A 211,911-nucleotide genomic window follows, 5' to 3' on the forward strand; every position below is an offset into this window, starting at 1 on the left:
CACCTCCCATGGACCCACCACCCGTGGGAGGTGCCGTAGGACTTTGGTGCATTGTGGACTGGGCAGCAGTCACCCCTGTGACCTGGGCCTGGACCCAGATAAGCGGCAGATCATGACATTCTTTAACAGTTTTACTTACAGTCAAAAGAGGTTAATTTCAACATGGTGCAAGGTTGACTATACTTGCAGTAAAGCACATGATCTCAGGTATTCATTGCATCTGCATTTTACAAAATAAACAATGGTTTCACAAAAAAAAATTTTGTTTCATTTTCTATTCACAGAGACAAGAGTCATTATTCATCAAGACACGAGGATGGTAACGCTTTCATGGGTCTGTGATTTCTTAATAATTTCCAAATAAGTTTCCTGGAAAGAAACATATAATTTGGTACAAATATAAAATACAGAAAATAATGTAGATATTTCTAATTAAATAATTCAAATTAACTGCTTGTGTAACCTGGAGAGTGCTTCAGTGAGTGTACAGCAGCTCAAGTGGACAAAAATATGAAATAAGTCTATAGTTGTGAGCATATATGATAAGTAAAGTCTCCATTGAAAAATAAATAATGGATGAATATTGATCTGGGGTTTGATGTGAATTCCTCTCAGTCAACTGCTTATAAACTACATTCTAAATAAAAGACTAGACAATTCCCCTGCAGGAAATCGCGAGAGTGGTGAGGTGTGCTGTGCTGTCCCATTCATTGTCTGTACTGTTACTGTAAAGCAGAACCCAAAATATATTCATGACCTTTGGAAATGATAAAATACAAGATTTCCTTCATCCAAGTGACAAAATTAAACGTGAAACATACAAGAAAAGGAACAAAGAAATCCTTTGACTTCAACCTGTATTTTTAAGATAACATTTCCATTAAAAAAACACAGATATCAGCACGTGTTCAGACAGTTTCTCCAGGGTTTAGATTCGGGTGTTCAACGTCAAGTATGTCAAGAGCATGTAGCTCAGTAGCAAATTAATCATTATAGTTCGACCTGGTAAACTTGACACATCTATTAGGCTTTCACAGTGGTCACTGCGTTCATCATCACCACTAGATGGAAAATGAAGCAAATATACCCAAACTGGGTGCATCTTTATAGTTAACTGAGCTATCTGAGTCGTCTCTCTGCCAGGCTTCCTTCCCTTGCCCTGTCCACCACGCACAAACCCACCTACACTTACACCTGACCCAAATAACCCCACGTTGCTTGATACTAGAGTGAATCTCATCTGCGATTGACCGTACAAAGCGCTTTACAGGGGCGGGAAAAGTTCCCCTGCCGGGAGGCCTCCCTATGTACCGACGCCAAAAAAACGTACAACGTAAGAATCGCAAAATGTTTCCGCACCATACCTACACTTCAACCCAGACATGTCCTACTCTAGTCTCCCCTTGGAACCAAACTTGGCAGAGCGAGACGAACCAGTGTTTGACCTCAAAGTCCAACTCACCCTCCCTGTAGAATAAAGCTTCTATCACAATTTGGGTGGTGATGATGGGCAGCAATACAACTATGCACAGACACAGGCTGAATACTGTTAAAAAACAACTCTTACTTTGGAGGTTCACCAATTAATCTACATCAGACCTGCCTTGTGTGTCCACCATTTAATGATGGAAAAACAGCCAACTTACTGACCTAACAATGATTTTACTCAGTATCAAAAAATGTATCTCAGATGTCAATACAGATTTTAAATGCATTCAGAAAACATCGTCCATGGGCTGAAGAACTGCTTGAGAAAGCCAACATCACAGATTCAGCTGTGTTTCGTTTGCACTTTCCTGAGACCGTGTCCTCTTGAGGCATCACAAGTGAAGAGCTGGTAAAACTTCAGTTCCAACAACAGAGATAATAAATGGTCACAGTCTGTGCTTAATCAGCACTTGAGCTTCACTACGCAGAAAATCAGCCCATCCACTTCCTCGATGCAGCAGACTCACTTCCTGGTCATGTCCTGTAGTTTGAAGAACAGCTTGCAGACTTGTGTGATGTGGGCTGCAACAGTCCTTCAGAGGTGAGGTCCAGAGATCTAAGCGGTGTCCAGGGCTTGGTGGATCAGGTCAGGTCTCAACATTCCCCTTCCAGCCTTCCTTAAGGTTGGACATATGACTTGAACAGAGGAAAAAAAATCATTAGCCATCAGTAAAAAGCAAACAGACTAAAGCAAACCTTCAACATGACCTCAGATCTTACCTTTGGTTGCCGCTCTCTCACTTCCCCTGACTCTGGTGTCTGCTGCTTTCCCAGACTGTGGTGGAACAGTCCAGTGCGTCCATCCCTGCAGGGTGGAAAGTCTGCTGGGAGTCTCCAAACTCATCTATCCATCAGTCCGTTAACTCAACTCTTCTGCCGTGGTCTTGTGATCTTTGCAAACCCTTCCACAGAGGCTCAGTAGTAATTACAAAGTCCAATGTCCTGACGTACATGGAGACAGTCTGAGAAGACGCTATTATCTCCTACTGCACTTTACACCTTTTGCAGACTAACATCAACAGGTTGACAGCTCCATGTCTTGGGCTCAGAGACAGAAAAGTACAAATGTAAAGTATGAAATAAAAAAAAAAAGACAAAAATTATCAAGCACTACAGAGTACAAGGTTATGTAAATAAATTCACAATGACAAAAAAATGTAATAATGTAATGTAGAAAAAGGGTAACTATGAAAACAAAATTTAAAAAACCCCCATAAACATAAATATGTAAAGTTAAACTAAAATAAATAACATGACAAGTATATGAAAAAGGTGCTAAAGGACAGAGAACTGACAATTTGGGAGAAATGTGTGCAACAGATAATGTAAAAGTAAACAGCATGGATAAAGAGAGTAACACCATCACTGGAGGTTCAGCCACAGATTAGTTACTCAGTTCACTCATAATCAAACTACAGCAGCTACAGAATCATTTAAGCAGAATTTACGGTCTGTCCAAACTTCAACGTCTTCCTCACTCTGTTCCTTCAAGCACTGGAACGAGGCCTTAACTGTGTCTTCCCTCTAGTGTTCTTGACATGGTTTCTAAAACACAGTGAAAGGTTTCTCTAACATCTGTAAACATATTTTCAGGTTTGCCTTCTGACATGGCAGTCACTCTGTTCAGATTTGTTTATAAAGATTAGCACTTCTACTTCAAGACAAAGCCTGTTATCCTTAAGACTTTCTCTTCAATTCAGCCAATGACAATGTCTCATTTCACATATGTCAATAGCACGTAGCTCAGTAGGAGCAAAACATCATTATTGTTCAACCTGGTGAACTTGACACATCTATTAGGTTTTCACAATGGTCACTGCGTTCATCATCACCACTAGATGAAAAATGAAGCAAAAATACCCAAACTGGGTGCATCTTTACAGTCGTCTGAGTCGTCTCTCTGCCAGGCTTCCTTCCCTTACCGTGCCCACCACACAACAAAAAAAAGAAAAAATAAGTACAAACCCACCTACACTTAAACCAGACCAAAATAACCCCACGCTGCTTGATATTGCAGTGAATCTTGTCCGCGATTTACCGTGCGTAGGTCTTTACAGGGGCGGGAAAAGTTCCCCTGCCGGGAGGCCTCCCTATGTACCGACGCCAAAAAGATGTACAACGTAAGAATCGCAAAACGTTTCCGCACCATACCTACACTTCTACCCAGACATGTCCTACTCTAGTCTCCCCTTGGAACCAAACTTGGCAGAGCGAGACGAACCAGTGTTTGACCTCAAAGTCCAACTCACCCTCCCTGTACAATAAAGCTTCTATCACAATTTGGGTGGTGATGATGGGCAGCAATACAACTATGCTCAGGACACAGGCTGAATACTGTTAAAAAAAACAACTCTTACTTTGGAGGTTCACCACTTTATCTACATCAGACCTGCCTTGTGTGTCCACCATTTAATGATGGAAAAACAGCCAACTTACTGACCTAACAATGATTTTACTCAGTATCAAAAAATGTAATCACAAATGTCAATATAGATTTTAAATGCATTCAGAAAACATCGTCCATGGGCTGAAGAACTGCTTGAGAAAGCCAACATCACAGATTCAGCTGTGTTTCGTTTGCACTTTCCTGAGACCGTGTCCTCTTGAGGCATCACAAGTGAAGAGCTGGTAAAACTTCAGTTCCAACAACAGAGATAATAAATGGTCACAGTCTGTGCTTAATCAGCACTTGAGCTTCACTACGCAGAAAATCAGCCCATCCACTTCCTCGATGCAGCAGACTCACTTCCTGGTCATGTCCTGTAGTTTGAAGAACAGCTTGCAGACTTGTGTGATGTGGGCTGCAACAGTCCTTCAGAGATGAGGTCCAGAGATCTAAGCGGTGTCCAGGGCTTGGTGGATCAGGTCAGGTCTCAACATTCCCCTTCCAGCCTTCCTTAAGGTTGGACATATGACTTGAACAGAGGAAAAAAAATCATTAGCCATCAGTAAAAAGCAAACAGACTAAAGCAAACCTTCAACATGACCTCAGATCTTACCTTTGGTTGCCGCTCTCTCACTTCCCCTGACTCTGGTGTCTGCTGCTTTCCCAGACTGTGGTGGAACAGTCCAGTGCGTCCATCCCTGCAGGGTGGAAAGTCTGCTGGGAGTCTCCAAACTCATCTATCCATCAGTCCGTTAACTCAACTCTTCTGCCGTGGTCTTGTGATCTTTGCAAACCCTTCCACAGAGGCTCAGTAGTAATTACAAAGTCCAATGTCCTGACGTACATGGAGACAGTCTGAGAAGACGCTATTATCTCCTACTGCACTTTACACCTTTTGCAGACTAACATCAACACGTTGACAGCTCCATGTCTTGGGCTCAGAGACAGAAAAGTACAAATGTAAAGTATGAAATAAAAAAAAGACAAAAATTATCAAGCACTACAGGGTACAAGGTGTGTAAATAAATTCACAATGACAAAAAAATGTAATAATGTAATGTAGAAAAAGGGTAACTATGAAAACAAAATAAAAAAAAAACCCATACATATAAATATGTCAAGTTAAACTAAAATAAATAACATGACAAGTATATGAAAAAGGTCCATCACTGGAGGTTCAGCCACAGATTGGTTACTCAGTTCACTCATAATCAAAGTACAGCAGCTACAGAATCATTTAAGCAGAATTTACGGTCTGTCCAAACTTCAACGTCTTCCTCACTCTGTTCCTTCAAGCACTGGAACGAGGCCTTAACTGTGTCTTCCCTCTAGTGTTTTTGACATGGTTTCTAAAACACAGTGAAAGGTTTCTCTAACATCTGTAAACATATTTTCAGGTTTGCCTTCTGACATGGCAGTCACTCTGTTCAGATTTGTTTATAAAGATTAGCAGTTCTACTTCAAGACAAAGCCTGTTATCCTTAAGACTTTCTCTTCAATTCAGCCAATGACAATGTCTCATTTCACATATGTCAATAGCACGTAGCTCAGTAGGAGCAAAACATCATTATTGTTCAACAATCTATTAGGTTTTCACAATGGTCACGGCGTTCATCATCACCACTAGATGAAAAACGAAGCAAAAATACCCAAACTGGGTGCATCTTTACAGTCGTCTGAGTCGTCTCTCTGCCAGGCTTCCTTCCCTTACCCTGCCCACCACACAACAAAAAAAAGAAAAAATAAGTACAAACACACCTACACTTAAACCTGACCCAAATAACCCCACGCCGCTTGATATTGCAGTGAATCTTGTCCGTGATTTTACAGGGGCGGGAAAAATTCCCGTCGGGAGGCCTCCCTTTGTGCCGACACCGAAAAAATCTAATAATTGCAAAACTTTTCCTCACCATACCTACAACAACCCAGACAGGTCCTACTCTAGTCTCCCCTTGGAACCAAACTTGGCAGAGCGAGACGAGCCAGTGTTTGACCTCAAAGTCCAACTCACCCTCACAACAAAGCTTCTATCAAAATTTGGGTGGTGATGATGGAGAGCAGTGCAACGATGCTCAGGACACAGGCTGAATAATATATTTTTTTAAAAAAGTCTTGGTCCTAATCGGTTACGATGATCTTAGAGAAGTTATCACCAGATAATAACAAGGTTCATCAACAGATTAAAAGAATTTACAGGGAAACACATGTGGAGACAGTAAAAAAAAATAAATGAAAATAAAAAGTTCAAACATTCAGATTAAACTAAAATACAGCACCTACTTGGAGGAAACGCCATCAGAGCCTAAAAGACAGCCAGCACACCAACATGGCGGCTGTAGATAACTCCTTGTTCACACTCTACGTTTTACCTCAACAGTAATCACTTCTATATACAGTGGACCTATTACACACATTTTCATCTTGCTTCAGTTGTGAGGACACACTGAAGCATAATGCCTTAGCTCCTTAACCTGACCTGACCTTAACTATCCAAACTGAAAGTTGAAAGGAGGATTTATCAAAATGCCTGATTGTTTTTTTTTTTTTTTTTTTGTAACGTCTGCCTGTGGTATTTGACCTTCCACACTTGTGACTATGGTCACAAGTTCAAGTTAATTTGTCTTATTTGAAGTATTTTATCATGTGACATAACTGCTGATATATATCACTGTATATTCTGCCAATCATCTGTCTGCTTGTTTTGCAAATTTGGTGTTTAGGTTGATCTGATCTGCCAGTAAAACTAATGGGGGGGCTGGCCAAAATCTGATCCAACACAGGGTCCCCAAATCAGCCCACATAATGGGGATGGGGAGGGGAGAGAGACAGGCCCTAAACAGCCCCAATGCTGGGCCCCCAGATCAAACCCTAGCAGGCTGATTAGAGGGAGGGAGGGAGGGAGAGAGACAGAGGTGTGTGAGTTTGTGTGTATGTGTGTGAGACAGAGAGAGACAGAAGACTGGCACAGCAGCCGAGACAAGGTAAAGTGATGGCACGGTGGCCGAGCAAACACCAGATACCACATACCTCTTGAAGACTCAAAATAAAGATGGAGGGACGGACAGCAGCCAGGTTGGAAGGATGGACAGGAACAAATTCTGTAGGAGGAAAAGTTATGGCACGGCGGCCAGACATCCCAGCATCAAAGAAATGAAAGTTGCATACCTCGTATAGCCTCTTGATCCAACATGGTCAAAATCGACGAGCAAACAATAATAAAACAAACAATAATCAATCAAACAAACAACCGCCCGACCAACAGACTGATAGAGAGAGAGAACCAATGGCAGCCGTATTGGATGGACAGGAACAAATTCTGTAGGAGGAAAAGTTATGGCACGGCGGCCAGACATCCCAGCATCAAAGAAATGAAACTTATACCTCGTATAGCCTCTTGTTCCAACGTGGTCAAAATCGACGCTACAATGCTGAGAGAGGGTTAGAGTGCAAGTGAGTGTGCACGGGAGAGAGAGTGATAGACGGGCAAACGGTCGGGCGGACAAATAATTATGGCATGGTAGAAGTGTGTGAGACAGAAAGAAAAAGAGGGTGAGACAGATTGGCACAGTGGCCGTGTGTGTGTGTGTGTGTGTGTGTGTGTGTGTGTGTGTGTGTGCAAGAGAGACACACACACACAAACACACCCCATCAGCAGAATAAAAAAAATCACTTACAATTAGTTGATTTATTCTCATGCTGATCTGTTTGTGGACCTGAAAGAAGCAGAAGAAGAAGAACCAGCTCAGTCTGAGTCTGCAGGTCTGAGCCAGTTCACCTATGAAGACACGGGGTGGACTGATCCTGTCCAACACTCACACACTGTGGACATCAGTTCACTGAATATAAATCCATTTGTGTGAAGCTTTATACACACACACCTCACACTGATCTGGGAATAATAATTTCTCCTGCTGTGATCAAGCTTACGGAACATTCCTGTCATAGTTACTGATTATATTGATGAATGAGTATGACTGTGGTGAAGCTGAAAGATGAAAATTTTCAGACTGACTGCAGGTGGTTTAGAGATCGACAGCATGTTCTCTTCACTGAGCAGCGTTTCACAATATTTAAATATTGTTTATTGATTAAATTCTGCTCAACGAGCTTCACTCAGCGAACCACCGCCCTCAGGTTCACCTTCACCCAGGCCGCTGCTGCACCTGTGAGCCAAAGCAGCAGGTGCGCTCCAGACAGCCACAGTCCGCGCGCACTGACCTGCAGTTCTGGACTCTAAAATAACTAATAAATGTTTATGTGGGTAAAAACAATGAGGACTTACAGGCCTGTCTCCACATACCCCTGATAACCTGAGCACATGGGAGATGAACTGAGGGTTTACTAACGTAAACTGAGGAGCCCCAAGAGGCCTAATTATCTCTGTGCGGCTGCGCTGTCCCGCGTGTCATATTCAGCCTTTATCTTTACCACATGAACCACATCACGGTCCAGAATTTAAATATGTCAAACCACCAAGATTTAAGAAATATTTACTACAAAACCAGGTGAGCTCCACCTTAAAACGTAACCCCAACCCCCGAGCGCACCATGGCGCCGTAAATTATGACTGTTTTCGGAACCATGTCGTTGGCGCGCTCGTTGGGGCTTGTCTGAAAAAGTGGATTGAAATGTTGTATGTACTCACTTTTCGTAGAGAGTCCAGAAAGCCGTTTCCAAGGCGTCTGTCCAAGGTGAGCGGTGCGATGGAGACGCGCACTGAGGTGCTGCGTGCCCCAGCGTGTGCGCGGGCGTGAGCAGAAAGTGGCGTCTGTGGCTCACGCAATGGAAAGGCCCCGGGCGCCTCTGTTGCAGCATCTGAAGCAAAGAGATTCACAGGCTGTTACACCTGGTTTGATACACCTGGTCTGTTTCCCTCAGTGTGCTCACACTGTCTCCATACTCACTCAGAAACTCGGTGGAAGTCTTTGTACCGCGCACACGCTCTCCTCTCCTCCAAACCGGCGCGGTAATGGCGGACTCGTGGTGGTCACACTGGTACCGTGGTTTATCTGAACTACGAGCTGAAACCGGCTCCAACACACGGCTCAGCGTCCGGTTTTATCAGGTTATACACTGACTGAAAATCCCGGGTCTTTCACCTGATGAACGACAGTATTTCACAGATTTGAATGTACACACAAGCAGCGTCTCCGTCTTCTCCTGTTTCTAGCGTTCTCGCGGCCTTCACCTGCCCCTTTTAACTCCCACCCCTCCAACCAGGTGGGTGGCCAATCTCTGATTGGCTAATGGTTGTCCAATGATAATTGGACCAGACCATAATATCACAGGTCATGTATTACGAAACAAAACATAGAAACCAATAAGGATGTACCATACTGCAAAATTTGGTATGATCCCATACAAAGTAAATACAGGGCCAGGTGCCACCGACACCAATATCAATACTTTTTTACTCAGAAAAGCAGCTTATCTACTTTTGTGTAGGGCGGAGCAACGCGTCATAATCTATGAAGTGAATGCAATATGCAAACTTAAAAGCAAATTGAAAATTTTCATTATCATTGAATGATTTTGTGATTTTTCAAATTTCAGTTAGCTGATCATGATTATGATCATGATAAAACTTTTTACGCAAATAAAAATACTTTTTAAGTTGAAATTTGTAATTCAGAAACAATAATATATAAATAAATACAACAATATAACAAAATAATATCAACACTATAAAAATATAACAAAAAATTGCTTGTATTACACACAATTGTTTGTGAAAAATAAAATCAATAGGGCAAATAAAAAAGTGCAAATAACTAAACAAAAGCAAAAACTACTGTCATTCACGACCTTTGGCTAAGGTCCCCTTTTGGGCCCTGTCCCCATGTTTAGAGCCACAGATTTATAGGTTTTTGTTGAGAAACAATAACGTTTACATTTTTCCCTTTTATTGCATTTGTTGCAATTGCAATTGCTGACCACTAAATCTGCTACTGTTACTATTTTTATCTATTTTATATTTGACTTTTACTGCAGTTAGTATGACTACTGTTATCACTGCTAATCACAGTAATAATTTGTCTGATCCTATGAATGAATCTAATGTGCCTGCACCATGTCAGGACACTGGAATCCTCACAGGAATTTGTTTTCTCTTGTTTTCTTGTATGCTGATGTTTTGTCTTTGGGAAATTTTTGGAGCACCTCACAGCTGTGCCGACGGGCTCATTATTGGCCAATTGTGGCCTGTCAAACTACTGCTATTTATTCAAAAACCAAACATGATATTGCCAAACAAATTTCACCGTCAAAGCCACGAGACCTTACGGAACACAGTGATGTATATATTTTTTTTTTGTCCTAGTGTCAAAAATGTGGATAATACGGCAAGTTTTAAAAAAGAGTATTTTCTGCTTTTCTCCAAAAATCCTCTTCTCGATTTACATTGGAGTCAGTGGAGCGGCTGAGAGCCACTCATGTTGCTAAAAGGCATTTCAAAAAACGTAAATCCTACCGATAAAGTAAACACACTGTGAGAAAGAAGACAAGTGTGGCTACAAAGTTAGAGAATATCACTGTTGTAGAGTAAAATTTGTGGCTGTAGTCATCATGTGAAGAAAAAAATTCTGAGACTTTTTTGAAAGCCTCTACACTCTAAGCTCCCACTCTAGGCTGCAACATTCCGCAATACACACCCACTGTAAAATCTGAATTTTTCCAAAATCACTCATGATCCAAAATTAAAGGGTCAGCGTTCAAAAACTACACAACTTAGGAAAAAAGTTGAATGCACCTTGAATACACAGGACTTTTGTCTACATTTTAAAGTTTGAGAATAACAATAGTGTGCGGTGCTACACCCCACACCACTAAAAAGTCTGTTTTCCTTATGATCTGTTCCAATTACCTGGTTCTTTCCAGGAAACTTTCTAGGAATTTTTGGGGGGAAATTACAGACTCAGAAAATAAAGTGTTATCAGCAATTCATGGGCTGGGGTCCACCAACTTTCATAATGGTTCAATGTTACAATGAGTTTTTCACTCAGGTGTAATGTGTCACATGATCCTGTATCACATTTCCCCTCTGTCTCCTTCTGACAGATACACTGTCACTTTTGTTGCTTGGTAACCTGATCCAGCTGTTGTCCAGAGAACTGCTGTAACCATAGTAATCGCCTGTATAATTTACCAGCCCCACAGTGGTGAAAACATGGAGCAGGTAAGATGTTTTGATGCTGTGCAAAAACTACATTTGTTTTCTGTGTATATATTACAGATCCTTGTGTTTTCTTGTCAGGATTTTGTGGCTGGTCTGTACCAGTCTTTGGGTATGTCTGTCGGGGCAGAGTTTTCCACTGAAGATGTGAGTCTCCTTTACCTCAAAGTGTTTCACATTCCCTCCAGCACTGATGAAGCACATACAGCTATGAAGAAGGTAACAACTCAGACAACAATCAGGTAATAATCAGAGCAGCTATTATGGCATTTATCATAATGGAACGGACTCGTGCACCTGTGTCTGTTTCAGATTGCAGGAGGTGACAATAGCTGGTCCTGTGTTGGTGAAAATGTTATTGATGTTCTCTTAGAAATGGAAAGGGAGAGGGAAAAGAAGGAAAAGGTATGATTACATTTTCTTTTTCTGAATCTTATATGATAATGATGAGAAACATAGTAACCAACATTTTCACGATTGATATTGTTAACTTCAGCTCTACTGGGACCTCCAGCTGCTATATGCTGGAAATCTCAACACTCTCCATGTGATGGACAAGCCAGTTATCATCGATCCTAATGTGCTGAATTGCCTGCATGAAAGCACAGAAGTAAATACTTTCAAAAAGTCTTGCAGCTCAGATACAGGATCTTTACAATTGTGCAGAACTGATGCAGACAATTTACAGGTATGTGTTTTGCAGTGTAGCAGATTTTGTCCTGCGTGGAGGCAGAAGCTCAGCTCATGATTTTTTGCCCTCTAACACTTTTTCATACACAGACGGGGAGACTAGTGGGGAAAAATGAGCTGTATGGGAGTGTGAGGGGCGTGAAGAGGATTAAGAAAGCAACCAGGCAGTGCTGGATCAGGTGAGCATGTTTTGTTTAAGCTTAAAAGCTGCTCAATTCTTAGCTACAGAGACTTTACTTGACCATTTCCATTTGGTAATACTACATACTTTAACTGTACCATAGTCCAGAGGGAAATGCTCTATTTTCTACACCACCACATTATGTTTATTAATAAAAAAATAAGTTAGTTACTTTGCTGACTGAGGTTTTGCCTGTCAATATACAGTAAAGTAAGCTCAAAGTACTAGCTACTTAGCTACTGGTCATACCAGACAATGTAAGACTGTAGCACTGAAAGCCTGAGTGTGCTGCTGTGAGCAGCAATGCATTTTGTTGCTGATAAATTTAACTTTTAAAATTATGGAAAAAAAATATTATTTGTGTTAATGTATGTATGTGTTCATCTGCTCAGATTGGCATCAGAGGGTGTGCAAAGCATACTGCCCTCTCCCTGGCAGGGCCAAAGCCTAAGGGTCAAAGGTCAGGCCTGGGGCTGTGTCTCGCTGTCAGACATCCTTCTCTTGGTGGAAGTGAAGTATGATGTTATGACCCATTTGCTTTATACAGAAATGCTTCAGGAGCACCACAGTAAGTAAAAATGAATCTGAACTGCATTCACAATGTAACACAGAACAATCTCTTAACTTTAAGTATGACTTAGTTTGCTTTATAGAGCTTGATTTCTTCGTTTCTTCTTCTGGTTCTTTTTTTCTGATTCCACAGCTGCCAGAGTGTGGGAAAACATATTACCATGGCAACGGCACAAAGAGAAGGAGGGACTGGAGGACCTTGCAGAGGAGGCTTTGGAGTCAGGTGATATGCTCTGTTTGGCTGAGCTGCCAGGAGCATTCAGGATGTACAGGTAACACACATGCACCAGGATCGTTATTTTAAATTTAAAATGAAAAATGAAGTGCATGAAATCTTTTTCACAAGTGGAAATCTTCCTAAACAAAAACATTTATTTCTCAGTCCCCAAATCTAATTAAAAGGATTATTTCAATCAAATGTGTATTGTTCCAAATAGAAATACAGAGTTTTGTGTAAAAACACAAGTGAACATACATTTACTGCAGTAAAGATGATTTTCCTGCAGGGCCTGTCTGGGTGAATCTTTTAGAAGCTGCCCTGAGTCCAGGGAACAGTCCTGGTCTGCTGTTTCACTCCTGTATGAGCTACACACATCTTGTCAACAAGAAAGGGATACACTGGCAGTCCTGGGAGAGGGGTAAATACTTTTCACATGCTTCAAGTTTAGATCATACAATTCTGAATCTGTGTGGTAGGTCTATACATGAAGAAAATCAAAATAATGTCAGATGAGATGCTGATCACATAAATATCCACCATATTTTCTTGTGATGATAAATTCTAGCTGATATTAGTCTGATTTACCTATTGTATAATCTTGCTCATCTTGTTTCCCATACTGGTCAAAACTAATGCAAGGTTCTATTTGTACTGGCCCCGAAATAGTTGACTCATTAATCGTTTTTTCCTTCCAGGCTGGGCGGGCAGAGTCTGAGAATGTTGTGTCTATACATCAGGCTGGCAACTGTCAGAGCTCAGAGAGAAAAACTGTCCTACGGGGCTCTTCTGGCAGCAAGGCAGTCCTGGGAGGCTTGGTGAGCCAACAAACACCAAGTGAAAACAACAGTTGGACACTGAAAATTAACATGTATTCACTGCCATCAGGTCTAGCCCTATTCCCTATATCCCCTCAGTTTCAGCTGTGTCCTGTCTGGCCCTCATGTTTCCATTCAGGCCACATGTTAGCAGTCCGTGCAGAGCAGAGCAGGCAGCTCTGTGGCTACGTGGTGAAGAAGAAGAGCAAAGCAAATATGCAATCTCATTGTCACCACAGCAGGTGCTGTAAATCTGATAATGAACCACTAATTCCGAAACATGTGCAGTGTACCATTTCGTAGTATTACTCTTAAACTGTATGCATTATATCCATTTGTGAGGAAACATATTTTTCTCGTAATCCTGAAGGCTAAAAAGCATACGCTACAGTGGCATTATCAGCTGCAGAACAAAAACTTTGGCCCACTCCCAACAGGCAATACTGCAGTTGCTGGTGCTGATTCAGGAGCAGGAGAGGAAGTACCTGGTCCAGTTGGTGCATGGGGTCTCCCTGGAGGATTTGCAAGGGCTCGGTTGTACACTGCCTTCAAAAAAAGGTAAATCAATCTTTTACTTCTGTGTGTTTGTCAGAAGAGCTTTTCTGTTGTGTTCTCCTCATTTCTACATTTCTTTTTTCCTGTTTCCTGTGTAGATAATAATAAGCAAACTGTTTTAAGGAATGGCTGTATAAAAAGGCTGAGACAAATTCATGCCAGCCTACATCCACACAGCAAACCAGCAGTGTGGTCCCAACACCAGCTGGAAGATTGTGCCCTGCTCCTCTTGACTCATTTGCTGGAGCTCCACGAGGTCCAAGCTTCCACATTACTGCCAGTACTGATGGACAAGGTGAGTCTAGACAATCACAGCATCTGACTAAAAAAATCCACAAAGATGAAAGCTCTTTTAATAAAGCACAAGTGTAAAAACATTGATATGTGTCTGTTAGAGTGCACAGCATCTCCAAGTTCTGCGAGAGGAGTATGAATCTGAACTTCAAGAGCAGCGCAACACCACCCTGCTCCAACTCCTGATCTCAGATGCCCCTCTTACTTCTGTCTCCATGTGCATCCCCAATCCAAATTTGACTGAAAACAAAAGCAATGAGCAGCAAAAAAAAGCTCAATCGTGCAGCACTGAACCAGTCGAGGACCAGGACATCGGTGTTGGGCCAGCTGAAGATTCTGCAGTTGTTTCAGTCAGAGGGGCAGACAGAGAACTGAATGGAGTCCAAGCTGCTGCTGTGACTGACAAACAGGATGTCTGTACAGGTATTTCAAACATAGTCAAACATAGATTAACCCTACTCTCACAGCTGCAGCTATAATTTATTTTGTAACCCCCCAGGTTGTGGAGCAGTCATGGAGGAGATGCCCTACTTGGAGATTCTGTGTGTCTCAGATGCAACAAGTAAAACTCATCTCAGTCTCACTGCAGAAGGAGGAGCCCAGGAGGAAGAGGAGGGCAGTGCAACAAAGAGCCCCCAGAGTTATGAGAAACAGGGCTCTTTGATCACGCTTGCTTGGAGCAAACCACCAGAGGATGACATTGACTATGACACACAGGCTGCAGATGGAGGCACAGGACAGAGCCAAGACAGTGAGAGCAGTCTGAGGACCCAAGTCCAGCCTAGTGACATAAGCAGCACAGCTGAATACACACAGTGTGAGGAGACTTCTGGAGAATGCCACGACGAAGAGCAGAAACCCACTTTGTTCCAGTCTGGTTCCACGGGTCACCATGATGCACAGTCTACAGAGAAGCAGTGCAACACTGAAGGACAGGTATTCTGTGTGTGTATAGCAAACCATAAAGCACTGTATTATGCATCTGATTTTATTTCCTGTTTATATTCTCATCAGACATCCGAGGAGAAGACAGAGGTCGATCAGAGGGGAGAAGCTGTATCTGAATGTGACCTGCAGGCTGCACAGCCACATCTCTACAGTGACCCCCCTGAGATCAATCCACACACTGATGATCTCTGCTCTGGACTGACAAGTGAGACCACCGAGGTTGGCAGAAATGGGGTTGAGGTGGAAATATGTCCCAGTGCAACAGAGTCAGAGCTGTGGGACCTAAGTGGGCCTGAACTCACTCAGGCTGATGACCAGAAATATAATTCGCAAGCCACAGTAAGTGCGCAATTACAGTTTTGTGTATCATCATGCACATGAACATCACCATGTGATTCCCTTATTTTAAAAATTAATTCAGCTACTTTCTCTATTTTTTGTTGGTTTTAAAGTTTGACAGTGGCCTCACAGAGAGGGAGGCAATGAGGGAATCCAAGCTGATGGAGAGAGAACGAGTAAGAGAACCAGTCTCAGCAGTGGAGAGAGAGAGGACAATGCGCAACCTGGTGGACATGCAAAGGAAGGTCGAACAGAGGCAGCAGAGAGACAGAGAGAGACAGCTGCTGAGGGTGAGAGAAATGTGGACAGAGGGACGCTGTAGGAGTATTCAGATCACTGTGAATGAGAAGCAGAGGTGATACGTCACTTACAGTATCTGTCTTTCAGGTTCAGGAACGTCTGTCAATCATCCAGAACAGAAAGGCAGAGGAGGACCTGCTCGGCCTGAAACACACAGACAGACTAAGGCACCTCATTCAAGATCTCCCACAGGTAAACATAGTGACGTAACCTGTCTGCATAATTTTATTTGATAGGTTCTGTACTATCACCAATATTATTGTGTTTTAGGAGGACAAGAACCAGCAGAAAACAGTTGTCAGAGAGCGACTGGAGCAGCTGAGAAGAGAGCGCTCTTATGTCATGCAGTCAAAACGAGACAGGTAAAGGACATTCCTTTCAGTTGGACAGAAAACACCAAATTTACATTAACCACCATCCCCTCTATTCTGTTTTTATCCTTCAGAAATACTGCAGGATTTAAGGAACTCCTGGGTCCAGTTGCCCTCCACAGCAGAGAAACAGAGGATGGAGAAGACTGAGATACTACAGAGCCTTTAAATTCATGTGTCCAGTTTTAAAATATTTTTCAGTTACTCCCAAACTCTTCATAATGGTTAACTGTCCAAAATTACCATAACAAATTTATGGTTCACTAATGTTTTAAAATCTTTTAAGCCACTTTGTCTCTCAGATAATATCCTTATGTGTTCAAGTGTAATGCTGTAGATACTGCATCAGTGGTGGCCTTCCTGTTTCTGGTCATATAAAGATAAAAAGAAAAAAACATCTGAGAATGCAGGCTGTACATATGAAATAAGACAGTGCTCAACAAATTTGTAGTGACTGCTTAATAATACAGTTTAATTATCATCTTGACAAACATAAGCATCAACAGTAACGTCATTTATCAATGACCCCCCCCCCCCCTTTAGTTGTGTACACATTGTCCCCCTGTGGCCTAAATTACATACACAATGAGTCGCAGAGGTGCATGTTAACAGTCTACAGAGGTGCCGTCAACTCTCCTTCATGTGAACATAACATTTATATATTGGCCATTATTCACTTGTGTAAGAAATAATGTTGTGACTGCAGGAAGGACACCGCTGTAGACTTTGAATGCACCTATGGACTGGGGCTGTATTTATTTACAGGTATATGGGGATGGGAATATTGTAACATGTCAAAGGACACAGGTTTGGCTATCAACTCTACAATGGGGAGAAATGTATAAGACAGAGGGTTTGGTGCGGGCCCAGTGGTTTTTCTGCATGAGAGGAGGATCTCTCGATCCTGGTGAGTAGAGGGAAAAAGACCGCCTACATGGGACAGATTCTCAGCAAATTTTTCCTCTTTAACTGACCCTATATGTTGTCCACTCACATGGCAGTCCACCACAAAGCAGGAATATTTATCAACCTAATAAGCCAGAACATTCCACAGCAGCTCCCACACAATGAGCCACTGCATTACACACATACAAAGTACACAAGTGTGTCTTCAACTCAAATGAAGAGTACAGTAAGGTTCAAGTTCTGTGGTCTCAAACACACAAACATTCAAACAAAGACAAAGAAAAAAGCTTTTCCAAACTAAGAAAACATGGCGCCTGGCTGACAGGTGCTATTCTCAAGGCTTTATTATTCTAACAATGTGACATCTGGGGACTGAACAGAACCAGCAAACCCCATTTTCAAAATATGACGTTTCACGTTAGGGGATGAGGTGAATTAAACGTGCAGTTCTCAGCAGAGGACACGTTTTGGGGCTGTAATCAGGTCGGCTCTTATGACAGCAGAGCACTTTGAAAGCAGTGACACTCTGAAATCTAAACAGGTGTAGTGTCAGATTTCTCTGTGGTGTCCAAACCCTGGATCTACATGTGCAAGATCTTCGGCAAGAAGCAGCATGCGCTTGTGTGTGAGAGACTAAACTACACCTTATACAAGATAGTCAACAATATTTGCATTTTATACACTAGACTGGTGTTTCCCACAGTGAAAGGTAAAAGCCTAGGATGAAAACAGGGAGGTCCAAAACAAGTTCAGTCAATGAACCTCTGAGAATGAGACCACCTTCTTGCTGGAGGCTTTGATGAGCACTACAGTCCATAAACACAAAAACGGTCATCACATGTCCAGCATCTCTCTGACTTATGGGCACCATGGAACTGAGGAGGGTGGGTATGTGTGTACATGTATGTCTGTATATCTCTGTTTCATGGCAATCATGAAAGGAGAGAAATGTGCATGTATGTGCGTCAAGTCTTGAATGGTATTAGCAATGATACTCAAGTGATGTTCATGTATTTATGTTATTATTTATGTGCATGTCTTTATGTATGAGTCTTTCTATTGGTGTGCGCACTGCACCCCTGGGCCATGATGGCCCCCTTCCTCATCAGAACTATCATTGTAGGCCTCTCGCCTGGCTCCACCTCCTGACCCTTGACTCCTGTCAAAATCTGTAAGGTCAACTTCCTCCGCATCAGCGGCGATAACTGGATTCTCAGCACGAGCAGGCAGCAAGCACTCGAGTTCCTGAGAGAGGTGAAATTATTTTTTTTTTTTAAAAACAACAACAAATAAATAAATAAAAGGGAAAAAAACACATCGTGACACCATAATTACTCAAGCTTACTGGAGTTCAAATTGTGCAAATCAGGATATTAAATGATTGCAACTCACATTCAGCTTTTCTGGGCTAATCCAGTTGTTTTCAGGGAACTGAACATCAAACTTGATGTAAAGGTCTCCCTTCTCAAATGGATTTCTGTACTGAGGCATTCCCTCACCCTTCACCATTCGAATACACCCTGCCACACACACAGACACAGACACACACACACAAACAAAAGTGAGTAAAGGCATGTAAATTTAAAATCCTATTATATGGATTTGTTTAAGATTTACTCACTATCACAGGGTTTGTTTTATATTCTACTCTACTCACTAGATAAGGAAATTAGAATGAGATTCCACCTGAAGTTTTAATTGTCATGAAAATCAGATACAGCCCTAAGATCTGGAGTAACAAACCATAGGTAATGGCTTGTTACACACACCTTTAGTACTTTAGTAAGTCAAATTTTGATAAACAATAAAATTACTTGTTAGCTGCAGTAGGATGGTAGAGAACATAAACCTGGCTGCTACACTGAAAATCTACCAACAATTTGGCCCATGGTTAATGTTTATTTCTCACTGCTTAGTTCTAACAGTTCTACTGTTATTCCATGTTTAAGTGGATAAGCCTGCAAGTCATTAGTTTGGACTGCAAAACATCTCTTTTCTACACCCTTAACTAGTTGTCTCAGAAATAAAAGTTTGCACTGTCTTATTAAAAGCTCTGGAAAACTGTAAATACTAGTGCAGTAATCCCCTTTTCTTCACTAAAATGTTTACCAGACCAAAAAACAAACAGCAGGAATCGCCTAACTTCATATGAAGATATGTTTACCTGGTTCAATGACCTTGCCAGGTGGGTATTTGACAAGCAGCTGACGTTCATCCAGGTGTGTGACAGTCATCTGGAAGCCACACAGGGCCTCAACCAGGCCGATACGCTGGACCATGTGAAGGTCACTGCCATCACGGCGGAATTCCTGATTTAGATAGGAAGTGAAAGCGTTTTTTTTTTTTTTTTTTTTGCTTAGGTTCATTAAAACATGAAAAATATGGTGATACCAACACGTCAGTTATTATCAGAAGCATATTTGTTTTGTACAGAGGGCAGTAGAGAGAGTACCTCATGTTCTTTCTCTTGCAGCACCAGGACTATATCTCCTGGTTCGACGCCTGGTGCTTGGTCAGCTTCCCCAGAGAATGTGATCTTCTGTCCGTGCCTCATGCCTTTGTCCACATGCACCTCCAGAAGTTTAGTCTCCTTACACACCTTATGACCCTCACACTTCCTGCAGCGGTCCTTCTCATTTATCACCTCCCCTGCACAAGTGCACATACAGACACTGGACAATTTCAGAGTGCTGTTTTGCTTATGATTGTACATTATCCATGTTTTTCAGTATATGGGTGAGTGTGCAGGTGTTATGGACATATTACCCTCTCCATTGCAGTCTGTGCACACTGACTGCATCTGCTGGACCATCCCAGGGGCCAGCTGTCTAATCATGATTCTCATACCTCGTCCTCTACATGCCACACACTTCTGCACTGCTCCTGCTTTACCGCCTTGACTAGAAGGCAAACAGTAAAGGGTTGGCATTGTTAAGAGACATTTTTATCTAAGCACAACAAAATGACTGCAACTACAAATCTTCATCAGTCTGGCCTTTAAAGCTACAAATCAATATGCTGTTTTTAATCATTGCAATGAAATATTACAAGCTGACTCACCCATTACAGGCACCACAGAGGACGTTCTTACTAAGCTGCAGTTTGGTGGTTTTGCCATTGTAGAGGTCTTCAAGAGAAACTCTGTGAGACAAAAGAGTTATGGGATGTCAAATGCATTATATTAGAACAAGTCACTGAAGCACCCAAATGGCATTAAAGTAAAATACTTACTTCAGAGGGTGCACCATGTCATCTCCTCTCCTCCTGCCTCCATTGCGTCCTCTGCCCTGTCCCCCCATGAACCCGAACAGTCCTCCACCAAAAATGTGAGAGAAGATATCATCCATGCCAGGCCCTCCGCCTCCTCCCTCCCGTAGCCCCTGTTCTCCATAGCGATCATAGAGCTCCTTCTTTTCTGGGTTTGTCAGTACCTCATATGCAAAACTGATTTCTTTAAACTGAAAAATAATAATAATAAAAGATCAGACAGCTTGACACGCTGTAGGATACAAAAACAGTCAGTACAACAATAACGGCCACCTAGTTTTGTTTTTGATGATCCCATCTTACAAAGTACAAAGACACTCTAGTCTCCTGTGTCAAATTTGCAGCATCTGAAGAATTAAGTCATAGTGCCGTACAGATCAAAAACTGATGCATTGTTCTCTAGGGAAAATCCATTTCACATACTCTACTCTGATCTGCACCTTGTGTTAATCCTCAAAGAGCTGGGCTGTGTGAGAATGACAAACTAAGTTGCCATCATTTCTTGGCCCCCAACTGTTGAGCAATTGAGATGCTGCTGTTGGTGCTGTCGCCATAAATTACGGTGTTGCTGCTGTTACCATGACATGCTCTAGTGAATCATACCTTGTCTCCAGCATCAGGGTTCTTGTCGGGATGGTACTCTTTGGCCAATTTGCGGTAAGCCTGTATTAAACCAAAAATAAATGTGAACAATGCTGTGCGAGAGCCACGTGCGCAGTTGCCAAATGTGTTCAATAGCTCCGCTACCAACTCACTAACCCTATTAACTGTCCTTACTAACCAAGGGCTAGACTTGTGGGCCTGCTGTCAAAAACATCAGGACACCGGCAAGAGCATCGCTGCTTCTGACATCTCGGTCACTCTAGTGTGACGGAGACGGCAACAAAATTGTTGAATTGTGAATTTTGATGGGGGAAACAACTGGAATGACATGTTCATCCTAAAATAGTTTGAGTTCAGATTTAATTAAGGGAGTTATGTGGTTGTTCCAAGTTAAAGAATATAAAACGATTTCACAAGCGGTTACAGACATATGATATAAAGTCTCGATTCATGTTTAGAAAAGAACATAGCGTTGTGGATTATAAACAATTCGTGACTGCCCGGTGTTTGAATGGAGTTTGGAGTACACAGCGACATGCATGTTGCTAACTACAGTGGCTACACGACGGCTGGCATTAACATTAGCTGCTAAGTTTATCCATAAACGTTAAGTCAAGATACATCTCACGCCAAGTTTAGCGTTACCAAATGTTGCACCAACGTCCGAGCACACAAGTGGATTTATTTTCATGGCATATTTATCTCGGTGAGCTGTTAAGATACCATTTCTTGCTTCGTTACTACACGACCTGGTAACGACTATTTGCTGGAATGTATCATCTAGTAGCCGGCAAGCTATCACACTCGTGGTCAGCGGATATTTCTTCATTTCAACGTTAGCAAACTTCATCCTTCCGAAATAACTTATATAAAAAGATGAAAATGACAAGCATTGCAAGTGATTCAATATCACTAATGTGTAGCTATGATGTTTTTTTCTAAAACACACCGAGCCACGAAGTATTAACGGTTGTTTAGCTTAGCTAGCTGGCTAGGCTAGCAAAGTCGCAAGCTGCTACTTAGCAACGTTGATCAGCTTGTTTCTAGGCCACAATTCACTGGTGACCTCTCTTCCTCTTTTATTCTGCTCCTACTCTGACAAATTTCCTTTTCGTTTCAGAAGGTCTGTACCTTTTTTAGTTCATTTTCAGAGGCAGATGGTGAAACTCCGAGGATGTCGTACAGCTTGGTATCCACAACGTTCGCCATGATGCTAACCGGCTACCACAGAAAGACCTTCTGCGGAGGTTCAGCTGAAGGAGTAGCCGACGCAAGATTCACCGGCAGGGTTGCCAGATACAACACACACACACACACACACACACACACACACACACACACACACACACACACACACACACACACACACACACACACACACACTTCCCCAGTGAATACAAAAACAGTTGCCACAAACATTTATTAATTTTGACCATCAGAAATTGGTGGTGCCTGAGAGGGAACCGTCCTTAAAGTGGGTTACACAACAGTGTATGAAGTTCAAATTTTCCCTGTAAGTTCTTTTTTTTCTTCAGATGTATCCTGATGTAGTTACATCTAAAAAGCCACTTCACAGAAAGCAGTGAAATAAGGTCTAAAGGGTATGTCCACATTTTTCAGCATTGTAGGAGATTTTCCTTCAGAAAATTGTGGCCTAAAAATTTATACCTGGTCAGAGTCCTCAGGAGCATATCACAACCATAAAGGCCATGTTTTCTGCTTGGCAATCTAAAGCTTTAAGCGTTGCCATTTTCATTTACTGCTTGAAAAAATAAAATATGTTTTAACTAGTTAAGAAAAAATCAGTGGTATAACATCTTTATCCCGAGGTGTCACCAAAAGTTATTTAAAAGACTTACAGCTGTTTGAACAAAGTCAGAGGAACTGGTTTCTACTGTTGGTTGTAATGTAGCTTTTAGATTTTGCAGATAGCGCTTTTGCTGAGGGATGAACAATTTTCTGCAGGAATTGAAGGGCTAAGGAAATGCATAAGCCTACAACAGCGGTGGAGAGTAACTAATTACATTCATTCAAGTACTTTTCTTAAGTACAGTTTTGAGGTACTTGTACTCCACTTGAGTATTTCCTCTTTGTGCAACTTTATACTTTTGCCCTACTTCATTTCAGGGGGAAATATGGTACTTTTTACTTAACAGCTATAGTTAGTAGTTACTGCTCATTAAAACTTTACAAAAAATATGATCAAATATATTAGAATATGGTACACTGTTCATATTACACTACTCCAACATATATCAAGCAGTTAAAATGACAATATTTAAGTCCTGCTTAAATGTTGATATAATAGTAATAATCCAGTATTATAATAATAATACTCACAGAGGGGCATTCCGCACAATGTGAACTTAAACGTTTCATATTATAAATGCATTCCCTTGCCAGGACTTATTATTATTATTATCACTACATTGTGTTTGCCAGTTTGTACAGCAGTGCAGTACAGCTGCAGATGCACATATGGTAAAATAATCAATGGGCAGACCTGCAGTCTGACACAGTGGAAATGTCCAGTTCAGAGGCACTAGAGTCACTGCACAGGGTTCTCGGTATTCACAGTATTTATTGAATCATCCTTTTTTCTGGGGTTCAAATAAAGCTTGTTTGAGCAGCAAGTTTGTCTTATGTGTCTGCTTTTGCTGCAAATAAATACATCAGTATTCCCTGATACCCAGGGCTTTTTGACAACAATCTGAAGTCAGGAAGAGAATGACAATCCCTAAACGGCCAGAGATCAATGCAATTTTTTAGTGATTTGCTTTAGATCAGTTTTGTACCTTATTGTATTCTTTACCACAATTAAAAACTTAAAAGGTAGTTTACCTTCTTGCATGTAATGGATGTGTTATTTGAGTTATGAATGTGACTATTACACTATACTATGTGAAATTTAGTGCAGTAGTTGACGCTTTATCAACCAGCTCTGCAGTTGAACAGCAATGTTCAGGGTGTCAGCAGATAAATAATATCGTTCGTCTATGTTTACACAGTTGATGGACAGCCGAACTTTTGATTACGTTTTTTGGTATCCGCCATTTTGATTTCCAAATCTGACAGATTAAAAAAAAAATGGGTTGCCTGCCTGCTGATGTACAATTTTGACAGAGTCAACACAGCTCCTCCGCAGGCCAACCACCGTGTAACGGCAGTGTAGCGTTAAATGACACTGCAACCGGGAAAGGGTAGTATCTCTAAGCTAACAACGCAGTTATGAACAGCCAACCATGGGCCTCCGGGTGACCTGACAGCATAAATCGCCGAGTTGCCGTTCAGCTTGCAGATGATGACCGATAAAATGATGGAGAAAAGGTAACAGACGCTTCTCTTTTGGGATAGAAAAAAAATCATAACATGTAACCTAACGTAAAGGCTGTGCGAGCTGACAGGCTGTCAAGTGGCCGCAAGACGGTATAACGCTAGTTCTCAATCACGAGGACATCGTCCTACCTAGTCCTACAGCCGTAATAAATAATTGACTCATGTAAGCTTATGATCTTAACATGGTTTGCCACCGGTACCGTACTGAAATACTGTGGTACCGTTAGCAACATGAGTGAGACATTGCTAGCGGGCCGGCTCACGATCTGCATGCAAGGTAAGTAAAAGACACCGTCGTTAAGCGGTGGAAAGGCACTGACAGAGGTTGGGAACATGAGATAAGCTAACTTAACGTGAAGTTACGATAACTGCATGGATAAGCTAATTAACCCTAATTCACACCGCTATCACGGTTACCCTGTTATAAGTCATATCCGTTAATAGCTAACAGTAACGGTCACCAGCTGATCCGAGGACGGCAGATAGGCCTGACTTAAAGCTGACCATAGCTGAGCTATTGTATGAAATTTAAAATCCATATTTAGGTGTGGGGAAAGATTGAATTCCTTAAGTTGGTTCCTTAAGCCTGATCTCGACAACACCTGTTTCTTTCTTTCACCTTGTTTACTGAAGAGATTGGTGCACTAGGGCAGCATACTCAGTTATTTTTGATGTTATGCAATCAATTTTAACCGTGCATAGAAGAGAGTAAGTTATATTCAAGCCTGCTTTTGCACTGTGAAACGATAATTGTTCTTGTGTGTGACGTCTGACTTTGCGGTATCCGAGATCCTGTCCATCTTTATGCGGGGCCTTATCCACAATTTAGACAAACATCCTATATTAGTGACATGTTCCCCATAGGAACCAGCTATTCCATCAAATAGACAATTGACTAATGCACAATCATAGGTCACTTTCATTAATGTGGATTCTTTTCCCTGTCTGCGGTGTGATGTGGTTCGGGGGGATTTAAGGTGAAGGTCTTTCCCTTAAAGCCGTAAGTCCAGTGACAGCTCCTGCTTGCCTCATACAGTGTTCAGTTATCATCACCACACCTAATCTCAAGTTTGCACTTTATAGTAACAGATGTCAGCTAATGCAAGACTCTTCAAGACCCAGTAGTCCAGCTCGCTGGCTGACACAGTTGTTTCCTTTCCAAGAATTACACACATATCACACACTTACGCTGAGTGGCTTTCTGTGTGAGATTTGTTTTGTTTGCCATTCTTACTCTAATCATTATTTGCTGATGCAACTGTATCCGAGAGGCTTCTCTTAAAGCAAGCTGGGTAATGTCAATACACAGATGTGCAGGACTAATTCGATTACAGATGCACTGCTTCCTGCTCTTTCCAGAGGGCAGAAAGCTTAGTCTCTGCACCTATACTGACTTTAACTCTTCTTTTGACTCTAAGGAAGACTGTCTTATTTTGTTGTTTCTTTTTGTCACACTTCTCATTACCAGGATGAAGACATTCTCTTCTGGTTTTATGTGTCTGGTGTTAGCATGAGTGAAGTGGTTGTGTCTGTGGCCTCGCTGTGTGAATTTGCTAATTCTGACTGATACCCTGGCTTTACGATGTCCATAAGGCAGATGGCTGTTTAGCAAGATCTGACTGAGGGTACTGCTCCTTGTCCAAAAGTAAGAGCATGCATGCATGAAGTGCATAGTATCACAAAATGAATTGTTCTGTACACAGTTAAAATGGTGTCATTCATTAACTTGTACGTGTGCTATAGAGTCATGATACTGATCTCCAATCCACATCCTCTTTTGGTCAGCAGCTAAGTGTGTGTGCCGGTGCTGTCAGCCATGTTTTGGAAGTTTGACTTGCACACATCTTCTCATCTGGAGGCTTTGCTGGACAAGGAGGATGTCACACTCATTGAGCTTATGGATGAGGAAGATGTGCTGCAGGAGTGCAAGGCTCAGAACAGGAGGTCTGTTTATTGTCAGCTTTAGCATATCAGTAGCACATTAATATAATTACATTTCAGTTTCCAGGATTTCTTGCTGGTGCTAACTGCTGTTTCTTTTCTCATCATTATGGATTTGTAGACTTCTCCTGTTCTTGTGCCAGGACCACTGCATGCAGGAGCTGGTCTGTATGATTACTACAGAGCCCCCTGCTGGTATAGAGGAGACCAAGCGCTTCAAGTAAGTGCTGTTGTGTAGAATATGCTGATGTAGTATACTGTATCCTGGAAAAAATGTATCTTGCTGATGCTGCACTGCACTATATCTATGCCCTGCCATTTTGTAGTAGAGCTGAGAGCTTAAGTGGGCTCAGATTTGTGAAAAACGTTCTTGTTCCAACTATTTAGCTATACCACTCATAATGCATTGAACAGAAATAGCAAAACTAAGTAGATAACCAAACTGTGACAATCAGCACAGCCATGTTCCAAAAAATGTTGCTTTTATTCCAGTTTACTTTAGCCCACTCAGCATACCAAGGTAGAAAATGTGACACTGGTTTTGTTTCTGCTTCGTTTTACTGCCTGGTGTGTTTTCTTAATTTGTTACAGGTATCCAAATATAGCATGTGAGCTGTTGACATGTGATGTGGGAGTGATCAATGATAAGCTAGGTAATGAGGAGTCTCTGCTGGAAACTCTGTATGCCTTCCTGGAGCAGCCGTCCCCACTTAACCCCCTCCTTGCGTCTTTCTTCAGCAAGACAATTGGGAACCTCATCACACGGAAGACTGAGCAGGTAACACACACACATTCACACAGGTAAATCAAAGGGCATACTCAGAGAAGACGACAGCTACGTTTTTGTGTTGTTGTGATTTACTTCAGGAAGTCTGAGGGGTGCTTACAGCCCGATAATGGAAACTGCTCACAGAGGGAATCACTCTGAAGATGGCGGTTAAGCTTCATTTCTCCTGAAATGACAAAATGTAGCTGTTCCAACACACAAATCAGTGTACGTAGTTGAGGTTTTACCCTGGTAGTGGCAGGGTCTGAGGATGTCAATGTGAGTAGTACTGTTCATCTGAACAGTTTGTTGATCCAGAGCAACATATTTTGAAAACTGTTTTGACTCCCTGACCTTGATCATCACTTCGGTCTGTAACACTAAACTCACTGTATTCAGTCAACTAAAATCACACAAAAATTTTTTTTCACAGTTACTTCTGCTGGTATTAGGCTGTGGGGATATTTTCATTTTGGATGTAATTGTTTGGAATTCTTCACATAGCTTACAGTAATGTCCATTAATATGTGCAAATGTAATATTGGCATTGTCTATAGTTTGTGAAAATGTCTACATACTTTGGTTTAGATAATGCATTTTTCAGATTTATTATTGCCAAGTGGCCCTGTGATACTTTCAGTGAGGCAGCTCTGAGAACACCTATCTTACCAGGGGCAGCCGCTTGATACACCTGCTGGTAATGAACTGATTGACACTTATTGGTGGTGATGGGTTTAAAAGGTTCAACCCTGCAGCTAAATGACTATTGCACAAGGGGTAGCTGAAATGTCTGTGCTGTACATAGAAACTGACAGAGCACAGTTAAAATAGAATTCAGGATATTATTCTTTCTGACTTCGAAATAATCCCAAAAAACTGTTGACAACAAATTTTGCAGTTCCTTATCTGTGTGGACACCAATTTTCAGTTCTGGTTTTTCATCTATTTTCTTTAGGTGATTAGCTTCCTGCGACGGAAGGAGGGATTCCTTTCATTGGTCCTGAAGCATATTGATACATCAGCCATGATGGATGTGCTCCTACGACTTATCAGCTGTGTGGAGCCACCCCCTCTAAGACTCGAGACTCTTACTGTATGACAGAAATGGACCTAGATTAATTTATTTACGGATTACACACTGATATTGTGTGCAAGTTTATAATGTAATGTAATGATTTTTCTCAACAGTGGCTGAATGACGAGAAGCTGGCCCAGAGACTCATTGAGCTCATTCACCCTGAGAGAGATGAAGAGGCAAGTGTTTTATATAAAATATACTATCACAAGCACTCAGATACTCATGAAAAGACAGTTTACAAGGCTGAAAATCCATGTGTGTGTGTTTTTTTTTCCTTCTCACAGAGGCAGTCCAATGCATCTCAGACTTTATGCGACATCATTCGTCTGAGCAGAGACCAGGCCAATCAACTCCAAGAGATTTCACAACCTGACCCTTTGCTGACTGTGCTGGAGTCGTAAGTCTCGCTCGTGCACGCGCACACACACGCACGCACGCACGCACGCATGCACGCACACACACATACGCACACACACACGTTCACACTCTCTTAAAGGATGTGGAGATAACAGCATACTCCATGTGTTTCTACAGGCAGGAGTGTGTGGAGCAGTTGTTGCAGAATATGTTCTCAGGAGAGAGGACTGAGAGCTGTATTGTCAGTGGGATTCAAGTACTTCTCACATTGCTGGAAATCAGGAGGCCTGTGTGAGTGAGAGAAAGCAGTTTTAAACTATATAAGTAACTCTATCAAATTTCACTTTATAAGGATCACTAATGTCATTTTCATTTTTTGGGTTCAATTATTTGTCTAAAATTGCCTCCAGGTGAAGATAGTCTCATCTCTCTTGTTTGACTATATATTAAACATTCTGTCCATCTATTTTCTGTTTTTTGACAGGGTGGATGGTGTAATGGATGCTCAGGGATTTGAGAGAAGTTACACTGTTAACAGCAGCATTTTGTTGGCCATCGAACCACACCTGAAACACTTCCACCAGCTACTTCTGGAGCCACCCAAGGTACATAAATTATTACCTGCCTATACATAGATAGGGCAACATTTGTTTAATGATTAAGTGCCAAAGTTTAGGGCTCATGATGGATTATTTTACATCATCTTTGATCCAGTTACCATTATCTGAACTTTCCTAAAGTGACTTTTGATTGGCTTGTCAGATGATTACTTGCAATGTGCAGGAAGACATAACTTAGCGAGGTGTTAATGAAACTTAATTTCCTGATTTTCTAGAAGGGAGTGTGCAGTATTGATACAGCAATGTATCTTAAACACTTTGTAACAATGAAATATAATGTTAGCTGTTGTGAGATGAGATAATACCATAAATACATTATGATGACAGTTATTAATAGAACAATCAGAGAATCCCTGCACACAGTACAATTCATTCAGGTACCAGTCAAAAGCATGGGATATGAAAGGACTGAAAGCAAAGAAAGGGCTTGCCCCACACAAAAACTGACATGGGTAAGTTCTTTCATTTGCAGGAAATGAGAACATGCTATAAATATCAAGATATTTTAAGTTGGGCCAGAGCTGTGTATGATGTGCAGCAAGCCTCTTTCTTAAGTAGTTATGTTTAATTGTCTGCCATGTAGGTGCATTTGCTTTACAGTAGTTGCACCTGTATAACAAAACTACTAAAAGTCCAGACTGTTGTTTCCCCAATTCCTCAATGCCCTCTATCCAAGCATGTTTGTATGTTTTGTGCGTGTTTAGAGAAATCCTATGCTGACTACTCTGGGTTTGCTGGAGGAACCACTGGGGAATACACGACTGCACGTAGCCAGACTAGTCGCCTCTCTGCTGTATACCAGCTCTGCTAGCCATGCAGTCGTAGCACAAGAACTCTGCAGGCTCAATACAATGGACCTCCTTCTGGTAAGATGAGTAAACAGTAAAGTTTTTTTTGCAATTTTAAAGTACAATGTTGAGAATATGAAAATTGTTAAATGTCCCTTTGGAAAATGTATGCTTTTATTTTCAGGACTTGTTCTTCAAGTACACATGGAACAACTTCCTGCACCTCCAAGTGGAGCTTTGCGTTGCTGCCATCCTCCGGCCCTGTGCCCATGAAATGAGACTTCAGCCTGGCTTGGGATCCCAGGACAAATTCAAGCCTCAAAAGGATGCATCGCAAGAGCAGGATTTGACTGAGACTCCAACTTCTGAACCTTCAGTCACCCCTGAAAACTCTGCCCATAACTTACTGGTGACTCATGTAGGTGTCAATGTGTTTGAAGCATGAGGCTTATTTGGCATTTGATCTACTGGGTGGGCCACTGTGGTGGCTCTATCTGAATTAAAACAATTGATTAACTCCCATGTTTTTCTCTCACTAGTTGTTTCAGCACTGCCACCTTGTCCAGAGAATTCTAGAGGCTTGGGAAGAGAATGATAAAATACAGTAAGGAACCGTGAGATGGCGACTGTTGTTTTTAGTAATAGGAAAATGTGTGTTACACTAAATTGTGTTACTTCTGTTTACAGATCAGAAGGTGGTATGAGAAGAGGGTACATGGGACATCTGACCAGGATTGCCAACACAGTCGTCCACAACCTGGAGAAGGGCCCGGTTCACACACAGATTAGTAGCCTCATCACAGGTGTGTGTGTAGACATTAATGCTCTTAATTGCAAGAATGTGAAAAGAAAAAAAAGAAGAAACTGAAAGTGTCACTCAGCTGGAGAACTGCTTTCTTAATGCTGCTGTTCTTATGTGGACGTAGAGCTGCCAGAAGACTGTAGAGGGCGCTGGGAAACCTTTGTGGACCAGACTCTGTCGGAGACCAATAGGAAGAACACCATAGACCTGGTAAACACATGCAAACATGCACATTTACAATAGCTGGTTGTAAATACACACACATTTAAAATTTTAAATTCTGCATTTATGGTGATGTTTTCCTATTTAGGTTGGCACAGGAAACCCACGTCCTTCCTCAGAGGATGATATGGAGAGCCCCTTCCCTAAGGAACTGACAATACAGCAGGTACGCATTCATGAGCACACACACAAAAAAAAACTGGGACTTCCATTACCAGCTATAGTAAGCTAATCCAACTTTGTAATGTTTGTTTTAGGCCTTTTCAGACTACCAGATTCAGCAGATGACGGCTAACTTTGTGGATCAGTTTGGCTTCAATGATGAGGAGTTTACTGATCACGACGACAGCATTGGGTAAATAAACTGATCAACTCTGTATATCAGTGTAATATTGTCATTGTGTGTTCATGGAGTGATTTGTGCTGTTGTTGCAGGGCGACATTTGACCGGATTGCAGAGATAAATATCAACATTGACGCAGGCCAGGACAGTGTGAGTTTATTTACATTCTTCATACAAGTTTATTCTCAAACTTGTTCTATGAAGTTGTATTTCTGTAATTCTTTAGGGCTGTAAATATCTTTGTTAAAAACGCACTAATGATTTTTATGGCCACCAGCGAGTAGAAAAACCTCAAAAACAACCTGACAAACACACAGACACCCACATGTCACCATCTTCCAATTGCCTGCTTACACACCCCACAGTTTTACTTTCTTTTTACAGTACAGTGATTTTGTTCAATGGTAACAAAAATATTGACTCATTCGGGTTTAAGATTTAACATTTCATCGTAGCATTTGCTGTACAGCATTATGAATACTGATGTACATTGCTACAAGTTTGCTCATTCAAGCTGCCCACCTGTTCTTTGCAGGCTAACACAGCTGTGTTTGAGGCCTGTTCCAAGGAGAGGATTCAGCCCTTCGATGATGACGAAGAGGACATTTGGGAGGAGAAAGAGATCAACTATGCAACACAAACCAAGTCCCGGAACAGGTGGACGCACAAGGAGAAATGCCAATGCGCTCAACATTTGGAGTAATTTATTTAGAATTAATTTTACTTTTTCAATCAAGCATTCTAAATCGTTTGTTTGTTTGCAGGTTTGGTGGGTCACAGTCCTCCCAGAGCCCGTCAGACAGTAAGGCCTGTGATAGGACAGCAACTTCTGGCTCTGAGGGCTCTGACAGAGGAGCAGACTCAGACTCAGAAGGAGAGGAGCCCAGTGATAGCCTGGATCCTTTCTCAAGCCAGGGCCAGGCTGAGGCAACAAAGAGTGAGATGTGTAATGTTTTATAGTGATGCATGATTGTTTTGCTCTACATCTTAAGACTTAAACAGGTTTTGAGTAGGCGCCTCATGCAGAGTGTGTATGTACGCTGTGTTCATATGCAGACACTGGCTGGATAGCAGACTTTGGGGAGGTGAACTCAAAGGCACCTGCTGCAGGAGTGGGCTTTTCAGCGTGGGACACTCCAGTCTCCCAACCAGCTGCCACCGATGCAGAGGAGAAAGGGTGGGCCAAGTTCACCGACTTCCAGCCTTTCTGTTGGTGAGTCAGGGTGTTGTCTAAATACATGGAGCTCATTTAAAGCACCTTAAAGGTTTGTTTTGATTAAACTATTGTAAAATTATGTACTTATGATTTGTTTCTCCATGAGAATGCATTGACAGTTGTGCAATGCCAGTCATGAATCCTGAGTGGAAAAAGGCTTCCGTTCAAACCTAGCAATAAAATGTAATTATTTTTATTTGTATTTAAACTAAATGTGGAAACACAGAAAAAATGCAAACTGGCATTTAAGTCTGAAATATATTTACAAGTTTGAAAAAGAGGGAAGAATGTTCCTAAGTAAAGGCAACCACTGACACACAATACGATGAGAAAATAGACCCTGAAATTTACGGACCTAGTGCTTTGGCAAGTTTCCTCATCTGTGCTATATATTCCCAGCTCTGAAACAGGCCCTAGATGCAGTTCCCCCGTGGACTCGGAGCTCAGCGGATCAGACAACACCAAACCAAACCAGAACCGTAAGTTACTGCAGCATGGCTATTGGCTAAAAATGGTAAACATGAAAACATGTCATTTTAAAGACCCTATTCTCCACCACTGGTGTACAGTGCCTGTTCAACTTTATATGTCAGGCTCCGCAGTTGAATTTGAATTATGTACATTCCTATGCTTAAGGACAGGCAGGCCCTACATGGATACAAAGGCTTCACATTGTGGCTTTAAAATCCTCAGTGTCGTGTTTAATTTTAGTTGCTAAGCCTATACTGAGATAAAAAAAAAAATAATGTGGCAGTAAGGCCCATAGAGTCATACAATCTCTTGCCTCTGTGATCAGTTGACTTTTCCAGTGATGCAATCATACATCCATGTTAAAATCTGATGAATTTCTTCTCCACCCTCTGCAGCGTGTGTGTGGAGTGTGTGTGTAGCAAGAAAAGCCCCACTGGTGGCATCAGACAGCTCTTCCTCCAGCAGCTCGGACAGCGATGAGGAGGAAGGCAAGACAGAGTCTACATCCAGTGAGGCAGTCACCACAGAGACCATCACCACTGGTGCTGGCAAGGAGACCATCCGGCTCACCGTGGATGCTAAAAATGAGAGGGCAGTCTTCACCAGGTACACATGCTCACACACAAATGTCTGATTGGTGCAATATGTCCCACCTCTCCTATTATACTTTCAAGTGCTTTTACCGAGCCCTCCTTTCCCTTTTCTCTTCAAACTTTTTTCCCCACACAGTTTTACTTCCACCTTCTCTGTTTTTTCTTCTGATCTCGTCCTCCTCCTGTCTGTTCCCTCCTTTCTCATCTCCCCTTGACTCCAGAGTATTCAGACCAGCAGTCAGACGGTATGTTGTGCTTGAGGTCTTTCACTCTGGAGTGTGGAATGCTTTCCTGAAGTTGTATGAAGGATTTAGAAGGCCGTCAAAAGAACAGATGTGCTTGTTGTGTTTAACAGGATGTGGAGTAACAGTCCCTTGTGCCATAACTCAGGCCAAGCCTAATTCATTTTTTTTAATGTACTAACTCACAACTGGTGACTGGTAGAAAACCTGCAGGTCCCTATGTTAGATTCATCCCATATTCTTAACATGACCCTGTGGTTCCCCAATACTACTGGTCTCAACAATGGCGCCCAGCATGAAACAGTCCTCTCAGCATTTTAGAAATTAAATTGTGGTCTTTTACCTTACTTACGCAGTTACATCAAAATCTGACAGCAATGTATGACTCCTCACTGTGGTTATACGATACAGATAATTCTTGTCTCAGTCCTAGCCATTGACAGGACTCAAGTGATCTATGAAGTATGATTTATTTTCTTTCAGAGCTCCCACAATACTAACAGTTTGTCAGATAGCATGCTATGAACAAAAGCTGCCAGCAATCCAACATATCAGCCTTCTAACAAATCAGTACATTAGCAAGTTACTAACAAACAGTGCACCCGCAAGCATGCTACAATTAAATAGATCCTACTTGGGACTTGAGAGCAACTACCTTTACAACAAAACCTTATAATGTTTGTGCCCAACTCACTTAGTCACTATCTGATTTTGGTCAGTGGATGCACAGGTTGCTGTGGGCACTGGACATGTTAGTGACCACTGTGGACCAAGATGAAAGCAGACAGCTGTGGTGAAATTCAGCCAGTAGCAGTTACTCGCATCGGCATTGAGGCTCTATGATGTCAGTTCACATAACAATATCATGGCTATCATTATAGTTTGTTAATTTGCTTTTTTTTTTCTTTTCTGTTTTTCGCAGCGAAGCGGTTAAGGTGCCAATAGAGGGGCTCTCCATAAAAGACAAAGGGAAAGGCAATGAGAAAGAAAGTGAAAAAGGAAAGAAACATGGAGACTGTCCCAGCCCAACTACTGCCAGTCCATCTAACCAGTCAGCTGCTGTCGCACAGTAAGTGAGTGTCTGTGAGATTACGTTTATGTACAGATGAATAAAGTAACGGTAACATCACCACATTAGACAAATTGCTTAAAGGAATGTTTCAGTGTTTTATGATCTGGATCTTCCTGTTGGTTGTGATGCCAAATTTAAACAATTCCTGTGAACTAAGGATTTAGCAAAATGTAAATGTAATATTTTTCAGTCCTTTGAGAGTTAGAAACCAGATTCCATTCATCTCCTTTGTATTTGAAGGTGATGCCAAAAGTCTTGATAACAGATATTTGACAGATAAAACCAGACTTGTCTGAATTTCTGTCCTTTTTTTTTTTTTTTTTTTTAATCTCACAGAGAGACGCAGCCCTCTGCTAATGGACCGGCCTAATGATGTGAAACAGGGACACGCACACACACGCAGACACACATACACACACGCGCGCTTATCACCAGTTCATTCAACACACAGCCATGCCACCTTCGCTTCCTGTTAGCAGCTCTTCAATGCTCTTTTTGTGTCTGAAGAATGGGAGATCCTTAATGTGTCAGACGGCCCTTAACAGTATGTATGTTGGATGCCACAAATCTACATGTGGGCTCTTGTTGTCTCTCCTGCACCTTGTGACTCAATTAATTAAATCTGATCCGCTTCAAAGGAGAATGTGTGTTTTAAAGAGCATTTCATCAAGCCAAATTGTGTTCCATATGAACTATTTTTAGGTGTAATTTTTCCCATTGAACCTGGGAAAGTAAAATACTTTTACCTGTTGTGATGAGCAGAGGTGACACCGAGTGTCTGATTGCCAGCTGTGGCACTTTAATCTAAAGAAAACAAACACATCAGTCTGAAACTTGAATCTTTCATTAAATTCAGCATCAGAATTTCAGATTGTTTGAGCTGGTCTGCTCTCTGGGCATTAAATCACAGCCCAATAAATTTTTCTAGCAAAGCATTTGACTGTTTACACTTTAGTGAAGAAAAATTGTATTCAGATAATCAGCCAAGATTACAAAAGCCAAGATGCTTGCAAAGCTAGCTGCCATTTTGTCTTCAGCATTTCAATGTACATGCCAGGCAGACGGTTTATTACTGCAAATGTGTGAGTGATTATATTTTGGCTTTTTTTTTTTTTTTTTTTTTCATACATCCTACCTGAACATTTTTCAGCCCAAATAAGATTTCTTTGCTTTTATCATGTGGAACATAAATGCTCTCTTTTTGTTGATTTGGGAGCATCACGTGTCACTTCCTCCTCAAACCGCTCACAGGTTCATGTAGTTTAGAGGTGTGTGTGTTGTTGTATCCGTGTGTGCTTTTACATCTATCTTTGTGAGGACCAATTTTTGGTTGGTCTGCACAACTTTAAAAGGCAGTTTTAGGGACAAGACTTGGTTTTAGGTTTCAGGTTAGAATTGGGTTAAAGTCAGGGTGAAGGTTTGGCATTCAGTTTTGATGGTTAAGGTTAGAGTGAGGGGCTAGGTCATGCATTATGTCAATGACTGTCCTCACAAAGACAGGTACAAGAGTGTGTGTGTGTGTGTGTGTGTGTGTGTGTGTGTGTGTGTGTGTGTGTGTGTGTGTGTGTGTGTGTGTGTGTGTGTGTGTGTGTGTGTGTGTGTGTGTGTGTGTGTGTTGGAGCTCTGTCTAAGGTACGGAGTGCATTCTCAGGTCAAAGGAGAGGTATGCAGATACAAAGAAAGCACACCTGTGTATCACACACACACACACACACACACACACACACACACACACACACACACACAGACAGTGACATACACACGGATATTCACAATTATATCTATACACACGAAAAAAAAAAAAATCCCAACAAGACACAGTGATGTGCACATACCAATTCATATCACCCTCAGAGCTGTTTAAATGTAATATTGTGAAATTTGAACCTGTATTAGGTTGTGGCTATTCTTGGTAATATGTAAACGTAATATAAATGTAAACAGTATATATAAACATTATATCTATTTTTGGAATAAATCCAATGTATGGGAAGGCGGTTGTTTTGCAGGTTGCAACGTGTGTATTGTATGTGTGTGTTGTACTGTTGAAATGAGGCAATAATGATGTCTGTGTTTCGGTTAATAGCCCAGCATCAGTTCCTGTTCCTCTGCTACATGCTTCCTACACGGAGGTTTGGAAGTGTGCGCGTGAGCATGAATGTGAGTCTGCAGTATGTCTTCCGTATTATTTACTTAAAGGATTATTCCAGTTTGTTACAACTTCAGCCTTTTCTTTTCTTTTTTCAGTCATTGGTTTTAAACAATCTACCCTGTTAACCAATTTTATTGTTATTTTAACATAACGTTAAAATAATACTGAAACTGACCATCATAAAGGTTCATCACATTTTAGACCAAAACAAATAGTCTATATTAGTGTAACTATTTTGATAATCGATTAATCATTAAAGTAAGTTTTCAGTCAAAAATACAAAACATTGCTTAGTTTCAGCTTTTTTAATGAGAGAATTTGGAATTTTTCTGTGTCTGATGTGATAATACACTGAATATCTTTGGGTTTTGGATTGTTGGTTAAAACAAGCTATTTCTTTTCATTTGTGAGGAACATTTTTCATTATGTCCTGAGTTTATAAACTGTCCAGACAATGAATCAGTTAATCCCCCAAAAAATGCTTCTCAGAAACAAACAAAAGTTATGTTTACAGTCAGTGTTTCTCACTAACACGCATTGTTTATCCTTGAACTCTAACAAATGTGTTGAATGCATTTCCACCCCCACCCCAAAGCAATGCAGATATTTTAAATCCAGCATTGTTTACATTTACAAAACCTGTCTGATTGTCTGACAGCTCATCTCTCTCACTCCATCAGGCTTCATAGTATTTACACAATCTAATCAAAACCAACAGAAATCATGGCCAAAACTACAAAAAAATGACCCAAGTTGTAAGAAACCAAAATTATCCTTTAAGTTTGCGTGTGCCAGACAGTCATGCTTTACTTTATATTTCTCCTCGTCTCTCTCTTTCTCAGGGCAGGAGTTGACTTTAATTGCATATATGCCTATGGATCGATTTACATTGATTACATAGATTGTTGTATTTATTTTAAAAGCACTTTTTCAAGAAGCACTTTTGGTTTGTATTTATGGTGGTGCCAAGTGCCGCCATATTATTCCCTACTCAGAGAGGCGGGAATGTTTGACTTGAACGAGTGACTCATGTAGATACTTTTAGATATACTTTTTCTTCAATGCTTTCTGCCAAAGTGTGTCTTCCCACCAGTGTACAACTGGGTTTCATATCTGTGAAGTAGCCTCCTTTCTCGCAATGGTCTTAACAGGTCTAGATTTATCTAAAGCAATCTTTGTTTGATCCCTCCCTCATGTTTTTTCTTTTTTTTTTTTAAAGTCATGTGATGGAGTTAGCAGCAGCAGGAAAGGATGCCACATGCATTAAAAAAAAAAAAAAAAAAACTTTGAAGATTCGTCTTAGATCACAGCCATTTTTTGCTTTTATCTGCTCAGCGCTTTGAGCCGTTTTAAGTGGAACTGTACAGAGAGTTAGCATAGCAACAAGTCAGGGTTGGAAAAGAAAAAAACAGGGCTGTTTTTTTTTGTCAGGGTTGTGTACAGGGTCAGAATATGTCATCCTGTCTTTATCACTGCATCTGACCCTTTGTGTTTTGATGTGTGTGTGTGTGTGTGTGTGTGTGTTTCCTTCACCTTTAGAGTGTGCTGTGTGTGTGTGTGTGTGTGTGTGTGTGTGTTTCCTTCACCTTTAGAGTGTGCTGTGTGTGTGTGTGTGTGTGTGTGTGTGTGTGTGCAGTGTAGACATGGATCTGGTGTGATGTTATGCATAATGGCATGAGGTACAATACAGTCATCTTTAAGTGCCATTAAGTTTGCACATTAGCCTCATTCACCTCATTGGGAGTGTGCTGTGTTGAACAGTGTGTGCCCGGAACTTTAACTGAGAGACAATGGGTGTTAAGTTTTTACTTCATCCCATTGTCTGTTACTTTCACTGAGGCCATTTCAAAGTTTAAATCTTTCTCATGTTATAGCTAATTACATTAGTGTGTGTGTGTGTGTGTGTGTGTGTGTGTGTGTGTGTGTGTGTGTGTGTGTGTGTGTGTGTGTGTGTGTGTGTGGCAGAAGTAGTGTGAAAGAAAGCTGTGTTGTAAAATGCCTTTTTTGTAAAGTGGACTGATGCTGGTGGGGTTTTTTTGTTGTTTTTTTTTTTCATTTAGAGAGTAATGTGTCTGTTACCTGTTGTCAATTTAGCTTGTACATTCAGATACGAACCTAATAAATGTCAGACAAAGACGAAGCATGAGTCTGTTATTGTTTCACTCACACACACACATACAGTACAAACACAAGAGACAGGACTTTGTCGTTGGAATATGTTTACCTTTGGGGCAGGTGAGCTTGCGGATTATGTTGCTTCCCAGACCATTATGTCTCCTACACATGTGAGCCACACTCACAGCAATCAATGCTACACCCTCCCACCACCTCCCTCAGTGCAAACCCACCTGTCACATAGCTCTTACTGTGCTGCAGGCAGAGCTGAAATGAGTTCATGTGACAGTGTGGGGAGGAGCTGAAGACCCCTCTTTTGTGTTCATGCACTTCTCACATTCTCAACACTTTTCAGCTTGAGAGTCCTATCTATATATCGTTGCCCCTTTGGCTGTGTATGTGTTTTCATTCCTCAGCTCAGATACACTGTTTATATCATCACATTCCTCTGTAGTTTACAAAGAATACTGCTACTGAACATACTTGCTGCTGGTCTGCCTTCTTTCTCTACTTCTCTCCTTGCATATCTCCCTCTTTTCCATCTCTACACTTCCACAGAGGAAAACCACCAATAGTTTGTCACCTGCACCTGCCTCCTGTCTCTGTAGAGAGTGTATACATGTGGAGAAGTGTGTGTTGGTGTGTGTGTAGTGGGTGGAAAGGGGGAAGAAGGCGGGGTTGTGTTTTGTACTTTAATGGGTTGTGGAGAAACCTGCCTGTCCACTTGGAGCAGAGAGAGGAGGAGCCTGTGGGGTGTGGGACTCCAGACAAAGGAGACATATACACACTGACACTGGATCACTGGAGCTAAAGGAGAGGAAGACAGCTGGACAGCTTCACTTTCAGCACAGAAGGCAGTCCTCAACTCCTGGACTACTTTGTTTTTGTGTGTGTTGTGGAAAACTTTGTGGAAAAGGGGGATCTTATTGTTGTGTTTGTCAGCCAACCGAATGGATTCGTTTGAGAGCTCAGAGATGTTTGTGTTGGCGCAGTGGTTGCCATATGCTGCCTCTGGTGTGTAGAAGAGTGTGTGGGTTAGTATGTTTGGGATGGAAAAGTGGGGCTGGAACGACCAACAGCTCTGGTCTTAGCTTTCCGCCATGGGGGGTTGCCATAGTTACCCCTCGGCTACGGAGGCAGACGGAAAGACTCCTCAGCCTTCTGACATCAGCAGTGAAAAACTGTAAGTTGTATTTCTTCTCTTCAAACTCTATTCATCACGTTTATAGTTTCCTGTTTGGAAATAAGTTAACAGTTTTGCATTATGTTGCCACCTTTATATACTCTTGTATTTTGAAAGCTCATAAATGAATGTAACAAAAAAAAAAGGAAGCTGTGGAAGTAACATGACTAGAGGTCTGGCTGCACATGGTTTGCTGAGGAATGTTCTCCAGATAAGAGTGTGTGCGTGTGTATTACATATTTGTCTGATGGCATCACGGAAGGTGGATTCCTCAAACAGCGGGAACACATGTTGAGAAGTAGTTTGAAACAAGACGAGTGAAGACTGTTTGTGAAAGCGTGTTTTTTATCACAGTTACTATGCAAATGTTTTTGCTCTGGGATGAATCTTTTTTTAGAGTCAGCTGGAGTGTACTGAGGAGGACTGTTTATCTCACCCTCAGGGCAGAAGTAAAGGTAAACAGATGGCCAAGAGCAGGAGAGCAGGGTCACAGAAGACTGTGTTTACATACAAACACAACATTACAAGTAGCTCCAGGTTCATTGTGTTTGTGTGCTGACAACTGGTAGCCAAGAGGCGGTAACTGAGTTAATACCGTGGAGTTGGAACAGAACAGGATGTTAACAAAAGAAGTTCCTGTGGACATTAGAGAAGTTTGTCATGGTTAGGATTTGCACCACTGTACCTTTGTACCCCTAATGTTTACATTCTTCTCTACTATTCCTCCCTCTCTTCCTCTTCTGACCTTTACTTTGGACAAAGACTCGCTGTTTAGACCATTAAACTAATTCTCCCTGCCCTGTCATCACACACACACATTCTCACCAGGGGGAGTGAAACCCCACAGAGAGCACAGTGTTTCCCTTATCACAGCAGGCAAGGTCACACTGAGTAAACTCTCAGCTGCTGTGTATGTAAACATCTAAAAACTTGGCAGCCTGGCAGCTGCCTGATTCCACTAGACTTCAAAGGTATTCACTGTAATCCAGTGCAGTGTCTTCCAAATAAAAAGCTATCAAAGCTATCAAACATATAATATAAAAAAATATAATAGAGCACAAAGTTGTGTCAAAGTGGCCTCCCGGTTTTGCATAAAGTCAAATCAAGCTGCCACGTTTGACTTTCCAGTACACATTGGCATCATTCACTTCCTGCACTCACTCTCTATAGTTATCACAAATTTCCAGACTGCCAGTGCTGTGTTACTGATTATAAAGCACAACCTGTGGCTTATCAGCAGGTATATGATCTGATATAGAAGATGGAGGATTGGTAAAGCCAGCAGGCCTCAGCTCTGATGTTGCCCTTACATTAGGCCTTTCTGTTATTTGCTTTGTAGCGATGACCACCACAGCAGTGAGCTTCATTAACAGTAATTACTCTGGCTCTGTATCGACTGCCTTCATTACATAAACTGCTGGGTTATTGGACGTTCAGGTTTGCAGTGACAGCAGCGTTCGCGTGTGTTTGCACGTGCGCGTGCCAGCCACAGAGGGCAAGACAGATGAGAGACCATCACAGACTGTAAAACGTGTTATCTACCGACTGCAGCAGGAGCAATCAGTCCACTGACCTATCGATTGTTCTACACAGCGATATTTTCGGTCTCTCTATCTTTCTCTTTCTGTCTCTGCCTCATTAACTCTGCACTGTCATCCCAAGGGGAATTAACAACAATAATCTGGAGGAGCGTCCGTACCTGCAGCAGCAGTACGTGTGCCAGCGGATCACGCACACAGACATGCTGGCCCTCACAGCGCTGCCGCCAGGCGTCGACAAGGCTGAGTGGCTTGCCAGCAACAGTAAGTAGAGCACATTAAAATCCTGCTTCCTCTTTCCCCTGCCCCGTAATCTCCCACTGCAAAAAGTCAGAAAGAGGGACATCTACGAGATGTACTTTTCTCCTTCTTGGTGTCTTTCAGCGGTGGCATTTTTCAAGCATATAAACCTGTTCTCCAGCGCGCTGTCTGAGTTCTGCACTCCCAGCACCTGCCCAACTGCGTGCGGACCTGGCAACACGTAAGTTACTGATGCGAAGTTATACTGCAGGTATATTAAAGGCTGAGTTTATTTCACATAGTTTTATTGGCCTCCCTCCCTACCTTGCAGTAAACAACATTAAGAAGTGGTATATATGAAAAGTGCTGACAGAGTGAAGTGTTGATTATCTTTAATAAACTAGAATGTTGTTTCTGCTAAGATAAATTGCTGTTGAAGGCTTCTAATATCAGTTTGTTTTCAATACTTTGGGCAGCACTTCATGATTTTGGTGAACTGAGTCTTTAATGGGCATCAGTTTATTTTTTACAGATTTCCTATGCAGTTCCACTGCCATAAAAGCAGCAAGTGGTTGTAACCCTGAAAGACAGTGAAGCTGGGGGAAAAAATATTACCTGTCTTTATTAAATCTCCTTAAATAATTATAAGTGGGGATCATTTTAGTAGCACTTCTAATGCTTTGTGGAAATTAAACTATTGAACCTGAAGGTTTCTTTTTGACCTTGGAAACAGTAGTTTAAAAATCTTGTGCAAGGTCCACTAGGTTCAACCAGAGGTTTCAACCACATCTCACAATCTTCATCATGGAGTTTGCTCCGCTGCCATCCTCTGATCCAAGAGTAATACTATTACAGAGGGACAGGGTCTTTTGCACTGAGCATATGAAGTTTGGTTTTTTTTGTCTTATATTACTCAGTGGCGGATTGAGTCAGATTCTGTTGTGAAAACTTCCACTACTTGTGACACGTAATAAATAGAAGTTTACTATTGGAGTTTGCCAGTTAGTCTTAATGACCCTGTGTGTTGGTGTTGTCAGGATTTATGTCTGGACTGACGACCACGGCAGGAAGCTGAAGTGCTCTGCTCCGCTTTACTTTGACTATGCCATGTCATACATTCAGGACCTACTCACAGATGAAGAAGTTTTCCCCACAAAAGCAGGTAAAAATGCATTTATATCATCTATGTTGCATTACTTCACATCATAGTGCAGTTTCGGTGTTAAGTCATTATCTCTTCCCTCTTTCTCAGGTTCAGTGTTTCCAACAGGCTTCATCTTTCTGGTCCAGAAAGTGTTTTTGCTGTTGTTCAGGACCCTGGCTCACATTTACTGGTCTCACTACAGAGAAGCACTTGCTCTGGGCCTGCAGGCACACCTCAACACACTCTTCACACACCTCACACTCTTCTGCCGGCAGCACGCGCTGCTGGAGCCTGAGGACACTGAGCCGCTGCAGGACCTCATTACGGCTCTGGGACAGAATGGCTGAATCTAAAGACCAAACACACAGCGACCCTCACTATTCTGGGCCAAACTGTCTTCAAAATATGTTTTTTTAAAGGTCTTGAAGTTGTAACAGAGAAAAAAAACCAAAACACTGTTTATGAACAGTGTGTGGGACAATGAATGGGTCCACTTTGCTTTAAAAAGCAGGGATCCAGACCAGCATCTGGCTCCTGTTGTATATAGTTGTCATCAGTTATTGTGATACTGTGTGAAACTGTAATATTGCATGTTAGTGTATTTTAACATAATGGTGCATTACTATATTTTGATAAGGTCAAGATCTTCAAGGTCATTCATGTCTTCCTCATAGACTTAACACAGTAACAAAAAACACTGTCCCCTGGTGTCTTTTCCTATAAGACACCAAGTGACTCAGAGACAATCCACAGTCAATATAAACGAAACGTGCCATAGTTGCATTTTGAATACTTGCAAAAACCTGTAATGGTTATGTGTTGACGCAAATGTGATTACATTGTTGTGACTGCATCTGTGTTGAATGGCGCAGCTTATCTCTGCATCTTAATGTATGATTCTGCACTCTGTAATAAATATTTAAGACAGACAATTTTTTTCAATACGTAGATTTAAAAAAATAAATAAGATTCCATGCTTTCTCACTGATCTAGAAATAGTTAAATAAATTTAAGAGATTGTTGGAAGCCTGGAGGAGTTTTCCTGGAGGAGTTTGCAAAAATTTCAATCATTTATTGTGTTCAAAAAGTGGTAATCCCCTGTTTTTGACATGATTCTTGTGACATTTTTATTTGCATTTATCATCTTTGTCCTAAAGAAATGCTGGGACAGTAATATCAACATGTCTTTGGTTTGACAGCAGCACCTCCTGCTGCCAGCACAGGAAACAAGGACGTATATCATTTTTACCTGCACTGTCAGCTACAGTGCACTGCAGTCTGTAAATGTTTGATTTGCTGGCTGCAGCATATTTGACTTCAAATAAAACAAGTTTTTCATCTTTGCTAACGGAAGATGAGTCCTTCAAGCAAAGAAGTAAGCACTTCACACAGTCATCATTTCATTTCAAATACAATATCTGGGAGTGAAGCCAAAGGAATAGAAAATGTCTCGCTGTTCACAATGTGGACTGCACTGTAAATCTTCACAGAATTAAAGTTAAAAGCTCTGTACCTCCTTTGGCTTCTGCATCCATTATGATGGTGAGCGCTGCTGGGCTGCAGGGTGGTGTCGGGATTACAGAAACTCTCTTACCTGTAAGAAACACAAGTTCAGCCTCCCATCACGGCAAACCACCCCCAAAATCAAAGTTTCCTTAAGTGAGATATAATGGATCCTGGTTACTCTGAGCTCTCTCTGGATGAGTACAATTAACGAACAAATCTTAACACACTGACGTAACACACCTATTTTTAGGTTCAGTGTGACCTACACTTTGAAAGGAAATGTGTCCACTGCGAATAATCATTTTTGCAAATTATACAAAAAAGACTTTCCTTATAACTCCTGAACTTGCCTGAGAATCATCCAGTTTTTATATTTTTATCAGTATCAAAGTGATCCAGTCCTAGCTGTCTGTGTATCCTTGACTTCGTTGCAAACAAGAACTGCAAATAGCTGATTCGGCACACTTCTATTGGTGCCAGTGTGCTGAAACCTGAATCAAATATTGCCTGAAAAACAAGACTTAAGATGTAGCCTGCAGCTAACTGACTCCATGGCAATATTGTACTTTCTGTTTACATCATCCCAAATCCCCCATATTATGTGAACTATAATGCCAAACTTTAGGGGTTTGTGTTTCCCTCATCTAACATAATAACTAAAGTATCACTAAAGACAAAATAAAATAGAATTCCAATGCAATATCCGTAATAAAAGGCACCCCAGTCTTTGTGTATATGAATGCATTTCCTAAGGGTGAAATTTCAGAACAAGGGGTTTTACTCACATCATCAGGAGACAAATCCTGGTGCTGCAGTGCTGCCAGAGGCAATCAGACAGACAATACAGGCTGCTTTTGTCTGCACTGAGCTGTCAGTCACAAAAACAGAAAGAATATCCCAGGGTGAACGTAAACCAAGAAAGAAACCATGAGGTCACTTTCAGGTGACTCTCAGAACAACATATATACATTAGTTATCCATGTACTGTAGATACATTGTAGGTCACAGTTTCCCTTTCTCTTGGAGTGAGTAGGTGGATTTGTGCAAATAAAAACTTTTCAAAGACTGCAGCAACAAAAGTGGCCATATAATCTGCCATATAATATGATAGGTAGATCTATCTATATCTATCTATCTATCATATTATATGGCAGATTTTCTTTCAATGTGGGGATGTAATCCCATATTTGGCCACACAGAGGCATCGGTATGCCACCACACTGTAATGGAAACATGTCTGAAAACATGCATTTTAAAACAATAAAAAAAAGCATGAAGATTTTTATTTTCCATTAATGACCAGTGTTGTATTATTAGAGTTACAAGCAACAATATTTCTATTTAAAATCAAAGATTGCACTATTTAAATAGGAATAACCCAATCAGGGAATCAAGTTCTAGACCAAGAGCCACAAGTGATGACAAATTGTTAACAACACTCCATCTAATATGTTTTTGTTACTAACAAGGTTTAAAAGGAACTAGGAACTAACAACTTTCACAGAAACAGTGTTCTTATGCTGGAACAAGTGATCTTCTGAGAATACAAAAAGCAGTTCTTCTGGCAAAACATTTCTTCACTTAAGTCTTGTGTAGCTGAAAATGCACTGCAAAAAGATCTTCAAATGAAAGTACCTCGCTTTAGTCACGGCTTCACCTCACTGCCACCTCTCTCAACCCCTCTGCAGAGCTCATTGGACCTGCCAGTGAAGAAATCTCCTGCTTTTAACACACTTTCACTTGTGCAACACCAGTTCTACATCCAAAAAAACCTGGACTCATTGGATTTTGATCATCAAAGGTTGTGTTGTTTTTTTTTTTTCATTCCTGGGCTCACCATGATGTTGTGCTAAGTGCTAAGTCATTTCAAAATCATCAGAACGATGAAAAGAGAGATCAAGATGTAAAGTGGGGTTGTCTGAAGCAGGTGGAATATGTGTGCTGACAAACCGGATTATCCTTCACAGACTGTGAATGTAGCCAGACGTCTGCGTCCCTCTCTGATTTCAGACCAAGGTGTCCAGCACACACAAAGTTAGGACTTAAACTGAAATTCAGCCTTCGCAATGAGAGCCAAAGCATCTTTGCCTGCTAGGAGATCAGAGGGAGGCGGGATAAGTCTGGATAGTGTGGATACATACACACAAACACACACATGCATACACACACAGAGGTTACTTCTGAGGATAGATAGGAGATGTGTTAATGCACATGTTGGACTGGGTTGAGGCTCACGGTGTTGGAAACTGAGCTTAGAAGGTAATACTGCAAACTGCTGAGTCACACACACACTCGGATCTTTAATTAAGACCTGAAGCCACCTCCACATACAGAGCATTCTTTAATCAGGTTCAGACTCTGAGCTTCTCATCTGTGTCCTCCTTCACTGAAAAGAACAGAAAAGTTGTTATACAAGGAAAATGAGGAGGACAGGATCACTGCGAGCAACGCTGAACCAGACTACCTCTCTCTATACTTTCTTTTACAGTCACTCCAAACCCTCTTATGTGGACTAATATAAATCAAGGGACACCATGACAATAGTAACCGGGCTGGCTGACGTGCACTCAGTTACACAACTAGATTAATTTGACTGCTTACACACACACACACGTATTTTGATGTGTGATATAAGATCTTGCTCCAGAAAAGGATATTCACAACCCCTTGCGATAGTTTACATGTTTCTATGAGCTGTAAATGAGTGAAGACTGATTTTTACCTTCTCAGACTGTTTACTTTGCCTATTTAGATGTCAGAAGAAGAAGAGGAAGGTAAAATGACCCCAGTATTTCACTGCCAAAAGAAAAAAAAGAAAAATGAAGATAAGAGAAAGATTCCAGAAATGTTATTACTCGTGATAACTTACGTGATAACTCCTCCGATTAATCCAGTAACTCCTTGAAGGGCAGTTGGGAACCAGTGGGTTACAGTTTGAACATTCCTGTAATCCACACCTCAAAAAAACATAAGCAGCTGTAGCAGCAGATACACACCATCACATCTATCACTGTGCTGTCATACTGGGTTCTCTCATGCAAAAGAGATCTTAATCTACATAATTAAATGACGCAAGCTGGTTACATACTGTAAATATTCCACTGTACAAGAAAAATTGTTTGCGTATGAATCCACATGAATCTCCAGAGCTCCCAGGCGTGTTTTTTTTTGGGGGGGGGGGGGGGTTATTGATATTGAATCTCATGCTCAGTGGTTAAGATAAATGTCAGTCTTTGCAATAAAATTCACAAATGTCACAAGAACAGCTTCTGCACCACAGGCAGAACCTTTTAAAAGGGTGTGCGGGCATAGATCTAGTCTGACAAAGCTTTTTACTGTGTGTACAGCTCAGATGCAACATGTGATTTCAGCGTTGGGCAATAGTCTTTAATGCCAGAGCCAGGGGCCTTATGGTAAGGCCTTTCTTACATGTCTTATCAGCTTATTACGTTGTACCTTGAGCTAATTATTGATGAATAATTGTATTTATCAGTTTATATTCAATTGTCTACAATCACTCATTAATTTTGAACCTGTATATCTCAACAACAGTAATGGCTTTGTTATTGTAGTCCAGGTCTTTAATGCCATAGTAAAATCTTAGTAAAATCTATGAGGACACCTTTAAGGTCACCATGACCTCACAATTAAAAAAAACAAAAAACACACCTTCAAAACTGCATCTGCATTTGACAAATGTACTTTACCTCTGTGACCAAGATTAAATGAGAAGACTGGTGGCGCTCCTGAGGTTTAATTAGGTTGTAGGGTTCATTAGAGGTTAGACTGTAGAGTAGTGCAGACAATAAGCCTTCCTCCTTCCCTCCCTACCCCTCCTCCTCCTCCTCCCTCAATCAGGCTTTATAAATGAGAAAGCAGTTGCTCCCGAAGTGAGCCCCAATGAGTTTCTGACTTTTTTTTTTTTTCTCTCGCGGATTTCGCTTTTAACAGCGAGAAGGCCGGTGTACAGAGCATGGAGCAGATAAGCCTAAGGATGCTGTCAGTGTCACTCATCTATACCGGACTGTTTACTTATTAGAAAGAACGTAACATCTGACAACTCTGAAACAGTTGTCACTGAATTTTTACGCATTTTTCCCCTCATCGTTTTGATTCCACTCTTAAACATACTTTGTTCCTCTGAGATCCGCCTCTCCTCGGACAGTGCGTTTTTCCACTGCGCCGCCATGTGTGCGCTCCCGCCGGCGTGGCTGTGCCTGCTGCTCGGCCTCCTCCCTCTGGAGATCCAGTCCAGGGCTCTGACTCTGCAGAGCCTGTCCCACAGACACAGGTACGGCTGCCTCACAAAGCACTTGCAAATTGATGCGTATGCTGTTCCAGGTGGAGGTGGAAACTGAGAAGACTGACAGTGAAAAAGAAAATGCAGATTTTAAGCTTTTGGAGCAAAACTTTAAATAATATTTTAAAAGTTTTATGTGTCTTGCTTTTGCAAAGTGTGATTCGGGAGTCTTTTCTACAATAGGGTAAGGAAAAAGCCCACCATATTTTGTGATAATATGATAGATTTTATGACTTAGTGCTGAAATAAGTAAATGATTAATCAATTAGTGGACACAAAATAAATTACAAATAATTTTGATAATTGCTTTAAATATACTGAACCTTTTCTGGTTCCAGCTTCTAAAACGTGAAGATTCACTGCTTTTCTCTGTTTTTTCATTAATGCAAATGCAATATTTGGGGTTTTGGACTTTTGGTTGAACACAATAAGACATTTGACTCTGGGAACTCCAGATGAGCATTTGTCAGCTTGTTTAGAAAAGATTATCGCTCAGTTAATCAGATGTTGAACATTAAAGGTTTGCATCTTGCCTTGTGGCAGTCATTAATGTGAGAAAAAGGTCCAAACAGCAGAATGGGGTAATTCCTCTCTGCAGCAAGGAGGTGAGACAGAGGTGAAGGTGATTTAGTGGGATTTGGGACATGGATACATGTGCATACCGAGGGGCCACGCAGCAAACAAACCTCAGACTGACGAAGGAAGGCTACAACAACACATACACTCCGCAGACAGACAGTTTGTGCAGTAGGCTGTGATAACGTGGGATTCAGAAATGATCACAACTTGTGACCTAGTGCAGCAGGCGCTGTCACATGGAGACCCATGCATTATCGGTTTATTTTCCAGTTGTCGCTCAAGTCTAAAACAAGACTTTTTACTGTATTATTTTGTGTTTTATGTGTGTGTGGAAAAGTAGGGAGGAGGTGGGACTTTTACATAACTGGGATTTCTCTATTGTTAATAGTTTTTATAACAGTTTAATCCCTTATTACTGAGAATACAGTTAGCCCACAGTTCAAGAGCTAAAGAGAGTATTAGGTTAAGTTGGATATTTTAAATAGTGGAAGCTAGAAGAAGCTTCAAGAGCTCCTTTAATATAGTGCCCATGTAATACTAAGTATTTATCTTTTTTCTACATTTGACTCCATAATGGTATTTAAGTTTAAATAAGTTTTAAAAAAAAGAGCTTTTTTAAAGGTTTCAGTCGTTTGGGGCACTGTAGGTGTTAACAAAAACTCCCCGGCTTAAGTGGAAAAGGAGAGAGATCTCAGTGTGAGTCAACACTGATGGATGTAACATAATACTGCCACTGGCACTCAATAAAATGCCTGGAAAGGCATAAAAGAAGAAAGAAAGAAAAATTAAAGGCTCCTATATTAATTTAGAGAAGACAGAGAGAGAGAGGAAAAAAAGGGGAAGAATATAATGAATAGACCCAGTAACAATAACAAGCAGTGAAACAGTGGGGATCTGATCGGGACAAAAAGTTTTCTTTGCGCAAAGTAGTTTTGAGGAGTTACGACAGGAAGGTGTGTGTGTGTGTGTGCACTTTCGAGAACCTCATGCTGCGCTCTAACTTGGGAGGAATGTTGAAGAAGCTCCTTTTGCTCTCAGGCTCTCCACAGGTTCACAACCTGGACTAACATGTAATACACAGACCAACCTCACAGAGAGAGACAGAGAGAGGTCCTAGTGCAGAACACAAAAGAACATTCACCTCAACACATACTGAGATCACGCAGTGTCGATTACTGTTAAACAATTTAAGAACAAATTGTTTCCATGTTCTCCTCTGTGGCAGGGGTATTTAAGAGCAAATCTTATCATATAAAGCACCTTAGCTGTTGTAACAAAGAAACAACTAAATGTCAGTGTGTGAAGGTCATTGAAAAAGAGAAGTTTGCTCTCTGGCTGGTGTAGAGTAACAAACAGACTCACTGGGCAAATAAAGTTGACGTCACAGCAGACAGCTCTGTATCGGATCATACCTGGAAACAGAAAAACAGTGAACGTCTTCATCATTGTAGCTGACAAAACAATCACACCACAAGGTCTATCAATCAGCTGTTCATGAGCTTGTATTACAACATTTTCCAATGAGTTTTTTTAGAAGTTGGTGGAGACCAAATCAGAGCATAAAGGAGGACGGATATTGGACTCACAGTCACCAGGTGGCCAAAAACACGTCTCCAAATGAATGCTAATGTTCCTCTGTATCTGCTTAATGTGTATAAAGGCAACTGTTCACTAAGAATCACCATCACCATATCAACTTGAAAGGAGGTAATTGGTCAATGTTGTGTTCACAGCTTGTTTCCATTGCTCTCAAGTGGCCAAAAAATCAATTTATGGGGCACCCCATGGTTTGGAGATTAAGACCATGAGCAACAATGGATCTCTGGATCATATCTGGCCTGGAACCTTTGCTGTATCTCTCTCAGTTATATCTCCACTATCTCTAAGTAACAAAGGCATAAAAAATGCCCCCAAAATGATTAAAAAATATATAATTTGCATGTAAATCTCAGTCTCATTGTAGTTTATTTACAGCTGACTTTTTTCTCTCTCTCTTTTTTTTGTGCAAATAATATTAAAACATAATTTTGTGGAAATTCTGTTGAGACACACAAACACACTTTTATTAGTTCATGTTTGTACGTTGGTTCAGATATAGCCAACATGTACTGGCTGCGTTACATAAAGAAGAGAGCAGTTCAGTGGCCTACATTTCTTTGCACTGGGAGGCACCTTGGCGCCAAGTGCCTTTCCCTCCAGAGACTGTGTTTTAAACCTCACCACAGGTAGCCTTTTAACCATGTATGTGTGTGTGTGCATATGTGTGTGTTTGTGTGTAGGACAGGGATAAAGACATTGGATGAGTGCACCTACTGTAGGTGTGAGCATGCACGTGTAGAGCATATATTGTAAGCAAGTGTTTGCAAGTATGAGCGAGCATGTTTTTGCGTTGGTAAATCATGTTTGTAGTCAGGCAGTCACATGTCACTTGCACGTGTGTGTTCATTAATGAGCTGCCAACTAACTTTACACCTGTGTGTGTGGGGGGGACTTTTGTCCAGTGCTGCCAGAATTCAGCAACCATTAAAAACAATTCAAAGCTAATAGTTGGGCAATCTCAAAAGCTTCCAGTCACTGGTATAACACACAAAACAGTGAGTTGGTTAGGGAGTGGGTGAGTGAATGAGTTTGTGTGTGTGTGTGTGTTGGCAGTGAGTGAGAGCCCAAGGTGTCCAGCCAAAAGAGTGATCAGAATACCAGTCAGGATCAGTTACAGGATGAAGATCATATGGTATTCTGGCCCACTTTTCACACCAAACACAAACACAAACATTATTCCACTTCATCTGTCGCCTCCTCTTTTATTCTTTGTTTCTAACCTCATGAATAGCCAATGCAGGGGTATGGGGAGGTGTTTGTGTGTATGTGCACACGCAAATATACACACACACACACCCACACACACACACACACACACACACACCCACACACACACACACACAATCTAGGTAAAGATAGAGGTCAATCTATCAGACAGACAGACTGACCTTCTAGAATACAAATGCACATAAGCATCAGTAGTTAACTCAATGCCAAACTAATGCAAAAATAGCATCACACATGTAGAAATACACCAAGCTTTTGAATCAGGAAGTTCTTGATTCAACAGATTACTATTTTCTTGTTTTGAGCTTGTTTAACAGCCTACGCTGAATGCAAGCGATCTTTGTCCCCTGCTGCTTTACATTATCTATACTATGTATTGCATAATTTGTGACTGGTCACATGGCCAAACAGTTGAACACTAGAATGTCTGAGAGAGAGACTGAGTGGGAATGAATGAAAAAGAAAATAGGTATTGTGACGGCGTGAGAAAAAAGTGAGGCTAGACAGCAGGGAGGTGAGAAAGAAGGTACTTAAAACACACTCACAAGAGGAGTGGTGGTGTAGGAGCCTCTTACCTTCAACCACATTGTGCTCTGGGTCTGTCACGCTCTCCTTCTGTTTCTCCCTCCCCTGTAGTAAGATTTGTCAGCTCAGACACTGTTGTTGATTAACAGGAAATATTATTTTTTAGCTGTGTTTGTGATGAAGCAGATGACAGTGTCAGTTGGTTGTTGACTCAGTCGGTTTAAACCACTTTGGTCCGGATAGGTGTGGAAAGCAGAACAACCTCTAGGGGTCACTAATGTGCATTTCAGACTGTTTAAAATGTCCAAAATTTCAATTATTGACTAAGAGACATGTACAGGAAACAGCTTGTCATTCTTTAACTGTGTTTTTCTGGTCCACGTGAAGATGGTTAAGAAGTGTCAAGCAGGGGATTTGCTTGTTTACAGTTTTACACAGGCACAAAAACGATTTGCTTAGGTTTAGGGAAAAGATCGAGGTTTGGGTTTAAATAAGTACTTCTGTAAGGTTAGAGGACTTTCATGATCATTATTATCACAATAATAATCACGGTTGTGGAACAGTCATGGATTAAAGATAGAATGTTGGTCGGTTTAACACGGGTAGCAAACATCAGTCTCCTGTGTGAAAGTCACATCATCATAATTACCACGGCTGCGAGAGGTCACCTAACAGTAAAATGTTACTGAGTCATAATAAGTTGCTTGATGTTGATTCCCAGTTTGTGAAGTATCATATAAACCTATAAAATGAGCTCCTATTGCTGGATTCACATCATATGATCAGATGTTCACAAAAATATTTTGTCAATGTTTTAAACACTGCATTACTGTACTAGTCCTATTAGGCACCACTAGCTTTCTTTACATATGCCTATTCCCAAATAGGCATAGACTAACAGATCACACATAGACAGTAGGATCGTAAGTGTAATGCAAGCTGGCACACTGTAATGAATGACAGCTGACAGACTGTGTGGCTGGATAAGTCAGGTACATAAGTAAACTCCCACCTGCTCACCACCCTCTATCTATCTCTCCTTCTATCTTTCCTTCTCACTTTCTCTTTCAATCCACTCTTTCTCTTTTCTGTCTTTGAAAAAGACACCAAGAAACCACATTGAGTACAGTGGACATTCCTGCAGTACAAGCCTGACCTCCTGTGAGGCATTTCTTCTTGTCATACCGATTCAGTTTCACTCAGAAACCCAAGCAGGTGACATGTGAATGACTGCCCAGCATCAAATATGAACAGGCGGAGTGTGTGTGTGTCTCGTATTGCGTTTGCATTGCATATAAACATTTTTTCTCTCCTTCTCTGTATCACAGGTTGAGTTTACCCAGAATGTCTAAATACTCAAAGTCTTCTCACACCACCATCATGCCTACTGTGTCTGATCTCTCTGTTGCCACTGACAACCACATTACCCATGGAGACAGACCTATCATCTGGAGAGCCCTGCTGCACAAAGAACCCCTGCCAATGTTGTCGGATCCGTTGCTTGACCAAAGCGACAGTGTGCCGCAGGAAGCGACGGTCTGGCAACGTGGGTCACGGGGTCGCCGTCATGCCAACAGCAGCGGTGGGAGGGGCCACAGCCACCTAATGAGGGTGGGGTGTGTCCTTGGTACTTGTCAAGTTCAAAACCTCAGCCACCGTCTCTACCAGCTGATTGGACAGAGTGGAAGGGAAGGCTCCTCTCCCATCAACCCTCGCAGTCCTCACAGTTATGGTTAAGGCCACACCTCAATCCAGCAAGATGCCTTTATCAAGTTTGTTACCCAGGTCCATTGTTGCATCAGTGACACAATTAGGGCAGAAAATAAGACTTTGATGTCAGTCCTTAAAAGGATAATTATGGTTTATTACAACTTGTATCTTATTTTTGTAGTTTTGACTATAATTCTCATCTGTAATTATATCGGGGATTGAGTTGACACTGTTTAAAAGAAGCCAGACAATGCAAATAACACAAGCAGAACAAAGGGGAACACTAGAATTATCACCCAAACTATCCATTGTAAATATCCACCAAAGTTTGGGAAATTTGCATGGCAGGGGTTAGATAACGGGTTTGGCTTGTTTTATCTTCTGACAAACATCAGACTGTGGTGTACCGTGTTCCCAGATCTTAGTAATTAATCAGAGGGGTACAATCATTACCTAGAGATAAGATGGTCAACACTACAAAAATAAGTTATAATGAAGCAGAACTTCTGCGTTCTTCAACATTATGGCATCTAGTTTCATGGTGGTGTGGGCTAGCACAAAGGGGAGATGAAGAAGACCATAGCATTATTGGCCATTACCACCAGTTTACTTGAGTGAAATTAGAGGTGTTCAGGCATTTTTACAATTATAACTGTTTAAACACTATGTATGTGAACAAGGAAAACTGTGAACCAGAGAAGCCTCTGTCAAACTGGCCTACTCGACTGATGTCTGCTATCGTCATCAGTGGTGATCCTGCTGATCTGAACTTAATTGAGCTTTGAGCTAATCCACGTTGTCTCTCAAAAGCACCTTCATCTCCCTGCTCAAACAAGTAGCTTTACATCAGTGCGGACAGAAACCAAGAATAACCCCTTATCAAACCCATTTAACCCTTCACCCAAAACCCAGTGCACACAATTAACCAAAATAACCACTAACCCTAATCCATGATCTGTCTGCGCACTTCTTAACAGATAGCTTGTCTTCACTGTCTTAGCAAATGAACCAGAGAGAAGACAGCTATACTGTAGAGTACTTTTTACCTGTGAACTGTAAATCTAAGATGCATTTATTTGATTTTCAAACTCTGCTTTTGAGCCTTAATCAATTTAATCATTTGTAAGGCCTTATATTCTTTTGCCTTTCACCTATTCAAATTAAGCATTGCAGTGAATGTTGACTATCAAAGTGTTATTTAAAGCTTTATAGTCCTCTGCTTTTCTGTGTGTCAGTTCAGTATAACCCCAGTTTTAGTAGGTGCTCTTACAGGTCAATGTTGATAGGAATGCATGAAAGCACTTTATTCTTCTTTATATTCAATATGACTTGAATTTTAAAATGTGTTATTTAACTTTAAATTAAGACCATTTTGCTGTAAATATTCCACCTTACTAAATCTCCATGTTCATCTGAAACTTCAAGGTACAAGTGTCCTTTTGTAAACCATCTGTGATGCTTTCACATAATACTCTGTTTTTACAATAGCAGCATTGTGTAATAAAACTCCTTGACAGACTTTCACATGTATTTTATTTGTTTTATCAAACAGCAGTCTGAGGTGCAAGTGTGGCCTTTTAGTTTATGACTGGAAAGTTTGCCTCATGCCATGTAAGTGATAATGATTATTAATTTGGGTTACTACACACACACACACACACACACACACACACACACACACACACACACACACACACACACACACACACACACACACACACACACACACACACACACACACACACACACACAGTCATGGTGAACTGGACAAAATTCTATGGCATTGGATTGGACTTTTCACTGACACCTGTCCTTTACTCTCATGGGGCGTGTGTGTGGTGTGTGTGTGTGTGTGTGCCTGTGTGAGTAGGTGTGTGTATGTTGCAATACTCCAAATGAACAGCCCTAAAATCCTTCTTCATTTTCATAACTTAATGACAGTGCTCACAGTTCAGTACAAAAGACTCTTGGCTTCAGCCTCAACACAGCATTCAAGCTGAGATAACCCTGATCACATCACTATGACAGCTGAGATAATATCTTTCGTACGCCACACATTCTTTGTCCTTGTAAAAACTTTGTGCCTACATTACCCAAAATTCAACTTTGATCGCTGACAATTCTCTTGAAAATTCAGGTGTGTTATGCTAGTAGCAGCAAACGCAGCCCAGAGCCACAAGACACAAGCAGAGATGAAGAGTGGGCTACAGAGAACTGGTAAGCTCACTTCCTTATAACTCCACACCTCAAGATTTTTTTCATTTTCAGACTTGAGGCAGTTTATCACATTTCTCACAGCTCCATCTAAAGCCTTTTTTTTCACATATCAAACACTACTCCCCATAAACAGACTTTGATGTATAAAGACAGTGGAGTGGTCGTTTAAGTTAAAAACGTGGTGGCACTTTGTGCTTCTACCTTGACTGCAATCAGCAATCAATCATTTTGGGGTGGCTTTTAAGGTGGCCAATCAGGATGCAAGGTTGGACCAACCTGCCACAAACCCCAGAGACAAACAACTCTGGCTTAAACAAAAATAAGAACTTGTAGAAAGTTTGCGAGCAAAACGTCTTTTCGCTATTTTTTTTTTCTTGTTATTCAACACTATTCACAGGGACAGACAAACAGCAAAATGATGTGCTGCAGCATGTGCATGTGTGCGTATCCAGGAATGACCTCTCCAAAGACAAGAGTATGGCTGTAAGCCAAAAGTAAAATTCGCTCAAATTCTACACCAATCCACAAAATATCATATAAAAGCTAATGTGCATCTTTTACCATGCATTAAAGCAGCTATTATGAAGACTTTCCTCTCATTCACACATTCAATCCCAAGCACGTGAGAGAAAGACATTTAGTGGCCTAACGGGACTGATGCCAAACTAAACATCAGGTGGCTACGACTGGCAGGAATCAACAACAAATTGGGAGAAGTGGGTCAACTGAGGCTTGTTTGATGAGCAAACAGATTTCATCCTCATCAGTTTCGACCAGTCCTAAACACTGTGGAGGTCTGTGTGTGTGTGTGTGTATGTGATCCAACTGACAAACTGAACCAGGAAATTTGATTCTGAGAAATCATCATTCAGTTCCTGCTGTATCTGTTATATAATGTGGTCGATTGAAATAAAATTAAAAAAAAAAAAAAAAAAAAAAAAAAAAAAAATATATATATATATATATATCTCCATGACAGCAAGACTCCTTTTGTTTTTGGTTTATTTCATGTCTCTTTTCTGTCTTTTTTTTTTTTTCCAATGATAATATTAATAATAAAATGTATTAAGTGGTTAAAATAGCAGCTTGACTATGAGACAAAAAACTACTGAGTCATTCTGCATCAGTCCAAACAGGTTACCTGCTGATTATTGAAAAACCCTTCCTGGGATGGACACACACACACACACACACACACACACACACACACACACACACACACACACACACACACACACACACACACACACACACACACACACACACACACACACACACACACACACACACACACACACACACACACACACATGGACACATGTACCAAGGTTCAGCACAGAGTAACCCCATTAGGTGAGGTTTGGTTAAAATGTGACTGGACAATGGTGTACCCTGTATGTACGCTAACAGTACAGGTCAAAAGCACTATCGTTTAAACCAGCAGGGTATATAAGTGTGCAGTCAGCTGCAGAGGACCAACACACTACAACACAGCAGCTTGAAAGATTTCATCTGTCAACCATGAGGGTCATCAGCTTTGTATGTGGAGCCTATGCTTTCTTTTTCTTTTTTTTTTTAACAAAATTTTAATTCATTGTATGAGCATATTTATTATATATCTATGTTTTCTGCACTCTTGTTATTTCAAATGCAGGGTCCAGACCCATCACTGGCATATCGGCCAAACCTGGAGAACAATGAAAACAAAGCGAAGGAAGACTACAGAAACTTTGAGGTAAGCTTTCAAAGCCTCTCTCCAGCAGATGACACTTGTTTCATTCATGGCCAAATAGGCGAACTCAGATGAAAGAAACAGACAGTTTTTACAAATACAAGTTATAATTATGCAGAGACTCTACTGGCCATTTATGTAAAAAAAGACTGTAAAGATGAATTTTGAAAGTGCTTTTAAAAGTTTTTTTATTTACTTTGGAAGATGCACCATTCAGTATCTCTGCCCTCGTTCGCAATATACAATTATTTCATTTTACTTTAAAAATATTGCTGAGTCTTGATAAATGTTGACAGTAATGCAGACATTGCAGGCGGCTGGTCGGGTGTAGTCAAAAGTGTCACATAAAAGCTGAAACTATCTTCTGAGGCAAAAATGCATTTGTGGCATGAAAGATTTCAAATGTTGTTCTGTGTTTTCATTTTATAAAACTAAAATAAAACTAGTTGTTTTTCAGACTGGAAGCCTAATTGAACGCGTCTTCAACACATATAAGTTGATGCACACCAACCAAACCCTGGACTTTGTAAAGCAAAAGGTGAGTTTAACAATACATTAAGTAAAAAACAGCATGTGAAAATTCAACAAACTATGACCAAATAGTTCTTCTTGTCTCTGTCAAATAGCAGTGATGCTTCTTTCTGTTACTATTTTCTTTGTTTTGCGAATTTCCGTTTTGCACTGAATGACCGAGTGATCCTGTCCGACAGGCAGGCAAAGAGCCAACAGATGTTCCATCTGGACTAAATGTTGTTTAAACATTTTCGTTTTCACTTGTTCCTGTTTTATATACATGTCCTGAAAGACCCAGCCAAGGTCACGTACGCTGGGTTTGCTTTCAGATCTCTGTGCAATATTGGAAGATGTTACTATTCAAAGAAAGGATGCCCTTTTAGTATAATGAAACAGACACAATACATGTGGTGATTGGTGTGTAATGCCACTTCTATTTCTGTTCACTAGACAGAAAAACATACAGCAGATGGGCCTGATTTGAGTAAACATGAAGCTATTCAGATTATTTGCAGACAAGCCTGATTCCTCTGTCCCTTAAAAATCATCAGAAAGAAGTTTTTTTTTTGTTTTTTTCCCAGGGGTGTGTCCAGAAGATTGCCTAGAAAGTATGAGAGAGAAAACCTCCCCAGAAATCATGTGACTCTTACCTCCCTGCAGCATTCTGAATGGACCTGCTGCAACCACGCTCAGATGGGGATGATGGAAGTCATCATGTCTCTGGACCAGTTCGTAGATGGGTCTGATCCTGATGTGGACTTCCCCAACTCCTTCCACGCCTTCCAGACTGCTGAGGGCATCCGCCAAGCACACCCGGACAAAGGTAGCATACAGGAAGAGAAAGAAATACACAAAGAGACTGTGTACAAGCATGTAATGCACATACAGCAAGTCTGGTAAATATCTGTATTCACTGTCCCCTCTCCAGACTGGTTCCAGTTGGTGGGTCTGATTCATGATGTTGGGAAGATCATGGCTCTTTGGGATGAACCACAGGTAAGAGACAGGTTCAACACAAGAAAAGCTGGTATTACAGCTGCATCATGGTGCCTGAACAACCTCACTGAGGAACAGGAGTTAGACTTCTAACCTTAAAGTCACTTTTCCAGATGCATTTTTATTTTGTCTTATTTTAAACTTTTCCTTTTGTCTTCTCATGTTATTTTTATTACTCTTCTTCGATCCTTTTTATCATTTTATATGAGGCACATTAGAACTCTGTTTTGACAAGGGGTTATTGTCATAATGCTACTCACTTAACATTCATAAGACTATGTAATAGAGAGAAATATGAGTCATTCTAATAGTTCTCTCAGGCAACTCTGCTTGTGTGTGTACTCTGCAGTGGGCTGTAGTGGGCGACACCTTCCCTGTGGGATGCAAGTTTCAAAACTCAATTGTTTTCAGAGACAGCACCTTCCTGGATAACCCAGACGACAAAAATCCCAACTACAAGTTGGTATTCTCGTCTTAACGTTATCGAAGTCTGTGAATGAAGCTCTCAGTTTGCTGGTTAACTTAATTTAAATATGCACCCCACCCCTTGCAGTAAGTCTGCTAGTCACTTCTTTTGCATGAAATGTGATGTTGACCTAAAGATTTACACAGAAACATAGCGTATGTTCTGATCATTTTGTTAGTTCCACATTAATTACAGATAAGAACAAGTAAAAATTACAAAACTGAGGAAATGTACAAGAGTTAGTATCTGCAGTCAATAATTCATCAAATTTAATGGCTGGAAGAAAAGACAGTGGTGAATGTGTCGTCATTAAAAGTACTCTGCTCTGCTGTTGTTTGTTTCAGCCACAACATGTTGTTATCAACAGCATTTGTAGGCAAGTAGTTTGATTTCTTTTGCTTTCTCTCTTTAGTACTGAACATGGGATCTATGAACCAAACTGTGGGCTCGAGAACATCCTCATGTCCTGGGGCCATGATGGTAACACACAAACACACACACGCACACACGCAGACACACAATCTCTGCTGTAACACACACATACATCCATCCACCACAACTTTTAAAATAACGTGAACTGCCACTGAAGTACCTGTTTACCTACAATACTGTACTTGAACGTCTTTCTTGTTGCCTTTAGAGTATCTCTACAGAGTTATGAAGTTCAACAACTGTTCAATCCCAGAGGAGGTTAGTAAATTATTACATTATATTACTCTTAAATGAATGTTTTGGGCAATTAACTTCACAGTTGGTCCACAAATAGGAGTGAAAGTTGTAATTACTATTCCTCAGATGTTGACTGACGGTGTAGAGAAGGTGCAATGACTTTCTTTCCCCTTACAGGCTAGGTGATGGATCTGTTGTTTTTCTGTCTCTCTTCAGGGGTTGTACATGATCCGTTTCCATTCATTCTACCCCTGGCACTCTCATGGAGACTACATGCACCTGTGCAATGAAAAAGACTTAAATATGCTGCCCTGGATCCAAGAGTTCAAGTGAGTATCATCCTGTTTCATATTCACATTAACCTACTAACTGTTTTGACCTGAGGCGGCATCTTCCATTCTCTCCACAGCAAATTTGACCTCTACACAAAGACCACCGATCTGCCCGATGTCGACAAGCTGAAGCCTTACTACCAGTCTCTGATCGACAAGTACTGTCCTGGGATACTGAAGTGGTGAAACAGAAAACAAAGAAGTCAATGGTGACACCATGTTGTGAGAAACTGACTGTTAGAAGGGGTGGTTACACCTGAAGTGAAATTCAGAATGATTTGACATGTTGTTGCTTTATAATAAGTGGACTTAATAACCTCTGTACACACATATCCCTGAATACACTTCTTTAAAGTTTGAAAATACTATCTATCTATCGATATATATATATATTCTCATGAGATGTATATTTTATCTTTTGCATACTGACAAGTTCTTAAAATTATTCTGGTGTATATATAAATATAACTCCTCATTGTTACACATTTTCAAAGAAAATTTTGAAGCAAAGCATTTATTTTATTGCATTTTAATCTTATAAAAAACATTATAAGTACTACAATGTTTTGTGTGAAGTGTTCATTTCTAATACTGCTAATACTGACAGAAACAAAAAGACAGGAAAAAAGAAAAAGTGCAAAATTGTTTTTGTTCTGTACATACAGCATTAGAGGCAAGTGACCACAGTGATGAACACACACATACACCCACACCTGTGCAACTACACAACTACACCCACCTTATATTTTAAATTATATATTCTTCTCTACTTTCATTCAACATGATTTGATCTGTTCACTGGATTTCCCTTTGATAGTTGAGCAGTCAGTTAGGTCAGAACCGACAAGGGAGGTTTTAAAATGTATAAACATCTGGCAAGATCTGCTGAATTAAAACCAATGATCCAAAGTGATTAGGTGATTGGTTTTTGTGATGCAGACAACTGACACATGAAGGATGTATTGCAGTAAGGTGTATGCGAAAGAAGGCAAATAAACTTTTTTCAGTAACTGGCTAATTGGGAAATAGAAATATTTGGGAGCATTGTATAAAGGCAGGTGGTGATAACAGTCATTAAGGGATTACCTGCATCTTTATCAGAACTTTCTCCTTCTGAGGTTCTCACCTTTTTCTTTTTTTCCTTCCTCCTCCTTTTGTTCCTCAACCTCTTCATCATCAATGACAGTGTCCTTCTCCTCTCCTTCACCCTCTTCCACTTCATCTTCACTGCCCTCTCCTTCCTCCTCCTCTGCCACTGCCTGCTGTTCATCTGACCTCTCAAGATTGTCTGGAGAGCCGTGAGATTCATTTTCTGCCTGACTGTTCACAGTCACAGCAGCTTTATGAGTAACTGAGGTTCCTTTGTTTCTGTTTAGCAATCCCTGGAGGAGACAGAGGGTGGTGCTGCAGGCAATGAGGCTCCAGATGAGTATGTGGGTAGGAACACCTCTGACCTGAGAGCGCACCCACCTCACAGCCTGAGCAACAGTAGTGTTGGACATACGACGTGGAGATGATTTGTCCTGCAGACAAATTAAGATCAGTATTAATGGGTGTGGGATTCTAATAGATTCAAGCATGAAAAGGGACCTTTCTTTCTTTTTCATAATTTTTAATGAAAGATTTATCTCTAAAGGCAATACGGAGAAAAGCAAGGACTTTTAAGATGCATTCACCTTGAGTCCGTGCTGGCTGAGCATGCTCTCCAGAAAGTTGTTGCCCAGGTGCACTGTGGGATAGAATTCCTCATCGTAGACCCTCCTCCACCAACGCTGTGGGTAAGAACTGTCAACAAAGACCAGCCAAAGACTTAATATCCTGTTGTTTGCGTGCGGGTGAGGTTGCTTATAAAAAGAAACATCAAAAGCAGGGAAGTTGCAGTACAATGAACTAAGCATAATACAATCAGACCTTATGTACCATTCACATAAAAGTGTAAAATGCCAGCATGCACACCTAAACATGCTTAATTTAACATTGTTTTTAAATAGCAATAAAACTGCATTAAATAATTTTGTGCCTGTTTATTAATTTGGCAATAATATTACAGAGTGTTGACTGACAGTTTCAGCACACACTTAGACAGAGGGAGAAGAAGAAAGAGAGCACTGACCCGTCAGCCTTCGGTTCAGTAAACCAGTATCTGTAGCGATGGGCTCGGAGGTAGGCAGGGGGCTGCTGGTGGAACGGATACTGAGATATATCTGTCTGGATCAACTCTATCACTGCAGAACACAAAACAAAGCTTTCAGAGATCGGATCTCACACTAACAACCTGTCAGGAAGTAAAGACAATGCAGGCTGTCTGTAACGTTCACTGTTTGGGTGTGGAGAGAAGTGCAGCATGGTTTAATATTTCAATCCTTAAACAGTGGTGCAGCAGTAGTTTTCCACACAATTTGATTCAGTGCTGAATCTCAATTTAACAGTTACGAGAGTGACAGGAGACACAGCTGGAAAATAAACTGTAGCACTATGAGGGTGCGTACCATCTCTCTTTCCCTGCAGTAGTCTGTACATCAGGCTGGTGAACCACGGAGACTGTGTATGAGGCCCGAGGGCAGCAAACCACATCTGCCAGTCCAACCTGGGCTGGTGAGGTGTCAGCACAGGAGGAGGTGCACTTAGGTTTCCTGGCTTATACATAAACTCAATCTCCTAGAAGAAAAAAACACATGCTGATGTAAATAACTTAGCACAGTGTATAAGGACAATAAGACCAGTTATTAATTATAAAAGTGTTCAACACTGCCTCCATGTTGTTGTTTTTTTTGTGCAATTAAAGATTTTGGAAACTAGAAGCTGAACCTCTTTCAGGAAGTTTATGTTAAATATGCAGCATGATAATTAACAGCCTGCCACAGGGACATCTAGTGCCTGTTTAAAGCATCATCCACAATAACTTGTGTCTCTCACCGTCCACGTGACTCCGTCATTGCTTCCCTCAATAACAACTTCTGGCCGTCCCCCAACCCCTGTCATCCTTCTGAAGAGGCCATATGAGTTGACAAGTTGGTATTGATTCACAAGCTCATAGGTGTGATGCACTCCTGGCCACAACCTGGCATGAGAGTCATACTCTATGTAGCTGAACGGCACCTGGAGGAGGAAAACAGGATTGGAAAGTGACGATAAGAGAGAAAACACTGATATTGTGACTGGTTATGTGATTCAGCTTCATGATATGAAGATCAACCGTTACTAAATTTCCAAATGAACCCACCAGACTGACGGTGAACATGGCAGCGGCAGCAGCAGCGAACACAGTCCATTGAACGGTTCCAAAAAACCTCTTCAGGAAACCACAGACACATGCACATCTACAAAAACACATTAAGCATATTATTCCTGTACATCTGCTGTATACTGATGCATTTTCTATAGATTACTTCACAACATGAAACAGAGTAAACGCAACAGACCACATAACCAAGTTCCCAGCTACACACTGAGCGCAGTCCTACCTGAACATGGCAGTGATCATCTCCCAGGTGAGAGAAAGGACACCAATCCAGATACAGGGGATAGTGACAGTCTTCAGAAACTGGTTAAACTGGTGGTATGTGAAAGCTGCAAGAACAAAAATGTAAACAAAAAAAACTGCAAAATGAAAACTGCTTCTATGCCCATACATGTCTGTACAAACACATAAACACACACACCTGTCCTGGACGAGATGCCCTTCTTTGTTGTATCCAGCTGCAGGTCAAAGTATATAATTGTTCCAAAGATCATGAGAGACCAGACTGCCAGCTCCACCACATAACCCAGCCACAACCACAGTCTGGAGTCTGATCAGGGCAGAAAGAGAGAGAGAGTGAGAGAGTGAGAGAGAGAGAGAGAGAAAGAAAAAGAAAGAAAGGGACGATGCTCTGGTAAGTAAAGTATTCCGGAACAGACAAACAGTTCAGATCAAGCTTTGTATGTGTGTCCCTTCTGTAGACAGGGTTCATATTCACCATCAGTCAAAATATTAAAAACTTTTTCTGATCACAGTTTCTTCACTGAGTTTGTAAGTGTTTCCGGGTGTTTAATATGATCATGTATGCTGATTAAAAGTGTATCACAAAAACTTGTCTGTGAAACAACACTAAGGCTGTAGCTGTGGAAATCAAATTAACAAATGTGTATCTGGATTATAACATGAATACTTTACTGACTGAGTAATTCTGAGTTTTGTGAACTGAGAAAAGTAACATTAATGTAGGAAGTAACACTTTCTAAATTTGCGAAACCTACACATGTTTACATGTGTATGTTTATCATACTATTGTTGTCGGGCTTGTCAGCCTTGCGTAGCCAAAAGCGAACGTGCTGATCGTCCAGCAGAGACAGACAGAGGGTCAGTGTCAGCAGGTTGAAGAAGTTGTAGTTTCCAGACAGAATGATGAGCACTTGAAGCAGCACCTACCCAAGGGTGAAAAAACAGAAAAGGAAAACAGATCAACCGATATGCACACAACAACCTGGTAATTTGAGAGGCGTGAACTTAACTGGTTCAAGTTCAAAAAGAAGCACATGAATTCCTACTCACCTGCAAGTAAAAAGCCCCAAGTCGGAGCCTACGAAGTGGACTGAAGAACAGCAAAGGTGCAGCAATCTCTATGACAAAGGTTGCCACCACACTTAGCTTCTGCCACCACACTGGCAACTGGTGGGCAAACCAGGCCAGAGGGGTGGGAATACACTGAGTCTCATAGTGATATGTCAAAGCTGTAAAACACACAGTGAAAAATAAACTTAATCAAATGGGAATAATAGATGTGATTCTGACAGTTCACTGACAGAAGGACATGTACAGAAAAGACAAATACAGAGACACTCACACATACCTGTAAGGCCCCACCACGTGGGACAACGTGATGTGAGCTTCACCACACCAGAAGCTAACATTAGCCTGAAGAGCAGCCAGCGCGTCAACCAGAAGGTCACTCGGTCATGTTCTCTGACCCCTCGTGACCCTCTGATTATTGTCAGTGGAGCAACAAGGATACAGAGGAACCCAGTCTCTAGAAGCAGGTTGTCCCTGTTGAAATAGCAGAGACAGGGGCAAACATTACTATGATGTTACACTGAGAATGCAGGCATTCATGGAGGCGCCGGTCTAAGAGACACCTTGTACCTGGAGACGATGAAATTTAAGTTGTAGTCGATTGTTTATCATATACAGCACTCCCAGCACATATGTTGTTTGCACAATGTGTGTATGAGATGTAATATACGGTTTTTAATGTCTCTGTATCTCATGCACTTCTATGGTTGGTTTGAAACCTCAAACCAACCATGTCAGAAACATCTTGGGCTCCTTGTTCCAACTACTATTTATAGGAGTAATGTGTTAATGAAAAAATTCAGCTTTAAATACTAATATAAATTATTGCTTTATCATATTGTCCATAACACTCACCACTGGAAGTAGAGGAAAACCTGGCCCACCTGAAACAAACAAATATGTTTAATGCGGAAAAGCATGACAAATGGAAATATTATGACAGAAAAAAACAAACAAACATAAGAGCAGAACTGATATAAATGCACCTGGTACATGGACAGATACAAGGCCCAGAGGCAGAAGAACACCACGCTATCTCGGAGAGACTCCACCAATATGGCGCAGAGGCTCAGTGCAGCCCCTATGAGACACAACAGCTCCATGGCAGTGTGTGTGTCCAGGCCGAGCCGAGGTCCAAGCCACAGTAAGGTGGGAGAGGACAGCAGCTGTTCCAATAGGGGTTTACCACTGTATCGCAGCTGCCAACGAGCAGGCAACAGCCCCTCATTACCATAGAGACCTAAAAAACATAAATAATAATAAACACGTAAATCATGTTAAAGACCAATATTAAAGTGTCACAGTAAGGTGCTGGGCCACGGCAACAGGTTCCCTGCTCCAAAGCAGCAGGTTTCCAAGTTTCAAGAAATCTCTACTGAACTACTGTTTTTCCTCAACCATCAGTACCGACTAACATTTTCAGCATTACATGGGAAGACAAAGTGTGTATGTTTCATAGTTTAACATGCTCTAGTTTCTGCATTTCTATTTTATTGAATCTCATTATGTCATTCATCTCCAAATCCATTCACTGGCTACTGCAAACAGCAAATACAGCTGTGGCATGAGCTGAGAATGTATTACAGAAATCAAGCACCGGGAATTTAGGTTGGCGCTGTGACTAAATAAATATGTATTGAAAATTTTACAGTGTTTCCTTTAACACATGGGCGTGGACGACATCTTCGGGACTTTTGCTGGGAAAATAACACAACAGTTTGGGTTTGTGGGTGCTGCGGTACAAAGCATTACTATCATGTGAGCATCTGTCGCCACAGGTTGGGTGTCTCTCAGCAGCGGTTAGCTCGTAAATTTAGCCAGGAGCAGGGAAAGTTTTCTAGCTGCAGTCCACAGAAACTTCCAGGCGGTTCTTCACCATAACTGACAGCACGAAAGCCGCAGGAAGACAGAAAAGACTGAGCGCCAACTTCCCAGCTAACAAGCTAACACACACACAGAAATAAATAAATAAGGCGAGCTAGCTCTCATACAGGTAGCAAAGTTGTGGGTCTCACCTGGTATCTGCACATAGAGGGAAACAAAAGCAGTCAGATAAATGACCGCCATGCACCAGAGGAACATGCGCCGCGGCAGGATGATTTCCCCCATGTCTGAGCCGAGCTGCTAGGCAGGACAGCCGCTGCCTTCACCTCTGACTTGACGCTGCGTGTTCCTACTGTGGCAGAACGGGAACGGGAAGCAGGGAGAGGGAATAAACGTAGCCGGGGGACACGTAGCGATGTGGGGGCGAGGAGGTGAAATTCACCCAACGGACCTCAAGATGGCGCTGTAGTTTGTTATGACTGTCATGCTGCATTCATTTTTCCTCGGAGGAAACACAATTTTGTTGTAGGTTTATCTTAGTTGACATACATAAGAAAAAAAAACACACCATTACATAAAAGTCCTACATTCAAAATCAGGTAAAAGTACACAACTGTTATTAACAAAATGTACTCAAAGTATCAACAGTAAACGTACTCATTCTGCAGTTGTTATTTTTGATATTGGAAGTTAAAAATCATTTTTCTGATGTTCCATGAAGGCCTCACAAAAGAACAAGGACAAAGCGCGCGTTGCGCGTGCCAGCAACTGACAAATATAGTTCACAAACAACATAAATGTTGAAACATTTTTAATTAAATAATTAATCGACAAAATTAACCCAGAACCATGTAAACGTCCACAACATTAATGTGAGTATGCTTTCCAGAAATAATAATAATAATAAAAAAAAGTTAACATTAAACTACATTCCCACTGCGCAAAGACACGTCCAAACGACGTCTTTTCGATGTTGTTTTTGCACGTCCAATTTTGGTCTACCTAAGGTGCAGACTGTGACGCCAGAAGACGTCTTTTTCCCGACGTCTACCCAATGTCCAGTATTGACGTCCACAGGACCTCTGACTAAGGGCTAATTGTAGTCCAAATATGGTTGTTGTGGACGTCTTTTCTACGTCAAATTTAAACTCATTTTAGACATCGTTTTTATACTGCTTCTAGACTCTGTGCACGACTGTAGTCCCATTTCAGAAGGTGGCAAACGGTTCCAATTCATTTTCCTATAGCTTCATTTGATTGTCTCAGCAGCAGGTGACAACTGGAAACGCATACAAAGGTGTGATGCATTTCCAGTTTAAACCTGCTGCCGAGCCAACGAAGCTACAGGAAAATTAACTGGTACAGGAAACGGGTCCTCCACCTTTTGGAAACACATGGGACTACAGTTATACTCAGAGGTTTACAATAGATCACAATTCAACCCTCACTTATTTCCATTTTTATTTTTGTCAATCACTGGCACAAACATGTCACTAATAAAGCTTTTGACTTCTGTTGAATTTCCTGCCAACTACCAGTAAAAACAAGGAACATGATTTCATGGCTTGCATGTGGACATTGCTTCAGTGTTCATCAGTTGAAGCAAACATGCTTTACTTTTGATTGTCTGCCAAAACTAAATGAAAGTGATAGCCAATAACTACCAGTAATAGAAAAATTCAAATAAATAAATATAAAAATAAAATAAATTACACCACCCACCTTGTTTGGGTCTGTATCACAACAAATAAACATACATATACAACAGCATAAACTTAAAACAATAAAAATGAAAGTGCTAAACAATGCGTTTTGAGGTAAAATCCAACCAGAACCAATTATACTGAATACAGAAAAGAAGACAATGCACAAAAGCTGTGACAGCATTCTCCACAATGGATAATCAATCCTGAGTGACTGCTGTGTATCCTCCACCTCCACTTCTTTGCGGTCCTTTGCTTCATCCTCTGTGTCATCAAATTTCATAACTCCAGCTGCACGAGCAGAAAAAGAAAAATTATTAGAAATATGTAAAGGAAATCTGTAGTCATACTGTACTGCTCTCACCACGCTTACCCTTATGCAAAAATACGGTGACTACATACACAAATACATTAAACAACAGGACATTACGCAAAATGTAATGCGGCTAGCAAACGAACTCCACTAAACAATGCTAACAACACAACACAATAAACATACCACTTTGAAAACTACACGCACACAATACTTACAGACTGTACGTTCCCTGGCTGAAACGTGTGCAACCACATTCAACTTTACGAGCGCATCTCTGTGTTACTGACCAAACTTATTGACTGAAGAAACTGAACGGAGCAGAGCGGCCAAGATGCGAATTGGAACATTAACAGAGAGAGCGCTCACTCTGTCGCCGTTTCCAAAAACTAAGAAAAGTTCATAACACTCACTCTGATACAATTTCCACGAACCAAAGGAAAATACACATTTTACATTTTTATACTTTTTAACACTTTTAACTTATGAACTTTAAATATTACTTTTGACATTTAAAGACAGCGCACATACACCAAGTCCCCATATTTTTAAGCAAAAATATGTTGCCTGTGCATCCACTACCAATACTGGATTAATACATCTACATCACCACCTGCCTATATCTTCGTGGCTCGCTAGCATGTACAAAGCAATCCCCGCCGCGAGGGAGCCGCTACATATAAAGTTCGCAGCTTGTTCTTTTCGCTAGCTTAGCGAATTTAGCTTAGACTAGCTACCAGCCTAGCTCTGGTTAGTGAGCAGTGACTTAGCGACTAAACAATGCTTGTTCACGTTAATCCTTCAGCTAACGTGAATATTTTTAGGCACAGTCGTTTTCAAAAGTAATTCCAATTCCATTTAAACTATGGCAAATGTTTAGCTAACATTAGCTGATACGATGACATGCAATGAATGCCAATTGTAGCGACAGCAGTTTTAGGTAGTTTAAAACAACAAAGCTAGAACAGCTTACACTATAAATACATAAATAAACATAAAATGAACAAACATGACCAACTTACTTTCAACTTAGTGGAAAACAGTGATTCTTGACGTACGCTGAACAGAGTCCAGAGGCCACTTGCTTCAACAGAGGAAATCAGAGACGGTTGATGAAATTCGAAGAATCGCGCCAAAAGCTTGGCGTGTTGCCTCGGCCAATCAGGGTGCCGTTTACTGGTTGGCTTATGACGACGTGCTGCCCCAGCCAATCAGAGTGGCGTTAACTGGTTGAAATCATAAAAGTTATAAAAATCAAGGCTCCTATGTACCATGAAATTATTTTCTGAAGCTTAATTTCCAACAAGTTGCAACAAATAATAAATAATTACTAACAAATAATGTTCAATCACAAATAATCTATAATCGTATTCATTAATCATGTTGATAACAACAATGTTGATTTTTGTCATTAAAAAAATTACATTCATCAATAATGTCAATTTCCTGCTACTGTCTTAGACGTCCACGTGACGTCCAAAAAAGTTACCTAGTCCGACGTTCAAATGTTGAACTGCATATTGACGTCCAAGTGGGGTCGTGGTTAGACGTCCAAATATCGGACCTAGTTTGCACGTCGTGTAAATGTCCAGAACTGGTCATGGACCGACGGACGCAATATAGACACGATCTGCACGTCCATCAGACGTCTAAATGTTTAGTGGGTTATATTATTATTATTAATTAATCAAGAACGAAACACATTGCTCAGATGAAATGCTGTCAGAGTCTATATGAGTCTATACGATATTGAACTACTTTACTCCTACGAATTAAGAAAAGAGGCTGTTTGCAGCTTTTATCAGTGATGACAAGCAGATGCTTCTTGGTTTGACTGAGTTTATTGTGCAAGACTTACCAGGCGAGCATACACATTCATGGCAATAAAAAGTGGGTCTGCATGCTGCTAGTCAGAAAGCAAAAACATCTAAGTATGTACATTCAAGTTTTAGACACAAATATAGGAAAATGATCACAAGCTGTTGATCGCACAAACAGATTAGAGTACCGCTAATTATCTGACACAGTGAGCCGAAACATCATTGCACAAGCAAAATAAGCAGTAGTTTTCAAAAAAAAAATTATGTTACAAAAATACTTAAATCTGATTTTAGAGAACATTTACATAGTTTATTTTCAGGTGGCACCTACACAAGAAGATGCTTTCCTTTCCAGCATTGAACATGAGAGTCGGAGGTGGACAGATCGGTAGCAGGACTATTACTCAGAACATGAAGGCCAAAGCAACAGTGATGAGGCTTGGCAAAGGGAAGTGAGATTTGACACTGAGAGCAAGAAACATCAAGAAGAAGAAGAACTGATCCTAGAACTGCAAGTGAAGCAACAGTAGCTCCAACACACACTGCTAAGAATGTAATTATGTCAACACTATTTCAGAGACTGTCCTATGAAATAACCCCGCTACACCTGAAAGGGCCACGGTATGTGAGTAAGACTGCATGTCTGTTCCATTAATACCCATCTAACATTACACCCATCTGACATTACATCCCCCATTTGCCCTCTCCACATGCAAGTGAATAAGAAGGCATACACATTATGCCATTAGCTTTTACCATTTTAAGATAAAGCAATTAAAAAAAATAGTTTTAATTTATAAAACAGTTACTGGAATACATGGTGATGGCTGTTGCTCTACAAAAATATATACGCATATAATACCTGTAATCACGGCCTGTTTGTGTCCCTGGAAATACAGGGCTGTAATCTGTGGCATCATTATTTGACACTTACTGAAGAAATCTGATTATCTATAGGATACTGCAAGTAAGCAATACTTTGACAGTAATTACGAAGATTATCCATCAGCAAAACCAATACAAAATCTAATTTAGACATAAAACAAATTTAGACTTTACAACTGGACATCAATGAACTATTCCATAATTATAACAAAATGGCATCACAGGTTTACCTGGGTTGTTTGGATTTTAGCTTCAAATTTGATCTTCTAGACTATTTATAAGGATGCCAAGTTGACATTTAAGCACTTGTCTTGGCTGACGCAGCCTTTATGAGTCGACTGAAATGAACAGACAGGCTTTAATTTGCAGATTACTCGAAACAGAGCATAACACTGAGGGAGAATCTGACTGCATTTGAATCATTTGTTGGTATACAACCGTGTCCCTTTTGGCATGGCCGTGTAATGACTACTGTGATCTGTGGATGGACAAATTAGTCATAGCTGCCTCACATGTCACTCACGCCCACACACAAAGGGATGGCCAATATTACTGTAGCTGTGGGTGACCCCAGTGCGGACAGCTGTAATACACAGGCAGAAGTTAGATGCAGAGGGATCCTTTGGCTGTTGTTTTAACCAAAACGTTTTGAAATACTCTTAGAGCTAGATTAGTATCTCATGCACAGATGCTGTCTTTAAACATAGAAAACACGAACAGAAACATCCTGCACTCCTATATTAATAAAGACTGCATGTTTTTGAGTGTGTGTGAGTACTTGCTCTGTATTACCTGTGTTCATCTTTGACAGAGTTTTAAGGCAGACATAAATGACTCATACTTGGACGGCTGGACTCAGAGAGAGTGTGTTCAATCAGACTGTGTGTCCTGCAGACAGAGTGAGCCTCTGTGTTTCACTGTCATGTAGCCCCATCGACTCCGCTACTACAGGGCTGTCCAACGTTTGTTGTTGAGGGCATGGGCTCCTGGTCTGTTTCTATGACACAGATGACGGCATCACCACTCACATTGATGAGGCACTGAGCCTAGAGAAGGAAAGAGTAGACAAGATTAAAACACAAGAACACGAATAGCTGCCAGGTCTGACGATCCAAGTATTTCTAATGTGCTTTTAAGTATAAATGTAGGTTAACTGGTAAATTAATCAACTGTGTGTGTTTATTCTGCGCATGAGTGTTTGAGACTACCTGGTTCTTGTTTGGATTTTCCATTAACATACACTCTTTCATGCTGTAGGACACTACTGCATTACCACCCAGGGCTGCTACATGAGCTCGAACCATCGCAAACACCTCTGCTATGAATGAATGCAGGAAGCCACTAACACCACCTTCCTGCAGAGGACAAACACACATGTTTCCGGTCCACAAGTATGTCAACATTTTGCACAAGTTGAAGCTGGGGTGAAAATGCACCGTGACTTTTCTGTGGTCGTGTTGCTCATACCTCACGTAAAGATGTTGTCTCTCTGATAAAAAACATGTTAATGATCCCAAGGTATTTAATGATGCGTGTCCCAGGGAGGAAGGAGAGCGGCGTCATCTTCACCACGGTGACTGAACTGCCCCCAAACGAGCGATTGGAGCGCAGCGAGCGCGACCGTCCCTCAGGCAGTGGACTGCAGCGCTCCAAAGATGAGACTGTAGGTACGGAGAGAGCAGGGAGAGGTCCAGAGGAGGTAAAAAGAAAACAAAAAAAGGGGAAGGAAAACAAAAAGACAAAAGAGAATGGAGATACCAGAAAATACTCAAAAATAGTGGAAAAATTAAAAGCAGATATGAACTCTGAAGCAGAAAGAAATGTGAATGTGGAATGTGCGTGCAAAAAATGCAATCCTCTTAGCGTTTACACAGCAGAAGTAACACGTGTGAATGCACTTAAATGTGAGAAAGTCAGTTGTCTGTGCGTGTTAGATACATGAGTGACTTTACATGCAGTGGTGTGGATGTGTGGTGCCAAGACAATCACGTGGAACGCATGCACTGCCATGCATGTCATGCAGTTGAGGCAAACAGACAAGACAGTTACACAGTGTCTGCAGACAGACAGACAGACCTGGGCACAGCTGTGTAAGTTGACGTGTGTGAATACAGTATTTGCAGTACAGTGAAGTACATGAGTGAATATATTGTGTCTGTGTGCATTTGTGAAAGAGGCTTGAGAAATGGAGACGGACAGAGACAGCTATGAGCTGAGCTGGGCACATGTATATGAGCCAGAGTGTGAAAGATGCTCCATTGTCTTGGTGTAAATTTACCTGATGTGGCTTACATCCATCAAACCAGGAACCTTTAGAGCCACACATTAGACTGTAGTTCACTTACTGTGCACAGGACTGAAAATCATACCAGTTCTTGCAGAAAAGCATGGCCCCCCCGCCACTGTGGTCTTTAGCACATTGTATTTGTTCAGACTTGTAGGATTCAGACATAAGATTTTTTTATTTTTTTTAGCATTTTTACATTTTTCAAATCATGTAGTGTTTTCCCCACTTAAGTAGATTCAGGAATGCAAATGCAGAGCATGATCAAAGGAGTTTCTCCATTAATTGCCATCAAAAAATCCAACCTTTACAGATCTAGACAAGTGCGTATGGGAAAAAGGTTGCACACAAAGTGCAAAAAAAAAAAAAAAAAAAACCAACAACAAAAATCACTTCCCTCTACTTTGCTGATTCCATGGCCACAGGCACTGGCAAAGCCAAGCTGCTGATTGTGGATCCCTCTGAGGGGCGGGGCTTCAACTTTCACACTCTAGCTAAAAAGCTGGTGCTTGATTTACGATGCTCCGCCCCCCAGCGGCATGCATGGAGGGGTGCGTGAGTGTATGCGAGCTTGTGTGTGTATGTGTGCGAAGGATTGCTTGTGAAACTGTGTTCTGTATTTGTGGGTATGATCACCAGAGTGTGCTAGAGACTGTGTCCTCCTACTTGTCTTAACTGATCCTCGTCTTATGGTGTGAGCTTTCAGCCTAAGCAGCTCTAGCCAGGTGCTGCATCTGTCTGCAAAGGAACCGTAATCAACGGAGGCAGCTGGAGAGAACACACACACACAAATACACGCACGCACGCACACACACACAGACACGCACAGCCCACACCCAAACATACACAATAATCACAACAACAACAATAACGACAACAAGAGAGAGAGAGAAAAAACAAAAACAAACAAACAACAAAACACAACACAACACAAAAAAACGAACAAACAGAAGAACAGAAAAGAACAAAAGTGGATGAGGTTTGGGAGCGGTGCAGGATAACTCTGTCCGAGACAAAAGGATGAAAAGTCAAAAAAAGGGCAGTGTAGTAGTTTTGGTAGCAGGGAGGTGGGGTAGAGGGAGATGGTGGACGAGAAGGGGGCTTACCTCTGGGTGAGACGTTGGTACTCTCTGGGACACCTGTCACACACATACACAGATATTAAAGTCTATTTTTGAACTTGACAGAAAGCGAGAACAGTTGAAGGTCAATTTCGCCTTGTCACACGTGAAATCGTTTTAAAGCTTTAACCTCTGTACCAAATCTGAATTGAATGTTCTGCACTTGGTTGTTACCGTGTTCATTTCACGTGAACGGAAGATAAGCCACAAAGCTTAAGGAGCATGACATCTCATCTAGGCAACATCACACTGTCTTCTAAGTTCACAGCAAAACAGAACACACCGGGCTACGCCACATCACTATTAATTTACCTGCTGAACGAACCATAACCAGCTGATTTTGGCAGAGTTTTGCAGCTGGGGTGAGTAAAGAGACTGTACCTGAAGTGTTAGTGGAGGAGATGGGCAATGCCTGTTAGTGAAGCAGGGCAGAGGAGGTGGTCAGGGAGCAATTAAAAAAAAAAAACAATGGTTAAAAGCTACCTGAGATTTTGGATGATAGCTGAGTGTTGGTGGATGAAGAGTCGGCGCACAACTCCAAGGGAAACTGCAGCTGCTCTTCTGTCTCACTGCACCCTGAAAGGATACACACACCATCACCCAGGTGCTTTACTTTTAAACACGCAATACAACAGAGGTGATACTCCTTAATGGGTTACACTGTTTAAAATACAGTGGCCTTAAAAGGATAGTTATGTTTTCCTACTTCACTGCTACTGAGACAAACTCTTAAAAGCATTTTCTATGTTTCTGGATGCAGTTTCAACGTTTGGTGAATATTGACATTAGCCAACTTAGTTCAGTTACTGATACAGCTTTAAAAGTATCCTAAGATACAGAAGATGGTTTGTCTAATTAAACTATGTTTTGTAATTTACGTCACCAATTTCACAAGCAACAAAGACAACATGTGATATCCAATTTCCAATTTACGTCTTGTACCTGCAGGCACGTTGGATGAACATGAATATTTATATACTGGAAAGTTTCACACTATAATGTGATTATTATGATTTTGTATGTACATATGGAAGTTTTTCTTAAAACAGCTATTAACACCAGACTAACAAGCACAATGTATTGAAGCTCAATGCTGTGTGCCTCCCTGTATCTGAGTAAAACATTAAAACCAACACCTCCAAAAAAAAACCTTTAACCAAACAGACCTCTGGTGATAGGCTTGTCTGCTGGCTTCTCCTGAGTCTGGTCCTTGTCAAATGTCATGGCAACTGCTGTCACTGTGACCTGGCAGGCAGACAGAGAGGAGCATGGTAGTAAATTTTACAATCTCTTCTGTTCTGTAAGTAATTTTGCAAATGAGAAGTGGTCTGAGACTTCTCACCTGTATGAGTTCTTCTTCTGGCACTGCTACAGTGAAGTTGAGCTGACAAAGACAGCAGGGGATCATAGAGCGCAGCTTGAAGTAGAAACTCTGAAACAAACATAATAAATTGCAGATTGTTACTCATTCAAAACACAACCACTGCAAGTACTAGGGTATGTAAAAATATTCCAACTGGCCACCATCAGTCCAATGTGACTGGTAAGCCAAAGGACATAAGCAAAGAAATTTGCAATTTGCCACTAACAATTTGCATGAGCATTTGCGAATACACAATAACGCAGCGATTGATCACTACGGGTTCCTTACCTTTAGCAAATTCTCACATAGGTCAGTGAAGATCTTGTTCAGGACTTGGTTAGTAAGATTGGCATTACTCAATCTGAAGACCCTGACTGATGTAAACATCTGTAAGACAATAACAGAAACACATCTCATAAACTAACCAATTTCCTAAATTCACAGTAGTCTCTACTCTGATATAATACTCTGAACTGATATAAATATGTCCAAATTGTAGTTTTGCAGGAAATGTAAACGTGTCTACTGGAAGGAAGACAGAAGGTTTGCTGTAATTTGTGAAGGAGGCAATACTATAAGCTGTGACCTGCACTCCTGAAGTCCAGTTGTAAATCCCAGGCATAATCTCAGTGTTGCAGCTGTAGAAACCTGGAGACACAGAAAAGGGATGATGAAGAAGAGATATAATGATATTTGCTGGAGCCTCGACCAAATCAGGAGGTAACTGACTGAGCATGTGCAGTGGAGTGAGTGACTGGCACATACCTGTGGGGGGAGGGGCGTCAATGAGGAGGGAGTGGATGTCCTCCACAGCATCAGTGTCATCAATCTATGGAAATGACAGCAAACAGTTACCCTTTATACACTACATGTATACAAAAAAGGTGCATATAAATATATCATTTACTCTCATAGATACACACCTCCAGGACAAAGGCGTCCTTCTTGCCATGGGAGAGGTCCAGTTCCGACAATTCATCTGAGCTCTCTGAGTGGGAGCGAAAAAGTCTGGATCGTTGCCTCGGCTCCGGGATCGGCGAACCTACCACTTCCTCTGTCAGTTCCTAAAAACAAAGGGACACAAGGCCTCAGCCGACAGGATGTCAAGGTGATCACAAGACCACCACAGCAGCCCACTTCTGCATCTCACATCTGTCCAGACTGTACAGCTAGTAGAAGAACGATGTTAATAACACACCACATGCACACACACTCATTCAAGTACCCAATCAGCTGCTCCATTACACACACATGACTGGTGTTAATTTTAGTATGAATCTGGAAGAGTAAGGAGAAGTGCAAACACACACACACACACACACACACACACACACACACACACACACACACATATACACACCATATAAAATACAGGTGAGAGAGTGTGAATGGGCAGGATATATAATCATAATAAATACATTAACACAGGTACAATGATATATAGTGGTTTGCCCTCGAGAGGTGACTCTGGAGTGGATTACACATAGTCCTACTCACAAACATCCCCAGTCAAGAGCTGTTACACAGTTATGGTAAAGGTGGTGTAGTACTGCGATTAATAGAGTGAATCACTTGTCATGCTTTGCTGCGTCTCACAGCACAAAGTTGGCGTGCTCAGTACCATGTTTATGCCGCCGAACACCTCAGGGTCCAGGGCAAATAATTTCTTTAATGACCAGAGAAAGACAAGAGGGGTAAGTTTATCATGATCCACAAAGAACAGACTATATAATAATGTGTGATTACATAAATTAAACACTGGAAGAGAGAGAATTGTATCCAAAATGAAGAATAATAAAAAGAATCACTATGTTTATTGTGTAAAATAAAACCTAATTAATTTGATATAACACTGTATGTGACAAAGGCACAAATTAAAAAATTTAATGGCCATAAACTGGGGATATTACTTGTCTCTTATCAAAGACCAAAAAATATATTTTGTGGAATTTCTGTTCCTATTGGTTGTTCTATTTGCTGACCTAAGAAACAGCTAAATTAATGATATTACAAGAATTATCATTGTAAATGCTAAGTTTATAAAACCTCTGAACAACACCATAAAACCTTTTGATTGAAATAGGGTTAAAAAACTTTCTATTTACAGTATCTACTATTGTGTTAAAAGGGTTTCACATGGACTGTGTCAGGGGCCTGGCTACTAAAGTGTTGAAATGAAGTGCTGTAGAGACCTAGTTTGCAGTGGAAACCTGGTAAAGTAAGGGAGAATTTGCAGACTTGATCACATAACTTGTATTGTGCACAAGTTTTGGTTTGGTCGTGTGTCTCACCGGAGGGTTTATTTGATAAAGCTCTTTGTTCTTGGCAATGGTGTCGTTGATCCTTTTCTGGATGGTGAGGATGTGGTGCTCATTGCTCAGGTCGCCGGGAGTCTTTCCTGCAATCTGAATGCCTCCTGGTGCCGGCAGTGCTGTCAGGTACACTCCTGTAGCAGACTGAACACACACACACACACACACATATTTTAAGGACAGCGCTGCAGAAAACACAAGTATGGCTGATTAATCTGTTAACCTAAAATGTACTTACAGCCAGACCCAGGAGCATGTTCTCGCCAACACTGATCTGTATGTGTAGGCCAAACAAAGCGTTCATGCTCCGCAGCTTCAGTTTGTTCATCAGCTGGGTGTGCAGCTCGTATTCCATAAAAGGCAGTAAGTTGGAAATGGCTGTCGCATTCACTTCACCCTGGGCTTTCTTCTTCAGACGACACAGCCTAGAAGACAATAAACACAGGCATTAACACACTTTGTCCAGTGCTGTTGATGTAAGGCTCCATTTTGGCAGGTGTGCTCTTCAGTACATGCTGCCAATGGGGAATATCCTTAGGGTGTGAAGGGTGTGAATACTGAATCAGTATGACTGAGCTTACTTCTAGGTAATCCGTAGTCTTTTAAATATTCCCTAAGCGTGACAGTTCACTGCACTAAATCTTATTTGTATTATAATGTTGTATAAATAGTGTTACTGTTATTTGAAATATCTGTTTAAAATTAGAGCTGGATTTCTTTTGATCTTTTCTACTATTTCTATGTGAAATAAAACACTTTGAAGACACAGTACAAGTGTGATTTGACTTGATTTGGTATGTTTCATCTCAGTGTTAGCAGTCATTTTAAAAGGGTAACTATGAGCTCTTTTACCTGGCCTGGATAAGACAGCCTTTCCCCGTGACAGCTGCCTCTGGTGGCATGTCGATTGTTGTGAATAGCACATCAGGAACCTTGAAAAAAAAAACTGTATGTTAATTCAAACCGTTTTCCCACCAATCTGCGTTTACACTGGAAAACCAAAGATATCTTTAGCATGTCTTAATTTAAGTAAAGAAATATATTTGAGACCTTTTGTCGTCTGCAGTGGTAACAGTACGTGAGCTGAGCAGGAAATGGCATGTTGAGCTCATCATACGGGATGTGACAGAAACCACAGCTTGGCGGAGACGGCTCCTCAAACCTGGTGAACAATACACACCATCTGGTATTATTAGTCTATCACTCAGTCCAAGCTGTACTGACGTAAACTGTGCACATACAAGAATTTACAAGAAATCCACAAAGATAAACAAAAAACCTGTGATCGGTGCTTCCTATGTCTAGGCAGCCTTCACGCATGTATCGAGGATTCAGGATGGCTGCTGTGCCCGATGCTGACAGGATACACACCTCCTCACTGTGTTGACAGGAAATGGAGATATCGAGAGAGAAAGGGAATAGGATGAGAACAGGACATGAAACCTTGTGTGCTTAAGACAAATAGCAAACTGGCTGCTGGATTGCAAGGGAAACTAAATTATGAGTGGGTAATATTTTTTCATGTATGTATTTACTACTACTTACCAGATGCTAGTGCTCTCGCTGTACCCCACAACAGCATGGCAACCAAGAGCTTTGGCATGAGATTTGATCTCCTGGCGAATCTCCTCCCACCAGGCATCACGAGTCTCTGGCTCATCTGCAAAACACAAAACTATGAATCACACAGCTTTCACAAATCCTTTCTAAATTGGCTGAATAATCTATCAAAACCTCACTTAACACTCAAGTCTATATTAACACTGAACTCTTACAAGAAAAATAAAAGGCTTGTATCTAATCTGCAATGTCATCTGACTGCTTTAACTTACCAGAAAAGAAACAGACATCAAACAGTACAGTTTGTGTTTTCTGATGATGTATGGGTTAAATGGTGTGTCAAAGCAAGCCAAAACCAACTACCATTCTGTAAAACAAAGTGGCAATTAGAATGATTTATGAGAGTTTGAGGATGATGATGAAGGCAAAGTCAATGGTTAGGTTAGTTGTGTGTGACATTCCTTAAGTACACATTATCTAAAAACTTGTTCTCTCTCTCTTCTCTATGTCTCCTTTCAGTCAGCCACACTAACAGAAAGGACACAGGTGAGAAATACAGCCACCAGCCATTTGGTATATTTTGGCTGTGGTGGTATCAAAAGAAAATCTTCCTGGCTGGTAACGGAGCAATTAGACAAAAGACACTGTGCCTGATGCGCAAAAAAAACTAACCCGGTGACAAAGATTTTAAATTCAAAGGGATTGAGCCTTCATCATAGTTAGGCTAAACCATGGGTGTGTTTCAATAGTCTCATGACGCTTTGCTCCAATACCACTTGCGTTTTATTTACTTTGTTCAGGAGAGCCTAATCGTTGCCAGCTGTTGAGTTTAATATCACTCATTTGGTAGTTCTGGATCTCTGAACACACAAAGGAAGCTACATTAGAGTATTGAGCTGCACCCCATGACTCCCTGGGAGGGCCACATGCTGACGGAGCCCCAGAAAGAGAGAGAAACTCAGCTGCAAGGTGAGACAGGTGAGAGGAATGAGTGAGGAGGGGGGGGGGTGTCAAACTGAAGAGATGAAGAATAATGACTGATGGTCAGGCATCAGGCCCACAAGGTGGGTTCCTTCAAATCAGAAGCAGCATGTCACACAGGAATAGGCTCACCAACGTGCACGCTCATGACCATGTGCACGCTCATGGGCAGAGAAGGGCCATATTCATTCACCAGAGTCCAGATCAAGTCTAGTTTTTAAGTTAAAATCCTGTCATACTTCCTCCATTCCCCACGCTCACCTCTTTCCTTCCATCCCCATCATACATCCCCAATCCATTTTTAATTTTCCTCAACTGCCACCCATCCAATCAACCTGCCTTCCATCCATCCATCCATCCCGCCTTCTCTCTCTCTCTCAGTATGAATACGGCCCAGTGAGTTAGGGATGCACATGCCCAGTCAGTGGCTCTTTGTCACAGAGTAAACCTCCTAAACCTCCTCTGGTCTAGACAGGTTTGACCACAATGCCTTGATTCAGGGAGCGTTAGAAACAGCGCTGGGACAACGTTAGGGAAGAGCTGCAGCTCTTCTGTGCGGTAGGATGAGCTGGGTGGGGGGTAGCCAGGCCAGGCTGGATGGGGTGGGGTGGGGACACAGCGCATGCTCAACTCAGCTCAGCACACACTCACACAGATAAGAGAGAGGAGAATGGCAGCTCACTGAATTCATAAGTTTTTAGCGATAAACTCTCAGACTAATGTTAAATTTGTGTGTGGATAATCTATGTTTGTCTGTGTTGGTTAAATGTCAATGTGTTGGGGACAGAGGTTTAACTTCACTGAGCTGCCATCACTCCCGTGGGTGAGAGCAGTAAAAGGGGGAAAATACCTGCAGTGACACTATTCCAGTCTAGCAGTTTGTATGAGCGCGTGTTACCCAAGGCTGGGCCAGAACACACCGTTAGTACAGAAAAGAGAGAAAAAGAAGAAGAGACAGTCTAACAAACAAGCACAGCACAACAGCAGCACTCCACAAAGACAGACAGCACTTCACAGTCACTATGCAAAGACAAACTAAATTCAGGCCTACAAAAAACAATCTTAAAAGAAGACTCACAAAGAAAAGAGGGGAGGAAAGAAGAGAGAAAGCTACAGACCTAGCCAAAATTTAAAATGACTGAAGGAGAAGAGAAGCTACACAGTACAAAAAATGAGCATGCAGTAGCAATCTAACTCTAGTATGCTCACTAAAACTAAAGGTCCCCTGTGGAGTTTTCATGTAAACATATTTTATGTTTACATCCAGGGCTTCTCACCAAGACACATTGTGTGTATTGTTCAGCTAACAAACCTTTCAAATGAAACATTTGCAAATAATATTTACAGTAACAGCCTTTTTAATTTACCGCCACCCATTGTGAGTGAGAAGACTAGAATGAACCAATTAGCAGAGTATGGATCGGATCACCCACATGCTCACTCACGCATTTGTGTCCTCATGCGCAAAGCAAATGAAACAGGGACCCACTCGCAGAAACACTGCTCTATAGTGCTAACTATTGGTGAAAAACTCCACAGGACACCTTTAATGTTGATCTGTCGTTGGTATAGTCAAGGCATAGCAACAGTGAACAGGGCTCTCTTCAGCATGGTTTCCAAGTTCAACCTGCAAATTGGATCAGGGAAAACTATGAGTAAACTATGTTCTTTTCCCCAGTGCAGTCAGGACCACCCCAGGTTTCGCCGCATGCTGAAACTTTTTAGCAGATTGTTGTGTAAAATCTTTTATTGGGTAGCTTCTTTTGGTTCCCCTGTCTACCTCTGAAAAGAACCCTGCTTATCCTAACCCAGCCAACATTCATCAGCACTTCCCTTTCCCTAAATTCTCAGACATCCTCGATTCAGATTAGTCAAAGACCATTAAACAAAGCAAAGGGCTAATTACTAAGGCTGCTGAGCGGACTCAGATAGTCAAACACCTTCAATGGGCAGGTACTCTCCTAAAGAGCAAATATCTGACTGTCATCAATATAAATCTCATTAAAACATCTACATAATACAAGACAACATTAGGATTTCAACACAGATTAGAAGCCTATTAGAAAACTCAAGGCGGCAGAGCAGAGGTATACAAAACACCACAGTGCCTCACCATAGCGCCACCTGCAGCCAACAACATCACACAACAGAAGCAGCAGGCAACAGACTGGAGCCATGCACCACTATAGCACCTCATCTCCAGGGGCGGGGGGGCAGCATCAGAGCAAACAACAACAAAGCAACCAAAACATACACACACAGCTATCACATGACCATCACAGACTACAAATTACACAAAGCCAGTCAGTCAAACCACGAGGTGAAAGTTGCCCCTATCCATAAAATTGTTTGACACAGGTGATGATAGCCTATCCTAACTTTTGCTTCCATCAAAATGCTACAAAGCTGCAGCCTATTAGCACGACCAGGAACAGCTTTCACCTGCTTTAGGACTCGTACATAACTGAAGTCTTTCAACATAATTTCTCTACACAGTCAAACAGATCGGGACTAGGACCATACACAGGAAAACCGTTCAACACAAGAGGATAATGGGCAGCATTAACTAACAGCCACTTGCAACAAGACCGGACACACACACACACACACAAAATACTGTAGGTCCATGTGGGAGCTCACTCATATTGTTTCACAGGACAATGGACATTAGGACATTGTGTGTTTGTGTGTGCTGAACTCACCAGGGTTGTGTATGCGGTCCAGTAGTTTGACAGAGCGAGCGCTGACCACTCCACCGACATGGACCAGAAAACCAGGTGGGAAAGACGTCAAAGTGAAGAAGGGAAACTCCTGCAGATGGAAAACACCATGGTCACTTACAGTGGAGGAAAACACGAACTGGACTTTTCCTGTGCATTTTTTTTTGCTCATAATATTTAGCGACTGCTCCATGAGTGGAACATTTTACTATATTTAATTGTGCTTTTCATGATTTTGTGTCTATGGCAGCCCATTGTCTGAGCTCAAATGTACTGTTTTGGCTAGCTTTAAGTAATGCAGGTTAAGATTTATTTTCTTATTTTCTTTAAAGACACATGACCTACAAACATTTCATCTTAAATGTGTAATGCAAAAAAAATTAATTCTTACAACATTTTTTTGTAAATAACACCCCAGGTTTTTCAGTGACCCTAAATAGACAATTACACTTGAATAAATCTTTTAACAGTGGCTACAGGCAAGCATAAATAGCTTCAAAAAATATTCAAAAATGGCCATCAGACTCTAGATTTTGAGGTCTCTCTGGGTGTAGTGCAAAAATTGACTGAATAAATACACCGATTTTTCTAAAGTCCCAAATGCTACATTCAGCATCTAAACCGATACATGTAGATTTAGGTGACAACAGTGTTAAGACATGTGCCAACATGCAGCAAGTACTGAGTGTGATGGTGTATCCCCATGCAAGGTCTACCCCCCCAAGGATTCCCCACTTGCTCCATTCCAGCCTACACTTGTAGACTTTAGAGCATTTCAAATAGATCTGGAAGTGATTGATAAAGCCTAAATATTTTGTATCACTAATTTAGTGATTTTTTCAATCCTTTCAAATCTATATAAATGCACTCATTAGGTTTTTATTTTGAATAGACACACTAGTAGGTCCTGGCTGAGGATCAGGACTCAGGACTGACATGCTTCTCCCTGTCCACTAACAGGACAGCTGGTCCTCTTCCTCCAGTCAAATAATGTGATGCAAATCCATGCATTCACTCACAAGAGCAGCTAGAAATACTTGGACTGCCTGTTCGCATCTTGGTAAGTGATGACCACCTTTACAGGAAACCTGAGGGACGTTGTGATTACAAATCATGCAGGTTTATGTGATGAATGGCTTTGGTGGGCAGAAATCAGGTGGGACTACTATTAGTTTCTTTCTTGTCCAATACTCCAGGAAGGAAGACAGAGCTACTAATTTGACTGACAGCTCCTCCCACTCGGAGAAAGGAGGCAAGAATGAGGTGATGAGGTGAGCGTGCTCATTCCCATTGCTGACACAGGAAACCAAAATCAGACTCAGGAAAAGAAGTCAGAAAGGAGGGAGGTGTGTGAAATGAATATCCAGAAGGCACACACACACACACACACGCACGCACAGTCACATGCCCCTTCAAACCCGAAGGGAACACAACTCCTAGCCTCCAGCCCTCCACCCAACATGTCTGTGAATCTATGTGAGTGTGCTGGGTGCCAAGCAAACACAAGGACACACATGGATGCCACGTTGCTCAACCCAGCCTGCCCCTCTGAGATCTACAAACAGCAGTGGGGGAACAGGGTAGGAGTTGATTCAGACTGGGTGGTGGCCATCAGCTGGTCAGGGTGTTAGGGGACAAGTGGAGAGAGAGAGAGAGTGTCACACTGATAAGACATACCCTGGCGTTTAACAATAACCCAGAGGAGGACGTTCCCTGAGTAGCACAAGTGGTCAAGAGGACAAAAAAAATTACTTGCTCTTACACAGATACACTCCTGATTAAACACGTCACACCTCATCAGTGTAAATTAGCAATCTTTCTCAAAGTAAGCTATATGTGCAGACATGAGGCTGATATTCAACGCAAACTGCATGTTAAAGCATCAGCTGCATTGTATTATATTTATTAATAAACCCATGTTTTATTTTTGTATGTAGTTTCATTGCAGTAACGCAGCTTGTCAACCAAGGCCCAGCCTGGAACAAATCGTCATGTGAAATGCGGTGACAATGTAAGCCTTCACTCAAATGTCTACACATAGAGTGTGTGTGTGAGCATGTGCGAGTGCAACACCATACCCTCTGTTCGAGAGCTGTCTGCGTCTGTTGTCTGAGAAGCGTCTTCAGAGGTCCTGCCTCCTTCCCAGCGCTGCCCCCGCTACCCATTCCTGATCACAGAGGAGAGTCCGGCTTTAGTTTCATCACTTTTAACACACGCATCAAAGGACTAGAAAACCAGTCAAACTGGCAAATGATCATTTCATTGTAGTATTAATGTTATTATGACAAATGTGACAGCAATTGCTAGAACTGCGCACAACACCTCAGACTGAGATGAATAAGCCTACTCTAAACATGTTCTCTTATTTACACAGAAATATTGGACCTAGAGTAAGGATTGGGTACGCCCGACAAACACATCAAACCACATGCTGGGGTAGGAGAATCAGTCAGAAGTGTTGTTTCACAGTGGGCTCTGGGCAGTTCTACCATGCATGTTTCTGATAACACGAGTCAAGTTGATCTGGGTGTGAACAGTCCTGTTGTTGACCCCAATACACAAGAGAGACACCAACGCTACACTGTTATAAGGTTCTGTTACTTGATGACACACAGCAGTCCTACTATACCGGAGGCTGCCAGCAGCAGGTCCTCTGTGAAGGACACGCTCTTTCTCAGCAAGGCAGAGTCTGAGTGGATGGAAGAGGGAGGGGGCGGGGTGGTGGCTCTGGGGGCAGAGCCATGACCACAGCCCACTGAGCCAGAACCAGGAAGGGACAGAGTGTCTGTGGAAAGGGTGGGGGAGCTGGGGCAGAGGAAGATCCCAGGCCTGCCTCTCATCGGCTTGGGCTCCTCTATCCAGCACAGAAACACATGGAGGGTGCACAGAGAAAAACAGATATATTGAGAATGGACAGGCAGAGCAATGAGGAGAGTGAGCAGAAGCATAAAAAAAAATCCAAGAAGGGGTAGAAGAATGTAATGAGGAAAAAATGGACACAAGCGTGGAGAAATGAGGTATGCAAAGTAGAGATTCTTAAATCCAACAGGCTGGATCAGCGCTGATTCTGACCTTACTCGATCAGACATCAGACAGAAATAGTTTCTTTGACAGTGTTATCTAAAAATTCAGCTTTTCCTCAGTGGACGAACAACTTAGTTGTTAGTGTCAGGGCATCCCTGACCTAAGATTACCTTACATAAAAATGATTCCTATGAGTCCTTTGGATTGAGATTTACATATTTCAAATTTGGTTAAAAGAAACAACTGGTTTCAAATTTGTACTTGATATGAGCAGATACTACAGCGATACTAAGCTGAGGTTTTAAGAATTAGTAGCAGGGAAAGTAAAAGTTGGATTGGTGCATCCCAAATGCAAAGGACGCAGATAGGCAAGTTAACACAAATGAAACTGTGAGTTAGAGACAAAATGAGGAACAGAGAAGCAGAAAAATGGGAGACTAAATAATTATTAAAAATGACAGAAAAGAGGAAATAAGAAAAAAAGTAGAGGAGTGGGAACAAGGAGGAGTAAGGAGGACAGCTGGTCCCCTCCTGAAGGGTCAGGGGAGTGGCTTTGGTAAGACGGTTCTTCAGACTGTGTGGCATTTATGCTGAACTCTGTTAAAATGTGCTCAAGTTGTCCTTAGGGCAGAGTTTGACTAAACTTACCTTGTCCTCAATGATTAACCATAATGGCTGCTAATGAAGAAGTGACCTTAGATCAACAACAGCCCCTCATGAGACACAGTGCTTCTATTAAAGACCACAACAACAAGGGAATAGAACTAATACAGAGATCTGGTGTGTCTTCACATTATTACACCTATGTTTTATACTAACTAAAAGCTATGTGGAATATCCTTTTTCAATACTGTGAAGCAAGAAGACACACCAGGCCGCTGAGGAAAAGGGGGAGGATGGGACACAGCAAAATAAATATTTACAATACCGTTTACAATAAACAATGTATGTTAAATTCAACCATGAAAAAATGTAAAACCAAAAAAAAAGAAAAAAAAAAATCAACAAAAATTCAAAAACCACCACCAGAGTAGCACCACAATGAGGTGTAGGAGAAGAGAGGGATGAAAATGGAAAGGTGGGGACGGGGCCAAGTGTGCTTACCCGTCTTGGGCGTCAAACTGAGGTCTGTGTCTGATGATGAGGACTGGCGGCTGCATGGCTTGGAGGGAGAGAAGGGGGGAGGAGAGGAGGAGGAGGTGGGAAGGGCTCTGAAAGGGGTAGGTGGGCCGGAGAACGAGGGCAGGTCCTCACCAAATACCGGCCTGCCAGGAGAACATGACACGCACACACGTACATACATACACACACACACAGACACACACCCACATCAGTCACCACCTCACCCTGTGAGTGGTTGTGTATGCATACATGGGAGTGGGTCAGTGTTGACTTTGTAATGTGTGTTTAGTTGCCTTTGGGCGAGGTGTGTGTGTCTGTGTGTGAGGTGCTACAAATGGCTGGGGAACCAAAAAAAAAAAAGCAAGCATGGAAAGCAAAGATTAGATAAACACAAAGAAACACAGACATTAAACTAAAAAGAAAAGCAACATGGCAAAACACAGGAAGGTCGGTTTCAACAGAGGATGACGAGCTGAAGCATGTGTCCCAGTAGAGTGAAGCAAAGGTCAGGTGACTGTACGGAGATCACAGGCCCTTCCTCAGGGCTAAAGCCACACCTTTAACACTTTTTAGCTGCAAACAGCCGATAAAAATGCAGAATGACGTAGCTGTGAACCTGACACCCCATCCCCTATTGTTGGAAAAAGACAGGTGGAGGGATTTGAGGCAGTACCAACGTTTGGTCTTTCTCCGATTAAAGGTATAACGTTCTGCCTTCCTTCTTTGTCTTGATGGCTCTTGTCTCTATACTATGGCTTTATTGCTGCGACAAAGCTATCAAACTCTCCAGAATCCAACAAAATACATTCACTTTTCTCCTTCCACACAAACATCACCATCTACTCTTTGTATGTCAAACTTCCTCTCTTTCTCCTGTATATACTTCCTTCCCTGGCTCTGCGTACCAGTAAAGATGAGAGTGGGAACAGAGACAGAGAAGTTCTGGGACAGTCTCTGGGAGCTGCAGGCCGAATGCACTGGACTGTTGTGGGTGGAGCGGCATCCATGGGCAAGGGGAGACCTGGGCCAATCAGCACGCAGAGAGAAGAAGAAGACGGAGGACCGATTTTGGACACAAGCAGTGAGAAACGTCCCAATCCGAATGTAGCCAGAGAGCCAAGAGAGGAAGAAAGAGACGCACACAACAACCAAAACCACAACATTGCAATAGAGTGAAAAAGGACACAAAAAGGAAAAGAACAGAAAAAAGGAGGGTTGGTTTTTACTCCCTCTCTTTGCCCCTGTTATTTCAAGTAAAGCCATGTGAAAGAAGCAGGAACTTCATGCAGAGCTCTCAGCTAAATGTCTCAGTTTCACACAGACACACACAGCAGGGATGCAAACGAAACAGGAAAAAGGCCTAAACAGGTGCCACAGAAAATTAAATCAGCAACAATTGATGAATTATTTAAATCAAAAATCAAGCAAAAATACCCAACATTTTCAGCCTGTTCTGTGACTGAAGCTTCTCAAATGCTACACTCTGCTGCTTTTCTCTGATGTATATTACTGTAAAATGTCTAATCTTTGGATTTCGATCATTGGTTAGACAAATCAAGACTTGCAAAATTAAATATTTACTTATATATCGCAAGTCATAACATCATCGCAATATTGAAGTGTCATCGCACATTGCACATTTTGCTCATATCATGCAGGCCTAATAGAAATATATATATATATAAAGTCCATCATTTCAAAGACTTTCTTTGAGCAGTGATGCTAGCTAATGTCACCATAATCACAGTTCAGTTCACATGGGGGAGGGAAAAAGATGGGGAAGAAGAAGATGCAGGCACACTCAACAAACAGACTCACCATCTTTCTTCCAACTAATCAGATGGTCTCATAATTTTGTAAATAACCAGGGTATTTCCTGTCATTCAAGTCAATAGCCTTCTCATTACATTCATACAGGTCATGTAGTGGAGCCATTAAAGAGAGAATTAAAGTCATGACCAAAAGGTGTTTACATCCCTGATTATCACACACACATATACAGTTTAAATGCAAATCAGAGGCACACATGCACTCAGCTGTATTTAAGCTTACAATAATTAGATAAAATCACAAATTAACCACTCAATAGCCAAGGTGAGAAAAAAAAGAACAAAGTGAAAGAACACATTGTTAGAGGCTGAGCAGAACACGTGTGCTAGATACTCACTAAAAGATGCAGCACTAGAACATGCAGAGGCAGAGCAGAAAGCCATGCAAGAGCGGTCTAAAAGAGCAGACAAGGGAGGAGGGGGGTTGAGGATGGCTGTGTGTGTACTGTACATGTGTGTGTCTCAGGTTATGTTGTGTGCTGTTAGTTTCATGATGCAATACAAGTGACACAATAGACACAAAAACTACAAAGGGGAATCAAAGATACTGAGACACACACAGGAGTAACTGCAAAACTATACACAGACTAACAGACAGTACATTTCATTGACACGCTCTCCCTCTCATGCACACACCGGTCGTCTTTCCCCATTCTCACAAACTACATTCGCAGTGAGGTATGGTCCATGCTTGTGTTGTTGGTTCATACTCACTCCTTTCCATCCTTAGAAGGGGAATTGCAGGCATTGGAAGATGGGGCTGTGTTAGGGTGAACATGTGTGTTGGTGCTGGGGGCGCTTCCAGAGCTGAGTTTGTCCAGTGTGCAGGCGGTACCTATGGCCCGGACCACCAGACCTGACTCTCCCTCCAGATCGAAACATTGCAAGTAGCCCACCACTGCATTCCCACCCATCTCCAGCACCTTAAGCCCTATTTTCCTCTGCAGCTCTCCTAAATGGGGGAAAACACACAGCCACATTACCAATAGAGGGTAATAACAAGGTGCCAGGGGGTAAATTCCTCTTCTTCCACATCGACATGAAAAGAGTATCACAGTGAATACTCTTACCAGACATAAGAGAGATGAGTCTCTGACGAGCCTCATTGGAGGCCCGAGGAGTTCTAATACGGTCGATCCACTGGTATTCTGGATCTTCATTCACCACAAGCTCCTCCACAAACCCGTGCACCATCACTGCCCGGTAACACCGTGGAATGGATGTGGCTATCATACACAGTTAGACAAACATCAAATAGAGTGAAAAGCTTTCAAATTAAAGGGGAAAAAATACTTCTAACCTTCTCTTCAGCTCTTATTCCATTTTTAGCACATATTTTTCAGTGACAGGTCTTATTTACAGATACATTGTACTGGCACTAAGACAGCTTGTAATTTTGTTTGATCTTGGAAATGACCCCTTTTCTGTTGGAGCACGCATTTTAAGACTTAAGAAGAGCATCAACTTCAAACCTAAAACATCAAAATTATAACATCCTCTAGTTAACCATATTTCATACATTGCTTTGTAGGTAACTGTCCTATGTGCTGTTAATCTACATTTTATGTATACAAAATCTGTATACTTTAAGACAGTACACAAACAACTGTGAACCAAAAGTCAAGTCAGACGTACTGCAGAAGAACTTAACCCCGCAGGAGGACTGTCTGAAGCGGTTCAAATCATTAAAGAGCTCCACTTTGACGAGGACATTGATCTCCCCTCGGATACCTGATCGCAAGAAATAAACAGAGAGACATTATCATAAGAAATAAACATAAATGTTGCGAATATCACGGTCAGATTAGTTGACTGTTGTACCGTGGATGGTATCATAAATGGGAAACCAGCCAGAGATGACAGAGGCAGCCTCACTGCACAGCAGCGGGTCAATGTCGATGTAAACTTTCCCTATGGCATCATTAGCACTGTATGTGTCATGGTCCAACACTGTGATCTGCAATGGTTCATCCTGCAAGTCCTCATCATCAACCTACACAGCAAGAAGAAGGAGAGGGAAAGAGGACATAAGGGAGCAAAAATAAGAGTGTAACAGATGTTAGAAATGCTAAATGTTTATGCTATTCATTCGCAGTGTGTGAAATGTGTGTTAAAATATTACTACCACTGCCTGCCATGTTTAAAGAGAAGATTGTAGGGATTTTACCTCAAATTTGAACCATTCTGAGTTCCACTGTGGATTGAGGGATTTGGGACAGACATCTGTTTTGAAGGTTGTGTTTCCAAACTTTACCTGTGAAATAAAGGGCACAAGACACATCCTTTAAATACATTGTTAACTATTTAGAGTAAGGATGATGTACCAAATGTAATGAAAGCAAATGTAAAGCATATATTCCTTAACTCACCTCTACAAACGCATCAGTCAGGTCACTGGCACGGTCCATCACAGGCAAGTGGCGCCCTGCCACAATTTTGGCCTTCAGTTTCCCAGGCATGATTTGAATTTAAGTTGATCTGTGAACAAATAATATCAACTCAATAATAAGTACCTTTTCAATTGGCACATGCCGTGATCAACGCTGCTGTCACAAACAACAGTGAAGATTGAAGAGTGGGACCCCTCATTACATGGGCATATGTTGTTGACAGTGTGGAGAGCCCCTTCCCCTAGCTAATAAGCTAGCTTCTCTCCGCTAAACTTACATTTAACGCTCCTAGCTTAACTTTAAATAGCTTATGGACTCGGTTCAAAGTTATCTGCTGCACCGCTGTTTATGAACACGACAGCAACGGCCAGTTAGCCAGATTACGTTAGCAAGGCAAGGCTAGCAAGAAAAGCCACTTAGGTTAACTGCATTGCAGGCACAATCTCTTCAGCTCTACCTGATCGGCCATGTTTTTACAATCATACTGCAAAGCCACCACCTAAGTAAGAACAATGTTATCCTACTACTTCCAGTGCAAACAGTATGATCCTTACCGGTGCTACTGTATCAACAGACAGCTGACAAGGCGCCAGCAGGCTCGTATTACTCGGACATTATTGTTGACAGCCCACCGCTCGTCTGACCTCCGTGTCTCTCCCATAACACGAGACGTTAGTTCCTACTGCACCAGCCAGGAAGGTGTCCTCTCAGTAAGAAATATTCACCAGCTGATACTACGGATAAATAGATGCTGTTGCTATACAAGCGATCTTAAGAACGACTTATTAATTCATTACACATGCCGGTGGTTAGCGTATAAAGCCAGCAGCTAGCTTGATAAGGATGCCGCCCGTGGTGAATGAATTTTCGGGGGTTGGTGCGGGCTGCTTTCAGGACACATCGTAAATTCATACTTTCCAGTTAAAATGTTGCTATTCATCAAATTAGAAAAAAAGAAAAACACCATTTAAAAATATTCTACATATAAAGATTTGAAAATATATACATATTCATACCAAGCACTGGAAGCACATTTTTATCTGTTTCGCAGGCGTATGAGTAGGCCTCCTGCGCACTTATATAAAAACTGTATTCCGATAGTACGTGAAGGCAGCGTTACAGTTTGTCTCGGGCATGCGCAACATCAAGTTCCTCTTCCAGGTACAAGTAATTAGTCACCTGTGCGTGCATAGCATAATATAATCTGCATAATGGTCAGTCTTGATATTGTCCAGCTTTTGTCTATCACGTGTTTTATTTGAATATTATTTTATACCACTATGACAGTAATGAGAAGAGACAAATTGTAGCACATCGTGATTTTCGACATCTTTTTTTTTACTGTCAAGGAACCCCTTGAAAACACCAATACCACTAAAGATCCTACTAAGTGCTGTCTATTTGGCCAAAGAAACAACTGAAAACACATCAGTGAACCACACTATTGCACTGGCTGACACATTCCTTCATCTGATGTTCATGGGCTCTGTAGTTTAATTTCAGATGATCTCACATTATCCCTCCTGCTGTCATAAATGTTCAGTAGTGAACCAATTCTGTTGTGGAACAAAGTGTCCAACAAATGCAAAATAAATGGTTGTTGCTGGAGTGAAATTGTGCGTGTGTGTATAGAATGGGTGTGTATAGAATTTTCAGTTGTTCCTCAAAACAAGAAACCATTTATTTGGCTGGTATCCTACATTACATTGGATGCACCTGTTGTTTCAGTGCTTTCTGAAAAGGTTGCTGGCAGAGGCCTATTTGTCATGAAGTACTGAGCCTCGTGCCAGGTGGATTTGTCTGGATTAAATCATGAAGCCTAGAGCTTGTCACCTCTGTCCAGAGGGAGAAGTCAGACCATAGGCTGGTATTTTTGGTCAGTATGTATCTATGAAGACAAATGTCTGTGCAATCTCTGGAACTATGGGGAGAGAATCATCACTCAAGTTTAAGTTACACATATATATAACCATCTATATGTGTTAATGTGATCACCTCCTCTCACCTGGACAAATTTTAATCATGTTGCAAAGAACACACACACAATGACCCAAAAGTGATTTAGTCCAATGCAAAATTATTGTTTTCAATTCAAACACAATGGAGAGAAGAGGGAGGGGTACAAAACTTGTCCATCTTGAAAGCGACGACAGAGCATATATTCACACGGTGCTTTCCTAGTAATCCCACATAAACCTGTAAACATCCTGTAAGAAATATGAGAAATATTAGCTCTGAGGTTAGCACTGTGACTTCACATCAAAGCAGTGTCCTTGGTTTGAGTCTCAGCTGTAGCATTTGTATTTGTTAGTTAGAAGACTTACGAGTCAGGTGAAGTGGGGCATGGCCTGTCATCTCCGGGTGCATGCGGGGACTCCAGCTTGTCTGTGACCATGAAAAACAATACACAGGTATGAAGAATAGGTGAATGTGACAGGCTGAACTCTTGATGTTGTTGCTCAAGCCCATGCAGTTGTCAGGTGACACAGAGCTGGTGCATGTGTCCCTGCAGCAATAAATTTAGACAGAAGCAGTGCTCCTCACGACAGTCACTTGATGTCCCTTCGCTCTTTTTGGCCTGTAATACACACACATATTTTAATATTTTTATTTATGTGAATGTTTTATTTATGAATAAGAAAAACTTTAACACTTGAGAAGGACATTTTTCTATCAACATGACACATGAGCATCAATAAGGGTGCAGGTGTTACAAAAATATACAAGAGAAAGAACAAAGTTTCCTCATCATAATGTACTGCTACTGTGCAAAACATCAGCGGAGGAAATGCTCAAATACAAATCAGATAATGCAAGCTTGAAATTTTGTACAGACTCATACTGGGCACAGAGGATAAATCACAATGATTGTGGTGATCCCAGGAAATTTCTTCTAGCACTCTGTTTTGATTCAGATAGTTTTCGCCTTCATTAGCATACTTGAGCTTATATTGTTCAGACATGGTGCATATTTCTAATGAAAGTCTTTTCTGATTCAAACAGCAAAACAAAACAAAAAAAAAATCTGTTTCCAGGAAGTATTCCAAAGAAAGAGTGTCTGTCGTGCACCTTCTACTCGATAGGAACTTTTTCACCCTGGACCCTGAACAGGTTAATCCTACTGTGTGTTTAATAGTCACTGAGTGGGTGCACTACATTGTGTAGATGACAGACATAGCAACAGAAAGGTTATTGTGACATTTGCTGTGGAGCAACACAAACAGAAAGAACAATCATGTCTGTGGTTCTTGACTTTCCCTGCAGAAATACATTATACACAATAATGTCTGTATATTGAAAAACATACACAGAACACTGTACAGTACACTGTGAAGAATACAGTCATAGTAAGTCATTTCTATAACTCCTCTCAATTGACCAGGATTTGAATTAGCAGAATTCTTTGCTTTGGTTTCAGATCCGTTTGGTTTGGTGGTAGAATAGGTGATAGGTGATCAATTTTACAGAGGTGATAATCTTATCAGTATGTAAAGAGTTGTTGAGTTAACAAGGGGAGCTTTCCCATTAATCCCCCATGACCAACCAATAATTCCTGACTGAGAGGTGGGTGGTGTCACAAGGCTGCTAGTGAAGCTGGAAAAGGAGAAGACATCTCACTCATGTTCTTATTTCTGGGCACCAAAGATGTGGTAATGAATTTATGTGTTTGGATCAAATTGTGCTTAACGTGAAAATAAATAAATAAATAGGCTATTTGTCAAAAAAGTTGTGTTTTTGTGATGAACAGGGTCATTTCTTTTTTCTTTATCAAAAATCAAACCAGATTAGCAGAATCTGACTGCTGTTAAATTCACTGTTACTGAAGTGGCTAAACTAAAAAGCAAAACAAATTAACTGTGGGTTCACACTTGCAGCTACGCAGGATGTCATATGTGTTCAGTGCAAATCTGCAGCACTGGGAGGGACTGTGTCGCCTGAACAGCATTATTTCTCTGTGTGCCTCCCAAAGGTCATCTTTCACTTTTGTCAAACCAGAATAACCACTTGAGTGATTCATCTTCTCAGTAGAAGATCTTTGGTGTACAAGTCTGATGTATAAAAACCAAGTGCAGTTAAATACCATCCTGATTTCTTACTCTTACTATATAGAAATACATTGTCTGAGAGTGGAGTTTATTTTCTGTTGATCACTGGACTATTTTTTTCTTTTTTCCTAATTGTTTCTTTCTCAAAGGTTCAACAATGTCTGATGAGTAAGTTGTTATCACACTATTTAAAAGTTGACTTTTCCAGAACATTTATTGGCCTTTCGTCTCAGAATAATAACTGTGTTGGTTTGCTTGTCTGTCTGTGATTTCTCTGGCCCAACAAACTCCACATGACCATTACAGCTATGTAAGTTACAGCATGCATGTCTTCCCATGCTATCTAACCCAAATAATTGGAGGAAAAAAATTGAGTTTCATGTAGCTTAAAGTCTTTGTATTTATTCCTTTATCCTCAGTACATGCCAGCACCCATGGCCCCCAAGGCGGAGGCAAAGGTAGTGACACCACTTTGTGTATGAATAATCGTCACATTGTGCTAACCTGTCACGTAGTTAGGTGTTTGCATGTTTGCACGGCTGTGTCTTTTCACTTTCAAATTATTTTCTTCATAATGTGACCTAGAGGTAACAGTATAGGTGTTTATTCTTTTAGTCAAATTTGGTTCTCTGTGAGCTGTTGCTGTCATTTTACAATGAGATAAAGCAGAGAGTAGTAAGCATGAAAGCATGAGGCTATTACAAGAGTGGCAGACAATAATTTGTGCCAACCAGCATCATTATAGCTAGAAGGCCACGTGTAATATGTCAAATTTTGTGTTATTTACAGCCCAAATGCAAGATTTCAGCCTCCCGCAAGCTGTCACTGAAGGTAAAGACTTATTAACATATGAAATATACCTGAGGTCAAAATCAGAGACTCTTTTTCACGTAATGGCCTATGGGAAAATACTGATTATGCCACTCCATGTTACTTTCGATATCATCAGATCCTCTTGCTGACTCGTGCGATGGAAGAGCTGGAGGCAGAGAAAGCTGCAAGAGAAGAAGAGAAGGTTCACTACCTGGGAGAGAAGCTTCCACCTCTGCAGCTCACTGGTTTAAGCATGGATGACCTGCAGGTGGGTCACACAAAAACAGTCAGAGGAGGTAAAGCTTGGCAGGTTATAACCCTAAAGCAATCGAGTGTCTCATTCATGTATGTAAACACAATGTGTGTATTTGTGTCTGCTGTTGTTTTGTAGAAACTCTGTAAGCAGATTCATGCAAATATTGATGTGGTGGATGAGGAGCGGTACGACTTTGAGGCCAAAGTATTCAAGAACAACAGAGATGTATGATGTCAACATGCACCATATTTGAGTGAAACCTACTGAAAAGATTTGTTTTATTTTTTTTAATTTTTTATTTTTTCACCAACAAAAACTCACCAGCAAAGTTGTTCTCCATTTCTAGATCAATGAGTTGAAGCTAAAGGTGCAGGACCTCGGAGGAAAGTTCAAGAAACCAGCTCTGAGGAAGGTGAGAGTGTCGGCAGATGAGATGATGAGAGCTCTGTTTGGATCCAAAAATAAGGGCTCCATGGACCTGAGGGCAAACCTCAAATCTGTAAAGAAAGAGGATATCAAACAAGAGAAGGTATGGTTACACAAACCAGCATGTAGATATCTAGTCATGAAACATGAAACTACAAAAACCTAATGATCTGAACGTGAGTTACGAAAATTTCAGGAGCTGAACATGGAGGTGGGTGACTGGCGGAAGAACGTGGAGGCCATGTCTGGTATGGAGGGGAGGAAGAAGATGTTTGATGCTGCGGGTGGTGTCCAATAGAAAAACCCCTTTAGTGGGTTAACACTGCAGAATATTAGAGAGTGAGAACCAAATAAAACTTTGACTACTGGATATAAATAAATACAACGAAAGAATACATCATTTAAAAAACAAACAATGAAAACAAAAGGAGACAATGAAAAAACAATGAAGCTCACTGATAAAATATATTTAAAAAGTTGGTGCTGTTTTTGCAGACATGTAAGAATACATGTCACTTTCACGTCACTGTTCCCAAGTAATCAATTTGTAAAATAACCATGTGAATACACAGTGTATTATTACCTGATATTGCTTTTATGATATTGCCTTACCTTTTGTGCTACTTACACATACTGACTGCACAATAGATGTATAATATTATACAGGTTTAATATTGAATCTTATTTGTAATTGCAATGTACTCGATATTGTCCTTTTACACGGTTATGAAAAGGGTACTGTAGCTGTTTTTCATGTACAGTGTTTACACTAAGCTATGCCATTGACTTACAGTGACAAAGCACCAGAGATATTTTCTGTCCCAGCCAGGATATACTTAGCCTTTCCTCTTGACTGGAATGAATTCCTCCCCAATAATAAACAATAAACACCGTCACAAACACCAGTCGCTGTCCTTGGACTGACATCAGAGCGTGCCAGTAAGATGGAGGGTGAATGATGGAGGTGGATGGGATGGAGTCAGCTGCCTCCAAGGAATTTATGAGTGCTGGTGAGCATCTGTGCAAATACAGCATGTGCCTGTTTGAATGCCAGTGTACAGTGAGACTATTATTCTCACTGTGTAAAGCACTTTTATCACCACCAGCTTAAAATGGTCCTTGTGCACTGCAGTTGTACAATCTCTCCTCACACTTGTGTTTCTCTTAAACTGCCTTGTGGCAAAAGTGCGTTAGCTAAGAGCCTCTTATCAGAAACCGCTCCCTATCTCATTTCTGAAACCATCAGCTAGATTAAATACTTTGCAAGAGCTGAGTCATCTAGTTGCAGGACTACCCAAACAGCAGCAACCCACGTAGAAAATCATCTGTATTTTTACCTTTGACTGTAATTTGTACAGATTTTTGGAAATATTTAGTAATTCATTACTTGTGCTTTCACTGCCAGAGACTTCCACCTAAGGAGTGTAATTGTCCATTTTACTGCTGTGTGTGCTCGGCTCTGACACTACTAAACGGGATTTGGTACTTGCGTGTGCTGTGGGTGCAATACGGATTCATAAGATTCAGAGGATAAAATGAAAAGCATGTAATGGAATTAAAGGCGACAGAAACATTTTTTGGAGAAATTTATTCCTAAGATTTGTCAAGGCAGTGTAAAATGGAAAAATCTGTCCCTGAGAGAAGAGACTCCTGAACCATACAATAAGGCAGAGATTAACTCCTAGCATTAAGAGAGGAATGAGGTAATCTAAAAACAAAACATTGCACAACTCTTTGCATAAAGCCATCAGCAAAGTCTGGCATCAGACCAGAACTGAGTTGTGTTTTCATCCTACATGACAAATGAAAAGGTTCAACATGTATCAGTTTCAAATCTCTAAGAAAGGCACAAATTTGTTAAAGCGGAATGTGAAAATGCTGCCATTAGTTTTGTCTTAAATAACAATAAAACAATATGATAAATCCACAAGATCATTTTTCACCCACTACATTTCCTATCTATTTTACTGTGTTGACAGTGAAAACAGTATATGACTGTGAAGCTTCATGGACCGAGTCAAAACAAACAAACAAACAAACAAACAAAGATTTTGAGATTCTTCAGAACAGAAACGATTAAATTCAGCTGGTAGAAATATAAAAAGAATATGAGCTGGTTGCATGGACATAAATTACAGTAAAATGAAGACTTGACTAAAATGGCCCTTAATGCTATATTTCCACAGACACTTTCAATAGTTTCAAAAAACAAACCCTGCTTCATGAACTTTCTGCACTTCTCAACTTTCAGCTATTATCTTTGGTAAGTGGCAGTGTATGGAGAAAAGGCAGAAATGGACAACATATGCCGGTTCAGTATTTCTATTATATACATATATCACCGTTTCATGTCTGTGATTAACTAGGACAAGCAAACATGCTTATCTAAATCCAAGTCATTTTTTTTTAAAAACTGACAAGCCTTCTCTTTCTCTCTCTTAAATATTTAATTATTTTACCATTATCTTCATGACTTGTCTGTAAAAACAGCCCTCAGTACCTGAATAACAATCACAGAAGAAGGCACATTTTTATCAAGATGAGAACGGGGGGAGGGTGCTCAACAGGCAAACTGAGGTACACTTATCAGAAATTTCATTGCATCTCCCTAGAAATAACTTTAAACACAAATGGAAAAAAAAAAACATCCTACAAACATTGATATAATAAATAGAAAGTTTCCATAATTTACAACATGACAAATAAGGCTGTGTTTACCTTATACATGAGTCAAATACACATATTTCATTTTGTCACAAACAAAACAAATATATATTTTTATCCACTTAAGACTCCTGTGCAAGATCTTCATGATATAGGACACTTGTGGTTATGCATCCTTGGAGTGTGCTCTGTCATTTAATTTACGTTTTGTCTTTGGATCGGGTCAGGTCTTGGTAGCCAGTAGTGCAGGTCATTGTGGTCTCAGTTAGCAACATGGTGCACAGCAGTATCTTCATTTATAATATCACTTAGTTGATGGAACACACCAGCCAGCACCATCTCAGTAGTCAACAGTACATCCAGTGAAATAAAAAATAGTATCAGTAGTATCTCCTTAGCAACGACCTTCACTGCTGCCACTTGTAAAGTTGCTGCTCTGCAAAGCTTGAGTGAATGAAGGCCATATCTAGTCCTAGTTCACTCTCTCTGTCAGTCAGCAGGTATTACAATTATATAGCAGGAACCATGCTTCAGCCTTAAAGTGCTCTGGTTGCTGTGGTTGTAACTGTGGCAGATTCATAGTGCAGCCGTGGGCGACAAGGTCACCTGTGGCTGGGCGACATCTGACGGTTCCACATGCCACGTTTGGAGTGATAGTGGTGGAAGAAGTTCCTCAAGTAGATCCTCTCCACTTCCAGTCCTGCCTGGAGGATCCTAGAGCAGAAGACCGAGGAGAATTAGTTTCATTTCATTTTTGTTAGCCTTCAGGGCAGCGGTTCCAAAACTTTACAAGGCACAGTGTCAATATTAAGTGAAATAACAGGCCTGCTCTCAATCAGAAAAAAAGAAGATAGGTGTTTTTTTGCTACTTTGCAGATAAATACTGAACTTAAACTAATCAATTAAAAAAATGGAAGTGTATTTCTTCGTGAGATGTATTTCTTCTGTTGTGCTCAAAATTAAAATCTGTTTAAACCTACAGTAAGTGATATTTTTTGGCCACTTGGGGGCAGTGGAAACAAGCTTTGAGCACAACTCTAATACTTCATCACCTTTCAAGTAAACATGGGGAACTTGTTTCAAACAGTTGCTTATTTACACACTCGGCAGTTATGAAGCAATATTATAATTATTTTGGCTTTGAGTTTCTGTCCACCTGATGAATGTAGGTCCAATATTCACTCTCTTTTAGCTCTGTTTTTGGTCTCATAACTCCTGATGGAAATATCTGGCTTTTCAGGGGCCAAATGCTCCACTATGTTCAGCTACAACCACAACCTGTGTCTGTCTTCCTTTTAGTGCTGAACAGGTAGCATACAATGAGTTTTATTCTATGGGTGAAAACAACTGCCTGCTCCTCTCGTTATGAGAGCAGTGAAAGTGAACCAAAATGGTGAAGTCGTGGGCGAGAAAAATAAACAGTGGGATGACACTCGCTATTAAACTCCACAAAGCTGAGGGAAGTGGCAGATTTAGCCAGTAATTCTCAGTAAGTTCATCACTATGTAACCCCTTTTGTTGACGTGGTTAAACATTATTAGAAATAAGCAGTTGCCTAAATGTACAGTTAAACAAAAGGTAGGCTAATAAATCTTGTGGCATAGTTTGCCTGTCCCTAAGGCACTCACTTTGAGAACTACTGTTTCAGGGGAATTAAAAACAACCCAAGCACATTCTCACACTGTTATGCATCATCAGTCTGTCATGTCACATAGCTTCCAGCAGTTATTTTTCCAATCCTTTCCTTCTCCATCTCCATCTGCTTGAGTGAGTTATTATCCAGTCTATCCAGAATTACTTTTGACATCTCTATAAGAAAAAAATGCATGAACTTGCTACACATGCAAGTAACTGTGACAGCAATATAGTGAGTTTTACATGACAAAACCACAGTGACTAGAAATATAAGCAGCTATGTTACACATGTTTTCCCAATAATGTTTTGAAAGTCTTATGGTTGATAAAGTTAAAGGAAAGTAAAAGCGGCCAATAGAGGAAATAGAATCAAAAGCTAAAAGCAACAAACAACATGAATCTATCTGTTAAAATACATTTAGTGAGGAACACACCTGTCGAGGAGCTCCCAGTCTTCTCCTCCCCAGCGGTCTGTGAATTCTTTGGTGTTCATTCCTCCCACTGCATCCAGATCTGACTTATAGATTCCCAGCAGGCCAAAGCCATTCACCTCCCAGTAACCTGCAATCCCCCGCACACACACACAAATTTCCTACACTTAATTTAAAAATGATGTTTTGTTTCATTTTTGTGGCTACTTTTGCTTAAAGCTATTTGCATGATTTCACTCATTTTGTCCTACATGTCTTAAATAGACCTCTACCTTTGTTTGAAGATCTCATATCAATGTGAGAAAACATTTTTTACACCTGCCACATGTCGTAACCTGACAGGACTGTGTACCATGATTTACTGAAACAGGTGTAGCCAGTAGAGACTATTTGTCTGAGTGTGTGTGTATGTGTGTGGCTGTCAGCAATAAGAAGTTAATGCAACATGTCAATGCAAGAACAACAGATAAAGACATGAGCTTAGAGGCTGTGGTGAAATTTCCATTCCATCCGTTACACATCTGCCATGACATGAAGCACACAAAAAAGGCTTGGCAAGGCAGTTAATCTGCTTAATCCAAAGCACAGTTTCTCATTTTGCTACATGGCATGAAATGACTTATCTCCTTTTGTCTTTGTCCAAGATTTAGATCTAAATCCAAATCACAATCGTCTCACCTGTTTCTCCACCGACTATTTACATTTTCTCTGGATCTTTTCAAAACAAATCTCTGAGTAAAACCATTCATTTCCAAACTACTACTACATGAGCACTGTATTAAAAGACTTCTGATGCCTTCTCAAATTGGTAAAGTTTTAGAGCGACAAAACTTTTAGAATTACATTTTTTTGGCAAACAGAGGTAATTTCTGTGCAATTTTTATTTTACATTTACAACCTGCAAAAAGAGCAATGGTCACATCAAAATAAAACTAAAGATGTGTGTGTGTGTGTCTGCATCTACCTCTGGCCTCTAATGGTGTAGCCCCGCAGTCCAGTCTTAGGACTATGGGAGCAAAGGCCATGTATCCCTCGACACAGTGTTTCCTAATGGTATCGATGATAGAGGGAGGGAAGTGGATGTGGAGGTCACAAAGAAACACTATGCTGTGGTCATCCTGAGGGAAAAAGAGAGTTAAAAAAAGAGATTTGTTATTATTTACTGCCTATTTATGCAAGTTCATTTTAATCATATATTGCTAAGTGATGTTGCAACACTTACATTTATAAGGTTGATACCTGCTTGCAGACCAGCAGAGCGCTCAAAGTTTCCACCCAGCTTCACATACTGGTACCTGGTACATTCCACAAGCACAATTATAGCACATACATGTCACGTATACTTAGCCGCAAGTTTGCATTCAGTGTAAAAGTGAGGCAAACATGCACAAACACATACCTGGGGAGTGAAGATTTCTGTAGAGCCTTCCTCACGTCCATGTCAGTGCTGTTGTAGTCAGTGATGATGAGGTTGAAGTTGGCGTCTCCAGTTTCTCTGAACAGTTTCTCCATGTCGGCAATCAGCTGCAGCACCCATCGAGCCTGGTTTTTCACTGAGAATGATGTACAGGCAAATTAACAAAAAAACTATAAAACAGAACTATGGGATTAGTGTTTATCAGCGAGAACATGTGTCAAAGCTGATAATCACATTTAGAAGTTTTACAAAAAAATGTAGATATGCACAACTGTATGTATGTAGGCATTTTTTATAGGAGCATCAAATCAGTATGCAGACACCTTTCTTGATGCAATTTAAAAAACAACCATGCAGAAAAGGATTAACAGCATATATGTATTTTACAGAGAAAAGGAACTATTAAAAACTTGATCAAGACCCAGTGTTAACTTCCTAGACATTAAAAGGCTTATTTAAAAGTCTGTTGTCTAAATACATTACTAAAGCAAATAAGGACTTGTGTTAGGCGCTCTATGTAATATGAATTCATCAGTCCTGTCATCAGGCAATGCAGCAAGCTTTCTTAACATCTCTCTTCCAAGGAAGACAGAGCTTATTCCTGTGCACTGGCTGCCACGCATCACTCCCACAAAGAGTTCTTCCAAAAGTTGACTGAGATGTTTATACAGTTTTGGATATGACACTGATGATTAGATAACAGTGCACAAAGCACATAACGAAGTCCTTTCTTTCTCTGAGTGATGAAATATTGACAAGGATTACGTGATTAGGACATGCCTGTTAATGTCAACATTGCACTTTATACAGTAGCCTAAAAGTCTGTGGCACATGTTGACATACTGAATTAAATGTTATGTTGTTTAAAAATGCTTCCCCCCTGGTAAATATCTAAATTCCATGTCAATTATTTGTTATTGAAATGTCATGTGTCTGTACTTCAACATGTGAGTACCTTGCCAACAGGCAAAGAGAAGCACAATGAACGACAACACGTGGAAAGAGTGAGTGGGTGAACGTAATGCTTGTAATGAGGATGTTTAAAGGTGGATGTATAGTACCTGGCACTATGAAGTGGACGGTGGCAACAGGATTCCAGCGGAAGCCCACGGGGTTGCACAGCACCTGCTCAGGTTTTGGCTGTTGGAAACCAAAGTCCCTGCTGCGATGCCTGCTGTGGCGACTCAAAGCGTAAATGTACTGTGATACACGCAGCTTCTGGCCGCTGGCGTCTTTCAGCTCCAGCTCTAGGAGGTAGCGGCTGCCCTGGATACCATCCACACGCTTCACCACATTAACCACACGCACCAATGTGAATCGCCTGCAGGGACAGACAGGGTCAAAAACACAGTGATATGCCTGCAAAACACTTATGAAAACCGTGCACATTTTTGTACTTGATATTTAATTATACTGGAAGTGTGCTGAATTCCAAGATGCAACATGCTCACTCAAAAGAACCGGAAGGCCATTTTTTCCCCCCTATTCCGACCAGAAAATATTCACGTTTGTGGAACTGTAACTAGTGAGTTTTGCTTGAACTGATTATTAAAATAATGGCTCATTAACTTTCTGTCAATCAACTGACTAATCATTGCAGCTCTCTATATATTTAACCTGTTTGAGGGGTTGCAGATAGATATAGCTCAACTTTAAGGTGATGCACTGGCACAGATAGAGACTTACCCATGATGCTTTTCTTGGAGTTGGTCCATGAAAGCCTTGACTATGGGCAGAGCATCACTGGAATGGAGAAGCACATTGCCTGAGATGTTGCAGCGGAGGTCAATCCAGTCTGAACGCCGTGCCTGAAGGTCCAGGTGGTTGACCTGGAAGGTCTGGCTCCAGTTAACCTCAGTGTCAAACACTGGCGCAGGGGTAAGATCCTCATCATCGGCACCTTCAAAGTCTCCTCCTGTTCCCCACAGGGAGTCTCTGTCACCCTCCCTGGTGTCTCTCCTGTGCTCAGCCCTGTTGTGAACCTCATCTTCCTTTTCTGCTTGCTCCTCCTCATCGTTCGTGTCTGACCACTTTTTGTCCACCTTGTCTCTGGTTCTTGTCTTTGCTGTGTGGATGCTATTTTCTAAATCCTGCTGTAGAGGCATATTCATCTCTATCTCCTTTTCCCTGAGGTGTTTTCTGGTATCTGTGTCCTTTTGATTTAACCTTACTAAAGGGCGGTTGATGTCTCTTTTGGGAGTGGTAAAATGCTTGTTCGCGGGTGGCTGGAGCCCCACTTCTCTGGTTACAATCCTCCACTGCTTGGCCACTGTGGGTTTTTCACCCAAAGGAGCCTCCCTCTTCAAGGGTTGAAGCTTTGAGGCTCTCAGTCTCTGGATTTGAGTTTGATTCATTTTACGGGACCTCAGACGCTGTTTAGAGTTGAGCTGCTCTGACGGGACTACTGCTCGCTCCTTTGCTTTAAGCTGCTCTCTGCCCACTGATATCGGTGGATTTGTCAGTCTTGGTTTCCCAGTTGTCTTTAGTGATTTTTCCTTTTGTCTCTTTGTTAGTCTTTTTCCTTTTTGTTTTATCTGTTTTACTTTTTTAACTGGGCCCTCGAGTTTCAACTCTGTCTGGTTTTGTTGCAGCGGGTGTTTCGAGACTTGTGTTGGCTCTGACTGCAAAAGCTCACCTGGTTTCTCTGGCTGTGGCTGTGAGACACTGGCTTTCCCTTGCCTCCTCTGCAGCTTATCTATGTGCGGTCTTGAGTTAGAAGAGTTCAGTGTGTTGTTACTTTCTTGTTTGAGTAAGGAGAAGAGTTTGCGTCTGCGTTTCTGAGCATAATCATCATAATCATCTCCATAGTCTGGATAAAGTGCACTGTCTCTCTGGTCCGGCCTGACTTCTTTTTCTCTGTAATAGGCCTCATTTTCAAAGTCGTGCTCCTCATCTATGACTGATTTCCTCCCATGGAACCCAAAATCTATCATTCACCAGAATCAGAGACAGAAAAGCAGAGTGAAATGGACTGACAATACAATAGAAACAACTTATGAGTATCTTCTTTTTGTGTCTTAAGAAAAGATAAGAAAATACCTCTTCCTGTGTTTCCTTTTTCCTGCATATCAGGTCGGTCTAGTCTCATGTATCTAGAGAAACCAAACCTGGGGAGGAGACAAAATACAACATTATGCAAATAATGAAGGGAAGTTAATTTGCTTTGTGTTTTCAGATTGAAAAGTACAGCACCCTCTATTGGTGATACTGTTTGCCTAATTATGCTCTGCGTTACTGTAAGAATTCACATTCAGTAATTAATAGTACACATGAATCTATAATTTATTTGTCATGTTTATCCATGGGGGTCTCACATCTTCATGTAGTAGGGGCTCTGGGGGTAGAAACAGCTGTTCTCTGACTCCATGTGTGTGAGTCGGGTGTAGTCATTGGGGTAGATGTAGGACATGTGGACCTGGGGAGAGGAAATGAAATGACATGACATGACATGCTGTCAAAGCTATGACAGTTTACTCTTGCTGCCACAAACTGATGAATCATGAGGTCTTACGAAATAAGAGTTATCCAGCCACATCCACATATATATACTGTACATACATACATACATGCACACACAAACACACACACACACACACACACACACACACACACACACACACACACACACACACACACACACACACACACACACACACACACACACACACACAGAGATAGATACAGATATGTAGCACATATCAGAAATGTTGTGAAGTTCATATTTAAATAATTTCCTAACTAAAATAAATATGCACTAATTTAAAGAAATTATTTGCTACCTTTGTCTGAGCTGAATTCCACTCTCATATGTCTCTGTTAAATGATATCTTTATACATTTGGGGGTGGGGGCACAGGACTACCTCTTCGCTGGGCAATGAGTTCCTGGAGTCTTTTGGTCACCATGAGGTTGCCTGGCAACCAAAAAAGTACCTCAGCTGAGCAGAAAGTTACTCCAGGAAGTCACTGCAAGGTGACAAATAATGACACTGTAACATAGACTGTAGAATCAGCTGAGAGAAATCAGGAACTGGCCCAGTAAATGTTTTTTTCTAATGGGTGCAGCATGGCTTGAGTCTCCTTAAATTGATCCGCAGGGGGTATTAAGTATGTTGTCATGATTTAAATTCCTCAAAAAGTCAACAATACTCAACACAACGGAAAGAAATTTAAAAAACCAATTCAGAGAGAACTATGACAGATGGAAAAAGCTTCTGCGTCCTTCTGGGGCAACATAAACAAGAACAATGGTTTCCTCTGTGCTAACCCGTTATCTTTTTGCGAGACCATAGACCATGGCTGTACTCAGGATCTATATGATGTGAATCATGAGCTCTAAAGAATTGTGAGCTGGAGCAGTTAAGCAAACAAACTACATAAATACATACAAACTGCAATCCTTGGTAGCGGAGCAGAGGAAAGTCTTTGATTGTGTAGCTGGGTTTGTACGAGCAGTCGGGCAAAACACCTTGAAGGAATTTGGTGTTTATCAAAGGCACTGCAAACAAACACAACACACTGATTTAAGCAAGATTACTTTGCAGAATACTTAAAACACACACTTTAAGACAAAATCAATAACGGTAGATATTGGTGAAGCAGAAACTACAACAGCTTTAATTTTAAAATGATGGATTAAAAATGACTGATACAACTGTTTTCACAGGCTGAGTAGCACTCCCCATGATGAGTAAACTGATCCTTGTGCGTAAAATTAGTGGAGCATCCCCGAAGGTTGGGATATTTATAGATGGTTTAAAGTGGTTAAAGTTAAAGTGGCAACAACCACTACTTCAGAAATATTAAAATGAGAATCTGATAACAGTTGCTGGGTGGTTTGTTTATGTTGCCTAGGGGTGATGGGTTTATGAGTCTTAAACTCCAAACACATAGATTTAAGCAAGATTACTTTGTGTTTTTAGCAGGAGGAAACAACTTGCACAATGCTTGCATCCGGGGACAGTAGACAATGCGCTTTATCTACTGTGTGGCTGAGAAATAGAGCAAGACATACACGTCTCTCACCTTGGTAAATAGCGTCTCGTGGGTCTTCCCTCAGCAAGTCTGCTGCTGCAGCAGCGCTTTGCTGTTTTGTGAGGGTGTGCTGGTGGCTTGCAGCTGTCTGTGGTATGTGGGCAACATCACTCATTAACAAGGCAGACTCATCTGTGGGATGAAGCCACAGGCCAACAGAATTAGAAAAGTGCTCTGTATTTATTGTGAAAAAACACAAACACACTACTGACTTGATATGCAGTTTGAGCATCCTTGCAGAATACTACAGGCAACAGGATTATGAGCAACTGTGTGATGGAGATTTACTCTGAGCTCTAGACTAATAAAGATTCATTGAGTAATGTTTTTTCAGGCAGCAGGAATTATGTGTGGGTTTTTGTGTACTTACTAACATAGAGGGAGATGTGTTTAGAGTCAATAACCATGAACCTGAGGCCTTGGTCAAGGAGCTGCCACTGTGTGAAAACAAACACAAAGAATTGCGTGTCTCTTCCACTTTATTACTCACATTGCACATAGAAATGCACAGGGACTTGAGAGTTGGAACCAATGAAATGTGATGATGAGCAAACAGAGAGAGGAAGTTTGTCTGTGCTGAATCCAGCTACTTACTGCCACCTCCACATGGTCTGTCCCTTTGTTATTCTGCTTGTGGATGACTTCAAAAAAGTACCTCAGCTGAGCAGAAAGCCTGTCAGATAGTAAAAGTTCATATTCAGGGCGACGCAATAAACATATCAGACACAATCTAAACAACATAGTTAAATAGCTTCAAGTACAGTACAGTCCTATGTCCTGGCTGGCTCGGCTGCATAAACCTTGCTGCATGCTCCTGCTGTCAGATAAAAATCTGTGTATTAAACTCTTCCCTCTGGGGCCTCTCTCTATTAATAAGGTTAATTTTGGGAAGAGCACAAACAAGAATAATCTCCTGCAACTGTTCTTTTTTCTGGATATATTTCTGTAAATTTTGGACCGTTGTTGTGCTGATACTTAAACTAATGGTAAGATCCATAGGTACCACCTATACAGTACTGCCTGTGCCTAACTAGCACTTGCCAGGCACTTTCAGTGCACTTCTTTACCTCATCTCCTTGCACTCCTGCTCCTTGTCGTATTGGATAGATGTAGTATGTAGTACTTACATCAAGGTCTCCTACTGTATTGAAGCTTTAGTGCTGTCCCTCGCTTGTAAGTTGTTTTGGATAAAAGCCTCGGCTAAATGAGTAAATGCAAATGTGTGTGACTGCATGTGTGGCGTTGCTGGCTCTGCACCTTTATTTGTTTCAGAGAATAACACCATATATAAAGTGGACTTTATAATGTTCTCTCTCTCTTATGGGTTTCTCCTCCTGGAGCATCTTAAAACACACACTTTGAATGAACATTTACACTCTAAAGTAATACGTTTTGCTATTCTTGCAAAACATTTTTTAAAATCAAAGTTTCCAGTAGAAACAATGCCACGAGGCATGTGCAGTGCATAAAGTTAGTGTCGATCTTAATTGCTGATACTTAGATTTTCAATGAACTCACCAAACTGGTCTAGATTGTGAAGCCTACAAAACTTCCTGTCCGCTTTCAGTAAACCACACCCACACTGTATGACAAAGCTTTCCAGCATGCTAAGCAGCATGCAAAGCTCTGTAATGAGTAAGGAAGAGTAGTCTAATTTTTTCCAGCACCTATGCCGCAATAGTAATGTTGAGTTTTTACCTTATCAGCATTTCTGGGTTGGATTCCCAGAAAGACATATACATTTTTACACAGAACTGCTAAAGCTCGAGTGATTAGATTAGAAGTGTTTATGTTTAGGCATCCATTTGGGTGTGTTTAAAAGGGCACTCCTGCAATTAAATGTTGCAGTTCCATAGAAATAGAGCACTCGTAAGAGAGACAAAATCAAGAATGGTAGATACTGGTGAAGCAGAAACTGCAATAGCTTTAATTTCAGCACCCTGTGTCTGAGAAGCTCTTCAAAATGATGGATTTCCCACTATGCAACTCCAAATTTTATATTTGTTTACTCATTATACAACTGTTTTCACAGGCTGAGCAGCACTCCCCATGATAAGTAAACTGTTCCTTGTGTGTAAAATTAGCAGAGCATCCTTGAATGTTGGGATATTTATAGATGAAAACATGATTTTTTTTCTAAAGAATGCTCTTCTCACTGGTTTAAAGCGGTTAAAATTAAAGTGGCAACAATCACTACTTGCAATACTAAAATGAGAACCTGATAACAGTTGTTGGTTGTGGTTTGTTTATGTTGCCTAGGGGTGATGCCACTGTCAAATAAATCTGATCACACCACACTCACACAGTCCTGATAAAGATCATTAGCTGAGTTTATGAGTCTTAAACTCCAAACAAATAACACCCAAGAAACTTTTTATTTTTGCTTATTTCTACAGTTTTCATTCACAGTTTTCAGGGGTCTTCAACAACTGAGTTTTGCAATCAGGCAGAGAGATTGTTCCTGAAATGATTTAGTTAGTACACAAACACACATGCACCGAATACTTTATGTTCATCTACTCACATTGCATGTTTATCTTAGCTGTTGATCGGACAATGAACTTACCTAACTGGTCTCGAGGTCTGACTGGCATACTTCTCAAACTCGCCTGGAGCGGTCCACTCTGTGCCAGTCTAGATAATAAAAACCCACATGCAAACAGATATTGAGGAACACAAATGAGGAAATGATCCCCCCCTCCACTGCTTAGGAAGACAACAACAGACATGCATACCTTTCCAACCCATGCTAGTAACTGCAGGTTGAGGGGAGAGTCATCAGTGCTGAGCCATAATTCAGAGTTGTCATCAGAACTCAAAGCAAACACATACTCTCCTGAAAGACGAGGGGTGGGGACAAAGAGATAATATGACAGCCTGATGGAGAGATAGAGGGCGATGTATAACACGCAAGTGTGGTGATAGACAGGAACTAAATGTAAAAGCACATGTTATACCATCAGTATATGGATGCAGATAACCAAATATCCTGAGCCCATAGTTGGTCCACTGAGGTGAGATGGCCAACTTCTGCACTGTAGTCCTGGACTGAAAGAGCAAGGAGAGGAAAACACAGAAAAACAGCCATGATGTTTACTCAAAGTCAAACTACATTTTGAGTCCAGAGACATGAGGATTTAGCATGTGGACGTAGAATGCACTTCTGAGTGATAACAACTGTATGTATGTGTGTGTGTGTGTGTGTGTGCGTGTTGTATGCATCAATGCTTGCCTATGCTGTGTGTGTGAGAAGAATGTTTTCCTTGCCACATAAAGGACCCGGCTGCATTTAAGTCAGCTGAACTACTGCAGTATTTTCCCTTAAAGATATACAAGATTATACAAGTAAAAAACATTGCTAAAAGCTATGACACACATAAAGACATACTGAGAAGCTTTAGGTTTGGGGACTTGGGGAACTAAGAAGACTGAAAACATCTACAGCCATGCTAACTGTGAGGCAGTATTAAGACATTGGTGCTTTGAGCTGAATGCTAACATCATGTCATCATAGTGACATGCTCATCATTGCAATGTCCCAAATGCATACTATATGCAGGTTTTTAGTATGCAGTGGGTACACAATGCAAAGGAGGGGAAGGAGTTGCTCACAGTGGAAAAAATCTAAACAAAATGAGGGTGGTGAAGGAGGCTTCATAAACATGTTGGAGGGGGGGAGTTTTGTGGTACAGGATGTTGACATTTTTGTATACAAACTACTAAAACAGTGTACTGTGATGATTAATATCTAGTACATAATGTATAAAATTAGTATGTAGTATAGGACAAAGCAAATTTAAATGGTAACAAACCATCTTAGTTTGGCTTGTTAACATGCAAACGTTAGCTAATTAGTACTAAGTAGATACAAAGTACAGCTGAGGCCAATGGGAACTTCATTAGTTTTGCAGGTATTTGGTAACAATAGTTTAGGACTAATTAGAATTTTGACCTGATGATGTTGATAAATTAAAAGTGAGAAGATCACCAAAGTTTTAGATTTCATCCGGAGGGGACATAAATCTCAATGGCAAATTTCATAGCAATCCATCAAATTGTTGTTGACACATTTCATTCTAAAACACAGATGAGAACCTCATTGTGGCACTAGAGGAATAATCAGGGGATCACCAGAGTCAGTAGGATTCATCCTCGGGGGACGGTGAATGTCTCAAATGCATAAAATTTCTTGGAAATCCATCTGATAGTTGCTGAGATATTTTAGTAAAAATGAGCAATTAAACACAATAAATGAAAGCTGAGTGAACTGCTAAGATAAAGGTCTGACTCACATGAGGATACAGTGGGTAATGCAGGTTCTTGCGGAGCTCAGCTGTAGAACTGCCACACCAGTCCTCAAAGATGTGGAGATTGGCCTGTCCCTTATACTGCAAGAAGAGAGAAGGGGAGATGATGCAGTGTGTTTGTGCTGCAGTGTTTCAGCAGTGGGACAATTAGCCATCTGGCATCAGTTCTTAGCAATCTAAAACCAACAAATACACACTTCCTTAGAAACCACTTGACAATACAATGACAGGAGTACTAGTTTCAACTGTCCTACAAACCAGCCCTCTTCCTGTGTATAAACATCTTAGTTAAAAGACTTGGCTCACCCAAATCACAAAACAGCATATTCACTTTCTTACCTCTGATGTTAGAGGTAACATCAAAATATAAAGAAACTACTATCTATCAAAGAAGTTGTCCCTATAAAAACAGCTGACAGTTCGTTCTGTGGATTATTGAGAGTAACTGGTGCACTTTTTCTGAAACTCCCTTTGTTGTTGAGCTTTTAAAATGTAAATTTCCAATGTTTTGAACACAAATTTCAAACCAACAAAATTCTATTTACCTCCACTGAAATAGGGTCGATGCGTAAATCTAAATCAGATGTCTCAAATCTTGCCAAATAATTTGAGTAAGCTCCTCCTTTGAGTAAGGTATGTTTTCACAAAGCCAGAGGAGTGGATTACAGGAATTGGATGGCAATGGAAATCACAGTCATATTTCTCTCCCGCACTAATCACTTCAGTGAAAGTCAGTAGGAAACACTGGCACACACAAACGTAAGCGATGAAGCAGCACAGTTTCAGCAGAAGCCCAGATGCCCTGTAAACATACACCACTGTGACATCTGCTAAAGAGGCCATGTTATCTGATCTCTGTGTGTGTGTGTGTGTGTGTGTGTGTGTGTGTGTGTGTGTGTGTGTGTGTGTGTGTGTGTGTGTGTGTGTGTGTGTGTGTGTGTGTGTGTGTGTGTGTGTGTGTGTGTGTGTGTGTTGATTGTAGCTCAGAGGCAAACTACTGCAGGTCAGAGCCAAAGCCTTGGTATTTCATTAGTCCAGTAGTTCATCAGATTTCATGAGTGGTCAAGCTAAAGACTGCTGTCATCAGCACAGTTGGTTAAATGCAAGCATAACCTGGACTCTGAGGTACAGACAAAAGGGTGTAAACTAATGACTCAAAGCGCTTGACAGGCTCTGTGTAGCTTGTAATCATTCATCAATCATCAACAAGCCTCTTCCCTTCTATTTTCCATGTCCGTGATCAAAGGCCACTTGAGTCTGAGGAGCTCATTTGCTGTCAAGTTCAATCTTATTTTATTTCAACCACTTTTTTTCCCTCTTTCCTTCCCTTCCAATCAGTAGAGCACTAAATCTGAGAGAGTAGTGACATTTAACGGAGTGCCATACTCTCAACATGTGAATTCCCATCTTCTGTTTTTGATGGAGCAGAAACTGTTTAGTGTAAGTTTTAATTTACTGCAGCATTACCAATCATTGCTCATGTTGAACCTTTAACATCCTCCACATGTTTGTCTATAAAAGCGGGCATGGGCAACATAGTTGCCTAGGCCACAGAATTTCACAGGGGCACAGAAAGAATGCCACTGACATCATTTTAATAATCAGGCTTACAATAACAGCATTGTCAACAAAAAAAGCCTTTTGATTACAATAATAAACACGCTGCGCCCCCTGAACTGTCAGCCACAAGTAGACAACATGATGGAGTAAACACTGCTGCTCCTCACAATTTTCCATCTGCCCTGCAATGCACTTGTACGGTGTTTCTCTGTGTTGCACTTGTATTAATAGTACCTAGTTAAGAAGCAATTATTTTATAGATATACTATTATAGCTGCTAGACTCAGACACAGACTGAAGGATAGGAATCTGAATGAAAAACGAATTGGCAAATTCTTTGATTTTGATAATCAATTAACTGTTAAAGTCATTTTTCTAGCAAAAAATGTCAAACATTCCCTCATTCCGACTTAGACTTTTGTGATTGTGAATTGAATATCTTTGGGCTGTTTGTTGGACAAAACAAGCAATTTGAAGATGTCACCTTGGACTTCCTGTAAGTGAATTTTAAAAATTTTAAATTTTGACAGCAATGTCTAGAAATATTAAAGGGATACCTACCTCAACATAAACAGTATTTAAAAAAAACCAAACTAAATCACAGGCACTTGATAAATTGCATATGTCATATCACCCCGCCCTAATTGGTACTTTGACTGTTTGTGAATCATAACGTTAGACAATTAACCTTAGAGTGACAAATGATTACACTGATCTGTAAAGCCAGAAACAGCAAGAGCTGAAATTTGAGGTGCAAGCAACTGGCCAAAGCACAGACCTGCTTAATATAGTGGAAATATGATATCCCTCATACAGAGCAGTGGAAGCTGGTGAAGGGGACTCTGCTGCAGGAAACATACTGTACACAGAGGAAAAAGCACTGAGGTGGGAGGGAACTGGGCAGGCCCAGGCAGGTTATTCAGAGTTCAAAAGAGGTGAGTATTTAAGAACGTGGGCACTATTGACACACACACACACACCTCTGGTTTCCAGGTTTGTGGAGTATAGCTGGAGCTCCACGCAGCTGAGTCCTCCATGTGATCTGGCTGATGGTCCCTTCTGACCTGGAAAACACACATATTACAGTGACTGACTTTAGCTTGGTTTCCTCCACCCCTCCTTGCACAAACACACACCCATGCATCACCATATTTTCTTTTACCGCTTCTTTTTCCATGCACCATCCTTACCCATTCGTCAAACACGGCTCTCCTCCAGCTGCTGCCGTCAGCGTCAGGATTCATACCTACGGAAGTGTGTGAAAACAGTCAGAGCAGCGAAAGGGGTGACAGGCAAATATGCAACGACTGTGGACAGATGGGCAAAGCTGTCACATGGTCTCTTCTTCCGGAGATGGAACATGTTTGTATTCCTGCAGTGACTTTGCATTCAAACAAAATGTATTCTAATCCAAATTTAACATGCGGCACGACCTACTTCTTGTGGCTGGTGGCACTGGAAAATCAGTGAACTCACATATTCAGCTCAGACGGCGTGTGGAGAGGGGTAAGCACTCATGTGCGTGAATGAATGACCAAATCCAGTAACAGTTAAGCCAAAACCCAAACACTGTTGCTATAAACCTGACACAGACACTGTTCTGCTATAACCACAGAAAACAACAACTTCTGCAAATTACTTAAACTGTGCAGATCACATCACATCCTGTGTCATACAGCCAACCTGCTTTATGCTCGATAAGTGCCCTACTATAGGTGTTACCAGATTTTCAGTCTTTTTCTTGCAAGATGCTTTTCCATCCATTTCTTCTGTGCTTATGTTACATGAACAATGAAGCCCAGTGTCCCAACAGAGTCCCACCCACTCCCTGTTCCAATTCAATGCTGATGACCACTGAATGTAACTCATCTCAGTCACAGCCTTCATTTGAGCTGCAGTGTCACTCCTGTGCTGGGAAAAAAAAAATCTCTGGCCCTCTGGCAGAGCAGATTTACTCCTTCAAACATCTAACGTCATCTTTCAAATTATAGGGTAGTGTGTATTTTAAAAGAGAACCTCAGTGTTTGTTTTTTTTTTTTTTTATGAGCCTGTGGTGTCAGTGAATGAACTGGGGTTACAGTGCATGTGGACGCTGGGTCTGTCATTATCACCAGGGTGGAGATCTCTAAACACACACACACCCTCGAGACGTAGTGGACAATTTTGGCAACACAAGTAATTCTAGAGTGGAGGTTAAGAAAAGCAAGAGCAAGAGTATTTTTATCCTCATCTGCACTCATCCAGTCTTCCTACCTACCCTTCTTCTGTTGCCTTTTCTTCACAGTATTTATTTAATCAAATTCACCCATTTAAAAATGTCTGTCAGAGCTTTGTCTGGTGAAATTCAATGGCTCTGAGCTGAAATGTTTCGGCTGATGAAAAGAGAATTGCTGCAGGGTTTTACAGGGTTTCAGAACTCATTCAGGGCACAGATTTATATCCAAACAACAAAGAGATCAGAGGGGTTTCATGTCTATGGAATTTTTGTCAAACATGGTTGCATCAGTGTGCATATTTTAGGGGGAGAGGCTATGCAAAGCATTAGATATTCAAACATGCAGTTTACATAGTCAAACATATAGCAAACAGTTATGGGGAGGCAGCACTCTGCAGGCTGTAATGCCAAGAGGTTTCCCACTGGAAAGAAAAGTAGCAGAAGGGAGAACAACATTAGAGACACCCTGGTGAAAAGTTCTTATCATTGACTCAACTACGACTTTCTCCTCTTCTACCAAAGGATTATTTCAACATATGGGAGAAGTGCCCAGTACAGAGGACCACCACATAAAAATTGCCCACCCACACAGGCAGCCATTTCTCCATTAGGGACATTTATTAACTGCAGCACTTCATACGTTATCTATGTTCTTAAGTGCCTGTGTGACCTACGTGTGGGAAAAACAAGCCATCCCTTAAAGACCCATATCTACAGGGCCAAGCCTGTGAGTGCTCCTGTGGCAACCTGTGTTAGCAGTGAAAATCATTCAGCTCCTTTTCTGCAGTTTATAGGAGATGACCATGTTACTGCCCTGCTGTACAGGAGGAAACCAGAACAAGAGGTTTTTAATAAAGAGTGCCAGCTCTGTTTCTTAATGTAAGACCCTCTGAGAGATTGTGGTGTTGGTTTACAGGAACTGGGTCTTTCGCTTATTGTTTCAAACGTTTGTTGGCCAGGTGTAGGTCACTGAAATGTAACGTAGAGCCAGTTTTTAATCTCCGTATTTAAGCTTACGTGTAAAGATGTGATTACATTTTGTAACCCAGCTATCTTTCTTATTTCTATTTGATGTTTCGGGCTGACAAATGTTTTACAATTTCTGCTATATTGACTAAAAGAAAATGCATTAAGAATTATAATCAGAATAATTTTGAACAACGCATTTTAATCTAAAAGTCTTGTGCATTTGAATTTGATCCCTGCATTTTAACTTACAAACTTCTAAAAATTTATGACAGAACACAAATATGGACAGACATTTCAAATGTACTTAGACTATAAAGGCTGGGGCAATGGTCCATGTCTCACCTGGCCATTTTTATAATGTAAATGACTATAAAAATAAGCCGGAAGTTTATGTCACATAACAAGGATATCTCTTCACAAACGTGTTGTGTAAGGGAGCCTTGCAAATGACCAAAAACTTGTTTGCAATAGGAGGAGCATGAGCATAATACTGATTGGGCACAGCTTCCTTGCATTGAGTTATAGTCCTTTTAATCACAGTCTACATTACAGCTATTTCTAAGTGTTACAAAACTCTATAAACAAACTTTTTGTTTTTGTTTTTAATCAGTCCTCATCTTGTTTGTTACCTGGACTCACCTCATTTGTGTGTCTGATATTGTATTATTATTTATCCCATGTCTCCAGTAAAACTGGAATTTCAATCAAGGCAGATCAGAACTGGTGCAATAAATTATGCATAAGACTGGCATCATATCACTTTAAAAAAACAGCTTGTGTCTGTTCATTGACTGAGCTTAATTAAACAAAAATAACTGTAAAAGCAAACTACTTTTCACACTTAAAAAAAATGAATACTCCTGGTGCCCTTTATGACACACCTACACGCCCTCTGTCACCACACACACCTCAGACAATACCCCACCTGCCAATCTCCTATTACACATTACGATCCTCACATTGCTCTTTCAGCTTTATGGAGCACTTCCCTTGAGAGAAGTCCCACTGTGACGAGGGGGCTACAGCCCAGGAATGTGTACATATAAGCGAGTCCTGTAATGTAGGTCTTAGGCATGTGTTTACACGTCAGGCTTTGTCATGCCTTGTTATTTCTCTCTTGTGGGCAGACACCAGCTTGACTGTTTTCGCAGTTTTTATGTCCATCCACTGCCACTGTAGTGACACCCTGGTGTTATACTTGGGTGTGAGTGCAATGGAACAGATGGCAGGCTGAGGTGTAAATAAGGTAAAGGGTGGGAAGTTTGGGTTCCCTTTGTGAGACAAGACTTCCTTCTGAGTGTAAACCTGCGATCTGACCTTGTGACCTCCCCATCCCCCTCTCTCTTACTCTAAAACTCACACACACACACTGATCCATCTCTTTAAAAGGATGTGTTGTTTCACCTGCTGTAGGCTCGTGTTTCCTGTGCCAATGCATCTAGGATCATTAATGAAAAGTAAAAGTAGATGAAGACGAAAAATACCTTCCTGTTAACGCTCACATTAGAAACTTCAAGAGAATATCTGTGGTACTTCATAGTCCATTTACAGTTATTTGAACATATTCTACTGAGTGACCAGAAAAAACAGAAATCCAACAGTTCAGCAATACAGTTGTCTTTTGAAATAGGTTAGTAAGTTGAAATGTCCTCCTTGTCCACTGTGTAGAAATTGTCTTTGGCTTTAAAAACTGCTAGTGATACCGTGGCAGAGAGATGATGACTAAGCTCTGGTCATTGTTGAAGCTGTACTTTTTTTATGGCAATGAAATGCATTTTATGCTAAGATGTTTTTAAGATGGGTGCTTCTCTAATAGATGTGGTGGGCAATATATACATATACCCACATTTGAAAGTCATCTTACATGATTCATGTAAATGAAAAGACAAATACAAATATTTTAAGATAGGAAGTCACTGTCACATCATTTCTGCTTTTCTGGTCACTGCATCATAGTATCTTGGGATGTTACACAATTGTTTTTTGTTTTTTTACCTCAAAGTGTCTGTCGACTTTGTTTTTTACATTCTCGCTTTCTATTATTAAGCTGCTGTATCAGTTACAGGTTGTTTATTAGAGCTCGGCGCAGTCTAAATGATGCATTACTTTAACAAAAGTTTAGAAAACAAACACCTGTTGAGCAAGATGTGTTGTAACTGCGCAAGGGCTGGCAAACCACAGACTTACTTGTATCACTGCTCCATGCTTTCGCAGCAACCATCTCATGGTAGACCGCCAGAGCTCCGACCAGCAGAATCGCCCCGAACAGAAGGTACTTGCCGTTGCGCCGCAGTTTCTTCAAGGGGAAAAACGCCGAGATCATCTTGTCTCTCGGGCAAAACCTCGTCCCGATTTATTCATCGGTCGGGTCACAAGCTTTGTCATGAGGAAGGGACCGACCCCACCGCCCGCTTACCACCCACCGCTGCTCACAGTAGGTGCGCACTACCGGCGCCCTGGATATCCCCAGTGCGCGCGGCCCCTGGTGGCTCCTCTCAATCCCGCAAACAATCCCACCATGACCCGGGATAGCCGGTAATCTACCCCGAGCACTCTCGATCACATAAAACTTTCAAGAGGTTTCCTGTTGCTCCTTATCGCCGGAGTTGAGCCCTGCTGCCGCCCCGACCTCTGCTCCGACTCTGGTCCCGCAAGTACGCGCGCACAAAGCAGCACAAACAGCGGAGTGAGCAGTGAAATGTCACACCAGCCTCAGTTGCACAGTTTCATGAAGACAGACAAATGATGCCGCAGAGAGAGCGGAAACAGCATGTTTTGCCTTCAAAGTAAAACCACGATTCACGATCCACGGCCATAGGAGGGCGAAAAATAAATAACCGCAATCCCGGATGTGTGTACACTCACACAGCCGGTATTATATACTGCATATTACCGATAAATGCTTAATTTTATTTATTTTTATTTTGGCACACTGTAGTACACATTTTAACACGTCTGTCACTGCGTGGTTTATTTTGAAATCTAACCGGAAACGCTCTTTTGTTTGTCATTGGTTCAACACCACTCGCTCTGAGATTGGAGGGAGGAGTGAGCATGGGCAGCACCCATCACCCTTTTTCACTCTGAGATTTACCTGTAACAGGTAGTGGATACATTTACACATACTTCCTTCAGTCATTTTTTTTTCTCCCCACTTTCCGGAAATTGCCAACACCCGCGCTTGAAACGTGTTGTACATGCATGTGTGCAGCTTTTGATTAGATTATCCAATTTCCCTGCAACTGTAAGCACTTTGTTTACTGATCTGCTTCATTACCGGCTAATTTTATTAGGTAACATTAAAAGTAGAATACTAGAAACACTCGATGCTTCAACACCCATATGAGTAGAAAGGTTGTGAGTACAGACACAGTTTTGAACGTTGAACATCAGCATTATACAGGATCATTAAGCAATAGTGGTTAAAAATACGCTTAATTAAAAATGCTTACCATCAGATAATTTGGAAATTCAATAACTGCAGTCGAATCTACAATTAGTGGTAATTTGTTGGGAGTGAATTCATTGTTTAAACCTGTTGGGTGCCTCAGTAGAAATCCTTTGCGTGGTTTGTTTGTCCATCATCAGAAAAAAAAGTTGAAAAAAAAAAAAAAGTAAAAATGTCTTTGTTACTGCACGTTATTTGGATTGTACGTCTTTTATACGTTTGTAAGTTCACTCTCTTGTGGCTTATTTGTCTATTGTCAAGCAAGCAAGCAAACAACTACTTCTCTGGGGATAAAACACCCTCCCAGGTGAATGCAGCTCTTAATATAAACCTGTCACCTAAGACAAAACGAAGAACTAAAAAAAAAAAATAAAAAATTTCTCAAAACAAAGCAATGCTACTAACTAGCCTAGAATAAATTAAATAACCGCAAATAAATAATTACTAACTGTTTTTTCACCTACCAGTGGAGGACAAGCGGTGCTGGGCTATAATCACCCCAGAAGGAGATCACATCCGTAAGCTGACACCGGTACAGGATCAGATCAGATCCAGTCCGGCCTCGGGAAAAGAAGACTCTGACCTCCTGACAGCTGCAGGTGCGGTGCGCACTGGGTCAAATAATGAACTTAAACTCGGAAGTTAATTCATTCTGTAAAAAACATATTTTTATTTTGGGGTATTTAAAAAAAATACACAGAAGCTATTTCTTTAAGAAGTGTTTGTTTAGACAGTGAAAATTTATCTTTAGATTGTTCCCCTACAGATGCAAAGGAAACCTGTTCAGCAAGGCCTCTACAAATTATTCCCTTTATCATTTAATCTGCCTTGTATTTCCTCTATTAATCGTTCGTTCTATAAAGTATCCCCACAGTGCAAGCTGACATCTTGCAGTTGCTTATTTAAACATTAAATTTACAACTCGGAGAAAACAAAAAATCTTCAGCAAATCTCTACCTTGGGATACCTGCTTAAAATAAAATTATTTCAGGATCAGTTCATTAACTAAACTTTTAGCCTCTAAAATGTTTCATGCAAATTTATGTTATGTATGTTAGAATTACAATGTCGGCCTGAGGTTAGGTTGTACATTGATAGAGCTGAAACTGAGTTTCAATTGTAACTCCTGGGAAATGACAACTGTCATTTTCCTTTGTGTGTCCCTCGCCACATTTGGTTTTTAAGCAAAAGACAGGGCAGCGGAAAAAAAAAACAAAAAACGAGTACTGCATGGTAGCTGGAAACTATGAGGAACAGGCAAACCGGTCAAAAATGTCACACGTACACATTCACGTTGTAGCTATTGTTTATTATATCCTTCTGTCAGGGCAGACCAAACAGTGACCCTTCCAACAAACACAGATAAACTCAACACATGACCCTGTTTTAAATCAGCCCATCAGTTCAGTTTCTGCTCTTCTATACAGATGCTGCTGACTGAACAGAGCTCATATCTTCCTCTGAGTACAGCCTTTAACAGCCTGAATCCGATGAGCCGTGTACGCACATGTTCACACATGTACTTTTTACAGTAAATTAAGACTAAGACTTAACTGTTTATTACTTGAGTGTGTCCAGGAGAAGCTATTTAATGTCCTTTCTACTGTAGCTGCTTTAAAATGCACATATTCCAGTTAAGTAATTGGTTGTATTCATCATTTTTAGAACAATACAGAAAATACAAGCACAACACTGAGGAAAAAAAAAAGTACAAAGTCAAAGCAAAGGTGAACAGTCCTGTACCCATGGGGCTATAGGGGAGCTCCATCTTTAGACTGAGTGAGAAGCTCGAGCTCCAACAGCTATTCCAGGAAAACAATTAATTATTCCACCTATCCACAGTGCTGCTACATACGTACTTTGGGACACAGGCACTCTAACATTCAGACACATCATATCTATGCACACTGCCATCACAACTCCAGGAATTGATCAGTAGGCCCATGAGAGGTGGGAAGGGAGGGGTGTGATGGGTAGCAAAAAACGCGAGGAAGGGTAAAGGACGGAAGGTGGTGCAGGGTGAATGGTCTAGCCCTTGACGGGTGAGGGTTTTGAATATCTACACGTAACACTTGGGATGCACTTTTTTTTTCCTACCCCGAAAGGCTGTGAACACACATGCACATTTCAAAGCTGTGAGCTGAAAGGGTTCGGGGGGTGGGGGTGGGGTTGTGGCACTCAATTCATATATTAAAACCACGTCCCTCAGTGCCATCAGCTGCTGGGGAAGCCCCCACCCGCTCGGCTAGCTGCCACAGCAAAAAAGCCCAGACACAAAGAAAGCCAGCAAAGGCGTGCCCAAAGTCAGTGCTCTCGTTGGACGCGCTCGTTCTCATACACACATTTCATATACACACACACCTTAAACACAAACGGCTGAAGTTACAAAAGTCTGAAATACAGATGAGCTGCGACGCTGTGACATCTTCATCTACGCTTTTGCTTCGCTCGCAGCTTCCTTCTCTCCGTTCTCAACCTCCATCTCGTCATCGCTGTTCTCCTTGCTCTCGCTCTTCACCCTCTCTGCTTCTTTCTGTTCATGCAGAAGGAAAAAACACAAACCAGTCAGTCTCTTTGACAGTCCATAAACATGCTTATCCTGCCCTCTTGTGGCTGTTGTAGAAAAGACAAACCGTCACCTTTGAATCCCTCTCTGCAAATTTCTGGAACATGTTGGCGTAGATGCGTTTGTCCTTCTCGTGCTGCTCCTTGATACGTTTCTGACAGAGCACCACCTGGCCGGATATAATAGAGGTCAGATAACAGCCAAAAGATACAATTATTTTGATATTTACTGAATTTTGACAAGATATATCTTCACTCCAGGACCAGTTTGACCAGAGCTAAAGGATTACTAGGACTCCGCCTTGTAGGAAAATGTTCCCACCCACCGTGCTTCTTAATTACAACCACGAATGCCTCAGTTTACTTGCCAAAGAAGCTCATGCCAAATATAATGACACATCTCATAGTGCAACATGTGAGTGTATCGTTTTGGAGAAAGAGTCTTGACTACATTTTTTTAAAAAAGACATTCATTTATCTTCATTAACTCTTTTTTTGGTTTGTAATGAACTAAACCATCATGGTGGCAGAATCTAGAACAACAGGACCCAGGGTGAAAGTTGTTGGAATTATCTTTTAAGACATATGGCTCTATACCTGACTCTTGGCAGCCTTGTTGGCAGGATACAGCTGAACAACTCGCTGGAAGTCATCTCTCGCCCTGTCAAACTCCTTCATACCAAAGAGCGCCTCTCCCCTTCGGAACAAAGCCTTCTCATTGGATGCGTCTAATTCCAGAGCCTATAATTATAAACAGGGTACAATTAAAATGCTTTCAGCATTAAACCATATAAATATTCAGCACTTAGGAGTAAAAGAGTCTGCCCATATAACAGACGTTTGTTCAAACTATCATCTGCGTGAAAAAAAAAAAACAAGGCACTTCAACAAGTCTCTAAATATTGCTAAATGCTGAATGAACAGTTTACAAATTGCTGTCAAATCTGCATCCAGCTTAAGAGTAAAGACCACAGATACTTGATACCTTGTCACAGTTTTCTAGGGCTTGGTTTGGCTCCTGTAGCTTAAGGAAGCACATGGCCAAATTCAAGTGTGCCGCCAGCCGCAAAGCTTTCGCTTTTTTGTCGTCCTCCTCCGACAAACCGGATTCATGTTCCAGCCATGACACAATCCTTTTGTACTGAACTGATGCCTGCTTGTATTTTCCCTCCTGAGTGATATAAAATCAAAGCATTAGAAAACATGAAAAAGTACAAATCTGTCTTTAAATTCTTTATAACTACGGTATGTGCTTTGTGAATACACAATAGCCCTGCATACTGTACCTTAAAATACTGTGTTCCCTTCTCTTTGACAATGCTGCTCTGTTCCAGCTTCTCTACTGTGTTCATCTCCCATGATTCTTTGGCCTAAAGGAAAAACAAATATTCATGACACACAACTGACATGTAACTGGCCAACTAAACTCAAGCTCTGCCTGCAACACGGCGTTCAGGTGTGTTTACCTTCTCAAAAGCTGCCAGTTTGATCTTGTACTGCAGTGTTGCTCCACCAGGAATCTCAAACTTTGCATTTCCTGCATTCCCAAAGCCATATCTACAAATCAAAGACACAAATTAGTCATCTCCAGTATGGTATGGTGGTTTTGTAAATGTTGTATTACCTGTTGCAGTTTAACCTGAAACAGTTAAGAAGTGTGGTATGCTGTGTTCTAGAGTAACAGAAGTTATTTTCTTTTGTTGTCATGTCACAGCTTAGAGCTCTTTGATTGTGTTGGCCAAATTTCAGTACTGTTATCCATTTGCCTAAACTCTAAAATAATGTTATTACCCCACAGAATTCAACACATTTTTTTTCCTTTAAGTATTGATATAGCATGAAAATAATATGTGAACAACAAATGTAGATAAACAGTCTGAACAGTCTGAGATTAAAACAAATTCCTGACTATCACGAGACATCATTACAATGAAATGGCAGGCGTCTTCGTCTTGGAACATGTGACCGTACTTAGGCTTAATGTTGAAAAGTGCCTCCTCTCCTTGCTCCATAGCCATGATTGCCTTCTCCACTCCAGCTGGTAAGCCAAGACTCTCCCCATCACCAATCTCAAATTTCAATTCTCTCTCGTCAAACACTCGTCCCTCAGAGATGCCCTCCACAGTTACTGAAAGGGGTTGGAAAACACTAGTGTTAGCTTGTGCTGCAAATTACACTCTTGATTCAGCATCAAATTTGTTAACACGCAGTAGATTGTCAGCTGTGGGAAAGCAGCAACTGAAAGCAAATGATGCAATTTTTAAACTGTACGTCAATATTTTTTGCTTTATTTACGGTGCCTTTAAAAAATTAATCATAGACAAAATTAAATTACAACTACATATGAATTGTAAATAAGTTAGAGCAACACCACAATCTGACACAGGTAAGAGTATTTTTTTTAACAAACTAATCCTTTAAAAGACATTGTTCTGTTAGTCAATATCAACAGCAAAGAATTTAAGCGATACCTTCAGTCCCAAACTTGTTCAGTCCGCATGTCAAACAGTGCCATGAGTGTGTAACTGTATATGAATGTGTGTGAATGGATGAACGGCATTTAGTGTGAAGCGCTTTGAGACGTCAATTAGACTAGAAAAGCGCCATATAAGTTCAGTCCGTTTACCATTCTCCAGTCCTTGTCTGCATGCTCACGTTTTAAACACTAACTTCCACAAACGTGACTAAACTCACAACTTCTGTATCAATTCTCACATCCTTCCTTGTTAAAGTTTGTGTACAGGTAAATCACTGTTTTACAAATACCAACAAAAGAAGCTGCGCTGGTGTCTGCATGTTGCTACAAGCACCAAGTGGACGAAGAAATTGAAACATGAACCAGGAAGTCCAGTTCGAAAGTTCAACAGCAGTTCATGCTCCTTTACAGAGGGATTTTATAACTCTAGAGAGTTGAAAAACAGATCTCAACGTTTGTAAGGGAAACTGTATAGGTGGCACACTGCTACACAGTGCATGCTACAAGGTGTTCTACCTGCAGTGTGCACTTACATGCAGTTGACTGGCTAAAATTAACCAAAAACAAAAACACTGGACTCAAGAAAGCCAGTATCCTGAATCCTGACTGTTCCCCCACTATGAAAACTTGTCAGTACTGGAATCTGTTGTAACATGACATGAATTCTAGCTTTATCTAGCCTCCTCCATCCATGAAGGATGAAATGAAAAACACTGTACAGACACCTTTCAAGAACAACAGGGGGTGAGTATCTTGATAGTCAAAGTATAGATTTTAGGTGTACCAGTTAAGCATCAAATATCAAACAACAATTTCTTTAATGTTAGCAAGGAAATAGCTGTGTCTGGATGTGTTACCTTCAACAGCAGCTCCTTCATTAGGCTTGGAATATCCCTGGCCTTTAGTGATAATGCGACGGATGATTCCTCCATCCTCATCATCAGTTATGTCCTCGCCACGAAACTCAAACAGTTCAACCTACAAGTGTATAAATAGGTAAGTTAATGTCTTAATATCTATTCACATCGATTAGGGATCAAGGTAAATGATACTGTATTTCAACCACAAGTATAGGAATGTGGTTTAAAGTATGTAATGGATAATCAAAATAACCTTACATCACTGGGGCTTACCTCAAAAACAAGAGTGGCATTGGGGGGTATCTTGGGTGGGCTGCCTGCAGATCCATATGCATACTCTGGCTTACAGATGAGCTGGCACAGCTCCCCCACTTTCATAGTGGCTACACCAATGTCCCACGCCTTTATTACTTGACCTAAACACAGAGAAGACTGATTAACAACAACAATATCAGTGTAACTACAGCAGGTGAATGTTAATGTCTCTGTTAGATATGAAACCAACCTTTGCCCAACTCGAAGGAAAACTTCTCTCCTCTGTCTCTGCTCGAGTCAAAATGAGTACCATCCATTAGCGTGCCAACATAATGCACAAACACTTTATCACCAGTCATAGGTGACTCTGTGCCTGTGCCTTCCCTTTTCACCAACTGGAAAAATGAACAGAAAACAAGAGAATTACATTAAAAACGGTCGGAAATCTATTTAAAAGTCGCTTCTGCAACAAATGCCTGACACCAGCTCCACACTTCTGTATCCTACAATATGGTGCTCTAGATCATAAGAAGTGAAACTGACAAATTCTTCATTGTGCATGAAAGTGGGCTGCTTCATTCAAACCCCTGTGTGTACATGTCTTCCTATGCTTGTGTGGACAAATTTTGCTTTGAAACCATCACTGTGAGGACATTTTGGCCAATCCTTACAACTTCAAAGAACTGTTTGATGGTTAATGCTTGGTTTAAAGGTTCAGGTGTTTATTTATGATGGTTAAGGTTAGGATAAGGGGCTAAGAAATGCCTTGTCAATGTCAATGAATGTCTTCATATACCACAATAGAAAAACGAACATGTGTATGTGTGCTTAAATATTAAATGCCACCATTATTAGCATTAATAGTTTTTGCATTTGGTCTTTCTCCAAAACTCCAGAGCCTTCTTCTAATGTAGACGGTTAAAGTGGCTTATTATCCATGTTGTTGATATGATAATGAGTTAGCTATGAAACCATTGACAGGAAACGAGATAAAAGGGTTACGGTGCTGTCAACACTTAAGTTAGCTTGCATTGGCTATTTTTATTGATACACGATAGCCTAGCTTATAATAGCTAATATTAGCCTGGTCGAATGAGTAAATTACAAGCCGCCCGCTCAGCTAGCTGTATTAACATACAGCAACAAAACTGTGTTATTTACCTTTAAAACACCCCCATCTTTCTTTGGTGTGATATCCTCTCCCTCCATTGGGATGGTGTGTTGTCCTTCACTTGTCTGCTCCTCTGCAGTCATTGTCATGAAGCAGATTTCCTCCTCCTACTCTGACCTGCACCACAATTCAAAGCTAACTAACGCTTGCTAACAACAGTGGAGGCTAAAGCTAACTACTTCTCAAACCACGCCGAGGGCAGCAGGCAACAACCTGACTAACGTCAACGCTAGCTGGCTTACTAACGCTGGTTAAAGCTCTCTGCTAGCCGTGCTTAGCTACTTTTTCAATGCGACCGTAAATAAAATATACGTTACAACTTCCAGCTAGCTGCACAGAGACTCCGCTAGTGTTGTGCACCAATCACACTTGTATCCAAACAAAATATGCGCTATCGGCAAGGCTGCCTCGAGTCCACGTTGTCTCGGAGTCTGGGATTTGACAAGCGCTAAAAGAAGGACAGAGAACTTTCCAGACAGTCTAGAAGGAACCAGGGGGTGTGAACCCGCTTCGGTATCCTTACTTATTTATTACGTGTACCTCCCGAAAAGGCGGTGCATATAAAAAGAGCAGGGCAAATGCACAATTTACAGATCCAGTATATGGTCAAATAGCTAATTTACAGTGTACTTAATTCTGGTAGTCTGAAATAACCGAATAGCCCGCGTTTTGGGGCAAAAATGGGGCAAATGAGTTCATAGCCCCGTCCACGCAAGCACTACGTTAAAATAAAACATGCACGCCTTATTGTATCTTGCTTCCTATTGGTCAGATCCCTTGCCCACTGCTGTCTGTTGGCGCGGTTGTTGAATGCCCGGGTGCCGAAAATAATAATAACACAAAGTGAAAATTGCTTTCTTTTAAAGACGTCTGCGGGTAAGTATATGGCAACGATCTCTCTTAAGATTAATAGCTACAGGAGATAAAAGACTTCAGCCAATAAGGCGACTTGGGTTGATAGTAAATTAGCTAGCTAACTAGCTATGAATTTGAGAGTTTATGGCATTAAGGTTCTCGTTTCGAAACGGCTAAACAGCGTTTAAGATCAAATGTTAGCTGCATGACATGCATGAACACAAACTGGGAAGCTCCACAGTTATATGGCTATTTTACATCGATGCGGTAAATGGTGGTATTGTAGTAAAATGAGGCAAATTGAATCGGAAATTTTATAGACATAACATCACTTTAAGGAGTTATTAAAAGCCGGTCCAAGCTCGCTGCGTGCTGCTCTGCTGGTTAAGTAGCCAGGGATCATTTCATGATGACTATATCTGAACTGAAATGTTTGATGTGACCTTTGTGATATCCATCAGGGAGGTTCACAGGAATGGAGAATGGCAGGGCCCGATTTCCATTTCCCTACCAGCCCTACAACATCCAGGAGCAGTTCATGCAAGCATTGTACAGTGCACTTGACCAGGGCAAAGTTGGCATCTTTGAAAGTCCAACTGGAACGGTGTGTATGTGTGCACGTGTATTACATCAGTGCACAAACTGTTAGATTTCATGAATAACTTTCCTTTTGTGTATGCATGCATGCCCTTAACCCCAGGGTAAGTCTCTGAGTCTCATATGTGGAGCTCTGAGCTGGCTCACAGACTATGAGGAGAAGAAGAGACAGGAGGTAGCTGCTCTACTGCAGGAAGGAGAAGCAGCCCTTTCCACCTCTACTGCTCAGTCCTCCACTACCAGCTCCTCAGCAGAACCTGAATGGATCACTGATTTTGTCCAAAAAAAGGCTGAACGTGATTTGGTGACAAAGTTGAAGGTAAGACTGTCTGTGTACTTCAGATCTGACTTTGGGGTGGATCTCTTGTTATTTTGACTCTTCCTCAGCTTTGCTGTTGAACATTGTTGGATGTTTTTGTCTGTCAGGAGGAAGAATTGAAAAGAAAGAAGAGGGAAGAACGCTTAGAAATGATCAGAAACAATGTTCAACTAAAGTATGCACTGAAAAGGAAGGTAAGTGATCTTAGACAGTGGCATTTTAAAGAGCCCAGGCACCAGAAATTTACCCCAAAATTGCAGTCACTGTAAGTCGAGTCTCTGCTACTTAATGAATGAATTTCTGCATATGTCTCTGTAGAGCTGTGAGGACGATGAGGCATTCAAGTTGCTCCAACTCAGTAAAGAAGAACAAACAGAGACACAAGGAGATCAAGAGGATGAGGAACTTATCATTGCAGAATATGAGAGTGATGATGAGTCAAAGAGCAAAAGCAGGTAAAAACCATTAATGGATACCAACTGAATCAAATGATACATCACAGCGAGGAACTAAAATGAAAAGACAGTAACAGACAGGGTGTGCTTACTCACATGTTCAGATTCTTTGGGCCTGAAGATGATGAAGATGATGAACTGATTGAAGAACACGTTACTAAGGTGTGTGTGTGAGAGACAGAAATTTAGCATTGTAGCTGTAAGAAAACATGTCCTTTTATAAAGGACATGTTTTCTATATAAAGCATTCATATGTATATATTTTATCTATATACAGCATATCATTATTATCACATATTCCCTTGAAGTGAAACAGTATAATTTTGCATGTTCACAGATTTACTACTGCAGTCGCACTCACTCCCAGCTGGCCCAATTTGTCCATGAGGTTCAAAAGAGCCCCTTCAGCAAGGACATCAGTTTGGTAACACTGGGCTCACGGCAGGTATGTGTTCATTCACGCATATACACACTAACACGCTACTAGTACAAATCTGAACACCCTAAATTTGAGTATGTTTGATTGAATCTCAGGCAGGGTAATAGTAAATCCATTGTTAATGTAAAAAACTACAACATGTTTGTGTATAAGACATAAAAATGGGTTGAGAAATATTAGAAAATATTAGGTAATGGTCTTGTGGAAGTGGCCTTCATATGTATTGACACTATTTGCCCAGTAAACATAAATCTTTTTACAGAATCTCTGTATCAACGAGGAAGTGCGTCGCCTTGGCAGCATCCAGCGTATTAATGACCGCTGTATGGAGATGCAGAAAAACAAACACGGTGAGAGCCCCTCACATAGCAGCTCCATAACTGCTGATCTTACAGAGGAACATTTCCAGGTAACATCAGGCTTGTATCATATAGAGATTTATAATGCTCACATCTTTACTTATTCCTCATTTTGCAGAGAAGCAGCACGATGAAGAGGGTGTGAAACGTAAGCGAGGCCCTGCAAAGAGTGTGTGTCCCTATAACAAAGCTTCGGCACTGCAGCAGATGAGGGATGAAGTTCTGGGGACGGTCCACGACATAGAGCAGCTGCTGAAGCTGGGCAGGGAAACACATTCATGTCCTTACTACGCCACACGCCTCACTATTCCCCCTGCACAGGTAACCCAGTGCTCTTTGTACTCGGCTCATACATCTCTGCGTCTTATTGCTTCGAGTGTTCTGTGCTTTGCACTTTGCTGCTATGATCTCTCTACAGTTTTTCTAAAATTTTAAAGGCTGAGCTGCAAATTCTGTTCATTTTCACGCAGATCTGAGTTACAGTATGGTCTGTGTTTTTTTTTGTCTGCATAGTTGGTGGTGTTGCCCTATCAGATGGTGCTTCATGAAGCTACAAGAAGGGCAGCAGGGGTCCAGCTGAAGGGACAGGTGGGATTAGATGTTTTCTACTTTTCATAAGTAGTTTAACCTCTGGCACATGGTGGCACAGAGCAATAATATTTCTAAACAAAACCATGTGATTTTTGGGAATTTGAGACTGTTTGGGTATCATAAATTCTGCCACACATTTTTCAGTTTCAACAATTTGAAGTGGTATTAATTTGGCATATTCCTGACACTAGGAATGTTTTTGAACTATATATATATATATATTTTTTTTTTTTTCAGGTGGTGATCATAGACGAAGCTCACAATCTTAGCGACACTCTCTCATGTATACACAGTGCAGAGCTGACTGGAGCTCAGGTAAACACATTCATACACACCATGTACAAAGTTAAGCCTTAAATTATTCATGTTGCACGGTAACATGCTAACATCTGAACCTTCTGCAGCTTTGCCGTGCTCACTCCCAGCTCACCCAGTATGCTGACCGCTATAAGTGAGTATACACTCGCAGACTCACAGTGCATTAATTCATAAATTAAATATTATCCTGACCCTCGTGACACTTGATATTTATGTGTGTGCAACATCAGGAGCAGGCTGAAGGCAAAGAACCTGATGTACATCAAACAGATTCTGTTCGTGATTGAAGGGCTTGTCCGGGTCCTGGGAGGTGAGTGTGTTTGGGCTAAAATTAATTTTTCATTATTGATTATTGCCAGTCTACAACATAGGTAGGAGGCGGACATTGCCAGACAGTGAGGCACATTTCTGATCTTTTGTGTAAATGTTATTCCTGCAGGTAAGGTGGGACAGAATCCACAGACCCAGACCACACAAACAGGTCAGTAAATAATCCACAGACGTAAACACATCTCAACACACAGGAATTCATGATTCATTCATTCAAGTTGTGGTTCTTGTTCCTCTAGGAACAGAGATGCTTACCATTAACAACTTCCTCTTCAAGGCTCAGATCGACAATATCAACTTGTTTAAGGTAGTAGACAGTGTTATAAATGCTGTTTAAAAATCACAGTCATAGCTTGTGAACACCATTTTCAAACGACTAACTCTCTCATTCTTTCAATGTCCCCACCGTTCTCTCTGTAGTTACAGAAATATTTTGAGAAGAGCATGATCAGCAGGAAAGTAAGTGCTTAATATTGCTGTATGTATTCATTTATTTATGCCCCATAGATACTAAGCAGTTCAGAGAATGAGCAAAGTGAATACTACATGTGTCCCCTCTCTGCAGCTGGGTGGTTTTGTGGAGAAGTATGCAGGCTCAGGTGTGAGTCTGCACAATCAGACCAGCTCAAACAAAGAGAACCGACGCACAGAGGGCTTAAACCGCTACCTTCAAACGCTGCAGACCAGCCAGAGCACTGCACCAGGTCAGAGGTCACGTGTTAATGCGACTCACATATTATTTTTGTATATTTTCCAAGGTATTTCTGCCTCTGACATATCAGTCTCACACTGACATTTAGCAAAACTGTAACAGTGAACAGTCTGGCATTTCTCCGGTTGTATTTTCTATCAATGTTCATTACAAAGTATGTGTCCTGTGTGCTCACCTATGCAGTTTCTTCAGCAGACCAGCAGGGGTCTGCAGAGGCAGAGAAAGTGCTGTCTGCGTCTCCCATGATGCAGGTGGAGGGTTTCTTTATGGCTCTCACCAACAGCAACACTGACGGCAGAGTGGTGGTGCACCGACAAGGTACCTGTTCTTACACACAAAACAATTAAAGGACAAATTAAAATGCTGAAGTCTAATTTCTTAATTTTTACATACAGGTACTTTGTCAGATGGCAGCGTCAAGTTCCTGCTGTTGAATCCAGCGGTCCACTTTGCCCAGGTGCTGAAGGAGTGCAGAGCAGTCATCATTGCAGGAGGAACCATGCAGCCTGTGAGTTACTTTAAATCCACTGAAAATAAACCAAACCTTTGCTGTGTACGTTTTATAATTCTAAAAGATGTTATATGTAGGTTTCAGACTTCAAACAAGAGCTGCTGTTTTCTGCCGGAGTGGGAGAGGAGCGCATCACTGAGTTTTCCTGTGGTGAGTGGCCCAATTTATAACACAGCAGAGTTCCTCTTTTTGTGTTTTTATAATGCACTCTCTCTTAGTGATGTATTTATAAATATTTCTCTTTAGGAATGTTTAATAAATTATAGCATTCTTCATAAAAACCCTCAGTAATAACCTTTTTTGAGTCTGCGTACCTTCAGACAAGAAAGTCTTGGTTAGGTTGTACATGTTGTTTAGCAATTTATGTGAGGACAGAACTGTACTGTCTGTGGGAAAGTGTTTAGGCTGAATGTTTTTATTTGATCTATTTACAGTGCTTTATATATTTGTATTGTTAATAAATTGACTTAACTGTTCTTTTTTGCCTGGTAATTCTGTCGATAGGTCACGTAATTCCTCCCGAGAACATTCTTCCCCTCGTCTTGTGCAGCGGTCCATCGGGTCAGGAGCTGGATTTTACTTTCCAAAACAGAGACTCTCCTCGCATGGTAACAGACACACATGTACACACATTGTGTCACTAAATTCTTGCTGTAATCGTTAACTGCATTCCTTGGACGTTTATACCTGCTTGTTGACAGATGGACGAGACAGGGCGCATTCTCTCCAACATTTGTAACGTGGTGCCAGGTGGGGTTGTGTGTTTCTTCCCTTCTTATGAGTATTCGAGGCGGATCATTTCTCACTGGGAGACCAGCGGTGCTCTGACTCGTCTCGCTAACAAGAAGAAGGTTATTACCTTTTTTTTTTTTTTTTTTTTTTTACCCAAGACAGCCTTTCTTAACATATCTTAAAAGAAAACTTTATCATCAATCTTTAAATTATCACAAACACCTCCTCAGATCTTCCAGGAGCCAAAGAAAGCCAACCAGGTGGAGCAGGTGCTGAGCGAGTTCTCCCGTTGTATCCAGGTAAAACTGTCACTGCTCAAACATCAGACCTCATAACTTCACACTGATAATTTGCTCACTGTGTGTGTTGGCCTTATCCACTTACAGTCACTAATTGTCTCTTCACATTTTGTCAGAGGTGTGCCCTGGACAGCGGTGGACTCACAGGAGCATTACTGTTCTCTGTGGTTGGAGGAAAGATGAGCGAGGGCATCAATTTCTCTGATGACCTGGGCAGGTGCGTGTAATTCCTGAGCCCGTGGACAACCAGCAGCTGTATACTGTAAGAAGTATATTAAATGTGTGTTTATACATGCAATAACAGGTGTGTGGTGATGGTGGGGATGCCTTATCCCAACATCAAATCCCCAGAGCTGCAGGAAAAGATGTCCTATCTAGACAAACACCTGGTGAGACTCTTTACTGTCCTATCAGTCTTCACTGTATCCACAAATCTGGCGAAATAAGAACAAGGTTGCAGGAGTGCTGAGATAAATTTCACCGTCAGTGTCAGCAAAATTTTGTTTTGTTTTTTCTTAGCCTCACAATGGAGGGAGGAGCCCTGGCCAAGCACTGATCGAAAACCTCTGCATGAAGGCCGTAAACCAGTCCATAGGTAATGATGCAATTTCCATGACAATATATAGGTATAATAAAAATGTATAAATAGATATGTGTTTAATCCTTACGTTGTCAGATAATGCTTGGTATTTATAAGTAGGTGACTTTCTCTGCCCAAAGGAAGAGCTATCCGTCACCGCGGCGATTATTCCTCCATTGTGCTATGTGACAGACGTTACTCCAGACCCGCTACGCTCTCAAAACTTCCCACATGGATCAAAGCTCGCACCAACACATACACAACCTTTGGCCCTGCTTTTGCTGCTTTGCGGAAGGTAAGGATCAAATTCAATCCACTGTATCAATACATTATGACTAGCATGTTTAACTTCTCCATACCTTGTCCATATGCTCTTATATACAGTATATGTTATATGTTTTAGTTCTTCCAGGAAAAGAAGCAGAAGCAGGTGTAGTTTTGCTCCTAAAGGGCTCAACTGACATCATCCCATTTTCTCAACTGTATAACTTCAAGACTACGACAAGAGCAGGATGAGGAGGAGCTTCAGAGAAAGCCAGAGCGACAGTGGTCAAGAAACTGAAGTGTTGTAATTTAAAAAAAAATTTAAAGATGGTTACAGGGCCTCTGTAATAAGTTCCTTATCACAAGATTGCTGCAGCTCTTTTATGTTTACACTGATGGACATTTTTCACCCATCAGGCCACTGGCTGTATTTCAGCAGTCAACCAGGGAGGCAGTTTTTCTGTTTTCGGTACATCATACTCACTTAATTTCACATTTTATCTTGATCTTGTTCTATGTTGTACTGGTAACATACATATGTGATAAATTATAGAATAATGAATCCAAGAATTTGAATGCACACTGCAGGCTAAAGGGACATTTATCAGTTTGACTCTGGTTTATCAGTCTGAAACATGTTGGAAAAGAGAATGCCTCTTCAACATTTTTTTCCAACCTAGTGTGCTGAAATTAATTACTGAAGCAGCTACTACAGAGATATCAGGCACAGCACTGGCATAGGCATCCATGTGACTGATTTACCCTTGAAGAAGCTTTAAATATTTAAAGCAGTCGATGTTCTGTTATGTAATGCAGAAATGACTCTTATTTAATGGAAAAATGTTAGTGAAATGGTTCTGTGATCTCTGTGTGTGTTCTAATGAGATCTTCTAGTTTAATTTCATGAAAATGTTTTACAATTAATATCATATCAATAAATTTGTGTTAATCACTTGAGTTTCTGTAATTTTTTTTTTTCAACTACTTAGGCAATGTATTCATTATCACTGGCATTATAAGGAAAATTACTGCCCATTTTACATCAGTGCTTTACGTGTTCATTGTCCATCATGTTACGCTTCCCAGTCGTCATCGTCTGTTGTCGACTGTGGGGCAGGAAGCGGTGGGATGACATCGGACATCCTGGCAAATGCACCACTGGTACCAGCAGGAGCTTCACCTGACTCCCCACCTGCTGGACCCTTACCAGATATCCCTACAGAGAGGACAGGACACATTGTTTATTGTATACAAAACAATCACTAGAATCATTATTCTGAGGTGACATAAGAGGGATCCTCACCTTTCCTTCGCATGGCAAGTTTATTGAAAAGATCAGACATAAAGTCTCCACCACTAGATGCTGCTCCCACTGCTGCGAGACAAAGACAGACAGTTACTAAATAATGATGCAATAAATATTTTTTCAAATTAGTAACTGGAGCAGTGAAACAGTTCCACTCATTCCTTAGTGCTGTGAAGTGAAGCACATAAATACAACGGGACTTCTTTTTCTTTTTTTTTTCTAGTTAGCCAGTATAAGCAGCTCTCTTAAAAAAAGGAAATGTTAGGTCATGACCTGGTCAGCCAACCAGAAATTAAGGCAAAGCTATGCCATCTGATATTAGCTCAGGCAATTTAAAGTACAACTGTAACCAAGTCAGCCTTGTAATGAGGTTGGCATTTATAAAAATGAAGGTCATAAAGCTATGGACTGTGATGATAACCACGTGAGATGTATACACATATGCTCACATCCTAACATGCAGTGAGACACACTGTATAAAGTCATGGGTGAATGCTAACTGGGGAACGGTCACGTTCTGCTTTGATTGCATGACTTTCTCGTCACTTTTAAAGCCGCATCATGTAGCAGTTAATAAAACATGAGCAGAACCATTTCCCCACTCAAACAATCTGACACCTTGCTCTTGCTCCTTCTGTTTCTTCTTCTCCATCTTGCGCTCCTTAACGTTGCGTAACTTGGCTTTGCCGATGCCTCCGGCGTTGCGGATAGACTCCAGCAGGCTGGCACGGCTGTCTGACGGCTGAACCACCTCGCTGGGAGCACCAGACACAGGACCTGCAGTCAGAGGAGACAGTCATGGAGGCAGTGTAATTTGGGTTTAAGCCCATTAATGTCAGTTAGGTCAATCTAATTTAATGGTATCTAAGTGTGTGTGTGTCTAAGGGAGGAGCAGGTTTTCACCACTTTAATATGCTGTCACGTTCAATCACATCCCTCCAAGTCTGTAGAGTGTAGCTTGTACGGGATTTCTGAATTGGGTGCATGCGACAAACCTGAACTTGGGGCTCGAGAGACTTCTGCGGGGCCGTCAACAGGAGGAGGGGGTGGAGGAGGTGGAGGAGGGGGAGCTCCTGCAGGAGTAGCAGAAGCGAGGGCAGGCTCAGGAGGAGGGGGAGGGGGAGGGGGAGGTGGTGGGGGAGGTGGAGCGTTAGGCTGGAGCTGCGATCCTGTGACAAAGAGATGACAAATCTACATCAGCTTACAAACGTCAAAATACGGGCATAGTGAAAACTGCCTGTGTAAAGGTAAGTTTATTTATATACCACGTTTTTTTAGATCAGACATCACAAAGTGCTTCACAATAAAAGACAAATGCAAGACATAAAATAAAGACATGGCATTAAAGCAATACTTAAAATAGAGATAAAAATACAACTAAGCAAATACAGGTATAAAAACAGGTGGGTCTTGAGTTGCCTTTTAAAGATGTGTATGTGTACCTGATACACTGCTCTCTTCAGAGAAGGAGGGCAGCTCAGGGATATTGTGTGTGGGTCCTGACGGGGCAAAGCCAGGCCCGAGGTCTGCGCTGTAGGACAGGTCGTCCGCTATGCCTGGCAGGTCAGGCAAGTAGGATGGCACATCTATCTCGGGCACCTCGCCCAGGTCTGGCACATAGAAATAACTCTCTGCTGTCTGTTAAAAAGAAAAGATTACTAAGATTAATCATACATTAAAAAAAATAAAATTAACAATGGGCTTTAGTTGGAAAATGCTGTTGGAGGTACCTGTCTTTCTAGCTGTTCTCTCTTAGTAATGGACAATGGAGCGTCAAACGGCTTCTCTTCTTTTTCTGTCTCTAGTGTTGTGTGTGTTTTAGTCACAGCTCCCGCCAGAGGATCAAGGAACACATACTTCTTATATCTTTAAAAACACACAAATCCAAAGATATGAAGAAAAGATTTAAATCTAATCAGTGTTTACAGTTAGTATATGTGTCTATTTGTTGTTGGGGACTCACAGGTTTTCTGTGGTATTAAAGAGCAACAGGGAGCTGACAGATGAGATGTTGCGTGGCAGACTTCCCAGCCCCTCCTCTGTCTCGTCCTCAGACTTCTTCTTATTGCCTACGCACACTGGGAAATACATCAACTTCTCCTAAAAGGAAAGCAGAGAGACACAGTGTGAGAGTGAGATCTGTAAAAATGTCAGCTAAACCTTGAACAGCAAAAATCATAAATGCCACCAAAGTGCTCCTGCACACAGTTACACATGTACATAAACGCTGGAATACTGAATTATATGGTCAGGGACATTGCTTCTGCGGGATACTGAATAATGAATTGCACCCAAGAAAATTACCAGCATTTTTTTTCATTTTCTCTCTCAATACACACAGATAGACACCACACCCAAAAAAAATCCAACACACCTTAAGACCAAGCACACGCAGCAGAAAACATGCTGGTTTTTATAAAGTTTAATAAGATGGTGAAGGAAAAAGTGTGGTGTTCACTATAAATAATTCAGGGGGTTGTGCTAAACGGAGCACGTGCGTGCAAGCACACGCACACACCCACACACACAAATACACTTAGGAAAAAAAAAAGACTATCACATATTTACTATTTTCCCTGTCCAGTGACAGACATACATACATACATACAGACACACTGCACGTCACCCTATATACTGCACGTACAGTATTTGACTAACTCAGTGAATTTTACTGAGCCAATCCAGACTTGACTGTGACTGTGAAGGGAAAGGACAAGTCTATTCTGGGCTTAAATGCAGGTTTCAAACACTGCACTCCAGGTCTTTGTTGTTTTCATTGCCGTTTTACCTCCTGTTCAGGCATCAAATTTGGAGCAAAGACGGACACGCTAAAATTATATTGAGCTACTGTCCTCAGATTCTTAATATCTTTAAACCTACCTGTAGCTAATGAACTCGCTCTTAACCTTTAAAACAACCTGCTGTGCCCTGATGGATATTCTATGTAAAAAAGCCAGAAAATACACTGGTGCCCATTAGGGGCAATGTGTAACATTTGATTAAATGGATGTCAGTTATTTAACTCAGAGATGTGAGTAATTAAAACTGATATGGATGAAAGCTTGTCAGAGCTGGTTGAGTGATAAATGGTTTATAAACATACATGCTGCTAATCATCAGAAAACAGCTGTTCGTCTAAGACAGTGATTGGTTAGCAAAACAAAATATAGCAGAAAAATACGCCAGCACAGTGAAGACAGTAACACAAATAAGATGTGTTGTATCCAGACGAGGTCAAATAATGAATTACTCTCTCAAAGTTTTAGTTTTTGGAGAGACTTTACCAGTTGTGTTTTGAGGTAGGTAGATTTTTATTCACATTCACTGGGCAAGATTAATATGTTATCAGATCAGAAGAGCCTAGCCTGATAGTAGTTATCATAACACGAGACATAAGTCCACCCATCTGGCTCTCGAAGCAGAGCAAAATGAGCACTGCAAACAAGACGAAGCATCTCCAAATACGGTTTGACCTTAGTCTCATTGCACATGAATTAATTCTTTTTGGAGTACGGGTAAAATGTAGTTGAAAAAGATTGAAAACAAAGAGTCCATCCATCTGTTTTCCTACCGCTCATCCAGGTCTGGGTCATGTTAGGCTAAGCAAAGTAGCTCAGATGTCCTTTCCTGCCTCATCAGCCCTCTCTCTTCCCGAAGGACTCTGAGGTGATTCCAGGTCAGACAGAATATGTAACACCTCCACAGTGAGACATCCTGGAAACATCAGACGCTTCCATCACATCAATTGGCTCCTTTCCAACATGAAGGAGAGGCACTTGCACTTCTAGCTCCTTTTCCTTCCTTCATCCTGCCCTTCAGGGTGAGCCAAGGCACCCTGACAGGAGACAAATTCATTCTTTCGATCTCACCTCTGAGCTCAGGATCATAGGTTAGGCCTTGCACTGAGAGCTTTGCCTTCAGGCACAGCTAATGATGTATGACACCTACATCACTGAGGATGCCACAGCGAAATTGGAAGTCAGGGATGGTGCCTGTGGACTGGCAGATGGAGGCTGAGGGTCCCATCTTTAAAAAAAAAAAAGGAACTGGACAGTATCTTCCAATTATCAAGGTATCACTGCTTAGCCTCTCAAGGAAATAATTCGCCAGGCTGCTAGAAAGAAGACCCAGGGTTCTGGAGAAGTGTGGACAGTGAATCAGCTCTTAACTCCTCCATTAATACTGGTGGGACCATGGGAGTTTGCCTCTACAGTCTGCATAAATTTCAGGAGTCAAAACTTCAGCTCCAAGCCCTCTTGTCCTCGTATGACCGCAGCGAAAACTGTGCTGGAATTCTCAGCCGTAAGATAAAAGCTATTTAAATGGAAATTAATGACGCTTCTATTTATCCCTGCTTTATACCCACAGTTCTAGCAGTAAAGAAGCCTGAACACCAACAGGGTACCATACACTTTCTTCTGTTTTATATTAGTTATAGCATCAAGACATTGGAACATTTTGTAAAAACTGTGCCTCTTAAGTCACATTTGTTACAGTTGCATAATTGGAAGTTTTGCATGTCAAATATCTAAACCCTTGTTTAATTAATATTTAAACGTATTTATCTCACCTGCAAGGCCTTTTCATCAAAGGGCCGAAGTTTGTTCTGTATCCTGTATCGGGAGCGGGTTTGTGAGGAGGGGTCTGTAGCCCCAGTAAAGATAGATGAGTAGTCCTGAAGTCGATCTGGGGCTGGATACTTGGCACTGGAGAAAACCTATACACACAGACAAAAGCTGATATACATTAACTGACAAACACAGCTCTAACTACTTACTTTTTTTTTCAATGATCTTGTCGGTGTATTTTGTCTATATTGTGTATCAGAGATAAAAGATGTAAAGCGGCCTTACAAAGTGAAGGTGCTACGTTACCTTGGTGGCCTTCTTACTGCCTTTGATTTTGTCGACACGGGCCTGAGCTAGTCTGATCCGGTCAGTGACGCTCTGCAGCTGGCGGCGGTTCTTCTCTACACTCTCCGACACTCTGGAAGTGACACACACATACATACAACATGAATATGGACGTACACACGTCCACACACAGAGGAAAATATTTCTGAGACCTTAGTGCACAATCCAATATAAAGGAGTGCATGACTTGAGACACTCGATTGCACTTTATATACACTCTGTAGGATGAATCCCAAGATTGCAGTAACAAAGTAATTATTGGCTGCTTCCATTTAATCAAGATGATGTACAATTACACTCCTGTTTTGCTGGTGGCACAGTCCATCATCTAAACAATAACAGATCGTGATTCAAAAAGGTCATATTGACTAAACAATTCTCATCATAAATGTCAGTGTGTTCAAGTAGTTCCAGGAGACACTTCCTCCCTTTTCCTCAGCTATCATGGTGCCAGACAGGAATCTGTCCCACAACAGGTTCTGTGGTATAGAATATGACTCCACACGCAGGCCTTTAAAAACACACATTTTTTCTGTTCACAACAAATGCCGTTAAATAAGCTAGTAGATCATTTGGGAATGGGCAATTTGATCACTTTGTTCCTGAATTTTTGTAAGTAAAAAATGCCATTCCACCTAAAAAGATCATTTACAAATTAACCGGTAATGAAAAAGGCCCCTGTGACTGATTCATGACCTGACCAGGCACTCCTTGCCTCTCCAACAGTGCAACCTAGGAAACGCTCTGACCCACTGAGACCATGAATAGGATAAACATTATAGAAAATGGATAGATGGAAAACCAATTGTTACAATAGTTGTCCTCTACTATTAATTCCCTGTTATATTGAATAATTATTTATCCCATAAAATCTGACATACATTGTACAAATTAGAACTTCCCAGAGACTAACTTGTCACAGTATCACTCACAATTAGTTTATTTTTCTTTTGAGCAAACATATGACGGATAAGCTCATTATTATTATTATAGCATTAGTTATGCATCATACATACTGTTTTTAATTAAGCTAAGAATGTAATATCATTCAAGTCTAATATGAAAATGGCAAATAATGTCCTCTACCGTGCATACATTCGTAAAGCAATGACACACATTCTACACATTATGGGAGCAAAAGTTGTGAGTGACTTTACCTTCTGAAAATATCTGTAGAAATGGTCTCCAAGTAGATTAATGCATCTGCTATCTGGTGGACAGCCTCCTCTCTCCTCAGGTCTGGTTGGATGAGAGGCACTGAGTACACCTGGCCCTCCAGGCTGCGCTTCTGGGTCATCCTGCCACACATCAACGCCAAGAAAAAACAAAACAAACAAACAAAAAACGTCAACATCACTGAACAAAGCTGCCTATTACAAAGACAAAGTTTGATCTTTAGCATGGAAGTTGTTGCTGGTGTTAAGTCTGCTTGACAATACAATTTCACCTTAAACAATAAATCAAACTGTGATTGGTCTCTTGTTTAATCCACCACCACAACACTTTTGTAACATTATAAAACACATGGATAGATTATGATGCAACAGGCCTCCAGGCACAGATATGAAAAAGACCCTCATCCCTCCTACACAGAGGGAAGACCCCTGACTGAAAGAAAGGTCACTTTGTATATCTTTGTAGTCGTTTCACATCAGCTGGTAGTCATTTTACATCTCTGTAGTTGTGTTGTATGTCTTTACGGTCATATTACGTTTCTTTGTTACAATTTGGTATTTCTTTGTAGATGTTTTTGCCCTTTATAGTCTCTATAGCCCTTCTCTGTGTCTCCTTACAGTAGTAGTTTTTCTTTTTTTTTTTTAAATCTTTCTGTAGTTGTAGATTTGCCAGCGAGGGCCCTGGGCCCGTGTCCAGTGGGCCTATTCAATTACCAGTGGCTGGTTAAAATAAAACTCTGCTGCTTCCATACACACTTCTCGACCTCATCTGATTCTCACATGACAATGCAGGACTATACAGACGCACCATGTTATCACTGTGAAGTTATGTGGGTTTTTACTGTTTCAAATGTGTAAACTGTCCCGAGGAGTTCATCCCTGTTTCTGTGTTTGCTAATAATAGCTGCTCACAGCTAATAAACCTGCACTGAAACAGTTTACTAACGAAGACATCACAAAGAAATCAATGTAAAATTACTGTAGCTAATGAACTCGCTCTTAAATGAAAGCATGTTCATGCTGAAGTAAGAATCGTTTTAAACCGAAGCATACACGATCGATGACAGGTCATAACGCGACACCTACTCGCTTTAAAATAACAGTCTTACCTGACCATGAGTGCTGTTCAAATGTTAACAGTTTCAAAATAGATATAATAAGAAGAAGCTGGACTGTCTGTGCAACAGACCCAGCTAATGGTTTAGCAAAACAACGGTTCGATACTTCCGCTTCCCCATGGCACGTGACTACGCCGAGTTCTCATGTTGCATTCAATAATTTCGGGAATTTCTGCTTTTGCATTTGAACGCACCTGAACGAACAATGAATCTAAGTATTTGCCCACGTATAAAACTTAAAAAAAAAAAAAAAACTATCACAAGAAACCAAAACCATAATAATAATAATAATAATAATAATAATAATAATAGCAATAATAATAATAATAATAATAATAATGCTGTTATTTTTACTATACAAAAAATCTACACATTATTGTTAAGTTGTATAGCCTACCAGGTGGAGAAATAAATACCTTTCAGGTTTAATATGCAGTACACGAGAGAGTCTCAAATCTGAATCTCTTTCTACAGCCTATAGGGTGCGTGCTTACTCTGGAGTTTTCTTGTGCCTGTGCGTAATGACGCATCTGTCTTCCAGCTCCAGCACCCTCCTCCCTCCTGTCACATCTGGATTTCGCTTCTCTCATCAGCACCACTCAGCGCAGTGGGGGGAAGAGAGAGCAAGAGAGAGAGAGAGAGAGAGAGAGAGAGGGGGAGGGAGGGAGTCGGAGAAGCGGAGGGTAGCTCGGTCGGTGCAGCCTCATCCTCAGAGCCGAGCAGAATCAAGGAGAGGAGAGCGGAAGGACATCTCACCTTTTCATCCGCACTCACGGATATTTCTATCCTCCATCGGTCACTCCAGATTCTTTTTTTCCTTCTCCTTCTCTTCCCTCCTCTTGCCTTGAGTATGATGAGCTCCAGCCTGCTAGAAAACCCAGTGCAGGCGATTCTGTACCTGCGGGAGCTCACCACCATCGTCCAGAACCAGCAGAGTCTCATCCAGACCCAGCGCGCCCGGATAGAAGAGCTGGACCGGCGCGTAGACGAGCTCATCGGCGAAAACAGGCACCTGAGGGACGTCAGGGTACAACAGCAGCACCCTTACCATCACCACCATCACCATCATCATCACCCCGACCCCAGCAGCCTTCATCATCACCACCACCCTCAGGACCCCCAGCTCAACACTGGTGCGGGGTCTCTGACAGACCATGCGGTTGCACCAGCACAGGTCGAGGCGACTCCAGGGGTCCAGCCATCGCCTCCCCAGCCTATGGACCCGGGGGACATGCAGCTGGTCCCAGCCGATCCGTCCATGGTCTCCCCGGTTGAAAGTGACCCGGAAAACGGCGGAAGTTGCGCCAGCTGCCGCTCTTTGGTTCAGATGACCCCCACAACCCTTTGTCGATCCCTGGCCCTGGCAAGGAAATCCGAGTAAGTAGAGGATTTATGGTTGTTAGCTTGTGTGTGCGCGAGTGCGTGTGTGTGTGTGTCCTAAAATAGTCCTAAATGAGGAAAATAAATGGTAAGCTATCCAGAAGGTTTCTATGATTTTCATAAATTTCTGAAAACCTCCTATGATGTTGAATTTTCTGCAGTAAAACCTAAATACATTTCATACCTTGACAATAGTGGCCTGTTTTTGAATCCATAGTAACTGTGTATTGTACATCCGTTAAAACAGTATAATTAAGAGCGTGCACGCGCATCCTACAGATTGAGGGGCGTTTAATTAAGGAAGAAGACGCTTGCAAATCTCTAATTTTCAGCTGTGTGCGTCCGCTAAGGACTGTGCCAGAAGAGGAAGAGGTGGATTATTTAAATGAGAAACTGGATCGCGATCACTGGATCATTACATAACAAACAGCTGTAGGCCTATAACCGTCTGTGTGTTTGTTTGTGTGTGTGTGTGTGTGTGTGTGTGTGTGTGTGTGTGTGTGTGTGTGTGTGTGCGTGCGTGCGTGCGTGCGTGCGTGCGTGCTGGAAATACACTAAGCACAGTGGTCAGTGTCAGCTCGAGACAGGACATCACGTGCGATGATGAGACACCCCGAGTCGCTGTCCGCGGTGCTGTTGGTTTCGCTATAATTTGCTGCACGGGATGTGGGAGCTCTCACGGGACCTTTGGGGCCTCTGATGTTGCTGTGTTAGATGAAACACACGGGCACACAGTCACACACACACACACCACCCCCTGCTTGGCACCAGAGCCTGACATGATCACATCACCTAATGAGAGAAAACCATCTTTCTCTCTTTTTACTCGTTCTCTCTCTCCGTCTGTGTGCGTGCGTGTGTGTGTTCTGTTCATAAGTTGTATCCCAGCAGGAGTCCTGATTGGTCTCTCTGGGACTCCACCCCCAGTGAGGGGAGCAACACAGAACAGAGCAGGAGTTGAGAGGAGCAGAGGAGTGCAGGAGGGGATACATGTAGGCTATATTAAAAAAAAAAAAAACAGTTGTTGATATTAATCCTACAGTTCATGATTCACTTGCCACATCTTACTTATATCTTGCTCTTGAGTTCTGTGTGCTTGCATGTGTGTGTATGTGTATGTGTGCACGGTGCCTGTTGCACTCCTCTGTAGCTTTGCCTGGAACCTGAGTTGTGACTGTGCCCTCTTCAGAGCTTACCCTGTAGCAACTATCTGTTATTCTTTGACAGGAATCAGTGTAACACTACTGGTTCTTAATTTAAATTAGTTTTACTGGTGAGGAAGAAATTACAATAAATGAATTGTTATAAAAGCTTGAGGCAGAAAGCAGCAGAGGCATCCACTAGTTGATCAGGCAGCAGAGTGGGCAGGAGGTTTATTAAATGGCCTTCCCGCTCCTGCGGTTGCTTCTGTGTGTCCTTGAATGCAAACTCACATCCCCACCCCCTCATTGATTTTAAGTCCATCTGGATCAGACCAGTAGCTTAACACCTAATTTCTAGTTCTGCTTCTGACAGGCCACACAGGTGAAGGGGAGGTGAGGCTTTCACTTGCATTTTTTAGAGGATTCATCTTCCTGTCATTGCCTGCTGCATCCTGTCTGCAGCTGACTGGAGATCAGATCTGCCCTCTGCTATTCCTGTTCTCGGTGACAAGTGTGTGTCAACTTGTTTGTCACAAACTGCATATGTATGTGTGTTTTTGTGCATATGTTTGTATGGGTGCATGTGTTAGCGTACATTCTTTCTTTCACACACTTACTGTACGCATTTATCTGAGTGTTTATCGTACTCTGTTTAGAGCCCAGTTTCCTTTGCCCTACAGATAAATTACGTGAGCTTGTGTTCTGCTTAGGTTTAGCTGCGAGTGCGTTTGTGTGCTTTGCATTGTTGTCAGCATTACCAGTGCACGTGGATGTGCCTATGGGGTGGGGAAGACAGGATCCTCTCCTCTGCTCGTTCTCTGTCTCTCTCTCTCCAGCTGAGGCTCCTATCTGCCCCACTTAGCCCATGGAGCGAACAGTAATCAGCCATTCTCAGGAGAGAGAAAAAAGGCAGAGAGATAGAAAGAGAACGAGAGAGATGCAAGCTCAGTCGTTGTCTTTGATGGAGCCCTTGGAGGTGTCTAGAGGAAGGAGCTGGAGGCTGACATTGGAGTGGACCAGTGAAAGGGAAACAGGCAGAGTGAGAGAGTTGGGAATAAAAACAGAGAGAGTGGCCAGGAGAGAATAGGAGAGGGACGGGGGGGCTGTTCAGCATGCAGAGAGTGAGACAGGTACAGCGAGAGACCAAAACAGAGAGATGGGGAAAAAAAGGTGCATTTCGGGTAACTGCCTCCTCAGTTTATGTATCTTGCTGGCAGACAAATAGGTTGGACAGTGGAGGGACAGGCTGTGGCGTCCTGTGGCGCAGTGGAAGGTGAACACAATGCACAGGCAACATTTTTGAGTCCAAATGGAGCAGATCTTGTCGCATGTCAACCCTCCTCCTTTTCCGCACTTTCCTTGCACTCTTTACTGGATACTGTCTCATGAAAAGCACAGCATTTAAAGTACTCTAACAAAACAGGAAAGAGGAGAGGGATTGTGTGAGGGAGGACGGGGCACAGAGAGAGAGAGAACATGGGCCGACAGCAGGAGGCATGTACTGTTAAAATATTCACCTGTTCTCTTTGTAAGCCTTGTTGGAGGCGGATGGCCGTTATGTGTGTGTCTTGTACAGACAGATGGATGGACCCGCTGAGTGTGTGTTTGTGTGTCTGTGTGTGTGTAGGAGTGTGTTTGTGTGTGTGTGTGTGCACAGGGACCCAAGCAACCTGGCCTCTTCCTCACTCTGCATGACCAACACAAACTGAGCAGGGTTGTACTGTTTTATATCAGCCCAGAAAAATAATTGAGCTCTCATACTGATGGTGAACAGGAACCAACTTTTTGTAGCTTTGCTTTGGTAAAAAAAAGAAGAAGTCCATCTCCCTATTTACACTTCTGTTGAAAACAAAATAAAATAATTTTGTATTCACCATCTTCATTTTGACATACGCTGATCAGCCACCGGTCACTAGTTTTAATGTTATGGCTGATCACAGCATAATGTGTCTCATTTTAAAGCAATAGTTTGATATTATGGGAAAAACGCTTATTTGATTTCTTGCTGAGAGTTAGATACACATAATGATACCACTCTCACACCTGTCTATTAAAAACAAAGCTAGAAGTTATAGCTTTACAGTGGTTAGGTGCTGTAGTTGTTCTTGGCCAGGATCATTAACTTAATGAACTCTGGTCTGGAGCAAGAAATAGCCTGACATATTCACCTTGTGAAGCCCCTGGGAGTTGTTAATAAAAAAAAAAAGCAGTTGTTTGCTTATTTTGACAATTACTGCAAAAACATGATTTCTTCAGAAAAATGTAAGAGATTCCAAATATATCGACAATTCAAGTCCATGAAGGCTGTGGTTACTGTGCTTCAGTCCCCACCTGTACTCTCAAAGTTCCGACGCAAGGGTTGTAAACTGCAGCACAAGTGTTGCTAAATGGAGAACGCATTATTCTTGTATGTGCAGTGTGTTTGTGTGTGTGCCGTGTCTGTGGTGGGGAAGGCGTTACGACAGATGGAGGAGTATTATTCATGGAAACCAAGTGCGAAGAGTGGTGATCAGAGATATTTGAACAAAAATCAGTGTCCCTTTAAGTCTGTGGAAGTTACTGTGAAAAGCAGCTTTTTATAGCTTGGACTGTCACTCTGAGTCTTGCACTGACTCTGAACGCCTGTCACTGTGGGTCTATGTCACGAGCAATATGCTGTTCCCAGGTCAGAAGACTTTACTGTAGTGTAGCCAAGAAATTCACTGTCAACTGAATGCTTTCAGCTCATTGTGGAAAGACCTAAAGTGACCTACACTCACATCCGTGCCTTCCAAAAATTTAGCTGTGTGGGACACCGAAGATCATGCTAGACTCTATGTCTCTCTGACAGCAGAGGGTGTCCAGCATCCAAAAGGTCAAAATGGTCAATCTGCTCTGTGCAACAGCTTACACTTGATGTGTCTTGGTTATTTTTTTATTCTCTTCACTCTAAATTGCTCCACATAAAAGCAACAGCGAAATGCCTAAAATATGAATGTAAATGCAAAATGTATGAGAGTGAAATGAGAGAGGCAAACTTAAGAAGAGAAGGAGCAGGAAACGGAGATGGAGGAACCATCTGTCCAGACCGGGCTTTGGGAATTCAGCTAAATCACCACTGATTCGATGAATTGAAGGGGGGCAGGCATAAACAAGCACAGACGGACACACAAACATGTAAATACTCGCACTCATTCTAAGCTTTCTCAGCCTTGAATTGACCTACATAGGGTATTTACCTCGGGATCGGTGCCAAATTGTAAACAGAACTCATGGAAATAATCCAAAAGAGTCTAATGAGAGTCTCTTCAGGATCTTTCGGGATGTTGGGCTAAGAATGAGCATAAGGAGGAATATGGAAACAAAGCAAACAACTAGCAACAGCCAATAATAACTGAATGACATGCTGTCCTTACCATTCTGCCCCCCCACCCCTTGCTTACCTCTTTTCCTCCCTTGTGTGCCCTTCTACAGGAGTGAGACCGTGCTGCATCAGTTTTGCTGCCCCGCCCCTGAACATCCAGAGGCTGACACCACTGGCTCATCCGGGTAAGACAAACTCAACTACCAATCACAGACACTTTTATTTTCCCGTTTTTCTCAGCAGGTTTTGCGCATACTGTTCTTAGAGTGTGCTCCTTCAGCCAGTGAAAACTTTCTGTTCCCCTCTATATCTGTACATATGTGTCATGTAACTTAGTCATGTCCACACCCAGGCTTTTAATCAAGCTTGTTGTGCACAGTAGTAGTGTACAGTGTGTGAGTGTGAAGTGGTGTATTTATGGACTTGCGGAGCCTGGAGTTACGGTGAGAGTTAAATTCTCTGTAATAAACCTATAGTTCTTACAGCCTCAAGGCTCAAATATAGAGAGATAGAGAGAAGGGTTGGGGGGGAGATACTAACTGATATTGCCACTATAAAAGTGCCCATGGCAACCCAGCAATGACGCAACGGCTAACACTACCATAGTAACCAGAGAATAGAAGTGTTGACTTTGAGAATCTACTGTAGCCACTTTTGCCGTCTGTTTCTGCGTGGGCACGGCTGTCTGTTTGTTGTGCGACTGTGTTCATATTTTTTTTTGTGTGTGTGCACGGGGGCGTGTGAAATCATGACGTTTCACTCGGGGATGTTTGAATGAGCAGAGCTCTGTTTTCAACTTTGAAAAGCTGTTTTTTGTCAAGTTTCTTAATATTATCGTTTGCCCTCCCTCCTCCAGAATTTCTCTCATCTTTTTATCTTCTGCACTCTATTTCTAAATCCAGTGTTTCCCAGTTATGTCTAATTTTTCTTTCTCTTCCTCTCCTGTAAAATCTTTCCCCCTTGTGTTGTTTATTTCTGTATTATTCTGTATAATCTTCTGACGGAAGATTTTTACTTTTCTAATCACCTCTTTGCACTTATTTCTATCTCATTCCTCCCTGTCAAGCCATCTCTCTCTCATTCTGTTTTTATTAATATCACCATCTGTCTGTCTGAAATCTCTCTCTTCTTTCTGATCTGATGACTTAACTCCTACACCCACATGGTCCTGATTGGATGGGCTAATGGCGCAGCAGCGGTGGACAGCCAGCTGAGATGATGAGATGTAGAGGATGTAGCTCATCATTATCATCATATGAAGTTGTTTGTGCCGGGTGGCTGTGAACCTGCACCACCTCTGTCATCCACTGAATCAAACCTCCCGGGAGATGTCATGAGATCCGCCTGTAGCCTAACATGCCATGCCTTTTCACTCCTCTACTCAGTTTGTGTGTGTGTGTGTGTTTCTCCCCTGGCTGGACAGTACAGTAGGTCTCTACGGGACATTCAGAGATGCGGTTTGACAGATGTTCATTTCTCTTTCACCATGACGTCACACATGGGGGTAGTGTGTGCTGTATGTGAGCATGTGTATGTGTGTGTGTGGGGAGTGTATGGTACCCATATCATTATAGAGGCTTTTGCTGTCGAGATGCATTAATACCTCAACTCTTGCTTTTAAATCCTCTAATGTATTCTAATGTACTCTAATGTATTCTGATGCAGCGCTGGGGCATGGCAGTGTTTTAATAGAGTTTCTGATAGAGACAGCCTCCAGCATGCACACACCAACACACTCTCACTATTTCTTCCCATTTCCTCTCTCTGTTTCCTTTCCTCTAGTTCCACTCTGTTTTCTTTTCTTTATTTTATTCCTCTATTTTCTACAACTTTATCTCATTTAAAAATGTGACCCTGCTTCTCTGGCCCTATCTCTGACTTTTGGCAGGGGACTCAGAATAATAGAATAGTTGCTTTCACAGCAATCAAACAAAAAACAAAACAAAACAACAAAACAACAAAAAAACAAAAAACAAAAAAAAAACAAAGAGGAACTTCAGAGATGCACTCATTATTTAACCATGAGCAGGCTTTTTATTCTCCCCAGTCCTGTTTGGTCCCCTCTGTGTAAAAATTATTGGAGTAAGCATTATCTGGGTGGAGGAAAGATTGTAGAAGCACACAACATCATACACACTCATAATTGCAAGCCATTATAAAACCTCTTAGGGCGTGATCATACCTCTATGCTTATGTCAGGCCACTTTGGCTGAATAAACGGTGCTGAATGTCAGTGTTTTCTCACTTTTAGAAGTGGTGAGATGAGATACGAGAGAAGTTGATGACTTTTCTGTTTTGTGGTTGTTGTTTTTTTTCACTATTTGATGATGAAGAAAACCCTAACCCTACTAAAATTTGGATAATTGGAAAACTTGGATGGGACACTGAAAGGAAAGGACACTTTCTGCTGTGTCATGGCAGTAATTCGCTTTAGTAAGCCTTAAATGGCTTTCTCAGAATTTCGATAATGCTGTCATGTAAAAGAACATTGTTCCATCTGTGAACAGAGTGAGAACTGGGAGAGAGACAGCCTCCACAGCTGAAACTGAGTTCTGAGTCTGCTTCGGGCTGGATTCAAATACATTTTGCTTCGTTTTTGCTTCCAGCTCCTTCTGTATTAGTGAAATAATTGTTTCTTAAATATGTGTGGAGTCAGATTTGGTTATTTCTTGACTTTTTCCTCAAATCGTGTTTGACTTTAAGGATATGATGATTTGAGTCTGTCTGTTATTGTCTTGCATTGCTTCCAGTGTTGATTTCCAAATCGACACTGATTTCCACAGCAAAACATCTGGGGGGACATTGTTGGTGACCGTAAAAGAGTGCAGATCCAAATTTGAATGGACATTATTTCATCTCCAAGGTTTTGCACAAAAATCACTTGCTGTCTGCTTCTGACTGCAATGTCTCACACACACTTTCCATCCTTTCGATGGATTGTCCAAATTGTTCTGTATCAGATGGTGTTATCTAGAGCTCTAATTGGTTCAGTCTGAAAGCACATTGTTTCCTAATTATGCAGATTGCAACCACTTGAGTGATGAGTGTGTTTGTGGAGATACATAAATATATATATTACTTGTTGTGTCCATGGTGTGAAACTGAGGGAGGGAGCTCTCTTTGATATCAGCACATTGCTTCATAAATAATTCCTCTATGAACTAAAACTGTCGTCTCTATTAGGGTTTTCCTTTGATAGATATATTTAAATTACAGATATGAAACACTACACCTGCCAGTGAGGGACAAACGTGGACAAAAGTGATAATTTATAAGTCAGAAATATTTAGTTACTGTTTACAATAAAGAAAGGCTGACATAATTCATCAATAAATAGATTATTTCAGTGGTTGCCAACCTGGGGTTCTGGACTCCCACAGTGGATCCAGTTGCAAGATGTTGTAAGATGAATGAAAGGGCTGCAAACTGTTCACCCAGGTAGAAAATAAGAATTCTGCTACAAATAACCATGTTTATTTTTCAGCCTTTCCCCCAATCTCTGTTTCTTGTTTTGTGAAATACTATTCAGTTTTATCTCTTCAGGCCTCAAAGTAATGAAACAATCAATCTTTGACTGAACTGCTCACAATTTCTCGAAATGCAACACAAGTATATTGCTTTGTACTGAGGAACCACAAGAAAAAAAGGTTGGGAACCAATGGATCAGTTCATTAATAGAAAATGGATCATTAACAATTCTGATTTACTAATGGAATAATGCTATTTAATTCACTGTTTCTCCAAATGTAAGGATTTTCTACTTTTCTTTCACCAGTTTTGACAGATTATCGAACAATGAAAAATACTGTTGCTTGCAGCCCTACTACAGAGTAAATGTTCATATGTAGGAAGTAGTAAATGAATGATTCTGGACACAGTCTATAGTATCAACTTTTTAGTACTTTCATCCTGGTCACACATTCAGAGTTTCACTCCTGCAATCTGCAGTGGAGCCGCAAATCAGGCCAAATAGAACTGGACGTGTAAACGCAGTCATCCTCACCCTGAGCCACCTCAGCCACACACACCACTCTCCACCTGCTGCTTGCCTCATGAACCTCTTCACACTCCGCACTCCGATGACCTGCCACTGCGAAAACAGCGGAGTTTTGAAGGTCAGTGGGGAGGACTGATAGCTTTCTGTTCTTATTTCTATGGCAGTGGACAGATGCTTAGCCTGGAGGATGGAACATCCTCTAGTGGGAGACAGGAAGTGGAGGGGACCAAGAGGGAGGGACCTAGCGAGTACGAGATCAGCCTGGAGAATAAAAACAAGCAGGTATGTCTTTTTGTGTGTGTGTGTGTGTGTGTGTGTGTGTGTGTGTGTGTGTGTGTGTGTGTGTGTGTGTGTGTGTGTGTGTGTGTGAGTGCGTGAGCCCACAGGCACATGGTGGGACGGAGTGGATGCTGACTCCTCCACCTGTTTTAATTTGAGGATGTGTGTGAAGGATGATCATTTGACATTGTGTCTGGCGTGACAAAAAAGATTCCCGTTCAGATCTATTTCTGTCTCTGTTGACATGAAAAAGAGCACCAGCAACTCCACTGCCACAGCGACATGAACACGAAAGATGCTAGGTTGTCATGGTAACAGCTAATAACTGCTTCTGCCGGCTGGAGATGTCTTTATTTCTCATAGCAAACTGCTGAAGGGTCTGCTGTTGCCACTGCTACTGCTGCTGCTGCAGTGTGTGTACATGAACGTGTATCTGAGTGTGTCCGTGCACTTTTTTGCGGGCGTGCTTGTGTTTGCAGACACACACCCAGGCACATGTGCGGCTGTCCTCCTTTTCTCCCTCTCTGCCTCTTCCTCCCTTGCCTCCCACTCTCCCCCCTCCTCCTTCGTTTCTCCCTCTCACTGAAAATATAGGAGGGCAAAATTCTGGAGGATGCTGTGATTTCGGGCTGAGCTGCTCTGCCAACAAACGGAACAGAAATAGGCTTGTGCGGGTGTTTACTTTTCAATTCATTTTCTCAACAGCACCTTTGTCAGAGCCTATCCATCCTCCTTCCCATGGACCTTCAGCCAGTATTAGCACTTGAATGATGATAGATGATGTTTACTTTGGCTTTAATACCATAAACCCTCACTGGTTTTAAAAGAGCGGACACATAAGTAAGAAGGATACTTCTGAGAAGGGTGTGAGTCTGAATTTCATGACTCAGGCAATACAGAAATTCTTTTTTATCTTTGTAGACATTGCAACATGATGTTTGACTGCTGGTGGATGAATAAATATTTTTCAGTTCCTTCTGTGTGCTTTCAAATATCACTCTTGCAACGTCTTCAGTAAGTTTCAGAGCCTTGTAAACATGTTTGATATTTAAACTCACTCCCCCTCACTCTCTTCCCCTCCCCAGATAGAAGAGTTGGAGCAGAAATATGGAGGCCATCTCATAGCGAGGAGGGCGGCCCGTCGTATCCAGACAGCTTTCCGTCAGTATCAGCTCAGCAAAAACTTCCAGAAGATCCGTAACTCGCTGTCAGAAAGCAAGTTGCCTCGTCGGATCTCCCTGCGCCATCCCAGCCCTTCAGGCCGAAACCGGAACGCAGCCCAGAGACACAGTTACACTCTGCATCCAGGAGGAGGACAGATACCTCTGCGCTCCAAAACTCCCCCTCCACCGCCGTGTCGTTCCACCTCTCTGCCCCCTTCTCCTGCATCTGCCCCAGCATCTGCTCCCTCTCCTGGACAAACCACAGCCCCACCTCAAACCCCTGGACCCACACTCACACAACTTGAGGACTGCTTCTCTGAACAAGTGAGTGTTTTCATTTCATGTTGTATCTCCCATAAGCTTTATTCTAAATAGGGATGTAAAATTGTCCAGAATAAAAACTGAATACATAAATAAATAAATAAATCAAGAAATCAGGTTTTGTTAACTTCATGCAACATGTTCTTAGCCGCATGGCTCTTTGATACTTTGATACTGCTCAAAACTGTAATATCTCCACAACTGTTAGAAAGATAGCCACAAAACCCCCTTAGGTTGATTTGTAATAATTTTGGTGATGCCCTGATTTTTTATGTGCTGCTATCATCAGGTCAAAATTTAAATTTGTACAATCCTAAAGTCAACCTTAGCTAAACTACATGCGCTGGCCACCCTCTGGCTTGATGGGCAGTTTCACCTGAATGCCAGCCACTATCACTGGTTATCTAGTTACACTAGCAACTAATTAGCAGCTAATTAGCAACCCCCGCTGTAATCAGAAGCTTTTCCACTGATTAAATCATGCTCCTTGACTTCATTAAATCACTGGTCCTGGAGTGTATGTTTTTATCATCTTATTTGCAGCTGCACTCCTTGGCCCAGTCAATCGATGAGGCCCTGCGTGGTTGGAACTTATCGGAGGGTGGAGAGGGGAAGGGGCTGCTGATGGACCCCGGGGCACTTCGTGCAGCTGCTGAAAGCGCTTGTCTGCCTCGCAGTGCCAGCTCGCTGCTCATGGCCTTCAGGGATGTCACTGTTCACATCGACAGCAATAGCTCCTACACCATCTCCTCCGCTACCACCACAACCACCACCTCTCTGGGCAACACAGGCAGCGGAGAGCCGGGCAGCAGGAAGACCTCTGTGAGCGGAATGGCTGGGGGAGGAGATGGAGCGGAGGAACCAGAGTTTCCTGCCCCTCCTCCCAGTGAGGAGTTGGAAATGGGTGATCCAGGATCCAGGAGGGGCTCCACAGTGCCAGCACTGGGAGGAGGTGGGGTGGAGGGGGAGAGCGGCACAGATAGACTGGGGTCCACTTCCACTTCTACCTCTACTTCAACCTCCATCTCCACCTCAACCCAGTCTAACCAGCAGCCTGCTCAGATTTACACCCAGTACCAGCAGTACCACTACACTCATCCTCAGCAGATCCCTGGGGGGCCGAGCCCTGAGGCCCTGCAGGCACTGGTCGTCTCTCTGCCCAGGGACCGCTGCCAGGATCCAGCGTCTTGCCGCTCGCCAACCCTGTCCACAGACACACACCGCAAACGCCTCTATCGTATAGGACTCAACCTTTTCAATGTGTGAGTGAGCTAGCAACACACACACACTCTCTCGCTCTTTCTTGCACACAGAAAACTGCAGAATATTTCTGCACCCTCTGGCTCAGGGTTCATAGTACACTTATTACTGTTTGTGTCTAACAAATCTCCAACAGCCCAGGAAAGTGCTCTAAGCAGCTGCTCATTAGTGTTTGTGATTGTTGGGAGGAGCTGCCTTTTCAGTGCCATCTTGTGATGTTGTAATGTCCGTGAAAAAAAAAAAAACGAGCCAGAGAGAGGGGCGGGGGATGAAGTGAGGACGAGAAAGAGAGAGATTAAAAAAAAGAGGGAAAATGCAGTTGAAGAGGAGAGGCAGTCAAGGAGGTCATGAACAATGTGAGAGCCTCTCAGTGCCTATAAATAGAGTCCACGGTTGGCCTGCACTTATCATTAGTTAATACAAATTAAAGTAAATTAACTCATATGCATCAGTGACAGTCTGATCCAGAAGTCCAGAGCTAACAGCTTTTGTGCATGAATGCACTCGTCCTTTCAGTTCCTTCCTCATACATACACACTCATTTTCCCTCACACACACACAATAAATATAGTGTTACGCATTTTCTTTCTCACTCAGGCCCACACACCTATCCGCTTGAATGCACAAAAAACATCACACACAGCCTGTTAACTCTAACACTATCTCCTTTTTTGCTGTTGGCTATCTGCGGGCAGGAACCCAGAAAGAGGCATCCACTTCCTGATCACGCGTGGTTTCGTCCCGGACACGGCCATCGGAGTGGCTCATTTCCTGCTGCAGAGGAAGGGCCTGAGCCGACAAATGATTGGAGAGTTCTTGGGGAACAGCAAGCTGCAATTCAACCGAGATGTTCTTGAGTGAGTCATTATTATTTATATATGGTGACATACATAACATCAAGCGTATACATGTACAAAGATTTTGGGTTCAGATAGTATTTTATTAAATCCAAGTCCTATTACGAACCCACTCTTTGAATTTGAATACCTCTGATTCTGATTCTGATTAAATCTATTTAGATTTTACAAAATAGTCTTAACTCGAGGTTAGAAGATGAAGTTTGCTCAGTTCTCATGGAGATAATGGCTTAGCTTTTTAACAAATTAATGTTAATATTCATTTACTAATACTTTATCAGATATAAGCCATAAATGGGCTACTCCAGCAACTCTCTCTGGTCAAACACCAAAAAAATGTTTAAACCTACATGAACCCAAAAATACAACAAAGAAAAAGACATTATACAAGACCTTTTCACAGGCTGAGCGTTACACACCATGACAAGTAAACTGACCTTAATCTGTAAAATTGGTGGGGAACTTTTGAGTTGCTAGGTTGTGAAAAATTCCTCCTCCACTATGACACTTTCATTGTCCTTTACAAAACTCTTTAGTTCATTAAAAGCTGCAGAAGAACCAGATCAATTTATTTACATCTTATTAACACTGATTGCCTGCAGTACCTTTAACAATAACTTATTAACATCTTTTATAATTGCAAATTTGATTACTTATTGGATATATCAGTCTTACCATATCACATTGTCCTCATCAGCAAACTGTAGATGTTCAAACTTTCAATTAGTCTTAGCATCTTAAGGTCTTCACAACCATGCTGACTTTAAAGTCAATGAAGTAAACAAATCAACAGCATCTCATCCCGAGGTCCTTTTAGTCGCTGTTCTGGAGCTTCTGACTGTGTCAAGGTACATACCAAAGTCAAGGAATGAAGAACCTCGACTCCCTGGTTTGTTTTGAATGATGTTCTTTACTACAAAAAAGAAGTGAAGTAATGAAAGATGCAATAAGAAATTTAGAAATAGAAGAAATAGACCCTTCCTTTAAGTAATTCAGGTATTTTAAAAATATCTAAAAGAAAACTGGCTATTGGAATCAAACCACCTCATAGACACTCAACAACACACACACACACACGAACAAACTCAGTTGACATGCAGAACTTGCATGCATGAATGCAACACACCCATGAAAACAAGCATTTACTTAACGCTTTCACACTCCCTCTCTTTGCATCCAACCAGTGTCGACAGAGATCCAGGATAGAGAGGCTTTTTGCTGAGGTTGTTGCAGAGACTGTAGAAATAGGTCACTGCAATGAACACACACACACACACACACACACACACACACACACACACACATACACACACACACACAAGCACACGCTCTCACTTTCTTTCACAGACGCACATAAACGTACCGCTGCACAATCTTGTGTATGTGCTTCCATTGCCACAGCCTGTCCTCAGCCTTTCATGTGCCTCTCGTTTGCCCTCTTGCTCTTTGCATTTCATTATTTCGCCCTCTCATCGCTCTCTTTCCTCCCCTCTTGTCTCCACTGTCACTGTTGTCAGACCCTTTCTTCTCCATTGATATTTGTACAAAGTGTGTGTGTGTGTGTGTGTGTGTGTATGTGTGTGTGTGCAAACATGTTGTCTCAATGTGCGTCTTCCAGGTCAGTGGTTCTGTAATGGAGGTATGACTGTAAGAGGAAGATTTGCCATCAGCACTTGAGTACTCATAGTTTGTTGCACATGCACACGCACACTCGCACACATTACAGTGACACACTACAGCAAAACTTAATCTCACTCTCCTTTCTCTCACTCTGCTTTCTTTTCCTTTTTCCCCCCCACTGTCTGTCTCTTTACAGTTGTGTTGTGGATGAGATGGATTTCTCAGGCATGGAGCTCGATGAAGCACTGAGAAAGTTCCAGGCTCATGTCCGTGTGCAAGGAGAAGCACAGAAAGTGGAGAGACTCATCGAAGCCTTTAGGTGAGACTGTCAGCTCGCTCACAAGTAGGCCTCACTGCCTAACAGGTTCTGGCTTCTCTTTAAAATACAATTCAACACCACAACACTCCATCACATGACTGAGCAGGGTTGGTAAGGGCACTCTGAACTTTTTAAAATGAACAGATCTTTTGCCTGTGGCCACCTATGCAAAACAGAAAAACAATGACACATAGCCAAGCTCACATATTTTGCAATAACACAGAAGCAAAAAAAAAAGAAAGTATTTTCTGATCTCATCTCACAGCCTTGGGGTAGCAGACAAATCCAGAATGGCATACTAATAGGCTGACTGTATAGACAAAGTGTTTAACTGGTTCTGCTAGCTCACGGCGGCAGGCTCTGATGAGACCAAAGCCCTGTGTCATTAACAAATTGCACTGATTGCCTGTAACCTTTGACTAAACTCAGCAGCGTTTGATTGTCAGCCAATCATAACTCAGATCTAAGCTGCAGGCAATCAGTGTGCATTCCATCAGTACAAAAATGGATGCTCTATTTCACAACTTCCTCCCATGGATGGCACTTCTTGGCCAAATCTTCGGGCTTTGTAGGTTTTTTGTATGCGCTGGACAGTTGCGTGGCCATTTACATCCAAAATCACACATGAATATGTATAAGGTCATGTGTGGTACTCATGAGGTTTTAGCCTGAATTGGTTTTCTGCTCAATTTGTCAGTGCTCTCCAGTCACCAAAATTTATGAGCATATCAGCTGAAGAAGACTAATTTAAATACCAAGAGGACCTTGAGAGGCCTACTGTGGTTTGCACGCTCCCTTTTTGTCTTTGAGTGGTCTAGATTTGCCTCAAACAAACTCCTGGAGAGAAATGGGTTTTTATGATGCTATTTTTCCTTTTGAGTAAAAATTCTTTGAGGCAAAAACATACAGCACTGACCTGACAAATAAGATCTGCAATTGGTACCTCATCCCCTGGCTGGAACTGTCCTTGAAATGTCCTGGTAATATACAAAGATTACCCCCAGGACCAAAAATGCAATAAAAATGCCCATCATTGTTTTCTATTTCACAGTAATTGGTTACATTGCTGTGTACATTTAATCTCCCTCTGCTGATGTGCTACTCTTTCCCTCAGGAATACCAACAATGTGACCAGTAGGACATGACTATGAGTTACTGGTCCTTTAAACACATTAACCAAGATGTCCTTTTCCATTACACAAAATTGCTTCTATAATTCAATGTTGGGAGTGTGTATTTGCGACATCAAATGTGCTGCTTGTCATTTTTATACCAACACCTTTCTGCATCCACAGTATGTGGCCTTTGTTCATCTGAGCAGCTTACCTTTTCCTTTCTTAAAGGATAAGGTTGATGTTATTCTATATTTTTCAACAACAAATCCCATGAAAAGACCAAAACCATCAATGTGTTGGTTCGTCTTTCAGCATTTTCCAACTTTCCTCACGTCTGTGGCACGCAGCCCAAAGCTCATTCATTCCTACTGAAGACTTAAACCTTGAACAAGACCAAGATTCTGCAGGATGCTAGCAGCACTGTGAAGCTGTGTTTACACCCAGTGGTGCTTAGAGCAAAATGTTACTGTCAGAATGCTAACATGCTCACAGTGACAATGTTAACATGCTGATGTTTAGCAGGTGATGTTCGCAATGTTGATCATCTTAAGATTTGCTAATTAGCACAAAGCACAAACAACAACAGGTACAGCTGAGGCTGGTGGGAATGTCCTTGGTTTTGCAGACATGTGGTCATAAACCAAAGTTTGAACAGTTAAAAATCGGACCTGATAATGGACCTATATGAAAAGTCAGAAGACAATTCATCCTGAGGGGTGTATGAATGTTTATACTAAATTTCATGGCAATCCATCTAGTAGTTACTGAATTATTTCAGTCTGGACTGAAGTGTTGGACAGCACGACATTACCATTGAGGCAAACAAAATTGGGTCACAAATAGTGTCATTTTTAAAAAAAAATCCTAAAACAGCAGGACACTGTAGTTTTTTAGCAAACATTACTCAAACAAAATGTAATAGTGGATTTGTTGAGGACTATTCTCAACCGTGGAAATGGACCATGTCGTGAGACTTTCCCCCTCTGCCTCTGATTTGAGGGCCAATCAGAACACCCACCGCCGTGATCAGTTAATCACATCACTCAATCATACGTGCTGAGCCCCTGGGTGCAGATTACAAATTCATCAGTGATCTGAGACCACACTCTCTGTAGCTCGAGCCATGATCATAGGTCAGAAATGAGCGGGCTTAACAGGGACAGCCAGACATCTGATGCCATGTCTGTTACGTAATAGTTGTTATGTCATCTGTTTGAAGCGTGTTGTACTCTTGTCGTGAGTAGTTTTTTTATAGGAAGTGGTATTTGTGGCAGCTGGCATGCAACTTTCATATGCAGATATGAAGATAAGAGATCGGGAGCTAGTGTTTAAATAAACTAGTTACATAAGGCACAGATTCGTGCTTGAAAATGTGTGAATGAAGCACAAACACACACATCCCCACCGTTTTATTTATTCACTCAACTGTTGGCACACTCAGTGTATAAACGTGCATGCATATGCGCTCACACATCCATGCACATGCCCATTTGCTCACATACACACTCACACATACAGTGGATCATGCCTTGCATCCAGCCTTTGATGAATTGGCCGCAGAATTACATCAAGTTGGCAGATCAGGAGGCTCGTTTGTCCCTCTGTGTATTATCTGTAGGGGTGTTTGTGCTGAGCTGGATCTATTCTCCCTCAAACAAAGGCATTGCTTCTGAACTGGGCTGCAGTCGATTGATACCCAGTGAGTTCCCTGGCCTTAGATCTTCCGTGGGGTCTAGGAAAAGGCTTTCTAGTTGCGCAGGTCTCAGATGTGGCCTCTCGCTTGCATATGCTCTGACAAGTACATAGTCCTCTGGAGCAGAGCAGCCCTCTCCATGTCTGCATCCTGCCTGGCTGCAGAGATAAAAGCCTCCCACCACTGAAATGGCCCACTGTGTAAGTGTAAGTGACAGTAAGAAAGATAGGGAAGGAGCAGTGGGGGAAGGAGGGGTGGAAGTGAGGCTTTGTGAAGCCTGTGGGTAGCGACGGAGGAAAGCAAGTCCAAATGCAGAATCTCTGGCTCCAAAGCAGACTGGACAGCGTCACCTTACTTAGGGCAGAACCATTTTGCGCTGTCAAATGTCTCCTGTGTCCTGTCAGTCTCATTAATGAGAGAGTGACGGCTCTTCATATCTGAACAGAAGTTATAGTGAGTCAGTCTGTGAGTCAATCGGTCAGATTATAAAATGGTGCAGCTTGTATTGTAAGATATCTGCTTTAAAATCAGTCTGAATGCTTCTGTCTCACATGTGGAGTAAGCAGCTTTTTAAAAAACATTCTCTACATTGCCTCGATAACTTTATCTTAGAGTTTGCACCCATCTCTCTTTACGATGCATTCTCTGATTTTGTTATTGCACCCAAATGCACCCCCACAAATCCCAAGCTTTTCTCCCAGCTCACTGCAGATATTTTGAAACTCAACACAGTTCAAAGCTGAGAGGTATTTTTGGGATTTGGCGGTGCGATTGGGCACAATAACATAGTCAGGGAGTACATTATTAAGTTTTGGTACATTGGCTCTGTGAGCCTGAGGATATAAAGTTGTTAAGAGGTGTTTCTAACATTCTGTCGATCCCGATTGATTATAAATGGAGTGAAAAAATATATAAGAAAGAACAAAAGAACAGCCCAGCAGTAAAATCCTGCTGTTTCTTAAATCATAGTCATGCAGTTTAGTAACACATTCACTCAGTTGATGTTATTTATTTTTGGTGTTGTAAAGTTGTCCCACACATGTCTGTACTGAATAAGGGTTTTACCCACCACTGATTAATAAGAGGAACTGGTGGGATTGATTGTTGTAATGATTTATTAATAGTACAATGAATGTTATATACAGTACAGTTGGTAGATAATGCCAAACAGTATAATTTACAGAGGATGCATCACATCCATGAACCTACAGTCTGCTGTTTTGGTATTATAACTTCTGGTATTCCGACAAGTATTTTGCAATCTTGATTGTATGTTTTTTTTTTTTTCTTTGTACCCTGTGCTGGTTACACCAGAGAAAATATTTCAGCGAGTACATATGTTCTTATCCACACAAAAGAAAATCACAGTCGTCAGGATGTTATTTGAATGATCACTGGGATTTCAGTGTTGCTGATTTTTCTTTGCCGTGTCTTATTTTCTGCAGCTCTGTTATGCCTACAAATCTAGCACAATGACTGGAATCTGGGGAAGCAGTATTGCTAGTTTAAGAAATGTTGGACCACACTTATGTTTTCTAACTCTGTTATCCTGTTTTTCCTCCACAGCCAGAGGTACTGTATGTGCAATCCTGATGTGGTGCAGCAGTTTCACAACCCAGACACTATCTTCATCCTGGCCTTCGCTGTGGTCCTCCTCAACACTGACATGTACTCGCCCAACATCAAACCCCAACGCAAAATGGGCCTCGACGACTTCATACGCAACCTAAGAGGTTAGTGTGTCCATCTACAGAGTGAACATATAAGAGAGATAGTGTGTGTTTACAATTTACGGTATGTGTCTTATCAGGGAGTGAGTGTCCCTGTGGACAGAGCTGGTATAATGACTCGCAGATATGTTTCTACATTTATGGCTGGTGGTTTTCTGAGCAGAGAATTTGAACTTTGATTATGTTTAGTAACCACACATGCACAGCTGAAATCTTTTACTGCAGATCATGAGGCGATCCATTGGAGAGATATGCCAGAAAGAATGATAAGCAAGATGAAAAAGAGAGCAGAGGGCAGGGAAGTCAAAGTTTTACAGCAAGCACTCCCCTATCAACCTCACTTCAACCTCACTATCAGTCTTTGAGTGACAGCCTCTTGAACTGAAGTAAATTACTCAAAGAGGCGGCGGTTGTCTGCCTCTGCTTGCTACCATCAAGAAAACCATCAGCTGTGCAGGAGGAGATTCCTGATATCCTTGACTCAGAGCTCTGCCCCAGAGACCGTGGCGTCGACCTATTTAATTGAGGTTCACTTAGCGTTAGATTTAACGATATGAGCTCAGGTTTTCCAGAAGCATCTCATCACATGCCCTGAGCTCCTCGAGGGTCTCAACACTGTCTCCATCCAGCGTTTGAGCAGATAGATACTTTTACTGCAGCCAGTTTGACTTTTATTTTGGCACATTCAGTTAACAGAAAAATCCACCATAAAATAAAATTTGATATCTATGATAGCTGTACAGCAGTGTCAGACTGGAGTGATGATTTCCGTGTGATGCTTGAAAGTGATAACAGAACAACTGCCGGGACACAATGACAGCACACATACTGGGATAAAAGCTCATTCTCCGATTCACAGCCGCAAACCCTTCAATGAAATAAACTAATTTGGCTGTAATATCTCAGACACAAATGATATGACTGACAATCAGTCAGTCTAAAATTTCGGTGATTATCAAGTTAATAGTTAGGATACCCATTAGGTTCCACTGTGGCTGTTGCACACTGTATCTTCCCAGGGATCTGCACAATGAAATTATTTAACAATCAACATCTGTGAATAATAAAAACATTCATAAGATGAATGCCAATGGACTAACCGCAAAATGTGTCAAATGATGATAAAAATGACTTTCAAGTCTATATTCTTTCATTTGCAGATTAGGGAGCTGTCTGTGTTCGAAGCATTGACTTTAGAGTCTGAAATCAGTGGAATAGCACAGTGCAGATTCTGTCCTGCTCCTCCTGCACCATTTGTTGATATATTTTTTTTGGAGTATTTTAAATAATGTATTGTTTACATCCATGTTTGCTAGCCTGCAGTCTTCTGGCCACTGCCTGTGCTAGCACAGAATAACATGATAATACTGACAGGAATGAGTATTAACACGGTAACAACGTAACTTCTTTCACCAAACATCACACTGCAAACTAAGAAGTTTGTCTCTTAAAAAATACAAATGCAAATAAAATCTGACACAAAAAGTTCTGTTGCTAAAACACACTTTGTTTTGTTTTTTTAAATAATCAATATCAACCAGAAGAAAATCATCAGAAATGGAAATTTTACTAAAAACTGTAGCCATGAATCCATCGTCCAAACAGCAAGAAAACAGAAAACGGACAGGGCCTGTAGGATCCGTAGACTATTTGGTACCGTAGTTCTCCTGCATCATATGGGCCCTTGTTCCCTCAGGTGTGGATGATGGAGCAGACATCCCCAGAGAGATGGTTGCAGGCATTTATGAAAGGATTCAACAGAGAGAGCTCCGCTCAAATGAAGACCATGTCACCTACGTGAGTCGTGTGGAGCAGTCCATCCTGGGCCTGAAAACTGTGAGTAATATCTCTGTGTGCAAGTCTTTCCTCATCTCTTCTTTTCTCATTTCAGGAAGCTGTCTGTACTTGTTTGCTCAGTCTCCTGTCTCTAGTGTCGAATATTATTCCTCTGCAGTCTGTCCTCTGTACTATCTGTCATCTCCATCTCTTTAACCTCGCCTCCGTAGATCCTGGCTGTGCCCCACAGACGTCTGGTGTGCTGCTGTCGCCTGTTCGAGGTGCCTGACGCCAACAAGCCTCACAAACAGAAACTGTCCCAGCTCCAGAGAGAGGTCTTCCTCTTCAATGACCTGCTGCTGGTAAGGTTTCACCACTAAAAATATCTGCGCCGGTGACTCACTACAATGCTCTAATTACGCACCTCAAACCACTTTTTACTGCCAGTGCAAAAATATAATGAATGTAACAGCGAGTGTCCTGTGTTGACTGCAGATCCTGAAACTATGTCCCAAGAAGAAAAGCTCTGCCTCATACACCTTCTGTAAAGCTATGGGCCTTCTGGGAATGCAGTTTCACCTCTTCAGCAATGAATGTAAGATGTAATTTTACTCTGCAGCAGTTTGTTCTTAGTACAATGCCACCCACTCTGGTGCCGGAAAAATGCTGAGCAAACTGTCAGAGCCATCAACAGCATTGTTGTCTGTCAGGTCTGAGTCAGGACCCAGGCTTTGCTTGAATTGCAGAGGCGTCATCAGTAAAACAAAATTAACTCATTGCTGTCGACTTACACTGACCATTGCACAGATTTTAGTGTTACTTTTTAAAAGAAAGATTCTGTTGTATTTTTCTCCATGGTAATGTTATGGAGCTCCACATAACAATGATAAAAAAATAAGTATAAACAGAAGGAATGACATGGAATAGAGTTTTTGTGAACCGTGAGTGAATCAAGTCCAACAAAAATATCCAATCCTCGGATAGATCAAATTGTACAGCACCTTCAAAACAATCCCTTATAAACAATAGATTTCAAAGATTTCGATGCAATAAGAAAATACAAAAAATGTGATTTTCAACAATAGGTTAGGACTCTGAGAGACTGGGATCAAAAAACACGAGTTAAAAAGGCAGTTTGTGATTAAACTAAATTACCACAGCTGAAGGTGTAATTAATGGAATTATAAATGAATTTTGACAGGTCTGTCATTTAACTGAGGAATGTATGAATTCCTAACAAAAGCTGAAGCTGATGGGAATGTCATTAGTTTTTGTTGGATAAATTAAAAAAATTTACCACAAAAGTTATTACAATTCATGCTGCACTAAATTTAATTTGGTCCAGGCAGTGACTAAGCTTCACTGTTAGCATAGCTAAAAATGTTTGCATAAAAAGAAAAATTGAAAACTACTGATCTTCACACTTTCTTATATTTTTTGCAGACCTTCAAAAAGCCACTGCTGTCAACAGAAATACATTTGGTCATTAATGTCAAAGTGTGAATTTTTGCAAGTATTCTTAGCAGCAGCGTTTTGTGAAGTAGAAACTGAAGTAAAAACTGCAACACTGAAGTGTTTTGAAAGATGTTTTTTTTTTTTTTTTTTTTTTAAAAACGTGGCATCCTTTTTTTAGAATCAAAGTCATGGTGAAAGCTCTTTCTCTTTGTCTCGGGGTTTCTCGTCAGACTACGCCCATGGCATCACCATGCTGAGCCCGTTCACCTCGGAGAAGAAGCAGCTGGTGAGCTTCTGCTCCCCGAGTGGAGAAGAGCTCAGGAAGTTTGCAGAGGAGCTCCGAGAGGCTATCGCAGAGGTCAACGAGATGGAGCAGATACACATCCAGTGTAAGGAAAGGAGAACTGACACTTCAGCATATTGAAATGCAAACGCACACGTACAGAACTATTTGCAGTACAATCTCTCTTTCTGCTGTTGTAGGGGAATTGGAGAGGCAGCAGGGCATCCAGCCACACGGCATACACACAAATGGCGGGCAAGTGGACACACACACAGGACACGGCTCTCCCTCAGGTGAAGGTTTTGCTCGCGCAGCATGAAATGCATAACACAGCAAAACATTACACACAATAACAATGCAAATATTACTCAAGGGACTGAAGAAAATAGGACAACTTCATGGAAGAGAGGCACATGAAAAAGCCCACGATGAAAAGGAAAAAAGAAGAGTGGATAATGGTCAGAGTTACTTTTGCTGTCATTGTCACTGTTTTAGTATTAAATAATGTAACTTCCGAAATAGTCAATTTCACCTATCTTGTATATGGGTAAAACTAATGAGTCACTTGTGATATACGTGTTCTTTCACCTTATGCAGACTCCAACTCTTAAACCACTCTAATGTGTCTACAGAAAATATGAAGCTAACCACCGGTTTTATGGAGGGTTATGAGCTGAACTGGTGCTTTGACGGGTGCAATCACTCCCTGGAGTCTTGTCATCACACGTTAGTTATTGAGCTCTAGAGTAGTTCTCATAGTTTACCCCTTTGCTAAGCTACTGCAAGTTAGCCGACTGCTGTTGGTGGCTTCATGCTGTATTTACAGTGTAAAGACGAGATCTTATCAAATAATCATTTTCCCAAAAATATTCCTTCAAACAAACAACAGTCCCCAGTGTGAAGACCTGACATTTTTGACTTTCTGTATGTGAAAGTGAAATCTGCCTGTTGACTTACAAATAGAGCTGTCTCTCCCCACAGGCCAGCAGGATGTGTATGATAAAACCGGCAACAACAACACTGTAGAGGTGAGTGCCAAAGCTACTCATGTCTCCCTCAGGTAAGTATCTGCGTCTTCAGCTCTGTGGGTGTGGTTTTGTATGTGAGCGTGTGTGCGGTTAGGCAGGGACTGTGCCTCATCCTGAAAAGAAAGTCTGTGCTTTATGCTTTGCTTTAAAAGAGCTCCGCCTCAGGCACATCCCCACTATGCAGCCAAGGATACAAAGGCCGCTGAGAGGAGCCTGATGTAGTGGCGTTACAAACAGTGTCTTTCTGTGCCTCATGAGTGGATCAGCAGCCACTCTACTCGCTACACAACATCCCTTCTTTCATCAGTTGCTGTTTGCCAGCCTTACTGTATAAGCCTTTGCAAGCCGCCATAAGCCTGGCTGGCTCCTAGAATACCATCTACAAAGCCAGATAAGCTTGATACCGTTAACAGTCTGTCAAGTGTGTGTGGGTGGGTGTGTGTTTGTAAAACCAGCCCTTCCTTTAACTAAGCATAGTGATAGAAGCTGTTTTCCCCCTTTCCAATTTCCTCTCTGTTTTATTCCTTTGCCCATTTCTCTCCTCTCTCTCCTGCCTCTCAGTCAGTCCCTTAGAGTTGTAAATTAATGTAATTGTGTTAGGGAGACACCACGCCCTCGGTGTCACCTCTCTCCTCTCCTGACACACCTTTTATCTTTTAGCTTCTCATTCTCCCACTCATTGACCATGTTATTGCACACACACACATAAAATCCAAAACGTCCCTACCATGATCTCTGACCTAAATCTCGTCTTACCCCACAACCTTTTCTCTCTCTGGGCTGGTGTGTGTGTGTGTGTATAAAGACGTGATTGGAAGAAAGTGTAAATCATGTAAAAAACATGATTGAGAGAAAAAGAAACCTGTGTCTATTTTGCATGCGCTCGCTCTGCATTCGACCTACCTGCATGCCTGCATGCCCATGTGCGTAACACACCAGAGGGCTGCGTAGAGGCTGTGTTCAGGCTGGTAACTCCTCATGCGTTCTCTGACTGTTCCTAAACTAGGTGTCAATTCACAACAGGCTGCAGACCTATCAGCTGAGCCAGCCCAGCATTGAGTCCACGCCTCTGGCCCTGGCGGCGCCACCCGCCCTGCTCAGCCCCGTCCAGCCCGGAGAGCTACGCCCAGAAACACTCATCCAGTGCCAGCAGATTGTCAAGGTGATCGTTGTGGACCAGAGCGGGCGAGGGCGGATGGAGGCCTTCCTCAGCCAAGGCCCAGCCACCCATCAGCTCATCCAGTCAGCCATGTCCACACCTGTACGTGTCAGAGAGGGGGACGGCCCTCAGCCCCCCCTGCCGCCTCCGCCTCCACCTTACAACCACCCCCACCAATTCTGTCCCCCAGACTCACCCATGCCCCTCCACCACACCATGCCTCTCACCCGCAGGCGCAACTCCAGCGGCTCCCGCAGCATTGTCTGAGTCGTGGGCTACTCTACAAACCCTGGAGGGAAGACATTACCTTCACACTCAAACACACACACACACATGCTGGAGCACTAGTCAACTCACTTTGAATGGTAAGGTAAAATGATTGCAAAAAAAAGTAAGAAATATACTGTCTGAGTCGCATGAAGGGACAAAGTCAAAGGAAACAACAAGAATCTAATCACAGTATTGACTGAGCAGTGTTGTTTTTGAACATGAAGTGGTTTTGATGCCATTTCTTTGTCTCCAACGTGTCACCTGGTAGCTGATGGTGTTGTCTGTCTAGATTTCACACTCTTTAAGAGGTGTTGTGACTTTGCATTTTTAAATGTCACCTGTCCAACAAACGTATCTGTGAGCTATGACCATGAAACCAAGGGGCAGTGTCAGAAAAGCAAACTCTGGCAGCTGTGAGAGGACATGGGATCGCTTTAAACGTAAAGGACAAAACTGTTTTGTTTTATTTCAAGATATTGATGTTTGTTGGGTTTTCAGGTTTCCAGTACTAGATACCACACTCAGTGAGGAATCATTTCAGCACAGCTAATATAACGTCTTCACCCTACAAGTGTTTTTTTCTCATCTCTGCATAATGTGAAGAAACAGGAGTACCCACTTCTTTATTTCCTTCATTTTCAAATAATCAGCGTATGAGAAAGAAGGTGAAGAAAAAGGTAAAAGGCTCAAACATTGCTACTCTTTCATGTATTGTATCGTGTAGTAAGCAAGGGAATGTTGTTACTCGCAAAAATAACCTAAAACCATATCCTAACGACAATCATATTTTTTTGTGCTTCTTTGTTGTGTGTTTTTCTAAACTTGTGTGAGCTGGTATCTTCACAGCAGTGTGTGACTGCCGTGATTCCGTGGCGTTGTGCTCTCACAGAGCTCAGGAAAGGATTTGCTGCACTGTAACATGTAATATCTGCACCTCTGAGTTGTACCGAGAGCTGAGTGCTTGTGTACTGTGTGTTCAGTCTGCTTACCCATGGGCAGCAGGGAGTAGGGCTGGTAATTCATCCAAAACAAGGCTAAAACAAGCAAATGAAGCCTTTCTCCTCCTGTACGTTTACTCCTAACGGGTTACCTTGTGGGAATATTGATGTTACCTTTGGATTTTGGCAATATCTCTACCCAGAAAACTCTTAGCTTTAGTTTAAAAATGAATAAAAATCGCTCCACCCAGGGTAGACCAAAGTCACCTCGCAAAAACATCACTCCCCTCTCATGTATTTTATTTTTCCTTGCACACTGAGATGCATTCCTTGACTGATTGTTAAATCAGGGGGAAAGCTGAAGATGTCCATGGATGTCCATGGAATAATTACTGATTTCACTGAAGTGTTAGTCTGTCATGGATTCGAGCTTGAGCCAGTTTGTACAGCAGATCACGAATCATCCAACTGAGACACACCAAACACATCTTGTACCTTTTGCACCACAGAATATATTGGATATATTGTAAATAGATAATATAGATTTATTCTGAAAAAGTGATTGGTTTGCCCAGTGTGTGTATCTACGTATGTATTTGTACAGAGAAGATCTAGTTTAAAAGAAAAAAAGGATATTATAGTTATTATAGTTATTATTATTCACATTTAATATCAGGGGGGTGTCCTAAATCCTACTGCTATGAGAGACGGGAAACAGGCAGCTTTTATAGAATACACTCCAGTTACCATGGTAACACACACTGATATTATTCCAGATCTACATTCATCATTAATTACCATGTCATATTATTACAGGATTATTAAGAGATGGCTGTGTCACCTGTTAAGGTGTGTAAAGGGCTATGCTGTATTGGTGAATACGTACAGTTAACCACAGGTCACACACACACACACACACACACACACAAAGTATATTATACAAGTACACACATGTTCACACAGCCACAAACACACACTGACGTACACAAACATGCACATAGCTGCCAAAGCAACAAAAGTCCAGCTTAGGTTCACCTTAGAAACCACTTGATTTCTCAAGTGAACATCCCCACTTTGTTTACTGTAAACTCTGACTGACTTGTATTATACGGCATGATGTTTTTTTTTTCTTTTTTTTTCCATTTACATCACAAGGGAAGAGATTATATGTTTGTATCATTATTGTCAGGGCATGTTGGGTTGATTGATGTCATTTTCTCCACTCTCTCTGCTTCCTCTCTCCTTTCTGCCCGACCCCTTATCCCCAACCCCCAGCATCTCTGTGGTTGTCATGGAGACGCACCAATCTGCATCCTCACTGTGGAGCGCTGTCATTAATCTTCGCACCCTCACAATATTTCTAAAAAGGAGATTTCTTAAAGATCAACATGTTTACTAATGGAATATTTCTAATTTTTTCTGTTTGAAGAGAATGAAAGAATAAAGTAGTTTTTACTCTCTGTCTCAGACTGTCTTCTCTGTGATGATCCTCGAATGCTTTTGACGTCAACATCGCCTCCACAGTGTCTGCGTCCGTGGCTCTGCCGGCCTCTCTAATGAATGAATCTGCACCAGGTGTGCAAGGAGGGCAGTGGAATGAAGGAGCTTATGGGAAATCAGTCCACATCGGTGTTCCTGTGTCCTCCCAGCACACTGGGTCTGAACTCATTCATTAGAGGATGAGGTCAGGCCTAAAGCAATATTGAATCCGACAGTGCTCGCTGAATGTCTAGCTGTGTGCTGAAGCATGTCTGCACACGTGCGTGAGTGTGTACTTAGAGTACATAATTTTCCACTGCGGTTTTACTCTGCTGTCTACACAAAAATACCAGCAAGATGGTAATTTCTTTAATTTCATATTGCAATGTCACAACGGAGAAAGTTCTCAAGTGTTGTAGTGTTAACTATCAAGGCCAGAAAAAAATACAAGATGGTTTATTTTTGCAAATCACACTTGGGAAAGGATGAACAACACCTCGACACAGGCAGAATTACAGAGAGGAAAAAAAACACCATTTTGGCTGAATAAATTATCTTACAAAAACAGATGATATCAACATAATACAGTAATTATTATACACAGTGAAATCAATTTGTGCAAAGTATCCGTGAGCTTACAGATGTGATAGAGCTTTCACCGTCAGCTCACCGTTTCTCCTTTATCCCTGTCATTTCTGAAATCCTTTGTCCCTGTCTCCCCTTTTGTTTCTCTCAATCTCTTTGAAAACAAGTAGACAAAAGGTTCAATAAAGGGAGGACGGTGCTGAGAAGTGAGTTGAGAAGTGGAGCAACAAAGTCTTAAGTCGACTGACAGGCCGTTCAGTTCAGACTGTGTTGTTCACCTCCTGTTTCTCTTCCTGCTTCCTCTTCCTCTTCCCAGGAGGCCGTTCTGTCCAGGGTCTGTGCACAGGTCACGTCCCAAAGAAGTCTCATCCTCCTGCAGGTGCAGGTGTCCCTCAATTTACTTTTACATAGTGGTCTCTTCCCACTCCAGCTCAACGTCACCTGAAGCCCAGGACAAATGTGTAGAGTGAACACTATGCAGTGGGGTGCGTGTTGTTTTTTGAATGTTTGTTTAGGTGTTTGTTTGTTTACCTTCCATGGCGTCCAGGGAGTCCATCTTCTCCAGAGCAGAATAGCTGACAAACCAGATGGATTGGCTGTTGCCTTTGTTGTTTAGAAGTTCCAGTGTACTTTGGTGCAGGAAGATGTACTGGGCCTGACAACACGTACAGTGACAGATATTGTACCTTCTGATCCCTGAAAAAGTTTCCTGGTGGCCTTGTTGACCATGTAACTGCAACATCCCTGGTCTGACTTGAGCTTTGTTTGTGAGCTCTTTACTGTCTCGTGTCTAATAAAAGCAAAAAAGATGTCCTGAAGTAGTGGAAAAAGCACATGATTTTCTGACTGTGGATCGCTCAGATGGGACCATAATTATGTCACTTGACACAAACTTATCAGAGCTGATTTACACAACTTGCTAGAACAAAAATATTTGCAGACTCAAATTTGGACTAATTAATGCTGCAGCTGCGGTTTTTCAGGCTTCTTCAGGCTTTTATGGAGCACACACAGTAGATCCTTCTCTAGCCGAGTCAGCTGACTTCCTGCAAAAATGAGTAACTTGGAAATAATTTACTAATACAACCTGTGCTGTGACATGTGACATATTGTAGCCTACTAATCCGGAATTGATGACAAATGTATGTGTCTGCATAACCTGCCTCTTGGCTTCATAATTTCATCCAATATTCAATCCTTCATATTACTTTATTGCTGTGATCTGGGGATATGGAGATATTTTTGAAGTTCATTAAGTCAAGCAACAGGAGCCATCAGACTGCAAGATGGGCTTTAATATATACCTAATTCAATTATCTAGGAAACCATCTATTTAGTGAACACACCTGAAATGCTAGTTACTGTCATTCGTTTAATTTAAAGCCATGTTAGGCAACAACAGCTGAAACAACTCAAAAGCAGCAGCAGGAAACTGGAACTAAGACGTAACTCTGATGGACATTTAGAATAACTTCTAAAATTTGCCTGTTTTCAGTTCCAGAAAAGTGGTTTAAAGAATGTGTCTAACTTATGGGCTTGTTTAAAACTATCTGCAAACGCACTGTGCGCTAATGTTTCTAACATAACTGGTCTGAATGATGGGCTCTTTCAGCTAAGCCTCTTTGTAATTGACTGAACTACTATGCTAATAGCTAGCTGTCTGACACACTGAATGCTGCTGTCTCAAAGAATCATGTCCACACTGGTTGGTTTGTCCAACACTGCAGGCTCAAACCCCACTGCCAAATATATGGACAAATGTTCTGAATGCCAAGACACAATAAAATGATAATATTGAGAAGAAGCACAGGCACCATGCAGAGGGTCCCTGCAGACACTAAGACACACAGAAGTAGTCAATAAGTAATGACTGAGTGAGGTAATTTTAGGACAGGTTCATGCTGTTTCAAGAGGGGGAATCCTCCTCAGCTTATGCCTTTAATCCACAGCCAGATCATTTCCTTTGTCACAAGGAGAATTTTCCAAATATTTCCTCATGGGGATGGAATCACAGCGGGACATGAAATAAAAAGTAGGACAACTACACTGTCATTTGTCATGCTATTTGAGTCTTTGATGATTCTTAAGTGTACTGGAGCAACCTAAGACCAAATACAGTTTTTTGGTCTTTTGTTTATTCTCTCTAGGTTATGAAATTCACACAAAGAAATAAAACACACTCCTTTTTTTGGATGTGAACTCACCAGATTCTGCACCATACACATCCTCTCGCTGCGCAGTTCGGCCACCAGGCCGTAAATGTCCACAAAGTCGTGGTCTCTGACGTGCTGAATGAGGTGGTCTAAGGCAATAAACACACCTGTTCTTCCCACACCAGCACTGAGGGAAGAGTGAGAGCAAAATGTCATACTCTGTGATGCTCCATTTCACCTGAAATGACTTATTTGAGGCTTACGCAGTATGAGGGTTACTACAGTGACCAAAGAGAAAATAAATTAATTAGTGCACTTGTATTTTTAAGGACATTACTATAATTTATGCAGTGTAAGTATGTTACAACTGTGGTGCCACAGTACCTGCAATGAGCCACTATAGTGGTGTTGTCGTGCCTGTGGGCTCGGACAGCTTTGACAAACTTAATGAGGGTGCTGCAGGACTCTGGGACCCCGTGCTCAGGCCACGATGTGTAGTTGAAGTGGCGAACCAGAATATAATGTCCGTGCTGCACAGAGGGGTTCAAACAAGAAATAAGATAGGAAGTAAAATTTAACAGATTTTTCATTGTTATGCACATTTCAGTGTTTTAAATCATGACGATGAAAGTAAGATGGTGATTATATGTTGTAATTACATTGCATTTACATGCTAATTACATTAAAACAAACCGGGAGGCAGAATCTGCAGATAGTTCTGATAAAATGAACTCAGTAAAAGGTTTCATTTGCTGAGTGCAGTGGGAAGGCATTTTGTTGACAAATAACTCACTGCACAACAGTTCTTCAAGGATAAGTGCTGCGATGTTTTCTATTTTTATTATTACTGTCCACAAAGCCCATGAAGACCAAAACAAATACTAAACTGATTGCACTCACAAGATTTGTCGGTGTGGCCAAAACACTTTGTGACCTGTTTTTAGAATTTAAGTCTTCAGGAAGTTTGGATGGAATTGGGGGCATCAGACAGGCCAGGGAATTGGGAAACTGCTGAGAGATGTACTCACTGTTGGTTAATGATCTTTTCATTAGTTTTGCTGTCTATAAGAAAAACATAAATTAAGACCAGATTTAATCTTTAAGTGGTTTGGATGTAAGAAATCTACAAAGGAAAATGGACCTAGTTCAAATTTTGTTTGTTTTTAATTTTTTAATTAGACGTAAATGTGGAAAATGTTTCAGTATTAAGAGTAAATCTCTTTTTCCGGTGTCTGACCTTACAGTATGCACATATACACCATGTGTTGTGTGTACCATATGTGTGTGTGTGAGAGAGGTTATTAGCTCAGTTACCTTTTCTACTTTTAGGGTTCTGACCGTCCAGTCGGGAAAGACTTCCTCTGACACTTTTGAGATGAGAATGTCACCAAACACTGACATTGGCTTGTTGTCCTCAGGCCAGTACTTGTGACACCGAATCTGAAATGTCACACACACACACACATCAGATGCACGTAGCAGATATAACCCTCCAAGTGACAGAGTTGTAATTGAGCTGATATTAGTGGTGTTTCGTAACAGTGTCAAATCGCTCATGACGCACTCTGCCTTTTTCATAACACTGCGTGAGCATGGCTATGGTGCGGGTGCCTGTTTCCCAGATCATCCTCCAAAAGTCAGCCACTGTGCCAGGCAGAGGACCCTGTGTGGCAATGAACTCATTGGGGCACAGGTAGCCCTAGAGACAGAAAAACATACAGATAGGCCTTTATCTGCAGGCTTCCTGACAGAATCATGAAGTGACAGAGAAAAATCTAGAAAAAACAACATATGTATCCCACACTTGCATAACTACTATCAAGCAGAAGCGACCCTCCAGGTTAACAACGGGCTTTTAGCAGCTGATAGCTGGTACTCACTGAGACGAAGCTGGCGTTGATGTAGTCAGAGCCTGCAGTGCCTGGTTCTGACAGCAGTTTCACTCTATTGTTGTTGTCTAGGCACAGTATGAAAGAAATGTGTACACAAATGCACAAGTGTGCAAGTGGTGGTGAAATCCACACGCAGCAATAAATACAGGGATCTATAGTCAGGAAGCTAATTTTCAGCCTGACCACTTACAAGGTTTGATGTTGGGGAAGCGGTTCTTGGATTTGTTCCAGGGTAGATCAGCATCTGTGGTGGCCAGGTCCTGCAGCAGCTTTGGGAGCTCCTGCAGAGATGATATGTAATACATCAGTGAAAGATAAAAGTGAAAAACAATGTTCTTAAAAATATGTTTTTTTTTTAAATCCAATTTCTTTTGACTTAAAAAACACTGTTAAATTTATGAGAGGTTCAGGGGTCTCTGAGCTGGCGTCTTAGAAAAACAGTACTAAAAGCGGCACTGATTTCATTGGCTATCACTTTTCATGCATCTTTACTGTCTGCAATAAATTCCCCTTATCTGTTTTTCTGTGTGATGTACCTTCTCTAACAACATCATATTTACCTTCATTCTCCACTCTGGTTGGTTTTTTTTTTGGCAATTCCAGGCAACTTCCTATTATTTCAACCCTATTTATATATATATAATATATATGCTTAGAGGTTTGATACACATGGGAACACTTACAGCAAACTCTTCCTGGAACTTGGCATTGTCGTTGGCACACAGATCCTCTACGTGCTGCAGAAAAGACTTCTTGTTGACGGGCCTGGCAGAGAGAGGAGGAGAGAAATACTCTGAATGTGAGAAACACAGACAGAGATATACAAGACTCCACAACAATATGCTATTTTTTTTGGTAAACTTATTCTAGGTTACAACATGTAACACTGAGCAGCACAGAACATGAAGATCTGTGCTGCAGCTACACACACATTATTTATGCAGGATGACTTACTTGAGTGATTTCCTGTAGCTGAGAAGCCTGGACAAAAATAGACAGCAAAAATCAACCAAAATAAACAAATTAACTAAATAATCACAGCCCACACTGTGGTATTTCTGTCCGTGACGGCTGAACTGATCCTCTTTGCAGAGAGTGGATGGTATTTTACGTTTAAGCAAAGGAGATTCAAACATTTTTTTATTAATCAAATCCACTTTGATTTAACTCTGAAACTGACTTTGATGTTTCGTTCTAAAGGAATATGTGAACGCCAGTAAACTTGAATGAAGCATGAGGTTATTCCCCCTGAGGCTGGCTTTTTCTTCGCATTGCTGAAGGCGTGTAGCTACGCAGATCCTCGACCATCGATAAAACTTACCATTTGTACCCTCTAAGACTGCTAAGCTTTCCAAGCAGTTTCAAGATAGTGAGTGGGTAAACAAATTAAAATGGTCTCAAGCAGAGGAGTGTCAGCTCAGCTCTGCAGTCCCTGTCAGTGATGGAGAGGAAAAGGAGCAGGCTGTAGGCAAAACTCTGACGTCACTGATTGACTGAACTGTCGCCCTCCACCAAAGGTTTAATAAACAGATGGATGATTCAAAGCGAGCCTTAGTGGATAACACGATGATGACACACACACAGGGACGAATGAAAAGTGGAGCACAACATGCTAATAAACTATGCACAGCAAAATGTGGCACACACAGGTAAGAAGCCCGACTTACTGGATGACATAAATCTCTTTCCGTCTAAAGAAGAAGGAAGAATACCTGGTGGGAGAAGAATAAAGCCAGGGAGAGTCAATGCACGTGCCTGCATGCAGGGAAAGCTATTTCTGCCATTCGTTTGACAAGTGACAAGGAAAAGTGTGTTTTAACCTAAACTGTGCTTAGAAAGGTGGTGTTTATACAGATCTCTCTGTCCAGGTCATGAAGAAATACTGGTCCGTACAAAGCAGAGAGACACACTGTCCAGATTAAACCTACATGACAGCTGTAAGAGCACAACGTGCGACTGAAAAAAACCCTACAATCTTTGCTCTTAAGTGTGCGTCACAACTAAAATGAGTGGAAGGCAAATTATTCCTAAGAGCTGCCTCCTTTTTCAGGACTAAGAAGAGTCACTGAATAAGAAGAAAATGTCCTATTAGAAGTTCAACATGGCAGGGAAATATGTGCTCAAGTACTGCAGTTAGATTACTTTTACGCATGAGAGGATCAAGAATCTAGGAACTTTTATACTTTTATATACCAGTGACAAGAAATTAGTACTCAGGCCCCAGTTTAAGCCATCAAGAGCAAGATGTAAAGAGCGAAAATATAAATATAAACATAAGGGCAATAAAAATATAGAGCAAAATATAAACATATAAACAATTAAATTAAATTAAATAAGATAAGGAAGCCGAGATTAGCACGTGCAAGTAAGAGGTAGTAGTAGTGCAAAGAGGTAGTCCATATATTGCACTTACATGAACACGTTGCCCTATGATGGCCAAGTATTGCACATAGTGAGATAAGGACAGTTATCTGCCAGGTAGAGGCACTTTTATTTATCCATTCTCTCTTGTGTGGGTTTTAATGTTTTTAACGTTCCTGTTCATTCCGTTCCTCTTGAAGACAGCCACATTTTACACCTACCTGGACCCCTCTATTTTTGGTTTCTTTTTTTGTTCTGTTGTCGTGTAGGTGACAGTATTCCTTAGATGTTGAGGAGGGAAGGTGTTCAGAGACCTCTATATGCTTATTGGTTGTTTCAGTGCTGATGTTTATTTATATTGGCAAATGAGGATATAAATACCTAAATTGTGGTGCTACTCATATTTTTCTCACTTCATCTTTGCCATAAGTGACCTTGATACACCAAAACTAAGACTAAATGTGACTTCTGTAGCTCTGAGAAGGAAAAGCAGCTTGCAGCACTTAGTGTCTGTTTGTGTGAGAAAAGCATAAAAACAGAAGAGCTAGGGGCTGAATTTATAGGAGAGGATAGTTAGAGAGATGCAGACTGGAACTGAGGGTAAACTATAAAGCCACAATGATGCTGTGTTGTGTTGTAGTGCTGCTGCTTCTATTTTCTGCACAAACTCTACAACACCAGAAGATTTAGTGATGACAGGAGCACACATCCAGTTGGCTGCAGCAAAGAGATTTTTGTCTTGTTGACTTAGATTTAAAATCTTGTCTGAAGCAGCTAAATCAAGCCTGAAGTCATGTAGTGTGCAACCAGCCTCAGCTGCCAAAAATGTGTGTGCTATGTTTTAGGGAAAGCGACGCTTTTAGATCCAAGCTAAACACACGGACTTACCGGTTGAGTTTCTCTTGCTTCAGCTCCAGATCTGCCACAGCGATCAGCTGATCCAGTTTACACTTGGTCTCTATGATCTCCGCCTCTCTGGGTGAATAAGTGCCGCCCTCCTTCTTGCGCTGATGGATCCTGACATTTGATGACGAGCATGTCAGTCAATCAAATTGGTTAATAACAGGGTAAACACAGAATTAAAATGGATAATGGTAAAGGAGGAAACAGATTTATTGCAAATAATGCAATGCACAGTTAATTACTTATCCAGGAACTTAGACATAGCATGTCTTGTTATGTGTTAATACTAAGTGGCAATCAATGCAGTGTTCTAATAAATGTCTGAATGTTGGCAAAGGAATGAACGCATGTTGCCATCTTACTTTACTGAGGCACAGATGATGATGATGAGTAACACAGCCAAGAAAAAGGAAAGCAGAACACCAAGAATGATCTGTTCTTCTCTGGTCAACAGACCATCAACTACAGAGAGAGGGAGAAGGACAGAATGAGGACAGAATGAGGACAGAATGGACAACATCATACAAAAGAAAACCAGAGGTGTTACATGTTATATATTCACTTATGGATTTAGAATGATACAGGGATTGATATAAATACCTGCAGTTTTGACATGGTCAGAGTACTCAGAGTCAGTGTACTGGCCATTGATGTTAGTGGCTCTGAACTTAAACCTGAAATAACAATCCAGTGGAAGCATTATATTATTACATAACATTTATATACAATGGTTTAAATTGTTGCATCGTTGAGTGAGTGTGTGTGTGTGTCATGCACTCACACATAGACTGTGTTAGGCTTCAGCGGTCCATTGCAGAAATTGTCAGTATTGTTCTCCCGCATGCAGTCATCATTCTCTCCGATCACGTACGTTCCTGCTGTGGTGTGATTGTGTCTCACCAGGGGCCGGCCGTCTCCAGATACAGTGCGACCACCTCTGACGTGTGTGTCCGTGCGTGATGCCCCGTCCCCAAAAAAACAGTGCGGGTTGGGGAACCCCTTGTCAGTCAGGTAAGGAGCAGGGCGACCAAAAAATGCATTCTTCCAGCTGGTCAGGTTCTGGATATCCTTCACTATGACAGGATGGAAGTTAGAGAGGAAAGAAATCACAGGGGAACTGAGTCAAATTTCTGCTGACGTTAAGCCCCTCAGCTTTTGCTTACACTTTGTCTATTGTGAGCTTAGGACAGAGTCACGTACTATAAAACAAGATTCTACTTGAGGCTTAAAGCACAAACCAGAGACTGATACCCAAGTGTATTCAACTAAAAGTGATGGCTGTCAATGTTTTTGAAGAGTCATACCCCCTGACTCGGCCACGATGACCTGAATTTTTGTGATTGGTCCGTTGTCGTCACTATAGAAACAGGCAGGCATGCGGATGGTGATACTCCTGTGGGTTACCATGGCAACCCCACCATGGCCCAGCACTGCCTGGGGTCTTTGGGTTGGCTTGGCCGGGGCTGGAACATACACGTGCGAACAGAGGAGAACACACAAACACACACACAAACACACAAACACACACACACACAAACACACACACACAAACACACACACACAAACACACACACACAAACACACACACAAACACACACACACAAACACACACTTTTACTGTGTTTACATATTTGCTGTTCTGCATGTACACATAAAACATGACAATTAGGCCATTGCTCTGAACAGTCAGATTAAAACTGAGCCTCTACATCATCAAGATAGACCAGACAATACCAAAACCAGATGCTGAATTACATCTACTGTTTCAGAACAACTGAATACTGTCGTATAGAGTAATAATACTGTGCCGTGGCAATTCTCTGCCTAGCATCTGTGCTGCACTGCTGCAACAAGATAGAGAGAAACACTGTAGAGCACAGCAGAGCAGGCACAAAAAAAAGGGGGAGTTGTACCTTTGATTCCTGTTGTTATCTGGACATGTGGGCTGGGCGGGCTCCTGCCGGCCCCGTTCCTGGCTAAAATCTACAAATAGAAAGAAGGAAGACAGCAGAAAAGGGGACAGGCACAGTAAGGAAGAAAATGACAATTTGGAAAAGATTAAACTAGCAGGGGTTTTAGACTGCTGGCTCTGTTGTGCTGTTCCAGCTCCAGGTGTGTGACCAAAGAGACTGTGTCTAAATATGTGTGCCTGTGTATGGAATATGTGTATCCTTCTTGCCTGTATACTGTAGCTGTGTCCTCCCTTTAGGCCCTCTATGACAGCAGTCAGTGTGTTATACTCTCTTTGGATGATACTGAGGCTCATGTTCTTGACTAGCTGGTCTTTTTCATAGATGTACACAAAATAGGCAGTGATGTTTCCATTGGGCTCCTCTGGGGGCGTGAAGGTCACCTTCACACGGTTCACTTCTTCCGGGATAACTGATACGATCACGTTCTTGGGAGGGTCTTTCGGCTCTGGGGGGCAGAATAGAAATGACAAGAGAAAAATAATAATAATAGACATACGGTCATATCTACAGGTTGGCAGGAGCTGCCCTGGGTGCTCCACATACCCTCCTCCAGTGTTTGAAATGCAGTAGGTCCAATAGCTTTCCCATCGCTGGCAGCCAGTTCCACTGGACCAGTGAAGGCGAAGATGGTCACAGAGTAAAGGGTGAAAGCAGTCAAGTTAGTCACAACAACAGTCGTCAACTCTCCTGGAGCCCGGACTGTTGAGATGTTCAAACCAGGACCAGCCACCTGACATGACAGCACAGTTCACAGAAACATTTAACACATTTCACAAAAATACTGTTTGCACTTTACACCATAGTGAACGTTAACCTGCCTTTGAGCTGCCACTGCTATTTTAAAAACTCTGCCAACATAACACCATGTTGATCTGTTCTGAGGGCATCTACCTGGGTTATACGCTTCATTGGTGACATGTTCATATTTGTGTGTGTGTGTCTGTACAAATGTAAGTCAGTGAAATGACCTGCACAAGGTACGAAGTCGGCCCAGAGAGAACAGCCGGAGCGCCCCACGCAATACGAAGGCTGTTGGAGGTGGGGGTCACTTTTAGGTTACGGGGAGGTGTGTCAGGGTCTAAGGGAAGAGATTGGGAAAACACAAAGTACTTACTGTGTTCCACTAAATGAAATGGTTCAAATGAAATCTGAGTCTAACTAACACATACTGTATAGGAAATATGACAGAAAAATTAGACTCTAGATTCTTTTTGATTTTTCATTAAGCAGTTGAGAAAAAAACAAAAAACAAAAACAAAACAGCAGTGATCTTAGCTGCTTAGATGTCACACATGATTACACTTTTTAATATCTTATATCATAAAAACCTTTTCAGACACTTAATATTGCTTTAAAGTATAACACGTAAACACAGAAAATGCCTCCGTGACACAGAGGGATGCTGCTCTACAATGCCCTAGGTCTTGTTGTTTAGGACTTGTGGAGGAGATGCCAGAGGGTGAGGTCCTGACTAACTGCCAACTCTCCACTGGCAACACAGATAGATGATGTTCTTACTTCCAGCGAGGGTGCGTGCATATATCCAGTGTGTATATTCTCCAATTCCAGCGTTGGTCACAGCGGCCACTTTGAAGCGGTAGTATCTGTATTTATTTAGGGAATAGAGTGTGACGCTGCTGTGGTTCTCTTCACTGGTGTCCGAAGCATTCACCGACACTGTGACATTAGAGTCCACACAATCTGAGGTCAGTTTGTCCTCTGAGGCCGGCTGCGCGGTTGGTAGGATGTTTGTTTCACAAACAGTTGAAAGCAGCTGTGCAATGATGTGGTACTCTTTCAGCAGGCCTGGTACAGAGAGCGGCGGAGCCCACTGAAGTGTCGCATTGTTAGGTGTGACCTGAGAGATGGTGAGGAGGCGAGGGGCAGCTGGGACTGTTAGAAGAGACAAAGAGGATTTAATCAAGTATTCATTCTGTATTAAATTAGTGATTCATTGAAGTCAAAGGGAATAGCTTCTATTAGATAATCAGCTGTGCCTGGATGAATAAAATGATGAAGGCACTACAATAGGACTGAATACCTGATTCAGAAAGAGTGGAAGCAGTACAATTTACTCTGTCTCCAGGCCCTGCAGAGTTGACTGCGGCCACAGTGAGTATGTACTCCTGGTCTGGTGACAGCCCAGTCACTGTGTACTCTGGTGAGTGAGCCTGGTGTGTGTAGGACTGCGAGTCTACCTCCACTATAATCTCATAAAAAACAATCTGCCCATTAGGGTTGGCAGGAAGTTCCCAGGACAGCTGAATTGAATCCCAGCTCAACCCCGAGCAAGACAGGTTCCCCACAGCATCAGATACTGCCGACAGAAAGAGACAGAGAGACAGAGACAGAAAGAGATGGGGAGGGGGAGAGGGAGGACGCTGTTATACCGGCATTAGTTTCCGTTTGCATTCTTCACTGTCCACTGTAAAAGGAAAGAACCAACTTCGGTTTCATTTACCTGTGGTAATTTCATCACACAGCCTGAAAAAAAAAAGCTCCAGCACAAATGGACTCTGCTGCCTGGTATATATTTTATGTGAAAACAAAACAAATCAGCTGTCGCTTGAACAAATCAGCCTTATCTTAAACTATTACTTCTAATGAACTGTTCCTGAGGGGAATCACGTTCGGCTTGCCGAGCCTTTCTCACTGTGACATACTGATGAAAATAGCACCTCCGCTGCCGACATAAACTGAGCTTCTTTGGAATGAACACGACTGAACAACACTGACAATATTGTATACCTCCTTTACTGAAAGTATTTTTGTTTCATTTATTTGCTGGTTTATATTCTTTGCCAAAAGGACAAGAAGCGATGACAAGGTGTTGTTTACATCAGCTCTAAAATTACTGACAAACAGATCTCTTGCACAGCCTCGGGAAGGCATGTGTGATTATCAGTGACGCCATGCATCCCCACATGCTTCTTCCACACAGAAGGAGGTTTGGTTTTATTTCAGAAGCCATAAGATTTGTGAACAGCTGAGGTTAAACAGATTGTCACATCACTCTGTGTATAGATTGATAAATGCATTTGAATGTTTTGCAATTTTCAGTGTAATGGTGTTCTTGGTGTTGGACACTGCATTGTAATATATGACTGCTTTTATGCATGTGAATGAACTGCTTGTTTTTTGTGTGTTTTTATCTTTGCAAACCAGCCCCACTGAGGCACAGATTAAGTATTTAGAAGTGAACTGAGCACAAAAATCTTAATTTTAAGGCTAATGAATTTTAAACACCAAACTGTGAGCAGTAACCTGAATCAGTGTTATGTTCCATGTGCGTAGACTGTGTGTACTATACCTGATTCGTTAGTCGTGAAGGTCACAGGGCTGCTGAACTGATTCCCATGGCCCACTCTGGTGTAACTGTAAACACTGATCTCATAGGAGCTATGAGGCCTGAAGCCTGATAGATGTTCTGTTGTTGACGGACCAGAAGAATTCTACATTTGTGCACACACAAACACAAACACACATAAAAACCCTGACACATAAAAAATTAAATCATCCAGTCCTGATTACTGAAGAGGACAATGTCTTATTGTATCAGCACACATATGTGCATGTGTGTGTAAGTATAATGTTACTGCTGAGAGGTATCTGGAGTGTGAAATTAGAGCCGCCGTCGATTAGATCGTTTGTACTCTTACTGAGTGGGTCTCTGGAGTGTGTGTAAGTGTGTGTGTGTTGCTGTTATTGTGGAGTGGCTTTCGGTGTGTGAAATTAACGGTACCTGGTGTGTGACGGTGTGTGTGATGAGGTCTTGGATCCTGAAGCCATACTGTATCACCACACCGTTGGGCTCCAAAGGAGGCTCCCAGCTCAGCCACACAGAGAACGCCGTGTGGTTGTATATAGTTAGGTTACGGGGAGGGGACATGGGGCCTGAAACACAAATTTAGGCAGATAGAGAAGAAGATAGACTCAAACAGGGAGCAGACACAGTATACACCCATAGCTTAATAAATAAATATCATGTCATTTGGATCCTTAATCCTGCTTCCAAACTAACCTCCTTCATCAGTGTGAAGCAGCAGCAGCAGATAAGGCCCTGAGCCTTTACGTGTTGCTGCTGTAATAGTAAGGTTGTAAGCTGTGTATGGAAGCAGGTTAGTGAGAATGAACGAGTTGTTGGGGGTATGCGTTGTGTTGGAGCCACCTGGGCCGAACAAGGTGAGGCTATACTCAGTTATCTCCCCATTGGCCTCCAGAGGGCGCTGCCACACCACAGCGATAGAGGACGACGACAGGTTCCTGGTAGATACCAGCAAAGGAGCAGAGCTAGGAACTAAAGGGAAACACGCCCACACACACACGTCAGCATCACAATAAACCAATGAACCACAGTTCATAAGTGAATGTTTGTGGAGGTAAACTCACTGTCGTCATCCGTTCTCAGGTACATCATGCTGGTATGGTTGTAGGCAGGGCCAGCCCCAGTTGCCGGAGTAACAGTCAGCACATAAGGGAAATACTTCTTGAGTCTGGTGAATAGGAAGACGTTGTCAGTTGTGGTATGCTTGATTGTCTTGTTGACAGCTGGAATCCCTTGGTTGGATACATTTGGTGGGATGCCGGCCTCCTGTAAGGTGAGCAGATAGTAGGGACGGCCGTTTGGCTCCAGGGGAGGGTCCCAGCTGACAATGATGGCCGTGGAGCTGAAGATCTGAGCCGTCAGGTTTCGAACTGAGTCACTTGGCACTGAAAAGGCAGACAAGTAGAGCTTTGTTACTATTATTAATTACCAGTGGTTGAAAACTGTGAGCCTTTCAATGTGAGTTTATGATACTGTGAGACATCAATCAACCATACACAATGGAGGGAAAATGAACAGTGACCAATCATCATCATCGTCGTCGTCATCATTATCTGTTACGAGCACCGTTATTATCATTGGAAGCATTGATGTAATTAACAAAATCAACAACAGCACAGCAAGTAGAACAATAAGTACAGTACAGTACAGTAAACAGAAACATCATCCAATAAAATTAACAGCCCATTCAAAGGCACACAGAGGCACTTAGGAGGAAAACTCACACAATGAAAACCTTGAGACTGAAAGGGATTGAGCAGAAAATACTCATCCTGTTCATCGCCTCAGCCTCTCCCAAAATAATGACATGGTACACAGAGTAGAAAAAAAAAGGAGGTAGATGAAGGGGAAAGGGGAGATAAAACTTGAGAGATCCATGAGATGAATGAGTGGATGTAAGGGGCCAGGTGTGTGTGGGGGTCTGAGCCCAGGGGAGTGAGCCCCTGCTGGGCTTGGCTGTGCGGGAGAGACAAGGTGCCCTGGAGGTCCGGTGCTTGGCTGAGAGCGGAGCAGCTAGAGCACAGGCAGAGATACAGAGTCAGTATGAGCAGTGATCATACAGAGTCAGAGAATATTTTATGAACAAAATGTTAACAGGAAAAAAACAAAACAAAACATCACAACAATCAAATATGTAATTCTATGTGACAAAGTCTGAGGCAGCTGTCTGCACCATTTTTCCCAAAATCACATAAAAACAAAGGTTTTACAAACACGTCAACTAAATATTATATGCGTATATGCAAATTTTGATTTCAACAGTGCAACTGTAGCCTGAGCCCAGCAGGTACTTTCATACAGCACGTCAGGCTTTGTTTTGTTCTCTGTCATCAAACCGTAAACGGTTCTGAGCTCTCTTTTGCTTTCTCTATCTGGTTCTAATCCGTCACAACTTTCGTCATGCTTAGTAAAAGGCAACACAAACTGGCTGTCTTCAAGGCAGTGTCACAGGAGGACAAAAATAGAACCAGTTTGCCAGACTGACAGTTATCTCCTTTCACTAACAGGCTGAAAGTTAGGTCTTCAACTGCAGAGTTTTTATGTAATTTTTTTTTTTTCTTTTGAAGTCGAAGAGTTATGGAAAAAGTGTGCAGACTTATCCTCTAATGAGACTTCATGTGTTGTATTTTATATATATGCCTGTTCATTTTAACTAATTTATTTTGGTGTATGTCTGTGTGTTTTTGTGTGCGTGTGTGTGTGTGACTGACCGTCCTCTGGTAAGAACAGGGTAAGTATCTCGCTCTGGACCCCTCCGTCCCCCTGCACAGTGCTGGAGGTCATCCACATGGTGTAGTTCGTGCCCCCAATCAGCCGAGTCAGAGTGTAAGAGAGAGGTGAATCAGGAGAGGCAGGGGCAGGTAGGTCTGAAACAGGAACCCTCTATGGAGAAAAAAAAGAGCGTTAGGGTTACTTCTATACGCAAAAGGGCATTTAAACGAGGGAAATTTGGAACAAATAAGGGACAAGTGAAAGGAAATCTTAGTGTTGCACCACCATGAGCTGACAGGAAGCATCTGCATTTCACACTCCTGTTAACACAGCTAATACTTTTAGCAGTTAGCTGTTAATGCATGCAGAAAACATGGAGCAGTATTAGCATTCATTTGGAGCTGTGTTTGTCTCCACCCGACAAATATGACTCAGACAGATGTCTTCTGTGACTGGAAACGAGGTTGACGAGAGCAGAGAGAGTGAAACAGAAAGATGCAGGTCATAAAACCAAAACAAAAAGTCTAAAAGGCTAAAAGTCGCTAAAATGCTTTGTAGAGCTAAGGGCAACTGATGTGTGATAATTCTCTGTGGGTTCAAGACTACGAGCAAAGCTGTTCACATACTCCATTGAGCAAAGTTTGTATTTAATAATGTTGATTTGTTTTTCCACCTGTCTGTATGTTCTCCATGCAGGGCATGTGTCTCACCTGCTCAGTCACAGTGTTGTTCTCAGAGTAGTAAATAGTATAGTGAACAATGATTCCATTGGGTTCAGTGGGCGGGTGCCACAGTATGGTGATAGAGGAGGCGGTCACATTTACAACGGTCACATTCTGCGGAGGGTCAAATGGCTCTGAAAGCCAGACAGAAAGGATTTGGGTGAAAAAAGTATCTTCATACAGTGCATGGAAAATGAATATTTTATACGTGAGTTAGCTGCCAGAATCTCTTCTGTCCAGCACCTGCATCTGTGGTGGTAAAGCTGATGTAGATAAGCACTCCTCCATCTCCCAGTCTGGTCCAGCTGGAGACAGAGGCATTGTAGCGACTCTCTGAGTCCACATTAATGACCACTGATGTCTGTGTCACATTCTGCCACAGCTCACTCGTTTCATTCCTAACAGAGAAAGCGACCATTACTGTTGCATCGTGTTGTGTTTTCTGTTTAAACTTCTGTTTTCTTCATTAGAGCGTCAAAACAGGGATAGGTGTGTAGATTTACTAACTCACCAAACTCTGACGATGTAGTACAGTATGTCTGAATTGGCTTCGAGTGGCGGTTGCCATGACAACTCTACCTCATAGTCTGACAACTTTCTGGCATGGAGGAACTGAGGAGGTGTGTCTGGAGCTGAGATGCAGGAGAAAGACTTTCCAGTAACATAAAAACAGGAGTATAAGCTATGCAGAAACTGAAAAGTTGAGTGATTATTTAAGACATATATTTACACTGGGCAAATAAGAAACTTTGAAAGGCCCCCAGGAACATGGCAGAGAGAAACAGAATATTTTCCCTGAAATGAAAACTGGTTAGTTGTAAAGACTCTTTGTGCTTCTCAGTACCGATGGGAGGCACGAGCGCCAAGTGGGATCGAACACCTGTGATGTAACAACATTAGCATGCGCTGAAACAGAGAGATGTAACTGAGGAGGAAAAGACGAGAGGAAAGTCAGATTTAATCGGATGTCCTTTGACCTCGTCAGCCAGTTGTGATGTAACCGTGCAGCCTGCTGGAACTAAACAAAGAAAAAACCTCTTTCCCTTTACTCCTTCCCCCACCCGTCCCTCTCACCATCCTCCAGTGTAGTGATGTTGAGCGGCTCGCTGCTGTAGTTTCCTGGCCCGACACGTGTGTGTGCCTGCACCATGACCCGGTAGTGTGCATACTTCCGCAGATGGGTGATGTGGATGTAGTTGGTCGGGGAGGTGAGGTTCAGGTAGTGACTGGAATTCCAGAGCTCCAGACTGTAGTGGGTGATGACCCCGTTAGGCAGCAGAGGAGGCTGCCAGGTCACATTCACCTCACTGGGACTGACTGACTCGTATGAGAGGCCATACGGAGGACTGCCTGGGACTGGAGGGAGAACACAAAGATGCACCTTTACTGAAATCTAGTTAATTTTGTTGGTAAAAGTTTTCATTTGTGTGTGTGTTCAACGAGAGTGGGTGCATCCATCAACACACCATCCTCTCCAGACAAGAGGCGTAAAATATCTGATGTTTGGTTGCCGTGGCCGTAGCGTGTGTACGCCCTCACAGACACGTTGTAGTAGGAGAATGGCTTCACGTTGGTCAGAGTCACTTTATTAGAGGAGGTGTTCAACAAAGCGGAGTACGTCCTGTTCTCATACAGGACCTCGTAATGCTGGATCACCCCATTGGCTTTCTCTGGTGCAGACCAGGCCAGTGTGACAGTGGAGGGGCTGGTGTCTACCACAGTGAGGTTCACAGGGGGTGAGTCAGGTTCTGAAGGCGAGACGGACAAGAAAAATCCAAGAATGTGAATTGAATTTAATTGAATTGAATGTGTCATTGACTGAAATACAATCAAATCAAACAAACAAATAATGTAACTCAGTAATTCAACATCAAATCAGTAATTCAATAACTACCTACTTAATTTGATAAAATAAAAAGCTTCTTATCTGATATCACTCTGATGCAGCGTGAGGTGCATGCCACATGCTGGGTCCCAGAAACAATTCAATGTACACTGTCACACTTTCTGTAGATCGAGCGCGCAGAAAGTTTTTCATTTCAATGCACTTCTATGCAAGCAACATCTTTCCGTTGGCCCTGAAGTACATCAACAACTACTGCCGTGAAATTTTGTACAGGCACTCATGGTCCTCCTCCATGAATTGTAAAACTGATGCCTCAGATAATTATGACTGAACTTGGTGTATTTTGTATTTCGTGCTAACCAAATATTAGCATGCTAAGGTGCAAACTGAGGTGGAGGCAAAAATGATACCTTCTTCTAATTTTCATGTTTGCATTGTTATTGTGAGCATGTTAGCAAACTGACACCAGCACTTATCCCAAAGCACCGCTGCAGGCTATGGTTAGTCCATGACAGTTTTACTGACATTTTATTTTAAAGATTCGCTGTCTAATGTTTGTTATAGCCGCCAACTGTTTTCTTTGAGCATATAGTTTGTGTTCAGCACGTACCATCCTCTAAGGTGTAAACGAAAATGTCATCTTCCTCAGAAAGAGAGCTCTCTCCCACAGCTGTAGATGCAGCCACGCGTAGCTTATATCCAGTGTACTTATCCAAATCTATGCATTAAAACAGAGGAGAAAGATATTCAGCAACAGACCTGTGTTATAATGATTTTAATGAAAGAAAAGATAAGTATACTCCACCTGTTATCAATATGCTGGTAGTGTCAGAAACCCACTTTAGAGCCTGGTTATTGTGCAGTTTGAGGCCATAGACAGTGTAATGCGTGATCCGTCCGTTGGGGTTGAGTGGAGGGACCCAGCTCACTAGTATGGAGGTGGAGCTGATGTTTTGATAAGACACTTCAAGCACTGAGCTAGGGACTAAAAGACACATACAGTACAAGACATTACAGGGCAGATTTGCACCTTAGCATAATTTTTTTGTTGCTTTTTATAATTAATGATTATTGCAAGTGGCATGTGACTACCCACCCTGCTCCCTGGTCTTCTCTGTGATATCTGTGGCAGGGCCCTCTCCCATGGTGGTGGAAGCAGTGACCCTGAATGTGTACTCGGTGAAGGGGTTTAGATCTGACACCAGGTAAGACAACTCCTCAGACAAAACATCCATGACCTCCTGTCTCACTGTCACACCTGCAACATGCATGCAGACATAGATGGATACACATGATCACATATCCACACGGCATTAATAAGCACTGGTGCAGATAAAAGTCTTTGTGTCAAGGGCTGTAGGAAGTTAAGAGAAGCAGTGTTTAGTGTTAGTGCTCTCCCACCTGTTGTTCCAGAAGCTGCTACATTGCGTGTTGAAAAGTGTCCCGGGATTGCTGCATCACGTGTGGACAAGCGGACCTGGCTTGGGGTCAGGGCCAAAGGGGAGGAATCTGAGGTCATATCCCCAGCCTGTGATTGCTTCGTCAGCCAAGGTGGAAGCGTGGCAGCAGGTGGCACAGAGGTGAGAGAAAAAGCACTGGTCCCAGAGACTGAAGAGTCAGAGGACTGAATATTTGTGCTGTTAGAGTGCGGAACAGAGGTGTAACTGGTGCTGGGCCTCTCAGTGACCACGGGTTCAAAGGTAGGTTGAACATTGGCACTAGTGATGTGCTTAGATTGTGCAAAGCTGGAAGCAGTCATACTTGTGGGCAGCGTGCGGTCAGAAACAGTGGCCGTGAAAGTCGGTGGAGACGTGATTAGACTGAGCTCAGCATTTCTCTTACGTCGCCCAGGGTTGTTATGGACACGAGGTGGAAGTGTCTCAACTTCGAATAAATTGGTTGTATTCTGAAGGGAAAAAAAAAAAGATTAATGAACTGAAGGTAGTTTTTCTTTTTTTCCTGGATGGGTGCAGTGTAAAGCATCTGCCCTTAAAGCAATGTCTGCTTGAATCAGTAGACACAAAGAGTTGCCTAGAGCTTGCATATGAAGACGTTTATTAAAATGTGCCATAATCAATAAAGAGCATGTAGAGGAAGTGGACACAGAATCTGTACAGTACAGTCTAATGTAATTCATGCATGTCGACGGTGATGCAACAAATACTACCTTTTTAAATCTTATAAAACTTCTTGGAGGACACTTGTCATGGTTTGTACAGGTTTTCATTACATTATGTACAACACTGAAAAAAATTACAGGTTCAACACCTCAGAGCACGACTGTACAGTAAGTATACGTAAGCACTGACAGTCTAATTTGACCTGACCTTTTTGACAGAACAGGTTTGGTTTTTAAAACAATTTTCAGATGTGATGGGATAAATTTATGGCAGCTGTAACTAGCTGTAACATCTGACTCACCATTTCTCCAGTGAGGGTGATGTCCATCAGCAGAGTTTCATCTACCAGGACCTGCAGTCTGTAATGGGTGATTGGCCCGTTAGGCTGAGCAGGGCTTCTCCAACTCACACGGATTGAAACTGAATCCTCAGCTACTGCCATCAGGCTCTGCACTGCACTGGGTGCTTCTCACACAAACATACAATCAGAGGGAGACAGAGTTAGACACAGACACATAGGTATGGTAAACAAGCCTCCACACAGACAAATATTTATTGGACTTCATTGTGTTATCCTTGACATTTCTGTAGTTGTGTGGGATTCCATGTGCTCTTTCTCACCATGTGAAATAAACAAAAATAATCTAAAAACAAAGCGTGTGTTGTTAAGTTATAATTCTAAGTGGATTTAAAAAAGGACTGCAAAAAAGAGATGTGTTAGTGCACAATGTTCTCACCCTCAGGAGGTGTAGTTACATCTTCCTGTGCGGCTGGACCCACTTCTCCAGCTGCTTTGGCTCGGACAGCGACAGTGTACCTTGTATAGGGGGTCAAACCAGTGAAAACAAACCGCATGTCTCCTGTGCTGTTCTCATACAGATATCCTGGGATGAAGAAGGAATAGAACATTTTATGGATTTCTATCAATTAAGAGTCTGAGTGTATTTATGAGTACATGCAAACGAAGTGTGTTCCTAAGAGAATAACTAATAACCTGTGGGTCCATAAAGGTAAAGTGTGTAGGTGAATTTTCCAGTGATAATGTTGGGAGAGTTCCAGGACACTGAGATCAATCTTGACGTCATATTAAGCACAACAAAGTTTTGTGGTGGGTCTTCTGGGGCTGCCATACACAAACGCAAAAATAATGTTTTTTCACATATGCAATATACACTATATATATATGCTAAAAGCCATCTGTTGCACACTTTAAACAAAAACTACAGCCTTGTTAGCTTCTATTTCCACACCTGACTCTGGCATGCGGACCATGGTGGAGGCTATCTGTCCCTCTCCATCAGAGGTGAAGGCAGACACTTCAAACAGATAGGCAGTGTAAGGTCGCAGCTGATCAACTCCTACTGATATGGGCACACTCCAGGAGGCTGCAGGGGGCACGGCAGAGAGGGTGATGGGTGGAGATGACGCTGTTATCTCCAATGGACTCAGAGTTGCACGAGACAGGATATCAGCTGCATCCTAGACACACAAAATCACATAGGATGTACACAAAAGGTAGAATATGAGAAAAAAGAAATCATTTCTAGGCTTATGTTGCACAGATGGTCAACCTTTGGCTTTTATAGCATTTATAATCCTGACAGAGAAAGAGTGCACAAACAGAATATTTCACATTAACAGTACAGTTAAGAAGACAGGCAGAGGTGACAGTGTAATGCAGTACTGTACATTGCAGTGAGGCAGCGCTACAGTCATGATGTCCTCTGCATTGACCTCCAGCATGCGGACTGTCTGCCCTGTACGAGCATGTTTTGCCTTGACAGCAAACTTTGTGATGAGGCCGTTGATGCGGTGCGGCAGGAACCAAGTAACCATGACAAAGGTATGGTTTTGAGCAAACGCTGTCAGGTTGGTGACCAGGCCAGGGGCTGCAGGAGATGCACACATGAAAATGTACACACATATTCATACGTACATGACCCTTATTTTAGATACTGAGATCACTGAACAAGTGTGTGTGTGCATGTGCATGGATACTCACGGGACTCAGCAGTCTTTATGTACAAAGATTTGCTGAATGCTCCTATTCCAGCTTGAGAAATGGCTGCTACCTAGAGAGAGACAGAGAGAGGAAGAGGAAGAGAGTCTGCAGACATTACTTGTAATGATTAATTCATGTTCTTGTCAGTAGGGCAGTCGTCAGATCCTGATTCGGTGCAAATGTCAGGCAATGGTTACAGCTGGAACAACACTCTGTGAGAAGTGATTCAGTGATCCCAGGAACACATAAACAACAATGACCCAACAGTTTATACCAGGTGTGTGAACAGTGTGTAACAGATCACAACACAATCACCTGAAGCAGCGTGCATGGTTCATTAGCCTCCAAATTACCAACCATTCTTAATTTTTTTTTTTAGATGTTTCAATTGAATAAAAGAAAATGAATGATTAATTATTTAATAATGAAGTAAAAATGAAATTGCAATCTAAGTCTTTATCTGGCTAATGGTTAATAAATCTACTTTATTTGGTATAATAAATGTCACCCTCCAAACTATTTTGAAACATCCATTCTCTTTATCTTTAATTTATCATATTTTTTTTTCATAATACTGGAGCACTATGAAATATACTGGATACTTAATGAAAATGTCAGTTTATCAAGAAAGAAGAAGAAAAACAACTTTGTTTTAGGCTTCACCACCAAGCATTTCTTATTTTGTTTTAAAAGTATCTAATAATTCCTATAACTGAAGAAAATTGTCAGATTACAGAGGAGCGTGCACAGTATAAGGAGCCAACACGACACACGTGTTGTGCAGTTTCATGCAAAACAGCAGGGACAATTTATGATACAACAAGCAATATAATAACCCAGAAAGCAAAGCAGAAAAATGACCACAGAGTTTAATCAATGCCTCTCTGAATTGTGCAACTTCACTTAGGTAATTGTTCTCTGAGGGTTACTGTAATGGATTAGATTGGACAAGTGCAATATTTTGTCCACCCTCTGAATATCACCATAACTGAAGTTTGCAGGTTTGAATGAATTCATTCCTCCTGAATGTGGAATGGTCTTGAAACAAGTTGATTTGTTTAGCAGAATCACTTCATTTGTTTAGTGAACTACCCATCACCTTGGCAGGCTTTTTTTTCAGTTCACTAGAAATTAAGGACATTGTTATGAGGGGCTGAGAAAAACTAGAAAGAAGTCCCCACTCTCTGCAGGGTTTAGTGGGCCAACACACTCTCAGGTGAGGTGCAGTAATGTGATATGTGCAGTACATGCAGCCACACACACACAAATACAGTATGCACGGGCATAATCACGATGTGTGTCAATCTCTCAGAGTCCATTTGTATGAAGGTCATTGTGGGTTAATGAATTCTGAAAACTAATAAGCACGATCACATTCAAGCTCAGTGACAACAGACAGTGGAAAGAGCCATGGCTGATCCATAGATCTGTTTACCTGATTAATAATTCAATCAGGATCAATTACCGGTATTCAGCCAGATCAAGAGAATAGTCTGGTCCTGTGGGATCTGTGTTAGCCAGCCACATCCTCATGAAAATACAGGAGGATGATTTTCAGGAACATGTTTGTTAAGAGATACACAAAGATTGTGTATTTTTTATATGAGCTCACCAAAGACACTACAATGTAATGGAAACAAAATTTGGAATCATAAATCGAGTATCCTACCTGAATGTGGTATGTTGAACCTGAGGTGAAGTCAGTGAGCAGGGTCTCTGGTATGTCCAGGTTCTTGGTCACCTGTGTGAAGGTGAGATCAGGGTAGGGACATACCTCCTTGTACCTTCAAGAAAATAAATCATTATTTAAGATCATCATCTCCCAACCCACACACAGTGAACAGTATGGGACTGGACAAAAGAATCAACTTCATGTGCAAAAGTACCAGTGGGAGAAAGTAACTAAGAGCAGTTCACTTTGTACTTCAGTATTTAAATTTTCTGCTACTTTATGCCTCAATTTTTTAGAGGGAAATATTTAGCTACATCACACTACATCCATCTGACAGTTATAGTTACTACTTACTTTGCTTATTTTGCAGATTATTTTTTGTAAACCTGATTCATTGTTGAGTGAAAGAAATCTGTCTTATCAAGTCATGTTAGATTAACACTGAGCCTTTAAAACAGTGAAAAAGAGTTGCTAATACTGTGGGAACTTGTTTTCAGTGCAAATCGACCTGTTTAAAAATGTTCTAAAATCATTATTCTAGTGCATTAACCTGCCTTATTTGTTTCAGGAAACATGCACTCGTTTGTGTAACATTTTTAAACAAAGCGGTTTAAATAGAAATATTATTGCTAGACTGAAAAACTAGGTATTAAGGACTCATTTCTAACAGAAACATCTGCACTTCTCTCAGATTAAACTGCCCAACATTGTGTGACAGTTTATGAAACACAACTATGCACATAGAAGCCTAAATGTACATGCAAACCAGGACAAGAGAATTTACTATTTTTTTTTACACTAAATTCATAGTAGTAATAGTAGTATAGTATTTCTTACTGGTATGGCTTTCCATTATGGTGGTTTTGTTGTTGGTGAAAAGAAAAATAAAACAGAGAACTACCTGATGACATATCCGTCAATATTGTTGGCATCAGGAGGCATGGTCCAGGAGAGCAGAATACCATTAGAGCCTACGGCCTCTCCTTCTAGGCCTAAAGGTGGACCAGGAACTGGAGGTGAAGAGACGAAGTGTGTGTGTGAGAAAGAGAAGAGAAGATGAATATCAGCAACCAGAACAACTAACTTTTGTACAGCTGTGTAAACAAACGTGTTAACATATTTTTTAATGAAAGTGCCTCAGTGGGCTCAAGCATATTTCCCATGGTTTATCTAATCCACATCTGCTGTGTAAAATACCATCAGTAAGCAGAAATGTGTATAAATCTTTTGATTAATAACAATTCCTGTAAATTACAACTCATCTGGACACAGTATCAGAGGCATTTGAAGAATAGTGTTGTTGTCTATGGAGAGCTGATCCTCTTAGTGTGTGTGTGTGTGTGTGTGTGTGTGTGTGTGTGTGTGTGTGTGTGTGTGTGTGTCTGAGTCTGTGGGCCAATGTGAATGTGTTTTAGGCCAAACTCCCATGAATAAGGCCTCACACAGCAGTGGCATTTCACTGAAATTCACTGCCGACCCATTCATCCTGCGGTTCAAAAGCTTGGGCTTAAGTTACCTAAAAGGAATTAAACACATGCACACACAAACACACACACACACAAGCACAGACACATCTACTGTACTAATTCCTTTACTTCAGTGTGTGTGTACCGTATGTGCTATACAAGGGCTGAGCTAAACAGCAGAGGGCAGACGAGAACCCGATGACACTTTAACACCAAAAAAAAAAAAACCCTACATAAACAACAAAAACAGTGTGTGCATGTGCACATCTCACCGCTCTCATTAGTAATGATCATGCGGCTGACTCCAGGGCTGATGTTGGAAGAGGAGGCTGCTGTGACCGTTACAGTGTACTCTGTCCCTGGACTGACATTGACCACATCAGCCTGTGAAAACAAAACACAGACACCTGGTCACAATGCACACACACACACACGCACACACACACAGATACATACGCACCCAAGAGACACTCAAACTTCTGTTATTTTGGTTAATTCTGTAATAAAGAGTCTCCACAACTCTATTTGAAGAAGAACCATCTGTTAAAGCTGCATGAAGGTGGGTGGCTGTGAATGGACGACAGCTTGTTTCTGCTTGTGGCTGCACTTGTTTGCATTTTTATGTTTGCTCATGTCTGTGAGAGAGATGAACAGTGTTGCCTATCTTTGCAGTCTCTTTGCTTTTGTGTGTTTTGCAACCAACAGTTGCAACCATGACATCAGCATGTTGAGTGCCAATGTGTCACAGTAACACCTTATGTTACCTCCCAGAAATATGACCAAGCATTTTTCTAAAATTCATCATTCATTCATTTTTTTAAACATCTGTGTGTGCATGACGTCAGTACAAACTGTATGTGCATTACAATTTATACAGATTCAGGTTTACTTATTTATCTGAAACAAGAATCACCACAGCTGTAAGTGAATGTATTCAACTTCTGTATATTTAAGTGTGTTAACATCTGTGTGCACAGCAATTTCAGATATAGAGTGCTGAAGTCTTACCTGTGAGTGTACCTGTCCCAGGCAGAGGGTGAGCAGCAGGATGAGTGAGAAGAGGGCCATGCTGTGTAGCAGAGTTAGCTTTAGTTTAGTCACAGCAGGTTAGAGGCCTCCTCAGGAGATCCAGTGTTAGTGCGCAAACGTTAGCAGGGGTCTACAGGTAATCCACTGAGCTGAACAGGAGTGACTCCAAGAGTTTAGAAGCTAGTTAGTGGCATGAGTATTGGTCACAGGGTTAGTTGTCCAGGCATTGGATAATAACGGATCTTGAGGTATTCCAAAATTTTAGTGGTTAGCCAGGAAGGGCAGTGGGTCCTTTCATTAGCACAAGGCTAACACTCTCCCTCTGGTCTCTCTCACTCTCCAGGGAGAGCTGCTTAAGCAAATGAATGATTCAGGGTTGAGCTCATGAGGCCAACTTAATAAATAATGAGATCTATTACTCAACTCTGTGCTGTGTGTGCTCTCTATGCGTGTGTGTGTGTGTTGTGCGTTGTGTGTAAGGTTACATTTTGGGGGGGTACCTGACACCTGGCAGCCGGGAAGAGGCAGTCAGGGGCGGCGCTTGGGTGAATGGGAGGAGAGATAATGGATGTATGTTTGTGTGCATGTATTTGGTACATGTAGTATCATTAGAAAACTAAGTGTCTATTCAGAAATGTCCTTGTCTCAGCAGTGTGTTTTTCATTGAGTTTTTCACTGACTACGTTGAGCATGTACCTGAATGTATCCATCATCTCCAGGGTGCACCGTGATTTTTCCCTGGCTAGGTCTCAGGCTCACTTGGTAATGATCCACACACCCCACTGCCTGTTCCCAGCGTAGCGAGAATGCCCGTGCAGACACATTCACCGCTCGCACTCCTCTAACAGGGGCTGGCACTCATGAAGGACAGAAAAGGGAGAAATAGAGTCAGTGAGGTGGAGAACGTAGTTTAATCAAGAGGCGATCAGGCCAGGTGATAATAATGGGGCATTGACCTGTGCAGCACTTGTAATATCGTCTACCTGTGGTTACAGTCAGGGACGCAGCGCTCCCCGCCGTCACTCCTCTCACTCTCTCAGCGCTCACGTTGTAGCTGCAGCCACCCACCAGCCCTGTAACCACGGCAACCTGCTCCTCCTTGGGTATGGTGAGTGTGTTTGTGACCGAGGTGTTGGCCACAGTGACTCTGTAGAAGTCAAACTCTCCAAACACAGTGTCCCAGCTCACGGAGACAGAGGAGGAGTTCACATTGCCCAGATGGAGCGTGCATAATCCTGCTGGGCCTGAAAAATGATGACTGCAATTTTACAGCTGCAGTTTTCATTAATTAGCTATTTTTCTTGTCTATGTGTTATGAGGACGTTATGTTCTGACTGAAGAAGCACCATGAGCTTGTTTTATCCTTACAGATCAGTGTGGAAATAATGTGCAGTTAGGCCTGTGTGTTCCTCTTACGTGTGCTGAACTCTCTGTGGACCACCTGACTGGTGTCTGAGCCCAACACACTCTGAATGTTGACACTGTAGTCTGACCCTGGGATCAAATCCTTGATCTCGTAACTTGTGCCCAGGACAAGCACCTCAATCCATGATTTCCTGTTCACAGACAGGAGGCCAAAAACAAGCTGAAGAAAAAAAACAAAAGAAATTGTCGTCCTTATTGGGGATTTAAAAAAATCAATTTTCTATTACTGTGTTGTGGTGATATTCTTTGGTTAACCAAGCCTGTAATCTACCAGTGTCTCTCATTTCTTTCTGTTAGTGTGGGTTTTGTTTTGTGCATGCATGTAATGTGCTTGGTCATTCCTCCTGGCCACAGATCTACGGAGGTTATACATCTTTAAAGAGTTGGTAACTGAATCTGCGGTGTGCCGACAACAGTTGCTAAGTAACCAATAGGTGAGTTTGGAACCTGACGCAAGTGGCCTCCTTCCTCCTTGACAAAAACAAACATTTTGAGTACAAACGACAAAGACGCATGTCAGCACACACATCTGTCTTAAAGTTACTGTAGTGTAAAAAACACTAATACCTGTCTCTGCCTCTGGACAGATACATTAGTATACATGTCTTACCTTGTACCCGTCCACCTGTCCAGGTGGTGGTCTCCAGGTAACAAACACAGATGTCACTACCTCTTCTGAAAGCGCCACTTCCTGTGGTACCCCTGGGACTGGAGACAAGATTCCCATTAGCATGTGACTGACACATAATCATCTTTATCAGTCACTCTGGCTCATACATAAGTGCAATCAGGTTTGAAGTGAATTTTTGACATACTTTATTATCAGCAGAGATATCGGTGGAAAAAGAGTACTGACATCCAGATATAATTTTGTACTTTTATTTTAAAGTGAGTAATTGCTTTGGTAAAGATTTACAGGTGTAAAATTAAAGTAGAACCAGCACTATCATTGTAAAAGCACTGTCCATCAGCATTAAAAGTAAAGACTGAAGCCAAAGACACAAACACATCATTTCCTTTTTTTTTTGGCTGGTCTGTCTATGCTTCAAGGGTTTTACTCCAAGTTCTCTTTTGAAAACCCTTTGTTGCAGCACCCCTACATCCTAACCTGACACAACACTGTTACAAAGTGTTATCAGAGAAGTGAACTAAGACTCAAACCAAACACAGATAAAAATAATTTCCTGTCTCTCCCGGTTTACCAGGGAATCTGCACGCCTTATATCTATATCTCTCTTTTTTTTTATTTTACAGTCCTTATATAATATGTGATAATATTTTTTGAAGTTGTATTTGCATTTTTCTGCTCTCCTCTGACTATTTATTTCCTGCAGCATTAATTTTGTAATCCAAATAATTTTCTTTTTTTCTCTCTCCCACACATATGCAAACGTGGGCACACACGCAACCAATATTTGGTGCCACATTTGGTACTGTTTATGTCTTGAACTCATAAACTTACCAGTATGGAGGATCATAGTAGCAGGTTTACCCTTCCTTTCCCTGCTGGTGCAAATCACTTCAATTGTATACTTGCTTCCAGGAGAGAGGCCTACAAATCTGTAAGATCTGTGTACACACAGCTCAAGAAGTCAGTGTTTTTAAACATTTAGTTTGACATCCATGTTGTAAACAGTTGTTGTCATAAAAGAAAGACTGGATTAGCTGATTGTGATTCCAGTCTCATAAAACTGAAGGAGACTGACCTGAGCTCCTGGTGAGAAATGATCAGCTCTTGATTGGATGTTCTGTTTTTGATTGACAGGATGAGTGCGCTCATCTCTCCCCTGACCACGCTCCAACTAATGTGTATGGATGATGTGGTTTTATTGATGAGAGACACCTCCACTGGGCTGGGAGCTGGCACATAAAGAAAACAGCATACGTAGGTTATTGGAAAAGAAAGACTGAGGCGTGTGTGGACGTGGACATATGCGTGTATGTGTTTGCATGCATGTTTACCTGCAGTGATGTTGATGGTGACAGGAGAACTGTCAGTGAAGGACTCCTTCTCTGTTCGTACTGCAAAGTGATAGAGTCTGCCTGGAGTCAGACCAGAAAACATTGCGCTCAGATTGAACACCTTCTGCACCTGTAGCACACAAATTAAATGGGCGAATAAGCTGATTAACTGCCTTTATTATAATTCTTACACTAACAGCATTAGTTTGAGGGGAGGAGGGGAGGTTGCACTCATGCATACATTAATTTTTTTTTTTTTAACATAGGAACATGCTTACTACTGGTCACAAAGAACATCCCCTGAAGCAACTGCTGATTAGTGGATGAGAAAACTTCTCATTTAATTCTTGATCCAAATTTTAACAAACACTCTGGGAAATTAGATACCGATTTCAACAAAAATGATTCCTAAAGCTAAAAGTACAGATAAAAACATATTTGCATTGTCTTAAGAGGTTTTTTTTTGTTTGTTTTCTTTTTTACCATGCGTGAATGGTCACAGTTGAGACAGATGACCTCATAGCCGTAAGCCCATCCTTGTGCAGGATCCCAGAGCAGCTCTATGGATGAGTCTGTCACCACGCCCTCCCTCACTCTGCTGGGAGGGGCCAGACCTAAAACCATAAACCATATCCCACAGCCCATAATGTAATTATCCCTCTAACATACTGAACACACTCATTAGCTTTGGTTGGGGATATTTTAAAAACCTGGGGATTATGTGATGATGCCTAATAAATCACAAGAAAAGAGCAGAGTCATCACAGTAATTATAATATTCATTTGTTTTTTAAGTGTTTTTTTTTTTAAGTTAGAATATAACTTATAATTAAAACACCATTTAATAAGTCAGAACAAAACAGAAGAATAAAAGAAACCACATAAAAGTCTCTATATATATATTTATGAATTCATTGATCAAATCTAAGATTTTAGTTTAATCTAGGCACACAGGCAGAAAAAACTCCAGCCACATCAATGTTACACCTTGAATTTGAGTTTGCATCAAAGGGACCTGGATACACATTGGCTCATAAACAAGTGCAACATCTGTCAAATCAATCAATCTAATCAATCAATTTAATATCTGTAACATGGAGCCTGGCCTAAGTGGTGTTAATTTTCGTGACCATTAAACGTTGACTAATCACCAAAAATCTTCAAATAAATACCATTAAGGTATCCAGGGAAGTGGTGCCAATATTAGGGTGGATTAATTTAACATACCTGCTACAATCTGCGCAAGAGTTATGAGTGGCCCTCTCCAGATACAATATAAGAACAACAAAGGCTTAAGTATTGGAAGAAGAAAGAGGCCACACTTGTAATATGATTAGTTCATGGATGCACTAGTATATGTATACCATGTACTAGGATAGACAGAGATAACTCACTTGTTCTGATGGGTCGGGTGTAGTAAGGTGGTCCCATCTGCTCCCGGCTGGTGCTGTGAACCCTGAGCTGGTACTCTGATCCTGGACTGAGGTTGCTAAGAGTTACAATATGAACACCAGTAGGGAGGGAGTACCAGTTGCATGAATACCCACATAATCCCTCGCACACAGTGTCACAAACTCCTGGACATACACACACTTTCACCCCATCAATCAGGCCCAGCTGTGGACGCTGAATGTACAGCTGTGCAGAGTTTGTGCCAACTGAAAGAGGGACTGCCACCTGAACTGGTTTTGGATCTGCACATACAGAGGGAGAAAAAGAAGCTGATGTTCTGGTTAAAAGTGATGACCACAATGTCAAAGGCAATGATCTTGTTTTATTTACCTGTGGTGTGTATGATGCTGGTCCTCTGGCTCCTGTCCTTTCCCTTCAGTGCAACTATTCCTACTTCATAAGTCTGGCCTGGAGTACATGGGCCCAAATCAACACACATGGACTGATTTATCCCGAATGTACCAGTACTAGATTGATTTATCCACAGTGAGGAGGCACTGGGGTTAGTGGGAGGATGGGCTGTGATATAATAACCATCTGGTGGGTCATCAGGTGGACTGGTCCAGCAGACTGTCAGATTTCCCCTTCTGCTCAGCACCACCAGACCAACAGGGGACCTCAACACTGAGAAGCACAACAGCAGAATACTTAGTTACTTAGTTGTCCAGTTAAGGTGGGTCAAATAGCATTTGCAAAGTTAAGTGGCCCCATATGATTTAGTTTGGGCAGTTACTGAAGTCCAACTTATCTAGCAGGATAGATCAGATAATTTCTATTTGTGCAGACTGTATTCACAATAAACTCAACACAAAAAAAACTGAAAGGAAAGGAAGTTTTCTCTTCAAACTACACCTTTCTAATTTGTCCCAGAAAAAAATAATCAAATAAATTGTTTTGTTCAGTTTCAGGGTCCTGGTGTTGTGCATACTGGCTCCCTGTCACTCTGACACGGCTTACTGGTACACTTATTGGTAACACCTCTGCTTTTCCTGACATGATAAGGGAAAATGTCTACTGTGAAAAAGACCTGTTATATTCTTACCAGTCTGTACAGTGACAGGTGCCTGTCCACAGCTCTCTATCCCATTCTGGGTGACTGTGAAAACTTCAACCATGTATTTCCTGTAAGACTCAAGCCCTCCAATCACAGCAGTACATGACTGTAACCCCATAGTCTCAGATGAACAGGAGACGTTGCACATTCCAACTATCCTCTCTTGTCCTGAAGACATGTCCACATAGCGAACAACAAATGTCCAACCAGCCACATACTGTGCATCTGGCAGCATCCAATGAACACTAATCTGACTGACTGTAATGGGGCCAACGGTGATGTTTTGAGGAGGAAGCGGTCCTGTAAGAAAGGGGACAAACATTAATTCTCCATTCCTCACAACAATAAGTAATTGTATTTTGCTTTGCTCTGTTTGTAACAGGTTGTCAGCAGACTCACTAGTGTATGCAGTCCGTGTCCGTCCCAAGCTCCAGGTGGAGCCTGAAGGGTGAGAGGCTCGAAGGGTGAAAGAATAGACACTCCCTGGAGACAAACCTGTCACAGTTACCCCTCTGGAAGAGAGGGAGATGGGGACTTTAACAACTTTTTGAGCAGTGCTCTGGCTGTGTGTCGCCTTGTTGTCCTCTGACGTCCTGCTTCTGCCCTCTTCACTTTGCCCCCACTCTCCATTTGCCACCTTTTGGTACTGGAGGAATATCTCAGAGGATGAATGATCAAGTGAGTCCACAGGTGAGAAGTCACTCCAGCGAAGCCCTACCTGTTGCTCTGTCACCTGAACCAAGTCAAAGGAGAATGAGGCAGGGACTCGAGGGGCTGGGAAAGGGCGAAAATCAAAGTAACATCATTACATCTTGAGGGGGAAATAAAGGGAAGAAGTGCTGACAAATTGTGCAGTTGTAAGCATTTTGCAATATGGGATTTAACCTAAGATTGAGCAATATCAGGAGCAAAAGGTGGTGACAATTCAAAACTATAAAACAGAGGACACTCATCGATTCAGAATTGTTTACAAGTGATGTTTCAGAATTGTTAAATAGTGTAAAGTGATTTATTTATGAAGAAGTATTGCAAGTTATTTACTTTGGTATTGACAGATGAAGGGCAGGGCGATGTTGCAGAAGAATGGTGTGAGAAAGTATCCTGGTCCTGTGGCGTTTCTTTGGAGGGCAAAACAGTCTGTCTGATTGGCTGGCAGTAAAGTCATCACAGTGTCTGTCAGGTTATACGAGGAGCCATCAGACCAGAGAGGCTGGCCCTCCTCCTGTAGGGGGACAGAGAGCATGTACTGTATACACAGTCATCACCAACTCACAACATCTTATAACCACAAACCTTTGTCATTTCCTTTGCAAAGGTTATACAAAAAGTATGAAAAATGTTTTTTTTTTCCTATGTACTTACTTCCTATAGGAGAATTCTTTAGCATGGAAGTATCCTGCAGGACTTGGATAAGAGTGGCAAGAAGTTGTAAAGTTTAATTATACTGCAAATTATTTTCAATTTTATTATCTACTGCCCTGCAGTTCTGCATGATTTTGACAGTCTTACAAAACAAAACACCCACTTAACTACCACAGGGTGTGAATATTTTGTAAATATCTAATCAAAAGGTTTTTGACAAAGCCCTCTTTAAATTCCTGCATGCTTATTTAGGGATGAAAATTCTCAAAGATAATGTATTATTAAATTATATATAAATATGCACATTCTCACAGAAAACAAAGACAAAGTAAATGGGAAAATGAATCAAAGTCATAATAGAACATTATTATTCATTATGGCTCTGAGAAAAAAAAAGCCTGTTCTCTGTGCTTCTCCTTAAAATGTCTGTTTATTAAATAAACCTACCTGCTGGTCATTGAGTCCAGTCCACAGGAGCAGCAGGTTGTTGTGGCTCAGCAGGTGAGAAGACACAAAAAGCAGCTCTTCCAGGGTCTTCAAGTCTGCCAGGTGACTTCCAGCTGCCAGGTGTTTACAGCTGTTCTGGGCTTCACTCCAGGTCAGACCTCTTCTTCTCACAGTGTAGCAGCTCCTCTCATTGGCCAGCCAACCGGAGGGACACTGAGCTAGAGACAGAAATGATCATCAGCTTAGACCACAGAGTCCACCCTGCCTGCAGTCAGTTTTAAGGTTAATGATCAAGGTGTGGTTACATGGTCGTAGTCTAGCATATGTAAAATACCTGTTTCCATGCCGATGTTGAGTCTCTGCTTCAAGATCACATTAAGATGTTTGAGCGACGTAGTCATCACAACTTTGACCTTGAAGCGTGTGCCAGGCTGGAGACCCGTCACTGTGAACTGGGACTTTACTTCCTCTGAGGGCTTCATGTTGAATGCGTGTGTGATTGATTGTGTGTGAGTGTTGTAGAGACTCAGGGTGGATAGGTTTTGTTGTCGGTGAAGCTTCCACGTCAGGAGAGCAGACGTCGTCGTGCTGTATACATGAAACGAAGAAAGGGAGACAGGAACTGGATATAAATATATAAGGGAAGGGGTGGAGACAAGAAGATGGATGTTAACATCGTTAACCAACATATAAAAATTCAAAACTATCTTTGTTTGTAGCCTTTCTTCATCAGGATTGTGGTACTCAGGGTCAGAGTTCACAGAGACTCACTTAAGTGAAAGGTCTTTTCCTCAAGTCTGGTATCATCCCTCCTGGCTCTCAGTGTGATGTTATATCCTCTTTGATCCTCAACCAATCGCAGCGACATCTTGCAAGCAGGAGAACATGCTGAGCGATCAATGTGCTCTGCACACACCTGCAGAGGTGTTAGAAGAACGTACGCATTCCTCAAACTAATATCAAGCCCCTTAGAAAGACTTTTATGCTGAGACTAGTAATTAGGCCAGGACCCAAAAGCAAAACCCCAAAGACAAGCAAGAGGAGTGAAGTCTTTTAATAAACCAAAAATCAGTGGAAGTGGCCAGGGCCAGGAAACAAAACTCAAATAACCAAAAATCATCCACGCAGGAGAAAAATACTCAGAAACAAAGCCAAATGAAAATACAAAATGTTCTTACATGCAAACAGAGGAAACCAAGGTAAGTCCATGAGGTGGGGAAAAATGCAAGTCACAGGTACGGGAACGAACACAGGGAAGACAGACTCAGGTACAGACTTGGGTATCGACACGCGCATGGACACAGACCAACTGACAAGAACACAGGGAAACGGCGAGACTTAAATACACAAGGCAATGGGCAATGGGCAACAGGTGAAACCAATTAGGGCGGGGCAGACAATCACAAATGGAGGGAAACAAGACAAAGACAGGAAGTACAAAAAGACAAGATACACAAGAGCCATAATTTCAAAATAAAACAGGAACAGTGAACAAAACAAACAAGAATCTGAAAAGGTCCAAATGTCCACAAAAGAGATCCAAACATGACGAAAGACAAATTAAACTGAACCACAGTACCTCTGAGAACCCATTATCCACCATTGTTAGCGTTCTTACCAGATGGTTACTTGCAGTCCTGCAGGTGACTGTGTAGCTGTCTGGATCTTGACTGGAAGGGAATGACTGAAACCCAACTTCCAACTCAACAGGGGTTGAATGCTGTTCACAGGTCAGCAGCACAACCTGAGGAACAGGAAAGTAAAAGGGCTGAGAGTGGAGTTTGCTGAATGTAAATATTAGTACAAAGTGTGCTAAAAATTTCCTTATGCACATTAAATAGTATTGCAATACAGCTGTGGAGATAATTAAGCATTAAGCAAAAGATATGTAATATAAACTGCTTCACGGAGGAATTAAAGTTATACAGGCCTCATTCTTACCTGACATAAACTCGCAAGTAACCAGAGACGCTCCGTTCCACCCATTGGAAAAGTCCCGTTCATCAAACACACACTCTTCAGCCACGGATCCTTGCTGTCGTTTCAGCCATTGGTAGGCTTATAAGCAAACCACAGACAGCTGTGCGTAAACGTCGGCTGCGGAAACTCCCAGTCTATTTGAGTCGCTGACGCACAGCTGAGCGTCAAAGTTACAGGTTTGAAACTTTTTTTTTTTCCAAATGTCTTTTTTCAGACTTTCAAAGTTTCTGAAAAGCAAGTAACACCTACCCAGCTATCTTAAATTCTCTGTGGGAAATTCTCTGCTTCTTTTTACTACAGTTTTAGGCAGAGACTAGACTTTGAATTTAGCGCGCACCCAAAGTCAGCGTTCAATGGCTGTTTCGCCCGAGAAGCAAACCCTTATGTGAAGTAGACAGCCTTCCTGTGTGTATGGGACGAGAGAGAGAGAGAGAGAGAGAGAGAGAGAGAGAGAGAGAGAGAGAGAGAGAGAGAGAGAGAGAGATTGTGCATGTATGAGTTCAGCCCAATTTGTTCTGCCGCTTTGTTGGGATAAGAGCAGTTCGCCATGGCAACCACGGGCACATGGCCACTCCAAAGCTGGGCTCCTGAGGAGAGGAGAGGTGGGGAGGCTGGAGATGTGGGGCTTACTGAGGGGAACAAGAGGAGAGGGGTTTTGCGGGGAATTGAGATGGGAATTGAGATGTGCCCAGTGACTGAAGTCTCCAGCTTCACACCACGCCACGAGCAACAGTCAGTCAGTCACAGCAGACAGGTCTAATATATATATATATATATATATATATTTTTTTTTTTACACGAGATCATTGTAACCTTTAAAATCAGCATGTGCTCCAAATTGTTCAGAACATTTCAGTGGTGAGAATGGTATGGCTCAGAGTTGGGGTGTGGTGGAAACACTGGGCCATGTGGAATGACAAGAATGTGAAAGGGAGACATGACAGA

General features: G+C 41.6%; 14 protein-coding genes across 31 annotated transcripts; 7 read left to right on the plus strand and 7 right to left on the minus strand.

Annotated features, from left to right (window-relative positions):
• Positions 1 to 16,861: 16,861 nt before the first annotated feature.
• On the minus strand, positions 16,862 to 22,379 carry dnaja2b (DnaJ heat shock protein family (Hsp40) member A2b). Its single transcript, XM_041038883.1, has 9 exons — positions 22,236 to 22,379; positions 21,105 to 21,164; positions 20,466 to 20,692; positions 20,295 to 20,375; positions 20,001 to 20,134; positions 19,687 to 19,883; positions 19,399 to 19,543; positions 18,627 to 18,754; positions 16,862 to 18,479 (listed from the first exon to the last, which is right to left on the minus strand). The coding sequence occupies exons 1-9, from the start codon at positions 22,311 to 22,313 to the stop codon at positions 18,291 to 18,293; spliced, it is 1,239 nt and encodes a 412-aa protein (XP_040894817.1). The 5' UTR covers positions 22,314 to 22,379; the 3' UTR covers positions 16,862 to 18,290.
• Positions 22,380 to 24,175: 1,796 nt separating this feature from the next.
• On the plus strand, positions 24,176 to 53,400 carry ppp6r2b (protein phosphatase 6, regulatory subunit 2b). Of its 8 annotated transcripts, XR_005894101.1 has the most exons (27): positions 24,178 to 24,431; positions 25,909 to 26,085; positions 26,226 to 26,384; positions 26,503 to 26,601; positions 26,973 to 27,159; positions 28,103 to 28,240; positions 28,336 to 28,401; positions 28,510 to 28,622; positions 28,760 to 28,873; positions 29,067 to 29,187; positions 29,907 to 30,068; positions 30,175 to 30,408; positions 30,530 to 30,594; positions 30,678 to 30,793; positions 30,917 to 31,002; positions 31,103 to 31,180; positions 31,272 to 31,369; positions 31,450 to 31,507; positions 31,893 to 32,014; positions 32,122 to 32,294; positions 32,414 to 32,570; positions 32,973 to 33,052; positions 33,440 to 33,650; positions 33,859 to 33,882; positions 34,802 to 34,948; positions 35,288 to 36,461; positions 53,390 to 53,400. XR_005894101.1 is itself a non-coding variant. In XM_041038655.1 (26 exons), the coding sequence occupies exons 3-25, from the start codon at positions 26,257 to 26,259 to the stop codon at positions 34,950 to 34,952; spliced, it is 2,781 nt and encodes a 926-aa protein (XP_040894589.1). In that variant the 5' UTR covers positions 24,176 to 24,431; positions 25,909 to 26,085; positions 26,226 to 26,256; the 3' UTR covers positions 35,288 to 37,867. The 8 variants fall into 8 exon arrangements, 7 of the variants coding, with proteins under 7 accessions (XP_040894589.1, XP_040894591.1, XP_040894592.1 ...); XM_041038655.1 differs by lacking the exon at positions 53,390 to 53,400 and having other exon boundaries at positions 24,176 to 24,431; positions 34,802 to 34,952; positions 35,288 to 37,867; XM_041038657.1 differs by lacking the exon at positions 53,390 to 53,400 and having other exon boundaries at positions 24,176 to 24,431; positions 32,414 to 32,534; positions 35,288 to 37,867.
• Positions 39,957 to 44,671, plus strand: LOC121182249 (MOB kinase activator 2). Its single transcript, XM_041038661.1, has 5 exons — positions 39,957 to 40,401; positions 42,064 to 42,203; positions 42,324 to 42,420; positions 43,217 to 43,341; positions 43,432 to 44,671. Exons 1-5 carry the CDS (start codon positions 40,319 to 40,321, stop codon positions 43,668 to 43,670), a joined length of 684 nt encoding a protein of 227 aa, XP_040894595.1. The 5' UTR covers positions 39,957 to 40,318; the 3' UTR covers positions 43,671 to 44,671.
• On the plus strand, positions 48,878 to 54,796 carry adm2b (adrenomedullin 2b). The gene is made up of 2 exons (XM_041038196.1): positions 48,878 to 49,186; positions 54,388 to 54,796. The coding sequence occupies exons 1-2, from the start codon at positions 49,017 to 49,019 to the stop codon at positions 54,794 to 54,796; spliced, it is 579 nt and encodes a 192-aa protein (XP_040894130.1). The 5' UTR covers positions 48,878 to 49,016.
• A 3,562-nt stretch (positions 54,797 to 58,358) lies between these two features.
• On the plus strand, positions 58,359 to 62,208 carry miox (myo-inositol oxygenase). Its single transcript, XM_041038660.1, has 10 exons — positions 58,359 to 58,525; positions 58,641 to 58,721; positions 59,176 to 59,256; positions 59,892 to 60,054; positions 60,160 to 60,227; positions 60,577 to 60,686; positions 61,106 to 61,173; positions 61,334 to 61,383; positions 61,579 to 61,691; positions 61,772 to 62,208. The coding sequence occupies exons 1-10, from the start codon at positions 58,508 to 58,510 to the stop codon at positions 61,878 to 61,880; spliced, it is 861 nt and encodes a 286-aa protein (XP_040894594.1). The 5' UTR covers positions 58,359 to 58,507; the 3' UTR covers positions 61,881 to 62,208.
• A 98-nt stretch (positions 62,209 to 62,306) lies between these two features.
• lmf2a (lipase maturation factor 2a) lies at positions 62,307 to 68,478 on the minus strand. The gene is made up of 14 exons (XM_041038659.1): positions 68,262 to 68,478; positions 67,233 to 67,486; positions 67,102 to 67,130; positions 66,527 to 66,720; positions 66,229 to 66,407; positions 65,963 to 66,101; positions 65,357 to 65,485; positions 65,159 to 65,264; positions 64,918 to 65,014; positions 64,611 to 64,793; positions 64,184 to 64,352; positions 63,808 to 63,919; positions 63,371 to 63,479; positions 62,307 to 63,217 (listed from the first exon to the last, which is right to left on the minus strand). Exons 1-14 carry the CDS (start codon positions 68,353 to 68,355, stop codon positions 62,792 to 62,794), a joined length of 2,220 nt encoding a protein of 739 aa, XP_040894593.1. The 5' UTR covers positions 68,356 to 68,478; the 3' UTR covers positions 62,307 to 62,791.
• Positions 68,479 to 71,917: 3,439 nt separating this feature from the next.
• Positions 71,918 to 94,356, minus strand: c2cd5 (C2 calcium dependent domain containing 5). Of its 9 annotated transcripts, none has more exons than XM_041037627.1 (30): positions 94,052 to 94,356; positions 93,477 to 93,585; positions 93,275 to 93,361; positions 92,929 to 93,100; positions 92,743 to 92,838; positions 92,178 to 92,333; positions 91,822 to 92,059; positions 89,261 to 89,421; positions 87,762 to 87,986; positions 87,211 to 87,299; positions 85,115 to 85,223; positions 81,417 to 81,531; positions 81,151 to 81,249; positions 80,922 to 81,033; positions 80,724 to 80,803; positions 80,110 to 80,296; positions 79,851 to 80,015; positions 79,181 to 79,225; positions 78,483 to 78,623; positions 78,325 to 78,388; positions 78,146 to 78,207; positions 77,848 to 77,946; positions 77,539 to 77,628; positions 77,363 to 77,441; positions 76,680 to 76,772; positions 76,182 to 76,214; positions 75,742 to 75,813; positions 74,259 to 74,452; positions 74,000 to 74,146; positions 71,918 to 73,837 (listed from the first exon to the last, which is right to left on the minus strand). In XM_041037627.1, exons 2-30 carry the CDS (start codon positions 93,564 to 93,566, stop codon positions 73,712 to 73,714), a joined length of 3,426 nt encoding a protein of 1,141 aa, XP_040893561.1. In that variant the 5' UTR covers positions 93,567 to 93,585; positions 94,052 to 94,356; the 3' UTR covers positions 71,918 to 73,711. The 9 variants fall into 9 exon arrangements, with proteins under 9 accessions (XP_040893561.1, XP_040893558.1, XP_040893557.1 ...); XM_041037624.1 differs by having other exon boundaries at positions 75,712 to 75,813; XM_041037623.1 differs by having other exon boundaries at positions 75,742 to 75,843.
• Positions 94,357 to 94,631: 275 nt separating this feature from the next.
• On the plus strand, positions 94,632 to 99,441 carry tnni1c (troponin I, skeletal, slow c). Its single transcript, XM_041038197.1, has 7 exons — positions 94,632 to 94,658; positions 97,963 to 98,001; positions 98,333 to 98,374; positions 98,493 to 98,624; positions 98,748 to 98,837; positions 98,959 to 99,141; positions 99,235 to 99,441. Exons 1-7 carry the CDS (start codon positions 94,632 to 94,634, stop codon positions 99,334 to 99,336), a joined length of 615 nt encoding a protein of 204 aa, XP_040894131.1. The 3' UTR covers positions 99,337 to 99,441.
• Positions 99,442 to 100,618: 1,177 nt separating this feature from the next.
• Positions 100,619 to 121,961, minus strand: b4galnt3b (beta-1,4-N-acetyl-galactosaminyl transferase 3b). The gene is made up of 20 exons (XM_041038756.1): positions 121,456 to 121,961; positions 117,275 to 117,330; positions 117,065 to 117,148; positions 114,510 to 114,605; positions 113,175 to 113,265; positions 112,953 to 113,053; positions 112,784 to 112,851; positions 110,812 to 110,890; positions 110,588 to 110,654; positions 110,209 to 110,349; positions 109,572 to 109,681; positions 108,500 to 108,600; positions 108,225 to 108,292; positions 106,872 to 108,111; positions 106,247 to 106,506; positions 105,168 to 105,321; positions 104,991 to 105,063; positions 104,733 to 104,886; positions 103,772 to 103,898; positions 100,619 to 102,416 (listed from the first exon to the last, which is right to left on the minus strand). Exons 1-20 carry the CDS (start codon positions 121,589 to 121,591, stop codon positions 102,305 to 102,307), a joined length of 3,318 nt encoding a protein of 1,105 aa, XP_040894690.1. The 5' UTR covers positions 121,592 to 121,961; the 3' UTR covers positions 100,619 to 102,304.
• Positions 121,962 to 124,004: 2,043 nt separating this feature from the next.
• Positions 124,005 to 130,518, minus strand: fkbp4 (FKBP prolyl isomerase 4). The gene is made up of 11 exons (XM_041038868.1): positions 130,034 to 130,518; positions 129,123 to 129,267; positions 128,891 to 129,033; positions 128,615 to 128,735; positions 127,253 to 127,409; positions 126,748 to 126,838; positions 126,568 to 126,651; positions 126,267 to 126,452; positions 125,879 to 126,022; positions 125,356 to 125,451; positions 124,005 to 125,249 (listed from the first exon to the last, which is right to left on the minus strand). Exons 1-11 carry the CDS (start codon positions 130,130 to 130,132, stop codon positions 125,148 to 125,150), a joined length of 1,368 nt encoding a protein of 455 aa, XP_040894802.1. The 5' UTR covers positions 130,133 to 130,518; the 3' UTR covers positions 124,005 to 125,147.
• Positions 130,519 to 130,847: 329 nt separating this feature from the next.
• Positions 130,848 to 137,685, plus strand: ddx11 (DEAD/H (Asp-Glu-Ala-Asp/His) box helicase 11). 2 transcript variants are annotated; one of them, XM_041038992.1, is made up of 28 exons: positions 130,848 to 130,919; positions 131,360 to 131,502; positions 131,599 to 131,814; positions 131,922 to 132,008; positions 132,133 to 132,269; positions 132,374 to 132,431; positions 132,607 to 132,714; positions 132,971 to 133,058; positions 133,186 to 133,388; positions 133,581 to 133,655; positions 133,896 to 133,973; positions 134,063 to 134,109; positions 134,207 to 134,286; positions 134,416 to 134,457; positions 134,546 to 134,613; positions 134,727 to 134,765; positions 134,872 to 135,010; positions 135,202 to 135,336; positions 135,414 to 135,526; positions 135,607 to 135,679; positions 136,034 to 136,137; positions 136,231 to 136,380; positions 136,492 to 136,560; positions 136,677 to 136,777; positions 136,865 to 136,949; positions 137,080 to 137,155; positions 137,281 to 137,435; positions 137,544 to 137,685. In XM_041038992.1, the coding sequence occupies exons 2-28, from the start codon at positions 131,374 to 131,376 to the stop codon at positions 137,574 to 137,576; spliced, it is 2,688 nt and encodes an 895-aa protein (XP_040894926.1). In that variant the 5' UTR covers positions 130,848 to 130,919; positions 131,360 to 131,373; the 3' UTR covers positions 137,577 to 137,685. The 2 variants fall into 2 exon arrangements, with proteins under 2 accessions (XP_040894926.1, XP_040894925.1); XM_041038991.1 differs by lacking the exon at positions 137,544 to 137,685 and having other exon boundaries at positions 137,281 to 137,543.
• A 663-nt stretch (positions 137,686 to 138,348) lies between these two features.
• Positions 138,349 to 146,035, minus strand: wash1 (WAS protein family homolog 1). Of its 2 annotated transcripts, none has more exons than XM_041038994.1 (11): positions 145,908 to 146,035; positions 144,781 to 144,921; positions 143,585 to 143,696; positions 143,281 to 143,427; positions 140,674 to 140,810; positions 140,441 to 140,576; positions 140,153 to 140,348; positions 139,706 to 139,879; positions 139,329 to 139,487; positions 138,708 to 138,776; positions 138,349 to 138,620 (listed from the first exon to the last, which is right to left on the minus strand). In XM_041038994.1, exons 1-11 carry the CDS (start codon positions 145,913 to 145,915, stop codon positions 138,478 to 138,480), a joined length of 1,422 nt encoding a protein of 473 aa, XP_040894928.1. In that variant the 5' UTR covers positions 145,916 to 146,035; the 3' UTR covers positions 138,349 to 138,477. The 2 variants fall into 2 exon arrangements, with proteins under 2 accessions (XP_040894928.1, XP_040894927.1); XM_041038993.1 differs by having other exon boundaries at positions 138,708 to 138,779.
• A 731-nt stretch (positions 146,036 to 146,766) lies between these two features.
• On the plus strand, positions 146,767 to 172,103 carry iqsec3b (IQ motif and Sec7 domain ArfGEF 3b). The gene is made up of 15 exons (XM_041038570.1): positions 146,767 to 147,293; positions 151,892 to 151,966; positions 155,943 to 156,060; positions 157,143 to 157,544; positions 158,085 to 158,803; positions 159,497 to 159,658; positions 161,475 to 161,597; positions 165,972 to 166,138; positions 167,832 to 167,971; positions 168,142 to 168,273; positions 168,407 to 168,506; positions 169,597 to 169,755; positions 169,850 to 169,942; positions 170,631 to 170,677; positions 171,684 to 172,103. The coding sequence occupies exons 1-15, from the start codon at positions 146,767 to 146,769 to the stop codon at positions 172,101 to 172,103; spliced, it is 3,384 nt and encodes a 1,127-aa protein (XP_040894504.1).
• Positions 172,104 to 175,025: 2,922 nt separating this feature from the next.
• ptprq (protein tyrosine phosphatase receptor type Q) lies at positions 175,026 to 204,308 on the minus strand. Its single transcript, XM_041038552.1, has 50 exons — positions 204,172 to 204,308; positions 203,320 to 203,417; positions 202,701 to 202,869; positions 202,268 to 202,528; positions 201,981 to 202,141; positions 200,528 to 200,639; positions 199,691 to 199,799; positions 198,787 to 198,901; positions 197,118 to 197,187; positions 196,805 to 197,004; positions 196,366 to 196,594; positions 196,110 to 196,238; positions 195,853 to 195,999; positions 195,417 to 195,580; positions 194,397 to 194,901; positions 194,092 to 194,253; positions 193,801 to 193,980; positions 193,606 to 193,713; positions 192,616 to 192,897; positions 192,224 to 192,505; positions 191,661 to 191,781; positions 191,393 to 191,547; positions 191,138 to 191,283; positions 190,427 to 190,598; positions 188,780 to 189,100; positions 188,412 to 188,687; positions 188,133 to 188,284; positions 187,701 to 187,842; positions 186,432 to 186,707; positions 185,909 to 186,283; positions 185,359 to 185,468; positions 184,934 to 185,120; positions 184,597 to 184,835; positions 184,331 to 184,400; positions 183,722 to 183,880; positions 183,199 to 183,490; positions 183,018 to 183,091; positions 182,780 to 182,879; positions 182,403 to 182,531; positions 180,821 to 180,865; positions 180,108 to 180,134; positions 179,837 to 179,918; positions 179,344 to 179,434; positions 179,142 to 179,218; positions 178,826 to 178,960; positions 178,576 to 178,701; positions 177,646 to 177,791; positions 177,313 to 177,448; positions 175,640 to 175,763; positions 175,026 to 175,549 (listed from the first exon to the last, which is right to left on the minus strand). The coding sequence occupies exons 1-50, from the start codon at positions 204,185 to 204,187 to the stop codon at positions 175,512 to 175,514; spliced, it is 8,022 nt and encodes a 2,673-aa protein (XP_040894486.1). The 5' UTR covers positions 204,188 to 204,308; the 3' UTR covers positions 175,026 to 175,511.
• Between the last annotated feature and the right edge of the window lie 7,603 nt (positions 204,309 to 211,911).

The sequence above is a fragment of the Toxotes jaculatrix genome, chromosome 5 (genome assembly GCF_017976425.1).
Source record: "Toxotes jaculatrix isolate fToxJac2 chromosome 5, fToxJac2.pri, whole genome shotgun sequence".
NCBI lineage: Eukaryota > Metazoa > Chordata > Actinopteri > Toxotidae > Toxotes > Toxotes jaculatrix.

Excerpts from the sequence above, each read along its gene's own strand:
- wash1 (XM_041038993.1), bottom strand. Across the intron at positions 139,488-139,705 it reads CTCTCGAGCCCCAAGTTCAG|GTCCTGTGTCTGGTGCTCCC; the intron begins GTTTGTCGCATG and ends CTCTGACTGCAG. Across the intron at positions 138,621-138,707 it reads ACTTGCCATGCGAAGGAAAG|GGATATCTGGTAAGGGTCCA; the intron begins GTGAGGATCCCT and ends TCCTCTCTGTAG.
- c2cd5 (XM_041037622.1), bottom strand. The coding sequence starts at position 93,566 with ATGCCTGGGAAACTGAAGGCCAAAATTGTGGCAGGGCGCCACTTGCCT. Across the intron at positions 80,016-80,109 it reads ACATGCTCCTGGGTCTGGCT|TCTGCTACAGGAGTGTACCT; the intron begins GTAAGTACATTT and ends GTGTGTGTTCAG. Across the intron at positions 74,147-74,258 it reads AGACAACATCTTTACGTGAG|GAAGGTGGTGTTAGTGGCTT; the intron begins GTATGAGCAACA and ends TGTCCTCTGCAG.
- dnaja2b (XM_041038883.1), bottom strand. The coding sequence starts at position 22,313 with ATGGCGAACGTTGTGGATACCAAGCTGTACGACATCCTCGGAGTTTCA. Across the intron at positions 19,884-20,000 it reads CACAGACTGCAATGGAGAGG|GGGAGGTGATAAATGAGAAG; the intron begins GTAATATGTCCA and ends GCACTTGTGCAG. Across the intron at positions 18,480-18,626 it reads TTAGCCCAGAAAAGCTGAAT|GAACTCGAGTGCTTGCTGCC; the intron begins GTGAGTTGCAAT and ends CACCTCTCTCAG.
- ppp6r2b (XM_041038652.1), top strand. The coding sequence starts at position 26,257 with ATGTTTTGGAAGTTTGACTTGCACACATCTTCTCATCTGGAGGCTTTG. Across the intron at positions 30,069-30,174 it reads ATACAATGGACCTCCTTCTG|GACTTGTTCTTCAAGTACAC; the intron begins GTAAGATGAGTA and ends TTTTATTTTCAG. Across the intron at positions 33,883-34,801 it reads TTCAGACCAGCAGTCAGACG|CGAAGCGGTTAAGGTGCCAA; the intron begins GTATGTTGTGCT and ends TGTTTTTCGCAG.
- ddx11 (XM_041038991.1), top strand. The coding sequence starts at position 131,374 with ATGGAGAATGGCAGGGCCCGATTTCCATTTCCCTACCAGCCCTACAAC. Across the intron at positions 131,503-131,598 it reads TTGAAAGTCCAACTGGAACG|GGTAAGTCTCTGAGTCTCAT; the intron begins GTGTGTATGTGT and ends CCTTAACCCCAG. Across the intron at positions 132,715-132,970 it reads TAACACTGGGCTCACGGCAG|AATCTCTGTATCAACGAGGA; the intron begins GTATGTGTTCAT and ends ATCTTTTTACAG.
- b4galnt3b (XM_041038756.1), bottom strand. The coding sequence starts at position 121,591 with ATGATCTCGGCGTTTTTCCCCTTGAAGAAACTGCGGCGCAACGGCAAG. Across the intron at positions 110,891-112,783 it reads CAGACCTCGAGACCAGTTAG|GCTTTCTGCTCAGCTGAGGT; the intron begins GTAAGTTCATTG and ends ACTATCTGACAG. Across the intron at positions 110,655-110,811 it reads CAGACCATGTGGAGGTGGCA|TGGCAGCTCCTTGACCAAGG; the intron begins GTAAGTAGCTGG and ends GTTTTCACACAG.
- fkbp4 (XM_041038868.1), bottom strand. The coding sequence starts at position 130,132 with ATGACAATGACTGCAGAGGAGCAGACAAGTGAAGGACAACACACCATC. Across the intron at positions 128,736-128,890 it reads ATGCCACTCTTGTTTTTGAG|GTTGAACTGTTTGAGTTTCG; the intron begins GTAAGCCCCAGT and ends ATACACTTGTAG. Across the intron at positions 125,452-125,878 it reads ACAAGGCTGCCAAGAGTCAG|GTGGTGCTCTGTCAGAAACG; the intron begins GTATAGAGCCAT and ends ATATCCGGCCAG.
- ptprq (XM_041038552.1), bottom strand. Across the intron at positions 202,142-202,267 it reads GTCCCTGACTGTAACCACAG|TGCCAGCCCCTGTTAGAGGA; the intron begins GTAGACGATATT and ends GTCCTTCATGAG. Across the intron at positions 191,548-191,660 it reads TACTACATCGTCAGAGTTTG|GAATGAAACGAGTGAGCTGT; the intron begins GTGAGTTAGTAA and ends TTTCTCTGTTAG.
- iqsec3b (XM_041038570.1), top strand. The coding sequence starts at position 146,767 with ATGATGAGCTCCAGCCTGCTAGAAAACCCAGTGCAGGCGATTCTGTAC. Across the intron at positions 151,967-155,942 it reads GACACCACTGGCTCATCCGG|TGGACAGATGCTTAGCCTGG; the intron begins GTAAGACAAACT and ends TTTCTATGGCAG. Across the intron at positions 167,972-168,141 it reads CCATCCTGGGCCTGAAAACT|ATCCTGGCTGTGCCCCACAG; the intron begins GTGAGTAATATC and ends TCGCCTCCGTAG.
- LOC121182249 (XM_041038661.1), top strand. The coding sequence starts at position 40,319 with ATGGGGGGTTGCCATAGTTACCCCTCGGCTACGGAGGCAGACGGAAAG. Across the intron at positions 42,204-42,323 it reads TGAGTGGCTTGCCAGCAACA|CGGTGGCATTTTTCAAGCAT; the intron begins GTAAGTAGAGCA and ends GGTGTCTTTCAG. Across the intron at positions 43,342-43,431 it reads AGTTTTCCCCACAAAAGCAG|GTTCAGTGTTTCCAACAGGC; the intron begins GTAAAAATGCAT and ends CCTCTTTCTCAG.
- lmf2a (XM_041038659.1), bottom strand. The coding sequence starts at position 68,355 with ATGGGGGAAATCATCCTGCCGCGGCGCATGTTCCTCTGGTGCATGGCG. Across the intron at positions 63,480-63,807 it reads ACTGAACCGAAGGCTGACGG|TTCTTACCCACAGCGTTGGT; the intron begins GTCAGTGCTCTC and ends CTTTGTTGACAG. Across the intron at positions 63,218-63,370 it reads TCAGCCAGCACGGACTCAAG|GACAAATCATCTCCACGTCG; the intron begins GTGAATGCATCT and ends ATTTGTCTGCAG.
- tnni1c (XM_041038197.1), top strand. The coding sequence starts at position 94,632 with ATGCGCAACATCAAGTTCCTCTTCCAG. Across the intron at positions 98,625-98,747 it reads TAAGCATGGATGACCTGCAG|AAACTCTGTAAGCAGATTCA; the intron begins GTGGGTCACACA and ends GTTGTTTTGTAG. Across the intron at positions 98,838-98,958 it reads TATTCAAGAACAACAGAGAT|ATCAATGAGTTGAAGCTAAA; the intron begins GTATGATGTCAA and ends CTCCATTTCTAG.
- adm2b (XM_041038196.1), top strand. The coding sequence starts at position 49,017 with ATGTGTGCGCTCCCGCCGGCGTGGCTGTGCCTGCTGCTCGGCCTCCTC. Across the intron at positions 49,187-54,387 it reads CCAGGTGGAGGTGGAAACTG|GTTGAGTTTACCCAGAATGT; the intron begins AGAAGACTGACA and ends TCTGTATCACAG.
- miox (XM_041038660.1), top strand. Across the intron at positions 58,722-59,175 it reads AAGACTACAGAAACTTTGAG|ACTGGAAGCCTAATTGAACG; the intron begins GTAAGCTTTCAA and ends GTTGTTTTTCAG. Across the intron at positions 61,174-61,333 it reads CATGTCCTGGGGCCATGATG|AGTATCTCTACAGAGTTATG; the intron begins GTAACACACAAA and ends TGTTGCCTTTAG.